This window comes from Perognathus longimembris, chromosome 11, assembly GCF_023159225.1.
Source record: "Perognathus longimembris pacificus isolate PPM17 chromosome 11, ASM2315922v1, whole genome shotgun sequence".
Lineage (NCBI taxonomy): Eukaryota > Metazoa > Chordata > Mammalia > Rodentia > Heteromyidae > Perognathus > Perognathus longimembris.
The window spans coordinates 44,762,198-45,015,677 of record NC_063171.1 but is presented as its reverse complement, the minus strand read 5'-3'; the positions used below and the strand labels follow the sequence as shown (position 1 = coordinate 45,015,677).

Sequence of the window (253,480 nt, the reverse complement as noted above, 5' to 3'; positions counted from 1 at the left end):
TCAGCCATCAATGCTGACTTCCACTCTGTGGCCAGCGGCTGCCAGCTCCACTGTCTGACTATCTCCACTGACTGCTGCCACACCCGTGGCCACCTCTTTTTTCCTCACAGCACCAATTCAGCTTCTCTACTAACAATGAAAGTCAAACACAGGCAAGAAACCCTGGCAACTGTGGCTCACACCTATAACCCTAGCTTCTCAGGAAGCTGAAATCTGAGCATCAGAGTTCAAAGCCAGCTTGGGCAGGAACGTCTGTGAGACTGCCATCTCCAATTAACCACCCCACAAGCTGGAAGTGGACAGCATCCAGCCCTGAGTTCAAATTCCAGTACCAGCACATTAAAAACATAGGCAAGGAAAGCCCACTCCAGAGAAGCCTTCATTGGTCTACAAAGAAAGGTGTCTGCTAGCTGACTCCCTGCGAGCTGAGCAGCATATTTGTCTACCCAGAAAAGGAGGAAGAGAATGACCAAGAATGCACCAATAATCACAGGCCCTTCACAGAAACTAAGGGTTATATTTGTACCAGTCACAGGTCTTATGCTCAAAACCAAGGATGGGCTCCCACTCTGTCCTGGGTGGGAGTGGCAGTAGGGTCTCCTACAACACTGAGGCTTGTGCCAGTCACAAGTTCAGTGCTAGCTGTGTGCTGAGGCAGTGCCTTTGGGAGACAGAGCCATGGCAGCAAGCTGTGGTTGTGGTGTAGCCTCCTCGAGCTGTCTGCAGGGCTGGACACTGGTGGCTCACGCCTGTAATCCTAGCTACACAGGAGGCTGAGATCTGAGGGTCCCAGTTTGAAGCCAGCTCAGGCAGAAAAGTCTGTAAGACTCTTATCTCCAATTAATTACCAGAAACCGGGAAGTAGCACTATAGTTCAAAGTGGTAGAGCACTGGTTTTGAGCAAACATGCTCATGGACAGCACTCAAGCCCCGAGTTCAAGCCCCATGACCACCACCAACAACAACAACAAAAAAAAAGTCTAATGGAGTATTCAGTGCACTGATTCTTCACATGAGATTAGTCCATTGCCTGTCCTTTGCCCAAAGCGGCTAGAAGGTGAGAGACTGAGGAAGGTCTAACAACAACCAAATGGAGAGTTAAATCTCCACAGTCTCTGACATCTCAGCATATTTGGGGGGAAAATGAACCATTAAAAGGGGTGCTTGCAATAAAGGCTTATCGTTGGCAGTGTTTTAACAATATTTAGCAGTGCTCAAGTGATGCTTAACCCCAGTGCCCAGGGAAAGGTGAATGCCAGCCATCTGTCTTACCTTGGACTGGAGAGAGATTGTACAATTAAGCCCAGGATGGGTATAATTGTAGGAATTTAAGTGCACATAGATATCAAGGACTCTCATTTTGTGCATAATTCTCTGAAAATGTTTTCAAATGTGATTTTAACCAAGACATCCTAAGAAGGGTAGACAAAAGTGCTAAGAACATAAAAGGAGATATCGCCAGTAAGAGCCCAAATCGGAGCATCCAGAGGTTCTGGGTCTCAGCCTCTGCTCTACCACTTGCTCAGGTGAAATGGAGGAGTCACTTGTGATCCCTTGATCGTCGGCACAAAGTTGAGGGAAGCCCAGAACATGCCCCAGCTATGTCCTGCTATGTGTTCCATCTCCTTAACACTTCTCTGGAGGCAGTGGGCTGAGCCCAGCCATTCTCCCAGAGCTGACCAACTCTCACCCAGGGACATAGGGGCACCTTGCTTGGTGACATGCGCACAGCACCCTTCCAGCTGAGAATTTTACACATACCGCCTCCTGTTCGCGCAACAACAGTCCTGTGCAAGGGTCACTGTCATCGCCCATGCTTCCACAGATGAGAAACCCAACTTGAACACGCCATTCATGAGTCGTGGATGTATCTCCATCACCTCCCAGCAGCAGGTAGCAAGGACAAGAAACACCAGGGACAGCCACTGCTCCTCCTGGCAGCCATCATGGAGATATGGCATCCAGATCAGCTGAGATTCTGACTAGCTCAAATTAGACCACAAGCAGCAACAGTCAGCCCTAACAGATGTGAAAGGTATGAAAGCTAAGGTGTCTTGCTCCAGCAGCCCGTGGTCTCTGCTGCCCCCTAGGACCTACTTGACAACCAACAAGCCAATGGACTCTCTTAAAACCAAGTGCCTTGATAACAACCCCCCTTTCCTGTTTCAGTCTTCAGAGAGTGGGAAGCTAGCTGATTTTTATTCTGAAAATACCTACAAATCTTTGAAACCTATACTTACAAGACTAGGGGAATCTAGAAACTGACACAGGGAAAGAATGGTGCATTTATTCGTCTTTTCTGTCTGGATTGCATTTCAATTAAATAATTGATAAGGTAAGGAATGCTCTTCTTTACTGAGGAATTGCAGCAAATAGGAGAATGAATGAGAGGAGTTAGCGTTTTATGATGGTTAATGAAATAATGGATCTAGGTAGCTGCCCCCTGGTGGAGAATCTCACAATTAGATGAACAGCCATGACCAGGCTGAACTACCCAAGCCCGCTTCCCAGGTGTATACCTGTGCCGCAGATGCTACTGCCTTGCCATAGGATATAATAGCATGCCCACACAGGCCATCTCTGGGGAAAGCTGTCCTCTTTCAAAAGCAAATTGAATCTAATCAGCAAATTGAATCCAGACCCTACTGCCAGCTTAGAGAAAATAGGAGGTTACACTAGGTTTCTCAAATCACAAAACATTACAGCTATTCCTGTCTAGATAACCAGGAAAAAAAGCAGCACATAATATATACCTAGCAAACTTACTGGGGAACTAGGATAATAAAATAAAAATAGCTCATCCAAAAGGAAACACAAAACAATGAAGATGAAAAAGAACATAGAACCAGTAGAAAAAATAAAGGCAAGAAGAAGGTAGGTTTAAATACTAACATATCAAACATATCAGTATTTCCAGGCTAAATGACTACACTCTAGAAACACACACACACACACACACACACACACACACACACACGTTGGGAGCATGGCTTAGCATTATAGCACCTACCTAGCAAGTGTGAAGCCTTGAGTTCAAGCCTCAATATCACCAGACAAAAATAGGAATAGATGAATAAATAAATGTTCAAACTAGGTGAAAACAACAACAAAGTGATGAGTTAATTATAAAGAAATGGGAAAGTTGATAGGCACTGGTGGCTCACACCTATAATCCTATCTGCTCAGGAAGTTGAGATCTGAGCATCATGATTCAAAGCCAGCCTGGGCAGAAAAGTCCCCATGAGACTCATATCTCCAATTAACCACTCAAAAACCAGAAGTGATGCTGAGGCACAAGAGGTAGAGCACTAAAGAGGCTCAGGGATAGCACCCAGGCCCTGATTTCAAGCCTCTCAACTGACAAAAAAAAAAAAGACTTACTAGGTGCACTGGTAAAGATACCATTGCGGTAGGAAAAGTAATAAAATCAGGGCAGAGTCCTGCAGACTAATTACAAATTTTACTAAGAGTTATGCTTTGTTAGAATTCTGATCCCAATGGGTTGCAAATCACACCATCAGCTAATAAAAAAATGAGAGCAAAGCCCACAGTCCAACTATCAAAAATTAAGATGTCATTTATATGTCATAAAAATCCTCTTATCACTGGCAGTGTGCTAAAACCATTATATAAAATCGAGTATTCAGTGACATCATGTAACCTCTTGTTTGAAACTGGCTATGAATGGGGCAGCTCTAGAGAATTGGAATTACTTCTTCTTACCAGGGGTCCTCTAGAGAAGTATCCATTTCTTAGGATTCTAAATAGAGAAAAACCTGTCTGGAGTTAATTAAAGTGTGTTGATGTGGCCATTGTCATTTTCGATGGGGGACAGAAATAATGTGTAGTAATGATGATCAAAAAAATGGGGAGTGGGACAGTCAAAATGTAAGTCTTTTGGGAACATGAAGCTTAACTCTTACGAAATGATTAAAACACAACTTAAAAAAATAAATATTCTGGTGCCTGGTGCTGGTGACTCATGTCTATAAGCCTAGCTACTCAGGAAGCTCAGATCTAAGAATCACAGTTTGAAGCCAGTCTGGGCAGAAAAGTCTGTGGGGATTTTATTTCCAATTAACCAGCAAAAGGCCAGAAGTAGAGCTGTGGGTCAAGTGATAGAGAAGTAACCTTAAGCAAAAAAGCACAGAGACAGCACCTAGGCCTTGAGTTCAAGCCCCAGGACCAACACACACACACACGCACACACACACATACACACACACACACACACACACACAAAAATATATGTTTCCTTTACATGCTAGCAGTGTGGCTCAATGATAGAGTACCTGCCTAGCAAGCTCAAGCCCTTGAGCTTGAACTCCAATACCAACACACACACACACACACACACACACACACACACACACACACACTTCGGTTACATGCTTATTTGGTATTTCTCTGTGCAGGACTGTTGTGTGTAAAGAGAAACAACTCATTCCCATATGACAAGAACCTCCCCTGTTCCCTTACTACCTCCTAGCTGAAGAGAGCAGAATAAACCAAAATTCTGAACAAATGCAGAGAGAATCTATTACACAGGGGGAAACAAATCAAAGAGACTCCACCTGTCACAGACTTTTGTCCACAAACAATCAAAGACAAAAGAAACTGTCAGCAAGGGGCTGGGGACGTGACTCAGCAGCAGAGTACTTGCGGCATGCTCAAGACCAAATGCCAGCACTGCCAAATATTCAACCCGAATTAACAATTCTTATTTTCATAGTGAGGCAGGTTATCACTTTTGAAGCTACTTTCTATCTGCTCTAGGATTAGGAAAATGAATAATAATATCAAAAATGGTAGCCATATTTCTCATTGTTGGAGAAAAGAATTGCAAAAACAAAATGAGAAAAGGTTATCAGTGTTTATTTGGAATTACAGGTTAAGTTAAACTCATGTAGCAACAAGATACAATTTTTAGAAGTTGAACTTTTTTATTTCTTTTCTTTTTCTTATTTATTGTCAAAGTGATGTACAGAGAGGTTACAGTTTCATACATTAGGCATTGGATACATTTCTTGTACTGTTTGTTACCTCCCCCCTCCCCCCTCCCCCTTGCCCTCTCCCACCTCCACCCCCCCGCCCCCTGTGAGTTGTTCAGTTGGTTTACACCAAACAGTTTTGCAAGTATTGCTTTGTGGTTGTTTGTCTTTTTACCATGTGTCTCTTGATTTTGGTATTCCCTTTCACTTTCCTAGTTCTAATACCAGTATATACAGTTTCCAATGTACTCAGATAAGATACAGAGATAGTGCAGATACAACCACAGGAAGGGGATACAAGAGGATCATCAACAATAGAAGCTACGGTTTCACATGCCATGTTGAAAGTAATTACAACAGTGACATCACTCATTTCCATAACATGGAGTTCATTTCACTTAGCATTATCTTATGCATTCATAGGGGCATAGCTATTAGGCTCTTGTGATCCTCTGCTGTGACTAGCCTAAACCTATGCTAATTATTCCCTATGAGGGAGACCATAGAGTCCATGTTTCTTTGGGCCTGGCTCACTTCACTTAGTATAATTTTTTCCAAGTCCTTCCATTTCCTTACAAATGAGGCAATGTCACTCTTTCTGATAGAGGCATAAAATTCCATTGTGTATATGTACCACATTTTCCTGATCCATTCGTCTACTGAGGGGCATATGGGTTGGTTCCATATTTTAGCTATGACAAATGGTGCTGCGATGAACATTGTTGTGCTGGTGGCTTTAGCGTGTTCTTATTTGTGGTCTTTTGGGTAGATGCCCAAAAGTGGGGCTGCTGGGTCATAGGGAAGCTCTATGTTTAGCCTTCTGAGGAATCTCCATACCACTTTCCAGAGTGGCTGAACCAGTTTACATTCCCACCAACAATGAAGTAGGGTTCCCTTTTGGCCACATGCTCCTGGATTGGGAGGATTAATATAGTCAAAATGGCAATATTGCCAAAGGCTATCTACAAATTCAATGCAATACCCGTTAATATCCCATCACCATTTTTTAATGAAATAGAAGAAGCAATTCAGAAATTCATATGGAACAACAAAAGACCCAGAATAGCAAAAACAATCCTAAGCAGAAAGAACAGTGCTGGAGGAATTACAATACCAAACTTCAAGCTGTATTATAAAGCTATAGTAATAAAAATAGCTTGGTATTGGCATCAGAACAGGCCTGAAGACCAATGGAACAGAATTGAAGACCCAGAAATGAACTCACAGAACTATGCCTACTTAATCTTTGATAAAGGAGCTAAAAAAATAGGATGGAAGAAAGATAGCCTCTTTAACAAATGGTGCTGACAAAACTGGTTCAACACATGCAACAAACTAAAACTAGATCCTTATATATCACCCTGCACCAAAATCAATTCCAAATGGATCAAAGACCTCGAAATTAAAACAGATACCCTGAAAACACTAAAAGAGGGAGTAGGAGAAATACTTGGGCTCCTTGGCATAGGACAGAACTTCCTTAACAAAGACCTAGCAATGCTACAAATCAAAGAAAGGATGGACAAACGGGACTGCATCAAACTGCAGAGCTTCTGCAGGGCAAAAGGACACAGCTCCCAAGATAAACAGAAAGCCCACAGATTGGGAAAAAATCTTTGCCGGCCCTACAACGGACAAAGGCCTCATATCTAAAATATATGCAGAACTAAAAAGATTAAATTCCTCCAAAACAAAACCACAAAAAACCAATAGCCCCCTCAACAAGTGGACTAAAGACTTAAAAAGAGACTTCTCTGATGAGGAAATGGAATGGCCAAGAGACATATGAAAAAGTGCTCTACATAACTGGCCATAAAAGAAATGCAAATCAAAACAACATTGAGATTCCACCTCACCCCAGTAAGAATGTCCTATATCATGAACTTGATTTTTATCTATTCCCTTTCATAAGCCTAAAGTGAGCCTGAGTATAACTAATTTATCTAATTAATCAAAGAACTAGAAGGGTAGCAAAGCTGGCAAAAGAGAATAATTTGGGATGAAATATTTTAGGCATTAAAGAATGTTAAAATCAAATTTCAGGGTTATGAACAAAACTGGGTCATGTCATACAGGGTAAGAAAACTAGAGCCTTGGGTACTTGGGATTTTTTTTCTTTGTTTTGTTTTTGAGTTTCATTTTCATTTTGGTCATTTCCCTTTTACCACTCCATAGTGGGTAACAAGTAAAACAAAGAATTCTAGTATTCCACTGGAAAGTAAGAGAACCCTAAGTAGGCCTGTCAGCTAGAGATGGGACGGCATTCTCTCTACATAAAGAACAGATTTCCCTGTCAAGGGCTATAAGACATGGTGACTTCTATTACCTATTGATGAATCCAAGTCAGAAAAAGATATACTAAGTACCTAACTTCTCAGCCAACACAACAAATATGTTACAGGAAACAGGGCAACTAAGCAATCTTGGTCCTTTCATCTGGAAAGAGAAGAACTCAAGCAAGACTTAAACATAATAAGTTAATACCATCGTTTATTGGGGAAAAATTATGATAAAGAGACCACATGGCATAAATATATGCCACAAAGAAGAAAGCACTTCAGCCTATCTCTGCCATCTTTCAAGCTCAGCCCTGAGTTAAATAGGGGGAATGGATATCCTTGAAGATGGTTTTCTAATTGGTGGGTCTCCTTTCTGTTATTGTAAAGTTGAGATGCCAAAATTTTATGTGCCTGCCCTTACTTCCTCCCTTTTTATCTTTCTTACCTCCTTATTCTTTCATGGCCCCTTCCCCCATTTCATGTTTGAGTTTATTAGCTCAAGCTGTCTGTAAGCTTTATTAAATGGTCACGATGACCTGACTGCATGCTTTTCTACTAACTCATATCAATAAGACCAGGACACATCAAGTCAAAAAGAGGTAGCAGCTGCTCCCTTTGGCAGATTGCTGCCAGGAGAGAATTTATATCATTTGCATAACAACAGCACTTAGAGTTTGGTTTCCAGGAAACCATTTCCCACTAAAGGGAACCAAGAAATAGTTAATCCCAAAGATTGCACTGGAAATATTATAAAAGGAATTTGGGATATCCTGACTTGTCAGAAAGTAGGAGGGAACACTCCAAAAATGACAAGGGCATATCCAAAGGACAGAGGAGCTGGCTTGAATGAACTTTCCTCTGGCAAAATCTGGAACAAGGTAACCATCGATGAATAATGTGTGTGTGTGTGTGTGTGTGTGTGTGTGTGTGTATGAATAATGAGTAATGCATTATTAACCATATTACCCATTGAATGAACTAAAACTCTGTGTGTCCTTATCTAGATAAATGACTAGGAGAGAAGGGAAAGCTGCTCCTAACAGTAATTGCCAATAAAGGAAGAAGACATAAGAAGATTTTTTTAAGCACCATTTTGTGATTATCAGATAAGGGAATAGAGAGAAATGCCAACGAAGGCTAAAACTGGCAGAGGGAAAGTTTGATGAGGAAGGGCATATCCATAGAGTGGCAAAGTGTTTCCCAACAAATTATTAATTGCAAAGGAAAAAAAGCATAATACTATAATGGGAAAACTGGAAGGTACCATCCTCTCTTAGTAACCAAAATGAGCATCCATAGCAATGAAATTGCATGAGTCTCCTGATGTAATGTCTTGAGAAGAGTACATTATGTCTATGATGTTAGTGCCAAAATTGTGTACTCTGGATTTGATCGTGAGAAACAGCAGCCAAGCCCAAATTGAGGGGTCTGGGGCAAACTACACTGTGTTCTCCAAAAGTGTTAAGGTCATGAATTACAGAATAAGGCTAGAGAAAGTGCTGTGAGCTAAAGAAAACTAACAAAGTGTAAGGTCTAAATGTACTTGATGATCCTGCATTACATCATTGCCCAGGGAAAATGTTCTGGCAGCTGTACAAGACATTTTTGAGCAATTAACAAAATTAAAATGTAAGCTGTGAATTAAATAATAGAAATGTCAATGTTGAATCTTGTCTTTAATATATCCTAAATAGGTACAAATATTTGCAACTGATTTTCAAGTGGTTCCAAAAAATGGGTTATTACAAACTCAAAAAAGCATATGTGTGTATATGCAGTGATATATGAGTATATCATATACATGGAACATACATGGTATATAAACAAATGACAGATGGATAATAGTAGGTAAGTAGATGGTACATACATGCACAGATAGACAGGTGCACAGATATATAAATACATGGATACATACATAGGTAGATACATAATACATAGATTCATATACATAGATTCATGATAGATATATACATATGTGATTGATAGAGAAGGGAGAAGAAAAACAAAACAACAATAAACAATTGGTAAATCTGTATAAACTATATACTGGGATTTTTTTTGTTATTCTTCTTATAAGTTTTCCATAATTTGGGTATTTACTCTATTAGTCTATTTTCATTACTATAATAAATGCTTGAACTGAATAAATATAAGAGAAGTTTGTTTTCTCTCACAGTTCTGAAGTGTAAGTGGCACAGACACTGGTATATAACATGAGTCAGAGAACGTAAGTGAATCTGAAATCACTCTCTTTAAAAGGAACAGTACTGCATTTGACCACATGATGGAGCCAACACAACATAAAAGAGCCCTTCCAAGCTGCCATTTTGTCCTTATCATGTGACTGGTTGTGACCTGGCCCACCAGTGTATCATGCCCAACACCATGGTTTTGCAGGAAAAACTTCCCCATTGGCTTATGCTTATTCAGGAAATCTTGGTAACCTGTGCAACTCTGTGTATTTAAAGAAATCACCCCACCTCCACAACAGGAGTAGCTATCGTATGTTGGTGCAGAAGTGAATGTGACAATGTGAAGGTAGGCTGAGAGAAGCCACAGGGCACAATTACCTGAAAAAATAATAATAAAATAAAATAAATCAAAATCCTTTTCCAGGGTCTGTTTCGAATGGAGGATAGGTGCTGAGCACTGAGAGAAGTGGGAAGTCTGTGACCTGAGCCAGGAGGAAGGAGTCTCATTACCTCTGGCAGGCATGCCAGGGGGCTGGGTACCCACTTTAGCAGAGCTGCCTGGATCTCTGTTCTTTCCCTGCCCAGTTTGACCACACTCACTTCCTTAACCCTTTGGTGTGCTGCCACACCTCCACCCCCACCCCCCACCCCCCATTGCCTTTATAGGCCCCTACACCAGCAGGTCCCTCGCACCTCCCAAGATCCGCTCTGGCCTCTGACAAAGATTCTTTGCTTGGCTATATCTTACTCAGACCCTTGACCTTTTACACACCTCCTTATAAAACCTATTTTTCATAAATATCCCTGATAAATCTGACTACCCTTGATATCTAATGGTATTCATCCTCTACCCCCATGTGATCTCCATGCACCCTGGCTTGTCTTCAACAAAACTGCTCTTATGGGAGCTTATTCAGAATCCTTCACCCTTAATATTTCCTCTTAATAATTTTCCATCTAGAGAACCCAACTTTGTCTCTTGGCTACCAATTCCTACTCAGCTGTGTTATAGTCACTTGAGCTAATTTCTCTTTCCCATTGGGGGGAAAAAAATCCTATTGCTGTAGTCTTGTAAAGTAACACAATCTGGAGAAACAGAGATGCATGTTTTGAGAGGTCAAACTGGGAGTCCTTATTAGACAGCCAGCATCTGCAGGTGGACTTTTATCACAAAACCCTGCAGCCCCTCTAATACATTTAACACTGTTAGAAAACTGAGCCATGAGAGCTGGAGAGAAAAGGAAGAACAGAAAATCAATACTGACAAACCAGATCAACTCCTGTGGAAAACTGAAGTGGGACACCATGTTGACCAGAGGAGAGCCAGGAGACAGAAGACAGAGGACACAAGGCATGGCATAATGGCACCTGAATTGGTCTGGGCCTAATCAGTGTCAGGGCAGGGGCAGGGTCACAGGGAACTTGAGAGTCTCCCAAGTTCAAGGCACAGAACTGACAGTAGCCTATCAGTAGCCTATTGTCCAAGTCCTGCCCCTGCCTCAGAGTTCTGGCACACCCCTCACCTGGGAGGTGGGACTTCAACTTCCTCCACCATGAAGGCAAGATGGCACCAGTTAAACCCAATTCCCTATCCACCACATGGTCAAGATGGCACCCAGACTTTCCCATTTCTGTCTGTACTTATCATGATGATGCAGAATTGTCTTCCTTATCATACTTTAACAATTATCACTGAATATTTTTCTCCTTAGACATTTCCTTCACCACATTACAACACAACCCTCAGCACCTCATTCAACTCCATGGCCCCTTACAAGATTCTCCAAAAACCAAGGGCTGCCCTGATTGCCAAGATTTTATCGTTGCTACCCATCAATTTCTCCAGGGGTAGCAGTAAGAGAGAGAAGCTGTACTGAATGTGAAGCCCAGTCTAGACCCAAGTAGACTTCCTGAAGATTCCCTCAACCTCTCTCCTCATCCCTCTGCACCAGTACAGCACTCACACCTCAGAGAGTGAGAGGAAAGGAGACAATAGGAAATGCTAGTATTTTTTTTGTAAATGACCATTCTCGCCTTCCTCCTATAAACAAAAATGCCTCACCCCGGGGAAACAATGCTCTGGTTCTCTTATAAGGAGAAGAATGTGTCCCACCCACTGTAGACACAGGTTCTGGAATAATTATGTGAAGATGATTAAATCTGGTCTCCTCTAATCTCTCCATCTAGAAGCCCTTTCAGTTGGACACAGGGTCCAAGAAGCACTCCCCTACACACACACACACACACACACACACACACACACACACAAATACACACCATCCTGACATCAGTGGTACGACACTGATATGACAAGCTTTGTCCCTATTATCCTTTGTCTAATAAACCATTATAAAGTAACTGACAGATGCTGGGCAATTTGTCAAAGTGACAAAGGTAAATAAGCTCATAGGGTCATATCTTATCACATCATAATGGAATAAAACTATAAATCAATCACAAGAGAGACTACAGAAGCCATGAATTGGTAGCTCACACCTATAATCCTAGAAGGTGAGATTTGAGGATCAAGGTTCAAAGCCAGCCCAGGCAAATTCTCAAGAGTTTTATTCCTAGTTGGCTAGCAAAAAGCCAATACTGGAGATATAGCTCAAGTGGTAGAGCAAAAAAGCCAAGCAAGAATTCAAGACCCTGAATTCAATTCAGTGCCAACACAAAATGAGAGAGACTAAAGGAACTACAAACACAGAGAGATTGGACAATATATATTAACCAGTCAGCAAATAATGGAAGAAATCCAGAAGAAGCGGGTATACATTTTTCTAGAATCAAATGAAAATTGAAGGGCAACTTACTACAACCTTTGAGATCAAGCAAAATCAATTCTAAGAGGGAACTGTATAGCTATGAGTGCCTATATTAAAGAATCAGAAAGGTAAGGAGAGTGATTGAGGGGTTATGGCTGATCAGGACACATTGTGAGCATGTGTAGAAATATTACAATGGATATTTCCCCCATGTATAAGGGTATTTGCTTCCTTCACTCTATTTAATGTAGTATTTAAATTCTTGGCCAGAGAAATAAGGCAAAAGAAAGAAATAAAAAGAATAATAAACCAGAAAATAAGTTAAATCATCCCTTATCCATGCTTGCAGATGAAATAATCCTATATTTAAAAGATTCTAAAGATTTCATCACAAACTAGTAGATCTGACAAATACTTTCAGCAGGCCAGCAGGATCCAAAGTCAGCATCTAAAACCAGCAGATTTTTATATATGGCAATAATGAACGTGCTAAGCAAGAAGTCAGAAAAAAAAGTCCTTCACAAAAGCCAAAATAAAGAAATTAGGAATAGCTCTAAGCAAGGAGATAAAAGACATCTTCAATGAAAACTATAAAATAAAATACTGAAGAAAGAAATTAAAGAAGATACTTAAAGATGGAAAGATCTCCATGTTCCTAGATCAGCCAGATTAATGTTATAAAAATGACCACATTGCTGAAAGCAACCTACAGATTCAATAAAATATCCATCACATGTCCAATGTCATCCTTGGCAGAACTAGACAAAATAATCCTAAATTTTGTATAAAACCATGACATGGAATAGTCAAAGAAATCTGAGCAACAAACCATGTTCAAAGTATCATGACAGCTGATGTAAAGTTCTACAACAGAGCCACAGCAACAAAGCAGCATGGTACTAGCACAAAACAGATGCATAGGCCAGAAAGAAACCCACACAGCTACAGCCATCAGATTAATGCTAAAGACCCTGTGTGTCTTAACATAACTTGCATTTTTGACCAGTTGGTCACTAGACTGCTTGGGAGGAAAACAGCTGCTCTAAGGTACGCCCTTCTGAGTATGAGTCAGGCAGGAAGCTGTGTCTTCCCCACTCCATCCCCAGCATTAAAGGGTCAGGGCAGACAACTGGAAATGGGACACTCCTAGCATCCCAGCAAACTGGGAAGAGCCCATGGCCCTGAGGCAGGAGTCTAGAAGCCCCAGCTGGCACCAGCACACCCTGTGCCTGCTGGACCCTAGCACTTCCTTCCCTGGCCCCAGCTTCTCAGCTGCAGGGGCTGAACTAGATGGAAGGGGAAGGCCCTGCCATCCATTTCCACTGCTTCCATTATTCTCACACTTGCCATTAAGTGTAGAGGGATCTTCATACTCTGAGTCAGCTGTGGCCACATTGCTGAGCAGTGACTCACACCCAGACTCCTGATCTGGACCCTTCTTGGAATATTCCCTTTTTTGGCCCCCCAGTAGAGTTTACATCATGTCTCTTGAGAGCCTCTCTCTGAGCTGAGGAAGAGCGTGGTTTCAGGCAGTCTTGGGTGAGCTCTGTAACTGACAAGCCAGCCTAACTCCTAGAAAGGCTGATGTAAAGGATGCTCTCTCTGGGATTTTAAATAATGTAGACATCATCACACTTCCATTAGCCTGGAACCCAAACTAATATTCTTACAAGTGAGTATATCTCAGTCTATATAGAAAAGTCTCCCAGGTATTTGAAGAAGAAGGGAGAGAAGGGGGTGAAAGGAAGGTGAAAGGAAGGAAAGGGGGAGAAGAGAAGGGAAGGAGAGGAAAGAGGAGGGAGAGAAGACTCACCACCCAGTGGCTTCTTCTCAGCCAGTGGGAGCCAGTTGGTTAGTTTCCCTCACATCCTAGCTGCATTTAAAATGGCCCCTATTATTGGACATTAGACACATAGGAGATGTTGAACCAGGCAGGTTTTGAGACAGGAAAAGCAACAGAATCTACACAAAGGTCTAGGTAGAAGACATGAGGCTAATGAAGGAGGTGGAGAAAGGGCAACTGGGAAGATGGGAGAAAAAGTATGGGAGTCCATGTCCCTGGAAGAGAATGAGGACAGGAGGAGAAAGGCAATTGTGTTAGAGGGCCATGGAACACAGTTGATCCTCTTCTGGGTAAATCAGAGAAGTCATCAGGGAAGAGAGCCTGCAGTTTACAGCATTCTGAAAAATGAGCATGATGACAAAAGAAAGGCATATTCACCCTGCAAGGGCTTTGCCCCTTTGTCCCTGTTGCAGCTGCAGCTTTGCGTTCAAATTCCAAGTCCACTATTCACTGACTGCATGGCCCTGGCATCTCTGGGTGTCTCCGTTTCATCATTTGTAAATGTAGAAATTATGGCAAGACTTATCTCACTGGGTTATAAGGATTAAGTAAATGAATGTGTGCAAAACATTTAAGATCAGATTGTGTTAGACAAGCATTTTACCACTAGTGCTCCCAACCCTATGTTGCTAATTTTTTTCAGATTCCCTCTCCCTCCTTCCTTCCCTCTCTCCCTCCCTCTTTCTCTCCCTCTCCCTCTCCCTCTCCCTCTCCCCCCTCTCTCTTTCTCTCTCTCTCTCTCTCTCTCTCTCTCTCTCTCTCTCTCTCTCTCTCTCTCTCTCTGCCACATGGTGTGTACAGGGCCTGGACACTGTCCTTGAGATTTCTCTTCTGAGGGCTATCCTCTACCACTTGAACTACAGCTCCACTCCCAAATATTGTAGTTAGTTGGAGATAGAGTCTCATGGACTTTTCTGCCTGGGATTGGCTTTGAACCATATATCCTTAGATCTCAGTCTCCCAGGTAATTAGGATTATGGATATGAGCCACTGCTGTTCAGCTTTTTCTTTTCTTTTCTTTATGTTTTGCCTAGGCTGGCTTTGGATTATGATCCTCCTATACAGCTAGGATTATAGGCATGAACCATCAGAGCTGGCTTATTTGTTGTGATAAATTTTTACTCAGGCTGGCCTTTAACTGCAATCCTTTTGATCTTTGCTTCCCAAGTAATTTCTCTCTCTCTCTGTGTCTCTCTCTCTATCTCACTCTCTTTCTTATAAGAAATACTTCCATCATGATCTTGCTTGCTTTCCTACCTCTTGCCAACTTTGTTCTCACAGGCATAATCCCCCAGGTTAGTATTTTAAAGATGGCAAGGGACTTCACAAATGTGAAATATAACTCATTATTAGCTAAATTAGCTAAATTGTCATTAGGGGGGACCCCAATGCTATGAGAACCCCTCCTAGAGAGCTGGAGAAGGTGTGCCAGCTGCAGCTCTAGCCCCCAGGTGTGGGGGGGGGGGCAGGTGTTAATGCCCTAAGTTCCAGAAGACTGGACTCATATATAAAGGACTCAGGAAATGTCTAGACTAATATTTATCTCAGGAGTTTTCCTCTCTCCTTCTATACCCAGTACCTCCTCACTTTTTCATCACAGGGAGAAGACCATCCATCTCCTCTTCAGCCCCTGTAAATCATTCTCTTCAGAAACCCCTTTCTCCTTAGTGAGTGGTATCTAAGACCAGAACCACACACTATAGTCACCAGCCCTATAGCCACTCAAAAGAAAATGAAATCTCCTTGAGTATTAGTTTAGTTTCCCACAGCTATGACGAAAATGCCTCGGAGATTTCCAGGGAGGAATTATGTTTTCTGGTTCAGAGATTTCAGGCTTCATTGCTTTGTGCCTAAAGTGAGGCCATGGCATCAGGAGTGGAGGAGGAGCTGTTTACCTCATGGTGGTCAGGAAACAGAGGGGGGGGAGAGGAAAAAGAGGAGAGGGAAATGGATCTAACAGACCTATATAGAACCTTTCACCCTACAGAGACCCAATACACCTTCTTTTCAGCAGCCCATGGATCATATTCCAAAATAAACCACGTCATAGCCCACACAAAGAACCTCAGCAAATACAAAAGTATTGACGTCATCCCATGTATTATATCTGATCACAGTGGATTAAAGGTAACCCTCAACAACAAAGGAAACCACAGACACTATACACACTCTTGGAGGCTAAACCCCACGCTGCTATCCAACACTTGGGCCACAGACCAAATTAAAGATGAAATCAACGAATTCATAAGCCACAATGACAAAGAAAACACATCACAAAGAAACCTATGGGACACAGCTAAGGCAGTACTGAGGGGCAAGATCATTGCACTCAGCACCCACATTAAAAGAATGGAAGCAGAGCAGGTGAATACCCTCACAGTGAAACTAAAACAACTGGAGAAACAAGAAATGACAGAATCTAAAATGACTAGGAGGGGAGAGATCACAAAGATTAAAGAAGAGATAAATCTGATTGAAAATAGAAAGACCATTCAACAAATAAATAAGACTAAAAGCTGGTTCTTTGAGAAAATAAACAAAATTGACAGACCCCTTGCAAGACTTACAAAAAAAAGAAGAGAAGAGACTCATATACGTAAAATCAGGGACTCCACCGGAAAAATTACAACAAGTACACACGATATTCAAACAATCATAAGGAGCTATTTCCAAAACCTCTACTCGGCAAAAAACAATAATTTTACAGAAATGGATCGATTCTTAGAGAAGTACAAACTGCCCAAACTGAACCAAGAAGAAATAAATCAACTAAATAAACCAATAACTTACGGTGAGAAACAGGAAGTAATCTAGAACCTCCCTACTAAGAAAAGCCCAGGCCCAGATGGATTCACCAACGAATTCTACAAAACCTTTAGTGAGGAGCTAATACCAATACTCCTCAAACTCTTCCGTGAAATAGAAACAGAGGGAGAAATCCCAAACTCATTCTACGAAGCTAATATCATACTCATTCCCAAACCAGGCAAAGACCCAACAAAAAAAGAGAACTACAGACGAATATCACTAATGAACACAGATGCAAAGCTCCTCAATAAAATATTAGCTAACAGGATCCAGAAACTGATCAAGAAAATCATACATCATGACCAAGTAGGCTTCATCCGTAAATCAATCAACGTAATTCACCACATAAACAGATCTAAAATTAAGAATTACATTGTTATCTCAGTCGATGCCCAAAAAGCCTTTGACAAAATACAACATCCATACCTATTAAAAGCTTTGGAGAGAACAGGAATAGATGGAACATTCCTCAAAACAATAAAAGCCATATACAACAGACCAACTGCTAATATCATATTAAATGGAGAGAAACTTAAATCATTCCCCCTAAACTCAGGAACAAGACAAGGATGCCCACTCTCCCCACTTCTGTTCAACATAGTGCTGGAATCCCTAGCCATAGCAATAAGGCAAGAGGAGGACATCAAAGGGATCCACATCGGCAAGGAAGAAATCAAACTATCCCTATTCGCAGACGACATGATCTTATATCTGAAGGACCCAAAAAACTCAGTACCCAAACTCCTACACCTAATAAACCAATTTGGCAAAGTAGCAGGATACAAAATCAATCCACAAAAGTCAGCAGCTTTTCTGTACACCAGCAATAGACAAACAGAAAAGGAAATTATGGAAACAATTCCATTTAGAGTAGCCAAAAAAAGAATAAAGTACCTAGGGATCAACTTAACCAAGGACGTGACGGACCTATTCAATGAAAACTACAAAAATCTAATAAGGGAAATCAAAGAAGACACAAGGAGATGGAAAGACCTCCCATGCTCATGAGTAGGCAGAATCAATATAGTGAAAATGGCCATATTGCCCAAATTGTTATACAAATTCAATGCAATACCTATCAAAATCCCAGCCACATTCTTCACTGAAATAGAGAAACCAATCCATAAATTCATATGGAACAGCAAAAAACTTAGAATAGCTAAAGCAATTCTAGGCAAAAAAAATAGTGCAGGAGGTATCACAATACCAGACTTCAAGCTCTACTACAAGGCCATCATAACAAAAACAGCATGGTATTGGTATAAAAACAGATCGGAAGACCAGTGGATTAGAATTGAAGACCCAGAAATAAAACCGCACTCTTACAGCCAACTGATATTCGACAAAGGAGCTAAAGACATACAATGGAATAAACTTAGCCTCTTCAACTACTGGTGCTGGGAGAACTGGGCAGCCATATGCAGAAAACTCAAAGTAGACCCAAGCCTATCACCATGCACCAAGATCAACTCAAAATGGATCAAGGACCTCAACATCAGACCTGAATCCTTGAAACTACTGAAGGACAGAGTAGGAAAGACACTAGAACTTATAGGCACAGGAAGGAACTTCCTGAATATAGTCCCAGGGGCACAACAAATAGGGGAAAGACTCGACAAATGGGACTACTACAAATTAAAAAGTTTCTGCACAGCTAAGGTCATAGCCACCAAAATAGAAAGACAGCCAACGATATGGGAAAGGATATTTACCAGCACAGCAACAGACAAAGGCCTGATATCGGTCATCTACAGAGAACTCAAAAAACTAAGCCCCTCCAAGCCCAATAAACCTATTAGGAAATGGGCAAAAGAGCTAAAGAGAGACTTCACAAGAGAAGATATAAAAATGGCAAAGAAACACATGAGGAAATGCTCAACATCCCTGCTAGTAAAGGAAATGCAAATAAAAACAACCCTGAGATACCACCTCACCCCAGAATGGCCTATACTCTGAACTCAGGAAACAACAAATGCTGGAGGGGCTGTGGGGAAAGAGGAACCCTTCTCCATTGTTGGTGGGAGTGCAAATTAGTACAACCACTTTGGAGAACAGTATGGAGGTTTCTCAAAAAGCTCAATATAGACCTACCCTATGACCCAGCCATACCACTCCTAGGCATCTATCCTAAACAGCAAATCCCAAGATATCAAAGAGACATTTGTACTTCCATGTTTATCGTGGCACAAGTCACAATAGCCAAAATATGGAAACAACACAGATGCCCCTCCACAGACAAATGGATCCAAAAAATATGGTACTTATACACAATGGAATACTACATAGCGATTAGGAATGGTGAAATATTGTTATTCGCAGGGAAATGGTCAGAACTCGAACAAATAATGTTGAGTGAGACAAGCCTAGAACACAGAAAACAAAGGGGCATGATCTCCCTGATATATGACTGTTAACAAAGGGAGGCGGAGAGACAGTAGAGACCAAGTCTGTGAACACTGTATATGTGCTTGATACATTGTATATTGCATATGTGTCTACCTGACCTAGACAAGAGATGGAAAAACAGGTTGTAAGATATCACAAGAAATGTACACACTGCCCTACTATGTAACTGCACCCTCTTTGCACAACACCTTGTAAAAAAAATTTATGTTCAATTAATAAAAATTTTTAAAAAAAGAAAAAGAGGAGAGGGAGAGGGAGGAAGAGAAAGAGGAAGAAGAGGTGAAGGAGAAGGAGGGGAAGAAGAGGAGGAGGAGGAGGAGGAGGAGGAGGAGGAGGAGGAGGAGGAGGAGGAGGAGGAGGAGGAGGAAGTGGAAAAGGAGGAGGAGGAGGAAAAATGCATCTTCAAAAGTATGCCTTGCCTCCACCTCTCAGTCACCTTCCTCCAGCTATGTCCTATCTCCCAAAAATTTCCACTGCCTTCCAAAATAGCACCACAGCTGGAGACTGAGTGTTCAACACATGGGTATGGGAGGTTATTTTATATTCAAGCTGCAGTGTCTTGCAAGTAAAACTGAGTTTTTGGTTTTTTTCTCCCCACCCCAAGTGCTGCAGATGGAATACAGGCCTTTATGAGTGTCAGGCAAGTGGTCTACTATTGAGCTACAATGCTATCCCAACCTTTTTTTTTATACCACTGTGGAGTTCTCTCTAACATTCGGATTCAGATCACAGGCCCAAAACATAGAGGAAAGGAAAGCACATGCATTTCTTATCCTCCACCTGCCATTCCCTTTGCCCTCAGCCAGGAATGAGGCCCTGGGGCTGTGGTCTGCATATCAGAGCCAGGCTCATACTTGCTCTGCCTCCTGTTGGCAGCCCCATCCCTGGGCCCCCTTGTCTCATCCCTAAAACAAACAGCAGTCCCTAGGCCAGCTGCAAAGGCTGGCTTTGCAGGAGCTCCCCAGAGAACCTGCAGAGAAAGAAGAGAAAGCAATCAAAGAAAGAGGATACTTTGCTGGCTTTGGAGAGATAACATTGTGAGAGAGGGGCTTTGGGAAGCATGAATAGTGCTTACTCAGGTTAAAAACTGGCCTTTGTCCAGCTGGTGAGGGCAGTCAGCCCTCTGCACAGTCACAGATCAATGATAGCGGTTTTGGACAGCCTCAGGCCTTTGGGGATCAGAGTTCTATGTGCACAATTGCAGGAGAAGCTGGCTAGGACTGCAGCCAGGACTGCACCATGGAGAGGGAGTGCTGGCCTGGCTAGAAGAGGCTCTGCTACTCCAGGGCTGGGCAAAGCCCGTGATGTGATAATAATGATAGTCTAGAGATAGCTTAGGCATTTGTTGCTAAAAGAACTTGGGAAATGGACCACCTCCAGCTGCTAAGGAAGGGGTTCCTCAACCCAGTGGCAGGCAGTGTACCTGTGTGTCAGCCCCAGTGTTGCAATCTGAAGGAGAAGAAAGTTAAATAAAACCAGCTTTAGATTTACATAGACTTCAACTGGAAAGACTATTGTGAAGGATAAACCTACTCAAAGTTCATTGTACACATCTATGAAATTTCTATCATGAAATTGAAAGAGATATGAGGCAAGTGATTGATACGGGCTCAAGGCTTTATTGGGGGACAGACCTGCCTGGCTGCTCCAAGCGGGAATGAGGCAACAGCAGTGGACAGGTGTGGGCAGAATTTAAACCGAATTTGAGGGGGCAGTCACACGAGTCAATCACATGGGTCACATTACATGGACTATGGGAAACAGAGGGACAGTCAGTTCTGAAAAGGAGGTGTTATTGGGGGGTCTACAGGAATTGGGGGCAGAGTCACATTCCATGAAGGAGTGTTAGAGACCGTTGCAACTGGAGTGGGAATCTGTAGGTCACACAGGGAAAACAGTACAACACTGGGAAAATAAAAACAGAGTTTATAAACAGGTAGGGACACAGAGTGGGGACTTCATGTGCAAGCTGACTCTGAGCCCTTAGCGAAATCCCCCTCTCCTATTAATAATTTCTAAAACAAAGAGAGACAAATACTACTGCAGTGGGAATCTGCAAAAATCCCAACATGAAGCAGAAAGGGGATTTTTTTCTTTAAGCATAAACCTAAGGAGGACCTATAGAGGAGAAACTGGTAAGCACAGGAAAATGGCCACGGGGGCCAGACAGGAAAAGGCCTGGGTGTGTTACCAGTTCCCAGGAGAAGGGGTGATGATGGACAGGGGCATGTGGTACACCTTATTTGTGCATGCTTGGGCTTGAGGCCAGCAGAGTTCAGGGGTCAATAGGAAAGAAAGAAGGCTGAATAAAGTTTGGTCAAGCCCAATAGAGGAAGGAATAGATAATGGCTGGAGGTTAGCATTTGTATAAGTAAATCATGACTCACATAAATACCAAAACAACCTGGAAGATTCCATAAACCAGAATTTTTCACATCAGCACATCTGCATTATTAATTTTTTGTTGTTCTTGTGGAGTCTTCCTATGCAGCCCAGATTGGCCTCAGACTCTCAGGCCTCCTTCTTCAGCCTCATGTGTGTAGAGGTTACAGGCATGTACCACCATTCCCCTCTCATCTTTCTTTTTGTAGAGAGCTGTCCTGGAGTTTGTAGGATGTTTAGTAGCATTTCTTGCTTCTGTTGAATAGGAACTGTAGCACCCATCCACCACAATAAGACAAAAGTCTGTATAGGTTGTTAAGTTCCCCTTTCTCTGGATGGGAGACAGTTTGCCCCTGGTTGAGAATAGCTGCTGTAAACACGCATAGTTTTTCTAGAAACTCCCAAGTGCTCATTATTAGCATACGGAAGGAAGGGAAGCAGTCTGGTCTGGCCTGCACAGTCTGGCCACTCCCAATTCCTCTTCCTGTGAGCTGTCAATCAGATGCCAACTGCACACAACAGAGCGCTCAGGTTGGTCCAAAACACCGGCACTGTTTTAAAGGCTTTTCCAACGTGAACTTAATCCTCCGTGTTACAAACTGAGTTTCAGATACCAAGTGAGTCATTGTTTTTCCCCAGGCAATATAAGAGAACTAAAAATACTAATAAACATATTCCTTTGTGTGCCTGTTAACTGAGATCCTTGTGGCCTATGACCAGAGAGCTGACTGGCAATTGGGGAGGCCTTGCCGGCTTAGAATCGGAGGCAGCTCCGATTCCCTGTGCCACGCCGGATTCAGGCCTTTAGCCTCTCTGAGGCTCGGCTCAAGCCGTCCCTTCTTCCCAGACTTGCTGGGAGGATTCAATGAGCAAACGGTGGTCAGAGTTTGCAGGGCGATCAGGACAGCGAGTCCAAATCTCGGCAGCTACTTTAATGTCCGACCTCCCTGCCTGATCTCACCAGCTGCTTCCTTTAGTCACCCCTGGGTTTGGCCCGGCCCGTCTCCCTAGGCGACGGCGGGAAAATAGCGGTCTGGTTTGGGGTCTCTGAGCTTCAACTTTTGCACCCCGGCGCCTGGAAGTCGCGCCATCCCGGGATCGGTCCGCAGGTGGCAGCACGGTCCCCGCCGCCGCCCGCTGCGGTCCGGCGCGCGCGCGGTGCTGGCTGGCGGTGTCCCGGGGCCGGGCGCCGGCTAGGCCGAGAGCAGCGGAGGCCGCGGAGGCAGCGGAGGCCACACCCCGCGGCCCGGCGCTCCCCTCCGGGTGAATCACCGCCCGCCCGCCCGCCCGCAGTCCGCCGCAGCGCCCCGGGCCCGGCCGCGCCCCAGCCCAGCGCAGCGCACCGGGTCTCCGCCGCCTGGCTCTCCGCGCAGCGCCCGCTCGCGCCCGGCCCACACCATGGCGGGCATCGCAGCCAAGCTGGTGAAGGACCGGGAGGCGGCCGAGGGGCTGGGATCGCACGAGCGAGCCATCAAGTACCTCAATCAGGACTACGAGGCTCTGCGGAACGAGTGCCTGGAGGCCGGGGCGCTTTTCGAGGACCCCTCCTTCCCCGCCCTCCCGTCCTCTCTTGGCTTCAAAGAGTTGGGACCTTACTCGAGCAAAACTCGGGGTATCGAGTGGAAACGCCCCACGGTAAGGCAGCGTTGCGGCAGGGTGCCCGGTGGGGTGGGGTGCCGGGTGGGTGGGGTGCAGGCCCCCCGGGGCTCTGGGGCCGGGATGGGCTCGCCAGCCAGGATCATACAGGCCCAAGGGCTCCCTCCAAGCTGGGTGCGTTCCCACTGGTGCAAAGCAGATTCACGGGGTACAGCCTGCAGCCGGCCCAGAGCTCCTGTCCCCTCCTCCATCCACGGTGAGGCCGGTCAGGGGAGCTGCCTTTGGGCTTTGCCAAAATCTGGGGCGAGTCAGGAGGCTGGGTGGACGTTTGGAAGAACTTTAGTGGGGGCGGTGGTGGGAGGTGACGCGATGCCCCTGGAAAGGAAGGGGGAGGCCACATCCCACTAGTGCAGGAGTTGAACTCAAGTCCCTCTGCGCCAGGGACGGGAAGCTAAAGGGCCCAGGCCCCGTGCTGTCTGACTAAGGCTGGGCTGAGCAGCCGTCCGTGGTTAGGTTTACCCACTCGAGTTTCTGGTTTACTTTTGCAAAGGGCACCCAGCAAAAACCTCCCCTACTGTTTACACTGCTAACTCAGGAAGGACAGGAAATGCTCTTCAAGCTGGCCTACCCAGGAACCTCAGCACCCCTCGGAAACCTCAGGCTCCCCTGGCCCCCCATCCTCCAGGCCTCCGGACAACTTCTTACTCTACCTGTCCACTGAGTCTTCAGGGAAGTAGAAACACCCATAACTCCCTCCTCTGGGACACTTCACCCTGCTTGTCCACAACACCCACAGAAGGTTTCCTGGGTAACCTCACTTCTAGATTCCTAGGAGAATAAGTCTTCTTGCCCTCTTTGGTTAGCCCTGTGCCTTCCTAAATGCAGCTGGCCAGGGCTGGACAAACACCGTTTACTGGGAATGCCAAGCACCTGGGTTCTCATCCTTGCTACTCTTCAGGGTGACCTGAGAGCAATCATTTAATCTCACCATGCTTCATCTCTTCATGTAAGCGGTGTCATCTATTGTCTTACTTCTCTAGCTCACCAGGCCCAGTTCTTTCCTGTTCAGGGCCTTTTCACCTGCCAGCCTTGCTCATTCAAATTCTTTGGGGCTTTGTCATGAGGCTCCTCCCCCCAAAGAGGTCTTTCCTGCCCATTCTCAGCAGCTGCCCCACCCTACCCCTACCCGGTTCTCTATCACTGCCCTCTACTGAGTTCACAGCATTCTCACTGTGTAGAAACACAGATGCCTGTGTTTATTTGTCCTCCTGCTGGCTGCAGGGACCTTGGGTACATTATCTACCTGCACTAGTAGCACTAGTAGGTACTCTCCACTGCAGCCATCCATTCATTCATCAGTACTGAGTGCTTATTCTGTGTCAGGACCTGTCCCACAGTAACTATAGAGTGCATGAATTAATGACTTGAAATTGCAAAGAGCTTTGAATGAAATTCTGATTGTGAAAAATAATATACAAACAAGAGAAAGTGTTCCCCTTGCAATTGCACGACTCTCCATAGTATGTCTAGTGAATTCACACGCCTTCCCTTGCACTCTCAGTCAGTAAGCATTTATTGAACAACTAGTATAATGTAGGCACAGTACTATTTTTGTCTCTAAAGACTTTAGGGGAATAGGAGAGACAGGGTGTCCTCCACCCTTACTGGTAGAAATACCCATGGGACTTCTGGGTGGAGAACTGGAGGCCCTTAGGCCCACTGCCTAAGGCAGGAAAGCTATGGCTTGCACACCCAAAAAGAAGTGTGGCTATTATTCTACCACTCAGTAGTTGAATAAACTGTGGCTTGGGAAGGCCACTGTTCCAGAGTGAAACAGGTATGCAGGATGGAGGTAGGGCTGTGCCTATCCTGAGTGGGGTTAGATCCCACACCTACTTATTGCTGCCCTCTTCTTTCTGTCCTACCTGCTCAGAACTCTGGGAGCAGATAATGAGAGACAAGGTGACTGTAGCAGAATATTGCAGTAGACAGGTGGAGGGAGAAGCTAGATTCCTGACTCCAGAATAAGAGAACCAGAAATGAAGACTACAGCCCACTAATTTAAGAAGGGTGTCTGTGAAGGGCAATGGTAGGGGAGAGAGAATGATTGCCAGGTAGCGGGAGACCTGAGTTTTGAAAAGCTGTTCAGGTGAGAGCAGCTCAATTGTTAGAGTTTGAGCCAACAGAGAGGAATGGATTAAAGATGAAGGTGGGAGAAGAGGAGAGGATGAACCAGGGCCCCTAAGGAAGAGAAAGTGGGGTGTGCTTGGGGCAGGAGAGGGCACAGGAGCTGGTTAGTTGCAGGGAGGTGAGGCTAGAGGTCTTTCTGAGAAGGGATTTCACAACGCTGATAAGAAGGATGGGAGTGAAGCAGAAAATGGGCCCAGTGAGGAGAAAGCCACGCAAGGGTGGCATGTCAGACTTCCCAGCAGGCAGGCAGGCAGGCAGGAGGGAGCATGGGCAGGTATAAGGCCCCATATTTCCCCTGAGCCATTTATACTCACTTAAGTTCACCTGGCTGAACTCAACTTCAAACCTGCGTGTAACATCGCCATGTTCAGTGAATATTATTGTTGTAAGGAAATTAGGTGGCAAGAAAGAGAGAAGCCACATTTTGAGTGGTTGAATTGGGAGAAAGCAGGTGACTGCAGGTGGACTTATGTCACAAAGACCTGCAGCCCCTCAAATACACTTAATGCTGTTAGAAAACTGAGCCATGACAATAGTAAAGCAAAGAAAGAGCAGAAAAACAATTCCAACAAACCAGATCAACCCCAATGAAGAGCTGAAGTAGGATGACCAGAACAGAGCCAGGAGACAGGGGAACACAAGGCATGGCATAATGGCACTTGATCTGCTCCATGCCTAAATAGGGTCAAGTCACAGGGCAGGGTTACAGGGAGCTTGAGAGTTCATGACCCAAGACTGGCAGGCCCAGTAACCGATTGTCCAGGTCTCCACCCCTGCCTCTAAGAACTCAGGCACACCCATCACCTGGGAGGTTGGACTTCCCTGCCTCTACCATGAAGACAAAATCACACCAGTTAAACCCAATACCCTATCATCCACTATGTAGCCAAGATGACACAGGTTAGATCCAGTATCCATATTTCATTATCAACTTCGTCTTCAATAATAATTGGTAATGTTTATGGGGTGTTTTGTAAGACATTGGCAGTTATCTCAGTTCACTCTCAGAACAATCCTCTGTGGTAGGTATATTTGTTGTCACCAAATCCATGTACAGATGAGGAAACTGAAGGCTTCAAGAGCTTAAGTAACTTGTCCTGTCCAATAAGCAGAGGGATGGGATTTATACATGATGGGCATTGAAGGCACAAGTCCTCCATCCTTTTCTGTTACATCCATATTTATTTCACTTCCTTCCCCTGCCCTCCAGCCTGTGCACAGGATTCACTTTTCTGAGTCATTTTGAGACTCCAAAGTGTAAAGTTAGGCTTCTCTAGAGGCTACCAATGACAAGAGGCAGTTTCTAGAACATAATGGAAAAACCCTCCTGGCATATGAGCCTGGTTATTCAGAATGCTCAGTATGATTCTCTGTGATAAAGAAGCTTCCAATACCAGCGGTTCTGTCTGCTAGATAAGTGCTTGGCTGGCAGGCTTGGTGCAAAGTTGGCTTGGTTTTCCTGAGCAGAAGAGCTTTCTCCTTGTCCCTGCATTCCCCAGACACACTGAAGGCATGAAAACAATGTGTTCTGCTTGTAGACCAAGTGTCTAGATGAGTCTCTGAGTCTGAGCCAGGATGACTGGGGAAGACTTCCACTTGACAAAGAGGCGTACCAAGGGTATGCAATGAGGCTCACTCTAGCAGATTTGACACTCCTACAAACCAACATCACCTGAGCCAAGAGAAGCCTAGATTTGGACCCTGACTTACATTGTGGTTTGGAGTGGAGCTTTTTGGAACCAGGCAGCACCCTAGGAGAGGGCTGCTGGAGGGCAGAATTGTTTAGCCCAGCTTCCAGGAGGCTGCTGTGAAAGTTACCCTTGAGTTTCAGTGCTCATCCATTAGAGGCAGATCAGGTGTGGAGTATTTGCACTTGAGACCCGTGAGTTCAAATCCCAGCACTCCCTACAGCTGAGGTGCTGTGCATCTTTGAACACACTGCTTGTCTTCTCTGAGATCTTCCCTTACCTGTGAGATGGGAGTTCTACCCAGCTTGTGTTCCCAAGTTGGCTACATGAGATAAAGTTCCAGGTGCAGCATCAGGTATAGAGCAGGTAACAGAACACAGGAATGTTCCAAATAGCATCCCTGTGAGAGAATTCTCAGGGGCAGATCCAGTCCCTGCCCTTAAGCATATTAGGAAGATGAGAATACCCACAAGCACCACCAGACTGTACCAAATTAAATAATCAGTTGCAGTGCAAAACCCTGGGGACAGTAGTTCAAGGAATGAGTGGGGATGGGGTATGAAGGAGGGATTCATGGAAAAGGTGGCTAGGACTTTCCAAATATCACACAATGTGGAAAATACAATGGGGAAAGGAAGAATTCCATGCAAACCAAACACTCAGGAGGGTGAAAGAGGAAGGGTGCCATTATAGAAGGTATGGGGCTGTGGAGTGTAGAGCTATAAAGTCCCAAGGCCTGATGGTCCAGGCTAACTTTGTGCTGCCATTAGCCCTGAGAAACAGCATAGTGATGTAAGCCCCAGCCTTTTGGGATGTGTGGGGTTCAAAGATATCCTTTCTTATCCCAGTGGGTCACAGCTTCTCCACCCCCTATCAGGATAGATGTATGGAGCGACCTCAGAAGGACCTCACTGTACAGCCTCTGACTCTGACTACAAAATGTTCCCCCAAGGGAGGGGAAGGGAAGTAAGGGAGAAAGCTTTGCAAAGCCCCCTGAGGCATCTTGCTTCCAGAGGCACTGCCTGGTAGGCTGACCACACCCTGTGGGTCTCGTTCCCAGGAGATCTGCGCTGATCCCCAGTTTATTGTTGGAGGAGCTACCCGCACAGACATCTGCCAAGGAGCCCTAGGTAAGTGATGGAACCGGGGCAGGTTGTGGTGTGTCATCTGCACACTTGTGGCCAGCTGGGGTTGGGGGATGGGAGGGCACTCTGTATGGCTACTCCCAACGCTGTATGGTGATTTCTGCATGTATGGGGGCCTTCCCAGGGACCTTTCCATGCCGAGACACACAAATGGGGTCTTCTGCACTCCCTACTCTGGGGGAGATGCTGAGGTGACAAAAACACTACCATCAGTAAAAACAAGGGGTTTCTGGACTTTGCCTCCTTGGTCTCTGTACCTCTTAGAGGGCCAGTATTAGCAATGATGATTAGCAAGAAACTGGCTCTAGGTTGAGGGTAGAGTAGAAACTCCCCTGAGCCAATGACAGTACTCAGACTTAAGTCCTGTGAGATCAGGAAATGATGGTGACTCAGTGTGAAGAAGAGGAAACTCAGAAGCCAGCTGCTGGAGGAAGGGGAAGGGTCTGGCAGGACAGCTAGCTCTTTGTGGCAGCATAGGTACCATGCAATGTGCTGGAATGTTGGAGGCTGTGCTGTCTAGACAAGTTTTGATAGGCTCCTGGACATGTTTGTTCAAGACTGGACCCCTGGGGCCCTCCAGCATTGGGGCCAGCTCTGCAAGCAGCTATAAAGTCCCAGCAATGAGGCCTGGAGCTATGATGTAAGATCCTCAGAGAATCTACCCTTCTTTTTTTTTTCTTATTCATGATAAATGTGAGCCTATATGTAATCAGAGCAGAGGATTTGCTTTGATAAGCCAGAAATCTGTTCTTTGTCATCAGCTTCAAGCAGTCCCACTGTAATGGCTGTCAAGGCCAGAGTGAATCCTTCAGACAGATGTGGCCTCTGAGGAAGTTCAGGTATGACCCAGGTCTGGGGGAATAAAGGCAAGTTAATCTAATATTGACTCTGTGTGCAGATTCCTGAGATGCCACACAAGAGAGGACCAAAGGGCCTTGGGTCCATAAGTGGTACTCTACAGAAATCTATTGGTTAGGGAAAATTGGAGTCAGCCCTGGGGCTTTGGAAAATCCAGAGACAAGCACAGCAATTGCTAAACACCACTCCTAGGCTAAACAGCTACTTCAAAAGTTTAATAGTATCTTAAGGACCAAACTTCAAGTAACAAGTACTATTGTATTTAAATTCTAGCAGGCCATATGGGAGGAGACAAGCAAAGACCTTTCAAAGATGTCTCAGTAATGGCATAACTTCTCAGGTTTGTGAGGGGAAAAAGTTATATTAGCCTTTCAGTTTCTTGACTTTTTATTTTGGGAGATCCTGGTTAGATTATAGGCAGTGGAATGAGCTTTACTGAACCCTCACCCTGATTCTGACATCTAGGTGCAGGGTAGTGAGGGGGTGGAGACATCACCAAGTCCTAACAGGCTCAAAAGCAACTGAACAGGGGCTGTGGCAGCAATATGAAGCCCAACAAGGACAGTCTTTGGGGGGCTGGGGCCAAGTCATGTGGAAACCTCAATCCCTCACAAATACCAAGGGAAGTTGTGTCAACTAGGTCATCCCAAGACCCCTATCAAAGTGACATTCAGCTATTGCTCCTTGTTCCTAGCTGTCTCTTATTCCTTGAGCAAGAAGCTTAGAATGTGCTTGAGGCATGATTCAAGAGGCCTGCCTAGCAAGCTTGAGGCTTGCAGTCAATGCCTGTGTAACAGTCTGCCACTGGTACAGCTTTGATTTCATTGTATTATCTCATACATCCAGCCCAAGTATGAAGTAAATATGTTCATCCCCATCATGCAGATAAGACACTCAAGCGCAAAGAAGGGAGGGTATATGCAAAGCGGAGCCCCTAGTAATTGCCAGAGGAACAAGCTGTGATCTGATTTTAAATCATTACCATGGCCCCATGCTGCCTCTGAATCATCAGGAAGCTGAGCTGAGCAAAGATGCTTTGTTTTTTTTTTTCTATGCAAGCTTTCTATTCTGCAATACCCTCCATTGGTGCAGTGAGCTTAGATGGGTGACCTTAAAATGGTATAGGTTCCAGAGCCCTACTGCCTTTACTATGGTGCCCAGACATTCTTACCCCACTAACCCTCACCCCCTTTCCCAGAAGGCTCAGTGTCTAGGTTTCCCACATGAGTCCAGCCATGTTTGCAGAACTCTCTTGACAATGAGCCACCTGCAGGACACAACTCAATTATGCCAGGAATGGAGTCAGAAAAGAAAAACAGGCCCTTCTGGAGGAAGGGCTGGAAGTGCAGGCTGTGCCTCAGCCAAGCTGGCCCTGCAGCCAGTTGTGGCTCTGTAATTGTTGGTAGTGACTGACTGTGCCCTGTGGGAGAATCCGAGGTGCCTAACACTGCCACAGCTGTAGAAGCAGCACAGGCCTGTGTTCTCTGGGCCCTTTAGAGGTGGGCCACCCCAACTTAAGAACATCCACTGGGTACCCCTCTCTGCCACCTCCCTCCACCCTCATCAGAGAAATGGAGAGACCAGGCCAATGGGAGTGAGTGGAGTTTCAAAATCTGTTCTTGGCACTGCTGGTGAGCGAGTGGAATTTGGGGCAGGTTACTTGAGCTTTCTGAAGCCCAGTTTACTGTAAAATGGCAATACAGAAAGCCCTTAACTTACATTGGTTTGATTTACAGCTTTTCAACTTTACAATGGTAAGCAAGGCATACAAAAATAAAAAAATAAATAAATACCATACTTTAAATTTTGATCATTTCCCCTTACTGAGAATATGCAGTCTGACACCCTCACAAATGTTGGGCATCTGCATTAAGATACAACTCCTCGTCAAGCACATAACCATGAGGAGAAACAACCGAAACACTATTTTAAAGGGTACTGTGCTGAACACAATACATTACATGAGATAATGCCACACTTTGCTGTACAATAGGCTGCGTGTTCTGACCTTTTGCCCAAGTGTAGGTGAATATAAGTGTAGGCTTTACATGTACATTTATGGCAGGCTAGACTAAGCTGGGGTCTCTGGTAGGCTGGGAATATTATATGCATTTTTTACTTTGGATATGTTCAATTTACAATGTCTTCATTATGATGTGACCCCACAGAAAGTCAAGAACCATCTGTGATAGTTACACTCCGTTCCTGAGGCTAGAGAAAAGTGAGATTATATAGACAAAAGGAGTCAGGATCCTGTTGAATCCTGAGCCAATTGAAGTCCATTTATGTGAAAAGTTCTGTCACCAAGTTGCAGAAGAGAAAGAGAAGGGGGAGGAAAAGAAAAAAAAAGTTGGGTAGGAAACCAGATTCTTGGCCTTTGAACAGCTCCAAGTCTAAGGGTAAGGGTGCTGAAATGGGGAGGGGCCGCCCTGAGCCTGTGAGAGGGCGCAACTGAGGCTGTGCCCCAATAGCACACAGGAAGTACCATTCAGAACAGGGAATTTGCTGGCGCTTCTTTAAAAGATAATGCATGTAGGAAAAAGAAAAGTGATGAGAAAATAGGCCTTAGCGGGTTTGATGGAGAAAATATGTCCATTCTATTTTCTCTTCAAAAAATTGCTTTACTCCAGCCCTAGCCTCACCCCCAGCAGAGGCCCCTCCCACAGTCATCGAAGGTGCCAGAATCGCTATGGCCTCTGCTTGCAGTGAGTGGAATCTGTTACCAATGCCCTGCCTTCCTCCTCCCCTGGGGGTGCTGGCAACATTCACAGCAGCTTCCCAGCTGCTCTCAGCCAGCTTGAGAAGCAGGCCAGGGGTGAACTGCTAACTAGAGGGCCCGGTGCTGGCCTGACTGGCCCCAGGCTATCCCATCCAGTCTTGGCTGTCAGACCACAAGGCTCTAGCTTCAAGCAGTGCCTAAGTGAAAAGCTGTCCTTGGCTGTAGGACAGAGGGGATGGGAACCTCCTTCAGAGCTCCTCCTCTCCCACAGGTACCCAGAGAATGGCAGGGATACTACAGGGTCCCCACCTGCTACCTATGGCCTTGAGGGGACAGGATGTGACTTTTCACTTGTCTGGGTGCTCCCTCAGCTTTGCCAGCAATTTTCTGTGGCCAGGAGCCACGCTATACCCTGTGCGGCCCAGCGGTCTGTCTCATCTCTGAGATGAGAGTGCTGGGTCAGATTTTCCTGCAGCTCACACTTCTGACATTCTCTGACTCAAAAATAGGTTACCTTCCTCTACAGCTCCTTGCAACTCCCCACACCTTCAACTCAACTCAGGCTTATAAGCAATGCCTCTGCTTAGCATCAGTGCCCAGCAATAGCAACCACAGAGAGGTTCTTAACAGGGGGTTAGAAACGAAGAATTGCTGGGCACTGATGCCTATAATCTTAACTACTCAGAACTGGCATGTCAGAGTCAGCCCTGGCTGGAAAGTCCATGAGATTCCTATCTCTAATTAACTAACAAAAAGCTGGAAGTGGAACTGTGGCTCAAGTGGTAGAGTGCTAGCTTTGAGCACAAAAGCTCCTGGTCAGTGCCCAGGCCCTGAGTTCAAACACCAGAAAAAGAAAGACAGAGAAAGGAAGAGAGGGAGGGAGGAAACAGAGAGAGGGAGAGAGAGAGAGAAAGAAGTTTAGAATCAGCAAAAATGTTGATGTCAGATGGTGATGGTTATGGGGGTAAGGGAATGAGCTAGGAAAGGAATTTTCTAGTCAGCAGATGCTGGAATGTGAGAGTAGGAAATCAGGCTCCAGCATCCTGGTCTCCCTCTCCCTCCCCTTTTAGGGCCTCCCCCTCTGCTTAGGGGTGGGCAGGGGCAAGTTTGCATCTTTTGCTGCTGGGGACTGAAGACCTCCCTAGAAATAAAGAACGGTCATGAATAAAGCAGAGTTCTTTACCCTCCCCACCCTGGTCCTGATGGAAACGATGAGGGGGCTGTGCATGTGTGGGGAACCTCAGTTTGGCTTTGGGGTATCCTTTTCTGGGCTGCTAGCCAGGCTGTGAAATGAGTAATGGAGAGAAAGCCCGGGTGACTCATCAGTCGTAGTGACCGGCAGCATAGCACAGGGCTGGGTGTGTAGTTCCTGTGGAGAGCCGCACCCAGCCCTCCAGAGGGGCCCTGGGAGCCTCCGACTTCCTCTCATCCTTCTAAGGCTGAGACTCACAGCTTTCTGAATGTGGGCTCCCTTCCTCCCCGTAGAGCTGTGTCTCATCCAACTGGCACATCTGTTGGGGACTTGAAATGCCATTGTTTCAAGATAGGCACCGGTGGCTTATGCTTATAATCCTACCTATCCGGGAGGCTGAGATCTGAGGATTACTGTTCATGCCAGCTGAGGTAGGAAAGTCCACGAGCCTCTTATCTGCAGTTAACTAGCAAAAATCTGGAAGTGGAAATGTGACTCATTTGGGTAGAGCATAAGCCTTGAGTGTAAAAAGCTAAGCACTCAGCCCTCAGACCCTGAGTACTGAGTAGTAGCTATAGTAGTACAAAAAGCACAAAAAGTAGCACAAAAAGGAGAAAGAAATATAGCTCGGAACAGCCTTCAATGGCTTGGTGTCTTAGCATCTGTCCAGGAGAAGCAGAAAACAAAGCGCACAGGACTGAGACACAGAACAGACAAGATTGGAGCTAGAGCAGGACCTCCCCACAGTGTCCTTCTTTATACTTGGAACTAATAAATCTTCATTGTGGGGGCTGATATGCGCATTATAAGAAGTTTGGCAGTGTCCTTGGCCTCTATCTATTAGATGCCAGTTGCACCCCCTTCTTCTGGTGTAGTGATGATAAATGTCTCTGGGTGTTGACAAATGTTCCCAGTGGACAGAGGATAGGAATGTCCTCAGATGGAACCACTGGTAGAGGTGGAGTGAAGGGACAGCTATGGAAATGTTAAGTACCTTGGAAGTCCCTGGGCACCAAGGCCCAGAATGCCCATTGGGAGCCTGCAATGCTGGGGTTGCCAGGGAGGAGGATCCTGGGAAGCAGGAAGAGGAGCCGCAGTCAGCCTATAAGTGCTGAAGACAAAACCCACCTACCAGCCAGCATGGCTACAAACCTAGCCCAGACACGTTGTTATGAGTACATTGCAGGAAAGAATCTAGGCAATGTGCAAGGAAGAACAGCATCGCTGGGATTTTTGAGCTTGCAGGGAGAAGCACCAACCTTCCCACTCGTCCTGGGAGGAGCCTGAGCAAGAAAGGAGATGGCAGATGGCGAGGATGCTCCCTGCTTCTTGCTTTCTCTGCAAGTCTGTGGTCTCAAGCTTCCTGGCCCAGGTTCCTTTCCGAACCACACATCAAGAAAGTAGGGTGCACATCCCAAGTCCAGGGGGCCCTACAGAATGGCTGGGAGTCCTGGGCAATCTGACATTGGCATATCTTTGGGATGTTGGATCCACTGTTTTTTTTGTTGTTGTTGTTGCTGTTATTGTTGTTTTGTTTGTTTGTTTGCCAGTACCTTCAGATGGGGGAGACTGACGGTTCTCTCTTGTGGTCCTGAAGGATGACTGGATGGAGCTAGTGACTCAGAGTCCCTTAGGTGATTGCAGTTAGACAAGCCTGGGGTGGAGTCGTCTGAAGACCCTTTACTCACCTGTCTGGTGTGGGGAAAAGAGATAAGAGTCTCACAGACTTTCCTGCCTCATCTGGCTTTGAACTGTGAACCTTATATCTCAGCATCCTGAATAGCTAGGATTACAGGCCTGAGCCACCTGCACCCAACGTCTTTTTCTCTTAAATGGGCTCCTTAACATGGAGTTTGAAAAAAGCTGAACACTTTACACCCTGGCACATGTCTCAAGAGAGTCTGGGAAATAACATCTTCACAAAGCATCACTTCTGCTTTACCTCATTCATGTATATAGATAGTTTATCTAGGTTCAAGGGGAGCAGACCCTTCTACTTGTTGTTGAGGAGAAGATTCTGGAAGAATATGTGAGACCAGTACACTGCTGAGGCCATTTTGGAAGATACTAAAGTTCCTCTCTTTGAATTGTGCCTTTCTTGTCCTTTACCAGGGGACACTCAAGGCTGCTGAGACACCAGCCCACCATAGTTTTGAGAGATGTTTTGGGGGTCCTCCCCATATGTAGGGTAGTATGGGCTCTGAAATGGGGCTGACTGCCAGATCCCAGACTCTAGCCATTCATTTCTGAGCTGCCTAAGAGCCCTGAATGCAATTGCCTCTGTGCTTCCAGGAGCCCTATCAAGTGCCTGCATTAGGAAGAGCCCCGGGCTGGGGCTGAGGCACGTGAAATAGGAAAACACAGCACTTTCTCCACACAGGGCTCTTGCTTCTTCCTCTTATCTCCATATCCAACCAGACCACTCTGTGTTAAGTTCTCCATTTGTCCCCCCAGCCTCCTTCTCTTCCTATTCCCCCATTAGGACAAGCTTTTTTTTTTTTTTTAATTTCGTTATTGTCAAAGTGATATACAAAGGGGTTACAGTTTCAAACGTAAGGCAGAGTGAGTACATTTCTTGTCCAACTATCTAACTTGTTACCTCCTCCCTCATTTTTCCTCCCCTTACCCCTCCCTATTTCCCTCTTCCCACCTCCCATGAGTTGTACAGTTGGTTTGTACCATATAGTTTTGTAAGTATTGCTATTGCATTGGTTTGTCTCTTTTTTTTTTTTTTTTGCCAGTCCTGGGGCTTGAACTCAGGGCCTGAGCACTGTCCCTGGCCTCTTTTTGCTTAAGGCTAGCCTTTTGCCCCTTGAGTCACAGTACCACTTCTGGTCGTTTTCTATACATGTGGTGCTAAGGAATCGAACCTAGAGCTTCATGTATACGAGGCAAGCACTCTTGCCACTAAGCCATATTCCCAGCCCATTGGTTTGTCTTTTTATCCTTTGTCTCTTGATTTTGTTATTCCCTTTCCCTCCCCTAGTTCCAATACACACACATATATATATATAATATCCAAGGTACTAAAATCAGCTACAGTGATAGCAGGATTAAAACCACCGGAAAGAAATACAAAGGAAAAAAGGCATAATTTCACAAGGCATGTTGAAAATTACAACAACGATATACCACTTGTTTCCATAACTTGAAGTTCATTTTGCTTAGTATCATCTTATATGTTCATATGGGCATAGCTCTTGAGCTATTGTGATCTTCTGCTAAGACTATCCTACACGTGTACTAATTATTCCCAATGAGGGATAAGATAAGCTTTAATTCTCAGCTGAATTTCTGGTATGGTGTTTGCCCATCTCTAATTCTCTTTGGGCATTGCTTCCAGGTACCCTATACTCAGAGAGCCAATGGACGTTGTACAAGTAAACTACTAAATGAATTAAGTATATTACGACCCTTTCTATAAAGAAAGCAAACAGCATGAACTTACGAGGGATTCCCCAAAAGGATGAGTTCCCAAGGATGATTGAGAATAGAGAGATGGAGAGAAGAACATAAAGTGTCTCCACTGAGGGAGCAGACGAGACACCTTGCCAGCACTGAGTGTTTGCACATGCTTTGCTGTGCATAGAGGGTCTAGGGCCCAAGGAAAAAGAAGGAGAAGGAACCTTAGCTTGTTTCCTCAGGAGCCAGACAGTTCCACATGCCAGTCATCCTAGTTACTTAGAAGGCTGAGATCTGAGGATCACAGTTCGAAGCCAGCTGGGGCAGAAAAATCTGTGAAATTCTTATTCGCAATTAACCAGCAAAAAGTTGGAAGTAGAGCTGTGGCACAAGTGGTAGAGCTCTAGCCTTGCTGGAAAAGGCTAAAGGACAGGCCCTGAGTTCAAGCCCAAATACCAACACCACATGTCTGTCCTGGGTCCCCGCCCCCACACCGAGTGTTTCCACCTCGACCATCTTTCTCCCCCAAAAGTACCCCCACCCATCTCACCCATTCCCACCTCCTTCTTCCCTAACCCCACCCCCCCAAGCCAATCTTTGTTGCTCACTGCCATTGACCATGTTTGCATGTCTGTTCCTTCTGCCTGTCAGTGCTGGCTGATCCTGCAAACCACGGAGAAGTGAATGAACAGCCCAGGAGCCTGAGGCTAGATTTGAGGAGGAAGGGACATCTCTGCCTGATTGCATTAGGAAGATAGAGGTGCTGCCTGGGATTGGACCTGGGATGAGAGAAGTAACTGAGGGATACAGAGGCAGGAAAAGGTCTCCCGCGAGTGGCCTAGCTGGCACTGGCCCTGGTGTCCCAAGATGAATTGGTTCCTTGGCCTGTTGGAAGTATGTGGTTGGTGGTATCTTCCATACCAGAGCACAGACTTGCTGGGGCTGTAACTCACCCTTCCCCATGGCTGGGTGGGGCTGAGCAGTGGGTGGCCAGTAGCTCTCCATGCCCTTATCGAACTTCCATCCTTCTGGGACTGCCGCGAGGCCATTGCTCCCTAGTGTGACAAGCCAGGGCTGGGACCTTTGTCAGAAGTTCAACATGTCTTGGATTCCCTGGGGAAGGAGGGGGAGGGTGGGTGCTGCCCAAGTCTGCTTTGCCTTCCTGTTTATGAAGGAAAGACAGCAATCGTTGAAGGAAGAGAAAGACACACAACAAATATTATGTCTCCCCTTGGAAAGCCCTCCCACAGCCGAAAACATGAGTAAGGCAGCCACAGGCCGCTCCCTGCAGAGGTCCAGGCAGCTGCGGCCCGTGCCCGGAGCTGACCCTCTGGATGCAGAGGTGGGAAGCATAGCTCTGGAAATTCACTGACATGGCCCTGGATGAATTTATCTTTAGAAGAAGGCCTTGGAGCTTAAAGAAGCTATTCATAAGATCTGTTCCTGGGGGGGGGGGGGGTGTCTAGGCATAGTCTGTGCTGCCAGGGTCCTGTGGGCATGGAAGACAGGCTATGAATGCCAGGTGCCCGTGCAGCCCCTGGGAGAGCCAGCTGCAGACAACCAGGCTTTTCATCCAGGTAGCCTGAGTGAGTGCAAGGGTGAAGTCACTGTGCCTAACAGCTCAAGCTCCTGCTTCTGCCAAACAAATCATGAGGGGCCAAGAAAGTTTAGATTTGGAGGGCCCCTGAAGGCCCATGTGCAACAATCCCCTAAGTAATCTCAGGGGGTGTCCCAGGGCAAGATAGAGAGGGTGTTACTAAACAGTTGTTGAACAAATGGGTAAGACCCAAATGCTAGTCCATCTCAGATAAGAAATCCACCCCCATGCAGTTATTATGCCTAGATTTCTGGTCCCCAAAGACCACCAAGGAGCCGATTCCGATGCAAACACATGAGAGTCTTTATCGCAAGCTCGAGCCTGGACTCTCAACCATCACCGACGCAGCAGATCTGGATTGAGAGCCCCGACCCTCAGATAGGCAGGGTTTTTATTGTGATTACAACAGGAGCAGGGTATTTCCAACTTCGCAGATACTTGATTGGATGGCATTTAGCAAGCAAGTCTTGTCCTATTTCTATTGGCTATCTACCCTATCAGCTAACCTATTTTGATAACGGGAACTGGCCTCGATATCAGGAACTGACAGCAGGTGGTCACGTAGCACTGATGCAGGGGGTTAGTGCAGGGGGTAGAGCAAGTCACAAATGAGTTAAGCAAGCTGTTTACAGAAGCAGAATTTTGCGGTCAGGCTGACCTAGTACTAGCTTTATTTTAACAATTGCCACCATGTTTTCCCATTACCACTAAGCAAGCTTGAGTGGGCTAAAACAATCCAGTACTCAATCATAAGTAAACCACCCCAACAGTTACCATGGCATTTCTACTACTATCATGGTTATTTCTATAGTCTATGACTATGGTCATTTTTTACCCGTTACCATGGTTGCTACCTAGGTACAGAGGGAAACAAGGGCTCCCTATAATTTTAAATGTCAAACTACAAAAAACTAGTCTTATGGGTGGGGGTGCAGCTCTCTAGCATGGAGTCATCACCAGGGTTTAGAAACTGTTATAATTTTAACACTAAAACTTATATTTAGTCACTCATGTTCTCAGGTTAGCCCTTACACAGTAAGCCCTAGAGAACCCACAGTCAGGGCCTACAGGGGAATGATGACCAACCTGAAGATACCAGAGGACCAGGGAGGGAGGGGAAAAGAGGCGGGGGAGGGGGTTCCTAAAGGCCCCTAAAGGAGACAAAACAGAGAAGGGACTACAAAGGGCCCAGCAGTTCTCAGGCCAACGTTTCAGCGTCTCGGTGATTTACCTCCACAATGATCACTCTTGGGCCTTGAGCATTTGTAGCCTGAACCTCATCGGGGCTCAATTTTTACCTTGACTTCTTCATTGGACATCTTCCCCAGCACATCATTGTTAGAGGCTCAGCATAATGGAATGGTCCACTCAGCAGATCCAAAGATGGCCAAAGTTTACACATTAAAAGAAAACAAATCAGTTAGGTTTATACCACAGTAAGTGACTGGATCAGATCAAATCCAGTTCAAAAGACAATCGGGTATTCTCAACACCTCTGGTCAGGCCTCCTAGGTACAGGTCCACAGTATTCCTCTTGAGGACCAGCATGCTCATAGATGACCATGGAGCCAATAATCCTGTGCCTATCAAAGGGACAGCTCACAAAAGGGAGCTGGCATATCAGCCCACTTTCTTGGGTTGCTCTTCACCCAGATTTTCCAGTGCCCCTGTCTGGAGCAGCCTCTGGTTCTATACAGTACCCAAAGTTTTCAGCCTACAGGGGTCCATGGCAGCCTGCCCATCTGGTTTGTTGGCCTCTTGCTAGCACAATGCAACAGAGTGGTGCCTGGGGGAGTGTAGATAGGGCGGGGACTCAGGGGAGGAAGGTACACAGGAAGGGAGATCCCAAGGGGCTGGGCCCAGGAACAGAGCCAGCCACAGTGGAGTGAGAGGGCAGCCAAGAGCCTAGAGTCTCAGGAACCCCATGAGGGTGGAGTTGGGGCAGATGCCTCCAGGCACCCTCAAGCAAAACAGGTGTGTGGGAAAGTGCCAGATGGAATGAGAAACGAAATAGAACCAGCAAAGTCAGATCTTTGAGAGATCAGACATGAACTCAGCCTCCAGCAAGCCATGCTCTTTACAGGCATCCTGGAGAAAGGCCCCCAGTGGAGAAAGGCAGAAACTCTCACAAGCAAAATATCAAAGGGCAAAGTATAGTTGGGAAACCCTTCACCATGTCCCCTGGATGATTTCCTTCCAACAAATCAGTCTCCAGACTTCCAGAAACCTGCCTTTCCCATCCTCCCTCCTCCCCACTCAAACCAGTTTCCAGCCATTTTTCCATCAGAGCATTGAAATTGCCAGGTGTTTGCAGCCTAACTCCAATCTCTACATATGGGAGACATGATTAGAAAGCCAGACCAGTCAACGCTGAGGCCTGCGGTGGAAGCCGGCAGGAAGGCCCTGAAGTCTCATCTAGTAGCAGTCCCTGTAATAGGATTCATGAGGTTGGTGAGGCAGCAAGTAGGCCTTTCCCAGAGAGTTAGCAAGGTGGGAAGTTGTCTTCCCTCCTTAGGCTACACAGACGGAGTACCTTGTAGAAAAGAAGCTGAGCTGGTTTGGACTGGCATGGATGAAGGAGTGGCTGGCCTGTCTGTATAGAGTCTGCTGTCCAGACCTTCACTGGGCAGTCAGTGACCTCCAAGCTAAGAGTGGATATATCCGCTAAAGGACACGCTGCTAGATAGCACTCAGGTCCTACCCCCCAGGACTCACAGTGTGTGTCCAGCAGATGATCAATGCCTGTCATGCCTCTACTTTGACCCTTGTCCCTGCACCTGTCCAGAGCACTGGGCAGATCAAGGCCATTGTCCAGCTCTATGGACAAGAAAGGCAGACAATAGATGGTGAGTCATAGTTGTACAATAGCCAGGGTAGAATTGGCTATTTACTTGCACCTCACCTCATTCCCAGGGAACACAGACTTAACCAAATCACACAAGGAAAACAACACAACCTGTACAGGAAAGCAGCCAGGCATAAAGAAAAGGAAGATTTCCAAATCTGGAGAGAAACTGAAGATAGGGGTTCTATGAGAAGCACTGAGGCTGGGGCAGGTGGGCTGCCCAAACTAGTTGCTGTCCAAAAGCTATGGAAAATCTCACCCTCCCACCCCCACCTCCATCTCCACTACTTCTCTAGGAGGCAGTTTAAGCTGCCAAGCTGAGCTCTTAGCACAGCTGCAAAGTGTACCCCTCAGTACGTAATCTGACTTGTCCAATGGGCTTTCCAGGACATTGGGCATGGGGGTTGCCAGAAAGGGAGTTCAGGGCCAAAAAAGTCTGAGACAGCTGCATTTTATACCCCATTCCTTCCCCCTGGGGAAAAAGGACCCTGTAAATTCCTTGAACAAAATCCTTGTGCCTAACCTGGCCAGTTTCACCTTTCCTAAACTTAACTGTAAAACATTTGTTTCCTAAGGCATATCGAATTTGAGAGAACACACTGGGATGAGCCAATTCATTGGTTGTTCTTTCAATGTAGACCAATTATTATGGTCTGCATTTTCAAATAACTGATTAAAGCTGGACTTTAGCTGATTACCTTTGTCTCCTGAAATCTGGATTTATAAGTGTGTCCTACCATGCCTAATCTTTTCTTCTTTTTTCTTTTTTCAATTATTTTATCTGGACTTCATATTTAATTTTCCTTATAAACTTTAAAAAATCTATTGGTATTTTTACCATGATCAAATGGTTTACAGACTACCTTAACAGAAAAAGGCAGTTTTATGATAATGAGTCTTTGTGGACAGAATGTTAAACTAGAGTAGATGATTGTCTAAGCCCTTGAAGGCAGGTTGCCATGCACCCTGAGAGCTGTTGATAAAGGTCAACCACTGACCAAGACTAGCCAACTAGTCAGAGGTATCCAGAACACTGTTGGAAATGAGTGGACTGTGCTTAATGCCTTTGGGAATCCAAGAAGGTGGCATAACTGAGCTCCTCCCATAAGATCTATAAGGTAGGAGCAGTTGTCAAGATCCTAGAACCAAGAATGCATCCTATACAGCACCCTCTTGAATTGCTGTGCCCTGAGATCTAGGCTCAGAGCAGGCAGGGAAGACATGTAAAACTTGTCCTAGTCCATCTTCCTTTCTTCTGGTCTCCTGAACTGCCATTGGCTTAACTTGACCAGGATCCTAAGAACCAAGTGGGGCCCGCTGAGAGAGCTCCTGAGCAGAAAGCTGGGTAGAGGGTGTAGAGCAGCTGTAAAAGGGCAAACAGAAGGTGTCAACTGAGCAATCAGTTCCAGCTCACTAACGTCCAGAACTCAAGCCTCTGAGACCATTATTTCAGCTATAAGATAAATGCATTAATAGATTTCCCATTGTTTTATGACAGGATCATGTCAGAAACATAGACACATTTGTCTCTTTCGACAATGGCAGAATTTAGTAACGGTGAATTCATTTGTACAATTAATGTTCACCAATAAAAAAATTTTTGAACAAATTCAAAGCTACTTCAATGATGCTGGCTTAATTCACCAAATACTACTGATTTTACTTGATAGCCAAAACCACTGTTCCATACAATGTGTAATAACTTTGGAGCAGAGCACAGCCTGATTTCCACAAATGATCAGCCAAGCATAACCATTGGTAATCACAGTTTCTTTTATTCCAATCCCAATAACTAATACTAACTCTTAGATCATACAAATACACTTCGTGCTATGATATATACATTACAGAATGTCTAAGAAAGAGTAATTTGAAGAAGTGTTAAAGATCAGCAAAAGCAGAGAGAAAACAGAGTTACTGCTGGTGGCTAGATAAGATATTCACATCGGGAGCCCAGTCACACAGCTGTTGTGAAACTGGGGTATCAAGGAACAGAGCTGATTCAAAGTGCAGAGATAGTTCCAAGCTTACTGGGTGTAAATGAACCACATTTTAGTGGGTCACAATTCAAGTGAGTCATGTCAAGAAGGAAGAATGACTGAGCTGGAGCCCCCAAGTCAGAGTTGGGAGGAAGTTTGCCACATTTCAGTTCATGACACATGCACTGGTTAGGTATGATGACAGGTTGCACCCCAGTGTTTAGGTACCCCTTCTTCTATGATCCAAGTCAGGAGGTTGCATTATTCATTGTTCTGGTATGTTCAAATAAACTCCTGGGCCTGTATTTCTGCTATATTTTTTTATACCAATGGGTCCGTATGTTCCTGATTTAATTTAATAAGGTCAAAGGTGGTAATCTTTTATTTACCAAAAGACATGATCATGGTTTATACTGAGCAGAGGATAATTGGTTACTTAGAAGAACAAGAGGTAGGGTCACTGCCTTCAGCATTTGCACTCAAAATGGGACAAACTGCTAGGGGTAGGGGTGTGTGTGTGTGTGTGTGTGTGTGTGTGCGCACACACTCATATGCATATGCTGGTCCTGGGGCTTGAACTCAGGGCCTAGACACTGTCCCTAAGCTTCTTTGCTCAGGGCTAGTGCTCTACCACTTAAGCCACAGCTTCACTTCTAGCTTTTTGATGGTTAATTGGAGATAAGTCTCATGGTCTTTCCTGCCCCAGCTGGCTTTGAACTGCAATCCTCAGATTGCAGCTTCCTGAGTAACTAGGATTATAGGTGTGATCCATAATCTACAAAACTGCTGTTCTATAAACGGCAATCCCTCAAAGCAAGTCACAGCCTCAGTGCTATTGTTCCATACAATATGGGGTAACTCTGAGGTAAAGCACAACCTGATCTTCACACACAGTTAACCAAATACAACCAAACACAAACAGACATTGTACCTGTATGACAACTGGAAAACTCACCTGGAGAAGAAGGCAGCACTTTGGGTTGTGCTCAGAGCCACTCCCCTGTCCTTCCTGCCCATTTCTTGCTGTATAATTGGAGAATAAAGCCAATAAAGATGTACAGTAGGGATATGGCATTTGCTAAAGTCCTGAGTCCCTTGCAGATTCATAACATTAAAAATATATAGATCTTTCTTTTTCAAGCCCCAGTCATATGACAGTATTCCACAAGTCTCAGTCACTGAAGGTGCCCTCTGGAGTTTTCTTGCTGAATCTGGTTAGAGCCACAAACACTTTGCAGTGTTGGAGTTATCTGGTTATCTGGCCCCTCCCAAACTAGTGGCTGCTTTTATTCAGACCTGGTTGTAACTGCCCCAAGTAAGCTCCCCTGGGAGGGTACTCCTTAAACTTCAACTACGGCACCTATCCTGTGGGGTTGTCCAGAGAGAAATGTTTCTATAAATTTATTCTAGGGAAGGTAGATTCTGACCTTGGTGGAGGAACCAAGGACTTGGCAGGGAAGGGTGGGACAGAACAAGATAGACATCCACTTGAAGCTCGCCCTGTGCAGATTCTGAGACATTACTGGATGAAGGACACAAGTCCTACCACAGCATCATTTCAGTCAGGTGAGCTGTCACCAGCCTGCTTGCAAAGCCAACCGTGTATGTATGTTAAACATTAAAAGCTACTAATGCACAAGCAGAAGCAGTGCGCGCTTGCTAGCCAGGGACTTGGGGCAAGCCTCTCGACCTCTTAAGCCTGTGCGCTCACCTATGAAATAAGATAAGAGCATTTACTCTGAACTGTTTCATGATAATGAAATGAGCTGAGAGACTTTGAGAGTGTGTATGAGCAGGTATTAAAAGAAAGAAAAGAAATCAAGTATGAAATAGGATTTCAAATACTCCAGCCTTATTGGAAATCAAGATGTGTGTGTATATGTGTGTGTATGCCTATAATGAGGCTTGAACCCAGGGCCTCCTGCTCTTGTTTAGTTTTTTCACTCAAGACTTATATTCTACCACTTAAGCCATACCTCCACGTGCAGCTTTATGCTGGTTAATTGGAGATAAGAGCCCAGGCTGGCTTTGCACTTTGATCCTCAGATCTTAGCTTTTTGAGTAGCTAGGATTACAGGTATGAGCCACCAATGCTGTGTAAATATTTTTCTTATAGCCTTTCTGACTCCCTCATTCAACTCCAGAATTTGGAAAATGGGTAGGAAACTTTTTTAATCTTTAACTATAAAATGTACGTAACTTGAGCCAGACATGGGGTACACATCTGTAATCCTAGCATTATAGAGACTGACGTAAGAGGATTCTGAGTTTGAAGCCAGCCTGGGTTATATAGTAAGACTCTATCATCTCAATAAAACAAACCAAAAATGCAAATAACTTGTTTCCTCTTGCCTTTACTGTGATCTTAGTGTCATTGCCTCTGCTGTGCAATGACACACCTGCCTGTTGTCTTGGTGACTTGCATTGCGTTGATTTGGTGATGTATTTTAATATTTCTTAAGCTAACAGGTAATTGGTTATTAAAATATAGGACTTGCTGGGTGCCGGTGGCTCACACCTGTAATCCTAGCTTATCAAGAGGCTGAGATCTGAGGATTGAAGCCAGCAGGGGCAGAAAAATCCCCATGAGACTCTTATCTCCAATTAACCACTCAAAAAACCAGAAGTAGTGCTCTGGCTCAAGTGGTAGAGCAGTGGCCTTGAGCACAAAGAGGCTCAAAGACAGCATCCAGGCCCAGAGTTCAAGGCCCACATCTGACCAAAAAAAAAAAAATAATAATAATAATAATAAGAGGGGCTGGGAATATGGCCTAGTGGCAAGAGTGCTTGCCTCATATACCTGAAGCCCTGGGTTCGATTCCCCAGCACCACATATATAGAAAACGGCCAGGAGTGGCGCTGTGGCTCAAGTGGTAGAGTGCTAGCCTTGAGCAAAAAGAAGCCAAAGACAGTGCTCAGGACCTGAATCCAAGGCCCAGGACTGGCAAAAAAAAAAAAAAAAAAAAAGAATGTCACAAAAAAAAGGATAAAATACAGGACATAAGGGAGCTGCTAGTGAGTTCCTCTTTTGTTTCAATTTTGAATTACAGTTGGATTTTCCTACTGGGTCTCATTAAAGAAGTTAATCACTATTAATTTATAATACTTAAATGAAACTAAGGACTTTTATTCAGAAGATTTGTTGCCAGACCTGTAAATTCTTTTCTCTATCGACTTCCTGGGCTTCAATTTCTTCATCCTGAGAAGGTGATAATAACAATGGTCATCTCTTACAGACTTCATGGAGGTCAAGTGAAATGTCCTTTGTCATAAATGTCAGCCGCTTGTTAGCTTTTAAGGTCCTACTGGAGGAAAGAAGATCGAGTAGAAGCTGAAAGGTTCTGGCCCTGCCCCTTGCAGGACAAGTGACTTTAAGGCAGTAACTTAGTATAGAGGAGAATGTTTGAGGCTTGTGAGTCCTTTCAGAGTTAGCAAGTTAGCAAGGGTTAGTCAGGCATGAAGAAAGCTGGCCCGACCAGACCTGCCCCCTCTGCAAGGCTGGCAGGAGATGCACTTCCGAGACACAAGGGAGGAAAGCAGGAAGCCACGAAGCAGGGCTGCTGACTTCTGGGATATGGAAAGGGCACCCCGGACCAGTAGTGAGCTGTAACTGGAGATAGATACACAGATCTAATCTGAACCCTGACATACAAAAAGAAAAAATATAGAGCTGCAACTGAAGCCAATCCCTCCTGCATTCAGTCAGAGTCACTGTCCCCAGAATAGCAGTGTGATCAGCAGTTCCCTCCAAGATTACCACAGCAATGGACAGGCCCTGCAGATCCTGCGCTTGTGTGCTGCTATGTATATGGCGGATGTAAAAGCATGGATTTGGAGGAACCCAGGGACAGACAGAACAGGATCAGATAGATCCAGGCAGCCTCTAGAAGGATGTTCCAGGATTGGAGGAGAGTTGGTACAGGAATGGAGGGAGAAACTGCCTCAAGACTCCTGTCACCAGAATCCCTATATTGGAAGCACTGTAACCCAAAGGCTGTGGTGGACAGATCCAAATCTAAGCAGTTTGCAGGATTCTAAGAAAATTTCAAATATATGAATGAGATTCACAGGCATTGCCAGATTCCCAAAGAAGAACTGACATCATAATGCATATTTATAGACCCAATGTTGATGACGAATGCATTGCACAGTCGGCTCTCATTATCCCAGGAACAACAGATGCAGGGTGAACTGGTTGTCAGGATGGACAGCAGAATACAATTGGAAGTGGAGGTGTGGGGGGAGGGGGTCTCATGCTCAGGAAAGGCAGGAAGGTTGTCTTTTTGATTATGGGGTCCATTAGAAGTATCAAGTGGAAGTTAGATTCCCATATCCTTCTACAGATTTCTGTTAGGTTTTTAAAGTAGGTAGCCGGTAAAGGAGAACGCCACGCGGTATTCAGGCAGGAGAGAACGTTTATTACCGAACTGCTGGCCTGTGGCCAAGGTGATCCATGGCCGGAGAGAAGGGAGAGAGAGAGAGCGCGACCCCCACCCAGCCCTGCTTTATTTAGGGCAGGGGTAAGGGGTGTGGCCAGGTGGATTAGGAGGTGACCTCAGGGAAAGGGGAGGTAACTGCCTCGAGGTCTGCAGGTTACCCAGGTAACTGAGTGGAGACTTAATGAGGTGGGGGCATCTGCATGTAGCCCTCAGGGAGAGGACCTTACAATTTCCATTCCTTCTAATCAGAGATTCTGCAGCTTCCTCCCAAAACCAAAGCTAAAAATGGCCACTGCTGAATTTCCCTTCTAACTCTATATCTTCAACGTGTCAGAGAGTTTCTAGTTTGGTTTGTCTAATGGCCTTACTAACCCAAAACATTCCTTCTTGGATCTATGGCCAGTAAAACCCTCCCTGTTAACCCTCACCAGTAGCTGTTTGAGTGTTGACAATGCCCATGAGCTCTCTATTTTTTTTTCAAATTTTTATTATCAAACTGATGTACAGAGAGGTTACAGTTTCATACGTTAGGCATTGGATACATTTCTTGTACTGTTACCTTGTCCCTCATAGTCCCCTCCCTCCTCCCCCTTTCCCTCCCCCCCCCCCAGGTGTTCAGTTCACTTACACCAAACAGTTTTGCAAGTATTGCTTTTGTAGTTGTTTGTCTTTTTTTACCCTGTGTCTCTCAAATTTGGTATTCCCTTTCAATTTCCTGCATCCAATACCAGTATACACGGTTTCCAATATACTCAGATAAGATTACAGAGATAGTGTAGGTACAACCACAGGAACCCATGAGCTCTCTAAACCTTGGTATGCTCAGCTTTCACATGGAGATGGTAATGACACTGATGTGGTGACACTGATGTGGTGGGCAATACATGAAATAATGAACTGGAAGCCCTTAGCTAGATCAGTAGTGGGAACACAGGAAGTGTTCCATCACTCATGGCTTGTGTCCTTGTGCTCCTCCAGCAAAGCAGCGGAACTTGTAGCCCAGCATATCAGGGGTAAAGAAACAAAGTTATCCATTCATGTGACTGAAAAGTCCAAGGCAGATCTGGCTTCAAGTACTGAAGGGATATTTCCAGGACTTTGATTTTTCTCTCAGCAACCCTTCTCAGCCAGGCAACACCTCCAAGGGAGCAAGATCACTCTAGCTCAACAGACCATGCATCTTTTATAGACTCTGTGCAGAAGAGGGCACCTGCCTAGTCTCACAGAAGCCCCAGTTAAGTTCATGGCACCTCATCAGCATAGATTGCCCCAGGCCTCCTGGAACTGAGGGCAGAGTCAGACTGAAACTGCAGAGCCAGCCCTCAGTGTTCCTAGGAGCGCAAAAGATAGTTGAGAGGTGCTACTGGTGAATCGACCCACCCAGATTCAGGAGCAAAAGAATTTCACTTCCTTTAATTAACCACTGGCTAATTAGGGAGGACGTGACTCCACCCACTACAGCTTCAAATTGCATATCCAGACCTCAAAGGGCTGTGTGCAATCACATCTCTGTGTCAACAGAACCACCTGGTTCAGGAACTGGAGGACTTCATGACCCTCAATATTTCTTTTATCTCCTTTACTTTTTCTTTCTTTCTTCCATTTTTCTTTCCTTCCTTTCCTTTCCTCCTTTCTTCTTTCTCTTTTTGTGCCAGTACTAGGACTTGAACTATGAGGTGCTATCCCTGAGCCATTTTGCTCAAGCCTAGCACTCTGCCACTTGAACCAGAACTCCCTTTCCCCTTCTAGCATCCTGCACATCGACTGGTGGCTGTTCCATCTACAGTGCTCCATATTCCTGTGGTCCCCTGTCTGCTGCTATCCTTCCCTGTCTCTGAATCCTTCTCCCAGATGTGTCTGACTTTCCACCCTTCCCATCTGTTGCTACATTTCTTTATCCACCCAAACCATTCAAATTCCCCCTTTAGAGTCTGTTTTCACAGAAGCTGCTTCTGCCAATTGGATTTATTCCCTCCACAGAGGATCATGGTTCTGTGTGTCAGGCAGAGAGCTGGGCTCAGTTCAGTCACCACAGAGTTCTGGTCTTTCAGAGAATGAACTTCCCCTCTCTACTCTGCCACCACCAGTTCAGCGTAACATCCCCCCTTCAGCATTTCCCTCCAAATATCTCCCACACTCCTCCAACCTAACCATCGGATGAGGACTGACGGAATAGAGATGGAAAGGTGACATGTAGAGGTGTGGAGGTGACACGTCTGCCTGCAGGCACCCAGACCTGACCAGAGCTGTTTGTACTGTGTTCCTAGGTGACTGCTGGCTGCTGGCAGCCATCGCCTCCCTCACTTTGAATGAAGAAATCCTGGCCCGAGTTGTCCCCTTAGACCAGAGTTTCCAGGAAAACTATGCTGGGATCTTCCGCTTCCAGGTAATGTAAAGGTTGCCTCGGGCTTTTCAATGGGTCCTAGGGACATGGCCCCGCCCCCTTGGGTAGGTCCTTCAATCCTTGCTAGTCTGCTAAGGAAGCTCCTAACCTACCCGTGGTGTGAGACACTGGACCAGGATGACCATGGAAGGCCTCTTGGGACCTGCAAGGAGAGAAAGTAGGCTAGATGTTCAGAATGTCATTCTCAAGTTTTTAAAAAGCTGATTGTTTGACACTCAGATATTAATATTTCCCCCCTTTATACTGGTAAATGAGAAATACTGCTTGTTTGTTTATTTATTTAGTGCCGGTCCTGGGGCTTGGACTCAGGGCCTGACTGAGCACTGTCCCTGGCTTCTTTTTGCTCAAGGCTAGCACTCTGCCATTTGAGCCATAGCACCACTTCCAGCTTTTTCTGCTTATGTGGTGCTGAGGAATCAAACCATGCTAGGGAAGCACTCTACCACTAAGCTACACTCCAAACTCCATCATACCTCTACTTCTGGCATTTTTTTGGAGGGGGGGTCAATTGGAAATAAACATCTTAGGAATTTGTCTGTCCAGATTGGCTTAAAACTGAAAGTCTCAGATCTCAGCCTCCTGAGTAGCCTGGTGAAATGCCGTTTTGTTTTGTTTTCAAAGAGATACAGACAAGCCCCTCTGTCCTCCTGTGCTTCATAGGGACTTCCCTTGTAGGAGATAAAGGGGGACATCTCCTCCCAGAATGGTCTCATGGGCCCCCTAGCAAGGGGTCTGGCAGTTTCAAGCCAAGTGCAGCTGCGGCTCGGTGCCCAGCTCCCTGCATGCCCCTCCCCTCTTTTCCTGCAGTTCTGGCAGTATGGCGAATGGGTGGAGGTGGTGGTGGATGACCGGCTGCCCACCAAAGACGGGGAGCTGCTCTTCGTGCATTCAGCCGAGGGGAGTGAGTTCTGGAGCGCCCTGCTGGAGAAGGCCTATGCCAAGTAAGTGACCTCGCCCTCCCCCAAGGGCCATGGCTTGCTCCTGCTACCCAGGACTCAAAACAACAGGAGCTATTCAAAGACTATTCTGAGCAGAAGTCTTGGTCTATAAAAGGACTACTTGGGCCCAAATTGGGCTCTGTATCTGAGGAGCTGATGCAGGCCCCGTGCCTGGCCATGTGATATGCTGATCCATGACTGTCCCTGGCGTTCTGAACCAGGTGTTCAGGGAAAGGTTATGGGACTGATTTTCTGCTGACCTTGAGAAGGAATTTGGCTTCCTTGGTAGGACTTATTATATTGTTAATCAATTAAAAGCAGCAGAATTTATGCCAATGGGCAAAATTACCCATTGCAGAGGTAAGAAGGTTTTGAAAGTTTGCCCAGGATCTGTGACATGGCTGGTGGCAAGTGGCATATATATATCCTTCCCAGCTGCTTCCCACAATTTGCCCAGAGTCAAGCTTGTCCCAGGCCCAGCATGCCAGCCCACTCGAGAAGCAGCTGTGGCTGCTTTTGTAGGGACCCAGCTCTAAGGCAGCCAGTGGATTTTTGCTCCTTATACCTCCATGATTGCATCCCCAGTGGAGAGAAGCTGCACACAAACCCCAAGTTCTGGTTGTAGAGGTGCCTCAGACCCCAGCATTGATAGCCTGGAGTCAAATGCCCATGAGAACTACATGGCTTGTTTCCCAGAGAAGCTGCTTTTCATATTGAATTGTTATCTTTCTTTCAAAGCTATAACTGCCCAACTGCCTGTTAGCAAGTCTGCTTCTGTCAGGATGCAGAAAGAAATCAATACGGGAATGTGGATCAACTAATCATTAAGGCCCTTTTCACTCAAAGATTCTGTGGGTACTTCCCAATGTCCCTGGGAAATAATAACTGTAGAGATATAGGACCTTGCTTTCCTGGGCATCCCAAGTTGGAGACAAAGCCAAGGAAAATGAGAGCAGAGCTGTCATGAGTGGGTATGGGGTGGTACATTCAGGGATGATGTCTCCCAGGCAGTGGCAGCATTGGCAATAATGGCAGCACCTCTTCCTCTCTTGTAGGGTCAATGGGTGCTACGAAGCACTTTCAGGGGGCGCCACCACCGAGGGCTTCGAGGACTTCACCGGTGGCATTGCTGAGTGGTACGAGCTGAGGAAGCCTCCTCCCAACCTGTTCAAGATCATCCAGAAGGCGCTGCAGAAGGGCTCTCTCCTTGGCTGCTCTATTGATGTAAGTCCACGCTGCCCTCACTAAACCCACTCTAGTCTGCTCTAGTTGGCTTCAACAGTAGATAGTGTCCTGCCCCAGGAAACCTACTGCCCAGAAATAACAGTAACACACTGTCTGTCATATTTCTCATTTGTTAGGAACTAGGGATTGCTAGGCAACAGCCAAGCTGTCTGGGGTACAACTGATGGAGTGATGGGTCTCCAGCCTTTCCTTCCCTTCCCGGCCCATTTCCTGTTCTTATCCTTGGTCTGAATCACCCCCTTGGCTTCCACACCCAAGGTTCCCTGAGAAAGCCTGCCCTCTGCTGGACACCTTATCTCCAATGAGCTCATCCCCCATGAGCTCAGCAGCCTTCACCTCATGTCCCAGGGTTCATGGAGGAATTATTTCCCTTAATGGCTGTTCCAGGGGATGGGAGGTAGAAGGTAGGCCATGTCCTGTCCCATACAAAAGCTACATGTAACAGACAGGGAGTGGGTAGCTTTGCCGAGCTTCTAACTCAGACATTGAGAAAAAAAAATGGTCATTGCAAAGAATTGCCATTGCATAAAACCATGCAGCTGAGCTGGACAGACATGGGTGCTTGGAGAAATCAGTCCATCTAGGCCATGATGCCTGGCTGTCTGTCCTGCGGCCACCTGAAGACCCTCCCTATAAGGTGTAACCTTTCACACACTCCCTAGGGAGGGTGAATGCACTATCTGTGTGTTCCCTCTATCTCTGTATCTTATGTCACTTAACCTCTGGTAGTTCCTGTCAGTTAGCTCCTGAAAGCCCCCTCCCCCAGGCTTGGCCTGTGGTCCCCTTGCAGTGGGACACGGGTGATGGGGGAGCAGCAACTGCTAACTTGCCATATTTGCAGATCACCAGTGCTGCGGACTCGGAGGCTGTCACGTTCCAGAAGCTGGTGAAGGGGCATGCGTACTCGGTCACCGGAGCTGAGGAGGTAATGGCAGATAGGAAATCTGTTCCCAGAACTGGAATTACTTGGGCTGGCTCAACAGCCTAGCAATCCTGGGGCCCATGCCAGAGCCCAGGCTGATGCCACATTGCCCCTTGCTAGCTGCAGAGGTGTCTTCAGGCATTCTTTACTTTAGACCAACTTAAAAAAAAACAAACAAAACCACACAGCACTTTGCATCTGTATAGTGCTTTGCAATCTTTATAATCCTTCACAAAAACGTTCATGGTGCTGCCTCTTGCTAGCAGGGTCACTTGAGAAATGTGCTTAGATTCTGTTCATTTCCTCATAATTAAAATGAAAATAACCATAGGTTCATAGTGAGGTGGTGGTTTGATGTGATGAGCAACTACCGCACATCACACTGTAAGTAATCGCTGGTGTTGCAGTTGGGACCATTTTTATTACAAATATTCTCAAGCAGCCCAGGTTCAGTGTTAATTATCATCGGAGACCTGACCCCAGGGCCTCTGCACTACCAGTATGCACTCATTTAACTTTGGTTTTCTTTTTTCTTATATTCTTTGTTGTTATTATAATAGTAATGTACAAAGGGGTTACATAAATCAGGTAAAGAGTACATTTCTTTTTGGACAATGTCTCCCCTTCCTTTGCTCTCTCCCAGTTTTTCCCTTCCACTCCCCCACCCATGTTGTGTAGCTCATTTTCAATATAGTGTCTAATGAGTATTGTTGCTGCATTTGTTTACCCTTTGTCCCTCCATTTCTGTGACCCCCATTCTTTTTGTTTTAATTCCACTTTCTTCCTTCCTCCCTTTCTTTCTTCCTTCCTTCCTTCCTTCCTTCCTTCTTTCTTTCTTTCCTTCCTTCTTTCCAATACTGGACATTAAATTCAGGGCTTGTATCTCTAAAGCACATACACAACCACTTAGCTATGCTTCAATTCTTTATATCTTGTGTGTGTGTGTGTGTGTGTGCGCGCGCGCGCGCATGCGCGCACATGTGTGCCTGCCTGCCTGACAGCCAGTTCTGTGGCTTGAACTTAGGGCCTAAACTTCCTCCCCTCCCCCCCCCCCAGTTATGGGGCTTGAACGTTGGGCCTGGGCAATGTCCCTCAGCTCTTCAGCTCAAGGCTAGTGAGTCACAGTGCCACTTCCGGTTTTCTTATGGTTAATTGGAGATAAGAGTCTCACAGACTTTTCTACCCAGGCTGACTTTGAACCAAGATCCTCAATCTCAGCCTCCTGAATAGCTAGTATTACAGGCATGGGCCACCAGCACCCCGCCTGAGCTTCTTTTGATCAAAGCTAGAGATCTACCACTTGAGTGACAGCTCCACTTGTGGCTTTTGATTTTTGTTTTGTTTTGTTTTTTAGTTCTTTGGAGATAAAAGTCTCATGGACTTTCTTGCCTGGGCTTTGAACCACAATCCTCAGATCTGAGCCTCCTGAGTAGCTAGGATTACAGGCATAAGCCACCAATACCTGACTACCCTGATTTTCATAATCCACCTCCACACTGTTTTATATTGAACATTTTCAAGCCTATAGGAAGGTTCAAGGGCAGCATAGTAACATCCAAACCCCACTGTCACCGGTCAATGTTTCTTAGCCTGGGCTACACAGCTGCTTTGTCTCTGTATGTGGACTTTTCCTAGCTCCCTTGGTAGCAGAAACCCTGACTGTTCTCTTCTACAACCTTCAGCATCCATCTACTATTAATAAGGGTATTTTCCTTTTTTTAAATTACTTAAGAATTAATTTATTTATGTGTATTTATTCATACTCAAATTTCCAAGTAAAATGGACTATACTTGTTAGAAATATAAATCTTTTTACAAAATCACCTCAAGTTAAATAAACCAGTTGGGGTTTTTTTTTGTCTTTTTTTCTCTTTATTGTCAAACTGATGTACAGAGAGGTTACAGTTTCATACATTAGGCATTGGATACATTTCTTGTACTGCTTGTTACCTCCTCCCTCATTCCCCCCTCCCCCCAATAAGGTATTTTCTTACATTGGGCTCATCATTTTTGTCATGCTCAAGAAAATAAACATTACAACATCATCTAATATATAGTCCATGACTAACATGTTCTCAATTTCCCCAAATGTCCTTTCTAGACCCCTCCACTAGAAAGTCCTCTACTCAACTCCAATCGGGACTCAGTCTAGGATGCATAGATGGACTGAGTGGTATACTGGTCATCCCAGCTACCCAGGAGGTGGAGAAAGAAAGATTGTTTGACCTAGGAGCTTGGAGCCAGCCTGGGCAACACAAAGAGATTCTGTCTCAAGACTAAACAAAATTTTTGCTTACTGCATCTGCTTGTTTTCACCTATATTCTTTTAGCAACTGGTAAGGCTTCCCTGAGAGCCTGAGACAAAAGCAGATCTTATTCTGGTTAAATTGACATTTAGGGATAAACATACCAATCACAGATGCCAAAGCAAGGGTGTTTGAATCTCAGGCTGATGCTAAAGATCCCCAGTCCTCTTAAGAGCTGAGTCCTGGGAGCTTACATCCCCATTTTCCCAAGCAGGGCAGCAGTGAAGGGCTAGGTCCCCAGAGGTATCACAAAACCTTTCCATCCACCATGCTCCTCCCTCATTCATGGACTCAACACTGGGTGGGAGTCCCTCCAGGCCTGGTGGGCACTCAGCCTCTCCCTCCTCTTTTTCATCGGGTCCTTCAGGTTGAAAGTGGAGGAAGCCTGCAGAAACTGATCCGCATCCGAAATCCCTGGGGAGAAGTCGAGTGGACCGGGAAGTGGAATGACAAGTAAGGAAAGTGGAGGGTGGGGCTGGGGGAGGGGACGGTCCACAAGGAGGCCCTGCTGAAACAGGAGTGGAAAATACCCGCACAGCATGAAGAACCACACACTGTGCTTAGAAACAAGGCCTCAGTCACACTGAGTGGCCCGTGGGCCATGATCTCGGGACTCGAGCACTCTGGCACCTTGCTCCAGGCCCAGGGATCTGGTGATGTATATATATATATATATATATATATATATATATATATATATATATATATATATATATATATATATATACATACACACACACACACACACATATATATGTATGTATATATATATGTGTGTGTATATATATACATATATATGTATATATATACATATATATATATTCCTTCCCTACCTGGAAGTCCATCCCTTCACCAGTTCAAATCCACCCTGCTATTATTGGTCCTTGGGGGAGGGGGGTGGCGGGAATGTATCCCTTATCCCCTGACACTCCTATTCCAAGGACATGAACTTGACACCAAAGCAGAGACATCTGTTATTCTCCAGGGCTTTCTGGTGCCTGTTAGGCCTTCTGCTATTTGGGGTAAAGGGTCAGTTGAGTCTCTCCCCCAGTCCCCTACCCATTCCCCATCCTGGTGCCTCCAGTTCTTGCACCTGTTCCTGGCCTGTCCCAAGTGGCTTCACCCTTAGCAGAAGGATACCAATCGAGACTTCCTTCCAGGTGTGGTAACAGAGGCTTCTTGTCAAATGTTCACTTGTTCCTAAAAGAGCTACCAGACTGCTCTGTTTGGGCAAGTGATGCTCCTTCGTTCTCGCTCTCGGGCTGTGCTCATGTTCTGGACACTTGCTTGCAGCCACCATCCAGTTCGCTTGTTTTTCCCTTTCAAATGCTTTGTGAGCAGTTTATTGATTGTGGCTCTGAGCCAACTATGAGGGAATCCCTCCTTTCCGGGGTCTGGGCGCTCAGGAGTGAGCACAGGTGCTGCTCCTTGACTTTGAGGAGCACCCAGACAAGTCGCCTGCATCCACTGACTCCTGAAGCTTCACACATTGCTCTGCTTTGCAGCTGCCCAAACTGGAACACAGTTGACCCAGAGGTGAGGGAAAGACTGACCAGAAGACATGAAGATGGAGAGTTCTGGTAAGAGGAGTAGAACCCCTGGGGAACAATGTGCCTTCCCTAATATCACTTACTGGAAAATTGCTAACAAAAATGTGGGCTAGAAGGGCACAGGAGCATAAGTCCCTGGCTCTGTTGTTTATTTATTTTGTGTATATGGGTCCTGGGGGTTGAACTCGGGGCCTTGAGCACTATCCCTTAGCTTTCTTTGCTCAAGGCTAGCACTCTACCACTTGAGCCACACCTCTACTTCCAGCTTTTTTGTCGTTAATTGGAGATGAGAGTCTCATGGACTTTCCTGCCTTGTCTGGCTTTGAACCACAGTCCTCAGATCTCAGCCTCAGTAGAGCTGGCAAACTGAGAGAAAAATTCCTTCAGTAACGTTCAGACCCCAAGAAAAAACAGTAATGAATCCCAGTCCCTTAAGAAACCAGTTCCTTGGTGAGGAGCTATAGCCTCATTGTGTGTGCATACGCCACCGTGAGGAGCACCTGCAGTTAGACATAGTTTGTAGCTTACCCAGATACGATTTCATATCCAAGACTCCCATTTTTATAGATGAACGCTCTGGGCTTCAGAGACCCAGTAATCTGATCAGAGTTTCCCAGTGAGAAAGTGGCCTTGCCAGGACTAGAATCTGGAGCCTTCTCATTCTAGACCTGATGCCCACCCGTGGGCCACACGCTGCTGCTCTGCCTGGCCTTGACCGGCCTCGCTGGAAGGCGAAGGCTGAGCGCTGTGTCTTCCAATAACTTGAGATGCCCTGTCTCTGCTTTGGCCAGGATGTCTTTTGGTGACTTCCTTCGACACTATTCCCGCCTGGAAATCTGCAACCTGACTCCTGACACCCTCACCAGTGACAGCTACAAGAAATGGAAGCTCACCAAGATGGATGGAAACTGGAGGCGGGGCTCCACTGCAGGGGGCTGCAGAAACTACCCCAGTAAGTGCTGTGGCCACCAGAAGCCATGGCACCATCGCCTTATTTGACAGACAGGGGATACAGGGCCTGGCATCTCTGGAGAGGCTGTGTCTACTCATCGAGGGTCTTGGTTTCTTCCTTCTTTCCAAGCCTGTCTCAACACCTACCTTCCTCCCTTAGAAATTGTCTTATTCTAATGACATCTGCCCATTATGGAGCATATACTGGGCACTAGGAATTGTCCTAAAATATGTGTGTGTGTGTAATTCCTTTAAGCTTCACCAGCACACATCTATATCTTTAAGACAAAAGGAGCGAGGCAGGCCTAAGGCCACACAGTTTGCTGGGATTTGAGCCCAGGCAGTCTGATGTCCACGATCATATTTTTGGTTTTGGTTTTGGCCAGTCCTGGGGCTTGAACTCAGGGCTTGGGCACTGTCCCCGAGCTTCTTTTGCTCAAGGCTAACACTCTACCACTTAAGTCACAGTGCCACTTCTGGCTTTTTCTGTTCATGCAGTACTGAGGAACTGAACCCAGAGCTTCATGTATGCTAAGTAAGCACTCTACCGCTAAGCCACATTCCCAGCCCTCCATGGTTATATTTTGATTCTTTGTTGCAGATGAGGAAACTGAGGCTGTAAGTATATTCCAGGCCCACAGAGCAAGAAATCATACTGAGACTAGCTGAGTGGTATCTGCAGCTCAAGTATGCAGAGACGTAGTACAAGTTCCAGAGGCCACCCACAAATTACCCTTCCTACACATTAGATCAGGGGTCAGCAAACACCCTCTCAAGAACCGTTTGTAAATACTTTTGGCCTGATAGGCCAGCAGTCCCTATAGTGTCCACTCAACTCTGCTGTGGTAGCAAAAGCAGCCATGCAGAAGTGAATGGCTATGGCTGTGTGCCAATAAAACTTAATTTACAAAAGCAGGCAGCAGCCTGTGAGGCCATGCCAGCCAATCCCCACACAAGATGGTATCTTTAATTCCACCATCAAGAGGATATCCCATTCAATATAGGAAGGCATTAGCATAATTACCCTCAAGCATGAATAACTCTTAGATCCTTCCTGAAAATAGGTTTTGGAAGTGAGTAAGGGAGGACAAGAGGCACAGAATCCAAAATTGTACACACGGTGTCCCTGGCCTATTAAGTTTACTGGAGTACTGCCTAGTGTGTAGAGAAAAGACCCCAGAGTCCTTTCAGTCAGGCCCCCTGGCCCATCTCTGTCTCACTGACCTCCCTGTTGAGTCCGGTGTGAGGAAGCTGCCACTAGGGGACGCCAAGACAGGTCAGCAAGAGAACTATAAAGAAAATTGCTCAATTTTTGTCCTGTTGAGATCCAGACCATTCCAGGAGCCCATCAGCCTTCCCCTTCACTCTTTCCAAGGGTTGATGTGCTCTTTGGGGAGACCTCAGAAGGCACTCAAAGGAACAGTTTCCTCATAGTAAGCACAGGCCACCTTGTCTCGAAAGCCCACCTCTACCAGTACCCACCCTGCCTGCTCACCCTGGTTCTCTTTTTTCCTTCCACCACCTCCTGCCATCTTCCCTCCTCTTCATCCCTGTCTAAGAAGCCTCCAGCCCCCAGGCCAAGGCCCACCCCGAAGCTCCCCCACCCCATGCATGGCTACTTAGGGCTGGGTCCCTCTGTCCCTCTCTGCTGCAGACACCTTCTGGATGAACCCTCAGTATGTGATCAAGCTGGAGGAGGAGGATGAGGACCAGGAGGATGGGGAGAGCGGCTGCACCTTCCTGGTGGGCCTCATCCAGAAGCACAGGCGGCGACAGAGAAAGATGGGCGAGGACATGCACACCATTGGCTTTGGCATCTACGAGGTATGGGCAGAGCAGGGGTGGACCGCCACCTCCCTTCCCTTCTCCTTTAGCTGGTCTTGGCCGAGGCATGGAGACCGACTCCAGAAGCAGAACTAGGGATGAGACAGTGGGCAGGGAATTTAGCCAGGCCAACTCAAAGCCACAGTCCTGATCTGGCTTAGGGCTGCTCACACAGGCAAGTCCCTGCAATGGGTCTGTATCTCCAGAACCTTCCCAGTACTTCCCTGGGCCCCCTTGCCAGACTCTTGAGAGTCCCACATTTTCAAATGGCCTCTGTGTCCTTTGTCATGTCCCCAGGGCCTAGCATTCCAAAGAACAGAGGAGACTTGATCTAGAATAGACTATTCTAGCCCACACGGAGAAATAAAGTAAGGGCTGGACTGAGCCCCCATCAGGTCAGAGCCCAGCAAAGTCATTGGCCTGGATGGTGGTAAGCTGACAGGAGAACAAAGAGTTATTGTGTTTCTCACAAGGATCTGTTGGCTGGAGCCCAGCTTCCCCTGACACCCTGGCTTCTCCCAGGTTCCTGCTTTCATTCCAAGCCAAGTTAAGGCGAAGTTCAGTGGAGTAGACACTAGAGGGCAGCCTTGTTATTGCTACCTCCCCCTTCAGGCTGAGGGCCAGGCTGGGGCTAGGAGACTTGTTCTGATGGATGTATGAGGGCCCTGTCCCATCTGCCTCTATTACACAGTACAGAGTGTTTGTTCTGTGGCCTTGCTTGGCAGTGAGAAGCCTGGGGTGCAAGGAAGATCTTATGAGCAGCTGGCGGGGTGCATTTTGGTTTGATGGGTGGAACCTAACCCAGTGAGATGTTGAAGCCGGGGCTTGGCTGCTCCAGGCTCCTTGTGAGCCACATTCAATGAAGTCACATGGACAGCCTGAAAATGGCCACCAATTGGGGAGAAAGGAGTATTTACACCATGGGAGCCTGCATATATTACCAAGCAGGTAGTATCTGCTGCCTAGCACACTCTGATGGACCCAGATAAGGTGTCAGGGGAGAAAACTCCCTGGGTTCACTCTCACTGGCCATGTGGTTGCCACTGGTGGGTCACAGAACTTAGTCCAATCCACTCACCTGAGAATGGAGATGGATGAACACCATTAGTAGTGAAAAAAATGAACATAGTCCATGACTCCTCACAGTCTCTGAAATAGGAGCCAAGGACTTCCTGCCTGGGACAAAATAGCTCTAAGGAAAATCCAAGCTGAATTATGTTGCCTCGTACACTGGAAACTCCAGTCATGGGCTTTCAGTGTTGGGAGGGACTTCAGTGAGAAACTGAGCTAAAAAGCTTGCTGAGGGAAACAGAGACTGGATGTGGGTAAGAGAGCCCTAGCCTTGCTATTGCTTCCCTCATCTGGACAGGCCCTGCTTTCCCCATGTGGGAAGTGGGGGTGTGCCTTCACCACAACTGGCTGGTGACAATAGACAAAGTCCTTGTATATCCCCACTTTTCCATTTCATGACGGTGGTGGTGTTTGCTTTCCAATATGGTGGACATGCTTTGAGTTCCTTAGCCACCATTTGATTTAGTGATAGTGTTAAAACTGCAGATAAAACAGGCAGCAGAGGACTCAGTCACAGTGCTGTTATTTTCATACTCTGCCTGCTTCCCCCAATCTGGATTGGATTTCCTTTATTTTTCAGGTTCCAGAGGAGGTACGTCGGACCATTCCTTGTCCCTGAGGGCTCAGGTCACCAACACCTATGCAGCTTATACCGCCAGCGCTTGGGGACTGTTGTGGAGCTTGGAAAGGATTGGTGGCTATGAGGAAATTGCCTTGCCCTGTCTGGGACCCTTTAGAGCTCACTCTGGTTCTGGATCCCATTGTCCTAAGCTCAGGATGAGTCACCCTGCCTGGGAAATCCCTGTGGGGCTCACTGCCTCTCTCAGGTCCAGAAGAGCCTATGCAGAATTGCATCCTGAGCAGGAAACCCATAGCCCTTAAACTGCCTGAGGCCTGTCCCAGAGTCCAGTGTGACTCTGGGGACAAGCAGAAACGGGGAGATGTACCTGTGGACTGGACTAGGAGCAAGGTATGAGCATAGACAAGGAGACCAAGGCTCTGTTTCCAGACTGTGACCTTCAGCAACGGACAGCTTTTCTATACTTTAGTTTCTTTTCCAGCCAAGTGGTTAGCCATCCAGCTCACTGGCCTATGGTGAGTAAGAATTAAATTATGCCAGAGCACTGAGGAGGCCCACAGTTAGTACTACATGGTAGGATGATCGCAGCTGAATAATTCTCAAAGCCGCTTGTTTAAGTGGACACAGAGGACACCCTGGTCCACCCACAGCGTGTTTCTTTCACAGGAAGTCAGCACAGCCCATAGTGTCAGGCTTCCTTGGATGCAATGTGTGGAGTTGTAGCCTTAGACATAGAATACACTTGATTTAGCAGCTGATCCCCTTCTGTTCCCCTGGGTCTTATGTGTGTGTGTGTGTGTGTGTGTGTGTGTGTGTGTGTGTGTGTGTGTGTGTGTGACGTGCACATATGCATGTGTACATGTGTATGCATATGATCCTGGAATATGAATTCAGGGCTTCATGTTACTAAGCAAGTGCTCTATCACTTGAGCCACATCCCTAGCTTTTTCATTTTGTTTATGAAACATGCCCTTACTAATTTTGCCCAGGCTAGCCTTGGACCATGATCCTCCTGTTTACATGCCCCATATAGCTGTGATTACAGGAGTGAACCAACATGCCTGGCATTGCTAGATTCCTGCCATGGGGACACGAGCCCTGGTGACAGTCCCTTAAGGGAAGAATGCGGGGGTCTGTTTGGGAAAGATGGCGTCACTGCAGAGGCTAGCGGACAGGGGCTTTTGTTTCTCGTGCCTCTGAGTTCTCCGGTGGTTCTAGTTGGTAGAAAGCTTACTTTTTACTGACATGGTTATTGTAATTCTTTTATTTGGGGGAGTGAAGAAATGACACTTCTTCAGAGCTCCTCCCCTCATTTCTCTGCTTACCCATCAGCTAACTGGACAGACCAACATCCACCTGGGCAAAAACTTCTTCCTCACCACCCGAGCAAGGGAGCGGTCTGACACATTCATCAACCTCCGAGAGGTGCTCAATCGCTTCAAGCTGCCCCCGGGCGAGTACATCCTTGTGCCTTCCACCTTTGAGCCCCACAAAGACGGAGACTTCTGCGTCAGGGTCTTCTCAGAGAAGAAGGCTGACTACCAGTAGGTGCTTGGGTCCCCCTCTTCTCTCCCCACACTCTCTCCAGGGGCTGGCTTGTCCCTCACTCCTGAGAACCACTCTCTTTTTCTGAAATACCTGCCTCCTTCAGTGGGTCAGTGGGGGACTGATGAATTGGATGAAGAATCACTCATATTCTACTCAGGGAAGCAAAGACAAAGCCACTTGGGAGATTTGGGGGAGGGGGGAAGGTGGTGGACAGAATCCCATTTCACAGTTGTATATTTGAATTATTGGGTGGTTACCTGCATTTGAATGGCTTACCCTAGACAATCTATGGGCTGTCTAGGGTAGCTGTCTAGGGAGAATGCTGGGCAGAGCTGGCATAAGCCTTGTTTCCTCAGGCCATGCCACTAACCATCTCCAGGAAGGAATTGTGACAGCTTCAGTGGTCCCAGAACCTCCCCTTGTTGCAGTCATGGGGGCTCCAGGCCACTCTCCCCCCTTCCATTTGTGTCTTGGCTGTTGAAGAATAGTTCTTGGCTGTTCCCACACTTTCCTGCCACTGTCCATGTGACCTCAATTCACAGTGGCCTCTGCCCCTTTGGTCATTTGTACATTAGGTTGGAGGACACTTGATTTGCAGAGAGCAAATCAGCCTTGGCAATGTAAGCAGAAAGGTGTCCACGGGAGGGCCGTGTGGACTCCACACCAAAGGGGGCGGGGCATGGATGGGCAGAGCAGGAGGAAGGGTGTGCTGAGTGATCTTGTGTTGATGATCCAAAGATCGTCCCACCCCCCACCCCATGCAGCATGCCCAGTGGGCCAGGCTCACATCAGTCCTTGGCCTCTCAGCTCCTGCAGCAGGAAGAGAGGAGGAGCAAAAGGGATGGAGTCTCCTCTGTCCACGACTGTAGATGACAGAGAAATCATTTCAATTCTAGGCAGCTGCAGGCCAATGAATACCATTAGAATACCATCACTGGAGCCCCTGCCACTGTCAGGCTCTCCTCTTTTGCAAATGTTTGCCATGAGGAAGGAACCTTTCCTCTCAGCTCCCTGGAAGACCGTTCCCAGCTGGGATTCCCCGACCAGGAAATGGAGACATGACCCAGTATCATTGGAATGACCCTGTTGTCAACCCCTGTCGTCCCCTGCTAACCAAAAACCACTGTCCCAGGAAAACTCAGTCCCCTCAGCTCTCTCCTACACCTCAAAGCTGTCTGACTTCCCTGTCACAGGATATTAATCATATGCCAGATTCCAGTCCTGAGCACAAGGAAGTCTTCTTATTCCTCCTTCTACGATGCCTCAGCCCTGTAGACAGGTCCTGTAGTAGCCTAGTTCAAGATCCCAAGTACTTAAGGAAGATCTCCTAAGCTTAACTCCCCTCAGTCCCTGAGTGTGGAGCAAGAACCCACCCTAGGCCAAGGGAATATACATACATACATTCACACACACACACACACACACACACACACACACACACACACATATGGAATCAACTAGCCACTACCTGAGTGCAGCTGAAATTACACACAGGCTCTATACTGCCCCTCCCCAACCTTAAGCAGTACAAGTAGGTGACGGACAAGTCACACTATGAAGGCTTTACACTGGCAGAGTGTGTTTTAAATGCAATTTCAAAGTTGTTCCTAGGGCCAGGAGCTGAGTGAGTTACCTAGAGTTCCAGCACTACCCTACATAGATAAACTTTGAAACGCGATAAAGACCCCAAACTGATAGACCATTTCTGCTTCAATTTCTGCTTGCTTAAGGGGATACCTAAGCACCAACATGAGACTGGTGAGATCCTCCATGCTTATCTCCTGCTGGGTTTCAACACAGCTCCTCCATTTTATCAACATTTCTGATTTACCCTTGCCTACCTTCCTGTAACTTGTATTTTCTTTCTGTTTCCAGAGTTGTTGATGATGAAATTGAGGCCAACATTGAAGAGGTACTTGTAACTCCTTAATTCCACTCACTCTGCCCTGGATAGCTAGAGCAGAGGAACTGAAGAGGCCCACAAGGGACTAGGGAGGCCGCCAGGACTTCCTGACCACAGGTTGAAACATAGCCTACAACCCAAACTGGGAATCTGAGCATGTGTTTCCCGTGCTAGCTCGAGCGGCACTGGGGCCGGGGCTTGTTGGTTCCTTGCTCATCAGAGTTTGCCCATGTGTTTGGGGGCATTGTGGGGACCAGAGGGCACCAGGGCTGCATTAAACGGTGCCAGGCTTTTGTCACTCCTACCAGGTCTCAGTTTTCTCATCTATAACATGGAAACACCATACAAAAGGAGTTCTCATAGAGTTCTAAGAATGTGATTCAGCAGTAAATCCTGAAAGGCTTATAGAGATGTAACTCAGGGATTTCAAACAAGACTCTATGGCAGCAAATCTAAGTAGAAGATTTCTCCAAACAGACACAGGGGTCCCCAGGGACCTGAGGTGAATCCACAACTGATTCATCCATTGCTGAAGCTTGGTGCATGTCCTATGGCCCCTGTGGGAGATTGAACAGTCTCTAAGGGCCTCACTAGCCAGTGCTGAAACGTCTCCAGAACATTATACTTAGCCCTTACACTTTCAAGCCTCTGTGAGAGTAGATCACAAAAGGACATTTGGGGTGGCTGTTTAACATATCTGTATGACAAATTTAACTCCTTCCCTCGTAGCTTACTTTCCCTCTCATGTACGCCTTCCACTAATTCTTCACATGGTCTTTTATTCCAAGCCCAATACCCTTAGCATTCGGCCCAAGAAATTGAACAGTTTCCTGTGGCCCAATGGTGGACACAGGAAATTCTGAAGTGGGGGAAAAGGCTGCCTCCAATTGGAGAGTGACCTCTTGCTGGAGGGTGTCAACTCTTCCCTCTGATTCACCGCATCCTTGTTTCTGCACCTTCCAGATCGCCGTCAGCGAGGAGGACATTGACGATGGCTTCCGGAGGCTGTTTGCTCAGCTGGCAGGGGAGGTAGGTGTTCCCCACATTCAGTGCTGACATAAAGGAAAGACAGCATTTGTCCTAGAGGAGGCTGGTTCCAGGGAAATAGGAAACCAACTGAGCAAGAGCAAAGAGGGGCTACAGACGTAGCTCCCATCTCTGCCCGCTCCTCCACGCCCAGGTCCCCTCAGCCCTCTGCATGCTGCCGGCGCCTCCAGGCCCCAGGGCAGCTCTAGCTCTGTTCTTCCTTCCTTAGGATTCTTGGGCTCAATGTGGGGCTATTTTTCCTTTTGTCCCATGACAACTGAGGCACAAAACTCAACCCCCCTCTCCTTCCGACAAAAAATATTCAGGAAAGATGGAAGGGTTTCACGACTTTAAAATATAAGTGACTTACACCAGGATATTGTGATCCTCTGTTCTTAAAATAATCCCTCAGACCTAAAAGGATAACCATGATAAGAATAATAGGACACAGAAGTAAAAGAGATAATAGGGGGAATAAGAGGATGAGGAGAGAGAGAAAGGAAGGGATACTAAAGATTTCAAATTATGTTTCATATATATATTTACACACACACATATATATACATATGTATATATATATATATATATATATATATATATATATATACACACACACACATATGCAGACAGCATAATGAAACCCCATCAGGCACTTTGAAAAGGAATGAAAGATTAACCATCACAATGAGCCTTTATGTGACTAATGTATGCTAATTCAAAAATAAAATTTAAAGTTTGCAATGATAATCCCTCAGCCTTGTAGGCCTACCACTAACTTATTTAGCTCTCCTTCTTCCCAAAACTTCAAAAGCAAAGTCATCCTTCATGATGTGGAGAAATTCAGCTTTCTCCAGCATTGCTACCAGTTCATGTATGTGCTTAGCCAAAGATTCATATCAAGGTTTTAAACCAAGTACCAGCTACCCCCATATCCCTATTTGACTCTTCCCTCCCAGTTTTTCAAAGGTAAGAGTCTTAGAGAAACTTAGTTTGCACTGAATCACACACCCCACCTTGCTTTTAAACCCTGGGTTTAACTTGTTCCTCGCTTATACACATGTGCCTAAGTAAGCCATTTCTGGAACCCCCTGGCATAATGGCCACAGAAAAGGATTGGGCAAACTTGGAGACAGCTATTAGTTGGTATTTGCCGGAGGTTTGAACCCAGGGACTCAGGCTGTCTAGGCACTCTACCATTGAGCCATGCCTCTAGTCTTTTTTCAGCACTGCTTTTCTTTGATCTCAAGGCATATGTCTATTTTACAATCCACCTATTTAACACTTCCCATGAGGGGGCTGGGAATATGGCCCAGTGGTAAAGTGTTCGCCTCGTATACATGAAACCCTGAGTTCGATTCCTCAGCACCACATATATAGAAGAAAAACAAAGCCAGAAGTGGCGCTGTGGCTCAAGAGGTAGAGTGCTAGCCTTAAGCAAAAAGAAGCCAGGGACAGTGCTCAGGCCCTGAGTCCAAGCCCCAGGACTGGCAACAACAGCAACAACAAAAAAAAAGAAAAAACACTTCCCATGAAATTAAGATGACAGATGAATACCAGCTATTGTTCCTGGAGTCTCACCATCTTTTTCTTTCTGAGGATGGCCTTGAACCTCAGACCCTCCCTCTCTGTTTCAGCCTCCGCAGTAGCTAGGCTTGTCGACATGAGCCACCAGCACCCAGCAGAGAGATACCGAGTTTTAAGTAGTGTTAAAGGAAGCCTGAGATCTGAAGTACAAAGGATGAAGCAGGCATCCCAGAGAGGAGGAAAGTTCTCAGTGTGTCAGATCAGAATGAACAGCAGTACCCAGAGTGGGCTGGGCACAGCAACACCCACCTTCCCTGGGGAATTAGAAATGCAAATAAGACCCACCATGGGTGTCTGTTACATGTTCATTGGGCTGTGCTTCACCCAGCTCCCATAGGAGCCAAGACTGATGCTCTGATCTTATGTCCACAGGATGCAGAGATCTCCGCCTTTGAGCTGCAGACCATCCTGAGAAGAGTTCTAGCAAAGCGTAAGTGTCTCTTCCTTGCAAATCCCCCTCTTGCTCCTCTCCCTGTGGATAAGGGAACATGGGAATCCTTTCTTGTATTACCTAAACCTTTAGTTTCTACTCATGCATATAGCACTGACAGGTACTACTCCCCATTTCCTACTACCAAATGACAATGTCTCATCTTTCCATTGTGTATTTAAATGAGCTTCCTGTAACCATTTGTTTACTGGGAGAAAAGTCATTTCACTTAAACCGATGGGCCAAGCAAATGATTTCAAGACTGGAAATGTCTGCTCTCAGTCCAGGCTGGAAGGTCCCATAAAATAGGGGTAAAACTAGATAGAAACTTGAGAATGAGGTAGAGCTGTGATTCTCACAAACTTTTTTCTTCTTCCTTTTTTTTCGGGGGGTGGGGGCAGGGTCCATTATACAGTCCTGGATAGCCTAGACCTCATGATCATCCTGCCTCAGCCTCCTGAGTAGTAGGTAGAATTACAGACACGTGCAACTATGCTTAGCTTGTAACTATTTTTTTCCCTTTCTGTATATTAGCTTACATAGGAGAGATTCCATTGCTGCTTTCTTTCTTTCTTTTTTTAATGCCAGACTGGGGCTTGAGCTTGAAGCCTGATGCTCTCACTTGGTTTTTTTTCTCACCCAAGGCTGACACTCTTTCACTTTTTTGCTGGTTAATTGGAGATAGAATCTCAGAGACTTTTCTCTTCCTCCTCCCCCTCCCTCTCCTCCTGCTGCTGCTGGTTTTAAACCATGATTATCAGATCTTAGCCTCCTTAGTAGTTAGAATTATAGAATCAAGCTGGATGCCAGTGGCTCAAGCCTGTAATCCTAGCTACTCAGGAGGCTGAGATCTGAGGATCGTGGTTCAAAGCCAGCCCAAGCAGGAAAATCGGTGAGATTCTTATCTCCAATTAATCACCAGAAAACCAGAAGTGGTGCTGTGGCTCAAGTAGTAGACCGCTAGCCTTGAGCTGAAGAGCTCAGGGACATTGCCCATGCCCAGAGTTCAAGCCCCATGACTGACCAAAATACCCAACAAAACACCAATTACAGAATTATAGGCATGAGCCATCAGTGCCTGGCTGTAACTATTTCTTAAGCTAAAACATCAACAAATTGATTGTCCAGACCCCTACTACTGATTACCACTGTGAGAAGGAAGAAATATACTTACAAATATTACAAGAAATATTATTACAACAGTCATTCCACTTTTGTTAAGATAGTACAACATCAGAGGTTATAAATCTAGGTCAGAAACAAATGTATCATTAAGAGAAATCCCATGGACTTCAAGGGTTACCATTCTCTCTAACAATGGACCAGATGGCCTCTCACATAAGCCCTCAATAAAAAAGTAATTCCTCCTTTGAGAGCCAAGGAAGAGACTAGGGCTTGCTGGGTCTTCCATCCCAGTGTGTGTGTACCTTATAGAGGGCAGAGGGAACTGCACTCTGCCTGGTGCCCCCTGAACAAATGGCAACAGTACAGCATCTGTGATTCCCAGAACATTTCATGAAGAGAATCGGGATGGTCAGATGTAGCCTGTCCAGTTAGTCCATTGGAAAGCTCCCTCTTCCAACACTGGAGGAGGACAAGAAGGTGGTATTTTCCCTTGTCCATGAGTGAGGTCACAGGGTTCTTCAGATGTGTGGCTGTCATGTGCCTAGGAGACTGAGGTCTCATTGTTCCACACAGCTGGAGGGGAGGAATGAATCAAGCCATGCTTGGTTCAGCATGCTCCTGCTTTCTGGGAAGAAAGTGTTTGTTTCACTTGAACCTCTGAGCTCAGGCTTCTCCCCTGCCTTTCTGGTGACTCCAGCCTTCTGCCCTAGAACTAAGCTTACAGCCTCAGCCCTGCACCCAAGAAGGGGTTGATGCTAAGAAGCCTAGCTTACAGATAGGCTAGGTTCTAACCTTTTACAAGAACATCACAGAAAGGAGTCCTCCTCTTGAGGTCTAGTGAGATACCAGGTTCCCATGTGTGACAAACATCTCCCCCCCCCACACCCCCAACTGGCTGGGGACACACACAGGACATAAAGGCCTGCAGGTAGACAGCTGGAGCAACTCTCTTCCTATCACAGGTTAGAGCCTCCAGCAAACAGGTGTCATCTGGATTTTCCCCCTCTTCCCAGCAACCACAGGCAACTTTACACACAATGAGCATTGATGCAGTGACCTAGAATTCTAGCACCTGGGAGGCTGGAGCTGGAAGATCACACATTTGAGACCATTCTGAGATGTATAGCAAGATTTTGCATACAGGATGTGTGTGTGTGTGTGTGTAGTAAATTCACAGAGACAATACACCCTTTGTGCCATCCTGATATTGGACACATGTAGCTGTTAAGGAAATTTAAACCTTAATTTAAACACTTAGATACTGTAATTTAAACCTTAATTTAAATGTGGCTATTGTAGTGGAAGACACAGAGATAGAAGATGTTTGTGGAAAGTTCTACCTTTGTGAAAAGTCCTATTGGACAGCCCCGCTTGGGAAGATTTTTTTGTCATGCTTGTTTTGTCTTTTAGGCCAAGATATCAAGTCAGATGGCTTCAGCATTGAGACCTGCAAAATCATGGTGGACATGCTAGATGTATCCTTCTAGATGCTGCACAGAACAGCCCCTGAGTTTAGAAACTCACTCTAGAAAGTTCCAATACGTAGCCTTTTCACTCTTTAGAATGGTCAGTTGAGCTTGACTTTTGTGTGGCTGCTATAGAACTGCCTTCCACACTGACCTTTCTTCCTAAGGAACTAGAAAACCCCCAGATAAAGGAAAGCATGCTGCCATGTCCCCACCTACCTGCATAAGCTCAGCGTGAGGGGCAGCCAGTCCATGCCAGCCAATGCCAGCCAATACAGGAAATCCCTGACCTTATACCCAGAGTCCCTGCCCAAATCAGCCTGGGTTGTTCCCTGAGCAGCAGTGTTTCCATTACTTCTAGGAAACTTTCTGGTGTGAACCTTTCTCTGGTTAGGATTTCCTCTACATCTATAGGTAAGGACCTACCTCCATGAGCATTCTCCTTTCTCTGGGCTCTAGTTACTTCCAGAGCCATCTACCTGCCCTGAAAGCAACAGAGTCTTGGTCTCCTTTTGTTTCTGATGCTCAGGGAGAAATGATGGGAAGGAATAGTTTTGTCTGGTACACTCCTGCTGGGCACCCATGAATGGAGCTCTATCATACAGCCCCTTAGAAATACTCCAAATAATACTAAAAAAAAAAAAAAAAAAAGTGACAGGGGCTCAGCTGTGAGCTGAGCTTATTTGGAGCAGGATCTGGGGGCCCTAGAGCACCCCACAGTAATCAGAGTCAGCAGGAAGGAAGGTCTCTAGCTCACCTTCCATCTTTAGAGGAGGTATGGCGTGGAAAAGGAGAAGGATCTTTTTGCCAACGTTCCTTGTACACGAGCTGTGGTAACCAGGAGATCCTCTGAGAGGACGAACTGGCTGCCATTATAATGGAATGACTGCAGGAGCTTTCCTTAACTGAAGGTAGGAAGATGGGAGTGGCAAGCTGGGGCTGAAGGAGTTCTACATTCTCTGGACGAAGATTCAGAAATACCAAGTAAGATCTCAGGAGGGCTTGACAGGGAGGTGGGTTGAATAATCTGTGTTTGGGAATATTCTAGGCATGTACTTTAAGATGCAGCAACTCCTCCCTCCAGAGGGTGGCTGGACATTTTCAAGAGGACTGAGACTCCACCCATGGTGGAGCTCAGAACAAGCAAAGACCTGACGGGGCAAATGCAAAATCAAACAAAACAGAGACTTTGTAAATCACTTATTGGCTTGCCTTCACCTGATCAGTGACTGGAACCACTATTAAGGATTTCCTTAAAAGGCTGGGTGGCTCCATGAAGTTTGGGTTTGTGTTAGTTAATTCAAGTGTAAAAATTACAAAGGATGATCACATAAGCCCATAGCAGTTGGGTAGCTAATTTTGTTGAGCATCAACCTGGATGTAGTTGCTCAAGCCTGTAATCCTAGCTACTGGGTATGTGGAGATCAGAGAATCATTGCCTGAGGCCTGCTGGGGCAGAAATTTTTATAAGACTTCATTTTTTTTTTTTTTTTTGGCCAGTCCTGGGCCTTGGACTCAGGGCCTGAGCACTGTCCCTGGCTTCTTCCCGCTCAAGGCTAGCACTCTGCCACTTGAGCCACAGCGCCACTTCTGGCCATTTTCTGTATATGTGGTGCTGGGGAATCGAACCTAGGGCCTCGTGTATCCGAGGCAGGCACTCTTGCCACTAGGCTATATCCCCAGCCCCGACTTCTGGCCGTTTTCTGTATATGTGGTGCTGGGGAATCGAACCTAGGGCCTCGTGTATCCGAGGCAGGCACTCTTGCCACTAGGCTATATCCCCAGCCCCAAGACTTCATCTTAACTAATGGCCTGGGAGCAGTGACTCATGCCTGTCGTCCTTGCTACAGGGGACGTGCAATGGTTGGGTGCATTGGCTGACGAGCATGTGGCCCATGCATGTCATTCCTAGGCCTGGGAGGGCCCGAGTAGGAGGATCAAAACATAAACTGAGCAGAAAGTAAGAGTTCCTCAAGCTCCAAAATAACCAAGGCAAAAAGGAGCTGTATCTGTGGCTCAAGGGGTAAAGCACCTGTCCAGTAAGTGTAGAGCCCTGAGTTCAATCCCCAGTACTGCCGAAGGGAAGAAAAAGACAAACTATTATTAGCCATTTAAGGTAAACACATAGGTGATTCTGGCAAAGTCAAAGGAGAGGCATGGAGCTGGAAAAACTTTATCTCTGGCTCAACACATACCACAGAGATAACTTGCTACTGGTTTTTCTTAGGGCCATGGTTTTTATAACAATTCTTCATGTTCTAGAAAATTTACCGGGATATCGACGTTGACAGGTCTGGCACCATGAATTCCTATGAGATGAGGAAAGCCTTAGAAGAAGCAGGTAACACGTCATGGCTTATTTCTTTTCTTTGCTTCCTCCAGTTGTATAATACCTCTTCTAGGTAACACAACACACAGCTTGTTGATAAGCTATCATGTACAGCAGGTACTGATCTAATAAAGCACACCCTTCTCGTTTCCCTGTGAAGCACTAACTGGTCAAGCTAAATGCAGGGCCCCAAGCTCTGCCCTCAATACCTGTCTGCTCATAGGTTTCATCTGGAGCAGCCTGGCAGGTGGTGAAGGCAAAGCCACCTCTCAGCAGACCCCTTCCCCCACTCCTTCTTTCTGTTGCAAAGGGCAGTAGACACAAAATGTCTCAGATCAAACCTCCTTTGTCATAGGACACAGGCTGTGGGGAAACTGGCAGAGTGAGAGACTGTTGTGCTTGGGGACAAATATAACAACATGAGGTTGCTCATTCAGTTAGTAGGGATATAATGCCACAGCAGAAAGCCCCCCTTCCCCAAATAATAGTTGTTTCAATGAGATACATCTTTCTCACAAATAATCCAGGTTGGGATGGTACTACTGTCAGCTATGGTGTTGTTGTGTTACCCCTTGAGGGGTCCAGGGACAACTTGCCATCACAATCAGAATACTGCCAATAGGTTGACAGAAAAAGGATTCCTTTCTTTTTAAGAGCATGCACCTGCTGGGTTCTGGTGGCTCACACCTGCAGTCCTAGCAACTCAGGAGGCTGAAATAGGAAGACTGAGGTTTAATACCAGCCTGGGCAGGAAAGTCTGTGAAACTCTTTATCTCTCATTAACTAGCAAAAATCTGGAAGTTGAGCTGTGGCTCAAGTGGTAGAGCACTGGCCTTGGGCAAAAAAGCTAAGGGATAGTGCCCAGGCCCTGAATTCAAGCCCCAGTATGGAAAGGAGGGGGAAAAAAAAACAAAAACAAAAAACCATGCCTATCACTTCTGCTCACACATCTTATTAGCCAGAATCTGGTCACTGGGTCTCAGATGACTGCAAGGTGAGCTGGGAAATGTAGTCTTCATGTTAGGGAGCCATTGGCCCATTAAAAATACCTTTACTGTGTACAAGGGGAGAATTAATACTATCTTATCACACACAGTTTCTGTTACCTATATCCAGGAATAAGCTGATCTCCAACACAATTCAGAGCTAGCTACACAAAACCTGGAAGCATGTTTAGCAATTTAAAGAGGCATGACCATGGAAGTAGAACACACAGGAAGTCTTGGGTGTTCATAAGGAAACAGGGAGGGTGACCAGACAGTGAGGAAACAAAAAAAATAGTCGAAGGTACTGGCTTTACAACACGAAATCAGTCAAGTAGCCCAAGGACAAAAGCAATTAGAGTTGTAACACAAAATGAATGTCACATCAGCTCTATAGCCTGTGAGTGGAGCTAGGTAGTACACTGTGATACCTAGCCATCCATTCATTTGTTCACTCATCTCCAGGTTTCAAGCTGCCTTGTCAACTCCACCAAGTCATTGTGGCTCGCTTTGCTGATGACCAGCTCATCATTGATTTTGATAATTTTGTTCGGTGTTTAGTTCGACTGGAAATACTATTCAGTAAGTGGGTATTTGGGGAAGGCTCATTTCTGTTTTCTTAGTACTGAAGCAGCCCAGTTTAAGCCAGCAACCCTTGCTTATCCTATAATCCTAGTGCTCAGCAGAATGAGATCTGGGGGTCTTGGTTTGAAGCCATGCTGAGCACGAAGTCTATGAGACACTCATGTCCAATGAGCCACCAAGTAGCCAGAAATGTGGCTGTTGCTCGAGTGATAGAGTGCCAGCCTTGAATGAAAAAGCTAAGGGTCACCTGGCCCAGAGACATGTCTGTTGAAGAGTTGAAAATGAAATTCCCTCCTTATTAATTTTGGGGGAGGGAATAAATAATAACTCATGGCATTCAATAGTTAGTGACCCAAATGGGGGAGAAGACAATGTGATCTCTGTTTCATCTCACTCACTTACGACATCCTCTTCTTTCTTCCTCCACAGAGATCTTTAAGCAGCTGGATCCTGAGGACACAGGCACAATAGAGCTGGACCTTATCTCTGTAAGTCAGCTCGCCCCAGCCTCCTCTCTCCAAAGGGATTTAGGGAAAAACGGGGCTGAATGGGCTGTTACTTTCAAGTTTTCAAATATTTCCTGGTCTGTTGAGGACAATCCTGTAAATGGTTATAAAAATCCCACAAGCCAATTTTATTTATCATTGTTCCCAACTGAATCTCAAGTCCAAGCAAACATACCTGGCGTCCTCTTCACACGAACTTTGACTTGAGCATAAAACAAGGCTACACTTAGAAGAGTTGGTGGATAGGGAGTGTTTAGAAACTGCAGTATGCACAAGTATACTTATGTAAAGAAACACTTGGGGAGCTGGGTGCTGGTGGCTCCGATGGCATCTGTAATCCTAGCTACTCAGGAGGCTGAGATCTGAGGATTGCAGTGTGAAGTCAGCCAGGGCAGGAAAGTCCGTGAGACTCTTATCTCCAATTAACCACCAAAAAACTGGAAGCTTAGGGACAGTTCCCAGACCCTGAGTTCAAGCCTAAGAACCAGCACAGAGGGAGAGGGTGGGGGAAGGGAGGGAGGGAGATAAAATTCACATTGAGTTTTTGGAATACCCATCAATATTTTGACAGAACAACAGAAAATACTTTTCTGAGAAAATTACTTTTCTCTATTCCCCCCCACACTCCTTTAAAACAAAATTCTAAACAGGCATGCCATGTATCATTCTAGACTTATACATTTTACTCCAGTAATACCTTCTTCTGAAATGGCCATCAAATTGATAGGCCAGTTTCACAGGGTTGTCTCACTGGAAGACGCAGCAGGTGGATTGCACCTCTCTCATCACGTGGCTCCAGTAGGAAATAGAGCCTGGCACAGTACAGGCCACAGAGGGGTGTAGCGACATTCCCAGTGCTGGGTGGGAATGCCAGTCACCAGTTCTATCCCCCGTGACACACAGAAGAGCAAACTGGGAAAGGAGGATGGGGCAAAGGGACCAGCAACTCTTTTTCTTTGAATTTTGAAGTCTGAAGAAAGCTGTGATAAACCAGCTTTGTGATTCTACTATTATGCAGTATGAAATGCCTTTATCCAACTAAAGATAGTTTTGTTGGTTACAGATAACACTAACAAAGCCAATACAGTTGTGATCTAAAACATGGGTTCTGAAACTCTAGTGTCCATTATACCTGCTGGGGATTCTCTTCTCCATTTCCCCAGCTCCCACCCACCCCCATCAGCCCACCCTCATAGCCCACTCCCTCCCTGTTACCTCTGAGAAACATCTTACCACTGATTCCCACTGGCCTTACATAGGCTTCCTGAGATCCCACCTCTAGGAGTCTTTGCCAAGGAAATGTCCCTTCAGTTTGTGGTGACTTTACTGCCTTGCCTGTGGAATAAGCACACCTGGGACTTGCAAAAGTCCAGATAGGTTCAGTCTGAATCGGATTCACAGCTCCCATATCACACTGGGTGCAGGTGGCTCAGGCCTGTAATCCTAACTACTTAGAGGCTGAGATCTGAGCATCTTGGTTAGATGCCAGACTATGCAGGTAAACATGAAACTTATCTCTAACCGGCAAAAAAAAGCCAGAAGTGGAGTTGTGGCTTAAGTAGCAGTATAATAGCTTTGAGTAAAAAAGCTAAAAGACAGTATCCTGAGCCTTGAGTTAAAGTCCCAGTACTGGCACAAACAAAAGTTTTCATACCATACCAATATAGAGCCAAAGCCAATATAGACCACAAACACTGACGGTCTTGTGATAGCCACATCCCAAACTAACTTCTGCTCTGACACCCCAAGGCAGAAATGTAAAAATGCTAGTTTATGTGTAGTTTGAATTTCACCCTTCATGGGTTCAGTTAACCTAACCATGACCATCTGATGCCAACCACACAGACCACCAATCTGGAAAAAGCTAGACTCCAAAAGTTAGGTAGAGAAATGTCGGTGCACTAGTATCTTAGCTCTTGTATCTAAGCTTTCAGAATAATCCAAAGGTGCTTGAACAGACTTTGATTGTAAAAAAAAAAAAAGAAAATGGTCCCTGAAATGACTTTTCTTTTTTCTTCCCACAGTGGCTCTGTTTCTCTGTACTTTGAAGTTGTAACTAATCTGCCAGAAGACTTCTTCTGAAAGAAAATTAGCCAAGGACTAAACAACACTTTGTATCTGGACCTCGGAGTTATGGGAACATTTACCTAAATTGATTATTTTAGCTGAAAATAATATTTGAGCTAGCAAGACTTTCACATATCAAAGTAAAGGAGTTGCCTATTATACTCAACATAAATGAACTGTATAACCCTGGTAAGCTCAAAGGAAGCTTTAAGTCTGTAAATAGTATACACTTTCTACTTTTACACACTTTCCTGTTCATAGCAATATTAAACCAGGAAGAGATGCAGGGAAGTATTTAACAGCTGAGCAAGGCATTAAGTCGATCTAAAAGACCAAAGGACCTTACTGGGAATATTTAAAGCAATTTTAACTTTAAAAATGTACTGTGCCGCCTACTACACATCAACCCAGGGACTGCCATTTCCCTTGGGCAAATTGGGAAATAGCTCCACGGTGTAGTAGTCTTATCAAGACATTTAAAGAGTCCAGGAACTAGAGTGGTGGTGTAATCTCAGAACTCAGGAAGCTAAGGCAAGAGGATTTTGAGTTCAAGGTCAGCCTTGGCTGCCTAGCCAATGCAGTAGCAGCCTAGGAAGATCCATCTCAAAAAGAAAGGAAGAGGGGGCTGGGAATATAGCCTGGGGTAGAGTGCTTGCCTCACATACATGAAACCTGGGTTCCATTCCTCAGTACCACATATATAGAAAAAGCCAGAAGTGGCACTGTGGCTCAAGTGGTAGAGTGCTAGCTAGCATTGAGCAAAAAGAAGCCAGGGACAGTCAGTCCTCAGGCCCTGAGTTCAAGCCCCAGGACTGGCAAAAAAAAAAAAAAAAAAAAAAGGAAGAGGAACTAGAGGTGGCTCAAGTGGCAGGACACCAACTTGAGTGAAAAAGCCAACTGAAAACTTGAAGCCAAATTCAAACCCATGCCCCTTCCACAGACAAATAGAAGAAAATTTGCTAGGTGCCAGTGGCTTAGACCTGGAATCCTGGCTCTTCAGAAGGCTGAGATCTGAAGATGGCAATTTGAAGCCAGCCTAGATAAAGTCCATGAGACTCATCTCCAAGTAACCACAAAAAGACAGAGGTGGAGGTATGGCTCAAGCAGAAGAGCACCAGATTTGCATGAAAAAGCCAAGTGAGAGCATAAGGACCTGAGTTCAAACACTAGTACTGGTACATGCAGACACACAATATATATGAAAGAAAAGAAAAGGAGTCGAAATAGAAGACAAGCCTCTTATCATTTGGGTTTAACACTTGACAGATTTTATACAATTCAACTGATAATAGTAAACCCTTAAACTCAAGTTCTTGAACATATCTGGCCTTAAACATTAATCTTATTAAATATAGAAGGGATGCTACTTGTCATCAACTGAGGCAGTATGCACCAACCAGGCATCAGTTTGCAAATGGATCATGATAGATGAAACAATGGTATTAGCTGCTTCAAAAAAATCTATGCACTTCAGAACCTCCATCGGTGTTTGTACAGTTAGCTAGAACCTCTTATTGAAATGATGTGAGCCGGGGCTGGGAATATGGCCTAGTGGCAAGAGTGCTTGCCTCATATACATGAAGCCCTGGGTTCGAGTCCCCAGTACCACATATATAGAAAATGGCCAGAAGTGGCGCCGTGGTTAAAGTGGCAGAGTGCTAGCCTTGAGCAAAAGGAAGCCAGGGACAGTGCTCAGGCCCTGAGTCCAAGCCCCAGGACTGGCCAAAAAAAAAAAAAAAAGAAATGATGTGAACCAGCTTCCTGGCTTGGCCTTGGGAATATGCTAGTGACATTATGAAAATCCTGCCTTGTTGCCTTATCTCCTTCCAATGTACTGTTCAATAAAGTCGCCCCATGCAATCACACCATGCTGCGTTTGTCTTCCTGGATGGTGGCTCCACTGCCATCATTTATGAGCACATAGTACTACACCCTACTTCTACTTCCATGAAGGATGCTGCTCCTATAAAAACATGTATTGAGAAAGCATATTACCTCTCATTTAGATGTGGAACTAGACTATTTGAAATCTACAACAGAAACTGGTCTTTTAACCATAAAAAGGACAGCTGTAGGGGGCTGGGAATATGGCCTAGTGGCAAGAGTGTTTGCTTTGTATACATGAAGCCCTGGGTTCGATTCCCCAACACCACATATATAGAAAACAGCCAGAAGTGGCACTGTGGCTCAAGTGGCAGAGTGCTAGCCTTGAGCAAAAAGAAGCCAGGAACAGTGCTCAGGCCCTGAGTCCAAGGCCCAGAAGTGGGAAAGAAAAAAAAAGGGGCAGCTGTATTTTCTACTACCTGTTGATCTCTTTTAAGGAGGCATATGAGGCCTGTGCACCTCTCCAGTTCCCTGAATTCCTTCCCTGCCAGCTCAATGGCACTCTGGTCAGCTCCTACTACTTAGAAAAAGAAAAGCAAAACCCAGCAAGAGAGCTGAGAGATTGAATCACTGGTCAGCTGATGAGCAGCAAGGTATCATACAAAACAGGGAAGATAAGGATGACATGAAAGACAATTCCATCATTTCCTGAAAAGACTAAAGTAGATCCACTTGCCAAACACAAACAGGATGAGCTTGGAGCTCTTCCTACTTCTTCAGTTGGCTTTGACGGCACAGAGATGTGAACAGCAAGCAATTTCAGTTCACTGGAGGGGCGTGGCTGGGAGGGGGTAGTGTGGGAACAAGGGAGTTTAGATGATTGGGTCTGCATGTGAGCCAGGGGCGAGCACCAGGAATGAGGGAATTAAGTGTACTGACCAAAGTAGTTGAAATATGGGACTACCACAATGCCCAGTTAGGAGGGTTGGGTCAAGTGAAGCAGAAGAGGAAAAACTATTCCAGTCCAGTAGCTGTGCTGGCCACGCTGCTCCTGGTGTCCTTCACTGAAGAGCTACCCTACCAATGACTTTTCCAGGGTTCCTGGTTTGTACAAACTGCCTCGGTTGGTGACAGGTAGCATCCCTTCTATATTTAGTAAGACTAAATGTTTAAGGCCTGATGTGCTCAAGAATTTGAGCTTAAGGATTTACTGTTACTGGCTGAGTTGTATAAAATTTGTCGTGTAAAACCCAAGTGACAGAAAAGATGTGGCTTTAGGAAGGACGAAAATGAAGCCAAGGTAAGCGTCCCAAGTTTTACCACATAACATAAACTTTATCATTGTCCATTTTACAAGGAGAATAAAATAAACCCTCTCGCCTTTCTCTCAGGGCTCGCTCACACTTCTGACACTCAGTGCCCTGAATTGCGATCTCGAGTCTGTCTTATCTACTGTCAGTCTTCGGTGTTTCCGCACCTCCTTGGGCAGCATCTGAACAGTCCTCTGTGCTGCCCACACCTGGAACACGAGTCACGCTCTCCCGGCCCCCTTCCTCCAGTCAGGAGTCTGAAGAAGTCATCCCACACATCCCATTCTTTCTCAGTTCACTTGGGCACCTGGTACAATCTAGTGAATCACCTATCAATCTCCTAAAACTGCTTATCACTACCACTCACATTCTAATGGCAAATCCTATGAACATCTACCATCGTCCATCTCCCAGGACTTTACTGCCACCATTACCTTCATTCAGAGGTTGACATTCTACATTCCATCTGCATCTCTTGCTAACTCATTCCCTTCACAGGACACCCCAGCCCATTCCCTGGTGCCCCCTAATTAAAATGTCCTCACTAGCGCCACTGCCTGTAGAACCTGAGCATAAAACTTCCACCTTTCCTTTTTAGCAAGGCCTTCCAAGCAGCTTCATTGTCTTATTTTGCCAAAATCTAAAATGTTTACTATGATAGGATATGACTAAATCAATTAATTATAAACAAGAAAAAAAACTAGTAAACCACATGTTCAACATTAAATGAATATTCAGGTTATATAGCCATTAAGAAAAAATCTCAATACATATCATGCAATGTCAAGCAAAAACCAAGAGAATAAAAGTTGTTTAAACAGCATGCTCTCAATTATGCTGAGAAAAATATCATACCCAAGACTACCAAAGAAAATATAATCAATTGTAAATTCTGGAGGAATAGCCTATAACTTCTGTATTTTTAAACATTTCTACAAGGAGCTTTGAAAATAAAGTAAAAACCCAACAATGAAGAACAAAAACAAATCATGTTTTAAGTTTAGGACCAAGGAACATAAAAACTTAGATCACCATGGTTTCTTAATTTTCATGTCTTCTCTTTCCACACATGTGCATATTAGCTTCCCTACCTCCCCATGTAGAGCACTTAGTATGGGCTTCCTCAGAGCAATGCAGAGGCACTGGTATGAAACCCCGTTACAAATATTAGAACATGTCTCAGGGAGGTCAAATAGCTCAGTAAGGTCATGTGACACACAATGCTACAGTCTAGCTCTAGAATTAGTGTTGTGCTTGTTCCTGCCAGGGCTGTAACATTGAATATAAACAATGGCTTAAAAACACCCATTCTCTCTGGGTTCTTTTGAAGTGAGATACAACACAGTTTATAAATGCTTTCCTCCTGGAAACACAGGGAACTTGGCAGTGCTATATTCCACCTGGATATAGGACTGGATGACGATCCCCTGCTGATTTTCAACCACAGGCTTTCTTGTTTGTTCCCACATTCCTTAGCTTATAATCCCCTTATGCCTGAAAGCCAGCAAGGACAGGTAAGTCCTGCAAAGTCTTGCTGGCCACCCCTTCTGCCCCATGTTCCCGTTTTCCTAATGCTTTAGAAGGGCTCCTGTGAGCACACTAGGTCCACCTGGGTAATCCAAGTTAATCATTTTATTTTGAGGTTAGCTGATTAGAGAACTTAATTAAATCTCAAAAAGCCCTCACAACAGTACCAAGATTAGTGTTGGATTGAAGAACCCAAAACAGGGATCCTGGGAGGATTTAGAACTTTGCCTGTCAAGCATATCTTTGGACTTGTTACTTATGCTGTTATTCTTTCTCTATTATCTGAAAAGAAGGCTTTTACTTTGTTGTTCATTTACCTTCCTTGTTAGAATTGAATTACTCTAGAAGTATGTAAGTAAAAGTGACCACTAGGTTTTTTATGTTTTGATAATAGTTAATTAAGCAGAATGGGCTCATTGATTTAATAAAAATCACTGCAGGTAACTCTAAAAGGACACTGAAATAATTGAGGGTGCTGAAAAGGGTGATAGAAGGCTGTGGAAAAAGGTATATGTAAGCTCCCACTACCATCATCTCTAGGATCACTTAAAAAGTTGTATACCACAGGAATGTAAACTAGTACAACCACTCGGCCAGGTGGTTTGGAATTTCCTCCAAAAACTAAACACAACTTCCCCATGGCCCAGCCACATACTCAGAAAGCTGTAAGTCATGGGGCTGGGAATATGGCCTAGGTAAAGTACTTGCCTCATATACATGAAGCCCTGGGTTCAATTCCTCAGCACCACAAATATAGAAAAAATCCGGAAGTGGAGCTGTGGCTCAAGTGGTAGAGTGCTAGCCTTGAACAAAAAGAAGCCAGGGACAGTGCTCAAGTCCTGAGTCCACGCCCCAGGACTGGCAACAAAAACAAAACAAACAACAACAACAAAAAGAAAGCTTAAGTCAAGATACTATAAATAGACATGTGCACATCTCCTGTGTACTGCGGTACTGCTCACAATAACCAAGTTAAGGACACAGCCCAGAAGCTCCACAACAGAAGAGTAGATCCAAAAAATTTTATTCATCCATTAGAAAGAATAAGATGTCATTTGCAGGGAAATGAATGGACCTAGAACAAATCATGTTAAGTGAGTGAGCCAAGATAAGAGAGACAAATGGCTCATGTTTTCTTTCTCATATGTGGAAGCTAGATCTAAATTATATATGGGACATGATAATCCATATACAACTCCAGGAATTCACACACAGGCCAAAGAAGGGGAGAAACCCAAAGGTCTAACTCTCCTGAACATGTAAAATACTATTTATCAAAACAAATTTCTGGGAATTAAAACATGGGTTATTTATGTTGCTATAGGTGCTTTGTGTGAGCTTTTTTTGTTCATTTGCATTTGTGGGAGCACAGAAAAGAAAGGACAAGGAATAAACCAACAAAATCATGATATTCTGTATATACTGTTTGGTAAATGAACTCTGCAACTTGTGGGCAAGCACAGAGGGAGAAACTGGGGGAGAGCAAAAGGGGTGACATTGTCCAAAGAGAAATGTACACATTATCTAAATTATGAAATTGTAACCCCTCTGTCTATACCTTAATAGCAACAATAAAATTATATAGTTAAAAGTTCTTTAAAAAGTTGTATACCAACAAGGCACGGTGGCACATGCCTACAATCCCAGCTATTCAGGAGGCTGAGATCTAAGTATCGCAGTTCAAAGCCAGCCCGGGCATGAAAGTCTGTGAGACTCTTATCTCCACCAGAAAACTGGAAGTGACACTGTGGCTCAAAGTGGTAGAGAGCACTAGCCTTGAGTACAAAAGCTCAGGGAGAGTGCCCATGCCGAGTTCAAGCCCCACAAATGACACACACACAAAAAGTCATATACTAAGACTACCCAAAATCATTTGTTGAAGGCAAAGAAATCACATCTCATTATAATACATACATATGCATTATGCAGTTTTTTTTTCATCTGTACAAGATATCCCAATAGCTTGTTACCTTTAAACAAGACTGTGACATCAAAAACAAAAACCAGTAAGTAGCTTAGTCATAAAGTTTATTTTATTACAACTGTTTTTAAAGTCAGTTATGATCTTGACAAATATGAGTAAACCTAAAGCAAGCCTCTAATTTCCAAGATACGAAAGACAATAAATATAGATTCCAATTCAGCCAAAAAAACAAGATTCTAAATCTAACTGAGATTAGGTAGTGGAACTTAGTTTCAATATTTCAAATATACTCGTAAGTCTTCAGCTGCTACAAGAACTCATACAATAACGTTATTGCTTCACTGACAATCGGCTAACAGTCCTTCGCTGACGACACGTGTGGGCCGGCAGAGCACTGCTGAGCCTCACTAGAGCCAGAAAGTCTGCTGGTGATGGGGGCCAGTGGAGAAGTCTCCTGATGGCACTGGTCCTTCTGGCAGGAGAACTGGTGTGGGAACAGTGCAGAAGACACCCAGGGTGGAGAGGAAGCCCGTTTCCCCACCACCCAGCAAATGACCCTGTTTCTTGCAGAAGCAGGGCTGTCACTGTACAGCTGAGGCCCACTTTCCCAGCAGTGTTGTCTGCTTCCTTAGGAACTCCTTCCATGCTGTGCAGTGTCTTCCAGGAGCAGTGAATTCTCCAATCCTTCATTACACCCAGAACACATTCTTCACTGCTTTTAAGCAACTCTGTCTTTATAGTAAAGTAAGTCTTGTGAAGTTTTTGCCCAAACAATCATTATTTCTTCTTAGTCATAACAAAGATTAAATGTTCATCAACTAAAATTCTACAGAACTTCAGGCCAAGCTCCTTTGTCTTGGTTTAATTCTTGGGTAGAGCTGTAAAAAAGTTGAAACAATATTTACATACTACACAGATCTGTGAGTATTTGAATATTTCAGGAGCTATGGGGAGGAGGGAAAGGAATGTGACAGGGAAGAAATTCAACAAGGAAAAACAAGAAAAGCATTTAGTGGTGACAAGCCACAGAGCTGTCCAAGTACACAGAGGCTCACAGTAGCTCTGTTCTCATCAGTACTCTGCAAAAGGCATTTGAAGGTCACCCAGGCCCGTCAGCTGTGACAAGACCACAGAGCTGTGATATGAAAACCCAACAGCTCTGACCGCTTGTTGAACTGCAAATCCAGCCTAAAGCACGCAAAGTGCTGACAAGGGTCTGCAATAAACTACATGTGCCAGTACTGGGAACATTCACTGCTATGGAGGAAAGGTGGGATGATTACACTGTGTGTGTGTGTGGGGGGGGGGGTGTCTGTGGGCACGTGCTCATGAGTGCATGTGCACTAGTACTAGGGCTTGTTCTCGTGGTTATTAGTTTTTTCACTCATGCCTGTAGCTCTATCAGTTGAGCCACAGCTCCATTTCCAGTTTTTGTTTTTACTTTTGTTTTTAATAATCTCTCAGGATCTGTCTGCCATAGCTGGCTTCAAACCATGGTCTTCAGATCTTAGCCTCCTGAGTAGCAAGAATTATCACATGTGAGCTATCAGCACCTAGTCACAGTCTCACTATTGTAGCTCAGGCTGGCCTTAAATTCTCAATCCTCCCACCTCAGGCTCCAGAATACTGGCCTGTGCTGCCAGAGTTGGCTTACAGCAACGTTTTGCTTACTCAGAATGAAGATAACGTCATGCAAGGGGACTTGAAACTGTCCGGAACAAAATGCCACAGACAAAAATCAGCAGATTTTATTAAGGAAGCACAGGGAGTGTGTTGCCTTAGAATTCTGTGGTTTTGGGTTTTCTATAACAAGGCCTGTAAGGAGAGGTTTATAAAGGCTGTAAAGTCCAGTCTTGAAGCCCAGAGTGAGTCAAACTGGTAATTCAACTGACAAACTAAACAAAAAGCCCTCCCTCCTTCCTCCTCCAGACAATGGGAAAAAGGGGTTATTTAAAGAAGGTCAGGCTTCTCTCAAGCTGAAAAACTAACTGGTTGATCCACCTTACATAAAGAATTCTTTTTCTTATCTGAGAAGACAGTATTAGCCAATACATTTTCTAGATTCATAGCTGAACCTCTGTCTAAAAATTTGACATTGATGTACTTTGTTGTGTTTTTTTTTTAATTTCAAAAGATACTGAAGAAGGTATATAGAGGACACTTGTACCCAGAAAAGAGTTCCAAAGAATGAAGAATGTCTACACTTTGTGCTAAAATGGAAATATTCAGTCTGCTAATTTAGGAACTTTGGTGAGAGCTTAATAGTAGAAGTGTTTTACTAACTGCTTCCACGCTTGGGAATAATTCTTCCCACTTCATCAACCACAGCACCTCTGTGCCAGAAAATTAATGTAATGGGTTCTGTTGTACAACCCGGTGCTATGTTACAAATGATGGTGGTACCTGACAAATGCTAGGAGCATTTGCTCCACGCACACATTAGTTAGTTATGTGGGGTTCATGTAACAGCTTGGTTCGCCACTGTGTGGACCACATTATAGTCACAAGGTACAAGTGTTTATCCCCCTCAAGAATGAAAAAACTCAAATAAGCACCTGGTTCTAAGTGGTAGTAGCACCTCTCCAAAGTAAAGACACTCTAAGATTTAAACATGCTTATTTACTGTTGATATTGATTAGAAAAGCAAAGTAGCCATATGTAAGAGGCTATGTTTCTCTGGTGCTAATAGGTGTTCCTTTAGTGGTTTGAAATGTTTTTTGTTTTTTGTTTTTTGTTTTTTGTTTTTTTTTGTTTTTTTTTTGGCCAGTCCTGGGCCTTGGACTCAGGGCCTGAGCACTGTCCCTGGCTTCTTCCCGCTCAAGGCTAGCACTCCGCCACCTGAGCCACAGCACCGCTTCTGGCCGTTTTCTGTATATGTGGTGCTGGGGAATCGAACCTAGGGCCTCGTGTATCCGAGGCAGGCACTCTTGCCACTAGGCCATATCCCCAGCCCGAAATGTTTTTTTTTTAAATAAGACTCCATGGCTATTACTTTTTTGTGTGATACTGGGTTTGAATTCACATTTGTTAAGCAGGTGCTCTACAACCCCAGTCATGCACACAGCCCTTTTACTTTAGTTATTCTTCAGATAAAGTCTTGGGTTTTTGGCCCAGGGCTGGCCTTGGACGGGGATCCCCGAAAGTAGGCTTACCAAATTACTAGAACCACAGACATGCACCACCGTATCTGGCCTCTGTTATGATAGTGTCTTGATAACTTTTTTTCCCAGACTGGCCTCACACTAAAATCTGCCTCCTCTCAGCCTCTCAAGTAGCTGGGATTACAGGTGCGATTCACCTCACCAGGCCTCTCATTATTCTTTAAAGATCAAGTAAATGACTTGTGTCTCTTTTCTTAAGCAGTACTGATGTTGGAACACTGGGTCTCATACCATTAAGTAGATGTTCCAACACTGAACCATGCCTCCATCCCCTTAGTAAGTGTACCGTGTTAAAATGAGCACTGTGACTACTGTCTAACCCTCCCCCCCCCCAAAAAAAATAATAAACGTTGCTCTCAGGAAGGCAGTCAAGGTGTTTTAAGTAATTTATGCTGCACATGAGACAAGCAACCACAGGGAGAATCCAGGCTGCAGGTCCCAGCACTGGAGTCACTTAAAGGAACTCCCCAGTAGAGGAACAGGAACAGACAGAACCCTGCTGGAGACCCAGATGCCTAAGTAGAAATTCTATGCAGGTCGATGCCATGTTTACCTGACACACGATGGAAATACCTATAGTATCCACCACTGTTTTCTACTAGACTGTTGTACAAACTAGCCTAACGACAATTTCAGGAGGCAGGCTTCTCTGCCCTCCCACCTTGCGGAATCCTGAGTTTGTGACCTACCTGCCACATGCTGTGTATTACTACTGGCCTTCCTTTCCCCAAGCCTTTCCTACTTCCTCACCATCCGATTTTGCCCTTTAAACTTTACTCAATTTTCCTTATCACTTTTCTCTTTTATACACTCAGCACATGCACACACACACACCTATGCACACAGAACCACCCCAGAAAAGGACTTAATCTACAACAGAACTTAATGCAAAGTCTTAAAAACATGCTATTCTCACTTTCTCAGGCAAACATATTAATATGCTTTTGTACACACTAGGAATCGCTGAAAATGTACCTTAAGTCTAAATATAGGACTATCAAAACTATAAAATTCCCTAGCAGAAAACAGAAGTTCTGTGTCTCTTAAGAAAGGGAAGTAAGTTACACTCTCTTCACAACACATAAGCAGTGTCTGCAGAGCCCCTCTCTGAAACACACAAAAACAGAATAACTCACGCCCAGCAAGTTGCGTGGCACGTATCCCTCCTTGTCGTCGAGGCGAGCCCACCACCACTCGATCTCATCTTCATCTTCCCTACGGACGATAGTCATGCAGTCTCCTTCTTTCAGGGGAAGCTCATCATCATTCTGAGGCTCATAATCCCACAGCGCGTAAATGACTCCTTTATTCATTATGCCCATTTTCTCCTGAACTCCTACAACCAGAACAGAAAGACACAGCTTGGGACATGCCACTTGGACATCACCGTACTTAAGAATGTTTCGCTACATGAAACTAAGTGGGGAACACTCAATGACTCCACTTCTACAGTAGGAAGGAAGGCTAGAAGGCCAGCAGCGTATATGTTATTCTACAGGTAGCTCTAGTAACGAGCACCTTCTATCTATCACTCAAAACTGGTCTTACTCAGAGAACAGAAATTTTTGCCAGTCCAGGAACTTAAGAAAATTAAAAGAATTGCATGAGTCCAGAATGTTAGCAGGGTAAATGATATGTCTGTCAACTTTCAGCATACTTCTAAGTATAATGACTCAGGAATTCTGAAAACATCACTTCCTTTTTTACCTGACATTCAGAACAGACAGGAAAAAAAGAAACAAACAAACAAAAAAAAACCCAACTATTAAAATGATCTTCACGGCAGGGCACTAGAGGCTCACACTTATGATCCTAGCTACTCAGGTGGCTGAGATCTGAGGATCACAGTTTGAAGCAGGGCAGGAAAATCCATGAGACTCTTATCTCCAATAAACCACCAGAAAACTAGAAGTGGAGATGTGGCTCAAAGTGGTAGAGCACTAGCCTTGAGCAAAAAGAGTTCAGGAACAGCACCTAAGCCCTGAGTTCAAGCCTTATCACCAACCAAAAAACCCACAAAGGTCTCCATCAATTCCCAAGTGGAGAAAGAAAGGAAATTCATTATCAAACATATGAGGATATAGAATACAGCATCTCTAACATGAAATAAAAATCCATATGAGTCACTAAAAAATAACAAAAAGCAGAATCCTGAATGACTTTGAAAACCAAACTTGGAAAGGAAAAAACTCTCAAAAAGTCTACTTTTCAGGCCAGAATTAACCAAGTTTTAAATTAACTTTGGGGGAGGGGTGCCAGTACTGGGGCTTAAACTCAGGTCGAAAACACTTTTCCTTAGCCTTTGCACTCAAGGCTGGTGCACTACCACTGAGACATACCTACACTCGTGGCTTTTTGCTGGTTAACTGAAGAGTCTGACTTTTCTGCCTGAGCTGGCTTTGAATTACAATATGAAGGATCTCAGATCTCAGCCTCCTAAAGGATCTAGGATCACAGACATGAACCACTGTGTCGGTTCCAAATTAACTTTGAATTTGCACCTTTTTCCACATAGACCTTCCAAGTCTACGTGCAGAGGATAATGAAATGCTAATCAGAAACAAGGTGCAAGAGATAGGAAGGAGAGGAAAAGGACAATAAGGTTTTCAACAATTCCAAGTTAACGTCCATGAAAAGATGCAGTACCAGGGCTGGGGATATAGCCTAGTGGCAAGAGTGCCTGCCTCGGATACACGAGGCCCTAGGTTCGATTCCCCAGCACCACATATACAGAAAACGGCCAGAAGCGGCGCCGAGGCTCAAGTGGCGGAGTGCTAGCCTTGAGCGGGAAGAAGCCAGGGACAGTGCTCAGGCCCTGAGTCCAAGGCCCAGGACTGGCCAAAAAAAAAAAAAAAGATGCAGTACCAGTCACCATGAAGGCTAAAGCCTCACTTAGTAGGGGGGGTCTTTTGACAGTCCAAAGCTTTCAAAGCCTACTAAGTACTAAGGCAAAAGCAGCATTAGCATTTGACAGCTGAAAGTGCCCCCAGCTACAGCCATTTCCAGGCACACACAAAGACATCTGTGACCAGGCTGTCCCATATTTAGCACCTAGAACCAAGCAAAGCACAGAGATTGTTCTAAATAATTAAAACACTTATTAAATCATACCACAGAAGAAGAGAGGGGTAGGGGTAAACAAATGCAGTGATCAACACACTGAACCTCGTGGGTTACACACCATAGAGAAACTGAGAGCACTGAGTGTAGCCTTCCTCCATCTCCTCACACTTATCTGCAGCAGTCTGCATGTCACTGTAGGTCATAGCGAACACCGCTGCTCCTGATTCCACCAAAAACTTACACACCTGGACATTGTTACACGAAGCAGCACAGTGCAAGGGGGTCCTGTGAAGGAAACACAGCAAGGGCTAACAATGCTGTCCAAACTGATTGCCACCAGCTTAGTAAGTTGCATGTAAAGAAGTTCTTCCTTCCCTCATTCATTCTAATTCCTTTGGGAGCATGTTGTTCTGGGTTTTTCTTCTTCTTTCCTATTGCAGAATATTACTCCTGGCTCAGGAAATGATAGCATAATTATTTTGCATGGTTTCTAAGAGCAAAAAATCATATACAATATAACTTCCAATATTAGGACAACAAAGACATTTCAATGTAATACGGATTATGCTACAATGCCAAAACAAAAAGTTAGGCTAAAGTATCAGACATATAAATGTCTATTATGATATTAAACAATAATAAGAGTTGAAGGCTGAGGGAGCAAAATAGAGCATGTGCTCTATTAGGGTTCAATCCCCACCACCAATGTGGTGGGAAAGTAGAGAGGGAAGGGAGGGTGGGGTCAGAGCAGCTTAAAGCAAATGTATCCAAATCTATCAGAAGAGTTTACTTAAAGATTACTGGAAGTGAAAATAACTTGCACATTTTCCAGAGTGGATACATGTAACTTCTATAATTATTTTAAATGCAATAAAGTGTCTCTAAGCATTGCTTATCACAATGAAAAATCAAAAAACAATTTAAATATTTAGTAAGACGTAGTAGTCATAATAAATGAGCACACAATTTCTTAGCAGAATGATAGCGCGAATTCAAATTTATATGCAACTTATTATGTAAAATATATACATACATACATATGAATCTGAAATAATTATTTGTATATAGAAAGGGAAAACAAGCTTTAAAATTGAAAGACTAAATACTAGTATTTTAGCTTTTCAAGTTTTTCAAAAAGAACTTACAGCTGTCACCTCCTTATCCACAGTTTTGCTGTCTAGTTTCAGTTACATGAAGTTAATTAAGGTCTAATAATACTAAAAGGAAGACTCTAAAAATAAACTAGCAGTTTAAAATTTCTCGGGAATGTGGTGAAATCCTGCACTGCCAGCTCCAGGATGTGACTCACTTCTTGTCCAAGTGTGTTCACACTGTCTATGTCATCTGTGCTTACTTCACCAATTAGCCAACTCTATAACCAAATCACTTTTATTGTATCCCAGTGCCTGTGTCCAAGAAACTCTCATTTTATAGCTTCAAGGCACAAGAGCAGGGATGCCCACAGTTTTATTACAGTATATTGTTATAACAAATCTTCCTTATTATTAGTTACTGTTGTTATTACAGGTATGTAAGCACAGATTTAAAAACTAGTGTATATATAGGGCTCAGTGTTATTCTCATCTTTAAGCATTTCCAGAGGGTCTTGAAATATAGCACCTTATAATAAAGTTTAACTACTGTGTTATAATTTAGAGCTTAAATCTTCCTTTTTCTAAAAAATTAAGGTGCAAAACTTACTATCCATTCTATTGTAGTTACTGAAGATAATAGTACCTCATCAGAACCATTACTATTACTATTATTAATACTGGTAACACTAATTTATTATTAATACTATTATTAACACTATTATTAATACATTACTATTACCATTATTTACCTGCCAAGTAATATTTTGTAATCCTACAAACAGTATCAGTGGTTTACTAGCATACTAGGTTCCACAAAATGGACCAAGAAAAATGGATTCGGTGGTCAAATGTATCTGTGGAATGTTGTTAAACTATAATACCCTCTTGGAAACATGAAATTGACATCAGTCCATTAAACACTCAAAAGTTTCAAGGACTTGGAAAGACCATGCTTAAATCAGCATTTCTCTAATCTGTTTAAGCATGCTAATTTAATGATGTGCCACTTTGTAATACGTACCTTTATTATAACTTAATTATTAAACATTTTTTAAAGTCCATCCACTTCCAGAACTGGACAGAGATGATTGTCCATAAGACATGTTAACTCCTCAAAATCACACAGCATGTCTGTCCAGTAGCTACAAGGATGGGAGGATAGACACCCATATAGTTTGTCTTCTGCCACACTGCTCATAAAACACACTCCCATAACTGAAGCTGCTCTATGTTAAAGGAGACTTACCATCCATCACTATCTGCAGCATTCACATTCACACCAAACTGTACCAGGAACTTCACGATTTCTGTGTGGCCCGCACATACTGCATTGTGTAGGGCTGTGATGCCTTCATCATTGGGTAAACTCGGGTCATCAACCTGTAGCATCAATCAGAAGTAAGCAAGCATAACTCCAAGTCTTGCCACCTCAACCGTCAAGACCATCTAGCTATTTGGGATTAAGACAACAGTAATAGACATTTGGGGCCATTTTTTTAAATCATAATTAAAACATACAGAACCAAGAATGCTTTATTAAGAGCAGTTAGGGCAGATAGAAAAGCCAAATTAAAGTAGAATTCGCTATAAAAAGTTTTACTCAATTGAAAGTACTAGAAATTATATCCTTATAATGACTTTTATTTATCTCTGAACTTTCCATCATAAATAAGTTTCTAAGTAGAAGTTTCATCTGCTATGGAAAGGAATAAAAAAGATCAAATAAAAATGTTTTAAACAGTAGGCCTCTGAAAAGTAGGTACCATATCTGTAATTCAATACTGTACAAGAAAAATCCATATGTGAGCAATGTTTATAGCAGAGTAATGTCACAAAGAAAGAAAAGCACTCTAAAGTTCTAAATGAAAACTGAACTTCTCCATATCCATATTTCTGTTACACTTTTAAAATAGCACAGCCTATTTTAGAGTATACTCAAAAGTTCCTCTCCATGTCCCAAAAAAGAAAAATTTAAAAATAGAATGTCTCTATACTTTCAGTTTTTAAAGGGTCTATTCTGACCCTTAAAAAACAAAACACAAGGTCATATTTATAGCCATACCTCATAAATAATTCTCTGTACAAGGTCAAATTCCCCTTCCAAAGACGAATCGAGGAGTAGAGCAAGAGGATTGAATTTCACTCTCATCCCGTGAGCAATGCGCTCAGAGCCAGCTTTTCGTAAATTTGTCCTTTTCCCCTGCAATGGAAATGCACAAAAAAATAAGCTTAAGAAAATAACAAGAGAGAAGGAAGAGCTCAGCTAAAGTAGTGAAAGGAACTTTTTTTAAAAAAAAAAAAAAAAGGATAAAGCATACAAATTATAGTACAGTGCTTAATAAATTTTCATGAAGTGGCTATCCACACAGTCAAATGGGAGGAGCTTAGCCTTACAAAGCCTAATGGAAGTCCTAGAGAGGACATGTGAACACAAACTGAGCGGAGTATAATCTGAAGTGACAACTAGTCTGATGTATCCATCAACCTGTCAAGCAGCACAACCAGCCAATAGCGGTCTCTAAATCACCCATGTTAATACAGTACAGCAAGCCTCACACTCAGACTGGGCAACAAACACCTAAGACATACAAACGATCATTCACTTACTATTCACAAAAACCCCACTGTCCCTTACTTTACACAAAAGGAAACTAAGGCACACAGCTGGTAAACAGCACAGCTGGAATGTAAATCCAGGTAAAGCTGGCTTCAAAGAAGCCCTCCTCAAACATTTCAGACTTCAATGCCTCCTCTGGCAAATGCATGCAATTAAGCTAAATAATAAAAATTATTAGTTATTATTAGGTATGTTTTAATATGTTTTGTCAGGCTGAAAAAAAGGCATTAAAGACTAGATTTAACATCTATAAAATAGGTTCCTTAAGCACATTTAGCAAAGTAGAATATTTTTCTAAGGAATGATATAATACTTTTATTGTTTTTTTGTTTTTGTTTTTGGCCAGTCCTGGGGCTTGGACTCAGGGCCTGAGCACTGTCCCTGACTTCTTTTTTTGCTCAAGGCTAGTACTCTGCCACTTGAGCCACAGCGCCACTTCTGGCTGTTTTCTGCATATGTGGTGCTGGGGAATCGAACCCTGAGCTTCATGTATACAAGGCAAGCACTCTTGCCACTAGGCCATATTCCCAGCCTTGATATATACTTTTAATATTCATATGATACATACATGATAGAAACTGTGTTTCTATTATATACTTTTATTTCAAGTTGGAAAGCCACAGATGAATGAAGAACACAAAGTGACCAGCTACATCTACAGTCCTCGGGTTGGGAGTGTGCTAACAGCAGTGGTAAGCTGCGTAGTAGAGGACTAGCCACCAACTTTTTGGGAAAGGACAAGACAAGAGTTTTAGGCAAGAAGGAAAGTGATTTCTCTTCAGACAAAAGGAAAAACAGTAAACCACTTTCCTAAGTAGAAAGGCACAGTATCTTCCAAACAAAGTATGCTCCTTTGACAAATTCCAGTTTCTTTTCTCCTTCCTTGAAAGTAAAATTTATTTTGATACAACAACAAAAAAGAAGGGGAAACAACAAATAGTCACGATGAAGAGTGGTCTTGGCCAAAATGGCTTAAACTCTTCTCACATTTAAGACTATAATGAAGAGAATCAAGCCTTAAAAAGTGATAGCTTCTATTTTAAAATTTTTTTCTAGTTTCAAAAGTTTTCTATTTTATATATTTTAAACAAATGTCTGCTGTAACCAGTAAAGTAACTCTGGATACCATCATAGCTAAAAGATAAATTAAGGAATCAAATATATAAAGTACAATTTTAAACAATCATTTTAAAATGGTATTTTGCTTTTAACTACATTTTAAATTCATGAATCAACCATATATGTATGTGTGTTATTATGTGTGTGCATGTATGTATGCAGGTAGATAGGTATGTATCTGTCTGTCTGTCTATCTATCTATCTATCTATCTATGCCATAGATAGTTCCAAATGTCTTCTAATCAAACTACAGAAAAGCAGACTTTACTCAGACATTGATGAGTTATCGATCTCTCACCTACTTCAAACTGACTAGTCAAATTTCTAAACAAAAGCCTAGTTATTAGAAGCAGTGTAGAAGGCATCCCAAAGCCCAAAACACAGAGTTTTTAAATAACTTAACGTCAGAGTACAAAGGAACTTATGGATCACGCATTTGCTAGAGTTCCAAACCCCATAAGGGAAGCAAGACCTAGATGCCCATACCCCTCCCTGCCACCTCTTCACCTAACTCTTCCAATTTTACACTGTTGTAAGACTTCACCTAACACTTCATTAAAAACAAATTTTGGGGCTGGGAATATGGCCTAGTGGCAAGAGTGCTTGCCTCATATACATGAGGCCCTGGGTTCAATTCCCCAGCACCACATATACAGAAAACGGCCAGAAGCGGCACTGTGGCTCAAGTGGCAGAGTGTTAGCCTTGAGCAAAAAGAAGCCAGGGACAGTGCTCAGGCCCTGAGTCCAAGCCCCAAGACTGCCCACCCACCCCCCCAAATTTCACAACCAAATTTCATTGCTAGGAAAAAGAAATGTTTGAAAATGAGATACTGCCTAGAAGAGAAGTTATGCTATCTGCCAGGCTTCGTGGAGCTAAGCTAGTAGTAATCAAGTTCCAATCAGAGCCTTTTCAATCCAGTGTTGCTCCCCTAACATGGCATCAGCTACACAGAGAGGAAAACAGCAAATGCAGCATTTATAGAGAGAGATAAGAGCAAGTATCTGTTTCAGACTCTTTCTAAAATGCAGAAACAGTCTTTATATTGAATATATTACACTGTATGGCATCTATAAGATCTACTCTGTGTCAAGGGATTATAAATAAAAAGGCAAGCTGGCGAAGAATATGACCACCTAGTAGGGCATGACAAAATAACACATTCCCTAAATGGCCACGAGGCACCATGTTACTTACAGGAGGGAGGGAGACCTGTCCAGTGATCTCAGGTGGGCGCATGCGCACAGAGTCTTCTTCAGGCACTTCAGGCTCACCAGATGGGTATGGTGGGGGTGGGTAAGGGGGGTACTCTTCCAGGTACACTTCAAGCATATGAGGGGCCTCTAGGTTTGCTTCCTCTACATTATTCTGCAGATTTGAACTGCTCTCTGGGATTCCTTCAGGCACACAATCAAGACCTGGAGAAGGAGCTGGCATGTCACTGTTCTCTGTACTGGCACTTCCCATCTCCTCTGGGTGCAATGGTTCCACAACCAGGGGGACAACCTCTTTTTCTGGCTCTTCATGTAAATAGGGATTCGAGATATCCACCGGGCTTTCTGGGCTGACAGTCACTGAGGGGGATGACTTAGATGGGACAGAGATGGTCTCCATGGCGGCGATGGTCGTCCTCTGGTACAAAAGTTTCTGAATATTTGGTCCATTAGGACCCTCTGGCTCTGTAATAGAGCTGCGTTTCTTTAGAGGCCTTGGTGCATTAGACAGTTTCTTTCGTAGGGCTTCCAAGTCAGCATCACTCTGGTTTCGATAAGGATTAGATAAGAAAGGCAGCAATTTGGTTGGGCTGAGTGGTCGGGGAATTCTTTCATGTTCATGGTTCTCATGAACTGAAGACACGGGCTCTGTCTCTGGTTCTGGACTTCCAGGCTTGCCCTGGCTGTTGGAGTAAATGTTCTCCGGGTGCTGCTGTGGATTCTGTGCAGCAGCAATCACAGGCTTGCCATACACTAACCAGGAAAAGGAAGAGAACAGCTTCCATTAGTACTAATCAAACCAAACTACACAGTCACACAAACAGCCAACAACTAAAGCCCATCTTGATTTCAGTTACTATACAACTGACCCTCAAGCAGAGCTGACTTCTTAAAGTAACAAAAGACAAAGCAAAGATTTCATCTTTGCATAATAAGCTTATTATAGAATCAAAATCCCCTCTGATTGCAAAAGTGCACCATTACTTTATGAAACAATAAGAAAATCTGGCCAACTATATGCAATCACTGACTGTATATCTTAATTTTAAATGACAAACATGAGAAAGACCTAGAACCAATGAAAATGGCAATCCAGTACATGTCCAGACTAAATGCAAATAGGCACTATTTCATCTTTATACTGTTCAAAAGTGAATTACTGTAAGAAATTACATTTGGCTTACAAATTAAGAACTACTGTCTTTACCAAAGACCTTCCTCTTTAACTTTCAGTTCTATCAAAATCATCGAATTCCAAATTATTAGTGATGTTTTCACCAAAGATTCATGATAGAGCTTGAAGTAGGCTACAATGAGAAGCTAGTTATGGTTTCCTATTTACTTAGCATTGTGTCCTCATTAGGACAACTTAGAAGTATAGCTGTGTTGCTTTTTAAAGTACAAGACACAGACCACTGCCCCCAGCCCCATCCTCTGAGCATCAAGAGCGCCTAGGCACAGAAGCAGAGCAGATTTATCTCTGTGTCCCCCCCCCGCCCCCCAGGGCAGAACTGCCACTGCACAGTGTAGTACCATTCCGGCTCTCACAACAATCACATCAGCCAGCCATGTAGAGAGCAGTTATTTTGCTGTCTGCTGGCAGCTCTGGGATAGGACTTCAGCACAAGATCTATTCAGGTAGAGAGGAGACTGAGAACCTTACCGCTTGCAAAGTGTGGGCCTCTGCTCTGCGTCTTGGTCAATGCACTCTGCACAGCCTGTTGGAAATTCTTTCCTGGAGCCTGATGTTGTGTGTACATAGAGTATATGGAACTTGCTGCCACGGTCTGTGGTTTTCGAAAAGCAGGAAGGAGGGTGTCTTTAGAAGGCTGGGGGGTAAAAGGGCGGACTGCAGCAGCAGGTGGGCTTTCCTGCTTAGACCCTGGAGAAAGAGTTTGGTCTTGGGCACCTGCAGGTGTATTGGGAGACAGTAGCACCCTTGGCTGCTGCCCTGCAGCTGGCTTGGGTTTATTTCCCATGGATGTAAGAGCTGTTGGCAACTGCTGAGGATTTCCATCAGGCTTAATGTCTGAAGGTGGCTGATTCGTTTGTCCAAAATAAGGCAAATTAATCTGTTTTGGTTTTGTAGGAACAGGAGGTGGTACTTTAGCCACGTTTTTATTTGCAGCCTATAAGACACACAGACACACACACAGGGGTGGGGAGATGTTAGTTAAAACACTATATAACTGAGTATATAGGACATCCTAGACAATCTAATCTACAAATATAAGTGTACTATATAAGCACATTAACTCTTTAAATGTACTAACAACTTAAATCCAAAAAGCTTCAAATCTCTGTATTTAATCATTTTTCTTAGGAGACTTCAGTGATATAAGATCCTTATCCCCCTACATGACCTCCTTCTTGTTCCTGTCCACTTGAAAACTTTTAATATACAGCTGTCTTTCAAATTCTCAGGTAGCACCAAGAAATGAAAGCCATTCTTGTTTACTAGAACCTCATGCAATCTAGCCAGGTGTGGCTGTACCTACCTGTAACCCACCCCAGCATTTGGGAGGCTTACACAGAAGAATCACGAGTTAGAGGCCAGCCTGAGCTACAAAGAGACCCTGTTTCAAAAATAAATAAACTCAAGAAATAGCTCATTGGGCTGGGGATATGGCCTAGTGGCAAGAGTGCTTGCCTCCTATACATGAGGCCCTGGGTTCAATTCCCCAGCACCACATATACAGAAAATGGCCAGAAGTGGCGCTGTGGCTCAAGTGGCAGAGTGCTAGCCTTGAGCAAAAAGAAGCCAGGGACAGTGCTCAGGCCCTGAGTCCAAGCCCCAGGAATGGCCAAAAAAAAAAAAAAAAAAGAAATAGCTCATTATTTTTATTCATCCCTACTTTAACCCTGTTATACTAAAATAAATTCTTGTTAAAATTAGAAAAACAAAGAAACCCACAAGCTAGGTACTGGTGGCTCACACCTATAATCTTAGCTACTCAGGACATTGAGTCCTAGAAGATCACAGTTTGAAGCCAGCCTAAACAGAAAAGTTCACTAGACACTATCTCCAAAATAACCAGCAAAACACAGGACTGGAATTGGGCTCAAGTGATACAGTACCAGCTTAGTAAGTATACGACCCTAAGTTCAAATCCCAGTACCACGAACAACAAACACAAACACACACACACACACACACACACACACACACACACACACACACACACCAACTGCAAAGAACTGCATACATATACAAATTTAAAACTCACCTTGTAACATTCACCCTAACCTGCTTATACAAAGTTTAGATCCTCGTGGTTACAATAACAAAGGTTTGCCATCAAGTTGTTTGACCTAATCTCAGCTCCAGATTTCAAGTGATTCTCATACAGCATGGTTTAATCTTCCATGTGCTTATTATACTCTTACAAAATCACGACATGACTAAGAAGCAAATACTCATTCTCCAATACAGTGCAGAAGCACAATATTTCCAAAGAAATGAAAGTAACAGAATGTTATTACATTTTCTAATGTTCCAAACACACTTGATTTCTTCTGGTCTCTCTCACCCAATTTATTCCTTCTAAAACATGCGCTATAGAACTACCACTACATTTTAGCAACTGGAATATTCCTGAGTACCTGAGCATCCCGCAAGATATCCTCACTGCTCTGGTTTTTCCGCAGTGTACCAAAGGAGGATGGGGCAGCACACTGGTCAACGGTGTCGAACATTGAAAAGGGACGCACTTTCTTCTCCTTCTCCCTCAGCGGGACCTCCCCATCATCCACTGAAGACAGAAAAACACTTTGATATTCAAATCATTTGGACTGAAATTACTTATTCATTCCTAAGTTTCTCTCTCCTAACTCTCTAATGAAATTCTGTACTCATCAACTCCCTCTCTATTTTTTGAGCTAAACTGACAAAAGAATAACTCAAATGCTGCAATACTAGTCCCTTACTTCCTCAGTTAAATGAAGGTGCCATGGGCATTAACTACTGTTTATACTTAAACTGTCCCTAGCTTTATGACACGAGGATATAAACTATGTAGAAAACAACATCCAGTACATTTTAAATGGCAAAAACAATAACTGTTGGGACTGTGCAAATGAACCTCACCTTGGTCCAGGGCATTCCCAGCACTCTGGGGCACAGGGGCAGCTTGGCTTGGGAAAAGATCTGCATTTGAAGGGCTCCAATCAGGACCCCCTGGATGGACTTTGGAGCCTAGAATGCAGAAAAACTGCTGCAAATGACAGGATTCTAAAGGCACTTTTACTTCTTCTCTTACTATTAAGACTTTGTACCTCTAAAAACAGCTTTAAATTCCACTCATCAATATCCTAGTAAAACTTATTTTTAAAAGGCTTTGTTCAGGTTTTTTTTCCCCCTAATTCTAGGTTTTTCCAACATTTCTCAACATAAAACTAGTTACAGCAAATACAGAGTCTGTTTGAAGCAACAAAAACTCATGTCAAGGGCCAGAGGCATACCTGCCTAGCAAGCTCAAGGACCTGAGTTCAAATCCCAGATCCCCTCACCTCCCCCCAAAAAAACAATTTCATGACTTTTTCATTGTGAAGAAACAGTGCATAATCTAGAAAATAATTTCCAATACAGCCAATATAATCCCCTAAAACATGCCTTATACACAATACCTTAGTGACATGTGTACAACACAAACAGAAGACTTTTAACCCATAGTTTTTCACAAAATCAGTGTGTTCAGGTCTTTTACACACTGATATTTAAATTTCAAATGCCAGCTTTCAACCTGGTCTTACAAAAACAAATCAACTATACTTCTCCAAAATAAAACTCAACCTAGGTGGCACTATTGCTTCACAGCACTAATTTTGGCCAAAAAAATTACAATGAGCTATTTTTTGCATGTTAATAATGGGTTGAAGGAAAAAAAAATAACACTGGCTACTACTTTGTCCTTCTAGAGGTCTGAACTGTGTAAAGAATGTTTATACCTTTTGCTTCCCACAACTCTCCCTTCCTTTTTTCTTTCCATTACAAATCCTGGTCTGCACCCTAGAACTGCATAGAATGCGAAGATTACTAGTGCTAGGAGCCTGTTACTTGCACTTTTTAATTCTCATTATGTCTACTTTTATTCTAAAACTCATCAGTAGGCAAATTTCTATGCAGAAACACATGAATATGTAACATTATTCAGGAAGAAAATGGATTCAGCACCTCACTTTCTGCAATGACAACAGTATCAACATTTATATATATGATCTTTGTAAACACACAAAAAAGTTCTCCAGTTATTGACATCCGAAAGAAATTTTCTTTGTAAGGAAGGAAGTTATTTTGTTGTATTGTTCAGTAGACACCATCTCTCTATGTAGTCCAGGGGGGCTTTGAACTTGAAATCCTGCCTGTGCTTCCCAAGTGCTGAGATTATAAGTATATACCACCATGCCTGGTACAAAGGAACTCTTAAAAACAACTTTCAGATTTTATCTTATTTTATTTCCTAAGTGGAATTTCTTGCTCAGGGAAAATTTAAAAAACAAACACAAAGACAAAACAAAACTTTCAACTCAAGCATGGGAAAGAATTAGTGTGTCTAGGAAACACAAACTGTGTAAAGACTTTGTTTTTACCTTTACTTTGCAAAGCAGCCCCGGACCTCATATTGGGTAGTGTCTGTATCTTCAACTGGCCCTCTGATGCCTGTAAGACCAGGGAGCCATCAGGCAGGGCTGGTTTCACCAGTAGTTCAGGCCTTGAGGGCATCCTTGGCATAGTAGATGACTGGATATACGGACCCACAGCAGCCACTCGACTTGGGGCTGACACCACTTGCTGGGGAAGGTTCCCATCAGATGAGACCTCGGGTAAGAAGACATGTCCTGGATGACCAAGCTCAGAAAAGGCAGTGACATTTCCATAACGATTGCTCTCAGAATCTAACCATAGATGCCCACTTGAAACATCCCTTTACAAAAACACTCCATGATGTGCCAGTCCTTTACTGAAAGTATAAGCAGGGCTACATAAGTAAAACTTTTTAAAAAGTAAGAAAGCAATGAGTTATCTTTCAAAGATCTAATAATCCTGTTTTTGGAGGACACACGTACATGAGAATTCTCTCAACTAGCTGCTTAAGAAAATCTGAACTTATTGGGCAGGTCATCCTTCTCTCCCCTTCCTCAGCTTGCTCCCTCCTCCGGGGCTCAATGCCCTCCCCCAAACCAGGTCCAACAGCCCACTCACTGGGAGATTCTCCCTCTGCTGTAGTGCTGCCTTCTTCTTCCACAGCCGGTCCCTCAGCTCATTAACACGCTTATCCATGATGGCCACTTCTGAATTGCGCTTATTCAAACACTCCCTCTGTTGTTGCAGCTTGGCATTCTGCTCTTGGTTCAATTTGTTCCTTAGCTGAATAAAATAGAAAGGAAACAAAAAGGGAGCCAAAGAATAAAATTTCTCCAACACACACACAGTTAACTATGACATAACTTCTAAAAACGCAAGGCCCTTCTCCACATGCCTCACCTCCTGGTTTAAAATTAAGTGACATGTGTGCAAGCCCACTGGCTGTGGTTATGCCTCAAGTTTCCTGTTTAAGGTAGCATCAAGTTTATTCTGGATTCTCTGGGGTTTAGGACTCTCCCCTCCTTCCACCCAAAGGAAAGCAGCTATAATCTAGCACTTCCTGCCACTTCTAGGGACAGAAAGCTCTGTGTTTCTTTCCAGCGCTCTGAATCAGGAATAAGCAGCTGCGGCCTACCTGCAGTTCCTTGTAGAGGCGATCGAGCTCAGCCACAGCAGACTGGTTGTCATGGTGGCCGTCAATCCTGCCGTTCTTGAGCATCTCTAACTGCCGGGTAAGTTCTTCTACTTTTGACACAGCCAGAACGAGCTCCCTCTGTTTTTGTTGGAACAAACTATTCATCTGTTCAATTTCCTCCACTACAATGAGAGGGTTGAAAAGAAAAGTGAAAATGGACTACTTCCCTGGCAACCAAGCTTTACCAGAAACTTTCCAATTAAAAGTAGAAAACTCTTTCAGAATGTCCTAGAATCAGCCTCACTTCTTTTAGAAGTGATTGAAATCAACACAGACATCTCTAAACGTCTACCATCTGGATGCAGATATATGAAGGATTTGTAGAATTTACATATTGACTACTATTAAACCTTCAACTCCAAATTTCGAAAACAATGAAATTTGTTCAGTACTTTTTTCCTCAGTCTTTTTTTTTTTTTTTTTTTTTTTTTTTTTTTTGGCCAGTCCTGGGCCTTGGACTCAGGGCCTGAGCACTGTCCCTGGCTTCTTCCCGCTCAAGGCTAGCACTCTGCCACTTGAGCCACAGCGCCGCTTCTGGCCATTTTTCTGTATATGTGGTGCTGGGGAATCGAACCTAGGGCCTCGTGTATCCGAGGCAGGCACTCTTGCCACTAGGCTATATCCCCAGCCCTTTTCCTCAGTCTTATAATGGTAGGTAGATGAAGCTTCTGAATCATTACAATTGTAATTAAGATGGTATTATCATAAGTGAAGCCATCATATGAACAAAAATCCTTACCTTCATCAAATTCTGAATTAAAAAAAAAAACTGGGGGCTGGGGATATGACCTAGTGGCAAGAGTGCCTGCCTCATATACATGAGGCCCTGGGTTCGATTCCCCAGCACCACATATACAGAAAATGGCCAGAAGTGGCGCTGTGGCTCAAGTGGCAGAGTGCTAGCCTTGAGCAAAAAGAAGCCAGGGACAGTGCTCAGGCCCTGAGTCCAAGCCCCAGGACTGGCCCCCCCCCCCAAAAAAATAATAACTGTCCAAGAAAAGTTACATTTTCAGAAGCAATTTTAAAACCTTGTCTAAAACAATGCTGCATTCTACTGGGAAGAACTTATAGTATCAAAATTGTAGTAAATTATGCTTTTTCAATAAAATATTTCCTTCAGTTTAGAGGCTCATCTTATTCTTACTATAATTCTATATAAACTTTGTATACCATTCTGCTCTTTTATGCCAAAATGGCTTCCCCAAAGCCGGCCTGTCTTCTGGGAACAACTTACCAAGTTTCCCATTGCTCAGCCTCTTCTGTTCCACATGCCCTTTAAGGGCTCTCACTTTTTTGAGCTTGGCTTCCTGATTCTCAGCTATTTCTCTGAGCCTCTTAAGTTTCTCCTGCTCAGCAGCTTGTTGCTGTTGACGCTGATCTTGTTGTTTCAAAAACTTCAATCGTTGTTCCTAGAGATGAAACAAATCAATCATCAGGCAGAGGTGCACAAACTACTGATCTCAAAAACATCCCAACCCAGGGTGCAGAGAGTGAGGCATGGGCTGGGTGTTCAGTCCTCTCTTTATCCCACATGCTGCCATCCTAATTCCTTGTTAGGATGTTCAAAACAGACACTCCTGAGCTCCCACTGGAAGCTCTGGGAGACAGGATCCAAGAATGGTGATTTTTAATTCTAATGGTTTTTTTACAGCAAGCAGCTTTCGTAAAGAAGGAGCTGATGTGGGGTTGGGAGGCAGTGTAAGAATATAAATGCAAAAGATGTGGATTTAAATTCAAATCCAAACTCAAGTTCTGACGTGTATTTCCTATGGGTAAACTATACAGGACCTCAAGTACATACACTGTGTTTCTTCATCTACAAAGTGGAGAGAATTGGTGGTAAGTACTTGTTAGTATGGTGAGGATTAAATGATCTAAGAAGTGCTGATCTTTTATACTGCCACAGAAATATCACTTTTAGAAAACTGCCATTATAGCCAGGTATTGTGGCTCAGTCCTATAATCCTAGCTACTTGAGAGGCTAAGATTTTGGAGGATCATAGTTCAAGTCCAGTCTAAGGAAAACACTCCCAAGATCCTTTATCAACTGATAAAGTAAGCTGGGTGCAGTGGTACATACCTATTATCTCAGCTACATGGGAAGCTTCTGGATGATAATGGACCATAGTGGCCCAGGCAAGCAGTGAGACTATTCAAATACTAACAAATGCAAAGGCTTGGAGACATGGCTCAAGTGAAAGTGCTAGGCCCTAAGTTCAAATCCCAGCACTACTAAAAGAAGGCTACAGGTAGCAAAAGAAGCAGCAATGAGACTGGTTTCGCCAGTAATAAGAGAGGTTTCTTAGAATAATTTTCCCTATCAAGGCCAAAACTAGGAGTAGTCTATCCATAAAAATTAACTGCCCCAAATACCCCCAAATTAAGAGAGATGTCTATTATTTGTGTCAAGCAGCAAAAAGAGATAATTATCACTAGCATTAATGAACTTTAAAGGTGCTCCTGCTCCAGCTCAGAGTAGGTCTTGGTAGTAAACCAAAGGGCTCTTTATGAGTACTTTCCAGTTCACTGATGCTGGATGCAAAATAATTCATTTTAATTAAAATCAGGGGTCAGGTCAGGTACAGTGGCATTCACCAAGAGTCAACGATTCAGGAGGCTGAGGCAATATCAGTGAAGCCCCAAGGGTTTGAGACTAGCCTAGGTAACAAAGATATTATGTCAGAAAGGAAAAAAAAAAAGTCATCAACATCAGGGGCCGGGGGCTGGGGATATGGCCTAGTGGCAAGAGAGCTTGCCTTGTATACATGAGGCCCTGGGTTCGATTCCCCAGCACCACATATACAGAAAATGGCCAGAAGTGGCGCTGTGGCTCAAGTGACAGAGTGCTAGCCTTGAGCAAAAGGAAGCCAGGGACAGTGCTCAGGCCCTGAGTCCAAGGCCCAGGACTGGCCAAAAAAAACAAAACAAAACAAAAACATCAGGGGCCGGGAAAATTTCGACACTGGAATGAAGCAAAGATTTCTACAAAGCGCTGAAGTAAAGGAAGAAAGAGTCATATAGTTGGTAACTTTGGGATTGACAGTATCACATTCAATGTGGGAAGCTTCTGGCTTAATAAGGAGCATGGACTGGAAATGGCTCTACACTTATGTTAACAATGGTGGACTGATAGAGGTGTTTGAAAAACTAGATCTTACCTTAGTAGCCAGCATTTGTTGCTGGGCCTCAATCTGTTGCTGCTGGCGAGATGCCATTTCCTGAAGTTCAGCAAGAGTCATATCCATCCTAGGACTATTAACCTATAGATAAATTCACAAGACCAACTTACTATAAAATGATCATAGTCTCTCAAAGGTCTACTTAGAAGCTTTACTGAATCAGTTATGACAAAACTAGCCATTTTCCTTTTTTTTCTTTCTTTTTGGTGCCAGTCCTGGGGTTTGAACTCAGCCTTCTGATTAGCTAGGATTACAGTTGCGAGCCACCAGTGCCTGACTCATAATGTTAATTTTTTACATTTAACATTCACTTATGGGCCGGGAATATGGCCTAGTGATAAAGTGCTCGCCTCATATACATGAAGCCCTGGGTTCGATTCCTCAGCACCACATATATAGAAAAAAGCTGGAAGTGGCGTTGTGGCTCAAGAGGTAGAGTGCTAGCCTTGAGCAAAAAGAAGCCAAGGACAGTGCTCAGGTCCTGAGTCCATGCCCCAGGACTGACAACAAAAACAAAACAAATAAACATTCACTTATGTTGACTTACTAAGAAATAAACCATACTAACATATAAACATTATTTTGTTGTAAGTTTAAATTTAGTAGTTTCAATGAAAAGGGATATAAACATAATGATTAGAATTATTCTATTCTATAGTTAATTTATATGAAGGTTTAATTTACATAGTCTGATAATATTAAACACAGAACTAGGGTATTGGCAGCAAACTAGAAACTTAAGTCATCAGAACATTACTTAAAAATATTTTAGTAGTAAAGACACATCGAGTCATCAGCAGAATGAGAAAGTGTATTCTAACATTTACTAATATTGTCCTAGAGAAACTTAGTGCAGCAAAATAATACCAGAATTTTGACTAGTAAAGAAGAAATCAAGCTGCTTTTACTCAGAAACAACATACTCACCAATGAAGAAAATCCTATGGACTCTACAAGAAAACCTATCCAAACTAATGTTATTTAGCAAGATTGCAAGATTAGTGACATATGTAATCCACCATATTCCTACAGAAATTGGACATTTTAAAACATCATTAAAAATATGAAGGGCTGGGGCTGGGAATATGGCCTAGTGGCAAGAGTGCTTGTCTCGTATACATATATATATATACATATGTATATATGTATATATATATATATATATATACTTAACATATATGCAAGACCTATGCACTGAAAATTTCAAAATACTGGAGAGAAAAAAAACACACCTAAATAAATGGAACAATACACCATGTTCATGAATGGAAAGTTCAAATTATCAAGATATAAATTCAACAGAATTCCAGTGAAAACCCTATCAGGCTTCCTTGTAAAAACTGATAAACCAGGGCTGGGGATATAGCCTAGTGGCAAGAGTGCCTGCCTCGGATACACGAGGCCCTAGGTTCGATTCCCCAGCACCACATATACAGAAAACGGCCAGAAGCGGCGCTGTGGCTCAAGTGGCAGAGTGCTAGCCTTGAGCGGGAAGAAGCCAGGGACAGTGGCTCAGGCCCTGAGTCCAAGGCCCAGGACTGGCCAAAAAAAAAACTGATAAACCAAAATTCATATAGAGTGCAAAGCATCTACATCTAGAACGACCCAAACCAAAGAACACAACAAGAAAAATAGTAGTCTCCTATCAGAGTAGGAGCAAATGCTAATAATCTAGATCCTAACATAAAGTACAGACAGGAGAAATATAACTTAGCTAATCTCTAATGGCTCACACCTGTAATCTTAGCTTCTCAGGAGACTGAGATCTGAGAGCTGTGGTACAAAGCTAGCCCATGCAGAAAAGCTCATGAGACTTATCTTCATAACTACCAAAAAGCCAGAAATGTACCAGTGGCTCAAGGGGTAGACTGCTAGCCTTGAGCAAAAAGAAGCTCAAGGTCAATGCCCAGGCCCTGATTTCAAGCCACAAGACTGGCAAGAAAAAGAAAGGAAGACAAAAAAAAGAGGAAAAGATAAACTGAGATACTTGCTTAGCCAAGCACCAAAAGTTCACATCTATAGTCCTAGCTACTCAGAAAGCTGAGATCTGTGGATCAAAATTTGAAGCCAGCTTTTAGGCAGGAAAATCATGATATTTGTATCTCCAATTAACCAGCAAAAAGCCAGACGTGGAGGTGTGACTCAGTCATGTGTGAAAAAGCCAAGCAAGAACACAAAGTACTGATTTTAAACTCAGTACCAGCATGTGTGAGTACGCACGCACACACAGACACAGGATACTTAAATTGATAATGCAATAGCAACAATCATTGATATATAATTTTTCATTTTTCTAAAAGTGATTATAGCAATAAATAAAATCACAAAAACCCACTTCCTCTTTCTTAACACTTATGAATTTAAAGGTTAATAAGTACATGAAAGGTAATGGCGCATATAACGTGGATTAAAAATATTCACTTACGCCATTCTCCTTTCTTCGATGTTCACCAGTAACTTTTACTCCATTCCTTTTTAGATTTGGATCCTGAGATCTTGGTCCACTCACTATGTACAAAGTTTAAAAACTAAGCATTAACATTACAGTTGACAGATAACAGTATCAGTTCCTTTCAGAGTTCTGTTATTATAATCGTCTGATATTTAAGTTCAGTGCATACTTAAAATATTTCCTAGCCAGGCACAGTGAGTGGTAAGTGACTCACACCTTTAATCCTAGTTACTCAGAAGGAGATCAGAAGGACTGTGGTTCAAGACCAGTCCAGGCAAGAAGTTTGAATTTCTACCTCAACCAATAAAAAAACAAACAAACTGTGTAGTTGGTATCTGTCTGTCATTCCACCTAGAGGGAAACATAAATGGAAAGACTGCAATTCAGACTGAAGTAGGCAAGATTTTAAAAAAGAAAATAGGGGCTGGGAATATGGCCTAGTGGCAAGAGTACTGGCTTACTTTGTATGCATGAAGCCCTGGGTTCGATTCCCCAGCCCCACATATACAGAAAATGGCCACAAGTGGCGCTGTGACTCAAGTGGCAGAGTGCTAGCCTTGAGCAAAAAGAAGCCAGGGACAGTACTCAGGCCCTGAGTCCAAGGCCCAGTACTGGCAAAAAAAAAAAAAAAAAAGAAAGAAAAGAAAACAAGGAGACTCTATTTTAAAAGTAACTAAAGCAGGGGCTGGGGATATAGCCTAGTGGCAAGAGTGCCTGCCTCGGATACACGAGGCCCTAGGTTCGATTCCCCAGCACCACATATACAGAAAACGGCCAGAAGCGGTGCTGTGGCTCAAGTGGCAGAGTGCTAGCCTTGAGCGGGAAGAAGCCAGGGACAGTGCTCAGGCCCTGAGTCCAAGGTCCAGGACTGGCCAAAAAAAAAAAAAGTAACTAAAGCAAAAAGAGCTGGGGACATGGCTCAAGGGGTTAGTTAGATGGGCTGCCTAACCAAGTTCTAGGCCTGAATTCAAACCCTAGTGCTGCCCAAATACTAAAAACAACAAAAAGTCATTAATTTTTACAAGAATTTGAAACAATTCTAATAACAATGAAATTTAGGTCTCATCATTCAGCCCATTTTGGAAAAACAATAAAATCGAACAGTGACTATTAGTACTAAAGAACAGTGTGTGCCATCTTGAAAAGCTTCCTGATTCACATAACAAATGTGGAAAAATTAATGAAATTAATGTACTTCTGATTATGGGTACCACCTATCATCTACTTACGATTCTTGTTCCTAGAGATCAGACTCTCAGTAGTGAAATAAAAAAGAGCATCATTGAAAATCACATCCATAAACGCTGTGTTCATTCTCAAAGTACCACATAGGCATAGGAAGAAACAGGACAAGTATTTTGGAATTATTTGGTTTATTGGGAACATTCTGTGGTAGTGTAGAAGTATGCTGTGAAGTTCTTTCAACATGGAGTATTCTGCTTTTTTGGTTAAAAAGAACTTTCAAATGAAAGCTGAAGTGAGTGGGCTGGGAATATGGCCTAGTGGCAAGAGTGCTTGACTCGTATACATGAAGCCCTGGGTTCGATTCCCTAGCACCACATATATAGAAAACGGCCAGAAGTGGTGCTGTGGCTCAAATGGCTGAGTGCTGGCCTTGAGCAAAAAGAAGCCAGGGACAGTGCTCAGGCCCTGAGCCCAGCACTGGCAAAAAAAAAAAAAAAAAGAAAGAAAGAAAGAAAGAAAACTGAAGTGAGTATCTGTACTATTTAACACATCATAAAAGGAAAAGTTTGCTGGGCACAGGTGGCTCACACTTTGTAATCCTAGCAACTCAGGAGGCTGAGATCTGAAGATTATGGTTCAAAGCCAGCCCAAGCAGGAAAGCCTGAGAGAGTCTAATTTCCCATCAACTTGCGCTGTGGCTCAAGAGAAGACCTTGAGCAAAAAAAGCTCAGGGACAGCACCCAGGTCCAGAGTTCAAGCCCCAGGACCAGCACAAAAGAAAAAGGTTCAAGTAATGTACATAATAATTCTGTAAGGGGGGGGGGGGCGCCCACGGGAACCTGTTCTAGTTTTAATTGTTTGCTGCCTCAAAGAGCACTTGACTAGTTTCTCTTTAACATGTCAATTACAGGATGGGGGTAAAAGCAAACCCTTGAAAAAATAATTTCATACACATTTTACTATGGTAAGTCTCTCAATCCAAAGAAGTCTGGGCTAGGTAGGTAAATTAACACTTTCCCACAGCAGATTGAAGCATCCTGCTCTATGCCAATTTAAACACCATGTGGCACTGGTGCTTTGCAACAATGTGCAAACAGCTTTGTTATCTGAACATTATATTGCTCACATTACAGACACATTGAAACTGCATATTGCACTACTAAGAGACTATTCAATAATTTATCCAGTACTGCACAGCAAGATCTTTGAACTACTGGATTACTTAGAAAAGGAGATATATGTAAACAAAGAATAAAATAAAAATAAGATACTAATGCCAACAACTTAAACATAAAAGAACTTAGGAAAAATTACATGCGTACTGGTGATACTAAGAGACAGATAAGCCAGCCTGGCAGAGGTGATTCGGGTTCCACTGCTGGCTCTGCCTCTAGGTGTGGCCTCTGACAAGTCACTTAACCCTAAGTATCAGGTCTTCTCTTCTTGCAGAGAAAAAAAAAAGGCAGACTGAATTCTGGCTCCCTATTCGGAATTTCCTCATTTCTACTGGTCAGGAGCCACATGGACCGTTCTATTAAAACAAGAGCTAATAATAAAACTAAGATTTTGTAATATCCACTAATTAACATGTTTTACTAACAAGAAAAATGCCGTGTATTCAATTTTCATTTTAGGAATTCTAGCACTTTTGAGAATTACATAGTAATCCTTCTAGCTGTGGCTTCCCATAAGCAGAGCCTGTCCTCACAGATCTCCCAGATGAAGTTACTCCTCTCACTTCTTATGAGACCTCCAAGGTCACAGATGGTCATACCTTCAGAAATCTAGTGCTGCTTCTAGCCCAAAAAACTCTCCATTCTATATATGACCTTCTACCCCCTCCTTATACCCAAAAACACTGGTCACAACCACCGGTCATTAGTTGTGAGCGCATAGTTCCATTACTCTCACCAGCTACAAGTCCTGTCTTCCTTCTGGATGACTTTGCCACCCAAAAGCTAGCCTCTCAGTTCTGTAGCTGAGTGGTCCCCATTAAGGCAGGCTCATTTTCAAGGTGACCCAGAAGCACCTGACCTCTGAAAGCTCAAATTCAAACCTGCTTTTCACCACAATGTCTTTCCAATCTACTTACCTCATTCATTTCTCCTCTTGCTATGCCTGTTTATTAATCCAAGCAATGTCCCCTTGCTAGTACTTTCTCCCCTGTACAAACTTCCCAGTGGGTTTGTTGGGCAAAATCCCAACCAGGGAGGGGTCAGTCTAACTGTCTCTCACAATCCCCCTGGACAGCAGAGCACTTGTGGAGAAAAACTACACTTGGTTTCAAGTCTCTCATCTCAGCAACCTGGCTTCCCTAGTAATAAGCACATTCTCTTTTCTCAATAGCAGCTGTCTCAACCTGCTGACCTATCTCCATCACTGCTACCCCAGATGACTACCTCTCACCGCTACTAATGTACCTGTCCTACTGTTTCAACTTCCTACCTCTCCATCTCAAATCACCTAGCTCCTCCCCAAATGTCACCTGTCCCCTCAGCAACTTGTAGTGAACAAAGCTCAACTATCAATCATTTAGAAAATATTATGTACCAGTGTCCCTAATAGGAGAACGTTCATGACGAAGGAAGAAACGAACTTCATTCCTCTGACTTCCAAGTCGCTGAAGAACATCAAACATTCTCTCATTATCATCAACTGGACGTTCTGAAAGAAGTGATTGAGAAATCATATCTGTAAATAAAAGGAAGACATGTATTTGCTACCTATCCTTGATGTAAATTATGGATGCATGAGCAATTTAGCATCATAGACAGTTGTTTCTTTCATTAAAAGAACCCAGAAATGGAAAGATCACACATTTCCCACACTTATAATCATTGTCACAGCATGGTGGAGTACTAGAAAGAGATTCAGATCTAGGCCAGTCAAGAGCTCCGGAGTCTAATTTGGAAGGCTGCTTACTCACTGTAGCATGCCATTTAACTTTTGCAATGCAATAGATCAGACGATTCCCTTAATGCTACGTACAAAGAAAAAAATGTAAAAACAGCTCTCTAAATAGACTAGTCTTATTTTTTAATTATAGTATTTTTATAGGCTATTTCTAAACTATAATTTTGTAGACAATGTTATGAGTTCAAACTTTCCATTTCCTAACAAAAGGCTGTTTATTGCAATGAAAATATATACAGCTTCTTTGCAGCAAGATTACCAGTTTTCAGTACTAGAAATGAAAAGAAGGGCACAAGTAAATGCTCCAAAAAATGGGAATTTTAGCAGAAACAACGTATACTGAGTTCTCAGAAAAATCTTTCAATCTCAGGAAAGGAAGCTGGATGTAAAATCCAAACATCCTCATTGAGAAAGCTTAAAGCTTAAGCAAGTGCTTAAAAACCAAAGAAACTGCAACATGTCAACTAAAGTACACTTAATCAGTCATCAAAGACATGACTGTAATACCTCAAATAAACAAGGGCACTGAGAATGGGGTAGCCAACATTTGGCAGCTAATTCTGCTAATGAACTCTGAACTTACTAGTTGTTTGGAATAAACAACTTGTGGTTCTAGTTCTGGCTCTGCTTCCAGTAAGATACTGAGCTGAAGCAGAAAAAGCATACAAATGTAAGATTCTCTCCAAAAGGAAACCATCCATATCTGAAGATATTCTCTTAGTAAGAAAGTCCCCAACACAAACACTGTACTCAAAAGACATGAAGTAGCCAGGCTCTCCCTGTGTAGCTCAAGCCTATACTGCTAGCTATTCAGGAGGCTGAGCTCTGGGGATGAAAGTTCAAAGACAGCCCAGGCAGGGAAGGCCATGAAAACTCTTACCTCCAATTAAGCACCAAAAAACCCAAAAGTGGCTCAAGTGGTAGAGCACTAGTTTTGAACAAAGAAACTCAGGGACAGGGCCCAGGCCCTGAGTTTAAGCCCCAGAATTGTACACACACACAAAAAAAAGACATGAAGTAAAGCAGGCCAGGGGTTAGGGGTGCAGAACTGAAATCCTCAGGACCCATAATGTTTTACAATCTAAGGCAGTTTGGACTTCACTATAAATAGAAGAGAAGCTGCTGAAGAGTTTTAGTAGCATGAACTGATAATATCCAGTTCTCATTATAAGAGATCACTGGGCTTAGTTACACACAAACAGTCTATTTGGCTCTTACATAAAAGGAAAAAAAATAATTCAGGGAGTGCAGAAGACCTTCTAGAACATCCAACTGTGGGAAAGTCAACTGAAGGTGAATAAAACGTCCAATCCTACATGGTAAGAAGTGAGGGCTCAGCTAAAATTAGATTCCATGAATGGTGCAAACTCCATTCACCCAGGGTGTGCCTTGCTCTGTGGATATTCTGGTTATCTTCAGAGGAGGAAAAGGAAACAGTGGCAGTTGATCCAGCTATGCAGGAACAAGGCAGAAATGATGAAAACTGCTCCCACATCTACAAACTCCAATGGGGCCAAAAGGAAGCAGGTCACCCCATTTTAGAGCTCCTAAGGGCTATCCTGTAAAATCTCTTCAAGGCTTCCAATACTGCCTGAGATAGCACCACCACCTCTGCCACTGCAGTTCCTCAACAATGACAGCTGTCCCTAAAAACCTATAAAAAATGAGAGGCCACCATCATCAGGATGCCTCAAATTTCTAACTAAGGAGTGCCAAAATATATAGAAACTACTTGTAGGCATTATACATTTGACTACAAGACACACCAGGCATATCTGCTGCCTGTCCTGACCTCTTAACTTGTAGTGCCTGGTTTTATTTCATTACTGAAAAGGGAAACAACAGAGAGAGAACCCTGTCACAAAAGTTGGGTGAGAGAATTGTCTCCAGATGGGCACACTTCTCTGTGGGTCACCAGGAATACACCCCCCCAGACGTGCCACTCCTAATACTCCAAAATAACAGACAACAGGAATGAAGCACAAAGCTAGGTCTCATACCGGAGCCACACCACACTTCAGCCAAATGGCAGTCACTCTCGCCAGGCTCTTTGCACAGATCCACCACATCTCTGCATATTGTCTCAGGAGTAACGGGGACTTCTGTGAAGTGTTGCTCATTGTTACTAAGGTACACGGTCAGAAACATCTGGAAACAGCAAGAAACATGTTAGTCACTAATCACTAGTCCTGTCTGCTGGGCAGTACTCCCCTCCACTCAACCCCCAGCCCTTTCTCTAAATCACTTCAGTTGGAAGTTCGGAAGTACAGAACAACAGCCTGGCTGCTTCTGGCTGAAGTGTTGTGGGGTCCCCATCGGTCCACACACACTGTGAAAACCTGGGAATCCCACAGTTCAGCCAAGCCAGTTCATACAGAAGGTCAAATATTTTTCTACTCATTTTATTTTTATGCTATTTATCTACCAAGTAGCAAAAGTGCCAGAACCATACCCCAAACAAATCTGTCAGTCCCTCAGGGTTGATTAGATAAGGATATCTAAGAATATAGTATGTATTGCTTATAAATAGGGATAGGAAATTGTTCACAGAGCTTAGAAAAACTTAACTTTATGCAAACATATATATTACCTACTATAATTTCAAATGTCTTAATCAAATTAAATATGTAACAAGCAGAAATGATTAGCTGTTATACTCAAACTTACCTGACCTTGTATGTAAACATTCAGGCTAATAGAAAATTAATTAACCAAAAATCATTCTCCTACTGAAATTAGACTATATGTATGCATGTATTCATTTTTTTTAGAACCTATTAAATTACAAAAACGGGTTTTGTTAATTTCTAATGCTGGAGAAACTAAGTGAAATAGCAAATTTCTTTTTTCTTTTTCTTTTTTTTTTTTGCCAGTCCTGAGCCTTAAACTCAGGGCCTGAGCACTGTCCTGGCTTCTTTTTGCTCAAGGCTAGTACTCTGTCACTGGAGCCACAGCGCCACTTCTGGCCAGTTTGTACACATGTGGTGCTGGGGAATCGAACCCAGGGCTTCATGTATAGAAGGCAAGCACTCTTGCCACTAGGCCATATTCCCAACCCGAAATAGCACATTTCTGGCAGTGATTCATGTCAGTAAATGCAAACCAATGATATCAGTATAGGAAAGAATATCTTCAAAGAGTTATCTTACTGTGCAAATTTATCTCGTAAAATAATTCTGAAAGAAGGAACACAGGCTATAACAGGCCAGAATACAGTATGAGGAAATAACTGAGTGTGAGTGGCTCATGCCTGTAATCCTAACTATTCAGGAGGCTGAGATCTGAGAATCAAGGCTCAGAAAGACTCTTTATCTCCAATTAACTAGAAAAAAGCCAGAACCGGAAGATGTGATTCAAGTGGTAGAATGTCAGTGGCTCAGTGAAAAAGCCAAAGGAGAGCATAAGGTCTTGAGTTCAAGCCCCAGTTCTGGCCACATACACACACACACACACACACACACACACACACACACACACACACACAAACCCAACTGTAACCCCTCTGCACATCACCCTTACAATAACAACTTTTAAAAATTTAAAGAAACAAATAACACTATTCTAAAAGTTTGGGGTTTAGAACAACAACCAAGCTGAGTGAGCAGGACACAATATGGCAGCAGTCACAAATTATGCCAAGAATCACTCAACTTTTTCTGCCAGCTTCAACTTCCCCTGAGACCCTAGAACGGAGAAAGCTGCAACAACCGGTTCTTCTTTGTGAAAAGGCTGTACAGTATCTGAGTAGAGATGATGATGGAAACTGGGGGCCAAGAGTTTGGTCATAATCAAAGGAGACATGCCAAGAAACAGAGCAGCAGTTGTGAGTTCTGGGGTTCCACAGCATACTGAAATCTAGTTTCCTTAAGGTAGCTCAAGCCTTCCCTTTCTGCCAACAACTCTCCCAACTCATGTAAACATCTATACTTACAAGATAACCCAGAAAAAATAAGAGGAAATACTGTAAAAACCATAAAAATGTGAAAGGGAGGGGCGAGAAAGCTGTAGAATTTCCCAGTATAAGCTAAGAAACTTTCCCAAAAATTATCTCAGGTTTTTTACATTCTGATCGGTGGTAGAGCATAAAGATATACAGTTCTAAGGCCTCAAATTTAGCCAACAGGACAACACTTAAACTGACAGTGGAAAAATCATGAAACCTTGACAACATCACTTGGAAAAAATAAAGATTAACCAAGTTCACAGAATTCTACCCTGCTGCTGCCCTGGCAAAAAAAAACACAACATACTTAATGATGGAAACAAATTCTTTACATGTAAGTATTAAAAGGTACTTCACCAGACTCCCCACTAGCAGCAAAACTTTCTCTGAAGTTTATCACTTTATGAACAGTACTGTCCTTGTTAATGAGACTGAAAGTGTTCATTAAATTACAGAATTACAGAATGGCTATCCATTATATACGCTAACCTGCACTGCATCAGCAAATACTATTATGTAACCTAACAGCACTGTACTTTAGCACACTTTGTCTTGCAGTGTACTCTGCCCTCTCCCAAACTTATACCAACTCTTAGACAAACAGAGCAGGTATTCTTTGCTCACTATAAATGAAGACCAAAAGACTCAGAGAAGTGATCTGGCTGCTGAAATGAGAAGGCCAGAGCATAATTTTATTTTTCTGATCTGTCATCTCTTCATGAAACTGTCCCTTCTAGCAAGACAAATCTTAGGAAATGTTTCACTTAACCACAGTCACCCAAACTTTTTAAATATAGACCTAGTCTTTTATTTTCTGAAAAACTGCTTCATTTACTTAAAAGCATAGCTACAAGTCAAAATGATGAGCTATGGGTCCTACCAAGGGATCCTTTCCCAAGGGTTATAACACTGGTCAGCCAGACAAGTGTATGAGCTGACTCCCTTTCTTCTCCAATGTATAAAGATCGGTTCTGTAGTGGTTTGAATAATTATTCTCAAACCTTTGATGCCCGGCCAGCAACGTGACATTTCCTGGGCAGATCTGATTTGAGCTCTAGATCCATGACTATTTAAGACTGCCCTAGAGAAATAAGGACACCTCTCTAAAACTCAGCTTCTTCATCTTCAAATGGAAGTCTGTAAGTTCCCTAAGTGTTTAATAAGCATCCATGTACAACACTGACAAAGTCCCAGGTGATCTTCTGGGACACACAGTTGCCCCATTCCCTTTACCGTCCCACATACTGCTTCCCCCACATTCTCCGCTCTAGTAGTATTCCCCTCACTGTCAGCAAACATACCAGACACGGTCCCACATCAGGCTCTGCACTTGTTGTTCCTGTTTGGAATGCTCTTCCCCATACGGCAGCATAGCTGACTTCATTTCCTCATGTTGTCATGCAATGGTCACCTTCTCATTTAGGTCTTCCTGGGCTGCCCCACCCCTATGCACTACTCCCAGGCTTTGCTTCCTCAAACCAGAGATATCACAGACATAGGTGAGAATTATTTGACTGTTTTTTTATGTGACTCTGCTCCCAGAATATGAGTACCATAGTCTTTGTTTCTACACAAAGGCATTTATCTTAGTTCAGGATTGTATCTTCAGCTCAAAGGAAAAAATAAGCACATGTGATACACATCTTGTGCATGCTACTGCATTTTACAGATGGAAACACTGAAGTGCAGAGAGATGAAGTGATTTGCTCCTGTCACACAGATAATTAAATGGCAAAGTGAAAGAAGACCGAAACCAGAGCCAGATTTCCTCCACAGCCCAAGCTTTCAACCCGTTATCTGCCATCACCTTCCTAGGCAGCACACAAGAATGGGCTCTCCTGAATTTGGACTACCTTGTGTCATTGCCACTAGGCCTGCCTTTTACAGTGATGTTTTTGCCCACAATATGCCATCTCAACTCTGATTTGTTTCATGGTAAGTTTTTTCACTGAGGTTTTGCTAGATGGTCTTACATGGAACACACAAAATCTATAAATTCTGATCTGAGTGGATCTTCTCATTTCTTCAGTTCACGCTCCACTATAGTCATGCTACTTTTGTCTCTTTCCATTCAGTCAACAGGTAGACATGATCTGCAATATCGTCTGTGTTTTTGTGTTCAAATAATCTTTGCTCAATAGCTATTACTGAATACACACAGTGCAAATTTCAGAGCGAGAGAAATAAAAGGCAACTGCTTTGTGGAGAGAAGCACAGGGATCCCACAGGAAGCATCCAGGAATTAATAGCTCAGACTGGCTCCTTCTTCCATTCTCCTACACTCTACTTCCTGTTCCACTGGACAAAGCCAAGGAGAAGCCAAGTAGCAAGAACACATATGGGAGTTGTCCTCTTGGCCACAAGGCAAGGCACAGAAAAGGAGAGGAGGAACTCAAGTGCCTAGCTCAGGTCTGGGAAATGAACACACCAAACTGAAGGAACAAATGGAAAGGCCCCATGCAAGAATAAAGTGGTCACTACAGAGGGAACAAGAGGGAAGGGCTATCTATGGAATATTAGCTCAATGTGGCAAGTAGAAGCCACATCTTTATGGACCAGAGATTCTAAAACTTTGGCAAGGACAGAGAGTTGTTAAAAAAGATTGCTGGCCCCATCCTGGAAGTTTCTAATTCAATGGATCTGGGAAAGAAAACGGGGATTCTCTATATCTAATAAGCTCTCAGATGGAGTAAACACTACTAGTCTAGAACCACACAGAAAACCACTATCTAAGACCATAACAAAGAATTCAGATTTTACATTATGAGATCATGGAGGCAAATTATTAGAGACAAAGTATATTAGCAGATGTCATGGGCTTGGAGAAAAGGAGAGCTTGAAGAGTGACTGCCCATGAACACAAGGCTGCTCTGTGGAGTGACAAACATTGAATAAGGGATAATTGCACAAGCCTGTGAATACACTAAAAGGCAGTGCGTACTTCAGACTGGTCAATTTTATTTATGGTAGGTGAATTATATCTCACTTTAGAAAAAAAATCAAATCATGGGAGGTTTGAATTGTAAAGTGATTTATTTCATTAAACATACACACACGCACACACACACACACACACACACACAAAAAGGGGGGGGGCAGTTACACAGGGAGTCTACAGGACAAGTAAGAAAGACCAGTTAAGAGATATATACAGGGGCTGGGGATATGGCCTAGTGGCAAGAGTGCTTGCCTAGGCCCTGGGTTCAATTCCCCAGCACCACATATACAGAAAATGGCCAGAAGTGGCACTGTGGCTCAAGCGGCAGAGTGCTAGCCTTGAGCAAAAAGAAGCCAGGGACAGTGCTCAGGCCCTGAGTCCAAGCCCCAGGACTGGTCCAAAAAAAAAAAAAAAGATATATACAGGCTGGGAATGTAGCCTAGTGGTAGAGTGCTTGCCTAGCATGCATGAAACCCTGGGTTTGATTCCTCAGCATCACATGAACAGAAAAAGCTGGAAATGGAGCTATGGCTTAAGTAGTAGAGTGCCAGCCTTGAACAAAAGAATCTAAGGGACAGTGAGCGCTCAGGCCCTGAGTTCAAGCCCCGGGACTGGGAGGGAGGGAGCGAGAAAGTGGAGAGAGAGGAGAGAGAGAGGAGTGAGATGGAGTGAGTGAGAGAGGAGAGAGAGAGGAGCAAGAGGGAGGGAGGGAGAGAGGAGGGAGAGGGGGAGAGAGAGAGAGCGAGCAGATGTGAGCTATGGTGGTAATGTGGACTGTAGGCAGAACAAGGATGGTGAAAAATGGCTAGATCTGAGTGATAGTCTGAAAGCAGAGCCAAGAAGGCTTGATTAAGAGACAGAATGTGGGCTGGGGATATGGCCTAGTGGCAAGAGAGCTTGCCTCGTATACATGAGGCCCTGGGTTCGATTCCCCAGCACCACATATACAGAAAACGGCCAGAAGAGGTGCTGTGGCTCAAGTGGCAGAGTGCTAGCCTTGAGCAAAAAGAAGCCAGGGACAGTGCTCAGGCCCTGAGTCCAAGGCCCACTGGCCAAAAAAAAAAAGACAGAATGTGAGATATGAAAGTGGACAGATATTAGAAATGAATTTAGATTAGTTGCCAATTTACTGAGATGAAGGAGGAACAGGTTGGAAAAGGGCCCACAGACAAGAACGTGTCACATTTCAGATACCTCCCAGACATTATGTACAGGTCCTAAGACTGAATGAGAGCAGCTAGTGGCAGAAGTTTTTATGCCTTGAGCTAGTCAAACACCCAGAAGTCCCATAAAGACAAAGAGTCATCACCATCACAAGAAAGAAAGGAGGAGGGAGGGAGAAAGAGGAAGAAAGAGACAGAGAGAGCCAGCCAGTGTTTCAGGAAGTAAGATAGGATCAACTGAGTCAAATGAGACTTAGGGGCCTAAGAAATGAAGGCTGAGTCATAGAATCTGAAAAGATGCTGTTGACTGCCTTTTAAATGGCCTGGTTGGAACAGGATTGAGAACCTGAGGGAAGAAAGGAGCACAGATAACCAGAACAGATAAGTCTTCTGAGGTGTTGTGCTTTAACACAGGTAGACAACATGGAGCCATACATGAAGGAGATGTATAGTGAAGACAGTGCCTCCTTATCATAAGATGGAATAAGCCTCTGTGCTCATCAACAGGTGAAAGGAAAAAGAAAATGTGCTCTGTATACAATGAAATTTTATTCAGACATAAAGAAGAACCAAAGTGTATCATCTGCAGGAAAATGGATGGAACTAGAGATCATGCTAAGTGAAATAAGCCAGACTCATCAATCATTGTGTATTTCCCATTATACATAGAATGTAAATTAAAGAGTTGGGGGAGAATAATGAAAGAGGGGACAGTGATCAAGATGCATTATACTCATAAACTGACATGATGAATTGAAACCCCTTTGTATAACTACTTAAAGATAATACATTTTTAAAAGAAAGGGAAATATAAAGGGGGACTATTTGAGAGACTGGAAGAGGAGAGGAACAAAAAAGTAATGGAGGGGTAAATTGATCAAAGTACACTATATATATGTATGAAAATGGCATAGTGATACCCATTATTTTGTACAATTCTTATATGCTAATAAACATTATTAAACACTTTCAAGAAAAACACATATGTATCTTGAAAGTCTACTACTTTAAAATGGAATGAAAGTTACTTCAAAGAACAAGGTAGTGGAACAAGCTACAGTATGGATAAACCTTGAAAACATTACTGGAAGTGGCAGATGCCAGACACAAAACTCTATCCATATAAAATGCTCAAAATATGTAAATCTACAGAGAAAAAAATGAATAAATGGTTTTAGGAGCTAGGGGCAGAGGGAGGGAAGGATGGGGAATGTTTAACCTTTAGGAATTAGTGGTGATGGTTTGCACAGCCCTGTGAATATATTGGAAACCAATTAAATGTACTTTTTGCGGGGGAGAGGGCAGGGAAGCTGGCACCAGGACTTGATCTTATGGGCTACTACTTGAGCCATATGTCCAGCCTTCTTTTTTTGCTATTTAATTGGACAAGGAGTATAGCAGACTTTCCTGCCTAGGCTGGCTTTGAATTGAGATCCTCCAGATCTCAAGCTCCTGGGTAGTAAGGATTACAGGCCTGAAGTACCAGCACCCAGCTGAACTATACACTGTCTGAACTGTACACTGTTTATGGGTGAATTTTGGTATGGGAACTGTAACACAATTTTTTTTAAAAAGGAACTCATTGCATGCTCAGTATATGCAAAATATAAAAATCTCCTAAGGAGAAAATTTACTCACAGAACAACTAGAGAATAGTTTAGTATAAATTATATAAAACTATACATAAAATAAAATTTTGAGGGGCTGGGAATATGGCCTAGTGGCAAGAGTGCTTCCCTTGTATACATGAAGCCCTGGGTTTGATTCCCTAGCACCACATATATAGAAAATGGCCAGAAGTGGCACTGTGGCTCAAGTGACAGAGTGCTAGCCTTGAGGAAAAAGAAGCCAAGGACAGTGCTCAGGGCCTGAGTCCAAGGCCCAGGACACAAAAATAAAATAAAAATAAAAAAATAAAAATTTGAGCATGAAAAGTTAATGTGGCCTGAAGTAGACTGAGGTTTCAGTAATGAAGTGTAAACTAATGGAAAACATAAGGAAACAATTCTTTAAACTCTGCAGTACTTCCAAAATATCATCTTATCTTGATTTTTTTTTTAAACCATATATTAGCTATATAAGGGGGGAAGGACGGTAGTTCACTGTGACACTTCCATATATACAATGTACCCATGGCTTCTTTCCCACAAGGAAGCAAGCAAAATGATGTTTCCTAGAGCTAAATCTTCTGGGAACCTGTGTTAAGAAACTGACTTTCACCTACTCAAGTCACTGATACGCTTCTGGGAAACCTTGATGTAAATTATTTCCATCAAGAGTCTACATCAGCCTTTCAGGCACAATCAGGTCTCAGGACAATAAGTCACTGGGCTTTGGGAAATGCTCCCAATATGTATAGAACAAGTAGCAACAGGAAAGATGCTTGTCGGACTGGGAATACGGCCTAGTGGTAAAGTGCTCGCCTCCTATACATGAAGCCCTGGGTTCGATTCCTCAGCACCACATATATAGAAAAAGGCCGGAAGTGGCCTAGTGCTGTTTTTTTTTTTTTTTTTAATTTTCCAAGTTGAAATATTTGTAAAATAATTTGCACCTTAAAGAGCACATTTAATATAATGACTAATACTTGTTTCTACTTCTTATTGCCACCAATCTCAAGAAAAATAAACTCAGGAGAAGATAAACCAACCCTAACATTCTGCATAGTCCTTTATGCCAAAGTCACATTCATTCGTGGACTTTCAGAAGTCCAAGAATATAAATCTGATGTTGAATTCCACAAGTCCAAGGACACAGATAATTTTTATTTAAAAAGAATAAGTCATAGATTTATTTTACAGTTCCATTGTTATAGTCCATGTACTCATGGTAACTATTATGTCATTGATGTAAGAAGTAATTCACTTTCAAAGAGACATTATTGTAGATTAAAATTTAAATGACTTCTCCAAGAGGAAATACAAAAAGAAAATTGGCTAGAGCATTTACAAGAAATTTACTTTGAGTCAGAGACTCAAGTTGATTCATCTGATTTTAAAAGTCCTATGAAGCTCTACAGAAAGAAAAAAGGAATTTCAGTTGAAGATGTGATACGGCCAGGAAATAAAGCTCTGTTGTGCTAACATTTCCAAAATTGTCACCTATGAAAACTCGAGTGTACCTAATGTTTACTTAAGAGAAAAACATATATACCTTGAGAAACTGTCCTTTAAAAAAAAAAAAGAACAATCGATTAAAAGAATACCACAAATCCTCCTCAAATTCTACAACTCATAGAAAACTCCTCTAAGACCTCAAAGTATGCCAGTAGTGAGGTTTGAAAAAAGCCCCTGGGGGCAGGAGGGAGGGTCCTGAGTCTGGGAGCCCCTCAGTGAAAAAATCCATGGGAGCTAGCCTTTGTCTTTATATTTTGTTGTATCCTCATGAAGGAAGGCTCCAGACTGCTTTCTGGAGGAGAATGCCACCAAGTTTCCTTTACCTTAGCAGAGCATAGCAGAGCATAACTCAGCTGGTCCCTTAACACTGACACAGACAATGGTCAGCGGTTAAAGTGCTTGCCTAGCTGTGCCAGGGCCAGGGTTCCACCCCCTGCATCAAGCACACACAAAAAGCAAAGAAAAAGCAACATCAAACAGAGCTCCTTTCAATCTCAAATTCACACACACCAACATTTATCCCAACCAAAGAGATCTAGAAACTAGATCCAAACCATCCTAGTCTTCTGGGACATTCTGCCTCCTGCTCCTCACAGGGGAACTGGCTGGCTGCTCTGTTCCCATGGCCACTCTGTCTTCAGGAAATGCCCATGGGGTGGGTTGCTCAGGCTCCCTACCATGGGCATGCTCTGCTCTGGTTGCAGGTGAGGCTGCCATTCCTGTGTAGGAAGTAAAGTATGATGCTCAGGATCCTCAGCCCAAACTTACTTTTGTCCCCAGATTTTGAGTAGACAGCCAACAAGGAACCCCAGACACATTCCACTTTGAGTCCTTCTCTTGGAGACATTCTCCAACCTTCCCAATGATGGGTTCCAACTTGGTTACTAAAGAATCAATGCTCACAAAGGTTTGACATGCTGTCCAAGCCCTTTGTCCCACCTACTTTACTTGAGGCCACTGAACTGCTTTTTTAAATCACCACCCATTTCCATGAGTGATATCCATGCATGGCCTGGTTTCTATCATGGCATACTTTCTGCATACATGCATAGTGTCTACCAGCCAGATATGGGTTAAAGCAAAATCATAAATTCATACCCTGTGGATTTTTTATATCACAAACTATTCCTTTGGTCACTTAAAACAAGTTAAAATTGGAGTACCAACAAAATATGTAATACTAAAGATATGTAATCTTTAGTATTAGTTGGAACAATATTCTATAAATTGTAAGGAATGTCCTGATTTTCCATTCACTAATTAACATTTGGGTGGGGGAGAATACAGCAATTTTGGTTAACTGGAGCAAAATGTCATTATATACTGAAAAACACAAGCTACCTGCTGGTCACAGCTGTCTGGTAATCTAACCACTGCATATATGTAGACAGGCCAACAGTAACCTCTGTACTGAGACTTCCAGGCATGTCAGTTTATCCAAGCCAGCCACTCTAAAGATGAGCCTGATTCTGCAGCTTTCTCAATTCTAACTCCTGACTTTAAGGTCTTTGATTCACTAGTCCGTTAACGTTTATTGAGCACTGATTACATATGCAGTTTAGGTGATGAGAATACAGTGATGAGAAAGCTTGCCTTTGTGGGGCAGAAAGAAGAGAGAGTACTCTATAAAGTGATGTGATAAGAGAACTAGGAAAGAGAGGTGAGGTGGACAACTAATTATGATAAGAAAGAGCCAGCCAGTCTAGTGGAAGACATTCCATGAAAAGGCCCTGCAGCAGGAAAGAGTAGAGAACTGAGAAGAAAAACCTAAATAACCCATACTTTCCCCTTCACTTGTCTTCCCAGAGTAGCTTATCTGTTTCCTAGGCACTGTACCTTAGTGCTGTAAGTCATCCTGCCCTAGGATGATTCAGAGGCCATAAAACTTCCTCCAGTCCTCAGCTATAAAAACATCCATCTCCAGAAGTAAATGCTCTCTTTGCCTCTGTGCCCACCGCTCACTCCGCCCCTGTTCCAACCACTCCCCCTTCCCCAATCTACTCAGACTTACCCAAAACAAATCTGCAACATGTATCTATCCAAGTGCACTAAAGATACTCTGAGTGAGAGTCAAAAGTCCTGTAGAAGATGGGGACCTTCACAGAACACAAGAACAAGACTGTTGGTACTTTGCATCAAGAAACATTTATCCATAAATGGTGTGTGGTATTTGTTCAAAGGGAGCTTTTCTGAAGCAATATACTGTCTCAAGTGACAACGTGTTCCAGCCTATTTGAAGATAAATGTAAGAAATGTTTTCTTTTTCTTTTTTACTTATTTATATTTTTGGTGGCCCAAAGTTTGAACTCTAGACTTCTATCATTTGAGTTACACTCCAGCTGAATTTAGATAGGTCTCCAATTCCAAACTCATCTTCCAAAGTAAATCATCTTGACGATACTCAGCTTTCAATGGCTATCAGAAATAATCTACAAATAAATTAAAGATCTAAAAATATGACTTTAATAATGGATTCTTGCCCTGCACAACTATTTCATAAGATTAATGTTGGTATGCTCTCTCCTAACCTAAGCCATGCTACCTGTGTGTGTGTGTCTTACTTTATATACAAATGTTGTTCTATACTGTATTCTGGTTTTCAATTTCATTCACTAAGAACTCTATTTTAAGATGCTATGAGTTAGCCAATACATTGCTTCTAGTTCTTTCCTTTCTACCCACCACTTCACAATGGATGTGAAGGCAAGGACTACCAGCACCAAAGAAAAGTTAAAAAAACAACAAACATATCCATTCATAGCTTAACAATATTGATTATATCCATACAACAGTGCAAACACTATGATAAATGCTAAGAACATAGAGACGAAAAAGCATGGGGCACCCACACCTTGAAAGAGCTTACAGAGCCATGCCATACGAGAACTTCCTAACGGTACACCTAAGGTCCAATGAAAACAGAAAGACGCAGAATGAAAGCAATTTCCGGAAATACTACTGAGTCGGGCATGGTGGTGCTCACCAGTAAACCCAGTACTCAAGAGAATCCTGGGTTGTGTGTTCAGGGGATCCCTGAACTAAAAACCTAAAAATGAATAAGAGAACACACACAAGGGCTGGGATGTAGCTCAGTGGCAAAGCACTTGCCTAGCAAGTGCAACATCCTGGGTTTGATCCCCAGTACCAAAAAACAAAAAAGACAACACACACACATACAAACACACACAGATGGCAAAGTTCAATAGAGTATAACAGATCACGAGGAGCAAAATGCAAGAAAGAAGTGTAATTTCCCAAGTTAGCACCATGGAATCATCAGAGACATGTAGGGAGCACTACACAGTTCTCCCCACAACGTGAGGAACAAGTCTAAGAAAGGCTGAGGGAAACAGTGACCACACACCCTTCTGCAGGCAGGCTACTTCTCTGCCATTGCAGCACAGCAAAACTACCGATTCTGGTACTGAGTTTTTTGGCCACTCCATTCCATAATATGGCTGACGCTTCTAGAACGGAAATATGTCCTTGAAACAAAAAAGCTGAAATTCTACTGGGCTAGATAACAAAGAAGCATGGCATCTAGTGAAGAAATTTCCTTTTATGCCCATCAAAGTCTGTCTTAAAAGAAATCTGGAGAGGGAATAAAAAAAACAGAGTGGGTAAGAAAGACCACCATGGCAGCACAATGCTTAAGGGGTTGAAGAAGCAGTAAACAGCAGAGTATTTCTCCAGCTGGAAAAAGAAGGTATAAGGCAGATGTGATCTGAAGCACCAGGACTGAAGACAGGGCATGAGTATACAACAGCTGCAGGAGAAAACAGGAAAAGGAGTTAAGGTAACACTCGTACCTCTGGCTACTGAAAAACTGTACAATCCTACTACTTCAACAAATGTTATCCAAAATAGTCCCCTCTTTTCAGGAAACAACTCATTTTTTAATGACCTACATCTAACAATTGCCATCTAGATCATTTTTGTAATTCAAAAGAACATGCACATAAAGACCAGTTTCTAAAATTAAAGCAGGATCTGGTCTGATTTTCTTCAATATCCAAAATGAAGGCAGCATTGGCTTTTAAAAAAGAAAAATGTCAAAGAACACTTAGGTGGAACAAGTAGCTGGAAGACTTCACAGAGCAGAGTGGTTATGAGTCAAAAGTAAGTTGTTGGGGCTGGGAATATGGCCTAGTGGCAAGAGCGCTTGCCTCCTACACATGAAGCTCTCAGTTCGATCCCCCAGCACCATATATATGGAAAACGGCCAGAAGGAGCGCTGTGACTCAGGTGGCAGAGTGCTAGCCTTGAGCGGGAAGAAGCCAGGGACAGTGCTCAAGCCCTGAGTCCAAGGCTCAGGACTGGCCAAAAGATAAAAATAAAAAGTAAGTTGTTGTAAAGCATAAGGCTCCTTTAAGAAACCTGATACGCCTTCTGTGAAAACACAGTGACAGACTTTCTCTAAGGCTTAAATTTAAATTGCCCTGTGTAGTTCTTCAGGGCTCTCAGATTAAGTTTAAAGGATGGGTTTTCCCTTCCATCCACAGGATAGGAGCTTGTGGCAGAGATCGTCCCCAATCCTGAGGCTCACCAGTCACTTAGAGCAAATCAGTAGAGCATGATAACAGATTGAGTCCTAAACCAATTCTTCCCAACAGCTGGGCATAAATACCTATTTTCAACAGCTGGTTCCATGGACTTTCCTATGGTGGAGTTGTAAGCCTATGTCTTTCACATTGGTGCCTCATGGACACATTAATCTTAGAACAAAGCAAGCTTTCCTAGTCAAGATTATGCTACTCTCCAACCTAGAACAATTCCAATGTCTACCCCATTCCTTCTTATGTCACCCCACTCTTTCCTGTGGCCAGAGAAAATCTATATGCTAACAACTCTTTTACTTCATTCATTTCCTGCCACTCCTCCCCTGCCAACTAAGCTGGCCTTCCTAGCCTCCCTAGTCCAGTGCTTCCTCTACCCCAGTCCCTAGGAATTCTGCCCTATTGAAATGCACTCCCTGCACATCTCTAAGGACTGACTGCAGCTTACCATGCAGGTCCAGCTGAAATGTCACCTTCCTGACCACCTAATGTATACCGATCATCTGAGCCTGAGTCCTTCTTTAACTCTCTGTTTTCATTTATTTCCTGTCTCCCTCACCCAGAAGCTCCATGAAAGTTAAGATCCTCAGCGTTGTGTTACTCTTTTCTATACCCATGACACTTAGAACAGGGACAGGAACACAGTGGACATCACTAAACATTCATTCTCCAGGTGATATCCCAAAATAGATATCAGAAAACAATCAACAAGAAAGTGAAGAGATAGGATTTGACATGATTTCCTCTGAGATAAATTCCTAGCGTAATCCTACTGAATTTGTGTGACTACTCACGGCACAAACAGCCCTGAAGCTGCAGGTGAAATGCCTGCTTCAGGTCCTCTGGCACCATCCAAACAACTGGAAATGGCTGGGGAATGAGGGCAGCAATGATCTCCCAGCAGACATTCTTCTCTCTGTTTCTCCAATCTCCTAGCACCCTATTCCAGCTCTGCACCTTTCCTTCCTACCTTCCATCATTGCCCTCAAGCCCTACTTAAACACACAACAGCAAAAAGGAGGATTGTTTAATATCCCTTGTACAAAAGCTAATTCCCCAAACCCTTTCACTTTCCCTGTAGCTGGGGAAGATCTGAGATCTCTCTAGTAATATGAGTTAGGAGAAGAAAAAAGAAAAAAAAAAAAAAACCATCACAGGGAGTTTCTTTGCCCACAGGAAGGTATCACCACAGGGCTTGACCAATGTTCTCTTCAGTTTGGATTTAAACCACCAGAAGATGTCTGTTTTCCTTTTCTACTTCAAAAGTAGTTAGTTATAGTCTGAAGTGCAACCTTTGAAGGTATTTTATCAAGACTGATTGTTCTGCAAAGATATCTAAAAATACTATAACCCAGGCATTTGTGATCTTGAACAGAGTATGTGTTTGCATCTGGACCTGGCTCAAATCTCATTTCAGAAAAAAGACCAAGAGCAAATTACTTAAACCCTCTAAGCTTCAAATTCTTTATCAGTTAAGAATGGGTAGCTCTATTTCACAGTGTGGTAAGGGGATCAAATAAGACAACCAAGAGAAATATCCAGTAAAAGCCCTTGGCCTTGAAGTTAGAAAGCAAAGCTTCCAGCCCCACTGGGGGTTTCAAATAGTTTCTTCCACAAAGGAAGATCCACAAACTGCCTTAACCTTATTTCACTATTAGTAGCTCAAACTGGTATATTTATTATTTTTCTATTTTTCCATGCTTGTGCCCCCAGGGATACTGAAACCTAAATAAATCTACATAAAGAAGTACTGCTATAAATCTGATTCTAGAAAAATAAATGATGTATGTGTTCAAAAGTTCACTACTCACCAAGAAAACGAGAATTTTCATTAAGAATTTGGTTCTATTATCATTCAAATTGACTTTTATGCCCCAAGTGGCACTGTGGTTCAAGAGGTATTGTGCTAGCCTTGAGCAAAAAGAAGCCAGGGACAGTGCTCAGTCCTTGAGTGCAAGCCCCAGGACTAGCCAAAAAAAACCACAAAAACCTTTCTTCTTTCTCATTGTCTCATTGTTTAGAATCTGCCTTTCAGAAGTGAAGCAGTAGCTCAAGTGGTAGAGTACCATTCTTGAGCAAAAAAGGTGAGAGAGAGCTCCTTGGTCCTACGTTCAAGTCCCAGTACCAGCACAAAAATAAGTAAATTAAATAAGATATGCCTTTCTCCCATAAGACAATTTTCTTCTAATAAGTCCGTATGATCAGTGTTTTTGCTCTGCCTCCTAAATACTTTCTGCTCACCTGAAAGATCTCTTAAGGACCAGAACTTCTCCGTGGTTTACCCCAGAGAGATGTACAATTTTCAGGTTTCACCTACCACTCCAACCTAAGCATACATTTCATACATAGTCACACTATCTATGTTTTCTTTTCTCAATTCCAACTGATTAAAGAAAAATGTTCTCTGCAGTACCTAGCACGCTATCAAAACACAAGTGTTTAAACAGTGTTTGGCTGTAATAAATGGTATGAGCTAAGAGTTCCCTGAATTCCTAAGTTCTTATATTACATTCCTATTCTTTGAGATACCTGCTGGTTTACAATACACGATGAGAAATACCAACAGCATGTATTGCTAGTTCCTCCATGTAAGCGAGAGAACCTGTACTACTGAGCATCAAGACCTGCTCAGAGTTAATGTTAAATCAGCTTTAGAAAGGCATTTTAAGGAGTGCCACACACTTGGGAGATTACCAAAAAATGATAGTCACAGTATTCCTTAAAAGCTTCACAATAGAAAGTTTTGTCTTACTGTTTTTACTGTCTTTTGGGGGGGGCGGGGAGAGAAAAAAAGGGGAAGAGTTGTTCCTAGGAGCAGTACATGAAAAAATGACATTGTTCAAAAAAGAAATGTACTCATCACCTGACTTATGAAACAGTAACCCCTCTGTACATCACCTTTATAGTAACAATTTTAATAAAAAAGAAAAATAAATGAGTGACCATGTTCCTCCCAGATAAGGAAATTCTCTTTAATTCTGAAACCACAAGTAAATGCATTTTAAGTTTCTTTACAAACTCTAAACGTGGTTTCTCTGAGATAAACAAAAATACAAAAAAAAACCTCAAATGTGTTACCTATTTAATTAATATAATCAAAGTCATAAGGCAACAAGGCTACAACACATGAAATGTGAGCTATTTTGCATATTTTTAAAAAGCAGATGACTTAGCAACTTTTGAGAACTACAATTATTAAAAAAAAGTAACTTAACAACCTAAACTTTATTCTGAAATAAAACCTGATCTAAGCTAACTTTCTACATTACTATTCAACAGCAAAGAATTCTTACAGAAGACATCATAATCATATAATTGCAGTGTTCTGCATCTGTAACTTGAAAGATTTTGCTTTTCAAATACAATTTCCATTTGGAAAATATGTACAAAGCTTTGTTGAGTCAAGATCAGCCTCAGTAAAAAGTTCCTAAGTTCCATCTTAACCAACAAAAACCTGTCATTTCTGTCATTCCACCTACAAAGGAGACATAAGAAGATCAACATCTAGAACCAGCTAGGATTTAAATACGAGACTGAAAATTCAAACTCCAGTACCCCAAAAGAAAACACACCCTAGATGCCCCTCAGTAAAGGAATGGCTCAAGAAAATGTGGTATATATACATAATGGAATCCTATGCTTCCATGAGAAAGAATGACATCGCCCCCATTTGTAAGGAAATAGAAGGACTTGGAAACAAAATCACATTAAGTGAAGTAAGCCAGATCCAAAGAAACATAGGCTCCATGGTTTTCTTCATTTGTAATAATTAGTATGTCTAGGGTAGTCCTAGCAGAGGATCGCAATTGCTCAATAGCTATGTACATATGACCATATAAAATGATGCTAATGGAAATGAACTCCAAGATATGGAGACAAGAGGTTTTTCTTTGTTGTTGTTGTTGTTTTTAATATACTATATTTACTTATTTCTTTTTTCTTTCCTTTTTCCCCTTTGGTTTATCTCCTGCTGTCACTGTTTTTGATTTCGGTCCCCCGTGTCCTATATTTATTTGATTTGGGGGAGGGAAGGGAAAACACAAAATGGTGAGACAAAGGACAAAGGGTGAACCAATGCAACAGAGATACTCACAAGATACTATGTTGGAAATGAACTTTACAGCTTGGTGGGGAGGTGGGGGAGAATGGGGAAAAAAGGAGGGAGGGGGCAACAATGTTCAACAAGTAATGTCTTCATCACCTTGCCAATAAAATTAAATTTTTTAAGCACAAAAAAGGTTGAATTTTGAAAATGAAGTATTTAAAGAAAAATTATCAGATACAGAGTTGTACAAGTTACACAAAGTCCACCCATAGAAATAAAAAAAAATCTACTGATTATCAAATTGTTAAAAACAAAAATATACAATATCCCAATTAGATTTTAAAACATCATTTAAAAAAAATCACATCTCTATATGCTGATAGGTAAAATGGGCCATACATTTTCAAAATAAGCCATGATATGGGCTGGGGATATAGCCTAGTGGCAAGAGTGCCTGCCTCGGATACACGAGGCCCTAGGTTCGATTCCCCAGCACCACATATACAGAAAACGGCCAGAAGCGGCGATGTGGCTCAAGTGGCGGAGTGCTAGCCTTGAGCGGGAAGAAGCCAGGGACAGTGCTCAGGCCCTGAGTCCAAGGCCCAGGACTGGCCAAAAAAATAAATAAATAAATAAGCCATGATAATAAGTTCATTTTGGCTCTTTAAAATAAGCTATTATAGCTGAGTGCCAGGTGCCTCACACCTATATTCCCACCTATCAGGAGACTGGAGGATCATAGTTCCAAGACAGTCCAGGCAGACAAATACAAGATACTTTTATCTCTAATTAACCAGCAAAAAGCTAGAAATGAAGGTGTGGCTCAAGTGGTAGAGTAGAAAAAGCTTCCAGCCTTGAGAAAAAAAAATATCTAATAGGCAACAGTGCAAGGACCCAGTACCAGCAAATAAATAAGATATTCTTTTCTGGAAACTATTGCCTATTTAGAGTTTGTGTAAAGACACTGAATTTTATTGCATGTTCTACAGTCACCATTGAGCACATGAGAATAACAGAATTAAAATTAATTTCTTCATGTTCGGTCCCCTGGTGCCATTAGCCCCATTTGCAGTGCAGTAGCCTCATAGGGTGGATGACTATTATACTGGATAATACATATGCAGAACATTTCTAGTATAGGCATACATGAGCCAAGTACATGTCATTTCTAACCAACAAGTGACACAAATTCAAGCCTTCTGGTGGTCTACTGTATTTGGCCCAAATACAGTGTGTCATTTTTTATAAGATTTTGTGGGGTTTTTTTTAATCATTTCAGAAGCAGGTACAGTAGGGATTTTCATATAATTATTATCTGAAAAGAGCAATGAATGCTTTGAAAGTTAGTCAAGCACTAACTTCAAAACATACTTTGGTTGGAATCTAACACTCCACAAAATAAAAGCAATTTTTAAAAAGACACCTAACATAACTCAAATGGCTGAAAAAGTAACTCTGGACAAATGTCTCCATCTGAAAAATCAAACGCAATGGCATTGAATACTCCAGAGCATACTGTCAAAGTACAAAAAATAGTTCTTTTTTGTTTTTTGAAGAAAAATAGGGGTGAAATATAAATGATTAATCGGTTTCTCCTCACTCAGCTATAGAAACATCATAGAACCAGAGGTACTAAACATGGCAGGTATCTGAAAATGAGAGTAATTATCAGTGCCTCTGAAGTACCCTATCATTATCTCTATTGTAGTCTGCAGAGCTTGCCTATTTATTTTTAGTTACCCTACTGAAATGCATCTTCCACTTCTGGTTTGGGGTCCAATTATCACTTCATGTCCTACTTTACACCACTTGACTCTGTGCTATTTGGTGAGAAAACATGAACACAAGTTATTTGCACATTCTTAATATAATGCTTTTCAAAACAAATCAGAGAATGCATTTAGTACTACAGAACTGTACATTTAAATGTGGTTAGAATGGCCTGAGTACATGGTCCAAGTAGTAAAGCACCTATCTACCTAGGCAGTGCAAGACTCTGAATTCAAATCCCAATACAATCCCCCCCCCCCACACACACACAAAGGGCTAGAATGGGAAATTTTAAAATCACACACATACACACACACATACACAATTTTTAAAAAGTGTATCAAGGCAATTAGCTATATTCTGAGATTCTCATCTTTGCATACTAGGCGTGCTTTTCCTGAGAAAAATGGTAGGGTTTCCCAAAATAATAAACACAATAAAACCTTATTTGTGTTAGAATAAGAACCCAATCATATTAAAAGCTAAAGATACCAACCAAGATAATTTTTTTAATTATCTTTAGTTTACAAAAAAAAAAAAAATTTGGTCCAAAACCAGAACTCAAACTGGGTACCAGATGCTTTCACTCATTAATGCTCTACCAACTGAGCCATGCCTCCAACCCACAAAGAGGATTTCAATTCAACATGCATCTTAGTCAACATTACCTGCCATCACCACCCTCCCTCCCCCCCCCCCCCACCAATCATTCTCCTACCATCTCTCCTAAGGCCATCCATACCCTAGTTACCTGGTTTCATCTTCACTTAATGACTTTTTCTCCCACCCTTCCTTTCTCCAGTCAACTGTCTCTCCTCCCCCATACCTCCCTCTTTGACAAAACATGTTTCAAATTCCAGGTATTTGTTTTGTTAAACTGTAACTTAGTTGTTTAAAGCAGTTACACCATTGGAATACTCCCTGTGTATATGTTCCCCTTAGTTTAATGTATGCTTGTGTGTGTATATGTAGGTGTGTATGTATATATGCGTGTATATATACACACGCATATATACACACACACACATATATATATAGCATGTAGGCATGGGGCTTGAATTTAAGACCTTGCATCCCATTTGGCTTTTGTGCTCAAGGCTGGTGCTTACTATCTGAGCCATACCTCCACTTCCAGGTTTTTGCTGGTAAATTGATGATAAGAAAATAGTTTCAAGGGTTTGGAGTGTAACTTAAAAGAGAGCACTTGCCTACCATGTGCAAAGACCCTGGTTCCACCAATGGAAAATATTTTTTTCAAGAATCCCAAATACCACAGTCCAAAGGTATATATAACATGAATAAAATAACATGAATAACATTAATTTTTTCATATTTTTGTGTATCACAGCATAAGAATCTCCAGTTTAACCAAGCTACTCATTGAGGCGGTTTTTATCTGAAGTATTCCAAGCTAGGGGCTGCAACTGTACCTCTAATCATCAAAAACACCCTAACTAGAATTACCATCCCATCCTCATTTGGGAAAAACAAAACAAAAAGACTGTGGTCACTAAGGTAGTAGGACCTGTTCAATCTTAAAGGGGGTTAGTCTGACTTCAAAGTATGTGAGCCTGACACCAAAACACATCAAGTCTGTTAAGATTCTAGTCTGACATCAGAAAAGCAATCAGAAGAACCATATTCATGAACTGAATTTTGTCTCAAGAAGTCTGATGATATGGTAGTAGTTGAGGGAAGGAAAACCTCCCTACATTTAATAAAAAATCCCATGGGACACCTTGATGTAGAACTAATATTTAAAGAAGAAGCTATACCACAACAAACACCTGTTCTCTCTTCCTTCTGTTTTGTTGTTGCTGTTGTTGGTTTGGTTTGGTTTTTTTAGGACAAAATTCACAGGCAACCTGCAAAAAGCAATTTCATGAAGAAGAAGTGTAAAATTCAAGGGACAAAAAAGCCTAACAAAACCCTTCAACCTTGCCCACGGTGCAGATTTTAATATTGAGCATTCACACCATAAACCTAACTTCATAAGCAGAGTATGCAAAAATGCTTTTAACAATTCCAAGTTCCTTGATTCCTAGCAGGGCAACCTACCCCAAATCAATCCAAACCACTTAAGAGTTTAATCAAGTTATGTGTGTCCAGTATGTTTGAGTTTAGGTGGTCCACCATGACACAAGTAAGGGAGCCAATGTGCGCGGTGGGGGTCAGGGAGAACTATCGCTTCATTGCACAGGTTCTACAAAAGCGAAATGAAGGTTTGTTTGTTGTTCCTTTGTTTTGAGCAAATGGAGCCATAAAAACACGGGATTGCTGAGCCTGCTTCCGTGGGAAAGGAACATAATGCAATTTCCACGAGGCGACGCGCTAGCAAACCCTGTAGAAGCCACAGCCACCCGCCAGATTTCTGCGCTCGCTTAAGAAAAGGAGACATTTCGGTAACGCCTCAAGCCTACAGATCACCTGTGACCGGGAGGACCCGTCAAATGCCGGCGGAGCACCTGAAGAACGCGCTAATCCTCGGCCGAGGACGGGGCGGGGAGGAGGGGGGGGGGACTCGGGTCGGACCTGGACACCGACGTTCTGTGCCGGAGGACGACAACTTTATACAGAGGTTGCATCTGCTACAACGCGTGTCCACGAAGGGACAAGAGCGACCGGGCTGCACAGTCCGGGATCGAAAGTCACCCCAAGGTGCTGCTTCGCTCCGGTAAAAAAAAAAAAAAAAAAAAAAGTTTAAACAATGGGAATAATATAAGCACAGGCTCCCCAACTCTTGACCTTCAAGAACCACAAAAGTCAGGTTTCGGTCGACAGAAGTTTCAAGGGGCGACTCCACCCGCGGCTCAACTAACTCCTGGGTATTTGGCGGGGGGGGGGGGGGTGTCTCCCAGGGTACCGCCAAGCCTCCACGCCAAGAGTCTGGAAGGCTGGAGTTGACGCCGGGCCCCTCCTGAAACTCTGGGGATTCGGGTTCCCCGGCCCCAGGGACAGCCCCGCACGCGACGCGGACCGCCTCCGCCCCCCCCCCCACCGCGCGCACTTCCGGGCCCGACGTCGCGGTCCCCGGCAGGCCCACCCGCTTACCGGCATCATTGTGGATCCGAACCGCATGGGAGCGGGTGGTCGACCCGCCGCCCAGCCGAGCGGAGGCACCCGGGGAGGGGGGCGCGGGGGAGGGGAGCGAAGGCGAGGCCACGCGCGACGCGGCGGACCTGTTGCGAGGCTGCAACGTGCGGGTCTCCTGGGGCAGGGGGGGCTGGGATGCCACCGAGCCCGAGTTCCACCCTTGGACGAGCCCTTCCGCCCCCCGCGACGAACGCGGCTTTGTCTCCACACGGCTGGCCACAGCCCAGGGTTCGCTCGGTCCCTCCGAAACAACTAATCCCAGCCAGGCCCCCGCGGAGCTGCGCCGGCCACGCCCCCCGAGCCGGCCACGCCCCTCGCGCCTGCCCCGCCCGCGGCTCGTCGGGAGGCGCAGGCGCAGACCTGCCGGTGGGCGGGACACGACGCTTCGCCATTGGCCGAGAATGCCGTCGGGGGCGCGCGGTGGAGAGGGACGCACTTTCTGGCGGAACATGAATGCTGGTAGGCGGAGCCCGGGGAGAACCACAAACGCCCAAGACAACAAATGAGCCCGAGGCCGCGGCCCTCGCCTGCTTGGGCTTCTGCTTTGGGCGCGGGAGTTGAATGCCTTCGGACCTGTGGGCTGTGTGGAGTTGACTGCCGGCGGCGCCGGCGGCGGCGACGGAGACCGGAGTTGTCCCGACAAAATGGAGATTGGCGAGTGTCTGGGTCCTTCCTCTCCTTTTGCCATTGTCCACATCGTAACCTAAAAGTTCCATGGTAGGAGATAAGTCGCCCCCCAAAAAGTGTCTTTTGATTACTTCATTTGAAGTGATGGGGTTTGGGGTTGTTGTGTTTTTGTCAGGTGTACGTTGACACAAAGTAAATAATAGATTTAAAGCTGCTTTCTGAGGAGCTTTTCGGCTTCTAAGGCGGTAGGCACACACTCCTAAGGACACGGGAGATCCTGGCCTTTTGTGGGATGGAAAGCGAAGGCCTGGGAAAATGGCAATGACTTCCTTTGAAAAAGTAGCTGAAGTCGTTGCAGAACCCTCTTCCATCATGTGGGGACAGACTTCATACACCCTCCCTCCAGGAAGCTTAGTTCTAGTTAAGTGGTCCCCTCAATCACTTTTTCTTTGTTGTTATACATGATTCGAGAAAATTCAGGTGAGTCGAACACCTGAATTTATATAGTTTCAAGAATGGACAACTGAGGTAAGGTGCAGTGGCTGTGTAAAGGGAGAGATCAGGAACATCAAGTTTGTTGTTGTTTTGTTTTTTTGGCCAGTCCTGGGCCTTGGACTCAAGGCCTGAGCACTGTCCCTGGCTTCTTTTTGCTCAAGGCTAGCACTCTGCCACTTGAGCCACAGCGCCACTTCTGGCCGTTTTCTGTATATGTGGTGCTGAGGAATCGAACCCAGGGCTTCATGTATATGAGGCAAGCACTCTTGCCACTAGGCCATATCCCCACCAGGAACATGAAGTTTGAAGGCCAGCCCAGACCAAAAGTTCCCAGAGACCTCATCTTAATGAACAAGTTGTCATCCCAGTGGAATTTGGAGCATAAGGAGGAGGATCACAATATATACCTCGCTGGGCAAGGAAAATGAGAGCCTACATGAAAAGTAACCAAAGCAAAAAGGGCGGGAATATGGATAGTGAGTGGTGGAGAATCTGTCTAGCAAATTAGAGGTCCTGAGTTCAATACTCAGTATCTAAAAATGAAAATGACAGCTCTGTCTTAACCCTTCATATCCCTGACCAATATCCTCATCAAACACCCTGTTGTGCCATCCCAACTACTATGTCTGGAAATACAACTTTGTGGCAGATTCAATTAGAATATAGCATTCTAAAAGAGAAAGAAAGAAAACCTAAATTCTAAATATTTTAAGAGGATTATCCCTAGTTAAGTAAAGGAAAATTGTCCCTGCATTCATTCAGTGTTTATCAAAATCCCAACCATGTGCTGGACATTCTCAGTACTGGGGCTACAAGAATGAAGAAAAATCCAATGGATAATAAAGTCACTAGTTAAGAACATTAATAGTTAATATAAACCTCTTATAGCTTGGGATAGAAGTAGAAAAGAGCAGGACACAAAAAAAAGAAGTCAAAAAAGGGCAATTTTTAAATAGTGAAGGCAGACCTCACTGAAAAGGTGCTGTTGGAGCACAGACCTAGGAGGTGACAAAATGAAGTACCTGAGAGAAGACCCCCAGGCAAGGGAGGAAGCCACACACCCTGAGAGAGGAGCCTGCCTGGTGTATTCCAGGACAATTGAGGAGTCCAGAATAGCTAGCACTGACTGGTTAAGAAGGGGAGTTGTAGAGATAGGGCAAGGTGATACAAAGGATCAGATAATGTATTGACTAGTGAGAATTTGGCTTCCACTCTGAGTGAAAGGGGGAGCCCTGGGAAGGTTTTCAGCACAGAACTGCTGGAAGCTGACTTGTATTTTAATAGGATCACTCCAGCTGCTGTAAAACACAGACTGAAAGAGAGCCTGTAAGAAACTCTTATAATAATCTAGGTAGAAGATGATGGTGGTTTGGACAAAGGTCAGAACAGTGGCTGTGGCAAAAAAAAAAAAAAAGAGAGAGATTTGGGGTTTATTTTAAAATCTAAGACCAGGAGAAGTCCAAGACTTTTTCTAAAAGGTGAAGCCTACCACCAATTGCTAGGCACTGTGTCTTATGTTTATAATCTCAGCTAGTTGGGAGGCAAAGGTAGGAGGATCATAAACACATTTTTATAAAGGAAGTAGTCTTTTTTTGTTAACCTGCAGTTCATAAAGAGTCTTCCTTACACCAAAAAAAGTGAAGTCTTACCTGTCACTAAGCCTCCAGTTCTGAATGAAAAAATCCTATCTCATTACCACCTCAAAACTTGTCACACATAATATCAATACACAATAGCACACACAGTATGAACATTTGAAGCCTTGTCTTAGCAATAAAAGTATTACAATGAAAACAAAAGTATGGAGGAACGAATTGGAATAAAATTCTGTACTGTTTGTTTTTACAAAATGCCCTGCCCTGGGGAAGGGAGGAAGGAAGGGACAACAACAGCTGGCAATTTGTCCTGAAACTCATTTCCAGCCAACTGAGAATTCTCAACTGCCAAGTAGCAGGTATGTTTATCGTTTTTTGTGTTTCTCATCAGACTGCATAAAGCCAAGGAAACATTGTCTATTCTTTGGTCCCATTCCCTTAAGTTCTATAGCACTCTACCCATGGCCCTGGGATGGGATAGCTGCATCTCTCAGTTTTCACTTTCTCTGCACCCCTCGCCCTCCTCTTATTCTTTCTAGGGCCTCTACTTGGTTCTCCCCACCCTGTAATTCTTATGTGACTCCCAGAAAGATAAGCAAATTACCATACACTGGGTGGGGAGAACTGTCTTCTCTCTCAGACCTCACCCCTCCCACAGGCGCAGTACAATTAATCTGGCTTGAGTTTGAATGTCTAGGTTCCCATCCTCTCTCTTCCCCAGTCCCTTTCCCATTCTTCATAGGTATTTCAAACCTCAAACTCCTCTCCTCTTTCCATCTTAATCACTAAAATAGAGACTACAAGGCTTGTATTCCTGCCATTTCATTCCCTCAGCCCCTGACTCCCACCTTACCCCACCTTTACCCACTCCTTTTGTTGATTTGCTTTGCCAATACACTTTTGCCTCTACATCTAATGATAGCCTCCAGGACTCCCCTTAGTACCCAAATCTACAGATGTTCCAAGCCTCTTACATTAAAAAGAGCTGGGACTGGTGGTTCACACCAGTCATCCCCCTATGATCCTAGCACTAGGGAAGATCCAAAACTCAAGGTCAGCCCAGGCTATGTAGTGAGAAAATACAGCTTTTGCATGTAACCTGGCATACACTCTCCAGTATATTGTAAATACTGCCTGATGCAATATGAATTTGTCAGAAATATTTGTTATACTGTGTTGTTCAGAAAATGCAAGACCAAAAAAAAAAGTTCACATGTGCTTCAGTTCTGGCACATTTTGTTTTGGGGTTGTTGTTTTTTTTTTTCTGAATATTTTCACTTGGAGGTTGATGGAACCTGCCTGTTCCAGGCCTGTGGCTAAGCCAAGCTAGATACTAAGGAAACAAAGACTCTTCTTTATTGGAGCTTATGGTGTTAGTCGGGGAAGCTAGCTGATAAACAAATGAATGCGGTAATAATACTAAATGCTATGTGGGGGGTGGGGGGGGTAATCAAGCCAACCTGAGAGTGATGCCTATTTTTGAAGGCCTCCAGGGAGTGAAGCAAAGGTAAAGCCAGACTTTAGCCAGTGGGAGCTGCAGGACAAAGGTCCTGAGACAGTCTTGTCTTTGGTACCTTAAGGGAATGGTGAAAAGGGCAGTAGTGGGCCTGGGGCCCAGAGAACAAGAAAGGGAGAGGTAAGAGAGATAGAGAATGTAGCCCTGGCCTTTAATGTTCTAATTATTCTCATCAGGCACTCCATCTTTACAGCTTTATTTCTTGTGTGCATGTGCATGTGTGTGTGTGTGACTATAGATATATATTTTTATTATCTTGTATTAGTTACACAAAAGGGGATTTCATTATTATGTTTCCACATTAGATAGGCTGGTAATCTAGCACTTGAGCCATAGCTCCACTTCTTCTGTATTACATTTTTTAATTGAGATTTTTGTTTTGAATTTATTTGTAGTACTGGGGATTAAACTCAGAGTTTTGGGCTTGCTAAATAGAGTCTACCATGCTTCTATTCCATTTTCACAGGTGAAGCTGAGCCACAGTCCTCCTACTTGTGCTTTCCCAAGGAAGATACCAGCCTTTGCACCCAGCCATGGTGCTTCCCTCATAGCTGAGATAATAGCCCTATCATTGGTTGAGAGGGAATCTCAAAAACTTTTATACCCAGACTGACTGACCTCAAATCAAGATCCACCAGTCTCCACCACCAAGGTAGCTAGGCTTACAGCTTGATCCACCATTTGACCTATTTTTATTTTTAATTGACACATAATAATAGAAGACATTTATAGGAAATAGTATTTCAATGACATGTATATAATATATAAAGATCAGGTCAGAGTAATTGGTATACCATTGCCTCACTTAGTGTCAGAACATTCAAAATCTTCTCTGCTGGCTATTTTGAAATATGCCATCAATTATTTCCAACCATAGTTATTTGATAGGTTTCTTGGCCTACAAATTTGTTCAGTTCCTTCTTACATTCTGCTCAAGTTAGCAGTAAGAAAGAAAGATGGGGCAGAAGTTTATATCCTTGCCTTAAATCCATCCTCCCCACTTACTCTATATAGTGATTTCTACTCAGGTTTTAAGTTCTTACCTAAATGTCACTCTTGAAAGTCCTGTGTGACATTTCTCAAAAGGAACTAGTCAGTACATCTCAGCTACATCCCATACTACCTGCCTTGTTGCAGTTCTTACCACATGACATAGGAAATTCTCCAGCTATCTCTCTTAACTGGATTCAATGGAAAAAAACTATTTCTTGTTCATTTGTACATCCTATGCCCTACCATTGGGCCTAGGACAAAGAAAGTACTCGATAAATGCAAAAATATTTGCTGTGCTCTCTTCTCCCTTGGCTGCATATGCTGTAGTTTGCTTCCCGACTCCTGCAGTAGCCTCAGGCAGGTCTTCCTGCTCTACCACTCCAGTACATTCTCTACCCAACAGAATGACAAGCCACAGGCCACATCTGACCTCTACCTGTTTCTGTATTGCCAAAAATGGTTTCCATTTTTAAGTCAGGAGGGAGGGAAATCAAAAGCAGGTTTTACGACAGATAGAAATTAAGTGAGTTTCAAATTTCAGAGTCTGTAAGATTTTGTTTGAACATGGCCATATTTACATCTGCATTTTGTCTGGGACTGCTTTCCAGCTATAACAACAAAGTTGAGCACTTATGGTAGAGACTATGTGGCTTAAAAACCTAAACTATTTTCTGGTTGGGCAAGGTGGCATACACTTGTAGTTTCAGCCGTTCTGGTAGCTGATATGGGAGGACTGCTTGAGCCCAAGAGTTCAGAGCCATTCTTGGCAACAAAGAAAGACCTTGTCTCGAACAAATAAAGAAAATCTATGTTATCTAGATGTATGATCTTTTCAACACACATGTAATCATGTCACTCCCATGCATAAAACCCTTCAGTTGAAGGAGTTAGAGGTATGGGAGGGTAGGACTGAGGGTGAAAGTGTTGAAGCCTGGTGAGTGATATGTGGAGTTTTATTCTTTCCTATCTCCTCATGCATGCTCTAAATTCTATAATAAAGGATCTTTTTTTAAAAAAAGGAAATTAAAAAAATAATTCCTCAATTTCTGTCTGTTCAGATAAGGACTACTTAAGCTGGTACTGGTGGCTGACTCTTGTAATTCTAACTATTCAAGAGGCTGAAATCTAAGAATCACAGTTCAATGCCAGCCTAGGCAGAAAAGTCTATAAGACTGTATAGCCAGCAAAAAGCCAGAAGTTGGAAGAATGGCTCAGGTAGAGCACAGCCTTGAGTGAAAAGACCAAGTGAGAACATATGAAGCCCTAAGTTCAAGCCCCAGGACCAGCCACACACACACACACACACACACACACACACACACACACACACAATAAATGTTCCTTAACATGGCCTCAAAGCCCTACATTGGTCTAGCTCTTACCACCATCCTCTGAGACAGTCAGGGTAGAGAAGAAGCCTTTTTCATATTGATGACAAAACACTCAAAATTGATTATTTAGTAGGATACATTCAGTGCTTGGAAGACTAGTCTACAACACTGACTGCCATTTCATGTGGTTTGCTTTGCTTGGTTGTGAATTGCTTTGCTTTGTTTGGTAACCCTTAGAGCAGGGAGCATGACTTCTCTTCCACTGTCAGTTCTCTCTCCAGGACCTCACCTTCCTCTTACTCATCACCTGCTTCTCAGCCTGTCCCTCCTCTGATGCAGGTCTGGCTGAAGTCACCAGTGGCCTTAATTCACTGACCCAGTAAACGTGTTTTGTCTTCATCTTCCATGACCCTCCTGCCAGGGGCAGGAAGCTGTTACTCATCCCTCTTCCCAGCACATGATTTGCCTTTGACTTGAATGACAACACTCTTGTGGTTTTCCTTCTACCTCTCTGATAACCTTTGGAGGTCTTTGTTCTTCACCAGCTTTTATGTCTTGAAGGTCCTTGACGCTCATTCCTAGTCACTTGTTTTCACTGGCTGCTCTCTCCCTGAACAAGTCCTTTTTTTCTTTTTTTGAGACAGGATCTTAATACATAGACCAGGCTTGCCCTGAACTCATGATCCTTCTGTCTCAGCCTTCCAAGTGCTGGGATTTCAGGTATGTGCTATCACAGTTTGGTTTTATTCTTTTTTTTTTTTTTTTGGCCAGTCCTGGGGCTTAGACTCAGGGCCTGAGCACTGTCCCTGGCTTCTTTTTTGCTCAAAGCTAGCACTCTGCCACTTGGGCCACAGCGCCACTTCTGGCCATTTTCTGTATATGTGGTGCTGGGGAATCGAACCCAGGGCCTCATGTATATGAGGCAGGCACTCTTGCCACTAGGCCATATCCCCAGCCCTGGTTTTATTCTTAAACTTCACCTATAGATGTGTCTGTTTTTTGAATTTCCAACTCCAGACTGCTTCTCTGGACTCTAGAACTGTGATATTCATTAGGTACATTTACCTCTTTTTTTAATTTGAGGAGATCATACCCAGGGCTTCACACAGGCCAAATACATGCTTTATCACTGAGCAGCATTCCCTACATGTCACTACTGAGTACTTAAAATGTGGCAAGTACAACTTAGGAACTGAATGTTTTATTTTAATGGCCACTAATAGCTAAAACATTATTGTAGATATAGAATACTTACCTCATCGCAGGGAGCCCTGTTGAACAGTGCTGGATATAGGAATCCAAACACTGCCTGCTCTTCTCTTGCAAAGATAGTACAAAGCCAACGTGTGTAAATCCAAACACATTCTCTCCCAAAGGCCATTGGTCACCAGCAGAGTTGGCTGCCATCCCTAGTCTCTGGTCAGAAGGGTTTTCTTAGCCAGGCACTAGTGGCTCACGCCTGTAATCCTAGCTACTCAGGAGGCTGAGATCTGTAGATTGTGGTTTGATGCAGGCAGGAAAGTTCGTGACACTCTTATCTCCAATTAACAACCAGAAAACTAAAAGTGGTGCTGTGGCTTAAAGTAGTAGTATACTAGCCTTGAATGAAAAAGCACCTAGCCCTGAGTTCATGACCCACAACTGACAAAACAAAAAAAGTTTTCTTTAAGGAATGTATATATAGTTCTGTCGGTTTTAGGGCTTGAACTCAGGGCCTGGGCACTGTCCGTGAGTTCTTTTTCCTCAAGGATAGAGCTCTACCACTTTGAGACACAGCTCCACTTCTGGTTTTCTGGTGTTTTGTGGGGTTTGTTTTTGTTTTTTGTTTTTTTTTTAAGTAGGAGTCTCACAGACTTTTCCTGTCTGGGCTGGCTTTGAGCTGTGATCCTCAGATTTCAGTCTCCTGCGTAGCTAGGATTACAGGCATAAACCACCAGCCCCTGACTAGAATGAACTTTTTTCTAAATATTTTGAAACCATTTTTCAAGTGGATTATTTATTTCTAAATATCCTCTAAAGGTCTGTGTGTTGAACGTATGTTCCCCAGCCTGTGGCTCTGTTGAGGGGTAGTAGCAACTTCAGGGGGTGAGGTCACTGAAGTGGGCCTTTGAAAGGAATATTGGGACCTTAGCCCTGCTTCTTCTCTTTCTTCCTTTTTACCATGAGGTAAGCAGCTACCTTTACAACATGATTCCACTATGATGTGATGCCTCAACACAGGACCAAAAATAATGGGACCAATCAACTATGGAAAAAAACCTGAAAAATAAACCTTTCCTCCTTTTAAGTTTCTAGTCTCAGGTATTTTGTCACAGGGACTGTAAACTGACTAACACAAATACCTATGGAAAACACAAGTAGGGGAGCTAGGAATATGGACTAGCGGTAAAGTGCTTGCCTCGCATACATGACATAGCCTCTAGGTTGGATTCCTCAGCACCACATATATAGAAAAGGCCAGAAGAGGCGCTATGGCTCAAGTGGTAGAGTGCTAGCCTTGAACAAAAAGAAGCTAGGGACAGTGCTCAGGCCCTGATTTCAAGCCCCAGGACTGGCAAAAAAAAAAAAAAAGAAAAAAAGAAAAACAAATAGGCAATGTTCCTTTGGAAGAAAGCCATTTTGTAAAGTTCTTGATATTCCCTTTTGCCTGATATACCACATTTCACTAACAATTAATTATTGAATGAAAGTAATCATGTTCTACTGTTAGTTTTTCTGCAAATTAAAAAAAAAACTAGAAAAGAAAGAAGTAGGGCTGGGGATATGGCCTAGTGGCAAGAGTGCTTGCCTTGTATACATGAGGTCCTGGGTTCAATTCCCCAGCACCACATATACAAAAAATAGCCAGAAGTGGCGCTGTGGCTCAAGTGGCAGAGTGCTAGCCTTGAGCAAAAAGAAGCCAGGGACAGTGCTCAGGCCCTGAGTCCAAGCCCCAGGACTGGCCAAAAAAAAAAAAGAAAGAACTAATGAGATAGTTTTCCATCTGCTCCGTCAAACCCTATTTAGGTAGAGTCCAGAATTCTCTTCTATTAACTGTTATTTTTAACGTTTAAGTTAGTTATTAATGGATAGTTGAGAATACTACCTCCCACCTCCTATTGTTGCACAATATATATTGATTGAGAAGGAATAGCATTTCAAAGTCTATGATGAACTCAGACTTTGTTGCATTAATTAAAGCTCAGAGAGAGGGCTTTAAAATAACACACACAGACACACACACGTAGAAGTTATACATCCAAAAGGAGGCATGAGTAGCATTTCTATTGAATAAATTTGCACTTCTAACTTCTAAGTCCCCAATCTGTAACCACTGAAAATTTTATTTCCTTACCTTGTAGTCTGGAAATTTATAAACTGATTTGGAAAAAAATATAATTGTTTTCATACATACTTACATTTGAATAGAATGGAAAAGACTTAAAAAAAAACACATGTTTTGTTAAGAATAATTATGTTTGGTGCAGGAATATGGCCTAGTGGCAAGAGTGCTTGCCTCCCATACATAAAGCCCTGGGTTCAGTTCCTCAGCACCACATATGTAGAAAAAAGCCGGAAGTGGCGCTGTGGCTCAAGTGGTAGAGTGCTAGCCTTGAACAAAAAGAAGCCAGGGACAGTGCTCAGGCCCTGAGTCCAAGCCCCAGGACTGGAAATAATAATAATTATTATTATGTTTATATATATATATATATATTACAAAGAATTAGCTGTAACAAGTTATCCTCATACTAGGGCTTGAACTCAGGGCCTCATCACTCTCACCACTGGTGTTCTTCCACTTAAACCACACCTCCATTCCAACATTTTGCTTGTGAACAGGAAATGGGGTTTCACAGCATTTTCTGCCCAAGCTGTCTTTGAACCATGATCCTCAGATCTCAGCCTCCCGAGTAGCTAGGATTACACATATGAGCCACCAGCACCTAGCTTAAAGGTGCTTTAAAAAAGAGAGAAAGAGAGAGAGAGAAAGAAAGAAAGAAAGAAAGAAAGAAAGAAAGAAAGAAAGAAAGAAAGAAAGAAAGAAAAGAAAGAAAGAAAGAAAGAAAGAAAGGAAGAAAGAAAGAAAGAGAGAAAGAAAGAAAGACAGGTAGACACATATGGGTTAGAGAATCAGTAGCCTGTAATCCCAGTTACTTAGCAAACTAAAATCTGAGTCTCACAGTTCAAAGCCAGCCAGGGCAGAAAAATCCATGAAACTTGTACCTCCAATTAACCAGCAAAAAGCTGGAAGAAGATGGAGGTGTGGTTCAAGTGGAAAAGTGCTAGTCTTGAGCAAAAAGGCCAAGTGGCCTTGAGTTCAAACCCTGGTACTGGCACCAAAAAGAGATAAAATAAAAAAGAGGAAAGTCTTGCAAGCAGAAAGATTTCTTAAGACAAGAGATGCACAAACAAGACCCATTAATCCCACTGGTGTCATCAAATCTAGCTTCATCTAATCTTACCCATCTTAACCTCCACCCATTATGCATTCTCCCATCTTATCTTAGACTGCAATCCTCTGCCATGGAATGCAGCTGTAATACTTCAGATTAGGAAGTATCACAAAAATGCTTACAGCTTCTCACAAGTATTGGCAGTATTGGTGGTATTCAGTGTGAAGGGACCACACTTCTTGTGGCTCCAAGGGAAGCGTGGTCAGTAGGCAGGAGCCATCTACAGGAGACAGTACAGGGTGGCTGGTCAGGCTGTGATTCAACTGGTGTATGAATGAGAGGGGGCGTAAATTCAAACCAGAGTTGTTACTGAGATAGTAATCAGAAAGTAAGTGGCAGATGACCAAATTGTTGGGCAGAGCAAGCTCAAGTTGCCAGACAAGTTGTCATAAACGAGAGAGCAGAAAACCCCAGTGAAATGTAACACCACAGATGAATCCAAGGGAGAAGTGTTCTGACACCTAGCTGTGTCAAATGAACCCACTGTAACTCAAGTCAACCTGGATGCAGCTGGAAGATCCTGCCCCAGAGAAATTGTATTTTGTCTTAAAGGGCTAGATCTCTCTCTAAATCCAAGGGCAGAGGATTATACTCTAGCTTAGCTTGGGAAACGAAGTTTAGCTCTTTCTAGAGTGTAATGTTATCGTTTGAATCTGAAATGTCCCCCAAAAGGCCCTTGTGTTAAAGGTTTGGTTTCCATTGTAGCACTACTGGGAGCTGGAGGAGTCTTTAAGAGGCAGATCCTAGTGGAAGTTAGGTCCTTGAAGATCAGTCATGTTCACAAAGAGGATTGTGGGATGCTGCTTTCTTCCTCTCTAGGTTTACCACACACTGTCACCATTTTGTCCTGCCTTGCCACAGGCTTAGATCAACAAACCAACCACCTATGGACTGAAACCTCCAGAAGTGGGAGCAAAATAAATCTTCCTGCTTGTTAAGTTCATTATCTTAGTTATTTTTATACTAGTGTAAAGCCAAGAATATTCAAAGTGAGAAACATGATGCTTTGATATAAATATGCATAGCGAAATGATTATCGTGATCTACATGGGGAGTGTAAATTGGAGGATTGTGGTCCAGGTCATACAGGCATACTTGCAAGACCTTATCCAAAAAAAATAGTAAGAACAAAAAAGGCTGAAGGCATGCCCCGAGTGATAGAGCACCTGCCTAGAAAGTGCAACGTCCTAAGTTCAACCCATCTATAAATGAAAGAAAAAGAAATTCAAATTTGATAATGGTGAGTCTAAATATAGTAGTATTCATAGTAAGTGTCATCCTAGCTACTCAGGAGGCTGAGATCTGAGGATCATGGTTCAAAGCCAGCCTGGGTAGGAAAGTCCATGAGACTCTTTTCTCCCATAAACTACCTGGAAAAGGTTGGAAATGGTGCTGTGGCTCAAATGGTAGAGCGCTAGCCTGTACATAAAGAGGCTCAGGGATAGTGCTCAGGCCCTGAGTTCAAGCCCTAGGAATATATGTGTGTGTGTGTATATATACACACACACACACACACACATATATATATGTGTATATATATATATATATATATATATATATATATTAAAAGACTCAGTTGGGCACAGTAGCTCATACTTTTAAGGCCCAAAAGGAGGTGGGGAACTCAGGTTAAATTTAAAAATCCAATTAAATGTTCTTTGTAAGACAGGCACTTTATCACCTATTAAAATTAATACCAGTACAAAATTTAAGAAGAGGGTTATTTCACACCTAACTCACCAAGAAATGTCAAGGAAAATGCTTGTGAAAATTATATTGACACATTTATAGTACCTGCTATTTAGAGGGCTGAAGGATAACTTGAGCCCAGGATGTTGAGATTAGCTTAGCCAACATAGCAGGAACCCCTTGAGGCAGGGCGGGGGGTGGGGGGGGGCGAGAAGATTGATAATTGATAGTAGATAGATGTTTGTTAAATGATTGGTAGGTGATGATAAGTGTGTATGCATAATGTTTATTCTTCAATGGCTTCTTTCTATAGAACACTTATTTCATTGTACATTTAAGTTTTGGATTTTGTCTTTTATGTGTTTTTTAAATTTAAATATGGTACAGTCATCATACAGGGACTTTCAGGAGCCAATACTAAGAAAGACGAATAGAAAGCAAGCAAGCCAATGACCTCTTACCGTGTGGAGAGAGGAAAGCGATGGCTGCAGTTCCCATGCACGCACAAGGAGCTCATTATAGTGAGTGCTGCACGGTGCAGAGGAAGGAGGCTGTGCTCATCAAAGGGGTCAGAGCAAGCTTTTTGGAAGAGGTGGAATGCTAGACAGAATTCTAAAAGGGACCTCCAAGTGATTTTGTTTACAATGCCTCATATACATGTATGGAAATATCACAACGAAGTTCTTTTTTGTAAAATTAATATACATGTAAAAACTTCCTCTCACCCTTGCATATGTTTTTCCTCCTTTGGTATGGAAGGAACCTGGGACTATGAAGAGATGTCATAGCCAGATGCCACTGACTCATACCTGTAATACTAGCTATTCAGGAGGCTGAGATTTGAGGATTGCAGTTTAAGCCAGCCCCAGCAGGAAAGTCTGTGAGACTCTTATCTCCTATTATCTCCCACCAAAAAGCAAGAAGTGGAGTCGTGGCTTAAGCAGTAGAGCAATAGATAGATAGCCTTGAGCAAAAGACAAAAAGTTCAGAGACAGTGTCCAGACCTGAGTTCAAGCTCCAGTACCAGGCCACATGTACACACAACACACATGGGAACATACACACGTCATTCCCATGGTTTCATTACCTCATGCTCAAGTGAGTCCAGTTTCATCATAGCTGGTGATAAACGTGGAGGAAACTTGCAGTATGAGATGGACCTGACTGGCAGCGGCTCTCCACTGCTGAGATGGAAAGGGCCTCTCAAAGACAGCACAGCCTCCAGCCAACAGCCAGGAAGAAACAGAGGCCTCCTGCATATAACCACTCAGGCCTGAATTTGGCTAAAAATCTGGATGAGCCTAAAAGGAAATCATTCCCCAGAGTCTCCATATACCATCCATTCCTGCAGACACCTTGATGTCTACCTGGTAAACCCCACACAGAGAACTCAGTTGAGCCTGCTCAGACCTCTGATTTTCCTAACTTCTAGATAATATAGGGCTGTTGGTTAGAACCAGTCTATTAGTTCATTTGTGTTGCTATAACAGAATACTTGAAACCAACTTATTTATAACAAAATTTGTTGAAATGTGTTGACTTACAATTCTGGAAACCAGGAAATACAAATACTAGCAGGTTCTGTGCTGAGTTAGGTTATATTCTTGTTCCAAGATGACACCTTGCGTGCTGAGTCCTCCAGAGAGGGGAAGGCTGGATGTTCACATGGCTGATAACAGAAGAAGGAATAAAGCTACTCAAAGAGAGCTTGTAAACTCTTCAGACATTAAACCCACCTGTAGAAGCAGAGGCCTCACGGCCTATTTGTGTGTGTGTGTGTGTGTGTGTGTGTGTGTGTGTGTGTGTTCTTTCTGGAGCTTAATTAGGGCTAGGGCACTATCCTTGACTTTTTTTGCTCAAAGCTGGCATTCTACCACTTGAGCCACAGTGTCATTTCTGGATTTGGGGTGGTTAATTGGAGATGAATTTCAATGGATTTTCTTCCTTGAATCAGAATCTTCGGATCTCAGCCTCAGTAGCTAGGATTAAAAGCATGAGCCATGAGTCTTTGCCTCTTAAAACCCCACCTTACCATACCATTACACTGGCAGTTTAATTTCAATATGATTTTTGGAAGTGCCATCTATTTATTTATTATTAGCTTACACCAGTTGTATGTAATATTGCTAAGGGAAGGTTGTTACATATACATACATGTTTACAGTATATTTTGATCTCACCCTCTCTTGTTACCCTTCCCCTTCCCCATTTCCTCATCTCTCCCTTCTCAAAGCAATTTCAACAGCTTTCATTATTCTGTTTTCAGAGTTGCAAGCAATCTATTTCAACCATATTCATCCTCTTTATGAGTCCAAACCCCCCCTCCAACAGAGCCTAGTTCCCTTGCCTTGCCTTGCCTTCCCTCTCAGTATTGATCACAGCTGTCATTGAGGTTCTTTATGCTCTTTCATATATTCCTTCAATCTGTTTCAAAATTATTCACCCTCCATCTTTCTTTCCCCTTCTCTTTCGCCTCCTAGATAGTCCCTTAGTTAGATTTATGTGCCATAAATTTAAACCATAATAGCAACTGTGTATTAATTTGCTGTGTAGCAACAGAAAGCCAAGTGAATTTCAAAGTGTAGAGAAGAGGAAGGCACCCTCCAGGCAGAAGGAAGAGCATGGCTGAAAGTAGAGTTGGGAGGATTCGGAGAACAGTCCAGAATGCTGGCTAACTTCTCTCAGTGTTCTTGTACAGCTTCCCAGTTTGAAGGAAGCTCACAAAGATCTCGAGGGCCAGTTCAAGGAGTCTGGCTTTTCTCCAGAGGATTATGAAGAGATATTGAAGACTTTCAAGCAGAGGGACATATGATAAGAGCTATTCGTTAGAAAGATTAACCTGACATTAGATGTAAAGTAGTTGGAGCCAGAGATACAGAGACAGGAAGACTAATTAAGGAGCAATCACAGTTATCCAGCTCCGAGACACTAGGAACCAGGTACCTGCTTCACATTCTCCCAGCCCACCTGAGACTTCAAGAGGCACACAGTGATCTTTCTGCTGACTGTCCCAGGCTTTCTCTAGGAATCAGACAGCTCACTATGACACAGACAAAACCCATAAGTAAAGGGCTTCCCTCCACCAATGAGAAGCAGAAGTATTTGCAACTCTCCTTCATTAGATGTATTTGTAATGGGTGCAGTGGGCTGAGGGAGCACAGAAAAGGAAAAAAAGTCCCAGATGGTAACTCATAGCTCTTAAGATATCATGTCTCCATAGACTCAGTGGAGGCTTTGTGCCACATCGTCTCTCAGGCCTTTGTCCACAGTCACATGCCCAGTGAGACTGTACCACTTGCATGCCCAGAGCCAATCTACTAGGATCAACATAGAGCTGCTTTTCTAGAGAGATGCATGCAAGATGTCTTATACTTAGCCTCCAAACAAACAAAAACAACGAGAAGAAAAATAATTTTTAAAAAACCATGTGACCTCAAAATAAAAATAAAAACAGTCTTGGAGCCAAAGTTCTAACAGTGAAGTAGAGTGGGGGTTCGCTACAATGAAACGGGGTCCCCCCCCAAGGGAGGGGATTCCTGGTTCCCCCGAGAGTTCACCACACAGTCTCCAGCTACAAGATGACAAAAAGATTTATTGGGGAAGTAAAAAGTAAACAAAAAGTGAACCAACCGGCCTTGGTCGCAGCCCAGACTCGGGAGCTGAAACTGCTGACCACGTGTACAGGATCAGGGCCCAGACTCGGGAGCTGGAACCCCATGCACTTGTGCAGCCCAGACTCGGGAACTAGAACCGCCCGCACGTGTGGCCTTCCAGCCTGGTTATAAGGCAAACATCACAGACAAACTTGCCACACACAGGGGACCAATGAGGATACAGCACTTACAGAGCATGCTAGGCCGCACGCAGGTGGCCAATAGAGTTACAGTCTGTCTCATAGTATCTGTTTGAACCAACCTATCATTCTAGTTAGAATTGGCGAATGGATTTGGCTGGGCTCACATGATGCAGGTGGATATGCCTACTCATAGGAGGGCACAGGTTCCCCTGAAGCTCCCAGGCCTCAGGTGGTCAATTTATGTAACTTATCATAATCAAGGGGAGCTTCCCTGGATAGGGTAGGGAAGGGCTTAGTGTAGATGGAGTTGGCTTCTGCTCTAATCTGAACTGGAGTCAACCTGAAGTCCCTCCACAGTTAATGATGGCACTGGCCAGATCTGACCTTCCTATTACATTCCCCCATTTTTTTTCTTGTACATAAAAATCAAATCATTGATTTCTCTTGGAGAGCTTAATCTTGCCTGAACTGTAACATGACTCCACCCAAAGGTTTCTGGGGAGAGCAAAGTTGATACAAGAGCCAGTCAGATGTGACTGCTGCTCTTAAGCTTGTACCCAGAAAGAACCTGGTTATCTATGAGGTCCATCCCCAGGACAGCGGCAGGTGTTCTCACCTGTTTTAAATCTCCATCCAGTTACCTAGGAAACTGGCACACCTCCTCTGAGGTCACACCCTAGTTCATCTGGACACTCTAATACAGTTGGGCACATCTCCCACTCCAAGCATTTCCTGGGAGTGACTCTGTAGCCTGCCACACATGTGTTTTGTTTTGTTTTTGTTTTTTGGCCAGTCCTGGGCAGGGCCTGAGCACTGTCCCTGGCTTCCTTTTGCTCAAGGCTAGCACTCTGCCACTTGAGCCACAGCACCACTTCTGGCCATTTTCTGTATATGTGGTGCTGGGGAATTGAACCCAGGGCCTCATGTATAGGAGGCAAGCTCTCTTGCCACTAGGCCATATCCCCAGCCTACGCATGTGTTTCTTAATAGAGCTCCTCAACTCCAGTTAACTCAGAGGAGTGGGAAGGTTACCACAGGAAGAATGTCTCCCCAATATCTTAGCTTTACTACCCACTATCACAGAAGACTGGCAAGTTCCTGCCCAGTAGATAGACATGGGCATTTAGAAAGGCATGCTTACAAACTATTCTTTTAGGACCTCCCGGCTCCGGTTAACTTTTGAAAGGCCAAACACAGGCGACTCTGAGATCTGACACTGTCTCTGCCATCCAAGCAGTGGCTTGCTGCCTCTGGATGCTCCATTTGTCCTAGGAGTGATTTTCCACTCTGAGGTAAATGCACCTTTGGCATTTCTCTTGGTCTGTTGCTGGACTTGGACTCAGGGATTGAGTACTGTCCCTCAGCTCTCTAGCTCAAGACTAGCACTCTACCACTTTGAGCCTCAAAGCAACTCACAACTCTGTTCCCAGCACTCTGCTGGCTGATTAGAGATGAAGACTCTCGGACCTTTCTTTGCCCGGGCTGGCTTCGAACCACAGATTTCAGATCAGTGAGTCTTACAAGAGGCCACTTTACTCCAATTAAGGCAACAAGGTGGTCCACACAGAAATAGTTTTTAAGTATGCTCTTACCTGGAACTTATTAAGGGCCAATGTTATACATCACCTGTCCTCTGTGGGTCTGTTGAAAACTGTTACAACATGCCTATAGACAGACTGGAAATGTTGTTGTTGTTTTTTTTGGCCAGTACTGGGCCTTGTACTCAGGGCCTGAGCACTGTCTCTGGCTTCCTTTTTGTTCAAGGCTAGCACTCTGCCACTTGAGCCACAGCGCCACCTCTGGCCATTTTCTATATATGTGGTGCTGGGGAATCGAACCCAGGGCTTCATGTATACAAAGCAAACACTCTTGCCACTAGGCCATATTCCCAGCCCTGGAAATGCATTTTTGATTTCAAAGTCTTTTCCTCAGTTCCTCTTTTGACAATGTAATAAACCTCCAAAAATTTGGTAATGCTCAAACTCCAAGTTTAAACTTAAACTCGCCCATTCTTACTCTTTATCAAAGTCACAAGAACATTACTAGTTCAAATGTTTCACAAATGTCCATTTTAGAGGGTCATCACCAGATTGCACCACTTTCCACTTGTCCTCCTTGGTCAGGTTAGCTGCTTTGACATGGAAAGCGTGGATCCAGGTCCTTAGGCCATCGATCTTGACAGCAGTAGGAGTGGTCAGGACTACAGTGTAAGGGCCTTTCCAGCGGGGCTCCAAGGACTCAGTCTTATGTCACCTTACCCACACCACCTGTCCTGGCACAAAAGAGTATAAGGCTAGGACATCCTTAGGCAGCTTCTCATGAGCGACCTTGATCTGGGAGTAAAGTTCATTTTGGATTCTCTGTAGGGCCTATAAGGACTGTAACAAATGTTGGTTAGACAATTAAGCTATGGCTTCAGAACCAAGCTTAGGGCATAGGGGAGGAGGCCTCCCGAACATTATCTCATAAGGTGTGATGCCCTTAAAGTATGGTGTACAGCGTACCCGCAGAAGGGCAAATGGTAGGAGGGCCGTCCAGTTTTCACCAGTCTCAAGGGTCAATTTGGTTAAGGTCTCCTTTAGAGTCCTATTCATCCTCTCTACCTGACCTGAACTTTGGGGGTGATAGGCACAAGTAATTTCCAATTAATCCCCAATGACTTACCCAAAAGCTGGGTTACCTGAGAGATGAAAGCAGGGCCATTGTCTGAGCCTATGGCTACTGGGAGTCCAAACCTGGGAATTATCTCCTCTAGCAGCTTTTTTGTTACAGTCTGTGCTGTTTCCCACTTGGTTGGGAAAGCTTCTGTCCATCCTGAAAAAGTGTCTACAAAAACTAGCAGATACATATGTCCATACTTGCCTGTTTTTATCTCAGTAAAGTCTACCTCCCAATAGGCTCCTGGCACCTTTCCTCTTTCCCTCCTTCCTTTGACAGCTACTCCACCAGCAGCATTTGTCCTTTGGCATGGCATGCACCGGCTGGTAATATCTTCTAGCATTTTGTCCATTTCAGGTATATAGTAGAACCAGTGGAATAATTTCACTAGCTTGCTCTTTTCTAGATGGGTTCCCTGGTGTATTTGCTTAATGAGAGTCTGTCCTAATGTTCATGGAAGAATAATTCTTCCGCTGTGAGTCTGTTTTCAGTTTCCCTTTTCACTTACATTGTGAAGAGACTAGAGAACCTTTTGATCTTCAGAAGAATACTTGGGTTCCTCTGGGAGGGCTGGCGTCGGGAGAAGGGCTAATGCCATCAGGCCCCTATCTCTTGTAGCCTCTTCCTGTGCGGCCTCATCAGCTCTCCGGTTCCCCGTTTCCTCCTCTGGGTTTCCCTTCTGATGTCCTTGACAGTGCATTACAGCAACTGCCTTTGGCAACCATATGGCCTGAAGTAGGCCTAATATCTGTTCTTTGTTTTTGATGGTTTTGCCTTCTGCTGTCAGCAGTGCACATTCCTTGTAAATGGCCCCATGTACATGTACAGTGGCAAATGCATACCTCCTGTCCGTATAGATGTTGACCTTCTTGTCCTTTCCCAGCATCAGAGCTTGGGTTAGGGCAATGAGCTCAGCTTTTTGCGCTGAGGTGCTCACTGGTAATGGCTCAGCCCAGATGACCTGGTCCCCTTCCACGACCCATGCTCCCGCTAGCCTCACTCCGTCCATCACATAGCTGCTCCCGTCGGTGAACATGGTCTTTTCCGCGTCTGATAGCGGGATGTCTGTGAGGTCTGGTCGAATGCTGTGGACATGGGCCACAACCTCCGCACAGTCGTGCAGCACTGTCTGATCAGTGTCTGGCAGCAGGGTGGCAGGGTTGAGGGCTGTGGAAGCTCAGAAAGTCACTTTAGGTTGGTTGAGCAACAGGGCCTGGTACTGTGTTAGCCTGGCATTGGACACCCACCGGTCCAGGGGGCTTTGCAACAAGTTCTCAACCACATGGGGAGTAGTTACCACTAGGTCCTGCCCCAATGTTAGCTTGTTAGAGTCTTTGACTAGCTGAGCTGTTGCTGCAATCACGCTAAGGCAGGTAGGCCATCCTGATGCAACAGGGTCCAATTTTTTAGGTAAGTAGGCCACTGGCCGATACCAGGGTCCTAACTTCTAAGTTAGCACACCTTTTCCCACTCCAGCCTTTTTGTCCAGGAATAGGTGGAAAGGTTTGTGGGTATCCTGAATGGCCAGGGCTGGAGCTGAGACTAGCTGCTTTTTAAGGGTCTGGAACGCACATTCCTCTTCTTCTGTCCATCTAATATTTTCTCCTGGCCCTTTGGTAATCTCATATAAGGGCCGTGCTACTTCAGCAAGTCCCAAAATCCAGAGTCTACAGTACCCCACAGTTCCCAAGAATTCACTTGTCTCTTAGTCATGGGAATGAGGATCTGCATGATTGCTTGTTTCCTGGAGCTCGACAAGGTCCTGAGTCCCCCTTCGAGATCATACCTGAGATATGTGGCTCTCTTGGTGCACAGCTGGGCCTTCTGATGGCCTGCCATTGTTTCCTAGGACTAGCTTCTTGGCTTCCCGGAGAATCCTGTCTTTCTCCTCAGTGGTGAAGAGGACATCCAGGAGTTGCTGAATATCAGCCTAGGTAGGTTGATGAGTCATAAAGAGAGTTTCTAACAAAGAGGTTAGTGCCTGAGGCTTCTTTGAGAAGGGAGGGTTCTGCTGTTTCCAATTAAATAGATCATTAGAATCAAAGGGGACATGAACCTCTTAAGGGTGAGCCTGAACCTCTTAAGGGAGTCCCATATTTTCCTGTAAAACACATCTGATAACAACAGTAAGCAAAAGCAAAAGCAAGAACAGACACAGGTCGAGAAGCAGTTCCTCGGTGGATTTTGCTCATCCCATGCTTCCCTGTAGAGAAAAGTCAATCACAGCACTAGCAAGCAGGAGTAGAAGTGTGAACAGACACAGATAAGACCACGTGCAGAACAAGGTCAGAATTCCTGTTCTTTTTGACATTATTTATACATGTCTTTCCCAATGAGAACCTCAAGAAGGGAGTCAAGGTGTCCCTCGACTGCCCTGGCCTTAGAGAGCTCTGCCATGTCCAGCTTCTCTCTGTTTTAGGCCTACAGATGGTGCACCTTCAGATTACGACGGGCCCACTCTGCAGCCCCACAGACGGCCTTTACGGCCAGTGCACACTTACAGATGGGCCACTCGGCAACCCCTTTACGAATGGGCCCACTTCAGCCGGCCGTGGTGGTGCACGCCGGTAATCAACGAGGAGGATGAGGCAGGAGGATCACGAGTTCGAGACCAGCCTGGGCTACACCTGGGCTGGGATGTAGCTCAGTGGCAAAGTGCTTGCCTAGCAAGTGCAACGTCCTTGGTTCAATCCCCAGTACCAAAAAAGAAAACACAAAAAAAATACAGTAAAAAAAAAAAAAAATCCCAACGAATGGGCCCACTTCGGCGGCCCTAAAGACGGGCCCACTCAGGCGGCCCTAGACATACCTCATACCTCCGGAGGTTCCTTTTCTTCACCTGGGAGTCTTCCCCAACAAAATACTGTGGTTAAGGACTCTTCCTGGCCCATGCACCAGTATGAAGTAGAGTGGGGTTTCGCTACAATGAAATGGGGTTACCCCCCAAGGGAGGGGATTCCTGGTTCTCCCAAGAGTCCAGCACACAGTTTCCAGCTACAAGATGACAAAAAGACAGATTTATTGGGGAAGTAAAAAGTGAACAAAAAGTGAACCAACCGGCCTTGGTCGCAGCCCAGACTCAGGAGCTGAAACTGCCGACCAGGATCAGGGCCCAGACTCGGGAGCTGGAACCTCGAGTACATGTGGCCTTCCAGCCTGGTTATAAGGCAAACATCACAGACAAACTTGCCACACACAGGTGACCAATGAAGATACAACACTTACAGAGCACGCTAGGCCGCACGCAAGTGGCCAATAGAGTTACAGTCTGTCTCATAGTATCTGTTTGAACCAACCTATCATTCTAGTTAGAATTGGCGAATGGATTTGGCTGGGCTCACATGATGCAGGTGGATATGCCTACTCATAGGAGGGCACGCCTACTCATAGGAGGGCACCAGTTCCCTTGAAGCTCCCAGGCCTCAGGTGGTCAATCTACATAACTTATCATAATCAAGGGGAGCTTTCCTGGATAGGGTGGGGGAGGGCTTAGTGTAGATGGAGTTGGCTTCTGCTCTAATCTGAGCTGGAGTCAACCTGAAGTCCCTCCACAGTTAAAGATGGCACTGGCCAGATCTGACCTCCCTATTACAACAGCTAGAACTAAAGATGAGACTTTAGGCTTATCAAATGTCTTTTCTCCTGGCTGACTCAAAAATGAAAATGACATTATTTGGAATTGCATCCAATGAGGACTTTATTTTCTGACTGCTTGACACTTATTGAGCATATCCACAAATGCCATTTTATTCTCACAACTCTGTGAAGTAGTTATTATACCCCCATTCTACAAAGAAAAGACTTCAAAGTTGAAAAGGGTGAAGTAACATGAGTCAGGTAATTAGAGGAGCTGTAATTAAAACCCATGTCTGTCTCTCTCTCTCTCTCTCTCTCTCTCTCTCTCTATATATATATATATATATATATATATATATATATATAATTTTATTTATTTATTTATTTTTTGCCAGTCCTGGGCCTTGGACTCAGGGCCTGAGCACTGTCCCTGAATTCTTTTTGCTCATGGCTAGCACTCTGCCACTTGAGCCACAGCACCACTTCTGGCCATTTCCTATATATATGGTGCTGAGGAATCGAACCCAGGGCTTCATGTATACGAGGCAAGCATTCTTGCCATATTCACAGCCCCACTTCTGGCATTTTCTATCTATGTGGTGCTGAAGAATTGAACTCAGGCAAGCATTCTACCACTAGGCAATATTCCCAGCCTAAAACCCAAGTCTTCTTAATTCCAAATCCCACTCTCTTTCTGCTATGTAATCCTGGCCCACTTGGGGACTCGGTACCCAAAGAATGATGGTCACAGCCAAAACAACAGGTCAGCACACTTTCAGTCAGCAGTCCTAATATCTTATCTCATCCTTGTGATTACATAGACTTTTTCATGCTTCTTTTCTAGAATACCAGAGCCAAATGGTTTGCTTAAATCATTGTGGATGAGTACCAAGTGAACCCTAAAACAAGTACTCACTGTGTGACATTATCTCACCATCTCCACCCATGTATTATGTTTCTGAAGGTGACTCATTCTATCTGGTCCTCACCCCTGTATCAACCTGCCAAACAACCCTGAAGGCATTCATTCACTCTTAGCTGTATTTGCTTCCATCCTCTGGGATTTCCACAAAGACCTTTTGCCTCAGTATCCTAATGTTACCAGCTGCTTACTCTGGTGCTTGTGAGGGACTGAAAGGGGATTTCCACTGCATGATTCTAAAAGTTTTCTCATGGAAAACAATCTCTCTCTCTTTTGCTCTCTCTCTCTCTCTCTCTCTCTCTCTCTCTCTCTCTCTCACACACACACACACACACACACACACACACACACACACCACGGTACAATGCTGGAAGTCATCTCACCAGTTGAGTTAATGCTTCACATAAAAAGCAATGGTCAATAGTCAAGGGAAACTGCTGATCAGCTCTTTTTAAAAAGCAAAGCTTGCCTGCCCCTTCTATGGAAGAGAAATGGAAATCAACAGGGGGGAAACACATGCTGTGTTGTCTGAGTCTTCATAGCATAGAATGGGCCCTGGATGTCTTTATTACTGTAGCTGCAGGAACTAATCAAGGCTGCTGTGAAATGGGCTCATGCTGATTTCTTTTTTCTTTTTCTCTTTTTCACTTCCAGTTGATGTTCCACCATTGTGGCCACACCTCCACTTCCAGCTTTTTGCTGGTTAATTGGAGATAAGACTCATGGACTTTCCTGCCTGGCTTTTGTCACTCAGTTCTCAGCCTCCTGAGTAGCTGGGATTACAGGTGTAAGCCACCATCACCTAGCATGGTTTCCTAATCTAAATACTAGACTAGTCAACTTGAAAGAAGTTCAAAGCTGAAATCTCCCAAACTCAGCCAAGACACCCCTCAAACTCTGGAAAATGTGACTGTGTCATCCACCAGGCCAACAGAACCATTCCTTGATGTAGTATGAATCATTGATACTAAAGCTATATAAAGGAATAAGGTGACAGAGGAACTTGTTTAAGGGAAAAATCCAGGCATGGAAGCAAAAGCTGCTTTCCTTCACCACCACCACCCCCTAGTCCCTGCATCTGCAGATAATCGCTGAACAAACAACAGCCACTGAAGAAGCATCTGCTGATGAGAAGAGAATTTTTCAGGCGTTAAAGGAACGCAGGTGATACATATTCATGGTCATAATTTTCTCCTGGTCCAGGTTCCACATGTAGGAAAGAATCTTGTTTTTAATTCTGGTCCTGGGGCACTGGCCACATTTCCACTTTTGGCTTTCTTGGTAGTTAATTGGAGTTAAGAGTCTTACTGACTTTCCTGCCTGAATTGGCTTTGAGCTATGATCCTCAGATCTCAGCCTCCTGAGTAGCTAGGATTACAGGTGTGAACCATCAGTGCCCACCTGGGCCTTCTGGTTAATAACGGTCACATAAAAGTCCTTACCATACAAATAAAAACAGACAAAGAATGGAAAGAAAGCCCTGTTGTAAGTTGTCTTGGATTCTAATACATGCATCCATCTAATGTCAGCTTGGCAAGCCTGAGTCTATTACTAAGAAGACACAGAAACCTAGACATTGAAGGACTGAGTTGAACCTCCAACTCTGAGCCCCCTCTGAGGTGCCACTTGGAGTCCTGTACATAACCCACTATATTTCCATCATTTTGAGGGGGTCACCCTCAAAAAGGGGAAAAAAGAAAAAACACCTTTATATACCAGGATACTTACACCTGTGTTCTAATGATACCATTGGTGAAGGCCTTACTCAGAAATATTTTTTAAGTATGTGTACCCACGGAAGTATTTTTCCTTCCTCCTATAATGAGCTTATTGTGCATACAAGTAAGGACATATTTTTCCTCTCTTCCTCCTGCTTTATCCTTCCTTTTCACATCTCTATGTGTGAGAACCCAAACTTGGGTGTTCAAGGTAACAATGACAGTCTCTGCCACAATTCATCTGTGCAGGCATTAGGAAAATTTGCAGAGAAAGATGCAGGCTATTGAGGGGAGGTGTAAGTCTCAATGCTCTAGGCTCCTTTTGGAGATTGCATCTGCTCATGCTTTTGATTCTTGTGAAGCTACCTGCCCATTTCAGCAACTCATGTTGCCTTCTGGTTCAACCAGGATAGGGCTCAATCCATTCCTGGCTTGATTCCTCTGCCTGCCCAGGAAATCTCCCACCCCTTCCTCTTCCTCACAGTGACACTCAGGACATGTAAAACCTAGATTCCATCTTTCCTAAGAGGGTGATGATAATAAGCACTGTCTACACGGGGTATTTTTGGTTTCAAGGACCTTCTAAAGTAGCAAAAACACATAGGACAAGGCTTAGCATTGCATAGCTGTTACAGTGACCTTGGCACACATCAGATGTATATTTAAAGGAATCTTATTGCCATTAAGAAAAGGAAAAACAAACAAACAAACAAAAAAAAAACACTGACCTTACCAGGAGCTAATGGCTCACATCTGTAATCCTAGCTATTCAGAAGCAGAGATCTGAGGATTGTGTTTCAAAGCTGGGCAGGACATGTTTATAAAGTTCTTTTCTCCAATTAATCAGCAAAAACCATAAGTGGAGGTATAGCTCAAATGGTAAAGCATGGCCTTGAGCGAAAAGTCTGAGCAAGAATTTGAGGTTCAAGTGTCAGTACTGGCACCCAAAAAGAAGAAGAAGCAGAAAAAGGAAGAGAAGAGGGAAGGGAAGGAAAGGGAAGAACAGGGAAGCAAAGGGAATTGCCTGACCTGAATGATCAAGGTCCTGCATGAACAACCACATGGGATGTCTCCTGGATCCCATTGCTAACCAACTGAAGCTACTACTCCCTGATCTCTACCCACATCCCAGGTAACACCTTCTTATATCTTTGTTCACATGCTCCTTTCTCTTGGACTAGCCAGGCACCAGTGTGCCTGTGAAGCTAGTCCCTGTAAGATACCTACCATGCACCAAAAGGCAACAAAAGCTTGAGCAGCCAGTAAGAACCCCCAACAACCTTATTGCTCAGTAGTGGGTCATACCTAGGATCATTTTCTCAGGCTATTTCTTTTTCTTTTTCTTCTTCTTCTTCTTCTTTTTTTTTTTTTTTTTGGCATATTCTCATTAGGTAGCCAAGCTGGTCTTGAATGCATGCTGTTTTGGCCGCCTGAGTGCTGGGATTACAGGAATGAACCAGCTCTTGAGTACCCTTTGATAGCACACACCCAACTCTCTCCCAGCCACTACCTGTATCTCCTTGTTTCCTCTCTTCTGGAGTTCTAATTTCTATAGAAGAGTTTTCTATTCATGGCTTGCACTCCATTTTTGTTATTCTCCCCTGTTCTGCCCATCTGTCTTCAGTTTGGGGCGCTGTTAGCTCTCACTAACTGGAGACTCAAGGCAGGAATTCCACCCCATTAGCCCTTCCCACTCCTCCAGACCCTGCTCAGAGGCCACCTCCCCCACAAATTCTTTCCACATTCTTCAAGCTAGAGTAATGCCCCCTTATCTGGACCCTTAACATACTTGATTTATTCCTCTCTTGACATTTTGTTTTAAAACTTCTTATGCACTTGGCTTAACTCTTTTTATTATGAAAATGCAAGTTTGGAAAAACTTTTGTTGGTTATAGGGGTTGAATTCCGGGTCTGGGTGCTATCCCTGAGCTCTTTCCGCTTAAGGCCTAGTGCTCTACCACTTTCAGCCACAACACCACTTGTAGTTTCTTGGTGGTTAATTGAGCATAAGAGACTCATATACTTTCCTACCTGAGTTGGCTTCAAACAGGGATCCTCAGATCTCAGCATCCTGAATAGCTAGGATTACAAGCATTAGCCACTGGAGCCTGGCTTCAAGTTTGGTAAAACTTGAATTAATTTTTGTTTCTCTCTCATCCTAGAAGTATAGTATATTGGCCACAAGAAATTCTAAATATTTTTGCCAAATTGATGAATGCATAAATGATGCTTTCACTGTGAAACCAATTTCAGGGGTCTTGACATAAAATTTTCACAAATCAGAACAGGATATCTCAATGTTCCAGGAGAAAAATTCACAGACTGTTATTGAAATCCAATTTTAATTACCAAAAAAAGAGTCCAGCAGATTGCTGTGTTTTAAGCTTTCTTGTAAGCAAGAAAGGTAATCTAGAAGCTTCATTTTAGCAGATATGTTCTATACACCAAGTGTAGATATAGTGAGATATATTTTATACTCACTTAGATGAAGAGTCCCATATCATAAAAATGTTTAGTCTAATGACTAAGTGGCCAGAGCCATTTCAGTAGCTGCCTTTCAAATCAGCCCAAGAAAGCTACAGCTCATCTTCAAAATTAAGGTTAGTGTGCCGAGAACAAGGAACTATATATGCCCAGGCCATTTTCCCTCTAATCCCAGCATTCCTCTGTAGGCTGGGGTCTGGAGACCAATGCTGGCTTCCCAAAGACAATGTAAGGGCAACAAGAAGATGGAATTAATAATCTCCCTGACTCCCCACATCTGGGACCTAACCATTGCTTGATGGGGTGGCTACCTGTTATGGCAAATTTTCAGTTAGTTGACAGTGCTAATCTTTTTGTTGTTGTTGTAAGGAGCTGTTTGGGATTGTGTGTGAGGTGTCCATCAAATCTATGAAAACCTTGTGTTTTTGTAGTGAGGAGGGAAGGAGGTCCAGTACTAAACCTAAGCTTAAATTTCCTAACAGCTGGACATGAATGAGTAGAAGAAGCAAAGTATGATATTAAACAGAGACTCCTCTAGAGGCCAGAAACCAATTTAACTACTAATGAACAGATGAGCAAGAACCTTGTGTTTTGTTTTTGTGCTGCTCCTGGGGCTTGAACTCAGGGCTTGAGCCCTGAGATTTTTGTTCAAGGCTAGCACTTTACCACTTGAGCCACAGCTCCACTACTGGCTTTGTTGTTTTGTGTGTGGTTTATTGGAGATAAAAATCTCACAGACTTTTCTGCCTTGCTGGCTTCGAACCAATAACCTTAGTCAGATCTCAGCCTCCTGAGTAGCTAGGATTACAAGCAAGAGGCACTGGCACCCAGCTAAAGTCATTTTTATAAGTTTCTTGTAGAGCATTTAGTCTTGAGCAACATAGTTTTCATTGCACCTATTTACATGAATCAGAAGAAAAATTTATGTCTGTTGATACAATGACCTTGGAAGACCTTTTGCAATTTCTTTCAAATCTGTACACATGCATACCCAATGACTAAGGTACATACACAACAGAAATACAAATGTGTACTCACAAGAGACTTGTACAAGAATATTCATAGCTATTTATAGTCAAAAACTGGAAAGAAACCAAAATCCCAGAAATGGTAGATTGGGAGAGAAACATCATGTGGCTTGCAAGAATGAGCAAAGCCAACCAATGCCACATACCACAACACAGTGTTGCACGGAAGCCAGCAAACTGTCAGCAGTATACCCTGCATGATTTCATTCATATGATGTTCAAAAGGGGCAAAGCTAATCCAAGCTGATGGAAGGTAGGGCAGACCTGAGAATTAACAGAGAAGGAGCAATTCAGAAGACCCCAGCAACTGGCAATGCTCTCTTCTTGATCCATACGGAGATAAACTTTTTTCCTTCATTTCAATAAATATTATTTTATAAGATCAGAGGCACAGGGAGATAAATACTTGATTTGTATAGTTTTCTGTGTGTATGTTGCACTTTAAGTTTTACTTTAAAGACACATTGACACTTGGACCAAAGTAATGATAGGTTACAGGGCCATCACCACAATTACATTTCTACAAGGAGCCACAAAAATAATTGAAACTATGAAGTGCTTGATCCTAAGTCTTTTTACCTGGCAATAATCATATATCAGAACAAGCCATTTATAAGATCAGATCTGGCTTGTGATACTAAACCTGAACCTTTGTTCATAAAGGAAGGTCCTGAATTCATTAGAATTTGCTGGGATTTTTTTGTTTGGCTAACATGGCATCCAGTTAAAGAAGAAATCCATATTACAGGCAAATACTTGTTAAAATTATATATAATCTATGCAGACACATTATGAAAGGTAGAAAATGAATTTGAAAGAATGGAAACAGATTAGAATGAAGTGCTCATTAGCTTTTGTGTGAATGGTTGTTTCACTTCCCAGAGGAGAGCTTGTCCATCTGGCAGGCATTCCAACACAACAAGGAGGACCAGATGGGCACAGAAATAGGTCAGTCCTGTCAGGGGAAAGAATGCTCAGGATAAGACTGGTTATCAATGCTCAAGGCTGGGCACTTAGGGCTGTCCAACTGGCTGGCTGGGCTTGCCTTGTGAGAAATACAATGAATCAAAGGCCGGCCCTCTGGTGGTGAGTGAGAATATTACAACTCAGATGACTCCTAGTTTGAAAAAAGCAGCAGAAATTAAAACTGAACAGGATCTGGAGTGAGCTTCACTGGCTCCTGGATGATCATAACTGTTGCCTCCAAGTCCTCTTCTACTTTTCCATCTTTGCCATGTTCCTCAGTCATATTTTCTCTCTTTTGGTCAGCATGATGTCTCTCTTTACTATCTGTCCTTGAAAGTTCATGTGCAAAATACATGATCAGGATTTGACACAAATAGGCAAAACTACCCAATTGCTGCAATACATTCTCTATTTCTCCAGAAACACAGCAAAGGCCTGTCTGATCTACAAAAACACGTTATGTTTCAGTACCATTTCCTAAGTGGCTTATTAATATAGAACCCTCCTCTTGACCCAGTCATCTTGGGTAATTAAAATAGCCATACTTAACTTCAAGTCTCTTTTGTTGTTGTTGTTGAATTATAATTAGTACCCCCAAGGAATAGCTCTATCTGCCTGCAAGGACAGCTTCCCAGGTGACAAGTCACAATGGGACAGGATTAAGGCATTAAAAATGTGAAGGATTTCTCTTTGGGAAGGAACTTCTGGATGAGGGTGTCTCATTCCCTTGTGCCTCACTTCCTTATGCCTTACTTCCTTATGCCTCATTCCTTTGGCTTTTGTTTTTTAATGCCTGTTTCTGTAGACCTTTAGTTCTCAATTACTCAGTAAACCATTCCTCATCTCTTTGTCATGAGAACAGACAAATTAAAGCAGGAGCTGGGTGTATGTCATTCTCTTCTCATCCATTTGTGCAGCTTTGGGTATGCAAAGGCTAGAAGTATGAAGTGACATTCAGGTACCACTTGTTAGTATGGATAGAGGATGTGAAGTAGGAAAAGGTGATCATGGAGGTCAGGCCCCCTCCAATCTTTTGGTCTCCTTCTGGCTTTGAGAAGTCCCAAGATCCTGTGTACCCTAAATTTGCCTACTCGAAGGTGAGGTATACATTAGCTCTCTCTTCTCTCAACTAGCCTCTCAGGGCCTATTCAGGAAATGTTGCAAATCTTCCTTTACATCTTGCCACTGCAATGAAAATGCTTGTTTCTCCTAAAAGCAGTTGAAAATTAGAAGATATACATTAAAGGACAACCCCTACCCCCCAAAAAATATCTTCAGATAATGTATAGCATTGGTCTAAGAAATCCAACCCTTTAACTGGATTTTAGCATTTTGATTTTTCTTTACCTTATTCTAGTTTTAGAGCTTGAACTCAGGGCCTGGGTACTGTCCCGGAGCTCTTTTGCTCAAAGCTAGGGCTCTACCACTTTGAGCCACTGCTCCACTTTTGGCTTTTTGGTGGTTAATTGGAGATAAGAGTCTCTTGTGAGCTGGGCTCACCATGTGAGCTCACATCTGTAATCCTAGCTATTTGTAATAGGGAGGTCAGATCTGGCCAGTGCCATCATTAGCTGTGGAGGGACTTCAGGTTGACTCCAGCTCGGATTAGAGCAGAAGCCAACTCCATCTACACTAAGCCCTCCCCTCCCCTATCCAGGGAAGCTCCCCTTGATTATGATAAGTTATGTAAATTGACCACTTGAGGCCTGGGAGCTTCAGGGGAACCTGTGCCCTCCTATGAGTAGGCGTATCCACCTGCATCATGTGAGCCCAGCCAAATCCATTCACCAATTCTAACTAGAATGATAGGTTGGTTCAAACAGATACTATGAGACAGACTGTAACTCTATTGGCCACCTGTGTGCGGCCTAGCGTGCTCTGTAAGTGCTGTATCCTCATTGGCCACCTGTGTGTGGCAAGTTTGTCTGTGATGTTTGCCTTATAACCAGGCTGGAAGGCCACATGTGCAGGCAGTTCCAGCTCCCGAGTCTGGGCCCTGATCCTGCACACGTGGTCGGCAGTCAGCTCCCGAGTCTGGGCTGCGACCAAGGCCGGTTGGTTCACTTTTTGTTCACTTTTTACTTCCCCAATAAATCTGTCTTTTTGTCATCTTGTAGCTGGAGACTGTGTGGTGGACTCTTGGGGGAACCAGGAATCCACTCCCTTGGGGGGGACCCCATTTCATTGTAGCTACCCCCCACCCTACTTCATACTGGTGCATGGGCCGGGAAGAGTCCTTAACCACAATATTTTGTTGGGGAAGACACCCAAGTGAAGAAAAGGAACCTCCAGAGGTATGAGGTATGTCTAGGGCTGCCTGAGTGGGCCCATTTGTAAAGGGTGCTGGGCTGCCAAGTGGGCCCCGCCTGTAAAGGTGCTGGGGAGTGCACCTTCTGTAGGGCTACCTGAGTGGGGCCGTCTTTAGGACCGCCGAAGTGGGCCCATTCATAAAGGGGCTGCCGAGTGGGCCCGTCTGCAAGGGTGCACTGGAAAGTGCACGGGCATAAAGGCCGTCTGTGGGGCTGCCAAGTGGGCTTATCTGTAAGAGTACACTGGAAAGTGCACTAGCCATAAAGGCCGTCTGTGGGGCTGCCAAGTGGGCCCGTCGTAATCTGAAGGTGCACCATCTGTAGGCCTAAGACAGAGAGAAGCTGGATGTGGCAGAGATCTCTAAGGCCGGGGCGGTTGAGGGACGCCTTGACTCCCTTCTGGAAGTCCTCATTGGGAAGGACATGTATAAATTTTGTCAAAAGATCAGCAATTCTGACCTTGTTCCTTGTTCTGAACATGGTCTTGTCTATCTGTGTCTGTTCACACTTCTACTCCTGCTTGCTAGTGCTATGATTGACTTTCCTCTACAGGGAAGCATGGGATGAGCAAAATCCACTGACGAACTGCTCCTCGACCTGTGTCTGTTCTTACTTTTGCTTTTGCTTATTGTTGTTATCAGATGTGTTTTACAGGAAAATATGGGACCCCCTGTAGAGGGTCCTGTCCCCTTCACTTCTAATGATCTATTAAATTGGAAACAGCAGAACCCTCCCTTCTCAAAGAAGCCTCAGGCACTAACCTCTTTGTTAGAAACTCTCTTTGTGATTCACCAACCCACCTGGACCAATATTCAGCAACTCCTGGATGTCCTCTTCACCACTGAGGAGAAAGACAGGATTCTCCGGGAAGCCAAGAAGCTAGTCCTAGGAAACAACGGCAGGCCATCAGAAGGCCAAGTTGTGCACCAAAAGAGCCACATGTCTTGGGTATGATCTCGAAGGGGGACTCAGGACCTTGTCGAGCTCCAGGAAACAAGCAATCATGCAGAGCCCCACTCCCAAGACTAAGAGACAAGTGAATTCTTGGGAACTGTGGGGTACTGTAGACTCTGGATTTTGGGATTTGCTGAAGTAGCACGGCCCTTATATGAGATTACCAAAGGGCCAGGAGAAAATATTAGATGGACAGAAGAAGAGGAATGTGCGTTCCAGACCCTTAAAAAGCAGCTAGTCTCAGCTCCAGCCCTGGCCATTCGGGATATCCACAAACCTTTCCACCTATTCGTGGACAAAAAAGCTGGAGTAGGAAAAGGCATGCTAACTCAGAAGTAGGGAGGACCCTGGTATTGGCCAGTGGCCTACTTACCTAAAAAATTGGACCCTGTTGCATCAGGATGGCCTACCTGCCTTAGCGTGATTGCAGCAACAGCTCAGCTAGTCAAAGACTCTAACAAGCTAACATTGGGGCAGGACCTAGTGGTAACTACTCCCCATGTGGTTGAGAACTTGTTGCGAAGCCCCCTGGACCAGTGGGTGTCCAATGCCAGGCTAACACAGTACCAGGCCCTGTTGCTCAACCAGCCTAAAGTGACTTTCTGAGCTTCCACAGCACTCAACCCTGCCACCCTGCTGCCAGACACTGATCAGACAGTGCTGCACGACTGTGCGGAGGTTGTGGCCCATGTCCACAGCATTCGACCAGACCTCACAGACGTCCCGCTACCAGATGCGGAAAAGACCATGTTCACCGACGGGAGCAGCTATGTGATGGACGGAGTGAGGCTAGTGGGAGCATGGATCGTGGAAGGGGACCAGGTCATCTGGTCTGAGCCATTACCAGTGAGCACCTCAGCGCAAAAAGCTAAGCTCATTGCCCTAACCCAAGCTTTGATGCTGGGAAAGGACAAGAAGGTCAACATCTATACGGAGAGCAGGTATTCATTTGCCACTGTACATGTACACATGGCCATTTACAAGGAATGTGCACTGCTGACAGCAGAAGGCAAAACCATCAAAAACAAAGAACAGATATTAGGCCTACTTCAGGCCATATGGTTGCCAAAGGCAGTTGCTGTAATGCACTGCCCAGGACATCAGAAGAGAAACTCAGAGGAGGCAAAGGGGAACCAGAGAGCAGATGAGGCTGCACGGGAAGTGGCTGCTGAATGTAAGTACCTGCTAGTTTTTGTAGACACTTTTTCAGGATGGACAGAAGCTTTCCCAACCAAGTGGGAAACAGCATAGACTGTAACAAAGAAGCTACTAGAGGAGGTAATTCTCTGCTTTGGACTCCCAGTAGCCATAGGCTCAGATAATGGCCCGGCTTTCATCTCTTAGGTAACCCAGTTTTTGGGTAAGTCATTGGGGATTAATTGGAAATTACATTGTGCCTATCACCCCCAAAGTTCAGGTCAGGTAGAGAGGATGAATAGGACTCTAAAGGAGACCTTAACCAAATTGACCCTTGAGACTGGTGAAAACTGGACGGCCCTCCTACCATTTGCCCTTCTGCGGGTATGCTGTACACCATACTTTAAGGGCATCACACCTTATGAGATAATGTTCGGGAGGCCTCCTCCCCTATGCCCTAAGCATGGTTCTGAAGCCATAGCTGAATTGTCTAACCAACATTTGTTACAGTCCTTACAGGCCCTACAGAGAATCCAAAATGAACTTTATTCCCAGATCACGGTCGCTCATGAGAAGCTGCCTAAGGATGCCCTAGCCTTATACTCTTTTGTGCCAGGACAGGTGGTGTGGGTAAGGTGACATAAGACTGAGTCCTTGGAGCCCTGCTGGAAAGGCCCTTACACTGTAGTCCTGACCACTCCTACTGCTGTCAAGATCGATGGCCTAAGGACCTGGATCCATGCTTCCCACGTCAAAGCAGCTAACCTGACCAAGGAGGACAAGTGGAAGGTGGTGCAGTCTGGTGATGACCCACTAAAATGGACATTTGTGAAACATTTGAACTAATAATGTTCTTGTGACTTTGATAAAGAGTAAAAATGAGCGAGTTTAAGTTTAAACTCGGAGTTTGAGCATTACCAAATTTTGGAGGTTTATTGCATTGTCAAAAGAGGAACTGAGGAAAAGACTTTGAAATAAAAAAATGCATTTCCAGTCTGTCTATAGGCATTTCGTAGCAGTTATCAACAGACCCACAGAGAACAGGTGATTCCTAACAAGTTCCAGGTAAGAGCATACTTAAAAACTATTTCTGTGTGGACCACCTTGTTGCCTTAATTGGAGTAAAGTGGCCTCTTGTAAGACTCACTGATCTGAAATCTGCAATTCAAAGCCAGCCCGGGCAGAGAAAGGTCCTTGTGAGAGTCTTCATCTCTAGTTGGCCAGCAGAAGTGCTGGGAACAGAGTTGTGAGTTGCTTTGAGGCTCAAAGTGGTAGATGCTAGTCTTGAGCTAGAGAGCTGAGGGATAGCACTCAAGCCCTGAGTCCAAGTCCAGCGACAGACCAAGAGAAATGCCAAAGGTGCATTTACCTCAGGGTGGAAAATCACTCCTGGGAAAAATGGAGCATCCAGAGGCAGCAAGCCATGTCGAGAAGCCATGTCAGGAAGTCGAGAGAGAGAGCCCACAAATTGGTGCCCAACGTGGGGCAGGATGCCCACGGGAAAAGCCATCTGGAGCTTGCCTTCGGGAAGGATGGGAGTGAGTACTCCGGAGCCTGTGGTACCTCCATCTACAGCGATGGGGCAGAATCAATCCGCATTCCAAGAGGCCGGATCGGATCAGTGGCACTCGGACCAAGGGCCGAGGAAATTAGCTGTGGCAGTGTCGCTTGCAGTTTTGTACAAAAAATTAAAGAAATTTTGCACCATGTTTCTTCCACTCCTCTCCCCCTACTGTTTGGTTTAAGGGAGTCCCGTTATGGGGAAATAGGAGCTGAGGGTTTGACACCCAACCTTAATGTTTTTAAAAAGTAAGCGCAAAGGTTTAACACCTTCGCTTCAATATTTATATATAAAAAGAATGTTTTACTAATCACTTATGTTTAAATTATCAGCTACTGTGAACTACCAGGGATGCCAGAGCTCCAGCCTACTTCTACTTCACCACCAAAAGAGGGCTGATGTCTGCAACTTCCTGCACTTGGCAGAAACCAGCTGAGGATTCCAGCTTCTCTGGACAAAGCCAGATGGACGGCCACCTTACCTACCCCTTCCCTCTGTGGAAGAGGCCCCCTATATATTTATATATATGTCTTATGTCAGCATTTGCCTTATGCCTACATGTATGTTTACAACACCCCCTACTAAAAAAAAAAAAAAAAAAAGAGTAGCAAATGTTGGAGTTAGCTGCACCTTTAAGGGGCCACAGCTGACCTCAGCCTGTCCCTCCCCTTCCTGTCTTTAACAGGAAGAGAAGGAAGTCTGACATCACTTGAGGGACAGCCCCTTGGGACCAATCAGGGGCCCCTCTCTTGTGTCCGCCTTTGGGGTATATCTGGGAGGGCCTCATTTGAATAAACAGAAGCCCTAGAGGTTTTCTCCAGTGGCCCACGCGTCCCTGTCATTCTTGGCGGCTTTGGGGCACCCTGCGACCACACGCCACCGAGGCTACCCGTGGCCATTACTCCTGCGTGAGCGATAATGGACCACCCAGGAAGGGGCGGCAAGCCCCTTCCTCCCCCCCCCCCAAGCGAGGGGAAGTCGAGAGAGAGAGAGAGAGAGAGAGAGAGACGAGGCTACCTGTGGCCATCGCTCCCACGTGAGAGCAATAAAGGACCACCCAGGAAGGGGCGGACAAGCCCCTTCCCCCCCCCAAAGTGAGGGGAAGTCGAGATAGAGAGCCCACAAAGCCACTGCTTGGATGGCAGAGACAGTGTCAGATCTCAGAGTCACCAGTGTTTGGCCTTTCAAAAGTTAACCAGAGCCGGGAGGTCCTAAAAGAATAGTTTGTAAGCATGCCTTTCTAAACGCCCATGTCTGTCAACTGGGCAGGAACTTGCCAGTCATCTGTGATAGTGGGTAGTAAAGCTAAGATATTGGGGAGACATTCTTCCTGTGGTAACCTTCCCACTTCTCTAAGTTAACTGGAGTTGAGGAGCTCTTTTTTTTTTTTTTTTTTTTTGGCCAGTCCTGGGGCTTGGACTCTGGGCCTGAGCACTGTCCCTGACTTCTTTTTGCTCAAGGCTAGCACTCTGCCACTTGAGCCACAGCGCCACTTCTGGCCATTTTCTGTATATGTGGTGCTGGGGAATCGAACCCAGGGCCTCATGTATATGAGGCAGGCACTCTTGCCACTAGGCCATATCCCCAGCCCTGAGGGGCTCTATTAAGAAACACATGCGTGGCAGGCTACAGAGTCACTCCCAGGAATTGCTTGGAGTGGGAGATGTGTCCAAGTGTACTAGAGTGTCCAGATGAACTAGGGTGTGACCTCAGAGGAGGTGTGCCAGTTTCCTAGGTAACTGGATGGAGATTTAAAACAGGTGAGAACACCTGCAGCTGTCCTGGGGATGGACCTCATAGATAACCAGGTTCTTTCTGGGTACAAGCTTAAGAGCAGCAGTCACATCAGACTGGCTCTTGTATCATCCTTGCTCTTCCCAGAAACCTTGGGTGGAGTCATGTTACAGTCCAGGCAAGATTAAGCTCTCCAAGAGAAATCAATGATTTGATTTTAATGTACAAGAAAAAATCAGGGGAATGTAATAGGGAGGTCAGATCTGGCCAGTGCCATCATTAGCTGTGGAGGGACTTCAGGTTGACTCCAGCTCAGATTAGAGCAGAAGCCAACTCCATCTACACTCAGCCCTCCCCCACCCTATCCAGGGAAGCTCTCCTTTATTATGATAAGTTATGTAAATTGACCACTTGAGGCCTGGGAGCTTCAAGGGAACCTGTGCCCTCCTATGAGTAGGCGTATCCACATGCATCATGTGAGCCCAGCCAAATCCATTTGCTAATTCTAACTAGGTTGGTTCAAACAGATACTATGAGACAGACTGTAACTCTATTGGCCACCTGAGTGCGGCCTACCATGCTCTGTAAGTGTTATATCTTCATTAGTCACCTGTGTGTGGCAAGTTTGATTATGATGTTTGCCTTATAACCATGCTAGAGGCCACACATGCAGGCGGTCCCAGCTCCCAAGTCTGGGCTGCACACGTGCGGGCGGCTCCAGCTCCCGAGTCTGGGCCCTGATCCTGCACACGTGGTCGGCAGTTTCAGCTCCCGAGTCTGGGCTGCGACCAAGGTCAGTGAGGTGCCAGACTTTGAAGTCAGGCCCCACCACGTGAACCCCATTTTAGAATCGAACCCTGAGCCAATCAGATTTGTACCTGTGTTATAATCTTGCTTGCACAGCTGATTGTTGTAACCTTGTTCTTTGCCTTTATAAGCCCTGTGTAATCACAGCTCGAGGCTTCCTCCTAACCTCTGCTGTGTTGGTGGGTAGGACGAGGCCCGAGTTGGCAGCTCGTTAAATAAAGCCTTGCCTTGCTTTTGCATTTCGGAGTGTCTGAATCTCAGTGGTCTTCTTGGGGGTGGTCTTGCGACTTGGCACAACATTTGGGGGCTCGTCCGGGATAGCCCCAGAGACCCCGAGATCCCAGACTCCGAAGGTAAGAAAACAGCGGCTTATACTTGTAGGGCGCGGGTCAGTTTGGTTTTTGGCTGGAACTGACCAGGAGGGCCTCCTAAACGAGACTCAACCCACCCACCTTGTACTTGTGTCTGCTCCTTCTGCTTATCTGGCAGGAGGTTGTGGGCCAACTCGGGTCCACTCCTTCTGCACCCTTGCAGGAGGTTGTGGGCCAACTCGGGTCTACTCCTTCTTGCAGGAGGTTGTGGGCCAACTCGGGTCCATTCCTTCTGCACCCTTGTAGGAGGTTGTGGGCCAGCTTGGGAGATCTCCAACTTGTAGCTTTTCTTAGGCCTGTGTGTTTTCCTCCTTTTGTATTAATTGTTTGTTTTTTGTAGCCTTTTGGACTGAACATCTGATCAGAGCTATGGATAACGTTCTATCTTGAGGACCTCCATCTAGCCCCCTAGACTTGATCCTAGCTCACTGGAGGGAGGTTAAGGAGATAGCTCATTTTTGTGTGTTTCTTTCTTGCACTGTGCCTGACAAATGGATGATGGGGAACGTTCCTTCCACTCCCCTGGACTTGACTTTAGCTCATTGGAAAGATGTACAGGCGATGGTTCACAATCAGAGTGTGAGTGCCCACAAAAAGAACTCTGGGGGGACCCCCACCCAGCCTTCTTAAGCAGAAAATTGTTTGGTGCGCTAAAATGTTTTACTAAGACTAAAAATGTTTTACTAAAACTATCAAGCTCTGGAAAATGAGGCTGGAGAATGCTAAAATCATTTGTTAAAGGTTTTTGTCTTAAAATGTACGGCCGATGCTTATTCAGTGCGCTTTAAGATCTTTTGAAAATGTATGTGTGTGTGCATGTGTGAGTGAACATGTTCAAGACTGCAGTATGATGCAAAACTAAGTTTAAATTCAAAGGTCTTCATGCCATGCAGTAACTGGGACTGAAGAAAAAAAAAAAAAGAGGCTCTTTTGAAACAAGCAGCCCGTAAGCAAAGGGCGGCACCTGGTTTCAGATTGCCTGTGAGCTTCAGTTTTTCCGATGCAGATAAAAGCTAAAGTGTTGTTAGTGTTAGAAAGGCTTTGGAAATCAAGAATACATTTCTAGATAAGAGGTTTGGAAGTAAAATTGTCCTAAATAATTACTGCAAAGTGAGAAAGGGAGAATTGTGGCTACCAAAATGTTTAATTGCCATTCCAGCTTCTTTGTAGGTTTTTTGTAACAGTTTCCAGCAGGCCCACAGAGAAGCACAGGTGATTCCTACAAGTTTGTCAAGATCTAATACTGACCCTTAATAAGTTCCAGGTAAGAGAGCATGCTTAAAAACTACTTCTGTGTGGACCACCTTGTTCAACGCCCCTGAGTCAGCCTGAAGAAATTACAGAAGATGGATGATCTTCACCCATCAGCCCCCCTTTAAAACAGAGGGACCAGAGTTATTTTCGGATACTACTTTTGGCCCTACTGGCCCATGCCTTACCTCTATTATCATCCCCTAGACATGCAAGCCATTGAAATGGACAGAATGGAGCCATGATTGGCTCCCAAGGTACCAAAAAGAAAAAGGGGGAAATGAGGTGCCAGACTTTGAAGTCAGGCTCCACCACGTGAACTCCATTTTAGAATCGAACCCTGAGCCAATCAGATTTGTACCTGTGTTCTAATCTTGCTTGCACAGCTGATTATTGTAACCTTGTTCTTTGCCTTTATAAGCCCTGTGTAATCACAGCTCGAGGCTTCCTCCTAACCTCTGCTGTGTTGGTGGGTAGGACGAGGCCCGAGTTGGCAGCTCGTTAAATAAAGCCTTGCCTTGCTTTTGCATTTCAGAGCGTCTGAATCTCGGTGGTCTTCTTGGGGGTGGTCTTGCGACTTGGCACAACATCAGTTGGTTCACTTTTTGTTCACTTTTTACTTCCCCAGTAAATCTGTCTTTTTGTCATCTTGTAGCTGGAGAATGTGTGGTGAACTCCTGAGGGAACCAGGAATCCCCCTTGGGGGACACCCGGTTTCATTGTAGCGAACCCCCACCCTACTTCACTATTCAGGAGGCTGAGATCTGAGGATCCTGGTTCGAAACCATCCCAAGCAGAAAGTCCATGAGGCTCTTATCTCTAACCACCAGAAAACTAGAATGGCCTATGGCTCAAAGTGGTAGAGTGCTGGCCTTGAGTGAAAAAGGTTCAAGGACAGCACTCAGGCCCTCAGTTCAAGCTACACAACCAAAGAAAAAAATAAAGTCTCATGTGTTGTGCCAAGTCGGGAAACAACCACCAAGAAGGCCACTGAGACTGAGACGTTCCAAAATGCAATAGCAAGGCAAGGCTTTATTTAAGCGAGCTGCAACTTGGGCCATGTCCTACCCACCGACACAGTGGAGGTTAGGAGGAAGCCCTGAGCTACGATTCCACAGGGCTTATAAAGGCAAAAAACAAAGTTACAACAATCAGGTGTTCAAGCAAGCAAGATTAGGATACAAGTACAAATCTGATTGGCTCAGGGCTCGAGGCATTCTAGGGGTGGTCAGAGTTAAGCATTCCCAGCGGTTAGAGTTCTAGACCAACTGGGCCCTAATGGGCTTGTCCTGGGTCTGCTCACAAGGCCTGCTTATCTCAGGTTCACGTGGTAAAGTGGGGTTCACGTGGTAAAGTGGGGCCTGACTTCAAAGTCTGGCACTTCATTTCCCCCTTTTTCTTTTTGGTACCTTGGGAGCCAATCATGGCTCCATTCTGTCCATTTCAATGGCTTGCATGTCTAGGGGACGATATAGAGATAAGGCATGGGCCAGTAGGGCCCAAAGTAGTATCCGAAAATAACTCTGGTCCCTCTGTTTTAAAGGGGGGCTGATGGGTGAAGATCATCCATCTTCTGTAACTTCTTCAGGCTGACTCAGGGACGTTGACCTTACCTAGCCAGGAACCTATAACCTTACCAAGGGACTGCAGGATTACTGCAAACTGAAAATTAACTTTCAGCTATATAGACTTACCATTAGCTGTATAGTGTTTAGTATCCAAATGTAAGCAACAAAATAATACATAAACTTCTCAGCTGTGCTCTAAGGGTCAGGTGGCTATACCCGTATTCCTGAGCAAGCCCAAAACTACCTAAAATAAGGGGGTCACCGCCCTTTGGAGTGAGCAGCCAAAATAACAATCAACATTAGCCTGGGTAGCAAGGAAAGAAGGCAAAAAGAAAATTATAACAATATTCAGTCTAACTTTCTTTTCTTGAGGCGAAGGCAAAGCGGCCGAGTCGGGTGCTTGGAGACCTCCCATGTTCCACCATGGTAGTCTTCGTCCAGGGCAAAGGGGTCAGCTGGCCTAGCGTGGGAGCAGTGGACCCAAGTGGCGATGCCATCTACCTTGAGGGCAGTGGGAGTAGTCAGTAGCACCACGTAGGGTCCCTTCCACCGTGGTTCTAAGGATTTGGGGTTATGCCTCCGGATGAACACCCAATCTCCTGGTCTGAATAAATGGGGGGTAGGGACAGAAGCAGAATCCTATAATGCCTTAAGTTGGGGCCACATATTCTTGTGTGTGAGCTGCAAATAATCGAATTTACACAAAAATTCAGTATCATCCAAATCAGCAAGCAATTCAGTCTGAAGGCTAGGGATAATGGGCGGGGGGTACCCGTACATTATTTCAAAAGGAGTAAAGCCAAGCTGATAGGGAGAATTTCTTACTCTAAGCAGAGCAAAAGGAAGGAGTGACACCCAGTCTGCGCCAGTCTCTAAGGCCAATTTAGTTAAGGTCTCTTTTAGAGTCTGATTCATTCTCTCTACCTGTCCTGAACTCGGGGGTCTATAAGCACAATGCAATTTCCAATCCATCCCCAGTGCAGTGGCTATTCCCTGACTTACTTTTGCAATGAAAGCTGGTCCGTCGACTGACCCAATGGTGGATGCAAAGCCATACCTGGGTAGGATTTCTTCCAGGATCTTCTTAGCCACAACATTCGCAGTCTCATGCTTTGTTGGATAGGCTTCCACCCATCCTGAAAAGGTGTCTACAAAAACTAGCAAATATTTGTATCCAAATTTTCCAGGTTTAATTTCTGTGAAATCTACTTCCCAATACACACTTGGCCTATCCCCACGGAGGCGAGCTCCTTTAGTCATGCTTTGTTGATTGAGGGCATTGGTAAGCTGACAGGCCTTGCAATTTTTAACAATATCTTAAATAAGTTGATTTCCTTGTCTAATTTTCACTTTGGAGTATCGGAGCAAGTCCTGCATTCTTCGGGTTCCCATGTGAGAAGCTCAGTGGATTCTCTTAAGGATCCCCTTACCCAGCCCTTGTGCAAGATAAGTTTCCCTTCACCAGTTTTCCACCAGTCATTGTTTCCTTCTCTGTCCGGGGTTTTGTGGGCCATGGGAATTTTCTTTATCCACTCCAAGTCTTCTTGGGAGCACTGGGGTACAGGAGGCAAAGCTCGTGGGCCTGGGTCTACTAGAGTCAATACTTCTGCTCTGGGCTGGAGGGCTGCTTCCTTAGCTGCCTGGCCGGCCAGATTATTCCCTCTAGTCACTGAATCAACTCCCTTTTGATGACCTGGACAGTGCATAATGGCAATCTTTGCTGGTTCCCATAGGGCCCGGATGAGGCTTAAAATCTCCTGCCAATTTCTAATGGCCTTTCCTTCGGCTGTCAGTAGCCCCCTTTCTTGGTAGATGGCTCCATGGACGTGTACGGTGGCAAAAGCATACCGGCTGTCCATATAGATATTTAGTCTCTTTCCTTTTCCCATAGATATTTAGTCTCTTTCCTTTTCCCATCTGTAAAGCTTTTGTTAGTGCCACTAGTTCTGCTCTTTGTGCAAAAGTTCCCTGAGGGAGTGCCTCTGCCCACACTATCTCTGTCCGTAGTAACCGTCGCACCCGCATACCTTTTTCCATCCCGAATGAAGCTGCTGCCATCGGTGAACCAGGTGTGCTCGGCATGTGATAGTGGTAAATCCAGCAAGTCTGGCCAGAGGCTATGTATTTGGGCCAGGATCTGCTCACAATCATGCAGGGGAGCTTCCAGATCCGGATCCGGCAGCAGAGTTGCTGGGTTTAATGCTGTAGGTACACAGAAGCTGATACGTGCCGGGTTAAGTAACAAGGTTTGGTAATGACCATGCGGGCATTGCTCATCCATTGGTCGGGCGGTTGTTTTAGCACCCCCTCTAGAGCATGTGGAGTGGCCACAGTCAGATTCTGTCCCAGAGTCAACTTATCTGCATCTTTTACCAAGAGGGCTACTGCAGCTATTATTCTTAAGCACGGAGGCCACCCAGCGGTGACAGGATCCAATTTCTTTGACAAGTAGGCGACCGGCCGTCTCCAGGGCCCAATTGGCTGGGTGAGCACCCCTTTTGCTATTCCTTTCTTTTCAGCCATGAACAATATGAATGGTTTATTCACGTCAGGTAGGCCTAAGGCTGGGGCTTCTAGAAGGCTTTTCTTGATTGCCTCAAAGGCTTTTTGCATCTGCTCAGTGCAATGAAATTCTGGGAGGTTTTTGGTGGCTTCATATAGAGGCTTGGCCTTCTCAGCGAACCCAGGTATCCACAGCCGGCAAAAGCCCGCTGTTCCCAGGAACTCTCTGACTTGTCTGGCTGACTTAGGCACAGGGATTTTTAGCACAGTCTCTTTACATGCATCTGACAGCCAATGCTTGCCCTCTTTTAATATGAAGCCCAGATAGGTGACTTCAAGTTTACAAATTTGTGCCTTTTTAGTGGAGGCCCTATAGCCCAAATTGCCAAGAGTCTTTAAGAGCCTAGCTGTTCCCTTTAGACAGCTAGTTTTGTTTGGAGCGGCTATTAACAAATCATCTACATATTGCAATACACTTATTCCAGTATTTTGGGAGCGGTACTCACTCAGGTCTTCATGTAACACCTCATCAAAGATGGTAGGCGAATTCTTGAATCCTTGAGGCAGCCTGGTCCAGGTCAATTGACCGCTTATCCCGATTTCAGGATCATGCCAAGTAAATGCAAAGTAGCTTTGGCTCTGTGGGGCTAAAGGCAGGCTAAAGAAAGCATCCTTTAGATCCAACACAGTATACCACACATGGCTCAGTGACAGGGAGCTCAGCAGGGTATATGGGTTTGGGACTGTTGGATGAATGTCCATTATTCTCTTGTTAACTTCTCTCAAGTCTTGCACTGGTCTGTAATCATTAGAATTAGGCTTTTTTACAGGCAACAGTGGAGTATTCCAGGCTGACTGGATGGGCTTCAGAACTCCTAAATCTAACAATTTTCTGATGTGAGGAGTGATCCCCTTCTTTGCTTCTAGTGACATAGGGTACTGGCAAACTCTTACTGGGTCGGCCCCGGTTTTGAGTTCCACAAAGATTGGAGGATGATGTTTTGCCAGTCCCATTCCCCCAGTTTCTGCCCATGCTTGGGGAAACGCCCGTAGCCACTCACTTTTCATAGACTCAGGCTTGAGATGCTGGTATAGCCTATACTCTTCTTCTAACTTGCTAGTTATTAGTATACTAACAGGCTTTTCTCGAGTTCGTCACAGAAGCCCCACAGCCTGTGAACTGTATCTGAGCTTTCATTTTTGTTAAGAGATCACATCCAAGCAATGGATTGGGGCAGTCAGGGATGACTAAAAACGAGTGGGTTACCTGGCCCGCTCCCAAGTCCACTGTTCTTTGAGTAGTCCATTTATAGGGTTTAGTGCCCGTCGCACCTTGGACCCATGTTGTTTTAGTGGACATCGGCCCTCTCGGGGCTAGTAATACTGAATTTTCTGCTCCCATATCTACCATGAACATGACTGGATTCCCCTCCACTTTCAATGTTATCCTGGGCTCAGGGAGGGGGTCTGAGCCCCGACTCCCTCAGTCACTGTCCTCAGCCATCTCTAAGGTTGACAACACTCTTGATCCTACTTTATGTTTTTCCTCCTTTTTCTTGGCTAGTTCTGGGCAGTTTTTGACCCAATGCCCCTCCTCCTTGCAATAAGCACATTGCTTCTTCCCCACTCTTGATTGGGGTTTGGGCTCCTGCTCCTTACTTGGAGAGGCGAACTGTCTAAAGTTTCCTGCTTGCATAGAGGTCAGGATTTCCCTGAAGTCCTTGCATTGTTGCTGCAAAATTCTAGTCAAGCTCCTTTCCTCAACTCTGTTCCTCTTTTCTTGCTCGATTCCACGTTCTTTGTCCTTCCTTTCCTGTCTTTGTTCTCCTATTTATTATAAACCTTTTCCACCACTGCTACTAGATCCCTAATAGATTTTTCACCGAGCCTGTCTAGAGCCTGCAACTTTCGCTTTATGTCCGGTGCGGCTTGATTTACGTAGGCAAACATAATTATCTGAGCACATTCCTGGGTCTCAAGATCATACGGGGTGTATTGACTAAAAGCTTCCATAAGCCGCTCAAGGTATGCTGCCGGACATTCACTTTTTCCCTGCCTAATATCAAACTTTGGCCATATTAGTAGGTCGGCAAGCCGCCGCCTTGAGACCTGCCAGCAGAGCCTGGCAATAGACAAGGAGTAGCTCCCTACCTTCAGCCATATTGTAGTCCCATGCTGGTCGGGTCTCAGGAAAATAGGTAGCAATCAAGGCAGGATCCGTGACAGGTGCTCCGTTGGGGCCAGAGATAAGTCTCCGGGCCGCTTCCTGGATACGACCTCTCTCCTCAGTGGTGAAAAGGACCTGTAAAAGCTGGCTACAATCATCCCAAGTGGGCTGGTGAGTGAAAAGTATAGTTTCAAACAAGCGAATTAAGTCCCGAGGTTTCTCAGAAAAGGGGGCATTTTGGGCACGCCAATTGTAAAGATCACTAGTAGCAAATGGCCAGTATTGGAATTGTTGTCGACCATCTGCATCCACAGGACTTATAGGGCATAGGGGAAGGGCAACAGAATTATGAAGAGATGTAATTCTTCAGCGCGGGCGAGTTGATTGAGTGGGGCCCTCCGGGGTAGAGGGCACAGCTGAAACATCTTCCTCAGAGTCCTCCTCTTGGAGAGTTAACTGGGGTGGGGCGTATGGTGGGGTAAGCATTTCCTCCTCCGTGCTTCCTCCCTGGAGGACAGGTGTATATAATTTCTTCTCTCCCCTCTTAGGTTCTCTCTTGTCACCCCGTGTCTTTTGAGTGAATATTGGGGTAGGGGAAGGAGTGGAGGAGGGAGTTGGTAAGAAAGGCTGAACCCAAGCTGGAGTATCCCTGTCAACTAGTTCCCTCCAGTTGTCTATATAAGGAATCTGGTCTATATAGCCTGAACGAGGAACTTCGATTAGGCTTTGTAAAGTACTGATCTTAATTATGTCAAAGCTCCCCTCAGGTGGCCAATTAACTCTCTCAAGGGTGGGCCATTCTGACTTGCACAGGGTAATCCATTTTTCCTCCTTAAGGGCCACATCTCGGTTCTGAGCTATCTCCTTGATCTCCCTCCAGTGAGCTAGAGTCAAATCTAGGGGGCTAGATGGAGGTCCCCAAGATAGAACGTTACCCATAGCTCTGATCAGATGTTTAGTCCAAAAGGCTACAAAAAAAAAAAAAGAAACCAAAACAATTAATACAAAAGGAAAAAAACATAGGCAAGAACAAGAACAAGAACAAGAAAAAGTGGAGATCTCCCAAGTTGGCCCACACAACCTCCTGCAAGGGTGCAGAAAGAGTGAACTCAAGTTGAAAGTGGGGCTCCAGAGGTCCCCCTTCAAAGGTGGGGAGTCTGGGGCATCCCCCAGTCTCCCCAGGATTGCCAAGTAAGCGCGTCTGCTTCAACAACCCCTTCAAGAAATAAGCAAAAGCAAAACAGACAAACAGACACATTACAAGACAAATGAGGCTGTTTTCTTACCTTCAGAGTCTGGGGTCTCGGGGGTCTCTGGGGCTATCCTGGACGAAACCCCAAATGTTGTGCCAAGTCTCAAAATGACCACCAAGAAGGCCACCGAGACTCAGATGTTCCAAAATGCAAAAGCAAGGCAAGGCTTTATTTAAGCGAGCTGCAACTCGGCCTCATCCTACCCACCGACACAGTGGAGGTTAGGAGGAAGCCCCGAGCTATGATTCCACAGGGCTTATAAAGGCAAAAACAAAGTTACAACAATCAGGTGTTCAAGCAAGCAAGATTAGGACACAGGTAAAAATCTGATTGGCTCAGGGTTCAAGGCATTCTAGGGGTGGTCAGAGTTAAACATTCCTAGAGGTTAGAGTTCTAGAGCGACTGGGCCCTAATGGGCTTGTCCTGGGTCTGCTCACAGGGCCTGCTTATCTCAGGTTCACGTAGTAAAGTGGGGTTCACGTGGTAAGGTGGGGTTCACGTGGTAAAGTGGGGCCTGACTTCAAGGTCTGGCACTTCAATGGACTTCCCTGCTAAGGCTAGGTTCCAGCCATGATCCTCAGATCCACCCCCCCACCCCCGCTTAAGTAGAATAAACATGAGCCACTAACATCCGGCCATTTAGATTATTCTTTCTTCTCCCAGTTGTTACTCTGCTTGTCAGTGATTAAAACATCAGATAATAGTTAATATCACCAGTAGTAGTGACAAACTCATTACTAGTATCAGTTTCCCCGGAAGTAAAGTACCAGAAAGTATGATACCATTTCTGGGATATTCTCACTAAAATATGTACAAAACAAGATGGATATGGTGGTGCATACCTGAAGTCTCAAGACACTGTGGGAAAAATAAGGCAAAGAAGAACTGAGGGCATGACCCAAGTGGTAGAACATTCATTTAACAAACATGAGACCCTGAGTTTAATATCCCACCTGCTCCCCAAAAAGGTCAATATAAAACAAACCCAAACTAAGAAAAATTCTACAAAACTGCACTTGAAATCATCAGTAAGGTGATTAATGATAAACAAAGGCTTCTCAGAAGAAGAATGATCAATAGACACATGAAGAAATGTTCAACATCTCTGGACATAAAAGAAATGCAACTTAAAGCAACTGAGATTTCATCCCACCTCAATTAGAATGGTTATTATTAAGAAAACTAAGAATAACATACTGGCAAGGTTGTGGACAAAAGGGAACACTTACTGCACTGTTGTTGGGAATGTAAACTTCTTCAACCACTCTGGAGTGCAGTATGGAGGTTCCTCAAAAGACTAAACATATGACCCAGCAATCCTACTCCTGGGCATTTATCCCACAAACAAGGTCACACTAATTTCAATGCAGACTAAAGCACATGATTGCTGTATTTATGGAATTTCCCAGTATTCCTTGCTGTGGCTCTCTTAGCATGTGTGGTCTCTTCTATCTTGAAATTCAAGTCATTCACTTCTGGGATGTTTCTTTTCTTTACTTACTTGATCATTTTCTCTTCTATGTTTTCTGTTACTCTCCTGGGGCTCACCATACCAGATTAGTCCTTTGTTTTTCATCTTTCCTATATTTTTCTTCTCTTCATTCTTCTCTCTGGGAAATTTTCTCAACTTAACCTTCCAACTTTTAAATGGGCCTTTTTACTTTTGCCATCATGATTTTAATTTCTAAGAACTCATATTGGTTCTCTGAGTTTTTCTTTTTAAAAGATCATTCTCCTCCTTGTCCTGAATACAATATCTTCTCCCATCTTTCCTTTAAGGTGCTTTTTCCGCTTGCTGCTTTGAGTCCTTGACTTTTGCCGGAGCCAGCCAGCAGCGAAGAGGGAATCCTGACTGAGGGGGCGAGGATTAAAGAAAAAGAAAGATACAAGACAAGAGAAAAAAGACAAGAGACAAAAGATGGGGTTCGGGAGGTCTGCAGCTCAAGATAGTAGCTCAAGACTGCAGCCACGTTTATTCTTAACTTCCAGCTTATATGCAGTTTTGGAACCAGGGAATAGCATAGGGTTGCTAAAATTCAAGAACACAAAAAAGGCTTTGAAGTTCTCAACATCTGATGACAGTAAAGACAGGATGAGGTTGATTAACATAGGAATAGACTTGGCAGACATAGTAAAGCAATTCCGGGTAGAGGCTGAGTTACTAGTAAACAAATGTCCTTGCATTTAGCATATCCTTGTGATAACAACACAGCTGGAGGTCAGAATGAGATTAGCTGCTGGCTAGGCTCCCAACAGACTTTCACATCAAAGGCCTTCCTTGGCTATGTGGTAACTGCTCAGAATTAAGAGTTGGGGATAGTTGCCAAAAAGCTCAAACCCTTGAGTATTGTTTCCCAAGTGAGAGTGACTAGAGGGCAACCCAAGGGGGTTATTACTGAGGGTCCCCTAGAAATTCCAGAATTCGTGTTCTATGTGCTTAGCTAGAGCTAAATCCAGAAGAGGGAAGGAGGGGGCTGAGTTCAGCAACAATTTCTTTCTTTAATCCCCAGTCCTCAGATGTGACCATTGTCCCCAGTGCAGAAAGGTATCATTGTACTCTCCCCAGAGAAGCACCCTGCCACCCAGACCTCCAGCCAAATCCCCTGCATGGAGTGTGGCAGGCTCTAGAACTTTGGCTGCTTTGCAGTGCTTACCATCAGCCCTCCTGTGAGCCAATCTTTATTTCCAGAGCGTCCAGTTCCAGAGCCTCGCATCCAGGAGTATCCTTTGCTTTGGTCATCACAGGGAAAATACTATGGTAGAGATGCATGTCTGCTGTAAAGATGTCCTTGCTCTTGGTTCTCACCTGTAAGAAGTTGTCATGCATTACTGGTAGGTTGTGGACTAAGTCAGTCTTAAGCTTTACAGGCCTCTCTCTTCTGAAGGAATTCTGCACACCATGGGTCTGCCTTGAATGTTGAAGAATCAATTTATTCCCAGCTTTGTCATGGCCACCACCTTACTGCCCCTCCCGTGGGTGGGCAGACTTTGTTCCTGTGAGAAGCTTATGAGTAAAGGCAGGATGATCAGCCTTGGCTGATCCCCCATCCCTCCAAGAGTCCACCACTCAGAGACAGTCTCAAGTAAAAAGATGGATTTATTGGAGAAGTAAGAAGTATACTGACCAGCCAGGGTCACGGCCCAGACTCAGGAGCTGGAACCGCAACCATAAAAAGCAGGCTGCCACAGCCCAGACTCGGGAGCTGGGACTGTACACCCTAGGCCACACTCAGGGTTGGGTTATAAAGGCAAACACCACATGGTCAAGCTTGCCACACACAGGTGGCCAATGAGGTTACAACACTCACAGAGCATGCCAGTTCACACGCAGGTGGCCAGTGGGGTTACAGCCTATCTCACAGTATCTGTTTGAACCAACCTATCATTCTAGTTAGAATTGGTGCATGGATTTGGCGGGGTTCACATGTTGCAGGCGGATATGCCTACTCATAGGAGGGCACAGGTTTAACCTTGAATGTTCCACAACTCAGGTGGTCAAGCAGTTTACACAATCTTATCACAGTAAAGGGGAATTTCCCTGGATAGGGTGGGGGAGATCTTAGTGAAGCTGGAGTTGGCTTCTGCTCTAATCTGACCTGGAGTCAATCTGACACCCCTCCACAGTTTATGATGGCTCTGGCCAGATCTGGCCTCCCTATTACAATTACCTACTCTGCTCTGTCCGTCCGTCCGTCCGTCTGTCAGGTGAGAGGTGTCAACAGCAATAAACTCATGTTGTTCCAATCTTCTGACTTAATTTTCATTGGAATTTTAACAGATATCAGCCAAACACTTGTTACACGGCAGTGCTATGGGAAAAAGCCAGTCAAATATGAGAAAGGAAATGGCAAACTTGTGTATAAGGTACAGTGAGAATTGGAACTAAAGAATCCAAGAGGAGATTTTGTCTAAATGCAATGATATAAAAATAATACATAGTAGGAAAGGCAGTTTATAAACATAAATGGACAACCCTAGAAGAGACCTGAATAAGGAAATAAAGCTAAGGCAATGAAATTAAGAGCTCATTGTGTAACTGTTGGGAACAAAGAATCAAAAGCAAGAAGAAAAAGAGGATGAATCAAGAGTTCACACCTCTCTGAGTAAACCGGACTCTATGCCCTAGTTGGATTCAAAGAGGAAAAGAGTATTTTCCTGATCCCCTGTATGTGTTATCTGAGGCCTTCCTTTTCTTTTTTTTTTTTTTGGCCAGTCCTGGGCCTTGGACTCAGGGCCCAAGCACTGTCCCTGGCTTCTTCCCGCTCAAGGCTAGCACTCTGCCACCTGAGCCACAGCGCCGCTTCTGGCCATTTTCTGTATATGTGGTGCTGGGGAATCGAACCTAGGGCCTCGTGTATCCGAGGCAGGCACTCTTGCCACTAGGCTATATCCCCAGCCCCTGAGGCCTTCCTTTTCTAAACAAGTGAATCTAATGTATTCAGTATCTGATTCAAGACACAAATCCATTGACATTCATAGTTAATTTATGGGCCCTTGTCTCCTTAGCTGTTACATAACTTTATCTGCAGCTCATGAATGTTTCTCAGTTGTGGGCAAGATGGATTTAAATCTGTTCTTTTTAAAAAGGGCAGGTTTATTTTTTGTTGTTGTTTGTTGAGTTCAGTTTTTGCAAAAAGTATTGTAAAAATAAGAAATGTGGTGCTTTTACTAAGGGATGGGAATCCTGGAAGATTTCAAACCCAGCTATCATTAAGTATTGTCCTATACCATTTAATTTAGGGAAAAGAATTTGAGTGAAGAAAATGACCTGTAAAGTCAGGTTTGACATTGGTTTTAAATGATGAATAGCAAAAGTTGACATATTCATTCCTATTGTTTAGCAGATGCTTAAATAATTTACCAAGTTGACTAGGACAGCATGTTTTACATTTTGATTGTAAGAGTATGCCAGATACATCTTAGAACAGTGCCTGGAAAGTCTGTCTGATACCTGATACTTACTGTTTTCCTATTAAATATGGAAAAATCAAAAGGACACTGCAGATTACCACTGGATCTAGTTCTTCATAGAAGCAAGAAACACCTGAAGCCCATTTCTTAAGTGTTAGCCAATTAATCTAGATAGCTATAAATTCTGTATGAATCAAGGAAAGAGGAAGGAAGGGAAGGAGGGAGGGAGGGAAGAAGGAAGGAAGGAAAAAGAAAAACAAAAGAACAGAAAGGAAAAGGATGGAAAGAAAAAAGGAAAATGAGAAGGAAAGAGGAAAGAAGGAAAGAAAGGAAGAGAAAGAAAGAAAGAAAGAAAGAAAGAAAGAAAGAAAGAAAGAAGGAAAGAAAGAAGCTAGATGTATATCTCAGTGACAGCACCTGCTTAGAATGCACAAGGCTCTAAAGTCAATATACATCATTATGGGGAGGGAGAAAATCAAGAGAAAGGGAGGGGTGGGAAGGGTAGGAGTTGAGTTTTCTAAATATTTATGCTTCAAGTGAGGTTGTGACTCAAAAGAGTTAAGTACCCTCTAATAGTTTTTCCAAACACATTGAGTTTTTTAATTGGCTTATACTCCTTTTTCTCTTTCATTTCAAAGATAATCAGGAAGTCTCTTATGATAAGGTTATTATATTCAAGTCTTGCCAAAAAATGTGAGAAAAGCATCTCCTATTTGATTGGATCAAGAATAATAATTATACTTCCTAAAAATAAGTTGAGTCTGAGCTTTGAAAATGAGAAGGTTTATAAAGGAGAAGGTCAGTACTTCCTTTTTGGTCTCATATCATCATTGTGTGATTTACTTTAATTGTAGCCTGTCATCTCAAATCAGATGACTCAGGGACCTGGTCATAATTTATGGAGCATTTCATCTGTGGTCATTCATTCTTTCTGCCTGTGAAGAAATGATTATTAATCACCACACAGAAATGCTGCTCATGAGTTGTTATTCATCCCTTAACCTCCTGACCTGTGCCTAGTCAGAAAGACTGATACTGTTCTGCTTTGAACTCCACAGAAAGCAAGTTATAAAAGGAAACTTTGACAGTGGAGGATTGTGACTCAGTTCTGATGGTCTAATAAGAAAATCTGTTTTGAATTTTACTCCCATGGGTTCCTAAAATTGCAATATGGTAAATGATCGTCTTAACTACCCTTTTCCCACTGAAACTGTCATACCCAAATACAAGTTTAAGGGGAATGAATTCATAGATGCTTTGGGTAGAAGTATTATGAGAACACCAATACAGTGTTTTCTTGGTCAATTAGAACGCAGTATGACATTCTCAGAGACATTTTCAGACCATGTCAGCAGACTCTTCCAAGAGTCAGCGCTCTACTCTGAGTAAGTGATCACAGTAACGACTGACTGGCAAGTTCATGCTCAGGTGCTCCTAGATTTCTGATACACCCCTCAAAGCACTTCCCATCCCAATGCTACGATGGGGGATCCCTGTTCTGGCTGCTTAGTCTGAAGTTGGAAGTTTTTTGTTGTTGTTCGTTTTGTTTTGTTTTTGCCAGTCCTGAGGCTTGAAGTCAGGGTCTGGGCACACTCTCCCTGAGGCGCTTTTGCTCAAGGCTAGCACTCTACCTACCACTTGAGCCACAACATCACTTCAGGCTTTTTCTGTTGATATGGTACTGAGGAATGGACCCCAAGGCTTCATGCATGCTAGGCAAGCACTCTACTGCTAAGCCACATTTCCAGCCCCATGGAATTTTTTTTTGTCTGTCCCTTAACTGACTTCCTTCCCTGGATACCTGACCCACTTTTGACCTCTTACAACAGCATATTCCTCATAACTGCTCTGCAGGCATACAACTTTACCTTCCACTCCATTCTAATTTGCTGTGTATGGGGAGTACTGAAGCTTGAACTCAGGGCCTCATGCTTTCATTTAGCTTTTTATTTTTTTTTAATTTTATTATTTTTATTTTTTTGCCTATGGCTGGCACTCAACCACTTGAGCAACATACCTCCACTTCAGGCTCTTTTCTGGTTAATTGGAATAAGTCTCTCAGATTTGCCTGTCTGGGCTGGCTTCCAACTGAGATCTTCAGATCTCAGCTTCCTGAGATGCTAGGACTGCAGGCAAGAGCCACTGGCACCCAGTACCTTCCATTCAGTTCTTGGTTTTGATTTGGGGACCCCTGGACCACATCAGTTCTAACAGTCTAGGGAGAATGGAGGCATTGTGAGACTGAAATAGAATTTATGATTAATGAGAACAGACAACTCAAGGATTCAATGTTTCATGCTTCTATGAAGAATTAGAATCTACAGTATCCTTTTGGTTTTCCATATAACTGTTCACACGAGAAATGCCTTAGATTTCATGAATGACATATACTCAGTTCATATCACTAACACAAAAACTTGAAAAAGTAACAAATTTTTCAAACTCAGGTCACATAATACAGGAACCTTTCAAGTGAATGTTTGCTCACAAGGCAAAAATATGCAGTCATAGTTACTGGACCAGTGATGTCTGTCTGTCATTCATGCCCAGGACAAGATCAGTGTCCATTTAAGAGCTGGGCATTGAGAAGTTACCAGAATTCTAAGAAGGCCTTTGTCATTTACAAACACAAATGCACAATATTAAAAAAAAAACATATTTCCATTTGTGAAACTCTTCCTCTAGATGTCTAAATGTGTTAATGTAATGCCCAGATTTTAAGGCCCCCAAAGACAACCATCAGAGTCCACAGTCAAAGCCAAACCGCAAGGGTCGTTTTATTGCGAGTTCGAACCTGGTCTCCCCCCGCTCCCCGCCCCCGTACTCATTGTCAGTGACCGCTGAGAGAGGCCACGAGCACAATTCCAGCACAGCTTTTATAGACAAGTACAGGGAAGATGAGGAAGACCCCTGGTTACAAGTACATGATTGGTTGACATTTGCCCTAGTTTACTGGTCGCCTCAGGATTGGCCTGGCTTTTCCCGCCGAAGCATGGGCCAGATGGCCTTAACCTTGGGAGTGGGCCTCCAGGAGTGGTCAAGTAGCCACATTCCTGGAGCCAGATGGTTCTTGTCTCCTGTGCCCAGGTCCAGGCTGGGGTCTGAGAACTGACAGTTATGTCCAACCTTGAGTGGGCTCCGGGCGCGCGTCCAGATTCCGGTAGTACAGAGTTCACAGAGGGGTGTGGGGGGCGTGTGGTTACAGAGTAGCTATAGGAAGACTGCTGGTATTTTTCCACTTCCCCATGGGTTAGCAAGCAAAGGTACAGAAGCAAAATAGCTGTTAGGGGCATAATGGTCACAATTTTATTCTCCAAGCTCTTCATTCCCCCCCCTTTCAATTGAACCTTTAAGAGCCAATCTTGGATCTTACATACTCGAGTCTCTAATTTTTGGGTCAATGGGTTGGTATTGGGCTCTAAGAACCATGAGTTAATCTTTTTTTTTTTTTGGCCAGTCCTGGGCCTTGAACTCAGGGCCTGAGCACTGTCCCTGGCTTCCTTTTGCTCAAGGCTAGCACTCTGTCACTTGAGCCACAGCGCCACTTCTGGCCGTTTTCTGTATATGTGGTGCTGGGGAATTGAACCCAGGGCCTCATGTATACGAGGCAAGCTCTCTTGCCACTAGGCCATATCCCCAGCCCCCCACGAGTTAATCTTATCCTTAAAAAAAAGCAGCTAACTTATTAATAATACAGGGTCCTATAATCAGGACAAACATAATCACAAACAAGGGTCTGGTCACAACTGAAAGTAAAGTGCTGTTGCCAGGGGGATAATTTTCTCTTCCTTTTTTTACAGTGGGGCCATGATCTCATGACTCCAGTAGGAGTAATAGTAGTGGCCAGGGGAGTTACAGTAGCTCATCCCCAAGCCACCGGACCACCTGTAGGTAGGGTTTATGGGTGTCTAGGCTCTTTCCCTAGCTATGGAAGAACCAACCATATATATCAGGCCTAGCAAGGTAAAGTTAGCCAAGTCCATCTTCTGGTACACAGCCTCTGTTGTGCCACCAGGGTAGAATGTTCTCCCTCACTGAGAATGAGTCCACAGGCTCCAGTCATCCAGATTTCCTTGTCGGTGGCGCTTTACTCAGTTGGTAGTGGGTGTGGCTCAGGAGGAGGTCCAGTCTCATAAAGGGCCCTTAGCTTGGGCCAGATCTCTTGGTGGTCCTGCTATAGGGCTCTGAGGGGGGATAAAAGCTCATAACAAATGCTATTGCAAGTTAGGAATTATGGGAGGGGATCTCAAATTTGATCCTAAGGCTACATATGAGCAAATCCAGGTTTTACATACAAAACCATCTTAGCAAGGGAATCAAGTAGTTAAAGATACATGAAATCTTTCTGGTTAACATTTAGATGACATCACCCAAGTCCCTTAGCCCTGCAGATGCATGTACAGACAAACAGTTTTACACTGAAGTCCCAATTCTGACCCTATTTATATTATAGCCAATCTGATTACATACCAACTTTACTCATATGCTCTAATTTTAAGACATACTGATACCATTTGTTACATACTCAAACTTTCTAGGGATTGTCTTTTTTTCTTTTAACATTCCAAAACCTTTTAATCTAAAGGAAACATTTTTGTTTTCCTAATTTTCTCTCTAAAGTAAAATTTAATATATCCCCACTCACATCATCTTTTACTTCCTCACACCATCAGTGACTTACTGGAACATTCTGTGATAACTGACTTTTTAAATCCCTTTTTTATCGAGAGGAAACCATTTATCCCTTTCTCCAAGGCTTTATTTATTTATTTATTTTGGCTAGTCCTGGGGCTTGAACTCAGGGCCTGAGCACTGTCCCTGGCTTCTTTTTGCTCAAGGCTAGCACTCTGCCACTTGAGCCACAGCGCCACTTCTGTATATGTGGTGCTGGGGAATTGAACCCAGGGCCTCATGTATAGGAGGCAAGCACTCTTGCCACTAGGCCATATCCCCAGCCCCCAATTTTTTTTTTTTTTGGCCAGTCCTGGGCCTTGAACTCGGCCTGAGCACTGTCCCTGGCTTCCTTTTGCTCAAGGCTAGCACTCTGCCACTTGAGCCACAGCGCCACTTCTGGCCGTTTTCTGTATACGTGGTGCTGGGGAATTGAACCCAGGGCCTCATGTATAAGAGGCAAGCTCTCTTGCCACTAGGCCATATCCCCAGCCCTCTCCAAGGCTTTTTATACTAACTTTCCTCTTTACATTTCCTGGGGCTTTTTTTGCTGCTAGTGGCCAGTGGCATCTGTAAGATCCACCCCCAGGAGGGCTCCATGAAGATGCCCCCAACAGTTTAAATCTCTGTCCTTGGTAACTGGCACACACCTGATGGCAGTTACCTTCCTCTCTTTTCTGAGGTCACATCCTAATCCATCTGGACATATATTTTTTTTTTTTTTTTTGCCAGTCCTGGGCCTTGGACTCAGGGCCTGAGCACTGTCCCTGGCTTCTTTTTGCTCAAGGCTAGCACTCTGCCACTTGAGCCACAGCGCCACGTCTGGCCATTTTCTGTATATGTGGTGCTGGGGAATCGAACCGAGGGCCTCATGTATATGAGGCAGGCACTCTTGCCACTAGGCCATATCCCCAGCCCCCCATCTGGACATATTTTAATACTCTTGGACACACCTCCCACACCAGGCATTGCCTGGAAGTGACTCTCCAGCCTGTCATACATGCTTTGAATTCAGCAGCAGGCCAGTCTGCTTAAAAATTTCTTACAATATCCAATTTTTTAATAGAGCTAGTTAACTCCAGTCAACTCAAGAATGTCCCCTCAAAATTTTAGTTTTAGCAGATCCAAAGCACTTTCCAGCAGAAATCAGCTGCGTGTGATAAGAGTCTCATCTGAAGATGTAGATTCTTCCAGATGACTGTTGACTCTCTCCTTGATCCTCACTCAAATGCCATGGGCAGGAGCCATGGTATCAGGCAGCAGTGGCTCCCAGTGGTTCCAGTAGAATGTCACACCTTCTGGGTTACCTGCAACTTTCTCCATAGACTGGTTAAAGAAGCTTAACCTAAGTTAACTTGAAGCCTAACTTTAGTCAAATTTCCTAGTATTTTCCTGATTTCTTCTTAAGCACACTAGCTTTTGCAGGCTGGCACACCACTAAATGTCAAGGCAGCTTTAGGTAATCAATGGCCCTTGGGTCATTTTGCCAAGGCAATAAGTTTAAATCAGATATTTTTAATAAGGCTAGGAATATATATTTTTTTAAACCAACATAGAAGGTTTGGCCTGTAACCATTTCTCACAAGTGCAGTCTCTGTATACTGTTACCTCTGTTTTCCATGCCTCTAGTCTATCCTGCCTCATCTTCCCAAAAACAACTCTGATCTGTTGGTCCTAAAGGGGGGGTTGATGGGCAACGATCATCCATCTTCTGTAACTTCTTCAGACTGACTCAAGGACATTGACCTTACCTCGCCAGGAATCTATAATTTTATTCTACTTTACCAAGGGGCTGCAGGATCAGATGTCCATTAGGAGCTTTACTCCAAACTGGAAATTACATTTAACATTTTAACTTTCAACTATACAAACTTCTTTTTGGACTACCACAGTGTAGCCTTTTAACATTTTAGTTTGTAAAAGCTTTTTCCTGACTGGCTGGGGACCTGATCTCTGGTGGTCTAAAAAATGTCTACATTACCTTTGCAGGCCTTTAGCAGATATCAATAGGGATACAATCTCAGGTCTACAAGCTTTTTTTCTGAACAGGTGTACCAGCTCAAAATTCACTGTTAGTTAGGGCTTTGAGCAGATGCAGAAGGTTGGGATTTTTAAACTATCCTCCCATTTGACAAACTTACCTTTACTATCCACTATCATAGGTGACTGGCAAGTTCCTGCCCAGTAGACAGACATGGGCATTAGAAAGGCATGCTACAAACTATTCTCTAGGACCTCCTGGCTCTGATTAACTTTTGAAAGGCCAAACAGGAGTGATTCTAGGATCTGACACCATCTCTGCCATCCAAGCAGGGGCTTACTGCCTCTGGATGCTCCATCACTTTTGTCCCAGGAGTGATTTTCCATGCTGGTATAAATGCACCTTTGGTATTTCTCTTGGTCCGTCACTGGGCTTGGACTCAGGGCCTCAGTGCTGTCCCTCAGCTCTCCAGCTCAAGACTAGCACCCTACCACTTTGAGCCTCAAACCGACTCACGACTCTGTTCCCAGCACTTCTGCCTGCCAACTGGATATGAAAACTCTCACTGGGACATTTCTCTGCCCGGGCTGGCCACAAATTGCAGATTCAGATCAATGAGTCTTACAAGAGGCCACTTTACTCCAATTAAAAGCAACAAGGTGGTCCACACAGAAGTAGTTTTTACCCATGCTCTTACCTGGAACTTATTAAGGGCCAATGTTAGATCTTGACAAACTTGTAGGAATCATTTGTCCTTCTCTGTGGGCCTGCTGGAAATTGTTACCAAAAAACCTACAAACAAACTGGAATGGCAATTAAACATTCATTTTGGTAGCCATAATTTTCCTCTATCCAACTTAAAACAAACATTTAGGACAAGTTTTACTTCCAAATCTCTTACCTTGAAATGCATTTTGTTTTAATTTAAAGTATTTAACATTTACTCTTTAGCGCTCTGGCTGCTCAGATTCTTTATCTAGAAATGTACTTAAAAGCCTTTAAAGTCAAGGCTTTTACACCTTTGCCTCAGTCTTATTTGTATCCGAAAGCTCTGAAACCCAGGGGGCATCCAGCCTCCTGGCTGCCTGTTTAAAAGAGCCATTTTTTTCCCTTCAGTCCCAGCTACTGCATGAAGACCTTTACACTCAAAAGACAATTTTTCTTAATGCAAGAGTTACAATTAATTACAATTACAAAATTAGAAATACTTATCCATTTAGCTTTCCAATAAATTAGTGAGAAACATTAGCTCGTTTTGCCATTTTTTTCCTATATACAGAGAGTTAATGAGAGTTTACATACTTTAAAATACTTTCCTGAACATATGTAACTTACTTACTTGTTACATCACAGTATACGCATAAATTTTAGTACTTAAATCATTAAACTAATACCCAAATCAGTTGTAACAAAAGTACTTTTATCAGTGTTCACCAGAATTACAAACACAAGAAATTTAGTCTCAGCATCTTTGCTTTTTCAATACACCTGAATTGCGAAAACAGCACAGGAATCAAATCACATCAGGTAAATAAACTTTTTAACTTAGTACCTCTCAAGGGGCAGTTTTAGAAGTTTTAGTCAAATCATTTATTTTTACCACCAGGTTTCCAATGTTTCCCTGAAAACAAAGAGAGGAAAGAAAGCCCTCTATTGGCTCCATCCTGACTCCATAGGGCTTGATGAATTCACACCAACTTGCCATTTGTTAAATCAAATCTTAATTCATTAAGATAACCACTTTTTTTTGACTGCTAATTAAGGAACGCTGAATAATCCTTTTCAACTCTAGTTTCTGTTTTTGTTTTTTTTTAAACATTTGGTAATGCCTGAACTTGATGATTATTTGAATTCAAACTTAAACTTAATTTTGCATCATACTACAGTTTTGAACATGTTCACACTCACACACGCACACACACACACACATACATACTCAAAAGATCTTAAAGCGCGCAAAATAAATATCAGCCGTGCATTTTTTTAGTGGCAAGAGATATTTTTGCCAATCTTACTCCTGCAACACGCAAATTTTAAGACAAAACTTTTAACAAATCACACTAGCTTTGTCCAGCCTCATTTTCCAGGGCTTGATAGTTTTAACAAAGCATTTTAGCACACCAAATAATTTGCTGCTTAAGGAGGCTGGGTGGGTGGGGGTCCCCCAGAGTTCTTTTTGCGGACACTCACTCTGTGAGCTGTCACCTGTAAATCTTTTTAAACATAAATCCAGGGGGTTAAGGGAGTCTGTCCCATTTCATCTGTCACAGTCAGGAGCTACAGAAAACAGAGAACAGTCCAGACCAGAACAATATAGGCAACCAATTTTTCTCTTTTTTTTTTTTATCTCCATACTCAAGTTATGGCTTCTTTCCTTAACATCCTTAAAATTATCAAGTAAGAGAGTTAAGGGAGTTCAGCTCTGGGTCGGCCCCATCTGAGAAGGAAAGCGGTGAGTCAGAAAGACAAACAAAGAAAGAAGGGTGCCCAGGAAGGACAGAATTCTGTAGAGGTGCAGATGCAGGGGCTGTGAGATAAATGAGCAGATAAGGAGGTCCTCCTTCACCAGCCAGGGTGAATCTGCAAGTGAAACTGGTTAGGGAACACAGAACACAGGACAATTCGCAGGCGCGCTTCAGCGTTTTAGGCCACTCCCCAGAACACAGAAGCAAACACAATTTGCGGGCATGTTCTCACTCCATGCCTGACCAAACGGGCAAAACACAGAAACACAAACACAGGCACGCTGCCACTCCGTACCTGACCAAATGGGCTTGAATAGCCCCAAAAGGGGGGTGTGTGTGTCCAGAGGACGTCTCCCACCAGCCCACTGGAGCCTTATGGGTGCGTCCGCCAGGACTATTTGCCAGCCTCAAATTCCTCAGACAACAAATATTCAAATTGCAAATTCAAATTCAGACAATGACAGACAACACAGAGACAGAGCTGACTCACTTACTGATCGGCTTTCAACGACCCTTTGACTAGGCGTCTGGTGGGTCTGGGGGTATCCCGGTCAGGGAACCAAATGTAATGCTCAGATTTTTAAGGCCCCCAAAGACAACCATCAGAGTCCACAGTCAAAGCCAAACCGTTTTATTGCGTCGTTTTATTGCGATTTCGAACCCCCCCCCCCCCCCGCCCTATACTCATTGTCAGTGACCGCTGAGAGAGGCCCCAAGCACAATTCCAGCACAGCTTTTATAGACAAGTACAGGGAAGATGAGGAAGATCCCTGGTTACAAGTACATGATTGGTTGACATTTGTTCTAGTTTACTGGTCTCCTCAGGATTGGCCTGGGTTTTCCCGACGAAGCATGGGCCAGATGGCCTTAACCTTGGGGGTGGGCCTCCAGGAGTGGTCAAGTAGCCACATTCCTGGAGCCAGATGGTTCTTGTCTCCTGTGCCCAGGTCCAGGCTGGGGTCTGAGAACTGACAGTTATGTCCAACCTTGAGTGGGCTCCGGGCGCGAACAATTAATCACGTCCTGGGCCAGATTTGGGTAGTACAGAGTTCACAGAGGGGTGTGGGGGGCGTGTGGTTACAGAGTAGCTATAGGAAGACTGCTGGTATTTTTCCACTTCCCCATGGGTTAGCAAGCAAAGGTAGAGAAGCAAAATAGCTGTTAGGGGCATAATGGTCACAATTTTATTCTCTACACTCTTCATTAAGATACTTAAAATAATTAAAGTAGTTTGCAATAAAAGACCAAAGTTACAAGGGTGAATAATCACTAATGAGCAGAAATTCTCTGTAGTGACTAAATAGCCATGTATGAACCAGGGGCATAGTATGCTCAGGGAAGTTTTTAAAAGGCTTGATTAGAGAACTTGGTAGGCTCTGATCAATCAACTGGCTCTGAATTTCTGTGTTAAAAAATGAGGAAGGTTGGGGCTGGAATGTGGCTTAGTGGTAGAGTGCTTGGCTAGCATGCATGAAGCCCTGGATTCGATTCTTCAGCACCAGATAAACAGAAAAGGCCAGAAGTGTCACTGTGTCTCAAGTAGTAGAGTGCCAGCCTTGAGCAAAAAGAAGCCAGGGACAGTGGTTAGGCCCAAGCCCCAAGACTGGCAAAAAAAAAAAAAAAAAAAAGAGGAAGGCATTTATATATTATACATTATTAGCTCTTCCAATTCCAAATAATTCTTTGACCTTGAAATGGAATCACAGGGCTAGAAAAGCCCTTAGAAGTTACTTAGTTTAATCATTAATCCTTCAGTGGCACAGAAACTGTGGATTAGCTTGTGCCATTTTCAAATAACTTTTAACAGGAGAAAGAGCTTTATCTTAACCGGTTACTATCCTCTTTGTGTTGTCTACCATTCATCCCAATACAAGCCTACTGGACCACAGCCTTTTCTGAACTTTATGTTTCTGGTAGGTTCTTACAGTTTTGTTCAGGACTGGCCTCGGACCACATAGTCTTCTTTACAGATGTCTCCTGTGTAGCTGGGATCACAGGTATGTACCACCACCACCTCTTATTGATTGAGGTGAGGGTCTTGCCTAGTAAGTGGCTGGTACTGAGATGTTCAAAGATCATTTATTCAGCAGACCTGTTTATAACCTGATGCTATATCTATACTGTTTGCAGAGGGAAATTCAGCAAAAAGCATGGGATTTGCCATGGGATGGAAAGCTCAAGGCCATCCTGAGCATCTTAGTGAGATACTATCTCAATGCTCAGTGTCATGACGCTTGTCCAGTATGCATGAGACCTTGAATCCAAACTTTAGTATCACACATATGCAAGAAGGATAGGATTCCTATAATCTATTAGTCAGAAGAAAATAGTGATAATAATAGCAAATGCTTATCTGACTTCTGGCATAGTCCCAAGTGTTCTGTGTACATTACCTCACATTATGTTTACAGTAACTTGATAAGGTAGAGTATGTTGTTGAAATTGGGTTTGTCCTCAAGTCAGTCAGCCTGAAAGGACCAGCAACACCAACAGGTAATCTCAGATAGTTTGGAGGGTATAGAGGCAGGAGGAGCAGATAACTTGACATCAAGACTAGGGCTCACTAGAGAACTGGACAGCCTTTATCCAAAGTTGCTTCAGGACTCTAATGGCTGGAATACCCTGCAAAGATTCCAAATGGATAATAACATTAAGATCATGAACATGTCACACCATACTTGTCTCATTGGAACCAAGTTCGTATCACATAGCCAAAGCCTCTGTAAAGAACAGTGTTCTTATTATACTCTTTTTTTGTTTGTTTGTTTGGCCAGTCCTGGGCCTTGGACTCAGAGCCCCAGCACTGTCCTTGGCTTCTTTTTGCTCAAGGCTAGCACTCTGCCACTTGAGCCACAGTGCCACTTCTGGCCATTTTCTATATATGTGGTGCTGGGGAATTGAACCCAGGGCTTCATGTACATGAGGCAAGCACTTTTGCCACTGGGCCATATTCCCAGCCCCTTATTGCACTCTTATTTCTTCTTGTCTTTCTTATTAGAATGTATTAATTGTCCAAAGCTGTTTCATTATGGAATTTCTATACTATACATACATATAATATATTTTGATGAAATTTATCCCACTACTCTTTATGTCTCTCTACCCTCCTTATTAGACCTTTAAACAGGTTTCATTATTTTCATAGATGTGTATAAATAATGTGCCACTTCTGGCCTTTTCTGTTTATCTGGTGCTGAGGAATTGAATCCAGGGCTTCATGCATGCTAGCCAAGCACTCTACCACTAAGCCACATTCCAGCCCCAACCTTCCTCATTTTTTAACACAGAAATTCAGAGTCAGTTGATTGATCAGAGCCTACCAAGTTCTCTAATCAAGCCTTTTAACTTCCCTGAGCATACTATGCCCCTGGTTCATACATGGGTATTTAGATGTGATCATATTTAACCTATTCTTTTGCCTCTCTCCCTCACTGTTTATCACCCTGAACTCTCTCCCCTTATCTCCCATTTTGTATCTACATGATTTTATTTTATTGTTTTGGTGCTAGTCCTGGGGCTTGAACTCAGGGACTGGGTACTATCCTTAAACTTTTGTGGTCAAGGCTAGTGCTCTACCATTTGAGCATCAACTCCATTTCTGGCCTTTTTTCTTTTTTTGGTAGTTAATTGGAGATAAGAGTCTAATGGACTTTCTTGCCCAGGTTAATTTTTAACAATAATCCTCAGGTCTCAGTCACCTGAATAGTTAGGATTATAGGCACGAGCCACCAGTGACCAGCTCCACATTTTTTTTTTGCAGGGGTGCAGGGTAGGGGTGGGAGCTAGATTGTACATATGATACAGAGCATGTGATATCTGTCTTTCCCAGTCTGGCTTATTTCACTTAACATGAGGATTTTGAGTTCCATCTGTTTTCTTACAAATAAGATAATTTCATTCTTCTTTTTCATTCTTCTTTTTGCTGAATAATATTCCATTATATACATACTACATTTTCTTTATCTAATGACTGATGGATGAACACTTAGGCTGATCCATAGGCTAGTGTGAACAATGTGGCTATAAATATAGGTGCGAAGGTATCTCTATTATATACTGACATATTCCTTTGAATATATGCTTAGGAATTGTATAATGAGATTATATAGTTTTTTGTTTGTTTGTTTTGTTTTTTTTTTTTGCCAGTCCTGGGCCTTGGACTCAGGGCCTGAGCACTGTCCCTGGCTTCTTTTTGCTCAAGGCTAGCACTCTGCCACTTGAGTCACAGCGCCACTTCTGGCCATTTTCTATATATGTTGTGCTGGGGAATCAAACCCAGGGCTTCAAGTATACGAGGCAAGCGCTCTTGCCACTAGGCTATATCCCCAGCCCCGATTATATAGTTTTTGAGGAACCACCATATTAATTATATGGTAATATTTTCAGATAAATTGGACAATCTATATGGTTTGCTTTACCCCATAAAAAAGAATTTCTAGTGACCGGAGGAAAAGATTATCCATGTTACAAAGCAGTATAATACGTTAGTATGCTAAAATACTATCAGTAAGTTCTCTATGTCAAAAGAATAACATACAAAATATGCAAATTGAAGCCAATATGTTTCAGTGGAAAGAATTCTGTGCACTCTGAATACTTAGGGAAATTTTTTTCAAACTATAAAGATGAAATTGACATCAGCAAAGATACTGCTGTGGGCTGGGAATATGGCCTAGTGGCAAGACATACATGAAGCCCTGGGTTTGATTCCCCAGCACCACATATATAGAAAATGATCAGAAGTGGCGCTGTGGCTCAAGTGGCAGAGTGCTAGCCTTGAGCAAAAAGAAGCCAGGGACAGTGCTCAGGCCTTGAGTCCAAGGCCCAGGACTGGCAAAAAAAAAAAAAAAGATACTGCTGTGATCTAAAGGTATGTTAAAGTTTGTGACAGAAATGGTGTACTGCAAGAGTTTAGAATATTGTCATAAAATAACTCAGTTAATACGAACTCTTGACCAACAACTGATTCTAATGCTAATAAGACATTATTTTTCACACACAAAAAAAAGAAAAATAGTTTTTATGCTAGCTGATTAAGTGTATTAATGGCTTTTCAACAAGGGATTCTTAGGAATCCTTTTTACTTGAAAAGGTTGTTTGTGACCTTTGCCATTGACTCTTCAGGGAGACCATTACATGGCTGGAATTTTAAGCCTGTAACATAGGAAATGAAAGCTTAGGAGGACGAAAGCCATTTTTCTTTGGTCATTACTATAGGGACAGGCTAGACTCCATGCCCTTGGATGACAGCAGCTTTCTGCTGCTGCTCCAAATTTCAATATTTCAGAGGCCCTAGGAAGTACTGAAATGTAAATGGGAAGAAAATAACTTAAGTTTTAGCTAAGCGTCTAGTAGGTCATTCTGGATTCAAATAGAAAGCTCAGTTCCAATTTTCAAGAAAGGGGAGGGAAGGAAAGAGGAGAGGAGGAAAAGGAGGAAGAGGAAGGGGAGGGGGAAGAGGAAGGAGAGAGGAAAGGAGAACTCAGAACTGATTCTTAGATAAACTCAAGTGATTCTGTTCCCTTCAAATAATAAAATTCTGAATATCTTCCATAAAAATCTCCTGAAAGACAATTCTATCTTTTGTTGTTGTCGTTGGTTCTGTGTTTTTCTCTGAACATGTCATGACTTTTTGTGAATATGATAATCTTGTGAAAAAACTGGTTATTTCTACCGTGAAGAGATATGCCAATTTCCTAATCTTGGTAATTCCAAGGTTTTATCCTTTGAAAGACTGAAGTTTGTATGGAAAACTGGACCTTCTGTGTTTCTGTAGTCTTTGAAAGTCTTTTCTAGATATTCTGTTTCTGAGCCTTCCTTGGACAATTATACCTACCTCCTAGATCTATTGGAAAGATAAATGCTGATAAGGCACTTAGCACACTGAGAAGCTTTTGTTATGTAATACAAGGTGCTGGTGGCTCACACTTGTAATCCTAGCTACTCAGGAAGCTGAGATCAGAGGTTCAAGGTTTTAACTCAGACAAAAAAATCCTTAAGACACTTATCATCAATTAACCACTAAAAGCAGAATTGGTGGTAGAGTTCTAGCCTTAAGCAAACAAACAAACAAAAAAGCTAAGAAACAGCACTCAGGACCTGAATTCATGCCCCAGTGTAGTACCAGCATATACATACAACAAGTAATAAAATGGGGAAGTATGAGAAGGCTTCCCAGAGGAGGACAAAGTTTACCTGGTGTGGAAAAATGGTTCAGAGAGAGAAAGGGAAGAGCGTGAGGAGCAGGATGTGAGGAATTAAATGAAGAATACCAAGCTGACATGGAGCACAGCGGGGAGGGGGGGGAAGAACACTGAGGAACTGTCCACCTGTGAACCTCACTGAGGCCCTGTTCTTCATGAAGACAACAGAAAGCCTGTGATGCATTTGCATTCAATGACATGAGGCAGCTGCAATTCTTCTGTAAGTTTTTTCCCCCCAAAATGCATTCGATGTCAGGGTCATTGTACATCCCAAATCATTGTTAGCTATTTTGTTTTATTTTGCAAGCTGCTTGCAGTCATTGCTGAAAATGGAGCACAGCACTGCTTCCAGCCCTCATCTCCCAGCCTCCCTAACAGTGGGTGGCTGCTGTTTCCTGGCAGTCTGCTGGACAACCACAGTGGAAGTCATTTTGTAAACCAATTAGAGAGGCCACAATTCTTCTTAGTACCTCCTAATAGGTTTTTGTTTTGTCCCATCTTATTTGAGGTCGGTCCACTTTAGCTCATCATATAATTGCTGCTTAGCAAATTGTGCGCTATGAAGCATTCACTCAGAACTAATTTGAGATCTCTACTATCTTTGGACATAACAATGATCAGGAAGTAGAATTTGCAATGAAAGTATAAAGAATAAAACTTGCTATGGATTGAAGAAATGTCCTCAGGAGGTCCATGTGTTAAAAGACTTCGTCCCCAGTCTGGTGCTATTTAGAGGTAGTGGAACCTTTAGGGGGTAGGAGAAAGTTAGATCATGGGGGCAGGAGTATTCTTGAGAGGAATATTAAAACACCAGCCCCCTCTCCTTTCCCCCTCTCCTCTCTCTCCTTCCCTCCTCTCCCTCCCTCTCTCTCTCTCTCTCTCTCTCTCTCTCTCTCTCTCTCTCTCTCTCTCTCTGGGCTAGCCTTGAGCAAAAAGCCAAGTGAGAACATGAGACTCTGAGTTTAAGTCCCAAGCAGGACTGGTATGCATATGTACACACACACACACACACACACACACACACACACACACACACACACACACGAACTAGAATTGATATATGCATTAGTTTAGAAAACACCACTAACACTCTAAATTATTAGTCCGAACCTTGATTCTCTTTTGCATCTGGGCTTTGTTTTTCAGCCTGTGGATTGTAATTAAAAAATATCAAGGCAATATGCACAAAAAACAAAGAGTTTTATAGTTTTTCTGCCAGCTAAATTATTTGCCTGCCAAAATATTTGATCCTGTTTGAATCTCTTTACCCTGGAATTTTTTTCTTTCTGCAAAGGAGTCTGTAGCTTTGTGGGTGTGCTTTGGGGAATTCAACTATTCATGGCAGTTAAAATTTGTTTAGTAGCTAAATTAAAACATTCCGTCAGTATGGTATTAGAAAAAGAATATTGGGCTCTTATTCTGACTTGGACACTAGTTCACTGCATGCTATCCAACATTTATACTCTGTGAACCTAATATTTTTCATCTGTAAAACAAGAGGATTAAATTAATATAGACAACATCTAAGGTCTTTTCTACAATTAAAATTTCACAATCTAGCCAGGTACCGATGTCTCATACCTGTAATCCTAGCTACAGGAGACTTAGATCTGAGAATTATTGTTTGAAGACAGCCTGAGCAGGAAAGTCCATTATACTCCTGTCTCTAGTTAACCACCAAGAAGCCAAAAGTGCCAAGTCACCAAACTGGGAGCTGTACTGATTGTGATGGAGAGCTTCTGACATGGTTCTCATATCTACCTCCTGGTATCTCTGCCTTCATGTAGTCCTTTACTTCTCAGTGTAGTCTGGACCTATCACCTTGCTTTTAGCTGACAGAATACAGCAAAGGTAATAAGGTGTTTCTGAAGATTAGGTGCAACTCTAGAGTGTTGACTGATGCTAATCCTATAATAATCACATGGAATTAGAGCAGACTCTACACATTTAAGGGCACAGTCTCCAACAAGTCTGACTACACTTCAAAAGTCAGCCAAAGTGGGAATCTCCAAGCCACTAGCCCTTCTGAGTAATTGTCTACAAGTTTTGGGAGTTTTACTGTCTCCTTAGATTTGATTACTCACTGGAACAGATCACAGAACTCAGAAAAACATACTTAGAATTTTCTTATGAAAGCTATAAATCATGACCAGTCAAATGAAGACATACAAGGGAAGAGATAGAAAGGACCCCATGTTTCCATACTCTCTCACACACATCATCTTATTGGTACACACCAACCAGGAAATATACCCAAACTTCAGTGTCCTCCGACTTTATTGGTATTTATTTCATTATGTAGACATGACTGACTGAATCACTGAGCATGCGCTACAACTGAATTCAATTTCCAGGTTAATCTACTCCCTGGAGGTCAAATTGAAAGTTCTAACATCTTCTCTCATAGATTGTCTTTCTAGCATAGTAATCCCCATCCTAAAACTACAGAGACCCCATATTGAATCATCTTGTTATTTAGCTTAGGTGCAGTTGAAGGGCTCACTCCTATAACTCAGGAAATGCCAAGAATTTGGAGTCTATCTCTCAGAAACTACAAGCAATGATGAATTATTGATGAATTATTTATAATATGCAACAAGGGACCCAGGATTATGACTTGTCTTATAAGTAGAATGCCCCTTTTACTTAATCTGATGAACGAACAGAAATATACTGAAGGAAGCTTCCATTAACATCCCTAGAGAGATAAAAACACACCAACACATATGAGTAAGTTCAAAGTGGATTGTTCCCCAGTTGAGCCTTTGGATGACACCTTTGATTACAGCCTTTGGAGAAATGCTAGAGCAGAAGACACACTTAAATTCTTCCCAAGTTGGTGGCTCAGTAACTGTGTAGTAATACTTATATGTTGTCTTAATCTGTTACATATGAAAGTAATTTGTTAAATAGTAATACCAGTTGTGACCAAAAGCCAGTGACATCTTAAACACAGAGGAACAGAAATTAACAAATGAATCTATTATAGTAGAATCTAATGTAGCAGAAAACTATCAAGAATATGAGCCTCCTGTCTTAGACACAAAGTTGGAAAATGCTGGCAATAATCCTAATAGCTAACAATGTTCATCTTAACTACATGCCAGGAGTGAGTCTAAATCCTTCTAAATGTATTATTTAATTTAATTTTTTGTAATTTTTAAAGTTATTTATGTATTTAATAACTTATAATGCCAGTTCTGGGTCTTGAACTCAGGGTTTTGCACTCTCTCTAGCTTGCCTTTTTAATTTTAAAGCCGGTGCTCTTATCACTTGAGCCATACCTCCACTTCTGGCCTTTTTATTGTTTAATTGGAGATAAAAATCTCATGAACTTTTTTTTGGCCAGGGAAGGCTTCAAATTGGGATCCTCAGATCTTAGTCTCCTGAGTAGCTAATATTACAAGCTTGAGCCACCAGCAGTTGGGGGGAGAGATGATTCTTTATTATTCCTATTGCAAATTAAAAAGCTGGTACAAACGCAAATTAAATGGCTTACTTTAGATCAAACAGGAAATGAGTAAAGATTTGAATTCCCAGTGGCCAGAGTTTAGAATCAGTGTATTAAAATACTAGACTATAATGTCTCCAATAAATACACAAATTACAATTAGGTTAGCTGCCTATTTGTTATACAGATTAATGGTTTAAATATTCCTACCCAAATTTCTCTCCATCAAGTTTTTAATTTCTATTTATGTTATTGTTTGCAAAGAAGCTACAAAGTGTTAAAATTATTCTATAATAATTCATAACCAGGGCTGGGATGTAGTTCAGTGGCAAAGTGCTTGCCTAGTAAGTGCCATGTCCTGGGTTCGAGCTCCAGTACCCCCCAAAAAAAGACCAAAAAATATAGTTAAAATAAAGTAACCCAGAAGTGGCACTGTGACTCAAGTGGTAGAGTACTAGCCTTGAGCCAAAGCAGCTCAGGGACAGCACCTAACTCTGAGTTCAAGCCCCAGGACTGTCACAAAAACAAATAATCCATAATCAAAATAAAAACAAGTAAGTAAATGAAGTCCACATAAAGAGAATACAACGATATTAAAAAGCCAATAAAGCTAATTCATCAGATAGTTATAAAAGTCACAAATCCAACTTTTCAATGTTAAAAATTTCAAGACAAATTAAAAGTACATATGATGTCAGTATTGCATGTCCCACAGTGCTCTCAAAAGATTAAAGCCATACTTTTCACAGGAAAAGAATAATTATCACTTTGAAAAGAGAGAAAAAAATCCTGTTGACTCTAACAAAGGAAATACTGTGTAATATAGTAACCAGTCACTACAAAAAACATCTATGGAAGGTGGAAATAATACCATCCTGCTTCCTGCAGGTGGCTCAACACAGATACAGATTTTAGGATAATCAGAGAAACTGGAGGAAATGCCCAGCCCCTTCTTATTTTTTTTTCTTAAAATTAGGAGAGAGAAAAAACACACCAAAAACAAACATCCTCCTGCTCCTGTACCTGCTCTTTTGGTAGTTTGGGCTTAAGTGCAAAGTCTGTGAAATTTGGAGATGAAAGAGAAGACTAAATACAAAATTACTATTGTAATAATGGGTCTTAAAAGGAGGAAGACAAGAGGGAAGAAACAGTTCTCTAAATAAATAAAACTGCTTTCTTCACACTGACATGTTAAGCCCCATCCGTGGAAGAGGAGAAAGGAGGAGGAGAAAAGAGGAGGAGGGAAAGGAGGAAGGTGGAGAAGGAGGAGATGATAGAGGCCTTCGGCCAAAATTTAAATGTCTCTGTTAGGACACACTAGATTCCAACACTCAAATCTCTTCCTTTTGCTATTTCTTTTTGATTTTTAAAATCTTCTTTTCTATGAAATTTAAACTCCTTCACTAACCTCAACAGCCCAGCAGGGGAATGTCCTTCCCCACACAGCCATTTGAAGTCTGGTTAGCCTAAATGGAATGCTCACCCTTTCCTGGATCCCTATAACCTTATAAATAAAGCTATTATACGATTATGGAAGAACTATTAAAAATAAGATCAGGAAGCCAATGGATAGTAAACAAAGACATGACTTTGGTCTATGATGATTAAATGTTTGGTATCCATAAAATGCCAAGCACATAGAGTAGAGCATAGTGAGGCAAAATAGTACTCAATTTCTTCTCAGATGGTTAACCCTCTAATCTGCTGTGATTATTAGAATAGATGAGTGATTCTCTAGGTAAGAACTACACCCCCCAGTAAAGGACATACCTGTCAAAACAGAACCTGAAATTCCTATCATTATTCAAAGAAGACCAAGACATAAAAAGTTGTTCTTTGTTTTTTTTTTTTTTTAAATGAGCTGGATATGATAGTGCATACCCGTAATCCCAGCACTCCACCAAGGAAAGGGACAGGAGGGTGGTGAGTTGGAGCCTTGGCCACATAGCAATTTCAAGGCCAGCTATACTATATATCAAGACTCCGTCTCGGAAATAACAAGAAATATAAATGTAGCTTAGTGATAGAATGCTTGCCTAGCAACACAAAACACTGAATTAGCATCCCAGCACTGGGGGAAAAAAAGTGGAAAACATTGTACCAGACAATGGACCATGTCAAAGACCATGTCTAAGACCTTGTCTTGTTTATTTCTCCTGCATTTATGATTCTTTTTTTTTTTTTTTTTTTTTTTTGGCCAGTCCTGGGGCTTGGACTCAGGGCCTGAGCACTGTCCCTGGCTTCTTCCCGCTCAAGGCTAGCACTCTACCACTTGAGCCACAGTGCCACTTCCGGCCATTTTCTGTATATGTGGTGCTGGGGAATTGAACCCAGGGTTTCATGTGTATGAGGCAAGCACTCTTGCCACTAGGCCATATCCCCAGCCCGCATTTATGATTCTATTTGTACAAAAAAAAAAAAACCTGAGACAAATAAAGCTAATCTATGTAATGGAAAGAATAGTGGGTTGATGGAGATAAGGGAGTGGGAGATGGAGAACAACTTTCCACAAGGGAACTTTTGGATTGGTGGAAATGCCCATTACCTTGACTGTGGGACTCTTGTCAAACTACACAATTAAAATGGGTGTATTTCATTACAAGTGAATTATACTACTTTGATTCCTCACCTTTATATTTTCAGTGGATTTTTTTTCATCTGTTTGAAGGATCCAGTATCTGACATCTTACTACCTTTTCCTCTTTTATACTGGTTCAAGCCTCCTTCTCTATCAACTCTTGGCTGATATGAGAACTTCCGAACTGGCCTCCCTCCCTCCATTCCCTGCTGGCTCCTCTGCTGCTGTTGTCACTATAGCCAGAATCAAATTCTTAACATTTTGATTTCCCCAAGTGTTTCTATTACCTACAAGGATGCATAATAATCTGTCTCCTCTCTTCTTCACCACATACATATCGTCCCTCCCTCTCCCCACATGCATTTCTTACAATTACCTTCCTCACTCAGTAAGTTCCATAAATACTTTGATCCATGCTGTTTTCCTTTTTGGTTGTTGGCTTTCTTTCTGAGACAGAGTCTTGTTAAATAGCCCAGGCTATCCTAGAACTTACAATCCTCCTGCCTTGACCTCCCGAGTCCTGCTGGGATTACAAATGTGTGTCACCATGCGTGGATTCTTCTATGATGTTTTATGAAAAAACAAACAAACCACCAATCCCATTTCTGCCTCAGGATTTGGACTTTAACTTTGCCTTCAATGGTACTGACATTCCCACATATATCCCAGCGCCTCATCAGGGAAACTGCTACTGACTGCCCAACAGAAATTGCTTTTTATTGTCACTTCCATTGCCTGCCCCTGCTTTATCTCTCTTCATAGTGCTTATCACCATCTTAAATATTATATTTATTTTTAAATTCCCTCTAACTAGGATATTTTTTGTTTGCCAAGGTATCCCAAGAGCCTAAAACAAGGCTTGGTTCATTAAGGATGATCAACGTATTAATAAATCCTACTTTCAAGATGTGAATCAGTCTTAAAATTGATATGACAAAAACACAACAGTTGATTTCTCATACTCTTCTGAAACCTGTCTCTCCCTTAGTCACTATTTCCCATTAAGTGGCTCATATTTTATCTGATTGCTTAAAAACCTAGGCATCAATCATCTTTGATTCCTTTTTTTAACCTTATCTACCTAATTCAATCCATCAGCAATCCCCTTTGTCTATCTCCAAAACATATCCATAATCTGTTTCTTTACATCTTCACTGTTACCATTCCAGTCCAACACATTATCTCTGCCCTGGGTTATTAGCCATGTGACCAGTCCTCCCATCTCATTTAATATTCTTTCAGTTCAATGTCCACAGAGCAACTGATGACTTTTTTCAAATCAAGACCTTTTATTTCTTGCTTAAAATAAAATACAATTACTTTCTGGAACCCTTAGAATAGAATATAATCTTCTCATGACCTAGCAGATCCTATATGATCAACTCCCACCTAGTATGCTATTATGCTACCTCTCAGTATTATCCAGCTTTCTTTGAGAAGCACTAAGTTCATTCTGCCCTGTCGGCTTTGCCTGGGATTCTCTTGCTTGGGACCTGTGATGATTAACCTTATGTTTCTGCTGAACAGACTGTGAGTCTTTCTTTTCTTTTCTTTCTTTCTTTTTTTTTTTTTTTTTGTGTGTGTGCCAGTTCTGAGGCTTGAACTCTGGGCATGGGCACTGTCCCTTAGCTTCTTTTGCTTAAGGCTAGCACTCTACTACTTGAGCCAAAAAAAAGTGCCACCTCAGGCTGCTTCTGTTTATGTGGTCCTGTGGAATCGAACCCAAAGCTTTATGCATGCTAGGCAAGCACTTTACCACTAAGCCACATTCCCAGAACTGTCTTTTGAACACTCACAGTGACCTAAAAGGCCATGATTCCTATTTTTATTCTACTGCTGCATTCTCCCACCTGCACCTATGACCTCATGGGAAGTTTTCTAAGCTCAATTGGAAGAGAAAGGTAAGACTCAGACCTGATTTATAAATTTCTCTGCATAAGTAAATGTATAGTTAGAGCACTGTAGTCTCTTTCTGTGATGTCCCTTTAGGAACAGCACAGTAAGATCTCACTCTGTAGACATAACTTCAAACAGAATACATGATAGCTTCCTTTGCTGAAGGAACAATGGCCAGACATACAATTATATGCTAAATGTTTGTAACCTATGGTTTGGCTGAATGATGAGGAACTTGGCATCAATTGGAAAATTGATGACAAGGAAATCTGGGAAAGAAGTATATTGATAGGTTTTCTTAAAGAGGAAAAATAGTGCCATGCTGGAGCTTCTGGATGCAATTAATACACACTCAAGGAAATGGCAACGTGGGGCCAGGAAAGTAAGGCAGGCTCCATTGGAGGGGGTGCTACTGAGGAAATGACTAATGTGGGGGGGGGGGGTGAAAGAAAATTAATAAATATGGCTGGTGCTGTTTGCACATATGAAAATATTAAATGATGAATGAAATCTGTTGAAATTGTTTTGGGAAGGGGAAAGTGGGATAAAGTAATGAGGGGATATGATGATGTATGCATGTGATCAATGTCACAATGGAACTCCACTTACATAATTAGCATATGCTAATAAGAAAGATAGAAACAAAAGTAAAGATAATTGTGTCCTATGTGACTGCTCACCAAATGTTAGCCTCAGCAGAAGGTTTTCTTTTCTTTCTTTTTCTTTTTCTTTCTTTCTTTTTTGCTATCAAGCTTCAAACTTGGTATCTGACACTTTGACTCATTGGCTGGTGCTCTCCCACTTGAGCCATGCCTCCAACCCCTGGAAGATTTTTTTTAAATAATCATGTTGATAGTTTGATCCATTGTATGGATACCAGGATTTCTTCAGTCACCCCTTTCATCACCTAGTGGCTCATGAACAAAATGGTAGTAGGAGGTTATGCCTGGTTCATGCAACATAGGCTTCCATTCCCCATGGCTCTTCTGGCTATGGCCACTGCTGAGTGCTTAATCTGCCAGCAGTAAAGATCAACATCAAGTCCTTGGCATGCCATTGTTCTCCTCATTAGTTACATTGGGCCACTTTCATCATGGAAGGGGAAGTGTTTCTTCCTACTGGAAGAGACACTAATTGTCAATATGAATTTGCCTTTCCTGCATGCAATGTTTCTGCTAAAATTACTATCTATGGACTTCTAGGATGGTTTATCCATCATCACGACATTCTACATAGCCTTCTTCTCATAGAGGAACTCACTAAGCAGCAAATGAAGTGTGGCAATGGGCTTATGCTCATGGAATTCACTGGTCTTACATGTTCCTCACCTTCCTGGTAGTTTGATGAGAATAAAATGGCCTCTGAAGACTCTGCTACAGCAACAGCATGGTGGCAATGTCTTGTAGATATGGAGCAAGATTCTTTAGAAAGTTGCATATGCTCTTAAACATCCAATATACAGTGCTATTTATCCTATAGCCAAGATACATGGGCTCAGGAATCAAGGGTCAGATTGATATCACTCACTCTTACCCCAATAACTTGTTAGCAAGACCACTCTTCTAGCAAATTCCTACTTTTTGTGCATGATCTTCTGCTCTAATGGCCTACAAGTCTTAGTTCCAAAGGGAAGAGTTCTTCCAACAGGAAACATAACTTCCATTGGACTGGGGTTACCACATCCCTCTGGCCATGTTGGACAACTCAGACTTCTGAATTAAGGAGCAAAGAAAGAAGTTAGTGTGCTAGTGAGATGACTCATCCTAACCAGCAAAGAAAAATTGACTATAGTACTACTCCACAATGAGGCAAGAAGAAAGATGAAATAAATATAATATGAAATATAAGAAATAAGTATGAAATATAAGCGATTTCCTGGAGCAACCTTGAGTATTACTACAGTAAGGGCAATATAGTATAGCCCAGGCAGGACTACTAATGATTGGGTTAGTCTGTCAGGTAAGGAACTCTGACCAGTTGAGGTGCTTCCTAAAGCCAAAGGGTATGCAGATTGGGTCATGAAAGAAGATGGGTATAAATTTCAGTCACAGCTACAAGATCAGTTGCAGAAAGGGGGACTGACATGATCATGAACATTTTTTCTTTATTTTATTATGAATATATCATGTGTATACTAAACAAATGTTTGTTTTCCATCTTTAGTTCTTATCATAGGATGTTTTAATGCTTGATTTTAATACTTAAATGTTGCTAATTTTATAGTATATAAAATATGAAATATCAAGGAGAACAGCAAACATCACTCAAGAATTTTATCTTTTTTTTTTTTTTTTTTTTGGCCAGTCCTGGGGCTTGGACTCAGGGCCTGAGCACTGTCCCTGGCTTCTTTTTGCTCAAGGCTAGCACTCTGCCACTTGAGCCACAGTGCCACTTCTGGCCGTTTTCTATATATGTGGTGCTGGGGAATTGAACCCAGGGCCTCATGTATACGAGGCAAGCACTCTTGCCACTAGGCCATATCCCCAGCCCAAGAATTTTATCTCTTTTCCTGAGAGACTGTTGCCTTTTTAGCTATATGCAAGATAGTTATATCATGTTAGAAGTGATTGCATTGTTCCTATCTTTCCTTGAACAGTACGTTTAAGGAGATGCCTATGGGTGTCACATTAACAAGAAGTAGACTTGTTAATTTTACACTTGTTAACTTTGACTCAACTTGACAGAGTCATGGATATGCAGATATTTATTTAGTTAAATGTTATGAGAAAGCCAGGCACCAGTGGTTCACATGTGTAATCCTAGCTACTCAAGAGACTGAGAGCTGAGGATCACAGGTCAAAGTCATCCTAGGAAGGAAAGTTTGTGAAACTCTTACCTCTAATTAACCACCAAAAAGCTGGAAGTATAGCCGTGGCTTAAGTGGTAGAGACAGAAAACTCATACAGTACCCAGGCCTTGAGTTCAAGCCCCACTACCGGCACACACACACACACACACACACACACACACACACACACACACACACAGAGTTATGAGAATTTTTTGGATGAAATTAACAATTGTATTGGTAGATAAAGTAAAGCAGATTGGCCTCCATAAAATGGATGGGCCTTATTTAATCATTTTCATACTTGAATAGGACATCAAGATTCGGTAGATCTTTCTTTGCCTTTGGATTTGCATGGAAACATCAGCATTTCTTGGGTCTTAAGTCTGCCAACTTTTGGACAAGAATTAATATTATTAGCATTTCTGGTTTTGAAGCTATCATTCTTGAATTGGAGCTGTACAGTCAGCTCTCGTAGAGCATCAGCTTGCATTTAAAGATCTTGGAACTTCCCAGCTTTAATAATCACCCAAGCCGAGTCTTTACAAAAATATTTTTATTTTATTTTATTATTATTTTTTTTTTGGCCAGTCCTGGGCCTTGGACTCAGGGCCTGAGCACTGTCCCTGGCTTCTTCCCGCTCAAGGCTAGCACTCTGCCACTTGAGCCACAGCGCCGCTTCTGGCCATTTTTTTTTTTTTTCTGTATATGTGGTGCTGGGGAATCGAACCTAGGGCCTCATGTATCCGAGGCAGGCACTCTTGCCACTAGGCTATATCCCCAGCCCCTCAACAAAAATATTTTTAGATAAACCTCTTTACACAACAAATTATCCACAAATGTTCATATATCTACATATCTATCTCTCTCTAGACATAAATATATGTTTTGTTTTTTTGAACTCAGGGCCTGGGTGCTGTCCCTGAGCTTTTTCACTCAAGGCTAGTGCCCTAGTATTTTGAGCCACAGAGCCACTTCTGGTTTTCTGGGAGTTAATTGGAGTTAAGACTCTCAGGGACTTTCCTGCCTGGGCTGGCTTTGAACTGTGATCTTCAGATCTCAGCCTCCTGAGTAGCTAAGGCTACAGGCATGAGCTGGCTGCACCTGGCACCTTATATTTTATTGATATAAACTTATACATTGTTTGTACACCCAGACACACACTTGTCAATCTATCTGTGCACAGTCTCTAGGTTCTGTTTCTCTGGGGAACTATAACACAACTTTTTGCCTGGCTAGCATCTTCTTTGTCATTTTAGTCATAGTGCAACCTCACCTCCCAGGCCACTGGACTGCAGTCACACTCCACATACATCTTGTCATGCTCTGTGTAATTGCTATAAAAAATGGCCTTGTCTCTTTATTTGTGTAGTCATTTACTGCCTGGCTCTGCTATAAGCTACATAAAGATATTTTCTCTTTGGCTCTCCAAGACCCCTTAGTTAGAACTACATAATAACTACATAAAAGTGCTCACTAAACAGTTCCACAAATAAGGGAAAATATACTTTTAAATATGGAATGAAAATGCATTATAGAAGATTTGCAAACATTTTACAAATGAAACAAGCTAACAGAATTCTACCGATGATGAAATATGTTTCAATATTATCCCTTTCACCTTAAAATGTTCAAACTCTTGCACCCCCTCTATCCATCACCTTTATAATAACAATATTTTTAAAATGTAGAGCCAAATGTAATATGAAGAGTAATATGAGGTAAAAGCTGTATGTACAAACTATGTATTTCATCACCTATAAAATAACAAAAAATTAAAAACAGGTAAAGTATTTAACTCTTGGTAAATGGATAGGTGAAATACAGGTATTAAAATCCGCGACTACTGTGGCCTGAATATTTGTGTCCTCCTAAAGCACATATGCTGAAACCTAATCACCAGTGTGGCAGTATGAGATGATAAGTGGCCTCACAAGGTGACTAGCTTATAAGGACAGTGCCCTCATGAAAAGAATTATTAGCAAAGGACCTAAGGAAGCTTCTTTTCTCTTTCACCAGATGAGGGAAGGTGTTATCAGTGAGAAAGAACAAATCCTCACCAGAGACTAAATGTGCAAGCGCCTTCCTCTTGGACTTCCTAGCCTCCGGAAAAGTGAACAATAAATTTTTGGTTTTATAAACCAGTTTATGAAGGTTTTTTCCCCCCAGCTTATGTTATTTTTGTAATAGCAACATGGATGGGCCAAGTTACCAGCCTTCTAGAACATCAAAGGAAAAACTATGTATCTGATGTGTTATACAAAAAAAAGAACAATTGGGGCTGGGGATATAGCCTAGTGGCAAGAGCGCTTGCCTCATATACATGAAGCCCTGGGTTCGATTCCCCAGCACCACATATACAGAAAATGGCCAGAAGTGGCGCTGTGACTCAAGTGGCAGAGTGCTAGCCTTGAGCAAAAAGAAGCCAGGGAGTCCATGCCCCAGGACTGGCAAAAAAAAAAAAAAAAAAAAAAAAAAAAAAGAACAAAAATCTCTAAGCATCTAAATTTGTATGTTTTATATTTATAAATATATTAAATGCTAGTATAAAATGAATTACAGAGAATATGCTGTGTTCAAATGGTAGAAATGTTGGTCAATTATGCTTAAAATTTTTTTCCTTAATGTTGATCCAATATATTTCTATAAGAAAAACAATATTTTTGTTCTGGTCCTGGGGCCTGAACCCAGGGCCTGAGAGCTAGCCCTGAACATTTTTTCTCAAGACTGGCATCTACCACTTGAACCACAGCTCCACTTTCAGCTTTATGGTAGTTAATTAGGAAGAGTCTTATGAACTGGCTGCATGAGCTGGCTTCAAACTGTGATCCACAGATCTTAGCCTCTCCAGCAAGCACGAGCCATGAACACCCAGCTTATATAAGAAAATTCTACATCATGCAAAATAATGTATAATCTCAGGTCTTGATATCATTATGCACAAATATATGGCTAAAAGCATAGTTTTCCAAACCTGCTGGAACCTAAGAATTTCTTGGAGTTTTGCTGGACTCAGTCCAGCCAGATCCACTAAATCTAAACCTGCAGAAGAGGTACCAATGAATCTTTATTTTTAAATAAGCACTCATGTTTTAGCAACTACTAATTTAGGGTACTGAATGACGTAATGATGAGTCAATATAATCTTCAGTAAGCTAATTGATTTGCCACCATAAGTATATGTTTCCCATTCTTCTTCATTCCCTCTTATTAAAGAACCACAACCTAGCTCTTCCAGGAGCTCACAAGGTACCAATGTTCTCAAGTAATGCATGGTAACAGGAAAAAAAAATTAGAGCCAGACGTGGGTTCTTCTATGAATTATAGGTAAAAAGTAGACCACAATACTATTTATGCCATCTGGAGGTAGAAAGAAGCAATCTACTTTTTTCCTTAAGTGGCATTAAAGTGATTTTGAAGGGCTGGGGAAGATATGGCTCAAGCAGTAGAGTGCTTGCCTAGCAAGCACAAGGCTCTGGGTTCCAATCCCAATGCCCCCAAGTGACTGAATGGTAGATTGGAGAGAGGGAAATAATAGAAGAAAGTAAAGAAGAATACAAAATTGAGCTTACTTTGAAAAGAGGAAATGATGCCTTCATGTCTTCTTCCCCAACCTCAGCCCAACTAAGGGCATGACCAAATAGTAAGAATAGTAAGAATATGTTCAATAACATAGCCCAAGCTTTACTAGGATAAATGCAGTAAAGAAGTTCCCAGTAGGAAGGTGGTAGGTTATAAATTCCCATTAGGTGGCAAGAACCTGTTGAATAAATTGCTATAGAGGCTGAGGGTGTAGCTCAGTGGTCCAGTGAATTACTTTGCATTTCCAAAGCCCTCGGTTCAGTCACCAGCAGAAAGGAAAGGAAGGGAGGGAAGGAGGAAGAGAGGGAGGGAGAGAGGGAGGAAAACAATAGAAGAGTCAAGAGAAAGAATGGAGTACAAAACAGCTCATGAGATTTAGTGTTTAGGTCCTTGAAGGAAGCATAATCTTTTTACAGGTGATGGCAAAACCAAATTTTGTGGGGTTTTTTTGTGTTGTTGTTTTTTTTGGCCAGTCCTGGGGCCTGGACTAGGGGCCAGAGTACTGTCCCTGGCTTCTTTTTGCTCAAGGCTAGCACTCTGCCACTTGAGCTACAGCACCACTTCTGGCCGTTTTCTGTATATGTGGTGCTGGGGAATTGAACCCAGGGCCTCATGTATACAAAGCAAGCACTCTTGCCACTAGGCCATATCTCCAGCCCCAAAACCAAATTTTGATCATAAGGGCAGCCAAATTATTTAATTTCCTTCATTGTACTGGATAAGAGCCTCCCCCTATTATTTATTGTGCTGGCCCAATCCATAAGATTAAGTACCTGCCTGCCCTGGTTTCCCACTTAACTCTCCAAGTCCACAGTTAGTGTCAGAGTCCAGCCCAGAACATTATTAGCTCTCTTAGGAATTCTGACAAGTGTTCATCCTTATATCAATTGTGTGAGATAAGAGAAAGGTAATATTTATCCTCCTTTACAAATATGAAATTACAAACATGCAAGTCTTAAGTATATGTCCATCCCATACTTTAGACTACTCTTGCAAAGGCCCTGAGATAATCTGCAGACATCAAACGACATCTACACAATTCGAATGTCTAGGAACTTAAATATTTGTTTCAGCTACAAGTAATCATCTTGGTTGGAAAGCATAACTAAAGGAAGCATTAATTTCAATAACTGAAACAAAGCAACGAAGCTTTGGAAGCTTTGAAACTCTATAAAATTGTGCAAGAAATATAAGGGCAAAAATCTAATATTTAGAAGGGCTGCATACATTCAAGGCAAATATTCTACTTCTTGAACTGACTGAAAGGAACTGGCTAAAATTGTTTCCAATATTGTGTTCTGTTGTACATACCAACAGATCTGGGTGTTAATAGTTGGCCTTAAGTGTAGAGTTAAGAGGATGGGAATGCTTTCCATAAGAGTGCTTCATATAAATGTCTGCATATAGTGATTGGACTTCTAAAATACATAAAGAGTGAATATTCACTTTTAAAAGGATATTCTATGGGTTTCCTTTGAGAGAGAGTTCCCATAATGTATTTAGAGCACGATTCCATCAATAGAAATTCAATGTCAATTTGACATATCAGAAAAAAATCTAACTCTTAATGAAACAAGCTAGAAAATGAATACAAGTTAGATTACATTAGAATTAGTTCTCTGAAGTTCTAGCAATTCCCAAAGTAGAAAAGTGGAATGACCATCTATTAGGACATAAAATTAACACAATATAAATAAACAAACATCGCAGAAAGAGTTATATATAAAGCATATGGTGAATGCGAAATAATCTTGCTTTGGCTTGGGTTTGGTTTGACTGTCCATAAGGGTCCATGTATTAGAAACCCAAGATGCTAGAACCTTTTAAAAGTGGAGCCTAGGGCTGGGAATATGGCTTAGTGGCAGAGTGCTTGCCTAGCATGCATGAAGTTCTGGGTTTGATTCCTCAGTACCACATAAACAGAAAAGGCCAGAAGTGGCACTGGGCTCCAGTGGTAGAGTGATAGCCTTGAGCAAAAGAAGCTCAGGGAGAGTGCCCAGGACCTGAGTTCAAGCCCCAGGACTGGGGGGGAAAAGTGGAGCCTCATGGAAAGTGATTAGGTTACTTGAGAGACTGTTATTAAAAAAGCAAGAGAGGCTAGGTGCTGATGGCTCACACCCATAATCCTAAACTACTTGAAAGGCTGAAAACAGGAAGATCTTAGTTCAAAGACAGCCTGGGCAGCAAAGTTAGTGAGACCCCTTTTTAGCCCATAGCTGGGTACCATGGCATTTGCCTGCCATCATAAGCTTCTAGAAGGCTGAAATTAGAATTGTAGTGCCAAACAAGCCTGGGACTAAAAATCAAAGAGATTCCATCTCCATATAAAGGAAAGAACTGTGGTGAGACCCAGTAATCCCAGTGCTATAGGAACCTTATACTAGGCAGATGATGGCTCAGGTATAGGAAGCAAGGCCTGGTCCTTAAAGTAAGCAGTGAAAATTCCTCAAAGCCCAGAATTCAAACCTCAGTACTACTGAAAAATAAGAAAGAAAAAAAAAAATCAAGACTGATTCTCTCTTCTCTTTCCCTACCTCCCTGTCTCCCTGCCTCCCTCTTTCCCCTACACACACACACACACACACACACACACACACACACACACACACACACTCCTTTTCATTTTCTGACAAGGATATATCTCAGCTGACCTGGAACCTGAGATTCTCTTTCCTGAACCTTCTGTGTGCTCTTTTAATTTGCCTAATTCCTTAGTCATTATCTTTAATGCCATTAATAATTTAGAAGAGCATGGACTACTCACTTAAATATCACCCTTAAAGCAAATCATTCATCTTCATGTATGACTACATTATGCTAAAGACTCATAATCTCCATAACTTGTGATACTTATTTTTGGTGATGGTGCTAGGGTTTCAACTCAAGGCATATTACACTTGCTTGGCCAGTGCTTTACCAGTTGAGCTATACTTCCAGCTCCTTTTTTGCTTTTAGTTGTTTTTAGGATTTTGTTTTCCTGCCTGTTGGCCTGGACACCCATGATCCATCCACCTACATCTCCCAATGGCTAGGATTACTTCTGTGGGCCACATTTGGCTGATGATGTTGGTATTGATCACTAGGTTATAGTGGTATTCATCAAATTTCTTCATTATAATAAATACAGTATTTCCCATCACATTTTAGATGATTGTTTTAGCATCTTTTGACTGTTATCTAAATCAGTAATAAAATGTATTTGTTTAGTGCTTTATTATAAGTTGCACACACATAATGATTATCAAATCCCATTTTTCATCATCCTCAAAGGAAACACTGCACCTCACTTCCTTTTCACACTCTTCCCAGCATTGGTGGACACTTTCACACTTATCCCAATAGATTTGTCTAAATCATGTTTTGGATAAATGAAATCAGATGAAAAAAATGGCATTTTGTGCATTACTTTTTTCACTTCACGTTTCTAAATGTTCATCTATGTAGCACTTTTTAATCAGCATTTATTCCTTTTTTATTTGCCTAAGTCAATCATGACTACAGAAAACGAATATTGATAGTCTAACTCAATGGCCCATTTATATTATGGCAACATTGGTTTTAATCATCCTTTGTCGGGAGTTCTTTTTCTGTTTTGAGATAAAACTGTACCAAGGGCTGGGAATATGGCCTAGTGGCATGAGTGCTTGCTTACCTTGTATACAGGAAGCCCTGAGTTCGATTCCTCAGTACCACATATATAGAAAAATGCCAGAAGTGGCGCTGTGGCTCAAGTTGGCAGAGTGTTAGGCTTGAGCAAAAAGAAGACAGGGGCAGTGCTCAGGCTCTGAGTCCAAGCCCCAGGACTGGCAAAAAAAACAACAAAAAAAACCCCAAAACTGCACCAGTAAAGTTCATTTTAACTTTGCCCTCAAGTACTTTCCCACCTTAAATAAAAAGGCCTAGACAATCACTTTTCAAGAGGTTTACAGTAGCTTTCTTTTTTTCTACTCTGAAAAATCAGCAAGCAGGACATCTTTCAGCCCATCACCCCAGAAGCCCCGCCCTCTTCCTCTGCTGCCACGCCCCTCGTAGGTTGCAGGAGGCGGAAGTGACGCACAGGAAGTGTCCCGGTTCCCCTCACGGTGGTGGGGGGGAAGGACTCAAACTTCCAAGATGGCGGCAGCGGAGGAGCGGATGGCTGAGGAAGGAGGAGGCGGCGGCCACGGCGATGGCGGCTCTTCTTCGGCCGCCGGCTCTGCTCAGCGACAGCCTCCGCTGCCCTCATCCCAGGCCCCGCAGTCGGGGTCCCAGGCATCCCCAGCAATGGCTCCGGACCAGCTGCCACAAAACAACACGCTTGTGGCGCTACCCATCGTAGCCATCGAGAACATCCTCAGCTTTATGTCCTACGACGAAATAAGCCAGCTCCGCCTGGTGAGTCCCCCCTCCCCCACGCCGGGACCCCGCCGCCCTCTCCTCGGGGCTGATGTCTAGGGAGGGACATCCCCCCCCTCCCGCCCCGCGAGCCCCAGCTGGCGCCAACCTGGGAGCGCACCCCTCCGGCCAGAGGCTGCCCCGGGGCGCGCGGGGCGGCGGGAGTCGGCTGGTTTCCGATTGCGCCCTCGGTGTGCGGCTGGGGGCGCTGGGCTTCGTTTTCGGGGGTGTCCTCGCGCCCCGCCTCGGAGCGGCAGCGAAGTTAGGCTTCCCACCCTCTGCTTGGTCTGAGTGTGAACATCTCCCCCTCTTTCTCCCGAAGGGTCTCACTGCCTGCCTTTTATATCTATCTATGATCGACCAGTTGATCCATCGATCTATGGATCGCCTTCCATCCCCGGACTGGGTTGGGGGAAAAACTCTCAAGTAAGCAGATGATCCCTTGCAGGCTTGATTTGTCTCGCAAGAATCACGTATTGTTTCCCCATCCACCCAAGCTTGCTTGTTGGAGAAGATGAGGTAGGGGTTGGTCCATTTCACCCCAGTAGAAGGGTCTGAAGAAATTGGGACGTGTGTGTGGTGTGTGTGTGTGTGTGGTGTGTGTGTGTGTGTTGGCTTTAACCCCAGCGCCCTAGTTGACCACCGAAGTAGAGCCCGGCAAATGACCCTTCTGGCTTTGCCTCACCCTGACACATCACATCCAGTGAAGCAACTTGCCCCTTGGCAGGATTTTTGCCCCCCTCTTGCAATTCATTTCTTGACTAAGGCTTTTACGCCCACCCGTTAGCAGTAGGAGAGATTTATTTATACCTTAAAATCACAGTTGTTTGGCTCAAGATTTGAAAATAATACCAAATTTGCCTAGGGCATTATACTTCAGCCCCGAGATTTGACTGGAGGTTTGATAAATATCTTACTTCAGAAAGATATTCAGCTTCCTTCGGGTCACCATTTATCTTAAAGTGATTAGGAAATTGGAGGGGTGGACATTTTGAAGTGATTGCAAGGCTGTTTTGTGTAGACACTAAATCTACTTGGGATTGTTTTTAAGAGGACAAAGACATACCTGAATGTGCTTGTGTATGGAATTTTCTTTTTAATCAAAATATATTTTAGTAGGGTTAACAACAGTTTAAGATTGATTGGAATTGCTTTTTTAAAAATGCATCTTTTAAAGAAAGCTTATAATTATTTCCTCAAACTAATGGACTTTTTTTTTCTAGTCAATACAACAGTTCGACCATGCCAACCATACAGCAAAATGCATCATTTCTTCCATTGAAAAGATTTCACAATTGAGTGTCTCGCATTTTCAGAGTGTTTCATCTTAGAAGTTAATGTAGTGTCTTAAATACAGTCTTTCATATTTTTACAAAGAGTAATGTTTGGCCAAAATTCCCAGTATTTCTGCATGAGCATAATATTTGATTTGAACTGACTCAGTCATCCAGGCAATGGCTTTGTAAAGCTTGAAATGTTCACAGTTCTGTTTTGAAAGTACTGAAAAAAAACAGGTTAGTCATTTTTGGTTTTGAGGGTTTGTGTTTCTTTTTGTTTGGGGGAGGAGGGAGATTGAAACTCTGTGACTTATTCATGCTAGACATGTAAGTGTACTGTCAATAAGCTGTAGCTCTGGCCCTCATATTACTTTTTTTTTTTGAAGTTAAAACATGTTTAAAGAGGGGAAAGCAGCCCATTCTAGGAGACAAAAGTAAAACACACCACAATTTATTAATAAATGGTATATTTTCCAAATGCAATTGAAATATTCAGTTGCATACTTTTTTTTTTTTGGTCAGGACTGGGGCTTGAACTCAGGGCCTAAGCCACTGTCCATGGCTTCTTTTTGCTCAAGGCTAGCACTCTACCACTGGAGTCACAGTGCCACTTCTGGCTTTTTCTATATATGTGGTGCTGAGCAATCGAACCCAGGGCTTCATGTATATGAGGCAAGCGCTCTACCACTAAGCCACAATCCCAGCCTGCATACTTAATTTTTAAGCAGTTATCTCTTTTGAGCTTTCAAGGTTAAAGATGATTAATCAATAATTATATTTTCCTTAAGAAGGCTGCATCTCCCAGAAAAGATTCTGCAAATAGATTTTTTTTTTTTTTTTTTTTTTTTAGTAATAGGGAACTCTTCTTTTACTCCTTTCTTTACTTACAGTTAATGGATAACTCTTAGACTAAGTGAGTAGTATCATGGGAATTTAGAAGTGTTTTGAGTTTTAGATTCATTGGTTTGGTTTCTGAAGGTAACCTTATGGTGACATTATAAAAGAAGATGTGCTTGTCACTAAATGACAGCCAGCATTAACTATGATTCTTATATGAAATTGACAGAAAACACTGACCAGTTAGGTACTTTATATGTGTTTTTAATTTAAATGGCTATGTATACCTAAAGAGTTGTTTGTGAAAACAAGTGATTTAAGTATATGTGCAAGTATCCATTATATGTTACAACATAGGTCCTTTCCCTGTATTTCCTTGGGTAGAATTAGGGCTGAGTGTGCTTGAAATGGAGTGATGTGAAGAACCAAATTACTTCCCATAGAGCTAAATATCAACTATTTTAGAAGCTGATGAGCTGTTTTGTTTTGTTCACATATTTTGTTCTTTTCTATCCAGTTTGCTTAATCACATAAGAAAGGACCTTGTTCATAACTGTGGTTAGCACCTAGCTTAAAAGGACAGGTTTACAATTCATTTACTGGTTTTTCAGTATTTAAAGGATTTTCTCTTAATTGTAGTTGCTGTTATAACATTTTCAGTTATTTTTACAAGTTAGTTGATAATAGGATTTTTTTTTGTTATCAAAATAATTGAAATTTCACTTAGTGCAGACTTTGAATCTCAATCCTGAGATTTCCAAGGAACTATCGGAGTGCCTCAGTAAATTGGATCATTTTCTGTCATTAAATTTGTTCCAGAAAACATATCCAAAGCCTGGAAATTCTAGGTACAAAGAAATAATTTTAAATATTAACTCCTCTAATGCATTTAATTTTTTGGTTTGAATACAGCTTTTGAAAGATAAAACGTGTCCTTTGAGTTGTTTTCCTAGTAAAACAGATATGTGCTTATGTAGCTTTTTACGTATGTCACCTAGGTTCCTTGATAGATACATGAGAGGCTGTGAAATAAGTGGCAAAATGTAAGAAGTTCAAAGCTAACTTTGAGCCTATAACTTTGGCTCATAAACACCAGGTTCTTGTCTGCTGAAAAGAACTAGGGGAGGTTTTAAAAGGTGTTCTAGAGACAAATTGCCGGTTTTTCTCCCCATGATTCAAATGAATGGATATAAACTTAATGGAATTGTTAGTGGTTCAGAACAGGAATTTGACTACAGGTTAAATTGAGAATTCTTGCTTATTATCTGGAATTAAATTTTTCAGTCAGCAACAAAGTACATAAAGTCATGCTTTGCTCCAGGATGTTTGTCTTCTTTTTCAACTGTTATCCATAGTGTCAAATGAGGTGGTGGCTCACACCTGTAAACCCAGCCACTCAAGTGGTGGAGATTAGAAAGATTTCAGTTTAAGGCTAGCCCAAGCAAGGTTAGCAAGACCCCATCTCAACAAAATAGTGTGATGGCACATGCTTGTGATTCCCAGCCACACAAAAAGCATAAATATGATTGCCATCTAGGCCTGGGGGTGGGGATTAAATTAAAGTGAAATCCTGCCTTTCTGGTTAGAGGGTATGCCTAGCAAGCAGGAGTCCCTGAGTTCAAGCTACACAATATTAGAGAGAAAAAAAAAGTTGAAACTGAGGTATCTAATAAGCACCTTAATCTTTAATAATAGATTTCGAGTTATCTTGAAGAAAAAAACATTCGTTTCTCAATTTATTTGAAACTGTAGAGCACCAAATGAATAGCTTTTAAATACTGGGTTCCATTACACTATTTTCTTGGTACTAAAATACAGCTTCATATTTTAACATTTGTAAAAATCAGAATATATCTGCCACTGTATGTGTTTTATAGCAATGCTTTTCTCCCAGGAGAGCTTTAATTAACTCATAGCATGCTTTAAAGTCTTCACAATATCTTTAAAATTTTTTAAATCCAGAGTACTATTTTTCAAGGCAGCTAATAGAAAACTGTGCTTTGAGTTAGTTACTAGGCATCATATATTGTGACCCTTGCTCCTCACTGTCAAGAATTGGGAAAATTGTGGAGTTCCCAAATTTGTAGTGTGTTGTCTTATGGGGTAAAGAAGGACCATCAAGGTACAACAAGTTTAAGAAGATTTATAACTAAATATAAGTTAACAATTAATTTGCATTAGAAAGTACCACAAAAGATAAACACATTTTAAATCCTGAATAAGCAAACTAAGAAAAAAATAGATGTATTCTCATATACTAAAGCAGTAACTTACAAAAGGACCTAAAATAAATACCATTTTATATAATAATTGATTCCAAAGATTTTTCTTTTGTTTTGAGGTTTGCATGTTTTATAATTGATATTGTTCCGAATCTTTCAGCACTCTGATAGTTTGTTAAGAGGAGAGAGGTATACATGGAAAAAAAGATATACAAAGCCTTTTATTTTAAATTTAAAGTAGATTAAATTTAATAAGCATATTATTTATGGGGATGCCACTAGGTGTTGTGGCACACATCAGTGTTACACGTTTGGCTAGTACAGAGCCCTGAGTTCAAGCTTCAGTGCTGCTAAAAAAACAAAAAAAAAGAAAAGAATGTGTTTTTGCATTTTGGATCATAATACTTAAAACTTAAAAAGAAAATACAGGCTATTCACTACAACATCATTCATATTTCTTGTTATTAGGGTCAACCATTCTTTTTAACTGATACATAAGTATTATATACTTTGAAGTGTTTTACTAGCCAGGGTTTGCTGTGTGTCCCAAGCTAACCTAGAGCTCATTATTAACCAGGCTTGTCCTTTGGACTCACCATCCCATCCTTCCCCCTGTGTTTCAGATCAGGAGAAATACAGGCTTGTATCACTGTGCATGGCCCATTTGTTTTGTTTTGTTTTGTTTTCCTTTATTTTATTTATTTAAAAAATATGGAATGCTTCATGAATTTGCGTGTCATCTTTGTGCAGGGGCCATGCTCATCTTCTCTGTATCATTCTAATTGTTAGTATATATGCTGTTGAGTGAGTACCCATTTGGTTTTTTGACATACAAATACGTTGTTATCATGTTTGAATCAAGGTAAACTTACCTCCTCAAATCTTTATTCTTTCTTTCCCTCTCTTTCTTGGCATGGGGTTTGAATTTAGGACTTTGTGCTTGGTAGGAGGTGCTGTACTACATCCCTAGCCACATCCCCAAACTCTCCTAGCCTTGTCTACTCATCATTCTACCCTTTGATTCTATGAGCCCTGATAATTTTGACATCGTCATTGTCTTTGTTTAATATTAGTCCCCATATTTTTAACTTAACCATCTTAGATGGTCACATTTCTAAGATTTTTTGGTTTGGTTTTAGTCAGAGAAACTTTGTTTTTCCTTTAGCATTGGAAAATCATTAATATACCCCTAAATTTAGAGCTACACTTTAAATGAGGTTTCTTCAGTTTTGTTTTAGTGTGCTTTGCCAAGCCTAACACTAAACCCAAAACCTTTGGGCACTCTGCCACTGAGCTATATCCATGATCTAAGTGAGATAATCTAGAGTTCCAAGTTAGCATACAACATTGTCAGCAATGATAATTAAGTTACTTGACTTGGGGAATATAGTATATTTTTGTTTTCCTATAGTTACATTGTTTCCTTCTGAATCTTAAACAGAAGTCATATATATGTTCTTCTGTACCTTTGTACTGTCAGTGTTTATTGAACATTAATGGAAAGAGAACCACATTAAAGTATTGATTGTCTTACACTAGCTACTAATGCTTTGCATATTTTTTTTTTTTTTTTTTTTGGCCAGTCCTGGGCTTGGACTTGGGGCCTGAGCTCTGTCCCTGAATTCTTTTTTTGCTCAAGGCTAGCACTCTGCCACTTGAGCCACAGCGCCACTTCTGGCCATTTTCTGCATATGTGGTGCTGGGGAATTGAACCCAGGGCCTCATGTATACGAGGCAAGCACTCTTGCCACTAGGCCATCTCCCCAGCCCGCTTTGTATATTTTTGACATTGACTTTTCTAGAGCTTCTCTAATTTGTCTTTGGGATTTCCTTTCTTCTGATGTTTTTACTAGCTTTGGCACTGTGATTTGTTTTTGCAAGTCCTAGGACTTGAGCAATGCTCCTGAGCTACTTTTGCTCAAGGCGTGCTCTACCACTTGAGCTACAGTGCCACTTCTGGCCTTTTCTGTCGATATGGTACTGAGGAATCGACCCCAGGGCTCCATGCATGCTAGGCAAGCACTCTACTACTAAGCCACACTCCCAGCCCAAATGTCAGTTTCAAAGCTTTATTTGTAAGCCTTTTTTATAATTCATTTCTTCGTTTGATGCTCATGTACATGGATTTCAGTTATCACCAGTGAAATTTTCAGAACCATACCTTTTTAGGAATCATATTCTAATATTATAGTGCTCACTGAAAACTGGTCAGCTGACTGTCCCAGTACCAGATCTTTCAAAAGACGAGTGCCCTTTTTATTTTAAAGTGATTTTTTTAAATTATCATTTGGTTTCCTTGCTCAAAACATTGGAAATTCTTACCATAGTCCATACACCTGCTCTGTCTTGAGAAATATTTGTAGGCCTCTGGTTGCTCATTCCAGACTTTATGCTTTTGCCTGCACCATCACTTATAACTCCATAGTCCTTGCCCTCTCATCTTTTTGTCATGTGAGGTCTCCCTTCCTTGATTTTATGTGTCAACTTGTGTTCTCATCAACCATACTTCCATACTTAACACTAGTTAGTGCTCATGTTTAATTGAGTTTCTAGATGATTAGTAAAAGATAAATAAACCCTAGAATTGGGTATATTGCACATAACAAAACTCAAATTAATTTCAGTCGTTCTTTGAAAATTGTAATAGTAGGAATTGCTCTTAATTTTTTTTTTTTTGGGCCAGTCCTGGGCCGTGAACTCAGGGCCTGAGCACTGTCCCTGGCTTCTTTTTTGCTCAAGGCTAGCACTCTGCCACTTGAGCCACAGCGCCACTTCTGGCCATTTTCTGTATATGTGGTGCTGGGGAATCGAACCCAGGGCCTCATGTATATGAGGCAAGCACTCTTGCCACTAGGCCATATTCCCAGCCCCTGCTCTTAATTTTTTTTCTGTAAATAAATGGTTGATAAAATTGTATTTCCAAGTTCAAATCCCAGTACCACTACAAAAACATTGCATAGCTAGGTCTGGTACAGCTATAATCCTAGCACATGGACACTAAGTAGGATCACAAAGTTCAAAGTCAGTCTGGGCTACATAGTAAGACAATGTCTCAAAGAAAAAAAGTATTAAGAAAATACTTGTTTCCAGAGAATGGAAACAAGTTTTTTCTTCATAGTTGTTTTTTTTTCTTTTTGTCTTGTTTGTTTATCTATCTGTCTTTGAGATGGCAAGGGGTGCACAGAAATGGAGGGACAAAGGGTAAACAAATGCAGCAATGGTACTCACTAAACAATATGTTGAAAATGAACTGTACAACTTGTGGGTGGGGACAGGATGGAAAAACTGGGACAGAGCTAGGGAAAGGTGACATTGTCCAAAAAGAAGTGTATTCTTTACCTGACATATAAGTGTAACCCCTCTGTATATCACTTTTATAATAACAATTTTTAAAATTAGAAAAAAATTAATCTTAGAACCCAATAAGATAGGTTGGGGATTTAGCTCAGCAGAATAGCCACTTGCCTGGCAAGTACAAGGCCGAGTTCGGTCCTCAGCTCTGGGAAAAAAGACCCTAACAAAATAGAGTCTACAAGGACAAGAAAATGTCCTAAAAGTTTGGATTAAAAGATACTATTTTAGGGGGCTGGGAATATGGCCTAGTGGCAAGAGTGCTTGCCTGGTATACATGAGGCCCGGGGTTCGATTCCTCAGCACCACATATACAGAAAATGGCCAGAAGTGGCGCTGTGGCTCACGTGGCAGAGTGCTAGCCTTGAGCAAAAAAGAAGCCAGGGACAGTGTTCAGGCCCTGAGTTCACGGCCTAGGACTGGCAAAAAAAAAAAAAGAAGAAGAAGAAGAAGATACTATTTTTTTCTTTTTAGTGCCTCTCCATGTGATGATTTAATGTATCAAATGATTGTAACAAAAATTAATATTACAAGCCTGGCACTGGTGGCTCTGACTTGAAATCCTAGCTACTCACAAGGCTGAGACCTGAGGATTGCTGTTCAGAGCCAGCCTGGGAAGGGAAGACTAAGACTCTTATCTCCAATTAACCACCAGAAAACTGGAAGAGCTTTGGCTCAAAGTGGAAGGGCACTAGCCTTGAGCAAAAGCACTCGGACAGTGCTCAGGCCCCGAGTTCAATCCTCACAACCAACAACAGCAAAAAAATTACAGTCCCCCCAAGTTTTACTCACCAGAGGCAGTCTGATATTAGACATCTGATGTGAAAGATGAGAATTTAGCTCTCCTATTTTATATCATGCACAAAGATGAACTGCCTTATCCTTCCCGTAATAGTACAACGAAAGTTATTTTTCTCACAGAGTTCAATGTGGTTATTCAGGATTAGGGCACAGACTGTCTAAAATTTGATCTAGGAAACCTAGAACAATTCCAAAGATCTTCTTGGGTCCATAATATGTAAGTAAGTTACTTTTGTTGTGTATGTTTTTTACTTACTCCTTTGCAAGCATATAATGGAATTTTCCGAAGTGTAAAATAATATCCTTCACTAAATAATTTTGGAAGGAAGAGTTATTTTGATTAGAAACATGTTATTATGTATTGGGTTTATCATCTATAATAAATTATTTAGTGCTCAAAATTTTTTTTTTTTTTTTTTTTTTTTTTTTTTTGCCAGTCCTGGGCCTTGGACTCAGGGCCTGAGCACTGTCCCTGGCTTCTTCCCGCTCAAGGCTAGCACTCTGCCACTTGAGCCACAGCGCCGCTTCTGGCTGTTTTCTGTATATGTGGTGCTGGGGAATCGAACCTAGGGCCTCGTGTATCCGAGGCAGGCACTCTTGCCACTAGGCTATATCCCCAGCCCTCAAAATTTGTTTTTTAATTATGAGATTGGAAATAAATATTTGCATTAATACATTTTATGTGGCATACCATGACTATCACAATGTGTTATTCATGTTAGAATATGGAAGTCTAAATAAAGTTCAGCCCGGTTTGCAAGAATTTTGGTCTCTATGTTTTCAGAGGAAAGCAGACTTATATCAAAGTGCATTTCATGTCCACAAGTATGTGTACATGAATGCTGTGAGAGAAAAAAGCATAAGATACCTCAGCATAATTGTCTTGGTCTTTAGCTAGACAGTCACTTCAGTGACTTGTATTTTCAACCTCCAGATTGAGGACTAAACCATTATAAAATAGTTAGGGATTGAAAAGCAGGTTTTCTATATTAGATTTAATTAAGAAAGATGCAAGGGTATCACAAGTAAAGCAGTTAAATATGTAAGACAAAGGTTTCAAATTAATATTAAGATAAACTTTATTGAGCTAACAATTTTGTATAGCAGCTTAGGGTTTAACAAGTGATTTAGCATATGTTTTATTTAATCCTAATAACTGAATTAGATAATATCCACATTTTACACTTGCTATATCAGCTTTTTTTTTTTTTTGGCCAGTCCTGGGCCTTGGACTCAGGGCCTGAGCACTGTCCCTGGCTTCTTCCCGCTCAAGGCTAGCACTCTGCCACTTGAGCCACAGCGCCGCTTCTGGCCGTTTTTATATGTGGTGCTGGGGAATCGATCCTAGGGCCTCGTGTATCCGAGGCAGGCACTCTTGCCACTAGGCTATATCCCCAGCCCTATATCAGCTTTTAAGTGGTAGCCTGCTTGTGCAATCATGTGTATATGTTGAGCACCAGTGGCTCATGCCTGTAATCTTTTTTTTTTTTTTGCCAGTCCTGGGCCTTGGACTCAGGGCCTGAGCACTGTCCCTGGTTTATTTTGCTTAAGGCTAGCACTCTGCCACTTGAGCAACAGCGCCACTTCTGGCCATTTTCTGTATACGTGGTGCTGGGGAATAGAACCTAGGGCTTCATGTATGGGAGGCAAGCTCTCTTGCCACTAGGCCATATATCCCCAGCCCTCATGCCTGTAATCTTAACTCCTCAGGAGACTGTGATCTAAGGATCATGGTTCAAAGCTAGCCTGGGCAGGAAAGTTCATGAGACTCCAATTAACTACTCAGAAAAAGCTGGATGGAGGTGGAGCTGTAGCTCAAGTGGTAGAACACTAGCCTTGAACCAAAAAAATCTCAGAGGCAGAGCCCAGGCCCTGAATTCAAGCCCCGGGACCAGCACAAAACAAAAAGAGAATGTGAGCAGACTGGACTCACACCAGCTGTTCTGACTTCTAGTCTTTGGCTTAAGGACTCAAACTATTTGCTTGGTGCTATACACTGGAATATTTTAGAGGACATAATTGACCCAAATCACTAGGAAAAATAGGTATTCTCATTCTGGTTATTTATTATGTAAATTTTATGAAACATTAGACTTAAATTTGAATTATACATTTTTGGCTGAATGGAAATTGTTCTTGTTTCAAACTGCTCAGAACCTTCAGGTACATAGTTAGAGTGGTTTTAGGGTTCCATAGTCCTTCCTTGCTATATCACAGTTTGGTGATTGAGGCATCACCGTATTGTAGATTGTTTTTTTTTTTTAATACATAAATAGTGATTCATCACCTATCACAGGAGCTACGTTACAAGGGCCCCGAGACCCCTGTAATAGGTGAAAATTCACAAAGTAGCAATAAGTGAACTACAATGTAGTAAGGGATGACGAAAAACAGTGCTACTTCACAGATTTTCACCTAGCACAGGGTGAAGTATAACTCCCACAGTAGGTGAGGGATCACTGTATTTAACACCTAAATAGAATGACACTTCTTTGCCAAGATTAATATTAATTTTTAATAAGATTCTCTAAGAATTGCATGTTTTAAGAGATTCACCCACTTACACGGACTCTCAAGAGATGCAGACAGCAAACAATACTAGTTCCCAGAGCTTTCAGTCATCAGATTATCTAAATTCATTGTTAATAATTTGGTTATTGACTTTTTTTCTTTTTTTAATTCTGTCTCCCCTCTCCCTCATAGGTTTGTAAAAGAATGGACTTGGTCTGTCAGAGAATGTTGAATCAGGGATTTTTGAAAGTGGAGAGATACCATAATCTGTGTCAGAAACAAGTTAAAGCACAACTTCCGAGGTATGTTATAGTAAACTATGACATTGGATTATAGTTGGAGCGTGCTGTTTGTTTCTTTATTTTTTGTTTTAAGTCTCAAAGTTTACATGTTAAATAATTTTCAGCTTTGTAGCAAAAGACAATTATCAGTTCAATTGCTAAGACAATTCAGTTTGGAAGCAGTAATTGAGTGTGGTTGACACACAGCTGTAATCCCACTTCATAGATTGAGGCAGGAGGATCATGAGTTCAAGGCAAACCTGGGCTAATTGAGAGACCTTGTCTCAAAAAATAAAAATAATAGATGCTGGGACAACTGAGTCAAACTTCATGTGAATAAAATGAAGTTTTCTGGTTGCCAGTGGAAGTTTGCTGGTTGCCAGTGGCTCGTATAATCTTAGCTACTTAGCCTAAAACCTGGAGGATCACAGTTTGAAGCCAACCTAGGCAGAAAAGTCTTCCAAGACTGCATCTGTAACTAACAAAATGCTGAACTGGAAGAGTAGCTCAAAAGGTAGGGACCAGCTGAGAGTAAGAGAGCCAAGCAAGAATCTAGTGGCAAGAGTGCCTGCCTCATATACATGAGGTCCTGGGTTTAATTCCCCAGCACCACATATACAGAAAATGGCCAGAAGTGGCGCTGTGGCTCAAGTGGCAGAGTGCTAGCCTTGAGCAAAAAAAAGTCAGGGACGGTGCTCAGGCCCTGAGTCCAAGCCCCAGGACTGCCCCCCCCCCCCAAAAAAAAAAAGAATCTATACAGAATGGACCATATAGACCTCTAAGTATAAATATCAGTAGTATACTCTCGAATCCTCCAAAGAAGACATAATAGTGAATCTTCATGAGTTTGGAAAAGGCAGTGGTGTTTTATATATGAAAAAAAAAAAAAAAAACACCAAGTAAATGGGTGTAGTGGTGCAAGCCCATAATCCTAGCACCCAGGAAACAGAGATAGGAAGATGGAAAGTGTGAGGCCTGCTTGGGCTACATGGCCTTGTGTGTACTAGGTAAATGGTCTACAATTGAGCTACTCTTAGTGTGTGTGTGTGTGTGTGTGCGCGCGCGTGCGTGCATGCATGTGTATGTATGTGTGTGTGTGTTTACATGTATGTATATCTCTATACTAGGACTTGAGCTCAGGGCCTCATACCTTGGCTTGGCTTGTTTGTTTAGTGCTGGTGCTCTATTTACCACTTCAGCTATACCTTTAGCCTGGCCTTTTTGCTGATTAATTGGAGATGATGTCTCATGGACTCTTTGGCCCAGACTGGCTTCAAATAGCTTTTTTCTGGTTTCAGCCTCCTGAATAGGTAGGATGACTCATGTGACCCACCAGTGGCTGGTGAAGAATGGATTTTTTTCCCCACCAGCTCCTCCCTCTCTCTCTCTCTCTCTCTCTATATATATATATATACACACACTATGTATATATATATATTTTTTTTTATTATGTTTAAGTAGCTGCACAAAGGGATTACTGTTCAATTAATCAGTTTAGGTTTTTTTTTTTGCCAGTCCTGGGCCTTGGACTCAGGGCCTGAGCACTGTCCCTGGCTTCTTTTTGCTCAAGGCTAGCACTCTGCCACCTGAGCCACAGCACCCCTTCTGGCCGTTTTCCATATATGTGGTGCTGGGGAATCGAACTGAGAGCTTCATGTGTAGGAGGCAAACACTCTTGCCACTAGGCCATATTCCCAGCCCCCAATTAATCAGTTTATATCTTAGTTGATATCATCCCTTTCATCATTCTTCCCCCATCCCTCCCAAACCAATAATGTATATATGATGCATGTATTTGTTTATTATTCTGACAGGACTAGGATTTGAACCTAGGACCTCACATTCACTTTGCATACTTGTTCAGCGAGCACTTTATCACTGGAGGCCCACCTCTGACCCCTTTTTCACTGTGTAGTATCTTGTTTTTTAATTGTTTTTGTCAGTGAGTACTAGTCCTTATCAGGAATGCCATAATGTGGTTCATTGGTCAGGACACTTAATGATGACATCGTAGGTGTCTGAATGATGTGTCTCAATGACTGTCTCATTGAGTTTTTTTTTTTTTTTTTTTTGCCAGTCCTGGGCCTTGGACTCAGGGCCTGAGCACTGTCCCTGGCTTCTTCTCGCTCAAGGCTAGCACTCTGCCGCTTGAGCCACAGCACCGCTTCTGGCGGTTTTTCTGTATATGTGGTGCTGGGGAATCGAACCTAGGGCCTCGTGTATCCGAGGCAGGCACTCTTGCCACTAGGCCATATCCCCAGCCCTCTCATTGAGTTTTTAAAAATGATTTTATTATTATAAAGGTGTTGTGCAGTGGGGCTACCATCATTGAGGAATTTTTATTGCTTCACATCCTAATCCACACTACTGCTTTTTAATGGTTGCTATTTATGTTTATTATTATTTTAGGAGAGAGTCAGAAAGGAGAAACCATTCTCTAGCTCGTCATGCAGACATCCTTGCTGCTGTGGAAACCAGGTTGTCACTCTTAAACATGACTTTTATGAAGTACGTGGATTCCAATCTCTGTTGCTTCATCCCAGGAAAGGTAACATTGACTCTTGCCCAGAATAGCTGAATTGTTGTTCTATGTAAGCTTTAATTGTTAGAAACTTTTACAAAGTGGTATTTGAAAGTTGTTCTTACATCTCTGAGGGAATGGGTTTGTTTAGCTCTTGTACAATTATCGATGTGAATTGTGTATCATTCATGTGATCTTTATACTTAAAATTCTAATTACAAAATATACAGAGGCTCTGGTATTCTATAAAAGAAGCTTAGTAAGAATTCATACTAAAAAAAAAAGTGAACTTTTAATGTTTGCAGAGATGCCAGAGATATTGCAATGAGTAAGGTAGGGATTGTCCTGCCTTCAAGATTGTTATAATTTTTGGGAGGTGAAGTAGGAGGACAAACTCATTTTTGTTTTGCTTGAGAAATGTTTCATAATGATAACCTTATAAAATTTGCAGGTTTGACCAGAATAAGCAGTTCTTTTTTTTTTTTTTGCCAGTAATGGGGCTTGAACTCAGGGCCTGAGCACTGTCCCTGGCCTCTTTTTGCTCAAGGCTAGCACTCTGCCACTTGAGCCACAGCGCCACCTCTGGCTGAGGAATCGAACCCAGGGCTTCATGTATACAAGACGAGCACTTCTACCACTAGGCTATATTCCCAGCCCCCAGAATAAGCAGTTCTTTTTTATCCTTGTTTTTATTTTTTCCTTTTTTTAAATTAAATTTTATTGACAAGGTGTTGTGCAAAGGGAGTACAGTTACAAAATAAGGCAGTGAATACATTTCTTGTGATATCTTACACCCTTATTTTTCTTTTCCTTCCCTAGATCAGGTAGGCATATATACAATAGTGTACCAAAATCATTTACAGTAAATTTTTTCCTTTTTTTAAAATCTATTTTTAAATTTTATTGAAAAGATGATGTAAAGAGGGGTTACAGTTACATAGAACAATTCTTATACATTAATATACTCAGAGCTGAGTAATGACCCTCTTTAACAAAGAAATAACTATATTTCTAAGTTAATAAAAATCCTATCATACTGCATGTTCTTAAACCTTTAGTAATACCTCACTTCTTGAATTAAGTATATAAATTCAGATGAGATCGAAGCATTGGCTATGAACTTAAAAAGTCATTTTGTGCTTTGATTGATGTCTGGCAATCCTTAGCATGATTAGAATTTATTAATACTTAGTAAAATTTGGGAGTTCTCTTTATTATTTATGGATCATAAACATTGACAATATTATATATGTACTTTCTCTCATTTTTTAATTTTCTATGTTGATTTTGGTGGAAATCTTGTCTTATAATTTTACTTGAAATATTCCTTAGTATTTGGCACTTTCCTCAGATGATCTACAAATGCTTTTGTAGGGGGCTAAATAAGTGGGAACAACTAGGAACTTCAGGTTCTGATTCCTTAAAGGTCTTTTCAACCACTTTGTGTTATCTTCTCCAGCTTCCAGAAACATCCTTAAGTTTTTGTAAGTAATGAGTAGAGCAGTTGTAGCCAAATGCAGGGGAGGTGCAAAGATTAAAATACTTAGTATTAGGTGTTTACAGTAGTTTCCACTATGTGTTCTATTTTGTCAAGTTTGTATGACTGGATTGATGACCCTTAGCATTTAAGCAAATGAGGTCCAGTCAAGTCCTGTTCTTTTCTGGAAACCATTTGTTGACTTCTCACTTTAAATTTTAGTCCCCAAATAAGAGAACAAAGCCAAAGTGGCAATGGTGGACAGTATCTCTGGTGTTCCAGATGCATTTGGTCCTCATAGCATTTCTCTGAGCAGCTCTTATATTTGTCCCAGGCATACTTTGCCTCTTCACTGGAAAGGTCATTTGTAACCATTTTTACCTCATAATGTGAATATTGACTAACCTGTTCTCTTTGTTATTGCTGTATTTTATGTTTATGAAACCATTTCTTATTTTCAGAGCACTTTCCATGTGTTACTTACCATCTGTTACAGCCACAGGTAGAACAAAGAAGACTAAGAAAACTCAGGCTTAGAGAAGTTTATGTGGTGATTTGAACAAATATGATTTCTCTGTTGTTTACTAGTACCTGTTTGTTCACAATCTATTCTGTTTCTGTTTTTTTTTCTTCCCGCAAACCTATACTTGACTGGAAATGGCCAAAAAATAATAAACTTTTTAAAACTTCAGAGATGTCTTATACTTAATTCATCTTAGATTACTTCATTTCTTGAAAGTACCTTCTTAAAGCTTATGTCTTGGCTGGAAAGACAGTATGTATATTCATAGTTCTTATTTTTATGTTACTGGTACTTTCCATCTTACTCAGACCAAAATAGCTAACTTGAGTTGGTAATGTTTGGATTATTTTGTTATTACTCTCGTTTTTGTTTGGCTTTTTTGTTGTCACATTTTTATGGTTTTTTTTTTGTTTTTCTTACACTTTCAAATACTGTCTTTAAAATATGAAAATGCAACACTTGATTTTCACATACTGAAATAAGAACATTGTGTTAATCAACTGTCTATTATAGTAACAAATTTCAGAAATGAAAGGTTTGGCTCAAATGTCTGTTGCTTTGTGCCTGTGGCAGCACTGTATGCCATTATGGAAGCATAGAAGAGTGGAGGCCATGTTAAACAGAAGCAGAGGAGATAGGAAGGACTCTTTAAGGACTTGTCCCAGTTACCTAGCTCCTTTTTCCTAGGTCCCACCTCTTACAGGTTTTACCACTTCCCAATAGCATCCAACTAAGGACTGAGCCTTTAACACATGGACCTTTAGAGTCTCCAGATCCAAACTATAGTAAACATGATATACAACAATTCTTTCAGTGTAATTTATAATTAATTTAGTTTATGATTTCTCTAGCAAGTTATTCTAAGATGCCATTCCTGAATTATAAAAGTTAAAGGATTTTCATACTTCAGAAGAGCACAACTCACTTGTGGTGGTACATATATAATATTATACATATGCATATGTTATATATGTTATCTCTGTGTATATCCATTTTGTTAAAATTCATCTCTACAGTCAGCTTTTTATTTCCCAGTTGCTGAAATGAATATCGGTAACAGCAACTTGTGATTTAAATCAAATTGCCTGATATTTATCACAATTTTGAGATTCTTTTGCCACTGTTACCTAGGGATGGATCAGCAGACTTTTTATGATAGGAAAGCCAAATAGTAAATATTTTTAGTTCTGTGGGTCATATGGTTTCTGTCATAGCTGTTAATCTGAGCAATTATGAGCAGCATGTAGTAAATTAATGTGTGCCTTATCTAGCTAAATTGGAGTATAGTTGGCAAACCCTGACCACTACATTGGTATTCCATTCCTGTTAAAGAGAACTAAGGTGTTCTAGTTGGTTAGCTTGCCTCTTGTATGCATCTCTCAAATCTTCAATCTGCCATATAGAGCATCGGCAGTTTGCACATACTGAAGTATGAGCTTCATGTGAGCAGTGACAGTGAACTGTTCTGGGAGATGCATTAATGAAAAAAGATAAAGATGGTCCCTGCTTTTTATTATCACTAGTAGCCTGGTGACCCATGTGTTTGTTGTTGTTATTGTCGTTGGGAGGGTTGGGTTTTTTGTTTTAGTTTTGTTTGGGTTTTGCTAGTACTGAGGCTTGAACTCAGGCCCTTATGGTGGTTCACCTTGCTTACTCATAACTGGCACTTTACCATTTGAGCTACAACTCCTCTTCCGCTTTTTGATGGTTAATTGGAAATAAGAGTCTTGCAGACTTTTGGTTCAAGCTGACTTTGAACCATGATCTTCAGATCTCAATCTCAGGAGTAGCTAGGATTACAGATATGAGCCACTGGTGCCTGGTCACCAGTCTGGTATTTTGCTGATTAGTTAGAGATAGAATCTCATGAACTTTACTGCCCAGGCTGGATTTGAATTATCTGATCACAGCCTCTTGAGGATTTTGTTTGTGTGTTTCCTCCTCTAGTTACTTTAGCAGCTCTTTGTACTTTGTTTCAGTATATACACTTGTATCTCCCCATTTACTCTGATTTCCTTCAGAGGAGCCATATTTTGTCTTGACCCTTTGGTGCTTAATTACTCTTAATTATAAGTATTATGAGAGCCAAGTGCTGGTGCCTCATGCTTATAATCCATAGTTACTCAGGAGGATAACATCTGAGGAGCCTGGTTCAAAGCCAGTCTGTGAGACTCATATTTCCAAATAACCACAGAAAACTGGAAGTGATGCTGTGGCTCAGAGTGGTAGAGTGCTGGCTTTGAGCAAAAGAGCTCAAGGACAGTGCCCAAGCCCTGAATTCAAGTCCATGACCACCACCAACAAAAAAGTACTTTAAGAACCCTAAAAGCTGTATACTGCAGTTATAGTAAGGTATAATACCCATGAACAGTACTTGAGTTAACATACATGGTAGGCCTTTATAGGAATTGCAAAACAAGTGATCAGTTCTATGCCTGGTTAGCTATTTTAAAAACAAATGAGTAAATAAATATAAATAAATAGGTGCTAATGAGAATTCATTATTTTAGGTGATTGATGAAATTTATCGTGTACTGAGATATGTCAATTCTACCAGAGCGCCTCAACGAGCTCATGAAGTGCTACAGGAGTTAAGGGATATTTCCTCCATGGCAATGGAGTACTTCGATGAGAAGATTGTTCCAATTCTAAAGAGGAAATTGCCAGGATCAGATGTGTCTGGAAGACTCATGGGCTCTCCTCCAGGTATCTCTTGATTATAGTATCTTCAGTTTAAAATAGTATTCATGCATAATTTTATAACTTTTTTTTTTGTTAAGGTAGCATTACTAGGTAAAAAGTTATATATAACTTATTCACACAAATACATATATGCTGGTTGTAACTTGTTATTCTGTTTTTCTTTTTCTTTTTTTTTTCCCCTCAAGTCTAGTGCTCTACCACTTGAGCCACAGCTCCACTTCTGGCTTTTTCTGTGTATGTGGTACTGAGGAATCGAACCCAGGGTTTCAAGCATGCTAGGCAAGCACTCAACCACTAAGCCACATTCCCAGCCCTCTTGTTCAGTTTTTTTTTTTTGGCCAGTCCTGGGCCTTGGACTCAGGGCCTGAGCATCATCCCTGGCTTCTTCCCGCTCAAGGCTAGCACTCTGCCACCTGAGCCACAGCGCCCCTTCTGGCCGTTTTCCATATATGTGGTGCTGGGGAATCGAACCCAGAGCTTCATGTGTAGGAGGCAAGCACTCTTGCCACTAGGCCATATTCCCAGCCCCTCTTGTTCAGTTTTTTTAAAACAAAAATATTCCAGAGGGGCTGGGGATATAGCCTAGTGGCAAGAGTGCCTGCCTCGGATACACGAGGCCCTAGGTTCGATTCCCCAGCACCACATATACAGAAAACGGCCAGAAGCGGCGCTGTGGCTCAAGTGGCAGAGTGCTAGCCTTGAGCGGGAAGAAGCCAGGGACAGTGCTCAGGCCCTGAGTCCAAGGCCCACGACTGGCCAAAAAAAAAAAGTATTCCAGATAAAATTTGAAAATACCTTTTAATTTTTTGAGACGGGATCGTTTTGTATAATCTAGGCTGGTCTTGATCTCTCCATCCTCCAGTCTCAGCTCACAAGTGTGAACATGATAAGTATGTACCACAAAACCTGGCTCCAAAATACTCTTCATATAACCCATTAAATTATTTCTGCTGTCAAAGTACCTGGCTGCCACTTTAAAAGATAGGACACATAAGACTGTCTTGCAACCTTTTATTTCTGTTGTAGTTATCTTGTAAAAGCTTATAAAATCTTATAAAATCAGGCTGGGAATATGGCATAGTGGCAGAGTGCTTGCCTTACATACATGAGCCCTGGGTTCTATTCCTCAGCACCACATAAAGCCAGAAGTAGCGCTGTGGCTGAAGTGGTAGAGTGCTAGCCTTGAACAAAATGAAGCCAGGGACAGTGCTCAGGCCCTGAGTTCAAGCCCCAGGACTGGCAAAAAAAAAAAAAAAAAAAAAAGCTTATAAAATCATTGAAATTTGTGTCCTTCTCTGTGAAAGACTGAATTGTTTGAGATCCCTAATCCAAATACGTTAGAGGGGCAGTTTGGTAAATCTTTTTGTTTTATTCAGATTACTTAGCTCCCTGCATTTTTCAGTGGATCTCTGATTTAATGAGTACCTGTTTTCTACACAGCACTGTAGAAACTATAAAAGAAGTATAATACATGGTATATGAACTAAGGGACCATACAATTTCATGTAAATTCAAAGGATAAGGCAAGTCCAGAATCAAAGTTAAATTCTCCTGGGCAAGAGAAATACGTTAAAGCAGTGTTCAATTACGTGCCAAATGTGGCAGAATCATAAAGAAAATAAAGTCAGTATTGGCTGATCGCAGTTGTCACAAGGTAAGAATTGGTCTAAGCAGAATTGGGTGAGAAGAAATAATACTTCAAGCAGTGAAAATATTATGGTTATTTACACAGGTAAAGATAAAATTAGCATGATGTGTTTAAGGAATACATTCATCTGGTTCTTAAAGAATACCTTTAGAGGGCTGGGAATATGGCCTAGTGGTAGAGTACTTGCCTCGTATACATGAAGCCTTGGGTTCGATTCCTCAGCACCACATATGTATAGAAAAAGCCAGAGGGGCACTATGGCTCAAGTGGTGGAGTGCTAGCCTTGAGCAAAAAGAAGCCAGGGACAGTGCTCAGTCCTGAGTTCAAGTGCCAAAACAAACAAAAAAAGAAAACCTTTAGACAAGACTTTAAAAAAAAAAAACCCAAGCAATTAAGAGTAAATTAGTGAATTTTATGCCCATTTTCTATTCCAGTTTTATCCCTAAAAAAGTTTAGTTCCAAGCCTTTCTGTACCATGTCGAATTCTTCCTGATCATGTGTGATGAAACCTACTCTTTGGTAGTGTCCTTGCTGTTTAGCTCAGTTGAAGCCTTTGCATTTAAGTGCAGAGTGAACATTAAGAACATGGTAGGCAATCAAGAGGCCCTGAATTTATCACAGTATTGCAATGAAAAAAATAAAAGGAGGAAGGCAGGAGAGACATATACTTTTTTGGTACTACTGAGGATTGAGCCCTGGGCTTGAGACAATATAATATATACAATATTTTGTGTTCAGATGCTTGTTTATATAAATGTTTGTCTTATATAAAATAAGATAGATTGAACATTTATTGTTTGTTGTCAGTTGTGGGTTTGAACTCGGGGCCTGGGCCCTGTCCCTGAACCTTTGTGCTCAAGGCTAGTGCTCTACCACTTGTGCTACAGTGCCACTTCCCATTTTTTGAATGGTTAATTGTAAATAAGACTCTCTTGGGGACTTTTCTGCCTGATATGGTTTCAAACCACAATCCTCAGATCTCAGTTTTCTGAGTAGCTAGGATTACAGGCATGAGCCACCATTACCGGCTTTGAAAATATAATCAGGGTGGAGGGTGGGGTGCTTACTGCTACTGTGGTTTGAACTTAGGGCCACTTGCTCTTGCTTAGCTTTTTCACTCAGTGTCAGTGCTCTTCCACTTTAGCCATCTCCCTAATTTCCTGGGGTTTTTTGCTGGGTAATTGGAGACAGCAGTCTCAGATTTGTTTGCCCCAGCTGACTTCAAACAGAGATCCTCAGATCTCAGCTTCCTGGGAAGTTGGCCACTGGGACCCAGCTAGAAAATAATTATTTTCTTGCTACATCCTAAAAATGTTTTAACGATGTTTATGCCATTAAATGTTCTCCCTTTGCTGACAGTCTACATGTTGCCACATGAGCAGGAAAATAGCAATTAAAACTCATTTATAATTAAAAACTGATGAGTCCATTAGAATCGTTTGCAAAAAAGAAATTGATACTCTATTTTAATGTAAATCTAAATATTGCTAGTAGGCAAACCTGGTGATTCTTTTTATTTTTCCCCAGTTCCAGGACCATCTGCAGCCCTAACAACAATGCAGCTCTTCTCCAAGCAAAACCCTTCAAGACAAGAGGTTACCAAACTCCAGCAGCAGGTTAAAACCAATGGAGCTGGAGTGACTGTTCTCAGGCGTGAAATTTCTGAGCTTCGCACCAAAGTGCAAGAGCAGCAGAAACAGCTTCAAGACCAAGACCAGAAACTGCTAGAGCAGACCCAGATCATAGGTGAACAGAATGCACGATTGGCTGAGCTGGAACGCAAACTACGTGAAGTGATGGAAAGTGCAGTAGGAAATTCCTCAGGGTCTGGGCAGAATGAGGAGTCTCCTCGGAAACGAAGGAAGGCAACAGAAGCCATAGACTCTCTTAGGAAATCCAAACGTCTTCGGAATAGAAAGTAACGTCTTTGGAATATGGTTCTAGCTCCAGAGGAAGACATTATGGCTTGGTAGCTTAAACAATTATGCATATCAGGATGCTGAGAGCAACATGGTGTCCCTTAGGTTTTTAGGCTTTCAGAACTCAACTTAACTTGAACTCTTACAGTTGGGACATTCTTTTCCTGCTTCTGATGGAACTGATACAATGCACAGAATGTTTTTACTTTGCAATAGATTTGTACTAAACAGACCCATGCTATAATGTTTGGGGAACTAACTTCTTTCTGTGCAGATAATGTTTAAAGTAAGTTTGTTTCTGCATATATGCACATTACATAAGGATTTTGAACCCAGTCTTGACAGACTAGATGTTAAGTTTAATACAGAAAATGTCCTGTTCACTTGAAAGAGGAAAAAAAAACCCTTTTTAAATGGACACTATCTTGTTTAAAAAAAAAAATGACTTTTTGTTATAAGTGACCTTTTCGTCTGGAATGTCTGAAAAGTAGTTGATGCTTTTTGGTATTGAAGTAATGGGTAACTGAATGGACTTCCATAGTATTGACTGTAGAAGGAGCCTCTACAGTATTGACTATATATTTTTATAAACTACTGGCAAGGGATGTATCCAGTTGTTATATACATGTTTTCAGTTCTCTTTGGGGGCCATGTCTTACATTCGCATGAATGGATGCATGCATTGCCGAGTCAACTCACTTAAAAAGCTCTTGCACTGGTATTGATCTTGAACCTCTGTACTTACCCACTTTTTTAGAGTGGCATCTTCATTGACTTAGCTTGCCTCTAGGGGGAGAATTGTTAGTCCATTTGTCCTCCAGTTTTACAGGAACAAGAAAATCGTAAAGCCCATTGCTTTATCTGTTCTCTGTAGGGTTCAGGCCCACTGATCAAGGCAGAACCCCAAATCCAAGGCTCTTTCTATTGATATCAGATCTCTGGGAGCTAGTACTGATCCTCACTTCTCACTGTGTGCTCAGACTAAATGCAGTAACTCAGTAGGGACCTAACTTCTTGGAGGCAGGTTCGCCACAAGGAAAGTTCATTGAAGAAAATTGTACCATAAAAAGCAATTTGATCATTTCATTTCTGGGAGATGACCTAAGAGAAGCTTTTTTTAAAAAAAATTAATTTCATGCTTTTCTTAAACTTTAAACAAAAGCTTTAATTTTTTTTGCACTCTTTTGAGCTTGTAACTGGAAATGCATGTCTTGCACTGTTCAACCTTCTGAATGGTCACTTTAACAACTTCCAAATTGTGTATAATAGTTCTTTTCTCTAGTTGTATATCTCTGATACATTCAACTTAATCACTGTTTTAGTTTTATCTTCATGAGCTAAATTATGTAGTTATTTTACTTTTACGTTCTTTTTAACAACTGTTGCCTTGAGCTTCAGTTAGTTAAAGTAAATTTAGGTGTAATATAAAAAAACTGTCCCTTTCTAGGTGGGAGTTGACACCTGTGTAAAACCTAAGGTTTTGGTAAGTACCAGAGTTGAATAAAAGCACAAGATTATTCCCTTTAAAAGAAATTCCGTCCAACGTAACATGGTTATTCATCCTTTAGATAACCTTACCAAATGAAACTTTCCACTTTTAATATTGTCCTTAGATTTTGATCATTTCTATGTCTGACTTTGATGCTCCATTTATTCTGTAGTATGTTTTCAATGGAAAAAAAAGTTAACATCCAATTGTTTTATGGTTTGTTGAGAAGGTAACTTTAAAATAAACAATGTCCTAGAAACATTTGTCAGCCAAGGTCATCCATAGAAGTCCTTGTCTGGAACTCATTTTTTCAGCGAGTCTCTTTTTTTTTTTTAATCAGAGGATTTAGCCATATTACTATACCTTTGTATTTGTAGGAGGCCTACTGGAATACTCATACTTGAATGGTCTACTTTTCTGGAAGTAGGAAGGCTTTTTAACTATCAGAGCACAGGTTTATAAATTATAATCCTTATGCATCAAAGGGATATAGCCTCGAAGTATGTCTTCAATTATTAAAAGTTTCCTGAATTTCTTTTAAAACTATGTCCAAATTGCCTAAATGTATCTAGTCTTCCGTTAGTTTTGTGAGTATAGGACTTTGATAACAAACATATGCTCTATGAGAAGGTAAATTTTCTGTTCCCAACACCAGATTTCTACAGCATACACCTAGTAGACCCAGATTTTTAAGGTTGAGTTGTACTTAATGCATGTGTGTTTCCTCACTAGGAAAATAAAGCACTACAGTTTTAAGTCTTACTCAGAAAAGCTAAACCATGTTAAGATATTGCCTTTATCAGTTATCAAGACAACTATTATGTAGAGGTTCTGGCTTGCATTTAGGGTTCTACAAATCACAAGTTATTTTGATTAACTAAAACTTACATATAGTGGGAAAACTATACCTAAGGGAGAACACTTTGATTTTGCATTTCTAGTTTAAATGCAGTGAGTTGTTACAATACAACACTTCATAAAGCATTTCCATCATCTACCTTGGAGACTTCTGTTTGGGTCATTCCCACATATAAAATTCATTATGGTACAGCACTACCACACATGGATGAAAATGTGAAAAAGCATATGTAAGAAATGAAGTACTGCCCCACCCTCTTGCCCCAAATGGATCTTCTGCTTCTCTCCCACATGGAGGCTGACTTAGTTTTTGCACATCCTGAGGTTATGTAGAACCTGTTTCTCAACCTTTTGATGTATAGAGCCTGGAAATGGGGCAAATGCAAATGTATTTGGGGCAATCCTACTGTTTTAAAGATTATTGGGGTGCCATCAGGTCTAAAGCCACTGATTTTGGAAGGAACTTTTTTTGTAAGATGTATTTTTTTGGAGTACTGAACTTTACAGGGGCTTGCCTTAATCTAGTAATTTCAAGATGTATGCGCTATTATTCTATGTGTTAAAAATGTTAAAATATTCTATGTTCCCCCCCAAAAGTGGGTAAAACAGTATAAGTAATGCCTAAATAAATAAGCTAACAGGTGTCACTACAGCTGGATTTTTGAGAGAAAATGGACATGTGAGAATAGGCTATGCGTCATAAAAAAGAATGGCACCTTAGGATTGCACTATTTTATGCATTATTTTATATGCCATTTCATAGCCTGCACTTTAATCTCCAAAGAAATGATGTACAGTGTCCCCATTTCTTATTATTAATGAGCTTTTTCCTAAGACAGGGCACTTAATTCTATTTTACTATACTGAATTAGTTTCTTGGAGGTGGATCCTTTTTTGAGTTCTCTGTTTCCTTAGCCATAATATTCTCTAGGATCTGGGAACTCCCTCTTGTTTATTTCCAACAGAATATAATTTTAATTTAATGTAATATAAATCATACTTGGTGATCAGCACATGGGTATGTCTTCTTCTAGCAATGAGTACCCAATTGTTACTTGTACCAAACCCTTTAAAAATATATGCTATAAGATTTAAAGGCAAGAATAAAAGGCCTGAAACAAAATGCCCTGTATGATGCAATTGCTTAGAAATGGCTGATTCTAACAGGAAACCCAGCTGAACATACTATCCAGTTCTTGACTCGGAATCTTTCTAAATTCTTTGATTAGGACACAGAAGTTTATGTTAAAACTATTTATAGCCTATCATCTGCAGGAAATTATTATTTTCCACAAGCACCAATGCCACAAAATGGCACTAGCAGTTGTTGCCTACCATGCTTTCCCTTTGAATAGAATACAGGCACATGGGTGACAAATAGGACAGCCTCAGATAATGGCCTTTTGTAAGTTCCTAAGAATATCGTAGACTTCTCAACTTCAGAGAGTAAATCCAGATCTTTCCTGTTGTATCAGAAGAAAACCATAAAGTTTAGAAGTATATTTATCTTAATAGATCTATTGCCAAAGCCTAATAATCCATATTCAAAATGACCAAAAGGTTAGAGGTGTTGAAAATTCCTTTATGTGGTACCATGTCTGTTTAACCTATGCTTCTGAGCAACAATCAGTAGTTTACCTTCTGGAATTTTAATTGTTATAATTAATCAATCATTGGAACACAGAAAACACCTCCTGGTCACACAGCAGGATACCGAAATAAATGTGTTGTTACCAGTGCTGCTTGTTTTCTTTGTATTTCATGGACTAGAGCTCTCCATTAGCAAATGCCTTTTTTTTGTTTTTTGGTGTGTATGTGTGTGGTCTTTGAGACAGGGTCTGATGATGTGACTTTGAACTCAAAATCCCGTCTCATCCTTGAGTGCTGGAATTATAGGTGTACCCCAGCATTCTCAGCTGTAGTGACTGCCTTGAAGTGCTATACCATGTGTGGTTTACACATTGTAGTCTTCATCACAGCAACTTAGAAAGCAGATTTTACTCCATATAGGGTAGTTGAGTTCAGGTAAGCAACATATCCAGTATTAGACAAGCCAGTAATTGCCAGTGGAATTTGATTCAGACTGACCTACCTCTGAAGTTTTGTACTTTGTGCTGCATTGTACTCTCTGCTAAATTTCCTAGGACACTAAACTTCACATGTGTATGATCATTCTACACCTCTAGTAGAAGTAGCCAATGCCAACCACTTAATGCAAAGAAGAGAAGTGTGTAGAGACTAGGGGCGTGGCTCAAGTAGACTGCTGTGCTAGCAAGTGTGAGGCTCTGAGTTCGATCCTCAGTACTACAAGAAAAAAAGTTGCATATAGAACTTAAGATCAACAAAAGACTGGACTCAAAGGAGGTAGCTTTTATGCCAGTGGTTTCACTGTAGGCATGCAAGTAGAAGAGGTCGTGTGCGCGCGCGCACTAGTGCCAGTTCTGAGGCTTGAACATGGGGCCTTGGCACTGTCCCTGAGCTTTTTTACTCAAAACTAGCACTCTACCAGTGTGCTCCCACTCGAACCACAGCTTCACTATGGCTTCTGATAGTTAATTGGAGATAGGAATCTCATGGACTTTGCTGCCTAGGCTGGCTTCAAATTGCAAACCTCAGATAGCATCCTCCTAAGAGCTAGGATTACAGGCATAAGTCACCAGCGCCTGGGTAGAAGAGTCCATTTTTGAGGCTTCTAGGACTGAGACCCCATCAGGTCTTTATAATATCTGCTGTCAAGTAACTGCCAATTCTTAGACCCTTACCAGGGAATAACATCAAGTCTTTTCAAAATTCGTTCTTGCTCCAAAGCTCATCAATTTTTACTAAAATCGTACTTTGCCAGCCACAGGTGGCTCACACCTTGTTCCTAGCTACTCAGGAGGCTGAGATCTGAGGTTTGTAGCTTGAAGCCAGCCTGGGCAGGAAAGTCCATGAGATTCCTAACTATTAACCACCAAAAAGCCAGAAGTAAAGTTATGGCTCAGGTGGCAAAGCATTAGCTGCATTTTGAGAAGTTGAATCCAGAGTATTAGCCCCTATATGCAGTGGACTCGTCACAAAGACCTGCAGCCTGGCCCAGCACCTGCACAAACTTTTAAAGACAAAACCCACATGTTTGGGTGGTGACAAAGCCCCAACATAAAGGCATCAGGGGCAGGGCTACCCTCTCTGGGTCTCAACAACATTATACGTTTGCGTATCCTCCAGTTTCTATGCATGCCTCCCTTCTATACTCTCCTATACATATGTGGGGCCCTCTATCCTGTTTCTTTGCCTTTTTCAAATATTTTAGATCATCTGTTGGAGCACCTCTGAATCCTTCTTCCCTTTTCACTGATTATTTGATTTGGCTAGACTGTGTTCATGAATTCTACTTAGCCCTTTATGTGAAGTTGGCTCTGATGTGGCTCCCCAGGGATGGCTCCCCAGGGGCCATAGCCATGGACAGGCTCTTTCACTACCCCTTGCATCAGGTCTGTTAACAAGACTTTCTATTGATATAACACACAACTCTTTTTTTTTTTTTTTTTGGCCAGTCCTGGGGCTTGGACTCAGGGCCTGAGCACTGTCCCTGGCTTCTTTTTGCTCAAGGCTAGCACTCTGCCACTTGAGCCACAGCGCCACTTCTGGCCATTTTCTGTATATGTGGTGCTGGGGAATCGAATCCAGGGCTTTTATGTACGCGAGGCAAGTACTCTTGCCACTAGGCCATATTCCTAGCCCCAACACAACTCTTAGATTCCTTTATTGCCAAGGAATTGCTCTACTGTTTTCTATAATATGCTAGAATATAAATTACCCCACAATCTGATCCAAACAAATTTGAACCCTTTTCCAAGGACTAGTTATTTTGGTTTTGTTTTTTCATTAACATCTATTAGGTATACAAGGATGTTTTGTCTCAACCATTTTGATCATACTTAACCCCATTTCTGTTCCTCCTCCTCCTCACTTTCCCTTCCTAACTCAGACTCAACAACTTTAATTTCCATTTTCATACATGTACTCCATTCACCTGTCCCCCCCCCCCCCAATTAGGATCTACAGGATATGCTTCAACTTCTTGATGTTCATTTTTGTTGAAGTACATGTCAATTCTTCAAAGAATTTTGATGATGGTATCTTGTGTATGCATATGCCATACTTTAATCACACACATATACATTCCTACAAGGTCCTGTATATGCTTACATATATGATAACCTTTTAGGTCTAGAATCCACCTATGAGAGAAAAACATGTGACCTTTGTCTTTCTGAACCTCTCTAACTTCACTTAATATGATGATTTGCAGATCTATTTATTTCCCTGAAGGTGATACTGTAAGCACCAGCCCAGAAACCACACGGACACATAGTCACGTAGAAGAAAGAAAGCATTTTAATAGCCGAAGCTGACAGGCTAGCTCTCCCAGGGTAGAGAGTAGCAGCCTGCTCTCAGGCAGGGAGGTAGTTATACATTACCAAGGAGGCTGAATGCAGAAGGGGCCACGAACAGGAAATCTGTAGTCAACAGCTGGGCACTGGAGATATCAGACAACCGGGGCAAGACATTCTATAGGTGATTTATAGCTGGGGAAAACATAACTGGGACAATACTTTTTGTATCTCAGCACTAGAAACCACCGTGGGACCTGGATAGAGCATCCTGACTGTGCAGCACCATGTTGTTGACGCTGTTGGGATTGGGGGTACATGCAGTTTGGGTGGGAATGGGCAACTGTGACTGGGCCTGGTTTGTGGGTGCCCCAAAATGAAGGCTGTCAACCTAAAACAGTGTTGAATATGCTAACAGATAAAATATCATTTGTTTTTATGGCTGAATAATATTACATGGTATACACACACACACACACACACACACACACACACACACACACACATTTTCTTGCTCCAGCAGCTGCAGAGAATCTGGGCATCATAGCTTGGCTACTGTGAATACTGCTACAATAAACATAGGAGTGTAGGTATCTCTATTATATTATGTCTTACATTCCTTCAAATAAATTCTTTTAGGTGGATACCTTTCCTAGGGAGTTTTTGAGGCCAGTCTTTGGGGTTTCTTTTGGACCCTGGCAGGCTCTTCTTAGCTATCTCTTTCTTTATTTTCCTTTGTTTAGTGTGTGGTTTAGCTTATTGTTCTCGTAGGAATGCCAGTTCTCCTCTTAGTAGCTCAGTTCCAAAATGTCCACTATGGATGGAGGTGAAGTTTAGTGAAGTTCCCTTTTAAATGTAGGAACTCTTAAACCTTTCCTGGCCTCACAGCTTGGCCTCAGAGCATTATAGGCTAGGCCCACAATGGCATGTTTACAGCCAGGCTTGGGTCAGATTGCCCTGCAGTGTCATCAGTCTGTTCATATCTTGCCTGGTATCTGTATGTACCTGGGACAACAGGATGGGGGTCAATACTTCAGGTTGTGGTTTATGACTTCTGTGATACACACATACATATATCTGAGTAAACATCGATGTAACAGATAATTACATTAAAGTAACTTTTATACAGTTTTTCTCTTTCAAAAGCTTGTTTTCTTGTCAGATGAAGTGGTGCCTTAGGGAGACATTTAGGGACACAGAGGCAGGAGGATCACAAGCTGGTAAACACCTTTGGCTACATTCTCTTTTAAAAATTAAAATGAGCAGACTGGGAACGTGCCTTCGTGGTACAGTGCTTGCTTAGGCTGCATGAAGCCCTGGATTTGATTCCTCAGCACCACAGACACAGAAAAAGCCCAAAGTGGCCGCTGTGGCTCAATAGAGTGCTAGCCTTGAACAAAAGGAAGCCAGGGAGAGTGCTCAGGCCCTGAGTTCAAGCCTCAGCACTGACAAAAAAAAAAAAAAAAAAAAAAAAAAAGCTACCACCAGGAGACTTAGATCTGAGAATCACAGTACAAAGCCAGCCGGGGCAGGAAAATCCATGAGACTCTTACATCCACTAAACTACCAAAACAGCAAGTGTACCTGTGGCTCATGTGTGTTAGGTTTCAGCGAAAAAGCTAAAGACCGACGCGGAGGCCCTGCGTTCAAGTCCCAGTGTCAGCACACAGACACCGGTACCAAACCAAAACAAGCCAGAAACT

General features: G+C 42.9%; 3 protein-coding genes and 1 non-coding gene across 4 annotated transcripts; 2 read left to right on the top strand and 2 right to left on the bottom strand.

Annotated features, from left to right (window-relative positions):
• The first annotated feature begins 22,821 nt into the window (after positions 1 to 22,821).
• Positions 22,822 to 77,269, top strand: Capn2 (calpain 2). The gene is made up of 21 exons (XM_048358115.1): positions 22,822 to 23,301; positions 28,201 to 28,270; positions 49,584 to 49,702; positions 50,528 to 50,661; positions 51,714 to 51,882; positions 52,745 to 52,828; positions 55,499 to 55,584; positions 56,637 to 56,711; positions 57,473 to 57,633; positions 59,287 to 59,456; positions 61,108 to 61,119; positions 62,440 to 62,651; positions 64,531 to 64,567; positions 65,522 to 65,587; positions 67,541 to 67,598; positions 70,134 to 70,198; positions 71,105 to 71,173; positions 72,452 to 72,530; positions 73,967 to 74,083; positions 74,516 to 74,574; positions 76,617 to 77,269. Exons 1-21 carry the CDS (start codon positions 23,065 to 23,067, stop codon positions 76,638 to 76,640), a joined length of 2,103 nt encoding a protein of 700 aa, XP_048214072.1. The 5' UTR covers positions 22,822 to 23,064; the 3' UTR covers positions 76,641 to 77,269.
• Positions 77,270 to 83,333: 6,064 nt separating this feature from the next.
• Tp53bp2 (tumor protein p53 binding protein 2) lies at positions 83,334 to 136,910 on the bottom strand. The gene is made up of 18 exons (XM_048358114.1): positions 136,601 to 136,910; positions 114,019 to 114,166; positions 111,656 to 111,769; positions 107,894 to 107,976; positions 105,448 to 105,549; positions 103,524 to 103,698; positions 102,230 to 102,411; positions 101,713 to 101,877; positions 101,100 to 101,328; positions 99,598 to 99,705; positions 99,114 to 99,262; positions 97,174 to 97,639; positions 95,494 to 96,263; positions 92,625 to 92,762; positions 91,809 to 91,942; positions 89,587 to 89,753; positions 87,542 to 87,741; positions 83,334 to 84,122 (listed from the first exon to the last, which is right to left on the bottom strand). Exons 1-18 carry the CDS (start codon positions 136,625 to 136,627, stop codon positions 84,081 to 84,083), a joined length of 3,399 nt encoding a protein of 1,132 aa, XP_048214071.1. The 5' UTR covers positions 136,628 to 136,910; the 3' UTR covers positions 83,334 to 84,080.
• Positions 136,911 to 222,681: 85,771 nt separating this feature from the next.
• Fbxo28 (F-box protein 28) lies at positions 222,682 to 249,140 on the top strand. Its single transcript, XM_048356746.1, has 5 exons — positions 222,682 to 222,983; positions 234,175 to 234,284; positions 236,673 to 236,811; positions 241,295 to 241,490; positions 244,663 to 249,140. Exons 1-5 carry the CDS (start codon positions 222,723 to 222,725, stop codon positions 245,055 to 245,057), a joined length of 1,101 nt encoding a protein of 366 aa, XP_048212703.1. The 5' UTR covers positions 222,682 to 222,722; the 3' UTR covers positions 245,058 to 249,140.
• On the bottom strand, positions 228,025 to 228,131 carry LOC125360327. Its single transcript, XR_007212716.1, has one exon. It is a non-coding gene; the product is annotated as a U6 spliceosomal RNA (small nuclear RNA).
• Positions 249,141 to 253,480: the final 4,340 nt, after the last annotated feature.

Coding starts and splice junctions, on each gene's coding strand:
- Tp53bp2 (XM_048358114.1), bottom strand. CDS start 136,627: ATGCGGTTCGGATCCACAATGATGCCG. Junction 92,763..95,493: donor GACAGGTCTCCCTCCCTCCT/GTAAGTAACATG, acceptor TTTCCATTGCAG/GGGAAAAGGACAAATTTACG. Junction 87,742..89,586: donor GTGCTCTCAGTTTCTCTATG/GTGTGTAACCCA, acceptor TTCTGGTTGTAG/GAGTTCAGGAGAAAATGGGC.
- Capn2 (XM_048358115.1), top strand. CDS start 23,065: ATGGCGGGCATCGCAGCCAAGCTGGTGAAGGACCGGGAGGCGGCCGAG. Junction 51,883..52,744: donor TCCTTGGCTGCTCTATTGAT/GTAAGTCCACGC, acceptor CCATATTTGCAG/ATCACCAGTGCTGCGGACTC. Junction 57,634..59,286: donor GGGCTGCAGAAACTACCCCA/GTAAGTGCTGTG, acceptor TCTCTGCTGCAG/ACACCTTCTGGATGAACCCT.
- Fbxo28 (XM_048356746.1), top strand. CDS start 222,723: ATGGCGGCAGCGGAGGAGCGGATGGCTGAGGAAGGAGGAGGCGGCGGC. Junction 234,285..236,672: donor GTTAAAGCACAACTTCCGAG/GTATGTTATAGT, acceptor TTATTATTTTAG/GAGAGAGTCAGAAAGGAGAA. Junction 236,812..241,294: donor GTTGCTTCATCCCAGGAAAG/GTAACATTGACT, acceptor TCATTATTTTAG/GTGATTGATGAAATTTATCG.